Below are 227,758 nucleotides of genomic sequence, written 5' to 3' on the forward strand. Positions count from 1 at the left end.
TCTGATTGACCAGAGCGTAAAAATATTTACAGCTAGAAATAAAGCCTAAATAGTCACAATTAAAATAAAAATACAGTATCGGCCATAAGTTTCTCGACCAAGGTATCTTTGAGAAATAAAGGGGAAAAAATGAAAGCAAAAAATAACTTTTTAAAATTTTTCTTTTTGCAAATGAGTTGCTTTTAATCCATAGATGTTATTTATGTATTTCAAATACATCAATTACTTTTATTTCAAATCAAAAAAAATCTTTTCTAAAATTATTCATCGGTCAAAAGTTTCTTGACAAATTTGAAAAAGTGGTTCAGGATGGTCAAATACGTGAAATTAACATCCTGTTATTAGTTATATTACGGAGTTATGTTATTTGAGAGGCAAATGGTTGGTTTGCACATTTCTAAAGTTTTCAGTGGTCAATATTATGCATATAAAAGTAATGATAAATAATGTATATTTTGTTAATTTATTATTAGGTTAAAATGGCAAGTTAACAAAAAAATGAAAAAGGGAAATCGTCCAGAGATACTACCGATTTCTACTATGAAATTAATGACTCTGTGTCATTAATTTCTAAAATTGATGGAAAATTTCAACAGCATAGGGGAAACTGGGGCATCACCAAACACGGGGTAGCACCAAACACTAATTTTTATTCCTAACTACTTAGACTATCTATACCATTTCTTCAGTGGACAAGCATCCCTATAATGCCTATAAATTTCTATAAGTCTTGTCCTCTGAAGTCAAATATCTGATTAAAAACTCGCAGTGTTTGGTGCTACCCCGTGTTTGGTGGTGCCCCAGTTTCCCCTATACATAAAATCGTCAAAATTTACATGAGTACATCTGTACGTCAATACATGAGTACATCTAAAAAACGCTACTGGTAGACCCAGGGTTTAGACTTAGAGAGTTGGTAACCGCATTGTAAGTCTGATAGTTACCCCAATAATATCTGTTCCAAAATCTCAGAGTTCATTGGTTTCTGAAAGAAAACAGGCCCTAAATATTATAAAAATCAATCACGAATTGTTGTTGATTTCTCGAAGATACCTTTGTCAAGAAACTTTTGACCGATACTGTATCCATCCAGTAGGGGAATTCTGTAACGATATGGCAATGTTATATGAAAAATTTGCGTAGTAAATTCGGGAGCAGGACAACACTGAAGCCGAGTGAGCATCGAATGGTCATTGCAAGGAGCTCTATGAAGCTCATAGTAATTGATATTAGTCTGATATTCAATTAAAAGACATTGTATAAATGAGCAGTAAAAAGTTAAAATTGATCAGTAACAAAAAAAATTAAAACAGTGATATTATCGTATAAATTTTGGCAAAGGGAAAATAAATGGCTTTTCATTCTATCTGCAACAATTTTAAATGTTAAATATATAAATTAAACCCATTTTTGTAAAGATTTAAGTATTTTACTGACCATAATTAGATATTTTACTGCTCATTTTTAATTTTTTACTGCCAATTTTGAATTTATTACTGCTCGTTTGTGTTTTGCATTATTAAAATGAGTTCTAATGAAAGCAATGACAAGATTTTAATTTAATAACACTATAAAATCTCTAAAAAATTAAGTTTAATTAAAAAGTATGAGAACATTGTAAAACACTCCTTACAAATAAGCAGTAAAAAAATAAATTTGATCAGTAAAAGTCAAATTTGAGCAGTAGGTGAGATCGGGGCAGTGTTGGCCAGCAAATAAAATTTACAAGAAATAATTTTGTAAAATTTAATTTCATTTTAGAAAATATTAAAAAGCGTGCTTCTTTAATCTTATGTTCAGCACGGGAGTTATTTCAGTACTATAATTTTTCCCAAATGTGTATTCACTGAGAGAAATCCGAAAAAGTTAAAATAACATTCCGGAAATGTTAATTGTACTCTGCAGTATTGATCCGAAATCGGTGTAAAAATTATGCTTTTTATGTGTATTAGGGATTAAAGGTACCCTTTTTCATGTTAATTTTACCCTTAAAAAGGTGTAAAATTAACATTAAAAAATGTTGATATATTTTTACACCTAAAAAGTGTTAAAGTTATGAGGAAAAAAAGTTAATCGCACTCTCTTTTTTTTCTCAGTGTTACAAATTTCTATCGTAACTTGTGCCTTATCTATGGATTTTTCTTTCAAAAATAGCAAAAACAATTTCAAAGTTTGGTAAATTAATTCAATTGCCAATCTTTTAAAAGAAATGTTTGGAAATATTCCAATTTAGAAAATGATTTCTGCCCGATGGATTTTTTCTAAATCAAAATCGAAATCAGAAAATAAACTTTATGAATGAATTGCAAAAAAAAACTACCTTTGCTACCTTTTATCTCTTTGACAAACAGTTAATGGACTTTATGCGCCTTCGGCACGAAATTGAAAGAGTTCTGCATTTTTTAATTCATTCGCTGAAGAGGAAATCCCACTTTTGGGCATCTTTTTGGGGGTTGTCAGAAGTGATTTGGCTTCAGGCGTTCTTGCATTTTGCACATAGTATTCTCATTCTTCCTATCTGATTCCTACAAATACCTTGGGTTGGATTAATTGCAAGTCGGAAGCTTCTTTCTTTCTTTTTTGCCCATCTTCCTCCGCAGAACCATTGATAAATGTCCGCGGTGGAATCTTCATTCTGCAATCTCCCTTGATTGGATTCGGGAATCATGGGCAGGATGGACCATCCACTGAAATTCATTCATTCGCTGAACGGTTATCTGATTTTTTTTGTTGTTTTTGTTTATTAATACAAAGCAATGTAACTTCAAGATGTTCAGATATGTATATACGTGTAGGAAATAACCCTTCGCAGGGGGTAGTTCATTTCGATATTTCATTGTTAAATTTATACTGCCTGAAAATTGTCTATCTTCTATTTTAATATTAATGTACTCTAGGTTTAATAAGGTTTAATACAGTTTTTTCCTCTAGATTAATTTTACAAATTTTATAAGAACGTTGACTATATTTTGACTTTTCAGAAAAAAAAATCTAAAATTAGAAAATTTCCAAAATAATGTTACAATTGCAGCTGATACAAGGAGGTATCAAGCCTAATAAAAAGTAAAACTAATATATAATATATTGCATATTTTGCCATATTTTGCAGCTTCAACCAAAAAAAAAATATTCTAAAATTATGAATTAAGGGAAACTGGGGCACTACCGCACATGGGGTGGCACCGAACTTTATTTTTTTTTCTAAACTATTTATTTCTAAACTATTTTTTTCTTTATTTCTAATCTAAGGACTATATGGCGAACATGTCTTTAGTGGACATGTACACGGTGGCAGCCAAAATCCCAAAAGCCAAAATCCCGAAAAGGCCAAAATCTTGAAAGCCAAAATCCCGAAAGCCAATATCCCGAATTTTCTAAATCCTGAAAGGAATGAAATTATATGGAGGCAAATGTTTAGAATAATTTCCTAAGACACAGAAGATTTCCATTTGCCTACAGCAAGCGCGGATACAATCGTGGGAGTATCTGTGACACTTTTAAGAATTCGGGATTTTGGCTTTCGGGGATTTTGGCCCATTCGGGATTTTGGCTTTCAAGATTTTGGCGTTCGGGATTTTGGCGTTCGGGACCCACCCCTACATTATTTAAAAATTCATACAGGTCTCGTCCTCTGAATTCTAATATCTAATTAGCAGATCGCTGTGTTCGGTGCTACACCGTGTTCGGGGGTGCCCCAGTTCCCCTTACGCATTTTGAGATAGCTTTAATTAAATACACAATTTTAAATTATATCAGAATAAGTTATTTTTCTTTAGAAAAAGCTTGAAATTGCAGAAATGAATGGAAAAATTAATCTATTGGTTCGATTGTTTCCTTCCGATCCCACGTTTTAGGATAAGCATTTTGAGATATTAAGTTCAGGTCTTAGAGAACCCCATATGAGTCTAACACCTATTAAGAGAGCCGTAAATACTTCTTTACCAGAAATATGTTTCTGGAAAGAACAAAATCACCAAAGCTCCAATATTCAGCGAATTTTCCTAACGTAATATTTCTCGTTTTCTATTTATACTTCTAAGTTCAGGAAAAGTTTAATCGGAAACCCATCTCACAGAGAGATTGAACTTTAGCCCAAGATGTTGGACATCCGATAATTAGTGTCCTACGCCACAGAACATTCTGAGAAATCTATGACAAGGACAAGTACATGTCATTTTATTTGGCCACCCAAACCCAACAACCCCCCAGAGATCCACCCGCCTCGTTGAACACTAGAGAGTTTATGGCACGAAATATTCCCATCGTAGCTTTATATCGCCTCTCAATGGTGATATCAACTTTAACATCTGACCCATTCACAATAGACTTTGGAAGTTTGATAGCATTAAATTTATCCGCAGAAAAAATACATTTTTAACTATTTATGTGATTATCGTATCAGGAATATCGAGAAAAATGTGTTTTTGGAATGTTGAAAAAATTTCAGAAAAAACTGTGAATGGGCCAGAATTTCAGTGATTGCTTAAACCACCGCCAGATGGCCACTGAGATGAAGTTTCATCCATGAAGTATCGAGATTCCCTCGCACAAGGCACCAGTGCTGGCAAATACGGAGCTTTGGTGTTCGGGTGGCAGAAAAATCTATGCATATAGATTGGTTATTACCGTTCTGCCGGGGAATACAATTGTCTCGTTGTGCCAAAAAACGGGTGGTTGGGGGTGGCTGCTGCTTGCTGAGGGATTTGTGGGCAACCCAGTGAGTGTGGGTGGATGCCTCGTATACCCTGTGGTTGGCACACGTTGTCATATTCGACACTGACACATCCCTGGTCATCCCCATCAACCCCCAAAACATCCCAATGCTTCAGGGCATTTTGGCGCCAAAATGAACCAAAAGAAAGGAATTTATCCCTGTAGCCAAATGCTACACGAATTTGTCCAAAGCAGAAATCATTCAAATCATCTACAATTTTTCCGCGGAAATTCTGCAGAGCTCCATGCGGATGTCGGAGCATTTTTCTATTTTCACCAGATCATAAAACATTTTTTTATTACAGATTTTACATCGATCTTTGGAAATTCCAGGGGGATAACTCATTAGGGGAAAGTACTCTCCTTTTGAACGTTCATGCCTTCGCACAATATGAATTTTCTTTAAGTTTTCCTAAGAGTCTTAAAGATTTATATTAAATATTATTTTTTATTTATTTATTTATTTATTTATTTATTTATTTAAGTCATGTCTCTGCACGTAAATAATACATTATGGGGCTGGTATATTAGTTAGCTTATTACCAATTATTGATAATTGTGTGACAATCATGTGGAAATCTGTTAGGAAAAGTATGAGCAAGTATGAGATATTCACATTATTCGAAGGCATTAACGTTCAAAGGGAGAGTACTTTCCCCTATGAGCAATTTTTTAGGACTTGGGGCTTATAAGGGGAATATTATAATGGGAATATTTGTTTTTAATTTTTTGAAAATTATCACCTTAAAGAACACAAGTTATTTATTCTTATTATTTGTTTTAAGAATAATAGTAATATAAAAGCTCTAACTTTTTTAGTTTTCAATAATGTTTTATCCCCAAGAGATATTTTTCTAGGACATTCCAAATAATGGGCAATTTATTCTGGATGTGGCCCTAAAGGCTCTAAACAATTAATCAGTCAAGTAAGAAAACGGAATGGATTTTTTAATAGTTTAGTTTAGTTTAGTAATAGTTTAGTAACAATCTAAAAATTTATTAAATCTTTTTTGAGTGCATCAAAATTTTAAAATTATTTTTCATTCTTTGTAATTTCGAATGAACAACAACAATTAAATAATAAAATAGATTTCCTAAATAAATTAAAATCTTTAAATTTAAAAAAAACCCAATAATTTTAAATGAGCGACTTGAAATTTCAAATTATTTATTGAAAATTCGTAATTAAAAATATATACATATAATTGCCTGAAATTTAAGAAGGTTCTCTATTTTCCAATAAATAAAAATTGATCCCTTATAATTTTAAAAGAACAACATTAAGTTTCAAAATAAAATCTGTTTGAAATCTACGTGAAAATTCTCCATAGAATAATATTCAGAAATTTTGTATACATTTCTCGGAAGCTTGCGTATGTTTTGTAGAAAATATCCTTTGAAATCTTGTGGAATTTCTTTACCATTTGGCTATAGGGTTCATTCACATCCATGCCATTGGAGCAGCATTTCCGCCTCCAATGGAGATTGAATCGTGCACGAAGAAGCCTCCAGAATCTCTGATAGCTATCTTATGGAGGGCGGTTCTGGGGCAGATGAAGAAGCATGGGAAGGTAGAATATCTGAAGAACAGGAGTTGATGCAGCGTTGCACTTTTTCTCACGAGAATCACGAAGCATTCGTTGATGGGTTTAGTGGGCAAGGACAGTTGACATTCAATGGATAAAATCACCCCTTTGTCCACCAACGTGTCAATGTCGAGAATCCTAATCCCAGGACGTTAGCACCTCGCCCATTCCAATGAGGGTGAATTTATGTCTTCCCCTTCTGTGTGGTTTATGCATCAACTTAGGGTATATTTGGTGCTCTTTCAGCCAAGCTCACAACCGGACATACCCCTACAGATTTTAGGGTTTGCAACCCTCAAAATTTCAGGTAATTTTTGAAATGTATGTGAAATTTTAATAAAATTTAATTTGGTATAAAAAAATATATAAATACAATTTTAATGAAAATCTAAAGCTTAGCGAATGGCTTATTATAGAAGATAAGTTAATAAACCATATTAACAACTAATGTGGAATTATTGATTAGCCCAGTGATTTAAAACCAAAACTTATTAGTCTTCAAGATTAATTATTTAAATCATCTTTCACAAATCAAGAAAATAATAATGTAATTGTATTAAAGGAATTGTAGAATTAATCAAAGAGCTTCCTTCATCGCATTCTTCAAATATAAATATTACAATTCGCTGTCAATTTCACGATTTTTAAGCTTGTCCGTATAAAATTTACTATTGCGTTCGGTTTTATAATACAAGCATTTTTAAAAGGATTTAATCTTATCCCTTAGAACAGACTTTTTCCCATATTGCCTGAAGACGTAGCCAAGACATTGCTACTTGGGTATTTTATTGTGGATTTTCCAAAGAAAATTAAAATTGAAAAATATATATTTTGTTTGATTTTTGTGAATAATGTTCAAAGTAATGCGCTGAAAATTTACAAAGAAACTCATACAATTTAGGGGAGGTGCTCAGAATTTGGGCAAAAAAAAATAGTTTACCCCGTCTTTGCTTTTAAGACATGAATTTGACTGCAATTTTGGACACCTTGCTTCTAATTTTGGACAGTTGATCCATCGTGATAGGAAATCCATTCTCGTCCATTTTCAGAGCCCGACTGACTTCCTGTTTATAAGAAGTAACCGCAAAGGATGTCCCAAATAACCCAGAAACCTTATACATAATTTATCAAATAGATGTCTTCAGCAGTCCAAATACGCACAGATTCCCCTATTTCCATACCCTTCCGGCACTTCTACTGCATCTCGTTTATAAGTAATGCTTCTTTGTTTTTTAGGTGTTGTACAACCTAGGCATGAATTCTGAGATGCGTGAGTTTTTCAAGTGAGAAACTTACGACTTTTAAATCGTCTTTTGTAAGAGTTTCGTTAAGTTTTCATAAAAGTGTCATGTAAAACTCTTACAGCACTTAACAAAACACGAAAAGCGACAGTTTTTGCGAAAGCTTTTGCGAAAGTTTCACAAAACGCTCACTAAAGGTTATCTCAGAGCCGTGAATTTCTCATGTGAGTAACTCACGAATCTCAAAATGCATGCCCTAGTCATCACAAAAATTTAAAATTTATAGAGAAACAAAGCAACTGTTCAAAATAAGAGGCCTAACTTTAGTGGAGAATCTCTAAAAAAAAAAAACTGTATATCTTTCACGAAAAACGTGATTTTTACAAGGTAAATTTACACAATATTGAATAATATTGAGTATTGAACGAATTTAGTGTTATTATTTTTAAAAGTTAATAAATATTTAGATAGAATAGGGAAGATCTAGGCAGATTAGATACCCAGCAGAAGAATCAAAATAGTTCCTTGCTCAATATTCTTTCTAAGAAAAACTATAGTGCCATAACTGTCTAATTCTGCCTTGGCCTCCCCTAAACTGTTCATTAAACATTAGATAAAAATTCCTCAATGTTAATCAATTTATTTGTAGTGTAGGGCACTCAATGGGTCAAGTGGTAGACAACTCGCTCCATGATGCAAGTGTCTCGGGATCGAATCCCGTTTAGGTCATCAGGAATTTTTCTGGCGTTAGGGTGTTCGGATTGCATCCAACTTCACTGCATTTGTTTCCACGGGCATGGGACTGACAATCTCATCCCGTACAAGAAAAAATAATAATTCATGTATAGAAATCCCCTTGCGGGAAGGCCTTGTTCCTTCATGGAATGTTGTGCCAGCATTATTATTATTATTATTATTTGTAGTGTTCAACTTTACCCTCAAAGTGTCCAAAATTACAAGCCGTCCCAAATTACGAGCACTTCTCCTCATTAACACACAAAGGTGAATGGCCGGAATCGCCACGAATGAGACCTATGTCATTGGATAGATAGGTACACACGGCTCTCTGTTATCCGGCACTTCGTTATCCGGGTGACAGCTGTCAAACACCGGCGATTGATGTATTCAAAATTATTTTTACTAAACACGAAGTTTCTCCAGTGTGAATTAAAGTATTATTATCTTTATATCAAAGTTTTTAATACATAATTGTGATAAAAAATGAAACATAAGCACACCATGAAGAAAATTTTCTTGTTCTTTGTCAGACAGAAAATAAATTCACACAGCACTAAATATAAAAACCGTTGATCATTCAAAAAGCCTAAATGTCATTTTGTCCCCCAGTCAGCCGGATAATGAAGAGCCGTGTGTAACAACTTTTGTTCTGGGACCAATGTTCTATAAAAACCCATCCAGGAAAAGTTCTATAGCATAAAAACTATCTCATAAAAGGGAGAATGGTCAAAAGTATATCGGAGCAGGATCATCTCTATCCAGAAATGAAAATAGATGCATTTTGTAGGTATTAATACAAGATTAAAAAATTGCAAGGACCCAGGACGATAAACGCTAGGAATTCTTGTAAAAAAGGTTTTATTCTTCCGAAAAATCGCAGTGTTGACAACGAATTACGCAAGAACTGCTAAAGTGATCTTGATGAAATTCGGTATAGAATCTGTGTATGATTTAAACTTTTTATTTATTCATACCGCTCCCTCCCTTCATTCCCCACTCTGGTAGCCCTCATACAAAATAAGGGCACTTTACCTTATAACTCCTTTCAAGAGTAGACAGAAAACTGAAATTCGACAAGGGAACGAAGCTTAAGGAAGACTTTTCAACCACTCATACTAAGCCCCTCTTTCATCACCCCATTTGGTTACCCTTTACAGAATGAGAGCATTTTACCTTATAATTCATTTTTGAGAAGAGATATTGTCAACATTCCTCACGAAGAATTTTTCGATCGGGCTTAACTAAAACAAAACAAATTGAACAACTAATAACGTTAACAATCATTTGCTGGATTTTTAGATGCATTTATAGACAGATTTATTGTATTTCATTTTCCGCCTCGTTAAGATCTGTTGGTACGTAAAAGAAAGAAACATATCCACAATGTCTATTCAGTATAATTTTTGTTTAATGTTCAAACCCAAGAAATATCAGGGTTTAAACATGAAACATTCGAACATTTCTAACCCTTATATAGGTCTTTTTGCTCTTCTGAGCAACCCCTAAGGAATTTCTCAAAAGCTTTGGAGAAAGCTTTCTCTTGTGTGAGTCTCTGCTGAATTCACCATCGTGGTTTATTTTACTGAAAATGCCGAAAAATAAATCTGATTTTTGGGGGAGGAAGTATGAGTTATTTAACATGAGGCAGTGCGCGAGGGATGAAATGTAGAAAATTCTGAATAATTAATTTCATTAGCGTTCCAATAGCAGAAAAATTTGTTGATAAAATTGTATAAATTATTGTACAACAGTAATTGTTTAATGGGCTTCTGATAACAATATTACAATTATTAAATATGGCCTCAAAATGTAATTTAGCGCTTTTCTCTTCCACCTCCAAAGTGCTTTGGAGATCGAGGGTACTTCCCTCAATGGCATAATTACTTTGGCTGTAGTGCATGCTAGAAGTGTGTGCTTAAGGTTGTGCAGACACTCTATGGAGGATGTTGGGTTAGGAATGCGACTCCTGCCGTCTATTTTTTTTTTGGGGGGAAATGGGTGGGAAGTAGATGGAGGCAATGAACATTTGCATTGTGCCAGATGCTCGCATCTTCAGACATCGTTGCTCGTCGTGTTCAACAAATGGAATATGATGTTCACTGTCGTGCTAGTGCACCTTCATCAATCACAAACGTTTTTGGAGCCATTCTCCCTCATCCTCCAGAAGCCATTTGACAATGTACCACGATCTTCACGCCAAAAACGAGGAAGTGGTGTCGCGAAAAAAAACTTCCTTAGTGAATGGACTAAATTGGAATGAATATGAAATCAACTTTCACGTCACCCTCAATAGCAGGATATATATAGCTCTTCCTGGAAGTCCTTTTAGGAGAAGATGGTGAAATAAATGGGGATGAAACGTGAGAATTATAATTGTAATTTCATGTTCAATAAAGGATGAATTATTTGTGTGGCGCATCAATAAATTGCTAATTAAGTGCCTGTGTGACGATGCTAGAAAAGCAAACTTTAATCATAAAGTGAGGGTGATGTAGGAGCTCTTGGGACCACCAGAACGTGGCATCTCTCTCCCAGGTATAATAATATGCAAGAGAAGACTCTATTAAAGACACAACTCAAGTGCATTTCTCCAGGAAACTTTCGTGGAAAAAAAAAACTCTGATTTTTCGCTACATAAATTGCTCCAAAGTCCTCTTTTCCTGTTCTTCTACCAACCATAGTCATTGGTTTAGAGTTGCCAATTTGATTACATTTCCTTTTACTGGATGGAAATGAGGAAATTTATGTACAGATGATCAAATGCAGCATAATACTATACATCCAATAATTTTCTTTTTCCCTTATTGGTTGAAATTGCAGAGTATTCTTTTTTTTTCCTTTCCAAAAGTAAAGCAATCATTTTATGATGCATTCCTGTAAGGTTCTCAAGAAAAGCTTTCAAAGAAAATATGTGATATGAATGTATCTAAACTTGATTTAAGAATTTTCGTAACACAATATTAGTACAATAATCATGTTCTATGACTTCTTTTCAAAGTTTATAAATCAAGACATTGAGTGAATAAGAAAGAAGATTAATAATGCAAGAAAACCTTTTTTTAAATTATTATTCAAGAAGCAAAATATATAGGGGAGACTGGGGCAAAATTAGTCAGAAAATGAAATGTTTCACTACGTATAATTAACAAAAATTGTAGTATCAGGTTTATAAATATTTTAAAGAATAGGAAGGGAGGTGTTTACTTCGATAAAAATATGGTTTCTTCAATATTTCTTGTAAGGTAAACTATACCATCATAATTATTATACCATTATACCAATTATAACAAAAGAATTTTAAATCTTAAATATAGGGGAACGAAGAGCTATGTCAGTCAGCTGAATTAATTGAGGTTATGTGCTCATTACCGATTGAAACCAATGCAGGTGGATTAAAAATTCCAAGACTTCCAAGATCTTACAAAAAAAATCAAAATTTGACAAAATCGGTTTAGAAGCAAAGCCTTCAAAGTGATTTAACTTTGTCGCTGGAAATTTTAAATTTATTATATTCGATCATAGATATTTTTATTGACGAATTGTTTATCTTGACCTTGACTTCTGTAAAACACATCTAAAAATATAAGAATTCTTTGAAGGTGTTTTTGAAATAAAATAAAATTCATGGTTTTGGAGAAAAATGAGGGAGTCGTCGAAAATCAGACGTTAATATCTCTTACTATTTAGTCTGTAGTTAGAATTTTTGGGGCAGAAATAAAATTCTTCTAAAAGTTTCTGCATCTTACACTATGCTAATCCTTTAAACTTAACTAAAACCTAAAACAACGTAACTTGCACAACTATATTCAAAATTTTTACAATTTTAATTGAAAAATTTAATTACAAAACTTTAAATTTCAATAAAAGTCTCGTCGGTTAAAATTTTACAAGAGAAACTTTTTTATTTATTCTATTTTGTTATTTATAAATTATATTTTCTGGATTATTCTGCATTTCTAGGAATCCTCTGTAAGGTTGATGTTACAATATTTACACCAAGAAATTTCCCATAAAAAAGTCTCAGCCAAAATTCTCTTAATAAATCATGCATTAAATTGAATAAATTAAAGTATTTCTCTATATTGGACAGAGTTTGGAATGCTTTGAATAATTTCTAGCTCTGGATACAGAAATTCAGACCCACGAAAAATATTTTATGACAATGAAAAGGAAACATTTAAAATTACACAAATAAGGGGGCAGTCTCAATTAGAAGACCAAAATCTAGCTATTTTTCGCGATTCTTTTGAAGAAGATGGAAATTACTTAGTTTCATGAAAATTTTAGTAAATGTTTATACATATTTAAAGTACTTTAATAATTTTTTTCGATAATGTAAATTTCACAAAAAGGAAGACTAATGAGTTCTTCATGGGGGTGCATCGTCGTAGCCGTCATAGCGGTGCCTAATTAGCGGAAAATATGCAATTCATAATTCTTGTCTGATAAAAAAAATCCAAAAAGAATCATTTTTCATAAGTGTACTGCATAGTTAAACCAATAAAACCACAGAAAATGTGAAAATGAAACTTTTTTTCAAGGGTTTATTAAAATTCATTATTTCAAGATGAAACACAAAAAAAAACAAATTTAATGACCATTCGGGTTCAACTAAGAGAATTAAATTTCGATGTATTATTTGAGCAATAGGGTAAATGTGCCAAATTTCGGCATAGCCGCATGTAAGCGCCAAAGTCGCTATTTTGATATATTATTAACATTTTTAATACAAATTGATTTTTTTGTTAATTCTTTTTAGGGAGTGTTGCTTGGAATCTTGTAGGTAGTTCATTGTCTTTGTTTTCTCTAAAATCATTCTTAATACATTTTAAAGTGAATAAAAATGTAGACACAGCTTTGGTGGCCTATTTCGGCCACCCTCATTCTCATAGTTTCTTGCCTTTCCGGAATTCTTCCAATGTCGTTTCACATCATCGTGTTTGCCGAAGCGACATTTTTTATTAGTTTTTGCATTGTATAGGGTAAGTGTACCAAATTCCGGCCAGCTTGCAATTCCAGCTACAACTTTTGTTCCTCGAAGTTCTATGAATTTTTAGTTTTAGCATACTCTAGAATCTTGCTTTAGAACACCTTGAGATCGAACCCGAAGATCTTCCTGAAGTGGCAGAGGATCGACAAGCGTGACAGCTGCTAAACTGGATGTCATATGCCCCCGAACCCATAATAAGGATAAGCGGTTGAAATGATTAGGAAAATTCATTAAACAAAACAGTACATAGGAAAAGTTCGTGCAAAGAGTTCGCTTATTGCCACAAACTTACTCTATATACTTAAATTTGGAACACTTTCACATAATTTTCCAGAATCACGATTGAAAATTGGAATGAGCGGTGCTAATAACGACGTCAAAATTACGCCATGCTTAAGTAATATATTCAATCACAAAATGGCGTAGGTCATTCATTTACGTATTTATGACCTCTTGATTACCACATGTAATTTGCCTATTTTCATCACGTCGTAATGAAGTAAATTTTAGGTAGTAACAATAAATATTGTGACCTGACGTATTAGTTACTTAAATTCTCCTAGTCAGATTTCAACAGGTCAGTAGATAAGTAGTGACGACGTCCTTATAAGGTTTTCATGTCACTTAGTAAGGCTTGTGTTACATGGGGATGTTGATGATTTATGGTTAAACTAAATTTCCATTAATTTTTCACTAACTAAGCCATTTCTTGGCTAATCCTCATATCTCTCAAAATCTTTAGATAGTTTTTATCTATCGATTTAAGTTTATTAATCAATCGTGTCGGGATATATTTTTTACAATGTAATCATGCTGCAAAGACGTACATCCCGTGTTGAAAGAATGTGCTAAGTCCATTGTGGACCACCCAGGAGCGCCTTCTCCGCGATGTGGATGCTTCTTCCGTGCCCCCGGAGTTTTTAGGCAGAGGCGATGCATTTTAGTACGTTGTATAACAGTGAAAATGTCTTTTTCTAGACATTCAGTTGCTTTCTCCGGGCGGAACTCGAACTCACAATTCAAAAAGGCGAGTCAGAGATCTTATTCGCCCAAGACCGATCTTGTCTATTCACTGAGATCCCCATTGATTTAAGTAGTAATAAAAAAAATATAGTAGATTTTTTGACCTTGTAATTCAGACTACCCCCTTAACTTAGACATAGCACCATCAAAGCTCGTAAGGTGATAAAACATTCTTCATCTTATCTGTAGTCACCATAGTTATAATTCCTACCGTTTCGCAGAAATAATTTTAATGAGTTACATAAATAAATTCCTCTATTTGTCTTCAAGTTTATTTTGCACGTTCACAAGTTGAATGACTTAGAGAGAATGTGGGACAAAATTATTACCAGTAAATGCATATAAAATCCCCTATTCATCCTTTGAATAGTTGTAGAGAAATGGCATCGTAAATTCCATTTGAAATTCAAATAAGTTCCTTATGATGCACATCAAATACTAAAGGAAGGATTTTTCCTTCATCCAGAATGCCAATTAAGGGTGCGTCACTGAGAAGTTTTGGTATGTTATAATTTTGGGTGAAACTTATTGAATTACTTACGCATTTGAAATTAATTAGGGAAGGGATCAACTTTTGCTTCCATGCTTTCCTAATTAGACTTAAACAATTTAGGAAGTCATTCAAAAGTTCCTCTACACTTCATTTTAGGCCAATTATTGAGCAATTAATTTTCTTTGATAGGAAATTACAAATTATTTAATGTGCCAATGAGAAAAATATTGAATAAACTTTTTTTTAGAAACTTTCCAAGTAAATTATCACAAGAATAGCACCACAAGCAATTGAGTAAGAATTATTGCAAGCGAAAATGGAGCGCTTAGTATTTTTTTGCTATTGTGGGAAAAAGTATATTGTGTCGTCTCGAGATACTTCTTTATTCAACTTTTTAATACAAAATAATATCATTTATTTGTGATGTCTCCTTTTTGCTCATCTTCTTTTTTTACGAATAAATAAAAGTATTGATACGACTTTTAACAAACACTGGTGAATAGAAAACTTTTGCTGGGGAGAATTCTTGGTGCGAGAAAACTTTGCTGTTTGAGTAAGTTGGAGTAAAATTTATTTATATTGTTGTTCTCCACCATAAACTATTTACCATCATATTGATTTAACTTTTTCCCCAACAATATTTGCTTCATGTTTAACAGGACACTGCATTATATCTATGCACAAAAATATAAAATTCAACAACATTAATGTCTGCGGAAGACAATAAACCATGAAAGTTGCTTCATTTCTCTAAGACTAATAACTTTGCTTGGGAAGCTTTAGCCCAAAAGACTTCCCATGAAAAATGCATGAAATGGAAAATTTCTGTGGAATTTCTCTGCAAAGTCCAGGTAGATCAGAATAGATAGCTTTGTATGACATGGCAAAATTAATTTAGGGGTTGTTCAATATACCCAAGAAACATTTTCTTACCAAATTACGATACAGTAGACTCTCGCTCAATCGGCTCTTTTTCAATCGGGCGAAAAATTTTATTGCCAATTTTCACATTTAATTATGAAGCTAATTTGCTCAAATTCGCTGTAGTTCTTCCTATTTTATCGTGATTCTTTATAATTGAGCGCTTTTTGTGGAATTTACAAAGGCTTTGATGCCCGAATCTATCGATAAACCGGATGACATTTCGCCCCAAATGCCCATTTGAGAAAGAGTCTACTGTACATGATCGCGACAGGAGTTATAGAGGGAGTGGAAAAGTTTTGGTCATCCTTCTCAGTGATTGTCTTTTCTAGGTGCGACGTTGTGGGTACACAGTACAGTATGATTATCTAACAGTGTCTTGGCTAAAAGGTAAATGGAACTCTATTTGCACAAAAAAAAGTCGTTGAAGTTCATAGGCTTCAAATTCAGTCTCGAATTTTCATACTAAATTTTCGAACAAAGTGGGAAAAATTCATGAAGCATTATGCCGGCTTCAGACTGGGGGTTTAGCCCAGTTCCCAAAGGTCTCAAGAATCTTAATAACAAACAATTTTATTGATTTTTCAAAATCTAATGAATCATTTGCCATCATTAAATCCTAAACAACAATTTCCTAAAATATCATGCCTGATGTAGAATTAGAGGAGTCAAGTCAGATGGCTAAGCCTTGAGTCTCAAGCCCGTATTACACCGAAAAATTCGCAAAGGTGATTATGGAATAATAATAATTAAATTCAGTGATTGGAATGATAACATACTGGGATAGAAGCAGTAAACGTCATTGCTATGTGTTTTTCTTCACAACAAAGTGAAGACCAACACATTTTGACAATTGAGCACTTCGAAATTCGGACAGGATGTCTTTCAGCCACCTTGCGAAATTATCCCCAATCGGCGAAATATTACTCTGACTCAAATTGGTTTTTGGTGTACAAGAAATGACCAAAAAATTACTCCTAATTGGAATCTTAAAAATTAGTCGTATTCGCGTCGAATTTTAGTCGGAGAATTACTCAAAATTAAGTTAGGTTGGTATGCACAGTAACAGCTGATTTATTAAGCTTATTTCTTAATTAATCAGAAGAAAACCTATGCACAAACACAGAAAATGACGTTCGGAAAGTTCTGTTAATAAATCAGTTGGTTTCCCCTATCCACCGCCTGAGGGCAGGACTAACCCTGAGAAAAACTTGAGAGGTTTTAAATTTAAAGAATTTTGTACATTTTGAAGCATCCCATCTGACCAAGTAAGCGTGAATTATAGCCTCAATTAATCCCTATCTTTCATACCTTACTTTTAAGAAGCTCCCATACAAAATACACCTTACTAAATATATGTGAAGGACACTGTTTTGCGTTCATGGTGGTGAGCAGCGGAACTATGAAAATTATGTTGCCGGCCGTGTTGCTCGGCTGTCAGTGACAAGATGGAATATTTTCCAATTATTTTATGTGTTTTTAAAATTCTCGCAAAGATTCTTAGTGATTTTAGTGTTTTTTTTTTAATAATAATAAATCTGCGTGGGTGCGTTTCGTTTAGAGAATAGTGACGTGGTAACTATAAACAAATTTCCAATGTTGAAATACGTGTTTTTATTTCCTTTCGGGGCTTTCGGGGGTATTTTTTAGGAGACAATTTTTTTCAGAATAGTTTTTGCTTTTCTAAAGTGTTAAATCGTTCATCCTGGTTAAATAAAACATATCCATCTTTGTAGCTTCTATCATTTATATAAAATTCGAAGGTGAAATCAGGATGTGAAATTGACAGTTTCATTCCACCGCCATTGATATACGTGGCAAGATTCAGTCCTTAATTTGTTCCTATCACTCGGATCTTGCCTATGAGGACTAAAATAGTGCCTAAAGCTGGGTATTAATTAATGGCTCAAGGCTGGGTCCCCCTTACCCTGTGTCAGACGGGATTCAAGATTTTATTTTTTAGGTTTATTTTAGGTCTTTTCACTATAAGATGTTGGAAATCTTAGTAATGATGTATGAACATTTGTTTTATTTGTGGATTTCGCAAGAAAAGTGTTATTAATCTGTAAAAGAAAATGTATATTCGTTTTTTGTAACACATGATCCCTCTAGAATTTTTTACACTAATATTTGATAAAAAAGAAGTAATGAATAGTCAGAAAATATTATAAAGTAAGATCAGAATAAACGCAGAATTTGAAAATATTGAGAAATTAATTGAAAGAATTGTTAAATCTTTGGGTACATAAAAATCAGTGCTTAATGCTCAAAAGAAAAAACAAAATTGAAAAAATAGGGGCGAAAACAGACGAAAACTTATAAAAATTACAATAAATATAATTTATAAGTAGAAATCTGTCCATTATTTCTCAAATGAAGTCAATATGTTCACTAATTTTTTTAAAAATAAACTGTTAAAATCAAACCCACTTTGGAATATGTAAAATTAATTGACATTGCTTCCTTTTCCTCATAGTCCCAGGTTATTTTCACTTGATTTAAAAAAAAAAAGAAATTTTTAAAGTTTCTCATTAAAAATGTTTTATTTGACTTTAAAGTAATCACCTGTAAAACTATATAAGACCACATAAATCGTAATTTACTTCGTTAAATATATCAATTCCTCTTGTTTTTTCTACTTAATTTGACAATAATAAGTCTAACAAGCTCCTCTCGAGGAGCATGTTTATAAATCAAAAATTTTATTAGTTAATAAAATGTTAAGTACTGTGCATAGGAACACTTATTAATTTGAAATTAAGCTTTCAACGACCATTTTAATAAGTAAAATTTATTTATAAATAAGTAAGCTGGTTACTATGCATAGCTTTTCTTATTTATTAACGAATTAACAAGTCAACTGGTTACTGTGCATACCCCCCTTAGTAATATATTAGTTATTTTAGGGTTTTAAAATTTACTCTATGGAATAATAAAGGTGACTCCAAAGGATTGTCTTTTTCCGTACAAAAAAAGACGCGCTAAAAACAGTGGACTTGCCGTCCTTCGCTACCGAATATGTATGAAATCAACGTACATTCTCTCAATGACGAACCCAAATGCACTTCACCGTGCTGCTACTTGGGTATTTACAGTCTGCATAACATCAAATGTTAAATGGTATAGTTTTGATCAAGTGAAGAATTTAATTTATTCTCCCCTGCTTTAGGTGCTCTCCACAATTTCGATGGACTAACTTGTTGGTTTCTTCGACAGACTATATACCACATCTAATAACAACTTCATTATTTCGTGGCTTAAATTCACAAGTTTCTAAGGAAACCATCCGCAGAATATTTCCACCACCAAACCCTGCTTACCACACTAAAATAAACTCCTGCAGATTATTTTCACTTTGTTGATGTAGTTATTACCATAGTCAAAGAAAATACGCAATTAATGCAGTTTTATAAAATTTAAAACTTTATATATTAAATACTCTATGCATTGATATATTTTTCTATACTCGTCTGTACCTTTGATATACCAACAGGGAACGTTCTTTGTGTGTAAAATGTTGAAATGACATTTTCCAGGGTATTTAAAAGTTTCCCCATGATCTCTTGGTAGTGACGGAAAAAGTGCAACAAGAACAAGTTGAAAGAAAAATCCCACTCAAGTGCTGGACGACATGAAAAGTTTTAATTTCCCACGCGAAATCCATGATTCTTTCCATCATTTCCTTCCAATTAAAATTCTCTGAAGCTTTTCTTGGAGTATTGCATCGGGTGAGATTGATGAGGATGTTCCTGGGATAAAACTCAAGTTGTTTTATTTCCTCTTTTAACTGTGTATCAATTTGTCATTGGGAATCAGGATTCAGTGGCTTGTGACCTCTGTCATATAATTTTGAAATGAAAATCTTTAAGGATATCTTACGATTAAATTTATTGTAAGGGTTGTCGAAATATTTTCCTTAAGATTACTATTTACAAGCTGGACTGTATACCATTCGCACAAAAATAAAACTTGACCGTCTCCAGCCAACTTGAATCTTAAGTAAAAGGTGTACAAAAAAATTTCAATGTAGACACAATTTCACTTTTAATTGACAGAAATTCATAATCGAGTATGCAAATGAAAGGCCTTGTAAAATTCTCCACAATTTCAGAACATCACAAATGTAATAACCGCCACTAAAGGTACTTCAATCGAAAAATCCAATTTCGAAATTTTGATGCTAAATGTCTAGAAATCCCCGATTCCGAAATCGATAAACCCAGCTAAATTTACTCATCCACATGATACTAATACAGTAGAGTCTCGCTATAGTCCATATTTGGTTTCAAATTTGACACTTGGGTCGCACTATAGTCCGTGTAATTTTTTAAAATTATCAACGATTTTTAGTACCCGTCAAATAATATCTGCAGATATCTTTAAGATTTCTGTAGAGAAAATCTACACCTCTACAAATATCTGCAGATAATTCTGTAGATATTCCTACGAATTTTATTTGGGCTTGGGACAAAATTCGTCAGAATATTTCGGCAGATTTTCTGACGAATTTCTGTAGATATTCTGCCGATTTTCTGTAGATTTTTTCTACATTCCAGACTTTCCAGACAAGATGTGTCAGAAGAGATGGAAAAATTTTTCACTGAAGTTTGCAAAATTCAATAGAGTTATTTTTTGTGATATCACGGTGTTTATATAAAATAAAGAATTCTGCGACGCCGTGTTACAAGTAGAGAAAAGTGAAGTGAAAACTTTAAGCAGAGTATCGACCTAAATTTCGTGTTTTTGTATCATTCCATGGGCGATTTTTAAAAAATTAGTATTTTTGCTCGCATCTTTTTACTTATTTAAAATGTTTAATCGGTAATGCTTGTTAAGCAGAGCATACCATTTTCTTTATAACTCCTACAGTTTCTACATAAGTCAACAATATTTTTGTGAAGTAATGGACACTATGCCGATTTTCTCGGCAGAAATTCTACCGAAAATCTGTAGATTTTCTGCAGAAATTCTGCCGAAAATCTACAGATTTTCTAGCAGAAATTCAGCAGAAAATCTACAGATTTTCTCTGAATACACTGGAATATACCGTTAAAATTCAAAAAACCTCAGAGTAAAATTGGCAGGTAGAATAATGATTTGACGGGTATTGAAATTGCTCGACGGCTTCCATTTTCTTTGCGATTGTGGTACTTGTCCTCGCTCTCTTAATTCTGGATCACAATTATCACAACTAATCAATAAAGTTTGCCAAAAATATTAAAATGTTTATGAAAACATTGCACGTCGCGTACTAAAAAGCATAACCTAACTTAAAATCAGTGTTTTGAAATCAACGGTTAATAAATTGTGGACTATAGAGCGATGGCTTATAGCGAGACTCTACTGTAGCTCTAAATTTGAACTTACAATTTGATTTGTATTTTCTGCCCTTAATGACCGATAGAATATCCTATCTGTCAGTTGAGAGAATAACAGGACTAACTCGCAATGTAAGAATTTTAATACCCAGTGTTCAGGTTCATAATGGTTCGGAATTCTAAAACCTTCCAATCGAGTTGATACCTTACCTTCAGAAATTCATATTCTAGAGCTTTTTCAATTTTTGAATTAAAAAAAGTTGAAGGAATATATATAATTTTGCCTTTCCAATGGAAAGTGAACAGTTTCTTTGCACTTTACTGTTCTCAAATGCTTCTACATTATCGACTTTTCTGTGGTTGGTTCCTCTCAAAATTTTTTAATGATTTAGAACATGGCGAGGACTAGGAAAAATAATCGTGACGTCATTACAGGAAACAACACAAAGAAAAGTCGATAATACAGAAGCACCTGAATAGCACCATTGATACAAATTTGATTTAATTTGTATCAATAAACGGTGATTAATTAACCTTCCTGGTTTAATTTATAGAGGATTTTCCTAAAACACCAAGTTACTGTCTCTCACCGTTTGGCCTGTAGCAGCCTTATAACATTTTTCTCGTAAAGCTCTCATGGTAAATTTCAAACATATAAAATGTGTTGAGCAATTCCATCCAATAAATATCACAACTTAATTTTCAACCTTGATAGAATTACGCTAAAAACCAAGTGAGGCCTTTCCCTTTGGAGGGAAAAATGTAGTGGCTCTCATGAATGTATTTCTGGTTGTTTCGGGTAACGACGTGTTGGATCAATAAAATCAAATGAAATCATTTTCTCTCTGGGAAATCTCTTGGTGTCTTTTTTCTCAGCATCAGAAGCGTCAATTGTGTGCGAATTTGGTAGAGGACTTTTTTTTATCCCCCTCGAAGTGCCCACATATCAGCCTTGTTCCATCCCCAGGACACTCTTGGTGTATTTTTGCTGTGTGAATCAAAAATTTAATTCCAACCGAACGATAAAAGTGTGTTTGTGTGCGGATCGTAAAATAGTGATGTTGAGCACAGGGTTTTTGGGGTGGACGAAAAGAGAAGCCAGGACCACAATAAAAAGGACCCTCCTCAATCCACGATTGTGAACGGTGTTTTTTCACCCCTGACTGGACAAGAGGGAACTGGGAAGCAATTCACACGATGAGTATTTCCAGTCACACGGGATTAATTGCCAGTCAACCAAAAGTAGGACACCGGATCATACAAGTGGGTGCAATTTCATTTGCCAGAAGGAGATTTTTCTCCTCTTCTGACCAGAGTCTCTTGAACTTTTTTTACTCTGTACACAGCATCCTTGCAACTTCTTATTCTCATCCACAGCAGCCATCATCGAGAGCAATTACGGATATTTGTGCAGTTACACAGAGAGCTCCTCTCATTCTGCGACCTTTTGCATCAATTTACAATCCTTACTCCAAGAGCTGTTCCGTGCTTTGCAACCATCCGGCCACTCCAGAAGTTAAAAATGTTGTTAAACTCGCGAAACAATCTTGGGTTTGTTTTTCTCATTACCATTTATATATGTTTTCTATCTGTACAACCTTTACTCTCAGGATACCTCAACTTCAATTCCTGAATTCTCTTGAGAATTTCACAAAGTGAAATTGGATGAGAAGGTCAAAGCACAATGTTATATGATATTCTCAGAGCAAAAAGGGTCTATCGTATATACATTTCCTTGTTAAAATAGCCCACTTATGCTATGAGCAGTGACACATAGATAATTCAGTTTGATACATTAGTTTGAATTGAATATTAGGAATAAATCACTCAATTATTAATACCAACATCCCGGCTAATACCCTAGACACATTTAGGACTTAAGCCGAGAGACAGATTAAATTTCCATCAGTTCCTTACTAATCCGTCTCTGGGCTTAAGCTACGAAACGGCTTAGTTAGTAGGAAGCTGATGGAAATTTAGTCAATATTTTGATTAAAATTATGTTAGGAAATTTCTCGGCTTAAGTTCTAAATGTGTCTAGGACATAACACAAGGTAAGCTGTTACTAGTACAATGCCACAATCCTGTATATGCTTTTAAAAACTGTTTTGTCCAAAAGCGCCTTTTTGGTTATTTTTGAGAAATTCAAAAAAAAATTAAGAATGAAAAATATGTTTTAAAGGCATTAGGGTACTACTTAAAAAGTTCTTAGTCGAAAGTCCTTAATTAGATAGATAGATAGATAGGGGGTGGTCTGATACTTCAGCATTGAAACGGGATCCAGAAGGCCCGAAATACTTCTGGTTCATTCCCCATCATTCTCCTAAAAAAAGGTGAAAAATATATACCAAGGGAAAAATTCACGTTCTTCCGATTATGAGAGTTATACTCTCCAGAATACTCTTCAAACCAAAGGACTTGATTTATTTTGTTAGAAGTAGTTGGCATATTTTTTTTCTTCCATTTCCTCCCAACATATTTTTTGTCCCAACTAGGTTGAAGTTCATCCTGAAAAGGAGGATAATTTGATAGTAGCTGACCACGAGCTTCTGAAACATTCTCCGAAGGAGTTTGGTATTCCACCACAGTACTCACTGTGATTTTGTGTAATTTAATTATTAACTCTTAGGGAGTTGCAACCGAAAATAGTTCTGTGGGGAAACGATAGATAATGACCGTTAAAATGAAGCTTAAATAAAGTTTTTGCTAATTGCGGAGGATTCTGTCTCCAATTGTCAGTTTAATTCACCAATTAAGCAGCTTTCAATTATTCAGAAACTGAGCTTTTCTGAATATCAGTTATAGTATTATAACTTTTAAAACTTGCTTAATAATTATTTGATTTAACCCTTTTTCCGTGTAATCAAATATTTAAGACTTAAAATATTTTAGCGCAATTTCTTACTTTAATTGGTTAGAACTGAAAAGCTTTCGGAAGTTTCGAACGTCTTGCCAATAAAAGGTGTATTAATACCATTGATACGATTGATGTATTGACAACAAAAAAAGAATAATAAGATTTTTAAATTCTGATATTACATGAATTGCATTAAAGATAGGCCTCTCTTTGCAGCACCGTAGATGCGGGTGACTTTGCACTCCGGAGGTAACTTTACACCCATGCTTTCCTTAAGCTTTTCTTTAATTTTAGCGCTTAGCGACGACTTTTTTTAGAATGATCTAAAAATCGTCCCTAAGCCCTAGAATTAAAGCAAAGTTTACAATAAGCAGAGGTGAAAAGTTACCCTCGGAGTGCAAAGTTATTCGCATCTACCGGTATAAGGGAAAGTGCCCATGCTTTGCACGGACCCAAGCGTCATAATGACTAAATTTTTTCTAGGGTCGAAGGAACGTCTGTTCGACAGGGAACCCCTATTGACACTTTTGTCAAAATGTTGAAAATTATTTAATGTATCTAGTAAAATATAAGTAATAAAACGTTTTTTCTGTAATATACCTTTTACTATAAACAAAGATGTTCAAATTTCGTATCCCAAATGGTACAGAGTAGGGTGTCAATAGGTGCTGACACGAGTTCTTAAAGTGTCAATAGACGTTCCTTTGACCCTATGTTTTTCAATAAATTTGATTCATCGCCACCCATATTTTAAAAACTAGGGAAAGAGTGTCCAGTTTTTAAAATATATTGCAGAGTTATATTTATTTAGAAACATATGAAAATTTTAGTCATTATGAAGCTTGAGACCGTGCAAAGCATGGTGCACTTTCCCCTAAATGTATAGTACATATTCCATATATTTTACAAAAAGTTATAAAATTTTGACGTGGATCTTGTGAACTTATTTTCCCCTTAAAATTTTCCTTTCTGTCATTTTGCTCTCGTGTACATCCATGGTATTTTTTTCGAAGCTTTTCCCTAGGACAGGACTTCAGAGGACAAAATTGTGTTCACGCTGTTGAAGTATGAATTCAGCAATTATTAATTACTGGTAGAAATAGCAAGAAAGTCATCCAATTGAATAAAACATTTCAAAGCAAAGCACTTGGTGTTTTTAAAATGTCACAAAGTCATTCTTTTTATTTGATAATATGAACATATGAAGGATTTATTAATTACTGGCGATGTTTTTTACAATTTAATTTTTCTCTTCTTTTTTTTCGTTGTCTCTAAACAAGAATATGGCAAGTGTACTTACAGTAGTATAGAAATTAAATTCATTAAGTCGCATAAGGCTCAAATAGTCAAATAATGTATAAAAATTACTTTCCATAAATAAAAAATTTTCTTTTAAATATTCTTCCAAGAGAACGACTTTGCGACATTATAAGTACAGCAACTCAATAATTAATGAGAAATTTTTCACTGACAATTTAATTAGCGAAATGAAGCTCTTGCGACTGGTGGAGCATCAGAGGAGGTCTCTGTGGGATCTGCCGGACGACGGAAGAGTGCTAGTGTTAAAATGTCGGACTATGATTTGCCAGAAAATGTACCAGAGGAATTGTTCAGACGATTCACGGATACAGACTCTCGCCCAATGACTCCCACACCAACGGTCATCAGCACAAAGACTCGGGTCAGTGTGAGCTCCATGAAGAATTCCCGGAGATGTGTGACTCCTGAACCCAAGACCATCTGTTCCAGTGAAAAGAAGCGCCTGATTCTGGATCTCCGGAGAAGTCACAGTCAAGAAACCATCTACTGGAATGCACCTTCGGATTTGTCTCCAGCTCCAGGTGCTTCCACTCTTACAGATTGGACCCCTCAAACGGAAAAAGTTCAGAAGGAAACTACAACAAATAGTGGTGGAAATGTTCAGGTTCCTCCTACGATTGTAACTTCAGGGAGTCCTGAACCCAAGGAATGCCGAGTTGAGAGTCCTCCGCAAAATTGTGCATTTGCCCGAGATGAACTGGAAGATGAACCACGGAGAAGAGGCAAGAGACGCAAGAAGAATAGAAATCAAACGGATACAGCCACCTTTCGTCCAAATCAAGATCCTGTAACTCAGGTACATGATCTACTCTTAATTTGGAAGTTTTATCCATCTAAGAATAATCTTGTAGGGTAAAGTGATATAATTTGGAATTAGTGTTACAAATTGGACAATTCGCCGATACAAGTTGGACATGGCTTTTTTCTTGATAAATACAGTACAAAATTTGTTTTTAAGCACAATGAACCAAATTATAAAACTAAAGCCAGGGGCATGACATTTCCTATGTTTCCCATATGTTTATAGCGTGCCGAAAAAGCTTTTGGGTTTATTAGCTGTTTTCTGTCATTGTAGAATGAATTAACAAAAAATATAAATGCCAAATAAAAGCCAATTTAATAACGAAAAAGCAACCGAAAACCCCAATTTGGCAACCTACGTAGTTTTGGAGATATCTCGTGAAATATGTACGAAAACAGGGAAAAATGTACACTAAAACTGGTCGCATTTTTCAGAGCTAATGTCACTTCCCTGACTAAAGCATTAAAAATATACAAATAAAAATTTATTTTATTTAAATCAATAATTCTTTTGAGCTTGCACTCTTGGAAGTACTAAATTTATCAAGACAAAAAGCCCTGTCCAAATTATACCATTGTCCAACTTGTACCACTTTACCCTATTGGGATAAGTTATAAGAAAAGAACTCTTATGACCCCTTTCAACAAATGTGTTCGAAATATACCGTACAGTGCCATGTATCCTTAAAATAAAAAAAGGTGCATAGTGGCCATCGTAGTCATAATGGTTCTTTGAAGAAGTAAAATCTTCAAACTAATCCCCCAAATAGGGCTTGATAATGTACTTTAGCTCCAAAATTGTTTTGCAAAGCTAAGTTATATCATGGTAAGGTCCAGTTCAATTTAAAAAAAAAGGAGGAAAAAGCCCTATTTTAAAGGTACTCCAATTCAAAGAAGCCCCGATAGGTTAAAACGCAGGTAGAGTTTAATTCTGCAATAGTGTCTCGATTAAAAGGTAAATGGAACTCTATTTGCAAAAAAAGTCAATTTCGAATTTTCATTCGAAATTTTCGCACAAAGTGGGGAAGATTTATGAAATCACAATAAAAAGGTCGCAGAAGAGTTATTCAATGATTATGTAGTGATTAAATAATAGGACAGGAGTAGTAAGCAACGTTGCTTTGTATATTCCTCACAAGAAAGTTAGATTCGATATATATTGAGATTCGAACACTTCGAAATTCGAACACGATGTACCTCAGTTATCTTGCGGAATTATCAAGAAGTAAGAGTGTCTCTTTTTGACTTTTCGGGTTTGTCTAGGTAGCGTGTTTTCCATTTACATAAAATTATCTTTAAACGTTTGTTCGATTTTAAACGGTTCTTGCTCGCTCTGAAATATAGTGCCCGCTTTGTAATCCGGATGATTGGGAGACAATATGACAGCTGTCCGCTTCGTAATCCGGATGGATTTTTTGAATTTGTTCAACGTCTCGCAAATATAATACAAATATTTTTTTGTAGAATTAAAATAAAAGTTTAAAAAAAGATTAAAAAGACATAATTAGATAATTCTATGCTATTATACGTCATTTATAAAACAAATACATCACAGGATAATCCATTTCCATTGCTGAACACACATGCATACATGACCTCAAAATTCTTTTAAATGTAACCGTCGATAACTCGTCCAGATTACAGCGATCCGGATTAGGGAGCGGGCACTGTAGATCTTCGAATTTTTGAAATTTTACTTGTGAATGGTAAAAATCCCCCCTATGTTTAGTTTTAGTTTTTATTCAATTGAAATAAAGAAAAAATATACAATATTAGAAAATTACAAATAATATATCAAAAGTTATTATTTAATAATCTTAGAAAAACACACAAATTCTACCAAAAATACCACAATTTTCCTTAATTGAATCTCTGTATACTTCAAAGCTTTAGTATATTTGCTTTTGAAAGTTTCAAAATTATTTCGTATGAATATATAAGAAAGTTGAGATCTGTACTTACTCAAAGTTTTGAATACTCCAAATCCATGTCACTGTTTCTCGATGACTTTTTGTACATAGCGCTCAGCATTCGCATGAGCTCAAAGGCAAAAACATTGGAGTATTTTCACAAATTCTCCAAGTGTGAAGAAAGTCTTCTAAACTTTGTGAGAGATTAAAGAAGAAATTTCAGTAAAAGCTGCCATCATCGCTGAAAAAAAAATGCACAAAATCCCATGTGATGCTTGCGCTGTGTCAATGAAATCCTATCGTAATGGCAAAAAGAGGCACATTTGATGCTGAAGGAGGGAGTTTCGGGGGATCTCAAAGACGAACTTTTGGTTGCACTTCAACTTGACGCAACTTTTGCCCAAAATCCATTGACAAACACTGAAAGATGCCAGAGGATTTTCCCACAAGCTCAATAAATTCCTCACAAAATTACACACACAGTTCATTGTAAATACTTGGGAATTAGAGATACTCACCCACCAGAGTCAGAGATTAACTGTCTGCTTTCCGAATACCCTTCTTACCGATGATATGAGATATGTTACTATATGTAGCATTTTTTATTCGAACTGAGATAAGGTAAAGGTTGACCCATATTCCCCATCAAAACCTTATCATTATCATGAATAATTTAAAAATTTGCACTTTTTGACATATACTTTCTTTTTAGAAGTTTCTAAAAAGAAATTCTAAAAGTTACTAATTGATCGTTCTTCTTAATTTTGCTAAACCTCTTTTATAAATGAACATTTCCAATTTATTTTGGCGATTGTCTAGTTATAATCACACAATTTAGCCATGGAAAGTACTCCTTGTCTCGTACAATACACCATTTCCCCTCATAATCCAAGACACATTGTATTGCCCATAGTCGAACTTTTGAAAATTCGAATATGAGTATCAAAATCACAAAACATTTTGACTTTTTGATAGTTCCGCAAGATGGCTCATCTAATTTCCTATTCGAATTTCGAAATTGTTTCAATTGTCAACATGTATCAGTATTCATTTTTTTTTGTAAGGAAAATCATTGCAGTGTGGTTAGTAATATTCTTGATATATAATTTTTCCGTACAGAAGTAGATCTTGAAAAATTCGAAAATCTATTTGAAGATCCAAAAAAGAGACTTTCTTACTTCTTGATAATTCCGCAAGGTGGCTGAGGTACATCCTGTTCGAATTTCGAAGTGCTCAAGTGTCAAAATGTGACGGTCTTCACATTGTTGGGAGGAAAAAAACTGAACAACGACGTTTACTGTTCTCGCACCAGTATTTAATCACTCCATAATCACTGAGTAACTCTTTTGCTAGCTTTTTAGTGTGATATTTGATAAATTTTCCCCAACTTGTTCGAAAATTTAGTATGAAATTCGAAATTGAATTTGAATTCTTCGAACTTCAACGACTTTTTGTGCAAATAGAGTTCCATTTACCTTTCACCCAAGACACTATTGGAGAATCAAAATCTACTTGTGATCGGGCTCAATAGGGTATTTCATGAACTTTAGCAACCTCCCAGCAAAACTTCGCTCTGCTATTCTGCAATTTTTCTTCATTTTTTAACGGCCATAAATCACTAACCGCACTAGCGATCGTAACGGCGATTAACCAAAGTTATGAAAATTTGTCTCGAGTAAGCTAAGTTTCACACCCGTTACGTAATGACTGATTCAGAGACGGTTATATCAAATCTCTTCATTTATTGCAAAAATTTAGAAAAATATACTTCTTGAAAAGAAACAAAAAAAGTTCTTCATAAATAATAAATAATTTTATAACTTTTATAATTTTATAATTTTTCCGTGTCTATTTTGACAGAACGACATCTTGAGGAAAATGCCGAAAATATACAAAATTTTCTATAAAAATTCTGCAGAAAATTTAGCAGAATTTTCATACAACGATCGGATCCATCTTAGAGCTAAATTCTGTAGAAAGAATTTCTGTAGAATTTGCCTGGCAGGGCTACCACAGATATTTCATTCGAAAATTCGAAAATAAGATTCAGCTTTTCGGACATCAACTGTACGAAGCAAGTTATTTATTTTTAAACCAAGACACTTTTAAAGAATCTATCCCAAAGACAAGCAAAATTTTCGAAAACGTTTCGTAGGTTTCGTGATAATTAGTCTGTATCAGCCCTAAATGCAGGAGCTTTTGCACAAAATATTTCATTAAACCTTTCAGATTTCTGAGAATTCTTGTGCAATCGTGATGCACTTCCCCACATGACTTTGAGAATTCCTTTAACTTTACGTCATGCATTTAGACATTTTTGACACAAAAGCATCCCCTTAAAATCCAGAAAATGTTATATACACTTCCAGACGCATTCTGCTGCAGTCAGATGGAAAAATCAAAAGCTATGTAATTAAATTAAAATTTTTCTTTGATATTGCCCTAAAGCAAATTCACAAAGTTTTCTCACGGAAAATTTTCCCTCTTCTCCTCGAAGGATTTTCCTAAGGGTAATTTCTGGTTTAATTGACTCCGTTTATACGGTGAATTACTCTCAGCACAAAACTGTTCCTGATTTGGAAGCAAATAAAAGAGGAACTTTGATTTCGAAATAAAATTTCGAAATTTGAGGCATATGATCTCTCATTTCGAAATCCCTTCATTGGCATGTTCAAATATTTCGATATTCGAACTACTCAGTTATTCTTCAAAACAATTCGAAGAAAATACCCAGTGAACATCAAATGCTAACCGATTTTAATTCAGGTGATAAAGCATATGTATTTTCAGCGCAATTCTGCTAACCTTAAAACGATACTCGCGTTGTAGTGCTTTTTCCTTGGTTAAGAGGGGAGTGTCAATTAAGACCAAAACTTAGTGTTTTTCGCGATTTTTTTGGAGGAGAATGAAAAGACCAAGATTATTGAAATTTTATCTTTATACATACTTAGAGTAGGTACTTAAATAAATTTGTTCCAGAAATAATATTATAAAATGACGGACTTATGCGTAGTCCAATGGAGCGCCTCGTCGCAGTACTCCCTTTATTTACGGGAAATCTTCAGTTCATATATTTGTCTGAGAAATAAAATCTAAAAAAATCTTTTTTAATTTAGTGTATTTCATAGATAAAATAAGAAATCGTGCAAACGTTTGCACACTGTTGTCAAGAATATCGAAATTCGAAATGGCAGAACAATTAGCGCTAAAGCGACGAGTACGTGAACTTGCACTTTAGGCTTCCGGTAGATTTTATAATAGGTTTGGCTTGGCTTTGGAGTGGCTTTGTCTCCTCGAAAGGTTATTACTGAACGGAGGTGGTGATTTTTTTAAAATACCCTCATTTTGGAACAAATGAATAGACAAAACGCCTTTTATTTCTATTACATAAAACGTGCTCATTAAGAATTAATTCATCTCTTTGGAGATTGATTCTCATTTAATTAGATGTCTTTTTGGAGTGATTGGGGGTGGTAATTTCCTAAAAATTTTCCAATCGTGCAAAATTGATGGTTTCACCTTAAATTTTCCATTAGTGGCTGTTTAAAGTACAGCGAAAACAATTTAACAGGAAGTATATTGATTTTGTGCAAACATTATGTCTTCTCCATCCTTTTGTCTCCCGGAAGTTGAAGATATTCTCATGTGGAAATAACATACCTCGAGGCTATCATATAAGCTTCCTTATTGACTTTCAGTCTCAGTTTCACACATTCTACTTCTGGGCATCTCCTTTCAGGTAGCCACTCTAGTGCCAGATTCTCCCAGTCAGAGTCAACGTCCCTCACTTGCCACAAATGAGTCAGTTTTGATTCCTACGAAGAAATCTTCTCAGGATACTCCACCACCTGACCGCAGAGAAAGCTTGAGGAATTCCTCTTTCCTGGACGATGATGTCCTCAGTCTTCTGCGTCGTGGAATTTGCGTGGATGTCATTGAGAATAATTTTGGATCATTGGTAAGTCATCCAGTTGTTTTAAAAAACTTAGTAACTAGTGATAGCTACAGTCTCATATTTGGCTAAAAAAGCTCTTTTCCTCTTCTTATTATTGCTAATAGGGGGAGGTGGGGCACTTTTAAATTGGAACTTGGGATCCCTTTGAAATAGGGCTATTTCTCCTATTTTTAAACAAAACCTTATTATGAAGTAATTTATAGTTTGACAATTGCTGTAAGGAGCTAAATTATATTGCAGTATGGCTCAGTTATATTTAAAGAACAATTAGAGGGAAGTGGAGCACCTTTGAATGTGGGGACCTTTGAAATTGTGATTTTTCACCTATTTTTAAAGAAAATTGAGACTTCACTGAGAAAAAAGAGGGTGCGATTAACTTTTTTCCTCATAACTTTAACACTTTTTAGGTGTAAAAATATATCAACATGTTTTAATGTTAATTTTACATCTTTTTAAGGGTAAAATTAACGTGACAAAGGGTAACTTTAAACCCCAATACACCTAAAAAGGGTAATATTTACATCGATTTTGGATCAATAGTGCAGGGTAAAATTAACATTTCTGGAATGTTATTTTAACTTTTTCGGATTTTTCTCAGTGTTGTTATCGTGGCTTTTCAATCTGTTTGTGCAGCTAAATGATCATGATTTATTTATAATTAGGTGAAAAATCCCAATTTCAAAGGTGTCCCAATTAAAAAAGTGCCCTAGTGTCCCCTAGTATACATTTTTTCCTTCAAAAATTCAAGATGATGATTTTTATAGGTCATGTTTTTGGACGCAATTTTCCCCTGAACCACTACTAAAACATATCTAAAAATAAAAGAATTCGTAGAAGCCATTTTCGAAAAAACTAAAAAAAACTTGGTTTGCCGGAGGATGAAAGAGGGTGGGGGGTAAATAAAAATCATAATAATGATCCTTGGGTAGACTTATACGAGCTTCAAACTAGAGACTTATGGCTGAGACTTAGCGCTTAAGTCTTAGTCTGAAAGATAGGGTTGTGGTGAAGCAAAAAATTTGCAGACTTAGCTAAGTTCTCGTTGAAACGAAGGTTTAGTGCTTTGTTAGTGACTTATCGATGATGACGCGCCTTTGCAGTTCCACAGTGAAACATGAAATCATCAGAGATGAAAAAAGAATTTTGGGGTGTTCAGGAAGTGTTTTAAGATGGTTTGAACGAAAAACTTTAATACTGAAAAAGCACAAAACAAAATTTTTTCACCATACACAAGATAGAAATAATTTTGTGCAAAAACGTTTGAAAACGCACTTTGTTTATCTTTTCGGAACATGCCATTTAACAGCCCGCTAGATTCCAATGTTGTCAGAATCTCAACACTAAGTCTCACTTTAGGTCTGAAAAGGTTTCTGATTCACCCTCAATCACCAACAAAAAAGCCATCTTAGCGAGGAACTGGCATTAGTCTCAGGTCTGAAGCCGGCCTTATGAGGCGGTCCTCCAAAGGTCGGAAATTCGTATCTCTCAGCGTTTCGCCTCTATAGATGGGTAAATAAGTTAACGGACAGAAAAAAAGAATGCTTAAAAAATAGTCATTTATATGCGTACTTAACCGATTCATTACCGATTGCGACCGATGCAAATGGGTTGAAAATTTTAAGACCTTTCCAAAAAATCCAAATTTAACCAAATCGCTTGAAAAATAGACCAACTAAAGTAATAAAAACTTTGATCTTCAAAAAATCAAGATGGCGATTTTTAGGTCATAGGTAAGGTAAGGGAAGTATGTATCGGCCAGTTAAGAAAAATACTCCATAATTCGCTTAAAATAAATGATCTAAACCAGTTTCTGACATTCAAAATTATGCCAATTGGAACTCCAGTATTACATTTATCTATATATGTATCAACATTTGATTTCTTACTATTTAGAGAAATTAGTTAAAAAAAATGGTAAAATTGCAATCATGCACTGCGCATATTGCATCGGCCATATAAAAGCAGATGAGGAAGATATCGGCCAGGAGTGTAGCAGGCATCGGCCGGAAAATAAAACCCAAAAAGATATCATAAATTTGAATATTTTTCTAATTGATTACGTTGTAGTCGAAGAAACACTCTCTGACATCCACCCCTTACCAGAACCCAACCATCAGGACCACTTTTTAGCACTTTCCAGGGAGATTTTTGGTGAAGGTTGTCTGCATCTTCTCATTTTCACCATATTTTTGATCCAATCCTGGAGCTCGGACTTAAGGATAAGAAATCCAGTTTCGGTTTGATTCACGATCCTTCGGTTCACAAGCTTACGTAGTACAAGCTTACCAGTGATTTCCCTTTTGAATGCCTTCCGGAAAGTTTATCATTCAGGATCATTCTGGACACTCCATACTTTGCTGTCATTTTCAAGAAGATTCTCGTGCCGTCATGACATCCAGTACATTTTCAATCTTTTCTCTGATATTGCAGTTTCTAAAAGACCTCCTTCAAGATGTTTAACATTGATAAAATGCGAAATTCACACTGAGGAAATCCTTTTTCACAACAAAAACATTACCGACATAACCTCAACTGCTCGCGAAAATGACATCGAAATGCAATGAAAAATGGCCGGTGAGCTCTGTACTTGGAACAAAACATACTTCCTCTCAATTAACAAATTAATTCTAATTATGCGTAGCGAGACAATTAAAAAGTGTTCTGATACTAAAAGTAGAATAATTGGAGTAGTATTTTTTTATTCAGACATTTTCGTAAATAATTTAAATAAGGTATAATTCCTTATTTTGTGTCACTGAAATTCTAGTATAAAATCATAAGAATTTGAGAAATGGCTACTTTTTGATTAAGACTCTGACACAGTGATTCAATTAATTAGATGAATAATTATATTTTGATAAAAAGTCGACGAAAAACTTAATTCAGAAGATCATATATGAACAAACGTAATATATTTTGTATTAGATAATTGGTAAAACGTAGTTAGTAATTTTTAAATATTCATTTTTATGTTGGTGGCCGATATCTTCTGCAAGCTGGCCAATACAAGGTACATGGCCGATATATACTTCTCTTACCTTATGTTTGGACGAAATGTTCGCCTGGACCACCTCGAAAAAATCGTAGAAACCGTTTCCGAAATGGGAGAAAAACGCCCAATTTCAAAGGTGCCCCACTTCCCCCTACTGTATCATTCTAGAAGCTTTCTTTAAATTAATTTAAGCTTTAAAACTTCACAGCGACGCTTAAAAGCTGAACAATGAATATTCTACACATTCTACAATAAAATCACAACAATGCATTTATTGTGTAGAAATAAGCATTTAGAATTTAGAGCTTTCGGAGCTTTCTTTATCTTTAATTTCAAAGCTTATCATGAGAAGCTTTTAAACATTTAAAGCTTCAATTTAAATACAAAGATGATTTTGCAAAATATTATCATAGTGCTTTAATGCATAATTGGAAAACTTTAGTTATGATACGAAATAGTTAAGTTAAAGAACTTAAGAATTGAAAGGTTTAATAAAACTTTTTTAAACCAAAAAGTTCAATAAGAAAAAAAATCCATTGTTTTTTTTCTTTTTGTTTTGCAGATGAATACGGCTCTAAGGGAAGCTATACGGAGTCTTCCGTTCAATGTGGATCCACGTGAACCTGAGGTTGTACGAAATGTTCGAGAAAGCCTAAATCTGCCGAGTGTGAATCACGAAAAGTGGCTCACGTTGCCACGAAAGTACACGCGCCTCGTCTCACGTTTTGAACTGCCAATTGATTCGACAGAACTGAGCTGTAAGTCACCCATTCTCCCAAAGTTAAATTCCGAATCCCTGCATCCCACGCATTCGACACAACTTTGCACCCTGAGGGAAGAGTGAGCAGAGCACACGAACCATGAAATGTGCAAATTTCCATCACCTTCCAAAACTTCCAAAATAAGTTTCTATGTAATTTTGAGGCAAAATTTTCCGTGAGAATTCCAGAATTTACAATTAATTGTTCATCTTCCTGGGAGAGAGTTAAGGCGATAGGAGTTTATCTTCCTAAATTCCATACTTTTCCACCATTAATTAAGCGTGTGAGCTTTTGGTACTACAAATTCACTTCCGCAGGAAGTTTATCCCTTAGAGAGCTTTTAATGCACTCCGAAGGGTTTTTTCTCTCTTCCAAACATTTCATTCGTATGCAAATTTTCCATTCACATTTTGAAGAGTGAATGCAATTTTTTCTGTTTGCAATTTTCGATACAATTGTCCAAACAATATGTTCAGCAGAACAAACTAACTAAAGTATGTGAGGTAAATATGGGACTTTTTTGCCTTGCTTTCGTTCAGGGAGCAGTGGGACAATTCGAGGGGTGAGTCATATTGAGAAATGACTAGAAATGTTTTGCAAAGACGGTTTCGTGAAAAATATAAAAAAAAAACCTGGAAAAGTTTGATGAAAACCCCGGAACTGTGACAATCTGTCGTGATAACTAAAAAAGGATCTACAAGAAACCAAAGATTAGGGGAATGGTGGGAAGCTTTACTTTTCGGTTTTATCCTATTTTAGCAAAGGACAATGACACAGAGTTGGTCTGTGTGGCGTCCACAGATGGGACTAGGTGCATTTTATAAGTATAATAATAAAGGATGACAAACTGTTACTCAAGACGATATTCGCTGGGAGTCCTTGTAAAAACGCCCTTATCCTTAAAAATACTATTTGGACATCGAATTACTCAAGATCGGCTGAACCGATTATGACGAAATTCGGTATGGAGTCAGTGTATTACTTAAGCTATTTATCCATGGGTACTACCCCCTTCCCCCACCCCTCTTTTCAGTAGTCCCAATACAAAATGTGGACTTTTTCCACTATACACTCAGTCCCGGGATTAAGCACATTTTCTGGACCGAAAAAAAAACGCGCGAAATGGCATTGCGTATCGAGAAAAATTGCATACCTGCAGGGGCTTTCTTTTGAATAAAACGGCCGTAGAACGAATTTCGCGCGGAGTAAAAGTAGTTCAAACAAAAAGATTCAACTGTTTAATATAAATGCATTAACAACAAACAGTACTTTTTGGCCAGAGTTCTTCAATAATTGGTTGGAATGTTAAAAAAATTTACCTTAATAAAAGAAATTGAAGTTTTATTCTGAAAAAAAGTTGCAAAATGTTTTCAAATTTCCCGCGTCGCAATATAGTATACATTCAGGCGTATTTCAAAAATGATTTCACAAAATGACTCCCAAGGGTAGGCAAACTTGCATAATTGTGTGTGCATAATTCCGTCAGGTGCATAATCCCGAAGGACTTAATGCCGGGACTGAGTGTAACTCCTCTCTAAAAAATGTGATGTGATGACCTGGAGCGCCCCTTGCGGTCAACTTGTGAACTTGTAGGATTTTCCGAGGCCTTTCATTTGAGTATTTGTTGATTAAATTCAATTGATAAATCTCTGAGATATAAAGTTTAACGTTTTGAACTTTGTTCCCGAACAAAAGTTGTTATCTTTAAAAAATGCCTATGCAATGATAGACAGTGGCGGCCAAAATAATAGAATCACTTTGCAAAGCTTATACTTTTTTAATTTTTGTATTTTTTCCCAATTTGTTGATATAATTCTGAATTAGAAATCTTCAAATTATTAGAAAGAATTGGAAAACAGTCATTTATGGTTTATAAATATGGCTTAATTTAAGCTAATTCGATTTATAAACCACATTTTTTTAATTAAAATGAAAGTGGTCCTATCGTGTTGTTCAAACCAAATTTCACTATTGATGTATTCTGTGAAAAATAGAAATCTATAGCGGCCAAAACAATACCTATTTGACGTAATGAAAATTATTTCAACGAATTGGAATAAGCCAAAATGCTAAAGGTAAAATAGTGGTTTTTGGGAAGCTGATTCTATTGTTTTGGCCGCCACTGTAGGTCTTATTTGTGGACGCACCACGGACCTCTTTTGCCCATTGTCTTTTTTTTTTGGGTAAAAAGTTCAAATTGTTAAGTAAAAAAAAATCCATTTTGAACAAAAAGATATGAAAATGGCTCATGACTTCTCAATTTTTCCTTTGCCAATAATATTTCACTACTTACCAATTTTCATTTTAACTTACCATATTTAGTAAGACAGATAAACAGGGTAGAACCCTCAATAAACCAATACATGAGCCCCATATCCATTAAAATCCCTGATTATGTACCCCTTGTAGCATTAATTCTGCAATTGTTTTATAAAACAACGTAAAACTAATTTTTAGTATAATATTTTCTGAATTATTGCAATCATCTATCAAACATGATTGAAATAGTTTTTCGAGTATCCAATTTTGAAAGCGGTTTAAATCGTTGTGAAAATTCTGGTTTACATTTTAGAAGTAAGACCTATTGAGGGAAAGCTTCAAGCAAGTTTCAGGCAAGCTCATAGAGCAATTTCCTTTCACATTAATTATTCTAATTTTAAATAACTCATAATATTCATTGAGAAAAGTGAGCATTATTTTCCTTTTAAAGATAAAGTTCCTCAAATAATAACATTTATGGGGTATAGATGATATTACTCAATCCTCAAATATGAACAATATTTTTCTTTTAAAAACTTAACGGAATTTATATGAAATACACTTACCCTAATATAAGAAAAAATCATTTAGGGTGAAAAAATTTACTTCGGGCCATGCAGTCCTGTATTAGTTACCTAAAAAAAAACTGATATACTTGAAAATTCTTTATACTTTTAGCAATCTGAATCCATTCAAATTTTCTGTTCATACTGAAAAAGAAACTTCCCCATTTTTGCTTTAAACCTCTCCATATTGAACGACCTTCTACTAATCATTCAGATGAAATTGTTTTTCTCATCATGGGCGAATATCACGAATTCAAAAATTATAATTAGTTCTAAAAAAAATAACCTAAAATTGAAAAATGATTCAAAGGATAATTTAAATTTTACAACTATTTGTCGTCTATTTGTGAAATAAATACATTGCATTGTCAAATTCGAAATTCATAACTGAAATTCCCCACTGTACCCTACTAAAAAAACTTTAGATTTTGCGAAAGCCAAAAAAAGGAAACCTTGTTAATAAGGTTTGAAAATGAATCTCTAATTACGACAGTCCCTGTTTAAATTTAATGCAAAATTGCAAAAATATGTGTCCAAATTTATAATTTGTGCTTAATTAAATTGATTAATTTGAGGGTTTTCTGAATTATAAAATTGCATTTTATTGGAATATAATTGAATCAGTTGTAATTAATTTCCATAGGGTAAATGTCCTAATTCAAAACCATTTCCAGAAGCTTTAACTTTGACAGAAGATTCAACACTTTAAGTTCAATTTTTTTTTTTGAAAAGAATTACATAAATTTGCTCCTTGACTCTTCTAGAATGTTACTGTTTAGTGAAAATTCTTTAAATATAACTTGAAAACTTCTTAAATAAAAGATAAACACACATGTGCAAAATGTTTCTATTGGAAACAAATTAATCCAAATGGAGACAAGGGAAATTTTCTAATTGGAGACAAACAGTATAAGTGAAACCGCGACGAAAGGCTTCCAAAACTTTGTTGAGTTGCTCTTGAGTGCAGGATTTGTACTTATTCCTGGTCTTTTCTCCTTTCCCAACTAAAACAAAAAGAAAATCTCTCCAAAAAAAACATATTTCCAGGGTTTCGTATTGAAGCATTTGCAGACACTTCAGGAAAACCCTTTTTGTTCACGAAATAGGTAATTATTTCATTTGAAATCTTCACGTACTGTTAACAATAAAGATTAGCATTTAATTTAACTAAAATTAGCCAGAAATATGACATAAATGTTAAACAAAACGAGTAAACAACAGTCAATTTATTGTGTTTTTCATTGGAAAACATGGTCGATCGATGAAAAATTCGATGGTGAAAAGGTATACTTTTAACTTTACTGAGAAATTAACAAATTAAAATTTGCGAATATGAATGGATTTTCGCTTTAATTGGAGCAAAATTAACTAAATAATGAAACTGTGGTAAGGGAAGAGCACCAGCGATCGGTAGTGTTCCTCGGATCGTCAGGTTACTATCAGATTCTCGCACCAATTCAAATGAATTTTTAAAAATTATTAGCCACTTTTTACCATTTAACTCTCATAACAATGCAATGCATTAGTTTAGATTTAATTTTTAAAACCAATTTTCCGTAATACACCTGATTAAATTTGTGACGATCCGACGTACAGAGTACATCGTTGCAATTACATCTGTTTTTTTATTAATTTATTCTTAAAATTTAAAATTCAAATGCGCAGATATAGTTAAATGAATCACTAGTATATCGATTAGCAGACACAAAAATACCAAATAGTATTTTGAGGCTTATATTTTCAACTAAAGATCGAGCATGTCTCTTAGGGGAGACCGGGGTAGAATTAGCCACCAAATGAAATTTTTCATCACGTTAAACTTGTACAAAAAATGTTTATATGAGGCTGAAAAATATTTCAATGAAAAGGTAGGAAAGTATATATTTAGTATAAAGAGTGATTTTCTCAATATTCCTTCGCGGGCAATCTATAAGATACCACTATCTTATACGTGGCTAATTCTGCCCCGGTCTCCCCTAACATTCCGATCCGGGGTACTCTTCCCTTATAGAAAATATAAATATAATAATTTAGTACTGTATTTGTCATGAAAACAATGACGTTTCCATTTGTAGTAGCAAAAAATTTCCATTTAGAGCAAGTTTTGAGTTAACTTAAGTTACCCTATATTCATTCCATTAATTTTTATACAATAATTATATTGTATTATTCCGTGTAGATATTTCTCTTTTAATATAGCTGGTTTTTGCTCTGAGCGTCTCATTGATAAAACTTTGTTGCAATAATTAGTTGCGGGATAGTTGTTCTGTCACTTATTTTTTTAAAGTTGGCTAAAACGATGATTTCCAAGTTCCTGCTATTCTTTGAAAGTCGTTTTCTTCATAACATCAAATATGAAAAAAAGTTTTGCCTAATCGAGAAGAGATATCTTTTTAAGCAACTTTTAAACATCAATGCACTCTACTTTAGAAATCTTTTCTTTCATAGAATTATCCAATTCCAAAACTAATATCTAGCATTCTGTATTAATTTTAGTTTTATTTAAAATTGTAACTTAAAAAAAAATGGTATTGAATTTAACTTAACTCATTTGAATTGTTCCTGAGCCAATTTCTATTGAATAGTTTTTTTTAATTGTCATTTCAATTTTAACATCTCTCTCTTCTTGGCAAAAATCTTGCCAGGAATGCTATTGCAATGTTTCCCTTTCAATGGGATATCCTCTCGGGTATGTCGTTATTCAATTCCCAAGAAATTCAATGGGAAATTTCTGTAGTGCTGCAAGGTCTCGAATGTCTGACAACTTCTTTTTTCTTCCAACTCAATATTGCACAGATCTCACTCCATTGGAGTACTTGAGCAAATACGTCCACGTGTCCAATTATCGGAAGCAGCTCTACCATCGAATCTTCATCAAGTACATCCCAGAGATAAAAATTGACGAACTGGGCGAGCGGGATGTGGATTTTGTGCCCAGGGACCATCAGGAGGTGGATGATTGGACGGTGGGTGAGGATGTGGCAGGTGAATATCTCAGTCAGCGCCTCATACCACTGTGCAGTATTGAGGATGCCCTGAAAACCGCGCTGCATCCCAATGCCAATCCCACCATTCTCACTGCCATCGCCGACAAACTAGCTCTAAACACTTTTGGTGGAATCAATTTTCGCGCATGGTGCGGAATTGTGGCTTTTGCTGAACGATTCATCACCACAATTCACCGTGAGACGGATACACGGCACGAGGTGTTCAATCTCTTTCAACTGATATAAAGCTGGGATACCCCACACTAAAATACTTTAACGACTTTTTGTCAATTTGTAGATTGAAGTGACGGATTTTGAGTCACTGGATCGCAGACTCAACGCTATCGACGTTCATCCGCAACTCAAGGAAATTCTCTACATCATCAGGAGCTGAAGATGCTGCGCGAAATAGCTGGGGTCATTTGCATAAGAAAGCAATGTAGTGAAACTCGATGCTACGAGAGCCAAAAGCTGATTCTACTACAGAAAATCACACTGCTGTTTACAGGAATCTTGGCATAAATGAAAGGATGATGGAATGGGAAGAGCAAGTCAGCAAAAGAGTCAGGTTCTCACGAGGAGAAATACTTCAACATTTTCATTACTAAAAACATGCTTTTAAATTTAAAAAAAATTAAAATGTATGAAAGTATAAAAAGTATCATGTGAAATATTACTAATAGTGCTATTCCGATGAAAAATGAACACTTACCTGTTCCCAAGTGCTTCTGCATTATCGACTTTTCTCTGTGTTAGTTTATGCCTCAGATATTTTTCCAATCCTCGTGATGTTCTAAAACCCATCAAACAGTCTTGACAAGAACCAATGCAGAGAAAAGTCGATAATACAGAAGCACTGGAGTACAGCAAACTGCTGAAAAGCATGTTTATATTTCATTGGAATACCCAATAAGGGCATTCTGGTCAAAAACTAGGCAAAATATCGAAAAATGAAGTCTAGAAATGAACGAAAAGTGGACACACACAGGGCAGATTATCGAAAATGAGGAATAATCTGTCGACATCACTGTCGATAATATTTCGAATTTTTTTTCCCAAATATTTTTCAATATTTCGTCAGTTAAATTAGCATTTGTCGTAACTTCATTTTTGCGATTTTGGGATATATACATATTTAGAATCGGCGTAATTTTGTTTGTTAAACGCACTCGAGAAAAAGAAACTTCTATAAGCCCAATAAAAATTATTTTAAACAAAAATTATCGTAAGTGCCCTTAATTAAGAAAAATTTATCAGAATTTGTCGCAACTTCCAATATTGTATTGTATTGTATTGTATTTATTTTTCCATTACCATTGACAATATTGGCCTTGTTCAACCTTTCATACCTTGCGGCCATCGCCGTCTTAGTGTTGGTTACCAACCTCCAGGGTGAAAACGATGGAAAACCCCTTCACAGGTTGTATATTGTCAGGTTTACACTTTTACATTTTTGTATTGAATCCTGAGTTTGTCCATGAGTGCCTAAGTCAATGATAAGAATAGAGGCCTAGCTATACTAGCTGTTGGCCATAAGAATACAGCAAGATATCACAACATACATAGAAACCAAGACTGTGAATGAGTTACTTACTGAGTTAATATTGGGGAAGTTACGAGAAATTTTCATACAAAATTTTCTCTAATCAGCATTATTTGTCGTAACTTTCTTTTCTTTTTTTTGCGTGGCTTGTAATTTTCAGCAAAAATGTATAATATTTTTCATTAAAACGTTCACAAACTCTTCCAAATATCCAAAGACAGTGCTAATAATGCAACATTAAATCATTTTAAATTAAGAATTCGGTCACTACTGGATTATGGATTATGAATTAAATCATTTTAATTCAATATTTGTGAGAAAAAAGTGAGAAAAATCCCTGCCCATCTGTCATTAATTCAAAACAAAACAGGTGACACGGCGCACAAAATTTATTCAATAAAAATTATAAAATAAAAGCTTTTAGCGACAGGGATAACAGTTTAGTTGACTGATTTAGTCAAATAAAGGCGCTTATTATCACTAGAGTCATTGAAATTGATAGAATACATTTTAGAAATTTGTCGTAACTTCCAAGATATTTCCATACATTGGAAGTTACAGCTTTATAAACGATGGAAGTTACGATAAAATCTTATTGTGTTTCATCGAATATATATCTCTATATCTCAGCTTTTAAATCATTTTATAAAGATTTTCACGAGTTTATTAGTTTATTAGTGCTACTTTTATTATTTTGACTCAAAAGTATCGCATTCGGGGCTTATTTTTAAGAAAAATAAAGCTGAACTGAAAATTTCGTCTTCTGAAAAGTTGTCAAAAGGAAGTTACGACATATGCTGATTTTACTGACGATTTGTCCAGTCCACAAAAGTCAAAATAAATTCCACAGAGAGTTTCCAGTTGTGAAAAATATATTCCACATACAAAATAGTTAGATATTCACTCTGGCAACCACGTCAAGTGATAAATTGACTTTTCTCTGTTGTGGTTCCGGTCTCAGGTGTTTTCCCGATCCTCGTGGTGTTCTAAAACCAATCAAACAGTCTTGACAGGAACCAACGCAGAGAAAAGTTAATAAAGCAGAAGCACTAGAATACAAAAAACTGCTGAAAAAAGTACATTCATTGTTCATTAGCACAATAAAGCTGCACCGAAAATCATTAAACACGTAAAACCTCTCGTTTGAGTTCTACAGCATCATTAAACTGCATCAAAATAAATAATTCCCTTTCAAACGAGGATATTTTCATTCTAAATCTTCCAATAAACATCATAATTAAATATTGCTCTGTATTAATGTTCAAATTTTTGGAATTTTAAAGCTCTAAAAAATCCTGTTGCATTGTGTTATTTATTCAATCATGTAAAATGCACTTCTCTTGAAAAAATAAACTTGGAAAATCCTCAGTGGCTCCAGGGAACCGTTGTTCAGTGATTTAATTAATTGTTTTATTGCAAACTCTTATGTCTGTTTATTTCTGAATTTCCCAGAATTAGAGAAGCTTTTTACGAACATGGACCTGGTGCAAACATATTCTCTCATCAGGTTTTTCGAAAACTGAAACCATGGACAAATATCGCAATGTAATCAGGGGATAACAAACATGTGTAAAGGATGTGAATATGAATTTTTTTATTTGAAAATTTTGTGATCTATGATATATAAAAAAAATACCTACAATGTTTTATTTGCGGCAATATTGTCATGAAATCCTATGATGGGGCAAGTTTGTGCAAAGAATAAAAAATCGTAGTGATAAGCCTAGATCAGCTTATTGTAGGTGAGATTTTTAACATAAATACCTCGGATTGCGTGCAAATTCGATTTAGAGCTGAAGTTGGGAGATGATATTAACTAGTTCTAAATAAATTTTCTGAGACAAATACAAATTTTGTGTTTAAACTAAAATATCTAGGATTTAGATAAAGTGACAGAAAGATGACATAGAGGGGAAACTGCGGCACCACCAAACACGGGGTAGCACCAAACACTGCAAGTTTTTAATAGAATATTCGACTTCAGAGGACAAGACTTATAGAAATTTTTAGGCATCATAGGGATGCTTGTCCACTCACTGAGAAAAGAAAGAAGGTGCGATTAACTTTTTTTCCTCACAAATTTAACACTTTTTAGGTGTAAAAGTATATCAACATTTTTTAATGTTAATTTTACACCTTTTTAAGGGTAAAATTAACATTAAAGAGGTTAACTTTAACCCCCAATACACCTAAAAAGGGTAATATTTACACCGATTTCGGATCAATACTGCAGGGTAAAATCACATTTCCGGAATGCTGTTTTGACTTTTTCAGATTTTTCTCAGTGCTGAAGAAAATGGTCAAGATAGTCCAAATAGTTTAGAAATAAAAATTAGTGTTTGGTGCTACCCCGTGTTTGGTGGTGCCCCAGTTTCCCCTACGTGAAATGTAAACCATTTTTCCAAAGCGCCCTTTTGTGTCCTTGTGACAAATTTAAACTTTTACAGAGAGTCATTGAATTTTATGACTCCTGTATCTTAAACCTAATTTCAGCTTGAAACGTAATTTTATAAGAATCGGTTCGATAAGATAATCAGGGCAAAAGTATGTATGCACAAAATAGATATAAATAGACCACTCAGAATATAAGTCGAACAACTCGATTTTTTACAAAAATAATTTTATTCGCTTTTTGGATACTTATTTATACCCCTACCTTCTCTGTGAATATTATACTTGAAAGGTAATTATTTTCAAAGTTATAGAGATTTTAAATCTAAAAAATCTTATACTCTGCATGTAAAATCTCAGCTTCAAACGGCTTTCCTGTAAAATTTGCCTACTTCGAGTCGTTCGTTTCTTATTCTGAGCGGTCAAAATATCCTCTACAATCAATGTCGAAAAATCATCAAAATCGGTTAAGCAGGAGTCGAGATGACTGCGGTTTGTGTGTTATGCAAATTGTTTTTTCGACTGTGGGGCTCCTAGTATTGGTTCTAAGGAATTCAAAAGTCGTAAAAAGTTGTAGGGGAAAGCGCTCTACCTTCGGATGACTCAGGCTTCGGACAACTTATTTTTTTATATTTCTAATAGATTTGACCAAGCAAGTGGCAAGTTAATTTTTTTAAATGGAGCTATTTGAAGCCAATTCCTAAATTGATCTCGGACTCAGCTCACAGTGCTCCGAGGCAAACATTTATTTAAACAAAAATTTAGTATACTTATCCCTCCATACGGAAAGGTATCTTATAATACGGAAAAACTTCTCACTTTTTTGTTATTTAGTATAACTGTCGCGAGTGCAAAAAAATTCCCATATAAATTTAAATCGAAGTATGAGAAAGTGGCTTCAAATTTTAAACAACTTTCCAGGGGCGTGGATTTGACCCATGAACAAATTTGAGGCATTAGACTAGCTAATAAAATACGATATTATAATGGATAAAAGTTATTAAAAATATATTGAAAAAGATAGTTGTTTGAGGTCTTCCGAAAGTAGCGTGCTTTTTATGAAAGCTTTCATTTACTTATTTATTTTAATATAATTATTTACTTATTTATTTTAAATTTAAAAGCTAAATTTTGATAGATAGGTGATCAAGAAATTCAATATTTGTGCGATAGTGGCCACCGCCGTCTTAGCTCCATTACGCGCAAAAGCTAAATTCTGCTAAATTCATAAAATTTAGTAGAAAAGAACCGGAGATATGACTTTTTGAATTTTATGAACTGTAACCCCTCATATCTCCAGTTCTATTGTAATGGTGGAGTTAATTTACTTAGAATTTTTATAATAATAGCACCCCATCAATGACGTTCTCTCGAGATTTAGTAAATGAGTTTATTGCAAACATTTCTAGCTTGGGTCAGGGAGTTGTGGAACCTTAAAATTCCTAAATGTGATTCCTTCATAATACCACCTATTTTTAATCGGAAGCTATAAGGCCCAGCTATTACATACTAAAATGCGAGGACTATCTATGCTAAAGAGGCAGAACTATTGAGAAAATATAGAACGGAGGGTCTTCAAAGTGGTGGAAAAAGGCTTGGGAGTAGGGGGTCTATGTACAATGTTGCAATTTTCAATTCCGAATATCTTAAGTCGTTATCTTTGTTAGTTTGGGAGTTATTAAGCTTCAAAGAGGAGCCTAATTGACAGACGGTGGGGAAAATCTTTTAGCCTTCCATTATATTCCTAATCAGGAAGTGGTCAAACATATTTTGGCAAAATTTGAGCACGATCGGAGGACATGAGATTTTATGATAATTTTTCTAGGCGAGATTGTTCTTGTTCAATGAACTTCTCAGAATAATTCAGTTGTACCAATTGAACTTCTGTACTATTTTAGTTTTATTTCTAAAAGAGATGTAGGGTCGAAGGAATACCTATTGGAACTTTAAGAAATCGTATCATAACCTATTGGCACTCTATTTTGTACACTGAGAGAAATCCGAAAAAGTTAAAATAACATTTCTGAAATGTTAATTTTACCCTGCAGTTTTGTACCGAAATCGGTGTAAATATTACCCTTTTTAGGTGTATTGGGGGTTAAAGTTAACCTCTTTAATGTTAATTTTACCCTTAAAAAGGTGTAAAATTAACATTAGAAAATGTTGATATATTTTTACACCTAAAATGTGTTAAATTTGTGAGGAAAAAAAGTTACTCGCACCCCCGTTTTTTTCTCAGTGTACCATTTGAGATATGAAATTTGAACGTCTATATCCTGATAGGAAAAGGGATATAAATTAAAAAATGTCATATCCTTGCATTTTATGGGATGCATTAAATGGCTCAATTAATAATAAAAAAAAAAGTTCTTCGTATAACAAGATTTTCAATATTCAATCACAATTGAACAACGCTACAAGATATTTTTAAAGAAAAATTACATATTTATGTATTTTCTATTTTATTTTATCAAATTCTCTAAATAAAATATTAATATACAAAGAAGAAGAATTTAAGGGAACTAATCATTCTTGTCTCTGATCCTGAAGCAGAATTTTAATAAATTACCCACAAGAAGAATTAAGCCGAGGAACTTTCTATGTAAAATCCAGTGTAATTTAATTTCAAAAGCATTAATCAAATATTTATTCATGAATTTACTCAAACCATCCCCTAAAACTGCTGTAAGCCCTGTCCGGCGCCTCTTGTGTCTGAAGAATTTAATATGCCTCAGTTTTTTTTTGGGGTAAAGTCAGAAGAGAGTATCTCCATCACTTTTTGTCCTAAGCTTTGGGTAGGATTTTCTCGAGTTATGTCGTGGTTTCGTCCTAAATCTGCGGTAAGGCCACAATTCAACCCATCTATTAAAATTCAATTTGCCTATTTTTTTTCAATCCCAATTACCCAGGAACTCTCTCAATGATGTGCAAATAAAAATCAAACAGAAATATTGGGTGGTAATTGACAAAGGGTATGGGAAGCTTTTTAATTAATTGACATAATTTTCCGGTCCATGTGCTGGGCATTTTTAATTGCTCCTCTTTTGATGATAAATGGGACTATATTGTTAATTTTTAGTGCTATATTTTTCTACCAACTTTGGCTTAGGGGAATACATTATAAATTTAATGTGATATAGTTCGAGCTTTAATAGTTCCAAGTCTTTAAAAAATTAAGTAGATTCTTCCAGATTAAATTCTACGTAGCGTGGGCGTTCTACTCATGAATTTTGTTTTTGATATACAGTTGTACAAAATAATGATGAATTCTAATACATTCTACATGATAGTAAAGTTTAGATTTGCTAAAAATAGTAACAATATTACTTGCTTAAATTGTATTAGAAAGACTTTTGTAATTAACAATGATTTCGACGTGAAAATAGTTATTTCTGAAAACTAAGAATACCAGAATTCAACCCTTAAAGGACGAATCAATAATGATAATGAAACCGGGAAACAAGATCAATTAAATATATAATCTTAAACTTTGAAAACACCAAGAAAGGCAGTCCTTGATTATTACTGCTCGAACTCCACAGAGAGAGAGAGAGAGAGCAGTGTATAATATATCGCTCCTTGAAAATCATTAAGGACTAACTCATTTTTTCGATTTTAAGATTTTAATACATTCAGAAAGAGAATGTCATAAATTTTCAGACGATATAAGTCAATAAATTTCGTTATTAGAAAAGCTTTTCTGAGTTCTCTGTGTGCTCGATTTTCGTTTGGACCTCAATTTTGAGATCAAAAAACAATCTGAGAGAAAAGTTGTACATGGATGAAAGTGTGGGTAATAAAATTCTCTATCAAACCCATTAAACAGATTTTTGGGGACAGTCCTAGTTTTCGACATATTTTTTATGTATATTTTTTATACTTTATACGATATATTTTTATATTTTTCCATGTTTTCTGACATATATGAGACTACAGCGCCCCTGGTGTCAGTTGTACGAACTCCATCTGTCTAAAGGATTATCGGGCATGTAAAGAAGAACAAATGTTCCCATATTAAGAAATAAATCGGTTCAGCAGAATCGGAGATATAGGTACGTAAGTATCAAAAAACGAAAAAAAAACAGTTTTGACTAGATTCCAGGCGCAAAAACCAAATGAAATCAAAATGATAAGTATTTTCGTAAATCATTTGACCCTAGCAATAGAAAAAATAGCATGAGAACCCAGGGACAAAATCATCGTTGCACAGTGTCTAGAAAAATATGTATAGAAATCCCCTTAAGGGAAGGCCTAGTTCCTTCATGGAATGTTGTGCCAGCATTATTATTATTATTATTATTATTATTATTATTATTATTATTATTAATGAACCGATTGTAAATCGTTAACTATGTTTTTAGAAACTTAATTTTTATTAATTTTAAGCTAATTTGGAAGATCTTTGAAGTGATTTAAATAATAGGTTCAAATAGGTTGTGACCGACTAAAGGTAGGGGAAAGTGCTCTCCCTTAGAACGTTCATGCCTTCGAATAATGTGAATATCTTTTGTTTTTCATAAGAGATTTTCATTAAATTATCATGGAATTATCAACAATTGATGATAAGCCAACTAAAATTTAATAGAAATGTGTAAGTCTCATAGGAAAACTAAAAGAAAATTCACATTATTCAAAGGCATGAACGTTCGAAGGGAGAGCATTTTCCCCTATACAATGCGAAAATACGGAAAATACTTGAAAATTTAGGAGAAGGCTTTCAGGCTTCGCATATACTCTGCCTTCAAACATCTTATATTTTTCTCATATTCCTTTAATGAATCTGACTTATTTTTCTTTTCAAGAAATGTGAGCCAGAGTGTATGCGTGCGAAGCTTGAAAGCCTTCCCCTACTAGAGAAATGTGCTAGAAAATGAGCTCGGAAAACCGTTCCTGCAAGCATTTTGGTTTGTTTTGAATTAAAATATAGAATATCTGGACACAAGCATGTTACATGCAGTAACGTATGCCATAATTTAATCCCAATTTAGCCTCTTGAGTGTGCATCTCAGTGTCATAGTGATCGAGTTAGGTAGGATAGTTAAAGCATTCTCCTTGGGAATCACAATGATGCAATTCATAATATGATGTGAAACAATGACCTATAACCACGTGAAAAGCTCTACAGGGACCTTCCCATTATAGTGGTTCGATGGTTATTTAATTTTAATGAGACCAGTCACCTGGAAAGTCTATCCTATCCACATGACATGCCATAAATTATTTATAATTCACATTTAATTTGTCATCGTTGGTGTTTCCGCTTTCGCTTGGCTTAAGGTTGGAGAACTTATAGCCTCTCATTCCACTTCCAGCTTAATTCTCCACGCTAAACTCGTTATAGCTATCCAACACCCCCAATTCCACTATTTCTTGCCCCCAGGAGAAAGGGCTAAATTACTCTCCCACGTAATTGATAATAGTTTTCATATGTATATCGTCGTTTTTTTTTCACAATACAAAACCCACACTCTTTTTCGCTATTTCTTTTCACCTCGCCCGCATTCCCATTCCCTAATATCACTATCAAACTGGGAAAAATTATTTGAGAGCTTTTTGTCGTGCTTTACCCTTTGAATTAAATCCCACAGAGAGACCTATTTCAGGTGGTAATACGTAGGAAATCAATTTATGTGGTCGCCTTTACTGGACTGACATGGAGGACAAGAGGGGAAAAATATGAATGGAATTTTACAGAGATATTTCCCAATTTGTGATACTTCTATTTATAATTCTGAGGGGATTACCATTAGCAAACTATTAATACTTCTAATTGAAAGCTCTCTAAACAGAAAAAGTTTGTGGTAAAATAATAAAGTGTGCAAAAAGTTTGAACGAAGGTAGATTAAAAAGAACCTCCAGGGAATGGAAAATAAATCTGCAAAATCAATAAAACATTAATTAAGCAGCAAGAGAAATACTAGAGAAAGCAGTCAGCTAAAACTAAAGCTCTTCCACCTACAGCAAACTTCTAGCTAAAGTTATGACCCTGTTAGTTCAAATGAGCGATTCAATTAGAAAAGTCTAAGCGATGTATTCAGATTTTTGTATGATAAGTTATCCAGGGAGATAATACTGAACTTTTTGGATGCGGTTTTTAAATTTCACATCTTCAAAATGGTACTAAAAGTTTCAATAGGTTCTTGAAATGCCAGTAGGTGTTCCTTACCGGTGGCAGCTAAAATCCCGAAAGCCAAAATCCCGAACGCCAAAATCCCGAAAAATCCAAGATCCCGAAAGCCAAAATCCCGAATGTTCAAAATCCTGATAGGAATGAAATTATATGGAGGAAAATGTTTAGAATAATTTCCCAAGACACAGAAGATTTCCCTTTGCCTCCAGCAAGCGCCGGTACAATCGTGGGAGTAGCTATAACACTTTTAAGAATTCGGGATTTTGGCGTTCGGGATTTTGGCTTTCGGGATTTTGACCGGGATCCGTTCCTTACACCCTAAGTTCTTTCTCTTCAAAGTACAACATAAATCGTTAGATAATTTTATTTTATTATCGAATTAATAAAAAAAAAAACAAAATTTTTATTGTTCGGCAAAAATTTGCGAACAAATAACAAAATATTACGAACATTTTTTGTGTGTTTACGAACATTTACGAACAAATGTTTGTAAAAGAACAAAAAAAGCTCGTCAAGTGAGCATTTTACGAACAATGCTTATTGAAAAAGTACAAATTTTTACGATTTTTTTTAGTGGGTTAGGGTAACTGTGCCAAATTTCGGCATAGTTGTGTGCAAGCGCCAAAGTCTAAAGTTTGAAATGTAATATTTTTAATACAAATTGATTTTTTTATTCCCTCTTTTTAAGGATGGTTGCATGGGAATTTATACGCAGTTTATCATCTTCATTTTCACTCAAATCATTCTTATTCCATTTTAAAGTAAATAAAAATGTAGACACTGCTTTGGTGCTCTATTTCGGCCACCATCATTCTTAAAATTCCCTGCCTTCCCAGAATTTTTCCAGTGTCTTTTTCACATTATCTCGTGTGTCGAAACGACATTTTTGTTATGTTTTTGAATTGTATGATCTCTTGAGTACGCAAAAACTAAAATTCATCGAAATTAGAAGAACAAAAAAAAAGTGGCCGGAATTACAAGCCGGTCGGAATTTGGCACACCGACCCTATATAATTTATGAGCATTTTGTAAGTCCCTAGTAGTAATTCACAAACATTTACTGAATACTTTTTCTGTAAGGAAAAGTGCCCATGCTTGATACCATTGGAAGCTTCGTAATGACTAAATTTTCTATGTTTCACAATATATATGTGTGACTCATCGCAACCATATTTTAAAAACTATGGGAAAGTGGCCAGTTTTTAAAATATATTGCGGAGTCTCGTTTATTGAGAAACATATGAAAAATTTAGTCATTACGAAGCTTCCAATGGGCACGTATGGGCACTTTCCCCTATATACCAACATAGAATACACAACCTTTTCTTAGTAATAATAATCGAAGTTTGAGTATTTTAAACTGCCTCCTAGGGGGAAGTGGGGCACCTTTGTATTCTGGATCTGTTTTTGCACCTAAATTATATCACGATAATTTATTTTTATTTATTTATTTATATAATGCAATTGACTTTTGAGACACAAATCTCTTGAAAGCATAGTGTGGTACCAAAGGAAACAGAAGAGCTGTAACAAACGTCCACCGCCGTCTTAGCGTTGGTGACCAATCTCCAGAGCAAAACTTTAGACTCGACTTTATTTAATATTAAAATAAGACTCGACTTTTATTAAAAAATAGGTGAAAATTCCCAATTTCAAAGGTGTCCCACTTTCAAAGGTACCTCACTTCCCCCTAAACATTTATCTTTAAAAATTCGAAAGTTTTGAGAAGTAACTTACCTTTTAGGAGATTAAAACTGATTTATGAAATGGCAACTCCAGTTGTCGGTTGTATTCACTCATAAACAACTGTGAGGGGGATTTTGCTGTAAAATGACCCTTAAATTAATGTAAGAACTTGATAGCCCTTCTGTTTCCACCTGAAGGCCATACAGTATCTTTAAGTATGAAAAACATAAATGCCTGTGACCAGTTCAGCTCGTACAGTGAAATAATACATTCTTGAGGTTCTTGAGGGTGGTTTCTTGGCACCCATAGTCTTCTTCCTCAAGACCTACCAAGCCAGAGAGGCTAGAAAGAGAAAATGAGGATGAAATCGCGTGTGAGGTTGATTTTCCCAAGAATTTATGTGGTTGGGCGTATGGAGGTGAGTTAATGTGTTAAATTAGCTTAGTTAATGTTAAAAACCAGTGTTTATTGTAAAGCAACAACGGACTCAACAGCCCTTAATAATCAATTTTCAACAAAATTGTTTGCACGAACGTATCGCCAACCTCACGCGAGCCCCCATTGAATTTTCCACCCATAACACCAGCGTCCATTTGTGGTGGAACAACCCCTTCTGGAGACCCGTGTGTCAAAGCTCGTGACAGTCGCTATTTATTTGTGCACAGGAGTCCCCACCGTATTTTCTGCGTTACACCACCACACTTCCGGAATGGGGGGTTTTCAATTTTCCACCCTCTCGCCATTTGGGGGATTCTTTTCTACAGCTTAACACCGCCTATGTGCTGTTTAATTATGCAAAGATAAGATTTGTTTGCGGTTTTGTTGATGGCGTGGCTCAACTATGAAAAAGCCGTTAAGTATAAATTCAAACTAGAACTTTAGCTATGAAATTTAACCTTCAATCATTCGAGTTTGGGCAAGTGTACCTAATTTCGGCATAGTTACAAATAAGCACCAAAGTTCTATGTACATATTGAAATTTTTTGTATACCTCTTGTTTAGGAGGGTTGATTGGAACCTTGAAAAGTAGTTTATTGTCTTACTTTTCTTTAAATTAGTTCCTAAAATATTGAAAAACGAATAATAAAAATAGACATTGCTTTGTGTGCTATTTCGGCCACTTTGAGTGGAATTTCGACCACCGTAAACGTCATACGGAACAAGTTAAATATTTTGTTTACTACATTTACTCGATCTACAATCTGAGATCTTACCTGAGATCTTCCGTGTAATATTTCTTGAAGACCTAAAGAGTTGACCTAGTTACCCCAAATTTACGCTCAGATTTCCGTGGCTGTGTGTTCCTTCTGAACTTTGCCAAACCCTTTTCCACATAATCTTTTTAATAGAGAATGTTTTTGTTTGTTTCTATGGGCATTTTACAACCCAAAAAATGAAGAAAAAAAACTAAAATAAATAAGTAATTTGGGGAAGCAATAGATGTGGCCGAAATAGTATACATTATTACCCTGGAGAGACGCTCACAAAATGTCTATTTTTTACACGAAATACGTGAAACACTAATCAATTGTAATGAAAAACTTCAACGGAAAATTATTTGCCCTTTACCACAAACTATTAGACTGCTAGCATCGCAAGCAATCTATTACATCTTTTGTAAGACTTCCTTTACACCGAAGTGTCTATAACAAAATATCAATTTAAATTATACCGAAAATTTGACGATTTTTACTTAATTTACATTCTGAATAGAACAAAACGTTTAAAAGAAAAAAAGCTATTGACTATTCGAAGATTAAATCCATAATTTTAATTAATTTAGTTACTTCGCCGCAATTAGACTCAAAGTGGTCAAAATTACAAGCTGGCCGAAATTTGGCACACTCACCCTTTGAGTTTTTCAAAGTTTTTTTTTAGTAGGGGAAGTCTTTCATTACCATGTCACATGTAAGATTATTATTTTCTGAACTGCGAGAATAACAAAAAAAGATAGCAAGTGTTTTGTTGTGTCTTTCTTTTAAATTTCGCTCGAAAACTGACCGAATCACAGTTGGCACCCATGAAAAGTTGCTCGAATTGCCTGTAGATCGATTCAGAAAGCAATTAATACGTTTGAGATGACAATTAATACGAAAAGTAATATCTTACTTATCGTATTACTCCTTTAGAGTGCACTCTTTCTGACACACGTACTTTTCTATTTGAAATTTTGCATACTATACACCTCCCTGTCTCGTTTTCTTCTAACGGCGTTATCACACTTGCACATTAAAATTTTAATCTAAATGGGAACTGTCGCGATTTTCTTAATAGGGAGTGTATCCGGTGTTCGCCAGTGGGAAAAGTGGTCACCCTAAGAAGAAAACACTTTTTTGGTTTTGCCCAGAGCTTTCGGTCCCAAAATGTACCTTTTTTGTCCTTATATTCTTATATGCCCTTTCAGCCACTGAAGAAGGTCCATATTGGGACCGAAAGCTCTGGGCAAGACCAAAAAAGTGTTTTCCTCTTAGGGTGACCACTTTTCCCACTGGCGAACACCGGACATACTCCCTATCATTAAAATTTTAATGTGATTCACATTAATTGTCACTTGTGAGCGTCCAAATATGTTATTTATGTCTTTGAGTCACTTAATATTTGGGGTTTTTCTATTCATTGATGAAGAAGTGGACTTGGTCTGCAAAAATAAGTTTAAATTTACCTAAAGCATAAATATTTTTCACATTAAAAAATTAAAGAGAAAATCGCATTAATTTTTCGCATTAATGCTATAAATCAATTTATATCAAATTTTGCGGGCCAAGTCTACCTTTTTATCAACAAATAGATCAAATTTTGAATATAAAATGATTCAAACATACAAATTACACATTTGGACTCACACCAGCGACAATTAATGTGAATTATATTAAAATTTTAATGTGCAAGTGCGATAACACAGTAAGTCGACTTAGCATAGTATGGAATGGAGCCCCCGATATACTCTTGCTTTTGTCAAAGAACATTTTATTTTATAGCGGCTCTCGGTAATTGAACATCTGAAAACAAATTTCAAGATGTACTCACTAAATAAAACCCTCAGATTAGAGCTTTTCACTGATCATGGAAATTTATTTTTTTCACTCCCTAGCACTGTTTCATCACTAAACACTATTCACTCCAGTTCTAAGACAAAAAGGTCATCCTGGCTTGAAACCAAAACACGTGCATTGAGGAAATTCGATTACATTTCAACTTTTGAATTCGTTTCACTTTCTCCTTAAAAGTGTTCTAGAACGTCCTCTCCGTAATATTACTTTGAGCGTTAATCCATACTCACTGGGCTTTAGTACCTATTATTCTGCTTCTGAATTTACCGCGAGAATTTGTTATATGACATTGTCATATTGTTACAGAATTCCCCTACTGGGTGGAATGATAACTTATCGATACTATCGGATCGACAGTATCGATAAATCTATACCTGTTAGATTAAGTGAATATCGACTTTTTACGCATTGTTTGACCATTCAATGTGACATTCCTAAAAGAATGTGACTGTTGATAAATAGGGTAAGTGTGCCAAATTTCGGCATAGTTACATGTAAGCACCGAAGTCCTAAGTTTGAAATGCAATATTTTTAATTCATATTGATATTTTTTGTTACTTCCTTTTCGGGAGGGTTGTGCGGAACCTTCAAGACTAGTTTATCATTTTTGTTTTCTTTAAATCACTTCCTAAAATATTGAAGAATTAATAAAAATATGGACATTGCTTTGGGTAGTATTTCGGCCACTTTGTGTGAAATTTCGGCCACCTTTTTTCTGACCGCATTTTGTGACGCAACGGATAGAAAATTTCACAATGTCAAACGGAACGAGTTTAATATTTAATTTAATACGTTTATATGACTCACAAGCCCTGAGATCTTCCGTGTAATTTGTCCTGAAGACCTGAAGAGTAGCATCTCAAATTTACGCGCAGATTCCCGTAGCAATTTGCACTTCCTGAACTGTTCCAATGACTTTTTCACATCATCTTTTTCATAGAAGCGATGGTTTTTTTCTCTGGACATTGTAGAATTCAGAAATTGAAAAAGAAAACATAAAATGAATAAGAAATTTAGGAAAGCAAAAGATGTGGCCGAAATAGGCAACACAACCTCACTGTAGAGACGCTCACAAAGTATATACTTTTTTACGCGAAATACAGGATCCAGCTGGGAAATTTTACCCGAAATTTAAAGATTGATTCACTATTAACATAAACAGAAACAATCTTTAATGAAAACTAATCAATTTTCATGAAAAAAACCGAAGGAAAACCTTCTGCACTTCACCACAAATCACAACACTGCTAGAGACACAATCGATCTGTCACATTTTTTGTAAGACTCTTTCCACACTGAGTTTTTACAACACAATTTAAATTCAAATTATACCTATAATTTAACTGTCTTTGTGTTAATACATCCTAAAATGAATAAATATTTGAAAGCAAAATGAATTAATTGACTATTCGAAGATTACATACATAATTTTAATTAATTTATTTGCATGGCCGAAATTACACTCAAAGTGGCCGAAATTAGAAGCTGGCCGAAATTTGGCAAACTTACCCTATCTATTTTTGCTACAAAAAATTCATGTATCTTTTAAATATTTCAGAATCGACAGTCGATAGAATCGAAAAGAGGTTATCATATCAACTCTGTGTATATTTTCGAATTCGAACGAGAATTAATGAACTGATCCAAATTTAAAGCTGCCCCATTCGAAAGTGCCCCACAAGAATTCTTACCAATGCAGGCAATTTTTTTCAAGAATACTTTTTGAAGATATTTTCCGACGAAATTTTCTCATAAAGTGTTGACAAAGAGAAAGAAAGTGATGCATTCTAAAGCTATACCACCAAGAATGAATTTATGGAAATATTTATACATTTTAGCAATGAATTCTACAGGTAATAAATTTTAATTGACTATTTTTCACGCCATATCCTGTTCTAGGTTATGCATAAAATGAATAATGAGAGAGAAATAGATGAAAAACACCTTCCAGGAAATTCTTCTAGCACCAAATAAACGGGTGAGAAAATGAGTCATTATCGATACAACAACGAAGAATTATTTACTCTATCGAGACTATTTATCGCACAATATTATTTAAGTATTCTCATTAATATATACCTCTTGGAAGGGGGGTCAATTTTTCATAGAGTCCCAAACACAAGAATGAAAATCCGAAAATATTTTTTCTAACACTTTTACACGATTTTATTATGAGACATGCATTACATTTTTTTTCTTTCATCTTCTCTATAGAGTTAAATTTATTCTTATACATATATGTTATTATTAAGTATTTTAATGGTAAGTTGTGATATCGTAAGTCACTCCTAAAGAATTTAATTTCAGTTCTTCACTCGATAGTTTATCACACACTCCTCCCATTTTTGGAAAAACTTTCCCAGGGCGGAGGTGACATACCACCCTTTTCTGCCCTTCCGAGAGAGTGTCACAAAAGAGCTTTTCAAACATTATACCCCTACCATCCCTTTAGTTCACATTAGACAATAAGGGATGGGAATTACTTGATTCCTTCGCTATTAAACCATCGCGTAACGACAAATTTATTGGAAATTCCTCAGCTAGATGTTAGTTGGAACAAATTACGTGGATGGTTTGGTGAACGTAAATTATTTTAGATAGACTAAAAAAAATATCTTAGTGATTCTATTTAGCTATTTCATAATTAAATATCATCCATTCTCTCGTATCTAAATTTTGCATAAAATGAAATTCATTTTGCGAATTACGTATTTACCAGAGTTAACCGCATAGCGGAAAGGTAGAAAAAGGGGAAAATTCGAGAGAGATAAGCATAAAACAAAATAAAATATAATACCTCTGGCATACCTTTTAGATCAGAAAGTTTCATGAAACCAAAATTAACATCCCTTTCTTCTCACACGTTTTGCATATGTCTATCTCATTCTTCTGCGCTCAAAATTAGATTGAACTAAATTTAATTTGGTCTGATGTTTAAAAGAAGAAGAAGAGTCCGAAAGAGTAGGATAGACATATGCAAAACGTTTAAGAAAGAGGTGTGAATTTCAATTAACTGAAATTTTCCTGATCTAAAACGTGTGCCGGAGCCATAATAAAAAAGTTTTGCGAAAATAAAAAATTCTCGTATGCAAAAACTTTAACACTTACAGTCCTTGCGAATATTTGAATTTTTTGGAAATATTTTCTAAGTATTTTCAGAAGTTTTTTATAATTTAATTTTATGTCTTGTTTTATAAAAAGGCTTTAAAATGTTATTAAGACACCCAGCACGCTTTTTAGACCGGGAAAATTTCTTAAAATCAATAATCACAGTACTTTTCTACACAAAATTTAATTACCCCAAACTTAGTTTGTAGTGACGTTTAAAGGAAGAAAAAGAGGGCGAAAGAATGGGATAGACATATGCAAAACGTTTGAGATAAGAAAGGAATGTGAATTTTGATTTAATGAAATTTTCCTGACCTAAAAGGTGTGCCGAAGCCACAAATTTTTTCATTTTCAAGGATTCAAAAGTGTTTTTTTTACATTTGGCACTTATGTCTCAAAACTTGATATTTTTCTAGACTAAATTTATCTTTTGCATTATTCGTCTCAAATAAAATCCATACGTGCATTCATATGGTAATAAATATAAATAAGGGACAACGTCAAAATAAAAGTACCGATTTTGACATGCAAGTTAATTCGAAATTCGAACAAATAATAACATGAATCTCCTTGTGGATTAAACAAGAAATGTAAATATTTACCCCTAGAGTTAGGAACAAATTTCTGAACGATTTTCCTCATTGAGTCATGGCATCTTTGAATAATTAATAAAAACAAAAATCCAAAGTGCAATATTACGATATTTATGGTTCGAACACATCATTTAGATCAGAAAAAAATTATGAAATCAAAATTTACATCCCTGTCTTTCTCGAATGTTTTGCATAAGTCTATCTCATTCTTTCGTATTCCACATTCGATTGAGCTAAATTTAAATTGTTATGATTTTTAAAAGAAGAAGAAGAGTCCAAAGGAGTGCGGTAGACATATGCAAAAGATTTGAGAAGAGGGATGCGAATTTAGAGTTCATCAACTTATACTGAGCTAAAAGGTTTTCGAAGGCATTATTAATTAACATTATTTTGCTTATGCCTCTGGCATATCTTTTAGCTTACACAGAAAAAAATATTTCGTAAAAATGTTCGTAAATGTTTGTGAATTCCTATGGGGGAGTTACGAAATGCTCGTGAATCGTATAACCCACAAACAAGTTCGTAAAAGTTTGTACTTTTTTCACAAACATTGTTCGCAACATGATCATTTGACGAACATTTTTTGTACTTTTACAAACATTTGCTCGTAAATGATCGAAAACACACAAAAAACGTTCGTAAAATTTTGTAATTTGTTCGTAAATGTTCGTAAAATGTTCGACAGGAAAACAAACATTTACGAACAAATGACAAAATTTTACGAACATTTTTTTGTGTGTTTACATTTACGAACAAATGTTTGTAAAAGTACAAAAAAATGCTCGTCAAGTGATCATGTTACGAACTATGTTTGTGAAAAAGTACAAACTTTTACGAACATGTTCGTGGGTTATACAATTCATGAGCATTTTGTAACTCCCCCATAGGAATTCACAAACATTTACGAATATTTTTACAAAATATTTTTTCTGTGTAGTATAATTTCATGAAATCAAAATTCGCGTCCTTTTCTTTCTCAAAAGATTTTTATAAGTCTATCCCACTCTTTCGGTCTCAAAATTAGATTGAACTAAATTGAATAGTGCACAGGCTTTTGCTTATTTTTTCAACGAGTATTGTTAATTCTACCATAGGGGAAGATGGGGCTACTTTGAACGATTTTTTCGCCTATTTCTAAATAAAACTGGACTTCACAAATATTTTATTTAGCTCCACAATTGTTTTGTCTATTCAAATTACATCTAGTTAAAACAGAGTTTTTTTTCAGAAATTTGCGAAAAAATCGTATACACTGACAAGGGAAGTACCCCAACCGCACTTATTTCGATTTTATTAAAACTTTGCATCTTGCCTAATTTTGACATGACAAATCGATTGGTGATAGTCACTAATCTCGCAAAAATTACCTTACGCCCCTACAGAGGATGGGGTTGGGGTTCAAAATTCATAATTTTTTCTTTACCAGCCAGAGGGTTGCCAATAACGACTTGGAGTATGTTTTAGGAGTTGTCCAGACGGATATTTCGTTCAAATATACCAATGATCTTGAGACATTCCTTCATTATCTAAAAATGAAAAGTATCGTAGGAGTAGTTTTCGAAATATTCCAAAAAACATACTTTTCAGCGGAAGGGGAGGGGTGGGGGGAAATGAAGATCATACTTAGATTCCCAATGTCAACTTATGGGGGGGTCCCCTGAATACTCCAAGTCGTTATTGGCAACCCTCTGGCTGGTAAAGAAAAAATTATGAATTTTGAACCCCAACCCCATCCTCTGTAGGGGCGTAAGATAATTTTTGCGAGATTAGTGACTATCACCAATCGATTTGTCATGTCAAAATTAGGCAAGATGCAAAGATTCAATAAAATCGAAATAAGTGCGGTTGGGGTACTTCCCTTGTAAGAGAAATACGAAAAACTTAAAATAACATTCCGGAAATGTTTATTTTACCCTGCAGTATTGATCTGAAATCGGTGTAAATATTATGCTTTATAGGTGTATTAGGGGTTAAAGTTACCCATTTTCATGTTAATTTTACCTTTAAAAAGGTGTAAAATTAACATTAAAAAATGTTGATATATTTTTACACAAAAAGTGTTAAAGTTATGAGGAAAAAAAGTTAATCGCACCCCCGTTTTTTTTCTCAGTGTAGCCCCACAGCTCCAATTAGGCCCACCTCCCAGTAGAGACTTTTACAATGAACCGCAGCCATTCCATCTATGATCTATCAATTAGTTATAGATAACTCTGCTTAATGTTTTTATTGCAAAATTACCGCTTCTGGGCTACTTTAAAATTGTACATTGGAAATCCATTTGAAATGCCATCAATTTGTGAAAACTAACGAAAGCTGTGAATAATTAATTTTTTTATTATCATATAATTCTAATTTTAATGACAATTTTGATAGAATATTGCAATTTTATCATTATTATTACTCTATTGCTGATATTTTTATTAGTGCGGAAATTTTAGCGAAATCCTTTAATTAATTTGCCCGGGTTTCAAGGCTTCTCCGTGGGTCATTAAAAGCCAGAAACATGAAGTAGTTGGGGGTTAATTTGCATGACATAAATGTATGTCCAAAAGAAAGTTTTATATTTAGGGAGAACAAGTTCTTTTTCTTCGTTAAAATTTTCATCCCCCTGCTTTTCACTTTGAGTGGGAAAGTTTGTATTCATTGAAGAAGAAAATTAAGAGAAAAGCTGTGATATTTTAAAATTGCGACAAGAAAAAGAAGTCATCTAGACTGAACTAAAAAAAAAAGTAGTATACAATGGGGAAGAGAATGTAATTAAATCACATGTCCTCATCAGGATATAGTTAGAGGGCATGGGTGTTGGAGGAAAATTAAAATTCCATTGAAACTGAAATAGCAGTATGGAATGGGCATTATACTCTTCTAAATTTACCATGGGGTTATGCAGCAAGTGCATAGACTATTGCAGTGTTAATCCATTAAATTATAATAAATATTAAATAACACTGAGGAAAATTAGTTACAATGGGGCGAAATTTCATGCAATAATTCTCATTTTTCAGCCCTACCCCCACGGCCCTTGGAGCTTTGGTGAAAAGGAGGAAAAGCATGAGCATTCTCTTATGCACAACCCCATGACTTTTCCCATCCACATTTAGCCAAGGGGAAGGAGTAGAGAAGAGAACTGGAGAACGATGAGAGTTTCCCAATCCAAAATTCTACCTTCCACCCACTTGTATCCTCGTTATTTTCTTGTTGAATATTCTTCTCCACTTTTCACTCAATTACATTCTCAAATAGATGCTTTTCTCTTGCTTCAAAATTGAAAATAAAGCTCATCATTTTCCCCTTGACACACAATCACATCTTGCAAAAATGTTTATTCAGAGCTTTTGACTTTGCCTTCTCTCTCTCTCTCTATCTGCAAAGCTCCTTTTTCCAGTGGTATGCATATTTTTCCATTGGAAAAAATTAAAAATGATAAAAAGGAAAAAAAAACAAAATCCTCAAGACTGAGATTAGAAAAACAATAAAGAATGAAATTCCTGAAGGGTATATTTCACTTCTATATAACTCCAAAAATAGTATAAGTGCACTTCAATGATCATAAGTAGGGTAGTGACACCGCCTTATTACCCCGTATTCCATTTAATAAATTGGTCGGATTTTTTTTAATAATATTGAAGTATTAATTACAGAATCAAAATACTATGTATTGAAATTCACAAAATTATTTATGATGACATTTATTAGGGTGTTTAAAAATTAAAATAGTGCACACTGAAACTCTTAAAAATTGTTTGTTTGTCATTCGGAGACAGATATATGCTTTTTATGTCATTTTCAGGGCTTTGTGATGCAGAAAGCATGAGTAAGATATGCATATCGATTCCGTTTCTATACGCAATCGGGAAGATATTCGACAAAATATCTCTGGAGCAGGAGTGTGCACGAACCGCTGAAACCGAAAAACGTCAAAATTAGTTTCTCGTCAAATCATTGCTCTACCTGCCGATCTTACTTGGTGGTTTTTCGAATTGTAACGGTATATTCTAGTACATTTAGAGAAATTCTGTAGATTTTCTGCGGAATTTTCTTCCGAAAATCTGCAGATTCTCGGCAGAATTTCTCCATAAGAAATCTGCATAGTCTCCATTGTCTCAACAAAAATATTGTTGATTTATCAAGAAACTGTAGAAGTTACAAAGAAAATGGTATGCTCTGCTTAACAAGCATTACCGATTAAACATTTTAGATGAGTAAAAAGATTGAAGACAAAAATACTAATTTCTTAAAAATCACCCATGAAATGATACAAAAACACGAAATTTAGGTCGACACTCTGTTTAAAGTTTTCACTTCACTATTCTCTACTTATAACACGGCGTTTCAGAATTCTTCATTTTGTATAAACACTGTGATATCACTAAGAATCACTCTATTGAATTTTCCAAACTTCAGTGAAAAATATTCCATCTTTTCAGACACAGCTGTCTGGAAAGTCTGGAATGTAGAAAAAAATCTACAGAAAATCGGCAAAATATCTACAGAAATTCGTCAGAGTATGCACCAGGATTCGTCAGAAAATCTGCAAAAATTTCTGACGAATTTTGTCCCAAGCCCAAATAAAATTCGTAGGAATATCTACAGATTTCTCGGCAGATTTTCGGCACAGGTGTAGATATTTTCTGCAGAAATCTTAAAGATATCTGACGAAATTATTTGACGGGTTGTTCAGGTAGCGTTTTGACAATTGACGTACAAGTTTCATTTGACGTTTGCTGCGTTTCAAACAGTTCTTGTACACCTTTGCTCTGTAAGATTCGCAGCTGATATTATACTGGTGAGTGGGAATAATTTGTCGTTTTCTGAACGATTAATGGTAATCAAATGGCGTTCACTTTAACCATATAATTCGGGTGAGGATACACAAAACTTTGGGCATACCTGGATAGTCTTTATAAATGTAATTCGAACATGGTCAGACGTCTAGAAAGCTTCAGAGATGCGAAAGCAGGTATTAAGGACCAGCCTCAGAAGTGGTTTGTGAAGTCCAGTAGAACTCCTGGGAATCGTCAACGTGCTCGTAAAAGTCGTAAAAGTGCCCAAGAAGCAAAACAGTTACCTTATAGAAACAAATATTAGACAAGTCTTCTAGCGCACTTTTAAAACACTTAAAGCGAGAATTTTCTATAAAATTCTTATAAAAGCTCTTAATATCCTTAGGAGGGCGCCACTTATTTTAAATTTAATGATCTTAAATTTAAAGGTCACCGGACCAAAAGTAACCGGGAAGCCCAGCCATCATGATCGTGGCTGCAGAATATAATCTCAGACAATTTTTTTGAATGGCACCTTGTTAAGAAGCAAAAACATAATTCTTTCCCGATGTTGATCACTTAAGCCCTTCATATTTACTATAACCTTCAAAATTACTTCCGGAATAGTTATTGAGTTGTCATAACACGTGTTTCACATTTGTTAGTGTTTTCTCGTAGCTAACTTCATGTTGTTTATTCTTTTTATTATTTTTTTCTATTATATTGACCTCGCGCCAAAACGGTTCCAAAGCTCTAATTTTGAATTTTTGTTGAAATGAACTATTAAATTTCCCAGGAAAAATCTGAAAATATGTTTTTCTAAAAGCTTATTAGTTGGGCTGTTTAATGTAAAAAAAAAAACTAGAATTTAATTTAAAGTCCTTAACCGGAAAAACATCATCTCTTTTGAAAAGTCTAAAATATAGGAACCGTTTCGGAGGACACTGTACCTCTCAACATTTTTATCCGTGGTGTTTTTCCCTTACATGTGCAGCATCACGCTTGCATTTACTTATAGTCCTGCAAAGTGGCCTAATTTCCATACTTAATTATTCAAATATTTACAAGGACCAGGTTGCACTATTCCAAGATGATTTTTTTTTAAACTTAGATTCATAAAGTTTCCAAACTAAAAGTGGAGAGAATTTTGCAAGTGGAAACATAAAGATTAATTTAATTATACTATGCGCAAATTAATTGACAAAATATTGCAAAGGAAGGAAAATAATTGAGAATAACCACCCCAAAAAGTAATGCTGAAGACAAGAAAATTTGTCCAATTTCTGATGAATTATTTGTGAGAATTTGTGATGAAACTAACTTCAAAAAGTTTGTAACACGAAATTTCCGAGAGAAGTATCAAAATACAAAAAAAAGTTTGCCTTATCAGGAAATTGTACTTTATATACTTTTTAGTAAAATGTCGTATGACAAGCAAGATAGGTGAGAAATTTTCAAACCTTTCCACTTGAAATGCTTTATTGAAGCATCTTTTGTGACACATTCTCGAATTCTCGGCATTTTCTATCTTTTATAATACTTCATTTTTTTCGATTTAAACATCCTCTTTAACACTAAAGACACTAATATTAATTTCTTATTACTTAACCTAAAATCCCATTCGCATGGAGCAAAAGGAAACTTTTGCATCGTAGAAAATACATCAACCAATAGAAAACGATTAGTTTCAATATGGCGGAAGAATTTTTTAGTCTACTGAAAACTTTCATAGAAATCCTATTGAAATTTGTCGAAAAAGAAATAGATGATTATATATTTTGACTGTTTGACTATTTTCAAGAATTGTTGTTGTCCCTCACAATATGAGTCTGAAAGGGAAAGCTTAACTGCTCGAAGGATGTGGTTTATTCACAAATTTTTAACAATTTTCCATGAAACTTGAATTGAACTAGCTGTATTTTGGTTAAAACTAAAGCACAAAACATATACGCACTTTGTGACTTATTGAATTGTCAAAACTAAAAGTTGACCATCATGAAGTTGTACACAATTCTTGTACAAGTTGCACCAAGCTGTCAATTTGAATGTCGAAAAATTTAATGGAGGACATATTCATTGCTTTCTTATGGGTCTTATTGATTGACCCAGATCAAAGTCAGCCATATTGAAAATAAAGGTTTCCTATTTGCTGAATTCGTTTGCAATTTGCATTTTTGCTACATACGACCTGAGTTTCATTCAAAATGGGACTTTGGATAATCAATTCGTTATTTTTTACTTACCTAGATTTTTATTCGCCAAATTTTGGAGTCTTAGGTTATTCATTTTTTTTTAATTTCTATAATGTCCGAATTCTTTCTTCTTTATGTATTTAAGGCACTTGCATTGTCTTTCTTTTTGGGGGCTTAGTAACAAGAGGGAGCACATTGACACATCACGATGAGATGCTTTTGAGATCATCAGAGCCCATAAACTTGGGAGATGTCTTCCGATGTTGGGCTAAGTTTGAGACCATCAAAGATAGTTTACACTGATATTACTGTCTCAGGGGGTATGTTGAGGATTTTAACAGCAATTGTTAGATGATGTTGGCATTAGACGCACCATTTAATGTGAGATAACCTCACGATATCGTATTTTAGACACTACACCGCAGGAGTTTTCCTTTAAAACTTATGACGCAATTATCCAACGATGGAACGACAGCAGCGGGAGACAGTGGGTCAGGATACCTCCCCAATCGATATCCACTGCGGCCGACATGGAGCTCATTGTGAAGTCCATGTCTTCTATTGGTGTTTCCGAACTCCGTGTGTAAAACTGATGGATATCACTTATCTAGCAAATATTTGGGCGCAGTCATTACCGGGGTGGTAGTTGGTTTTGGAGGGTGATTGTGCCCATTAAGACAGCCAAAGGAGAGAAAGACGGTTTCTCGTTAAACCTTAGAGCTAATGGTATAGTACATTGGACAGGGTTAAGTGTGATTAATCAATACATCGGTGGATTGCTGTCAAAACCTATTTTTTTTCTGAACTCTCCCAAATAGACACATTTAACGTTTTCTTTTCCAAACAGTGTCATTTTAATTTTCATATATATTTACATGAGAAATAATAAGCAAAAAGATTGACAAACAAAAAAACCGCCCCAAATATTTACGCTCACCATACTTTCCTCAGTCAGTTCCATTACATTTATTAACATAATCAGAAATTAGAGATTTCGGATAAAATGTAGGGAAAGGCTTTCAGGCTTCGCACATACTGTGTCTCAAACATTTCATACATATTTCTTCCATATTCTTACGGCGTTATCACATTTGCACATTAAAATTTTAATGTGATTCACATTAATTGTCGCTTGTAAGCATCCAAATATGTTATTTGTGTCTTTGAGTCACTTAATATTTGGGGTTTTTCTATTTATTGATAAAGAACTGGACTTGGCCTGCAAAAATAAGTTTAAATTTACCTTGAAATTTACCTAAAGCATAAATATTTTTCACATTAAAAAATTAAAGAGAAAATCGCATTAATTTTTCGCATTAATGCTATAAATCAATTTATATCAAATTTTGCGGGCCAAGTCTACCTTTTTATCAACAAATAGATCAAATTTTGAATATAAAAAGATTCAAACACACAAATTACACATTTGGACTCTCACCAGCGACAATTAATGTGAATCATATTAAAATTTTAATGTGCACGTGTGATAACACAGTTATAATGAATTTGATCTTAAACCACACATTTCTTGAAAAAAATCAGGGGAAAGCGCCCATGCTTCGTACTTTCCCAAGCCTCGTTATGACTAAATTTTAAAAATTAAAAGTGAACAATTAGCGTAGCTTGAGCTACTGTCTTTCTTCAATATAATATAACGTCATTTTTATCTAAAATAATTACGCAAGAACTAACCGAAAAAAATTTTGGCACAAAGGCCTTACGTCATTTTCTCAAAGTAACATTTACGTAAGTTAAACGTGAGTTTTGCAATTGCAACTACCGCTCAATTTTTTTCACGGTGATAAGACGTTGTCAGTATATTTTTCTACGTACGAATACAATGCTGAATTGAAATAAATATTCTTCATTATCTGCATCATATTTTGTGATAACATGAATATAATCATAAGAAACGGACGAAAATTGGTATTGATTTTGTAAACATTTGAGTGGATTTTAATTAGTTCACCCTTGAAAAATTACTAAAAATATATTGTAAAGAAGCTCTGAAATAAGTATCAATAGGAATTATTTCTAGACTCTAGACTATTTATGGTTGATATTGACAAAAAACGGACGGATTATGTTGTAGGTGGTAGCCGCTAGAGAGTCCGGTGAGGGATTGGTATTCAATGCGATACAATATGCAGAGGATGTAATGACATGAGATATACTGCCTCAAAGTGAATTCTCAAGGATACAGTCGGCCTGTTTGATGGAGGTTATCTGGGAACGGGCAGTTTTGACGTAGGGGAGACCGGGGAGGTTTGGGACAGTTTTTCATGTTTTGACTTTGAAACACTATTCCAAAAACTCACGATAGTGTATTACAATTTTATGCGGTCTATAGGATACTTATGGGTATTGACTTTATACAAAGTATTCGATAGAACTTGGAAAACAACTGAGTTTTCTTGGAGAAGATAAAACATTTTACTTGACGCTTTGTCCCAAACCTCCCCGATGTGGGGCAGTATGGGACGCAAAAGGGGATGTTTGGGACGCGTTTTTTCTCGCATAATTTGTATTACTGGAACACGTTAATTAATTTTAAATACCAGATTAAAAATATTTCTGATAGAAATAATAATGTTTCATCTTTTATTTACACTTAGAAATTAATATCAATTTTATTTGTACAGTAGAGTCATTTATTGTCAATTAATTATTTAAAGTATTTTCTTCTTATTTTCCATCTACCTTTCTTTTCTTTTTTTATTCTAAATATTGCAATCATGATTATTAAATTCCTCAGGCGAGCAGATTTTCTTGCAACTTTTAGTTAGTTTTGAACTCATTGATGGATTTCTGTTTGATTTTACGACAACTGCATTGTACCTGTTTTCTCATTATTTCTCTGAATTAGCTCTCGCCTTGTCTTTTCTGGAGAACTTGTTCGAGAAATTTTCGAAAAAAATAGTTTTTAACTAGATTGGGCAAAGATCGAATATCCTCTGAATTATGGATTCAATTAGAATTATTAATTCCCAAGACAATGATGGTTTAATTGTCCCTGTAGTTAGAGAAATCTGCTGCACTGATAAACTTTGCACAAGAGGGAGATTTCCAGTAGAAACTGGGCATTACTCTTCATTTTGACAATAAACAATTGCATACCACCTACAATCTTGTCGAAAATCAACGTCCCATTCATCCCCTTTCAGGTGTCCCAAACATCCCCACGTGTAGTTTGGGTATTTAAAACCTTTATGTATTAAACAAGAGCGTATAATCTCTGAAACTTTTATAAAAATATGTTCCCAGATTATACTGCTACCTAATAAGATAAAAAAGTTTTGATTATATATCGCTGATATAAAATACAAAGAGGAAAACTGAGACGTCAAAATATACGATTTTTATCAATTTTTAAAAAAATGTTCATAGAATTAAAACAATAAAACTGAGGATATCCATTCTTTTAGTCAAGATACATCTTAATATTGCCTACGATACAATAATGGTTAAATCCCATTTATTTCAAAAATTAATTGAAAAAATCGCCTTGTCCCACACTGCCCCTGTCCCAAACCTCCCCGGTCTCCCCTATCCTACCCGTGATAGAGTATTTCTTAGGTGATACATAATACAGTAGAGCCCCGCTATAAACCATCGCTCTATAGTCAACAATTTATCGACCTTTGATTTCAAAACACTGATTTTAAGTTAGGTTATGTTTTTTAGTACGCGACATGCAATGTTGTGATAATTATTTTAATATTTTTGGCAAACTTTATGGAGTAGTTGTGATAATTGTGATCCATAATAAAAAAAGCGAGGACAAGTACCACAATCGCAAAGAAAGTGGAAGCCGTCGAGCAATTTCAATACTAAAAGTTGTTGATAGTTTTAAAAAATGACATGGACTATAGTGCGACCCAGGTGTCAAATCTGGAACCAAATATGGCCTATAGCGAGGCTCTACTGTAGACCCAATAGAGATGCCTGGGTTCAGCGGTTCCAGCGATTTAGGTACTGTCCTCTCTTTATATTTAAATCTACTTATGATCCCTTTTGTCATAAATTTTAAGGTTATTTGAGTAGTAATAATAATAAACTAAATTCCGAAAGTAATAAACATATGGGTGCCTAAATAATTACAATGACCATATGATAAAAATATCTTACTTATGACTCAATTTTGTTACTTGGAAAGGGATTCTTGGATCCTCGAATTTCGCAAACATATACTTGGGTCTATCAGGTATCGTAAAAATCTTTTGAAGTATTCTCAGGATACGTGGGACGCGAATATCTCTTTTAATGATTTTTGGATTCGTGAATAACTTCTCAAGTATTTTTTGAGGAATCTTTTATGTATTTTCCGAATAATTCTGTGAAATACAACCTTTTGATAAAAATTTCTCCTTAAAGATCACTTCAAAATTTTTGCGGTGATAGGCGGAATCCCTACATCTCATCGTACATTTCATACGTCTTCCTTAACCCGGTCAAGATTTTTTTTATGTAGCCCCTTAGTAAAAATAAATATAAAAAATTATTGCAATTGATTTATTTGTACTGAGTTTGACTTCAATTTCCGATATGTTTTTTTTTATTTGATACTGTTTCCTTCTGAAATTTAAACAAAACAATTCCCAAGAAATTTACATGACAGTAAGCAATATATTTTAATTAAATTCAAGGGAAAACATATGAAGAACTCATCATCGGTTTATTTGGAAAAATGCGAAACAAGAATTTAAAAAAAAATATCGATAAGAAAATTCTAAGATTTAAAAAAAAAGTATTCGTGTTGTTCTTTTAGGAGTATACTTGAACTTTTATTGAATATCAAATATTCTTTTCAAGTTAGAAATAAAAGAAGATACAGGAGAAATGTAGGAGGAATATTTATCAGAGAGACGATTCTCATGGTATGTATTTCACAAATGTTTATGGAATAGTAAAGAATGAAAAACTGATAAAATATATATAATGTCAGGAAAAAAAAACGGAGAAAAACGTTCTTCGTTAACATATCTCCTTACGGCTTTAAAGCAAATAATTTTAATATTGTTTCAATAAATCACATTTTGCCGGATGTTTGGAATTCAGTTTCACCCTTTTAATGCAACGTTTTCAGCTGAATGTTTATCTTGTCATTTCGAAGGAAAAATCAAGAGCTTCAGGTCACAGGTGCAGGAAATGTTCTAGAATCAATTTGAAAATTGATAGCAATTGACAACAAAACAATTTTCTGCTGAGAAGAAAATTTTTCTGTTGGCGTAGGGACTTTGCTAAGATTATTTTCTTGTTATTTTCTTATTATTTCCCCCGAAATCAGTTTCTCTAGCAGAAGCTAGTAGTTTCTCCAGAGGATAGATGTATGAGCTTTTACTTGAAATGCTAAATAATGTTTTTCACCGATTTATCATTTCTCGTATTTTAGAGTCAATATATCGTAAGAAATTTACGTCAAATTGGAGCTTTTTGAAGCTATTTAAGCGATTTCTTTCAAAATCCTCCAATTTGATGAAAATTTCTCAGAATATTTTACTTTAAAATATCTTCCTCTTGTCAAATTATCAAGAAATAAAACCACTACAAACCTTTCATAAAACAATCAATCTAGACACTTTAACGTTCTTTGAATCTTTAGCAAGTCAGCTTTTTCAATTTGCTAGATGAGGATGAAACATTGGAGGAAAAAAAAATATTGAAAAATAACTTTCCATTTTGTTTAAATAAAGTTGAAATATCTGAAAGTGGCAGACAATTGAGTTCCAATAAGCTTCAAAGAGAAAATATTTCTGAAATGTACTTTTGAGAGTCATAAATGTTCGATATACAAAATGATTGGCATATCGCACGAGTTCGAAGTCAGCTTATTGGAAAAACTTCATCAATCGAGCATGATTTTTTTTTGTCAAAATAATTTGCAAGATTCTTCAGCATTTTCCTTTTATAATTCATCTGTTTTTTTTGGTAATAATTCCTTTTCTCAAATCCTGAGAAAATAAATGAGAAAATGTTCTCGAGAAAATCACCTGAAAACCATGAAAGTGTCCAGAAAATGCCTAAGGGTGAAAAGTGAGACAACCCCTTGAGGACAAACATAAAGATTTATGTCTGCCTCCTCGTCTCATCAACATTTTCCCACCGTCGTCAATTTGACAGCAATCCATCGAATTATTTATGGGGATCGGTGTAGAAATTGGGGGAGGAACCCCGTGTCAATTACCTCATTCCATCCGTATCGGTTCTTGGCCTGGATAATCGCCTCGTAGACGGAATTTCGCTCCAGGTTCTTGATGGTATGCGACATGACAAAGTGGTTAGGCTCTGAACGTGCCATAGTGGGCACCAGTACTACATCATTCCACTTTCCTGGGTGCTGGTATGTCTCGTTCATCTGCAAAAGATACCCCAGATATTGGGGATGGTTATGCGTGAGAAGTTGCCAGAATTATAGCTGACACCTGGCCAATGAACGTACTATCCTGGGGCTTGCATACACCCAGAAAACAAGAATGGTAAGCATCTGTACTGACACTTCGACGACTCCCAAGCATTGTCCATGCTCTTAAATAATAATTTGATCCAAGTGCATAAAATAAGTCCTTAATAAGTACTTATTAAGTTCTTAATTAAGGATTTTTTTAGGCGACACTACTGACATGGTGGTAAAAGTTGAAACAGGAATAGAGAATGTGATGGACACGAACCGGCTAACACAATGTTAGGAGTCTTTAATAAATCCTTAATAAGTACTTATTGAGCACTTAATTAAGGAATCTTTTAGGCAAGTGTAGGAGATCTAGTGCGAAAAAAAAACAGAAAGAAATGGAGCAATTTGACTTACTAGAGAAACATAAACACAAAATGTTATTAAATGTGTGAAATGCTTCAAAGTTTTTATGGTTTTAGTAATTAGATCCAGAACAGCGGTTGGCGCTGTCTTTATGGCCCCTGTTATCGCAAGACAGGTCATTCTTTGGAACCGTTCTAGTGCACACGCCGAATTTTTAAATTCGACTGTCGGCCACCATATCCATCTACATAAGAAATTATTGGCCTAACGATGGTAGTTTTAGTAATAAATCTATAAAAAGTAAACTAGGTTTTTTTAGTACAATCTGTCCTTCCTGTGAGTGTCTAAATCTGTTGATGAAATCCTATGAATCAAAGACACAATTTTACCAGAGCTTTCGACACTTATCGTGTCTTCCTCAGTGGTTCTTGGTTGGTCTTTTCTTTAGTATTTTTCTCACTAATTCCTATAGTTTGTTATACATCAGTTTTTTGAATTTGATTAAGAACTGGAAAAACTTATGTATAACAAACTAGAGGAATTAGATACAAAAATACTAAAGAAAAGACCAACCAAGAACCACTGAGAAAGACACGATATGTGTCGAAAGCTCTGGTGAAATTGTGTGTTTGATCCATAGGATTTAATCAAGAGATTCCGACGCTCACCGGAAGGACAGATTGTCCTAAAAACCTAGCTCAGTTCGACTACTGTCGGCTATCTCGTTACATAAAAAGTAAAGTTGTAGTAGAACTGTTGAGCCTAGAGGAGTCGGAGGAAGAAAGCCTGTCCTTACGAAGACTCTTTTAAGTCAACGGTACCAATCACTGTTCAGTTGGGGTGGTGACTCTGAGGGGTGCTATAACGGCTAACTTCAGAGGAACTATATTGCTAGTCTCCGCGGATAAATGGAGTAAAAGCAGCCGACGGATATATCCCGAATGTGTATACGAATCTATTTCCTCAGTCGGCCTTCAGCAATGAAGCTCAGAGGTAGCCAGACTCGTGAGCTCTCGAGGAAGAGCAATGGAGTCTTTATTATTGTTGCAAAGTTCACTGATTTGCATTTTGATTTCCTAAGTATAACTCAAGGCCCTTATTTTAGTCACAACAACTTGCAATCTGAGAACGTAATTTTGCTGAGAATGCGCATAAATTGTATCGCGTACGTTGTATTCTTAATGTGTTGCTCCCGGAATATACCACCTGCGAAAGAACTTTTCACCGTTTTTCTCTTTAGGTTGGTCACCGATGCTAAGACAGCGGTGGACGATTGTTACCTGTACACAATTGTACACAATTCCTCCATATTCTATTAATTCTTCACTTTAGCGGGTGATTCTAGAGTTTAAGTTACCCACAGGATTCCCAAATTTCGATGAATCCTCTCTCTAATCCGAGATAATCCGTATAATCCGAGAATGTATACATTCCCTTGAGTCACATAAACTCTTGTTTGAGGAGTTAACATTTTACAAAATTTGCGACATTATATTCTTAACCCTTTAAGGACGATTGGGTCACCGGTGATCCAAAAATGAAATTTTTCCTACGGCATTTTAAAGCTATGTTTTGCTCTAAAAAGTCAGAAAAAGTGATTTTTTCTGACCCCGATTTTAAACCTTCTCGTCCTTAAAGGATTAACCGACTGTCCGGTTTCTTTTTGTGCCAGACACATCAGAAATACTTCTTCTGAGGTATCAGGGCTACAAGCGACGTGTTCAACTTGCCAATTAAACAAAAGTGTTAGATTTTTAGTTTTCCTTTGACAAATATAAAAAATAACATGAGAAATTAAAATTAACTAGTAACTATGTACACACAGCTCTTCGTTATCCGGGTGACAGCTGTCAAACACTGGCGGTTGATGCATTCAAAATTATTTTTACTAAACATGAAGTTTCTCCAGTGTGAATTAAAGTATTATTATCATTGTATCGAAGTTTTTAATACATAAATTGTGATAAAAAAAAAATGAAATGTAAGCATACCATGAAGAAAATTCTCTTGTTCTTTGTCAGACAGAAAATAAATTTACACAGCATAAAATATAAAAACCGTTGATCATTCAGAAAACCTAAATGTCATTTTGTCCCCCAGTCAGCCGGATAATGAAGAGCTGTGTGTAAAAAGTACTTAGTCGAAAGCCCTTAATTAAGTACTTAGTGTTAAGGCTGAGTCATGCCATATAAGTTTTCCTACTTGCCACAAAGCGCAAACGTTTCTCACATATTTTTAAGTAATTGGATGTTCTACAACTCTTATTAAGAAGAACTCATTGAGAACTTATTAAGTACATAATAAATACTTAATGTGTTAGCCGGACAATGTCATTTGAAACCAGGGGGTGACATTAGCACTGAAGAAAGATATATCCATTTCACAAGATATCTCCAAAACTACGTAGGTTGCCAATTTGGGGTTTTTGGTTGCCTATTCAATATTAAGTTGGCTTTTATTTTGTATTTGTATGTTTTCCTAATTCATTCTACAATGACAGAAAACAGCTAAACTCAAAACTCTTTCGGCACGCTAAAACATAGGAAACGTCATGTCCCCTGTTTGAAACTGTCAAATTCAAAAATTCAAAATAAACTCACCAGTAATTTTCTGTATAGCAGCCTTATTTCCTCAAGTGGTGGAATGGACTCAACATTCCAAGTGAGATTGTAATTGTCCAAATAGCCACTGTAGACAGGTGATAGGAAGGTAGCCGGACCCGGTCTTCCAGACACCTCAATGTACTTCTTCGTACGCCCTAACGCATTATCTGCTACGCAACTGTAGTTGCCAAAATCCGATGTCTGGAAGTTTCTAATGGTCAGCAGATACTGCTCACCAACTGAATGCATAGTTCGACGTTCTGTGGGATCCAGAAGGAAGGAATTCTGAAACCACTGCATCTCTGAACTTGTATCTCCGTGCACTGTACAGCAAAGTTCTACATCGTGTCCTTCACTAGCATGCACCCAGCTCTTCTCTACGGTGATTTCGGGAGGAGCTGTGGAGAAGACACATCCAACAATCATAAATTGCAGTCAGAGACATTCCTCATCCTCCACTTTTGCCACATCGAAGGAATTGTGGCAATATTAACTACACAACTTATAAGCATGATTCACTCTCAAACTCCCATCTCTTGTGGGCGAAGTTGCAGCAGCGGATGCATCCGCTGGCAGGAAATTTTGCTTGAGAAATTCCCAGTTGTAGGGAGAAATCCCTCGAGTACGATATGAGCATTTCGCTTTATTCGACAATAACTAATTCATAATTAATTTATCATAAATTAAATACGAAAATAGTCTTAGAAATGAAGGTGGTCCTTTTAGCAAAATGCTGCAATTTCCTCAAATGATTGAAAACAAATTGACGGAAAATTTATCATAATATCCTAAAGCATTTATTTTTTCATAAAGGGAAATGAAGAAACTTTTCTTAAGGGTAAAGAGGTTTAGTAAAAGTTACATTATTTCAATTGTTTGTATAGTTCAACAAAATCTTCGAATTAATAATTTGGTTCTCAATCCCTTCACCAATTGACTAAAAATTCCAAACGCCAAAATAGCCCTATCCACTCCTAATTCCAAAAATTAAATTGTGCATTAGCGAATGCTAAAGAAGGATTCAAATCATTCCTCATAAAGATCACCTGAAAATCTAAAACGTCCCCTTGCTCTCTTCTAATATTCTTACAAATTTTCATAATTTAATTGAGGTTCATCCTCTTGAAAATTTAATAGTAAGTTGTAGTATGTTCACACAAAAAAATTCTTTCAATTCTGTGGTAAAACCACACATTGCGGAGAGAGAACATTTCTCAAAAATATTTTCGCAGAAGACAAATGCTTGCAGAGGAAAATCCTCGAGAGAACCTCTTTGGTCAGACATTCCACATAAAAAATGCCCTGAAATGGACGGAAACACTTGTGTCATTTTTTATTTCTTGTCACATTTTAATAACAGTTAGTTGGTATACGTATTTTTTACAATCGCAGCTTCTGTAATCCGGTATGACCCTTGATCTATGCTGAAATACTTTATATTTGGCAGGAAAATGTCTCAACTTGCGGCATAAGCATATTTATTTAGGGCAGACTAACTGTGTTATCACACTTGCATATTAAAATTTTAATATGATTCACATTAATTGTCGCTGGTGAGAGTCCAAATGTGTAATTTGTGTGTTTGAATCATTTTATATTCAAAATTTGATCTATTTGTTGATAAAAAGGTAGACTTGGCCCGCAAAATTTGATATAAATTGATTTATAGCATTAATGCGAAAAATTAATGCGATTTTCTCTTTAATTTTTTAATGTGAAAAATATTTATGCTTTAGGTAAATTTCAAGGTAAATTTAAACTTATTTTTGCAAGCCAGGTCAACTTCTTTATCAATAAATAGAAAAACTCCAAATATTGAGTGACTCAAAGACACAAATAACATATTTGGACGTTCACAAGCGACAATTAATGTGAATCACATTAAAATTTTAATGTGCAAGTGTGATAACGCCGTTTAGTTTAAAATATGACATTTTTTATGGTGCAATTCAATGAAAAATAAAAGAAATGCTTCTCCTGAACATTTTTAGTCCCTACTTGACTGTTCTCAATTGCTTCTGCATTATCGACTTTTCTTTGTGTTGATTGCTGTCGCGACTGTTTCCGTCAGCACTCGTCGTGTTCCAAAACTGACAGGAACCAACAGGAAATCGATTAGGTAGAGGCTCATGGGAATGACCATGTAAATACTAAAAAGTTTTCATGAGAGAGATTATTCCCCTTTTTCATTTTTCATTGGAATAGCATCATCATTCCTTTATTAAATACAGTACCGTATCTGCGAGTGATTGTATACTCCGCGGATGACTTAGCCTCCCAACTGTTCTTAAACTTTTTTTTAATTCTAATGTTTAAGAACGGTCCTCGTCGATCAGACATGGTAGATCTGATCGATAAAGACCGTCCTTAAGTGCTACAATTAAAGAAAAGCTTACGAACAGCGTGGAGGCAAAGTCATCCACGAAGAACAAAGTCACTCGCATCTACGGTACTAAAATTAAGGTCAAAGGAAAACCTCTTCGACAGGGAACTCCTATTAGAACTTTTGTCAAAATGTAGAAATTTACTTAATATATCTAATATAATGTAAATAATATGACATTTTCTCATTAATCTGCATTTTCCGATAAAAATAAATGTTCAAACATCTTCTTGAAGTGACGGAAGATCGACCAGCGTGGGCTGCTAAATTGCATATCATGAACCCGCGAACTCAATAAAGATAAGCGGTTGAAAATGATGATGATGATCATGATAAATGTTCAAATTGTGTATACCAAATGGTACAGAGTAAGGTGTCAGTAGGTCCTGGCACCAGTTCCTAAAGTGTCAATAGATGTTCCTTTCACCCTACTCCAAATAAAGCGAAAATCTATTCATATTGATAAGTTTTGAGTTTTATTACCTAAGTTTAAGCAAAAAACACGAAATGTTTATTCCTTTTTATTCAACTTTGATAACTTTTCTTCGATTCTTAATGCACATTTTCAGTAATCCGAATTTTAGACGCGGTTTTTAACCGGTTAACCGTTTTCGCAGTCTTCGAAAACCGATTAACTATCTATCCGGATCACTATTGGTTATTTTGAAATACCACAGCCCAACTTGTCAAGGCCTTCCTCAGCAGAATTGTAGGCTAATGCCTTAAATTGACGAGAGTTTCAAAACTTTGGAGATGATAAAATAATGATCAAGCCATCTTCACAGATTCATGATTTTATTAGACATCTGGCAAGTTAAAAAGGCACATGAAGGCTTTCCCCACAGAAAATTAATAGGCGTGCGATACGTTTTGTTCTAAATTGCTAAATTCCTTTTAATTCGATTAATACCAATTCATTCTAAAAGGTGCGTTCTTTACTCACTTCAACTTAAGGGTCTTGACAGACTTGAGGATTAGCCGAGAGGCGACTTAGCGTAATTGTATTCAAAATAATGGTAAAACCGCATTTCTATCATTTTCCACTAAGCCGTCTCTCGGCTTAAGTTGTAAGTGTGTCTAAGGCATAAGAACTTTCCAAACCAGGATAAGTGTGCCAAATTTTAGCATTGGAAAGTCCCAAGTTTGAAATGCAATATTTTTAATTACATATTTAAATTTCTTGTTCTCTTTTTTCTTGAGGGTTGTTTGGAAGCTTGAAAAGTAGATTATCATCTTTTTTTCTTTAAATAAGTTTTTAAAATATTGAAGAATAAATAATAAATATACACATTGGTTTGTGTGCTATTCCGACCAGTTTGAGTGGAATTTCGGCCGCCTTGTTTGTAACCACCTTGTGTGAAACAAGGCATAGAAAATTGCAAAGCTGCATGCCGAACGAGTTTGATGTTTAATTTAATACATTTATTTAAATCACAAGCCCTGAGATCTTCGGTGTAATTTACGTTGAAGATCTGAAGAATTGACCTTGATTAGATTCCCATAGCTATTTGCCTATCCTGAACTTTTGCAAGGCCTTTTCCACATAATCTTTTTTACAGAAGTGATGTTTTTTCTTACCTTGGGCCTTTGAAAAACCAAAACTAAAAAAAAAAAGAATTAAAAAATTAAGAATTTTGGGAGAGCAAAAGATGTGGGCAAAATAGTAAACACCATCCTACTGGAGAGGCACTCAGAAAATGTCTCTTTTTTGACACTAAATACATGATCCAGCTGGAATATTTTACTCGAAATCTGAAGCACTATTAACATGAACTAATATATACTTTAATCAAGACTAATCAATTTTCATGAAAAACATCAAAGATTATTCACACTTCACCGTAAACTACTAGATTTCCAACACTAGCGATATGTCAAATTTTTGTAAGACTTTCTCCACACCGAATTTTCTATAACACAATTTTAATTAAAATTATCACCAAAATTTAACGATTTTAGTATTGTTTCATTCTAAAAAGAATAAATATTTAAAAGAGAAAAAAATCATTGACTATTCGAAGATTAAATACATAATTTTAATTAATTTAGTTGCTTGGCCGAAGTTACACTCAAAGTGGCCGAAATTGAAAGCTGGCTGAAATTTAGCACAGTTATGCCGAAAATAGACACAGGCTGATCCTAGAGAATACTCAGCTCGTAAATTTTGGCGGTAAAGGATCAGCACAAACCATCATACACTGAGGATTTAGGATCAAGGATTAGCGTTTTCAGCGTAAATTTCTATTAAATCTCCACACTTTGATTGCTGAAAGACTTCTTAAGTGCAACATCCATGGGTTTTTTCGTACAGTAAGGAGCACTATGACCTTCTCCTTACTCCAATCTTAATGCATTTTACGACTTTGCGATATTGCGTACCATTACTCTCCATGTTTTTTCACCCAATTGACATTTCGAAAAGCACCCAAAAACCCCCAAAGTTAAGCTTTTTATTTTCAGCACTGGCGCTGATGTCGCCTAATCCTCGTAATTTCACTAGACCTCACGAATTTAGAAGATCAGCCTGATCCTCCAAATTATGGACTGATCCGTGAGTGTATCGACACCAATCGTCATTTTTCGGGCTGATCCCTAAGCCGATCCCTGTGTCTATTTTGGGCTTTACCCTATATAAGGTAAAGTACCCTCTAGTCGGCCGGTTCCTCAACTCGGCCAGTTGAATTATTTAACCAATTTTTTAACGTATTATAGTCAATTTCTATGAAATTTTCACTTATTTATGTTATATATAATATAATATACCTTATAATGTTAAATCGGTAAGACCATATTATAACAAATCTAAGTAAATTGAATAAATAGTCGCACTGGCCGAGTTGAGAAACCGGCCGACTAGAGGGTACTTTACCTTATAAGAATTCACAATAGACAATAAAATTACATTTATAACAGCCAAGGAGGAAATTTATGTGTCATAAATTTTAAATTTCTGTTAAAATTAAAGCCTCTTGATTTTTTTTAAATTATCTTAACCCTACGTCCCCCAACAACTTTTGAGGGATCTCGTGGAGTAGTTGATAAGAATGCCAATAGGCTTCGTGTCGATTCGACCACTACCTGAACTCTCGCAGTCTTAGTTCTGTCCGGTACACGACTTAATTTAACTGAGTTTCAATGTAGCTGTTTCCATTAAAAGTTTGAGAACTAAGAATTGAGAACAGTTGGTAGAGTTCTCTATTTAATCGATAAAAAATGGTATTTGTTAATCCGAAATTCGATATAAAAATTCCGAAAACACTCATGCAATCCATGCAACGGTCGTGAAGAGTGTATAATCCCATATTTTAAGGAAACGCAATCGAAGTCACTCACGAGGTCGAGCATTCCGCGAAGCTGATACCCAAATATTTTATTGGTAACCATAAAAAAAATCACAGTTAGCAAAAGTTAATCAGACCTTGTCACTGCCTTTGATATAAAATGATTTCACCATTAAAAAAAAAGCGTTTCAGTGTTGGAAAAAGAATCCAGTGAAAATTTTCCATAGCGATTCATTGAGTATTAGTAATAAATCATATCCAGTCGAAAGCTCCATTCGATTTTCATTCATTATGCGAGCTTTTTTCCCATTCTCAGCCTTTCCTCTGGGCTCCGTTGGAAAATAATTCACAATCACACGTAATGAATTGTTAATTTACAACGAAATTACACATGAGCGAATAAAGTGGATTATGTAAAATTTCAGGACAATGTTATTAATTATTTCGGAACAAAAATACTTTTATGAGAATATTTTCCACTGAGTGCATTAATTGATTTTTGATTAAAACCAGTGTAAAATTCATGTTGCTATACTCTTTAATTCTTTGATATGCTAAAGAAAAGACTCAAAGATTTTTTTGTTTTTTTTTTTTTTTGTCATTCCCTATATTTCTCTTGGGAATCTTCTACGCCCTGGGTGAAATGTTATGAATTCGAGTGTGAAAATCAATAGAATTCGACATTGAATCCAATTTTATCCCAGAAATCAAAGGAAAGGTGGTTGGGAAAAGAGGTAGCAGAGAAGCTCCTAAATTTTCCCACTGAATTGCAAAATGGTAAAATTTTAGAATAATTCGTACAGGGTATCACACAATCAGGATGAAGATTATGGTGAAATCATCAATGGGAAATTATGCAGGAAATTGCTAGTCTAGTCTATCCGCACATACCCTTCCTTTATTGTTGAATTTAATACCCCCCGACCATGGAAATTAATTTTTTATTGAGCACAATTTCCTTGGTAAACACCCTTTGTCGATTGAAAACACTAACTTGGGGTTGCTTTTTTTTCTTCACTTTAATTTCTAGCGAAAAAAAATTACATTAAATATGATGTCTTTGGGGTAAGGTAAGTAAAACAGCAAGGTGCAATAATTATGCAAACAAGTTGAATGACTATTGACACGAGAATCCAATTAACATGCAATTTCTAAAACCATTTCTTATCGAAGTTCATTTTCACCATGGAACACCTTCTCAGTTCTCTGGATTTATAAGCTCTCAACCCCCCCCCTCCCCCCAAAGGAATTTGAGCAGCAATGTTAAATTTTATTGAGTTTCAAAATTATTACTTCAGACCAAAAATGTAATGCACAATTTTATGATTTGCGTAAAAATTTTTAATGGAAATTCTTTTCAAATGAACTTTAGTGCTTTGAAATGAAAGATTTGTGTGAACCCAAATAGACTTAAGCTAATCCTCGAGAATATTTAGCCTCTAAAATTTGACAGTAAAGATTTATTCGAAATTGTCATACACTGAAGGATTAAGATCTTCGCGATTATAGGTCCTTTGAATAAATCTCCTTTACTTAAGCCTTTCCTTTCAAATTTTACAGACTAATAAACATTCTCAAGGATCAGCCTGCGTCAATTTGAGCCCTTAAGACCTATACACATTGGGAACAATTTTTGTCAAAAATTGTATTTTTTACAGAATTTTGACATTTCCACCTACAGCAATGCAGAGAATTTCTTTCAAAAAAGCAATTTTTGACGAAAATTGCTCTCAATGTAGAGACTATTAGGCTGTACCCAGAAAGTTTGCCTTGTTAGTATTCTTCAATTGCGAGTGTTTGAGCACTTACGTTTAATTTGTTTAATTTTGAATACAAACAAATATCAATCAGAGTATAATGCCCAACGCACAATAACTTTTGTTTTGTAAACATTTTTTTGACATTTCTGTGAGAGTGAATGAGATCTAGATATAGTCATCTCGCTTACTCTCAGAGAAAAGTTTGAAAACATGTTTAGAAATAAAAGTTATTGTGCGCTGGTCATAATGACTAGCGCACAATGACTTTTGTTTGTAAACATGTTTTCAAAATTTCCCATGAGAATGAGCGAGATGACTAGATCTAGATCTCATTCACTCTCATTGAAATGTTAAAAACATGTTTACTAAACAAAAGTTATTGTGCGTTAGGCATAATGCCCAACACACAATAACTTTTGTTTGTAAACATGTTTTCAAAATTTTCTATGAGAATGAGCGAGATAACTAGATCGAGATCTCATTCACTCTCATTGAAAAGTCAAAAACATGTTTACTAAACAAAAGTTATTGTGTGTTGGGCATTATGACCAGCGCACAATAACTTATGTTTAGTAAACATTTTTTTGACATTTTAATAAGAGATAATGAGCTCTAGATCCAGTCATCTCGCTCTGTCTTATTTTAAATGTTGAAAACATTTTTACAAACAAATCATAACTCTCAATCTATAATCCTTTCCAAAATAGAGACCGAAAAAAATGTCCGCCTTCACCTGGAATTGAACACGAGATTCTTCGATATCTACAAGAATTCCAGCTCGGAAATAATCAAATCATCAAATTATTAAAAATCTGTTAGTAAAACAATTAAAAGAAACATCAAAGTTTAATATGATACTTTATGCAACATATAATATAGAAAACCCGTATACCAGTGCAAGCGGTGGAGCAGTGTCTAACGCATGATATTTTACTGAAAGGCCTGGGTTCAAGTCTGTTTCGTTCAGTGTTTTTCTTTTTTATTGTGTTTTTTTTTTATTGTTTTCGCTTGTGCATTTTATTCTTTATTCGAAAAACTGGACAAACATTGCTACACAGTAAAAAATTGTGTGAGAAAAAAGATGTGTATGGAAAAAGTTGTGTAATATTACAAGCATTTTGGTTGGAAATTGTAGAATTACTATCATATTTGTAGTATGATACTAGCATAATGTTAATAAAATTATGTTTGTGTAATAAAATTTGTGTATGGGAAAATTTGTGTGAGAACTGTCAAAATTTCATTGTTCACTATTGCAATTTTTCTAAGATTTCAGTTTTTTTTCGCATTTCTAAGCATCTAATTGTCTTCTAGAATCATTCATTGAATTCTTAAAATGTGCTTCAGTCATGAAAAATGAAAAATAATTATGTAATAACAGAAAACAAAGAAAACATTACATAAATTTGAAAAATTGACAATGCAACTCTTGGTCATTTGCTTAACAAAAGTAAGTGAGTTCGTGGCGCAACCGGAAAATATGCGACCATCAACGCAAAGATTCTAAGATCAAGTCTTAGACCTGCTCTTCATATTTTTTTCTTTTTTTTCTGTTTAATAGATAGACTTTTAACAGATGACAAACATAAACCTAACAAAAATTCTGTACAGTCAAAATTATAGAAAATAAAACCGTTTTATAAAATACACAACAATACAACACACAAAAATCAACACACAAAAATGACAATATACAAATCTCACAACCATAATGCTCGTGCAAAAATTACCAACCATAACTAATGGTTGTAAATTTTTTTACTGTGTATATAATATAAGTGACAGTTCTATTACAGATCGTGATAATACTCAACCATAAATTTGATAAATTATTTTCTGCTTTCTTATTGATTCATTTTCAACTGAGAGATGTTACTAATTGACTTATTTCATTGATACATTTTCAATCAGTTTACAATGATCGTGGTTTGAAATTTTAAGTAAAAAGGTACAAAACTTATTCATGATAAAATGTACATGTTTAAAGCAAAAAAAATAAAATAAAATAAAAACCTGGAAGAGAACCAGACTTGAACCCGGGGCACTTCCGTAAAATGTCCTGCGTGAAACCACTGCACCACCGCTTCTTTCACTGGCTTACAGATTTTCTTTATAGTATGTTGCATAAAGTATTATTTTAAATGTCGATGGATTTTTTTAAATAATTAACCAAATATCGTACGTTTTGAGAATAGCACGTTTGATTTAACGACCTTCTGCGTTATTGGGCAAAGTGGGAAAAATCATAGATTAAAAAAATATATGATCCTTGTTGGTGGAACATTCGCTTGGATAGAGCGTAATCCTCAGATCAATCCTGGGTAAATACAAGATTTTTTTCCTGTTTCTACCTTGGTGAGGATTGCATACATAAGTGACTCAGTAGACGGCCGTATCCTGATTCTTTATTCCTTTTACACTTCCATAATTTTATTATGACCAAGAAAGGCATTATATTAAAAACTTCGTCATCCGCTAAGAGATGAGGGTCCTAAGCATGTTATAGGAATGACGGATTAGGATTGGTGAGTTGCCATCGACTGGGTTAAGAATAGTTGAATGGACAGTACGCTCTACAAACATAATAGTCTTTTGACAAACTTTTAACAAATATCATCACGAACTGCTTCTGTCAGGGCATAGTCAATGAGTTTATTTGGAAGAATGAGCATTGATACACCTCAAATTTAAATTATAAAGGCTTCAAATATTGAAATTGTACTGACTTTGTGATATGATGGAGGTAGATTTGCATTCGATCCTCATTATGAATTTCCGTTTAGTGAAAAAAAAAATCTGGTGACATACTTAACGTTTTAATCCAATTCTGAAACTCTTAAAAGCTAAATATTTCAAGATATCGATCTGTGATTTTCTACAACCCCACACGAAAACCATATCAAATATATTGCATATCATTGATGAATTAAAAATGTGTTTTTCACAAAAATTAAAATAGACGTTTGACATGAGAAAGCCGCTAATTAATTCTCATTTAAATGTGAATAAATGCAGCTTTATGCCATATGCTTCCATTTTCCAGCTTTCACACATCAGGAAATTCCAATTATTTGATAATATAGTTGTGAGAGCGGAAAATAGCTTCAGTACAACTTCTCTAATATTTCCTGGGAACAACGACTGATCCCAAAAATTATCCTCTTCGCCACACAATGTTGCATGAAATAATCAAAATGTGAATCAGATGCAGGGAAATGAATTAATTTGCATTGTGTTATATGGAAAAGTAGAATCAGTGAATGAACCTTGTAGCTAGAATTTCATTAAAAGTTGCTTTTCCACCCCTCTACATCCCCCTTTGAAGGTGGACTGGGGATATTTTCAAATTACAATTAAATTCATAAAATCCACCCATTTCTACACCCCTCGGGTCGTCTCGTGCCATCTGGCCCACGCTCCATGTCCCAGCCAGCACAATTTTGCGTCCATCTTGGAGATTAAGTATGCTTTAAAAGGAACTTGGTACGCTTCGCTTTTGGACGTAGATGGAGGATTTATTGATGCAATTGATGGAAGAATTTATTGCTGTTGTGATTTTTTTGCAAAGACTCGGAAAGGGAAACAAGTTCCCAAGGGAGAACTTTCGAGGAAAAGATGTGGAGAAAAAAAGTGACTCGCGAGATATTTATGAGGAAAACTATTAGATTTTTTTCTCCTGTAACGAAGACTCGTTTTTATATTATAGTTCTTGTACAATCAAAATGGAGAAAAATCCCGCACCATCACCTATCTTCAACAATTAAAACTATTCCATTTTCTCAGCTATTGCACAGGAAAACGTTTAACGATTTATAATATAAGCATCAGTCAGTTTATTTTCTTTCTTTTACATTCATTTGCATACCTATCATCTCATTGGTCTTCTACTAAAACAAGACGGGTGTGAATTTTATCCAATGTCGGTTAAGGGGTTACGTTCTTCAAAAAGACTAAAAAAAAAAACAACATATTTTCTATAAGTTTTTTCAATATTGTAAATAAAATAACTTAACTTTATTAATCTTATGGCGTTATCACACTTGCACATTAAAATTTTAATGTGATTCACATTAATTGTCGCTTGTGAGCGTCCAAATATGTTATTTGTGTCTTTGAGTCACTTAATATTTGGGGTTTTTCTATTTAATGATAAAGAAGTTGACCTGGCTTGCAAAAATAAGTTTAAATTTATCTAAAGCATAAATATTTTTCACATTAAAAAATTAAAGAGAAAATCGCATTAATTTTTCGCATTAATGCTATAAATCAATTTATATCAAATTTTTCGGGCCAAGTCTACCTTTTCATCAACAAATAGATCAAATTTTGAATATAAAATGATTCAAACACACAAATTACACATTTGGACTCTCACCGGCGACAATTAATGTGAATCATATCAAAATTTTAATGTGCAAATGTGATAACACAGTTAGGCATATAAAAGTGCAAGAAATTTTCAAGTGCAAATTTTCATTTAAAAATTTTAAAAATTCAATCGCTGGGACCTGATTTTCGAAAACGTTTTTGAAACAATAAAATTAGGGGAAGGCTTTCAGACTTCGCATACATTCTGGTTTCAAATAGATGGATAGATAGATACATAGATATTTATTTATCATATAGGAAAAATACTTTGTATTTTTCTCATATTCCTTTATAGACTTATGACCCTTTGACCTATTTATTACGCTAAATTACCTACCGAATTACGCCAGAATGTGTACGTAGCCTTAAAGCCTTCCCTTACTTTTCGGTAGAAAATTACTCAAAGTAGATTCATCAAAAAGCAAAGAAAAACCAAATAATATCCTTTTAACAAATAAGCCAAATTAGTCCTTGAACGAAGCATTTATGAAAGAAAATTAAAATTAGACTTTTGCGAGCATTTTATGCAAAATATTATCATTTTCGACGTTTTTTATACTACGTTTTATCTTGTAAAGTAAGTTGTGATCAAGGAATCATAGAATCCTTAGTTTGGACTAGATTCCCATCTGCTAACAGGAATTATCTGGGAAATAGCAATCTGTTTTTCGAGTTTAGATAAATCTATTTACCCTGAGCAATCGTGCCTACCGAAAAGTAATTTTAAAAAAATATCTCTGAAAATCAGGTAATCACAACGGCAGAAGTTTAAAATTTTTTAAACGAAGTTTAACTCATCAGCTAACAGGAAATATTTAGTTTTTTGACGTCAGATGAATATAGTGGAGACTGGGGCAAAAACTCACAAAAAGGATATATTATTTTTTTTATAAGCTACCACCCGGAAATTTCTAATTAGTCCAACTTTATAAGAAATTTATTCCTCTACACTTTTGTTAGAATAACGTTTTCTCTATCTGAATATAAAAAAAAACGCTTTTCAAGCTATTTTTGAAGAAGTCACACAAGAGACTGCTAATCGTTTGACCAATGCAAGCAACAAGCGGAGACACCTGGCAATGACGTTTCTTTTAGCTGTGAAACATCAGAAAGTGCTTCGGTTTTTGTTACTTTTTGCCCCTTACCTTTTGTCACTTTTTACCCCGAGTGGTCATTTTTAATAAAAGGATTACTGGAGAAAAGAATCTTTAGAAAATGTTAAAACGGATAGCAGCTTCGTATTCGAAGAATCCATAAATCATTTCAGCATGCATCAATTTTTGGAAAATAAATAGGCAAAAATTGATATCTTCTGCAAGGAAAATATTTCAAAAATAGGGCTAAAAATGTTGATATTTTTTATTTTCTAAATTTCTTGTTTAAATTCTAAGAAACCCACGGCATTGAAGAAGGTCTATGGAGGCTAGGGGAGACCGGGACAGAATTAGCCACGCATGGTATTAGACAGTGCGATGTTATAGCTTCTCTTAGTTAGAAGGAATATTAAAGTAACCACTATTTATTCCAAATAAACACTTGTCTTCCTATTCATTGAAGTATTTGCAAGCACTATACAAACATTTTATTGTAAATAATACGCAATGATAAATTTCATTTGGCTAATCTGTCCCGGTCTCCCTATCTATGGAAGAAATTCTAAGTTGCTTTTCTTTCATATTGGAAGATACTGAATTTTGAAATTAGGCAACATTACTAATTATTTAGACCCTATATTCTGAGAAATTTTGTCTACCAAAAAGTAAGTTTTTTTTTTTTCAAAAACCGTTTCGAAAAAAAACATATCTCAACTACTGGATTTTTAAAATTTTCAAATTAAATAGTAAAAATGTTGTACATTTATATTTTTAAGAGCTCGAATTAAATATTTAGTTTTATTATGTTAAAAAAAAAGTTGTCAAGGAAATATACGTTTTTTAGCTTCTTGACCCACGTAACCCCTTAAAAGACTGTTCATTCACTATTAATTTTTGTTTTCAGGTTTTTTAGAACATAATATGACAAAGTAGCGCTATTTAGTAGTTTTCAGTTCACAATATTAAAATAGTAAAATATAAGAAGTATTTCGACTCAAGTTTCGGACAATTCAATATTCTACTACGTTCTCAAGGTTCTTAATGGATTTGATCCATTGTTTTTTTCTGAAAATTTGAGGCGTTGGAATAGCTATTAAAATATTGTATTATGTATGAAAAGTTTTAAAAACATAATGAAAAATTGAGTTGTTCGAAGCTTGAGTCGTCCGAAGGTAGCGCGCTTTCTCCGATTTCACGTAGAGGAAAGCGCGCTACCTTCGGACGACTCAAGGTTCGAACAATTCAATTTTTTTCTCTATGTTCCTTATGGATTTTGCCCATAGCTCTTTTCTGAAAATTTGAGGAATTGAACTAGCTAATAAAATATGATATTATAATGAGTTTAATTCATTTATAAGGCATTGAAAAAAAATATTTATGCGAAGTATAAATCGTCCAAAGGTAGCGCCTTTTTCCCTAGTGAGAAAAATGTTAATATTATCAATTTCTTTTAAAATAGGTAAATAGGTAAGCATTTTACTTTTATATATATATATATACATTAACTTTATTAATAGTTGTCACGCGAAAACTTAAAATTCTTCGCCGAATGTCATTCAAGTTGTAAAACTATTTACGGTGGAACTTTTGCATTATTTGTTTATGTTCTTTTTTTTTAATGTACCTCCAAAGAAAAGTATTTTTCTCTGCACTTAATATTCCCTTCAGATTTCCCGGTTGTTTCCCAGTTTCAACAGCAACACATGCAAAATTATTATCATTTGGGCTGATTTTTGAGCATGGAAATAAAAATTCAAATAGGCTCTCAATCGTCCCTTACAAATAAAATCGAAATAAAATTTAAAGCAATAATTCCCTTGAAATAAAATAAGAAGAAAAAAAAGCTCCCTGGAGAGAAATCGATACAGGATGCGTGGTATACCCTCTCAATCACAAATTCTTGGATTAGCATGAGAAATCGCTAAATTTATTTACCTATTGAAATTCCTTCCGGGAAAATATTCACGAATAAAATTCACCCAATTCTCTCTTCGTGGATATTTTAAACACCTCGAAGGTGATTTTGTCTGTTTTTTTTTATTGTATATTTTCTCTCCACGTCGACCTGGAGGGAAAATTATGCTATATAACAAGCAAATTCTACCACCGAAAGAGCAGCGATAAGATGGTTAGAGACTTTTCCTTTTGGCAATATTTCAGTATAGGTAAATAAATGCATTTTAAATTTATGGGAAACATGTTTGAAAATCAATCCAATTGAGATGTTCAATTTGGAAATATTCCTACATATAAGTTGTAGGGGATCTTTTTTCTATATATATCGCAAGGGAATTTCGCATAATGCTGAAATTTGCCAGAATCTACGAGTTTACCTTCATAATTGTCAGGATATTATTGTTATCAGTGACTATAAGTGATTATTCGGTCTACTGTTGATCATCAATTTGATGTCAAAAAAGGCAAAATAGATGCAATTTCCCATAGATCAAAATCTAGGGATTTAAACTTCATTTTAGAGTTCTCATTTATACCAAACTCTAGCATAATCGACTAATTTTCACACTGATATTTCACACTAATCCAATAAAATATGCATTCCAGAAATGGTACGTTATATATGTGGCCTTAAATTACAAATAAACCAACTTTCACCTAGAATTTTACCCCCTATCACACGCTAACCAATTCTCTCATTAATTCTGCAATTCCATCTGCAAAATTCAATTTTCCAGCTCGAAACATCATGACACGCCAAAATACCAAAGTTTTGGAAGCAATTGAGCCACGAGCGCCGAATTGTGGCCAGAGAAGAGAACGCTAAAAAAGAAGTACCCACAACCCGCCACCCTTCCAAAAGGCGAGAAATAGCGGATGATTTGTACATGTGGCTGCCAAGGGGATGGTGGTATGTTATATGTCATGCAAGGCGGTGGATGTTTAACGAAACTGTCGGGTAATTGATACAGATGAGCTTCTCCCACGTGAAATACATACTAATAATGGGTGCAAATGTTCGCGAAACGGGAGTGATTTGTGTTTGTGATGGAGCTGCTAATGTTACAAGGTGACTGTAAAATATTTCTTCACTAATATGGTGGTCTTGGGGTGAGCTTTTAGGGATGAATATGAGAAGAAAATTAAATGGCATTTTCACACGTTCCACCGACTGGACATGAATTATTCAGTGGAGTTTTGCTGGGAACTTGATTGAAATAGTGCCCTGAAGCAGAAGAGAAAAAAAAATATCCCAAACGTAGGCGGAAATTTTTGGTTGACTCACGAGGTTTCCAAAAGATGATACTTGCTGGAAAATTTTGCAACCCCTTTTTTCCCGACTGCACAACTTTTGCCCAGAATCACTAGAGCATAACTTTAATTTTCCACTATGTGGCGAACTTGAGTAGGGGGAACCTGTATATTTTGTCTAAGATTCCTATACGGTTTTCATAGGGCTATTACATTGGAAAATATTAATGGTGTTAGAAAATTTATGTTAGGCACTTCTCTTTTGTTCCCTTAAAGTTAGCATGACCACAGTAATACAAAACATTTTGTAATTTCGTTTCTGCAGGAAGAGAATTATAAGAATTAGATAAAAATTAGACCACGCCCCCAATAAGTCTTGCACAGAGAACGAAAATAATGAAAATTTACAAAATTAATGAGCTTTTTTTTCAATTTAGGTTTACTCGATTTAGTTTTAGAATTAATCCACGCCTGTATAGCTTGATTCTTAGTTAAAGGAAACTTCTAGCCCCACCCACAGCTAAATTTGTGGGCGTGACTTGTTAATGTGTGTCATATTACTATCTCATTTTTTCAGCTTCAATTATAGCTCAACCCTAATACGGGTCCCGGTCAAAATCCTGAATGGGCCAAAATCCCGGAAGGAAAAATCCCGAATTCTTAAAAGTGTTACAGCTACTCCCACGATTGTGCCCGCGCTTGCTGGAGGCAAAGGGAAATCTTCTGTGTCTTAGGAAATTATTCTAAACATTTTCCTCCATATAATTTCATCCCTTTCAGAATTTTGAATATTCAGGATTTTGGCTTTCGGGATTTTGGCCTTTTCGGGATTTTGGCGTTCGGGATTTTGGCTTTCGGGATTTTGGCTGCCACCGCCCTAATACAGAAAAGGATTAGCAAGGGCACTTTTCTTGCCATAAACAGCTTTTAGAAATGACATGTAAACATTAAGAAAGAAAAAAAAACCACTTAAGACAAAAGTGTAAAGAATTAAATTTCTTATCAAAATATAATTGAATGTTTACGTTCAGTAATACCCGTACTACCCCTTTCGCTTTGAGATCCCTCTTCGGTTGGGGTTTACACTGTACCGATTCGAAGATATGTCAGAGAAACTTATCTAAAAACCCGTTCAAAGTTTGAAAATTTAAATCGACGACTTGAACAAAGATGAATAACTTCGTGAAAAGGACATTTATTTGAATACAATTTAAATTCCGTACTTCTATCAATCTGAAATTAAACAAAAATACACAGTAATGCACTTCCAGTGGAGAATGGGGCAAAAAGTCACACATCGAAAATTTCAAAATTCAATATCTTCCAAGATTAAAAAAAAGATAGTGGCTTAAATTTTTTTCCATAGGCAGCCTCCATAGACCTTCTTCAATATCGTAAGTGTCTTAGAATTCGAACAAGGAATTTAAAAAATTAAAAAATATATATATTGAAATTTTTAGTCCTGTTTTTAAAATATTTTCCTTGCAGCAGACATCAATTTTTACCTTTATTTTACAAAATCGATGTAATGCTGAATATTTCCTAAATGATTTGGATTCTTTGAATACGAAGCCGATATCTATTTTAGCATTCCCAAAGGATTCTTTTCTCCAGAAATCCTTATATTAAAAATGACCACTTGGGGTAAAAAGTAACAAAAGGTAAGGGGCAAAAAGTAACAAAAACCGAAGCAATTTCTGATGTCTCACGGCGAAAAGAAACGTCATTGCCATGTATTATCGTTTGTTGCTGTACACAGTAATGCCCAACGCACAATAACTTTTGTTTTTAAACAGGTTTTCAAAATTTCTTATGAGAGTGAGCGAGATGACTAGATTCAGATCTCACTCACTCTAACTGAAATATCAAAAACACGTTTACAAAACAAAAGTTATTGTGCGATGGGCGTAATGGTGATGAAGATCCCAAAAAATTAAGTAATACGCATAGCCTAATGTACAATATCGAATAAAAATTCTAAAAGATATTAAGAATCTAAGATATTTAATTTAAAAAGAACACAAAACACTTCTTTCCATTATTTTTTTGTTTTGTGTTTATTCTGCACTTAAACTTAAATTACATTTACTCGGCAACTCTTCGGCACATTTTGTCAAATTCACCTCGCTCAATTCGGCATTTTCACCTTTTATGAATGGTTAATAGAATTTTCTTGTCAAAAATAGACTTTGGAAAATAACTTGAAAAGCGTTTTCCTCATTCAGATAGAGAAGAGGGATAAATTCTCTATAAAAATAAATTTACAGGAGCCCGTAATAAAGCAAATCCAAATATGATAAATTTACCCCATGCCTGTTACTATTTGCCCCAGCATTTTTTAGAAATGCTTACAAAATTATCTTTTAGAAAACGGCTCGATAAATGTATTTCCTTACAAAATAGAGGAAAATGACTTTCAAAAAGTTGTAGAGCGGAACATTTCCTATATAAAACTGGATTAATAGAAATTTATGGGTTGTTCAGGTAGCTTGCGAAAAAAATAAAATATCCATTTTGTGACTTTTTGCCCCAGTCTCCCCTACTGTTGTTGGTGATTGAAGTATCAAGAATATGTGATGTGAACTTGCACTTTAATTTCCGGTTAATTTATTAATAGTTTAGTTCTTTCTAGATATTTCACTCAGAGTGGTTATTTTTGATAAAAAAAAAACTAAAAGAAAAATACATCTTCGCAAAATCCTCAGACGGACAATATGTATAGTAAGGCCATGTAACTCCGACGATTGCAAAACTCGGATGCCGCGACCGATTTAACTCCGATACATCCACTTAAAATATAATTTATATTTTTATTTCTGTAATTAATTACTGAAGTATCATATTATAACTATTCTACTTTAAGAAAAACCAAAAATTATATTTTTATCGGTTTAATAAGTGGGTAAAAGAAATATTTTTTAAGCTCGGGTCAGCTGGGTTGTGTACTAAAAATTTAATTTCTGAGAAAATTTTGCTGTTGACAGCTCGGCGCTGGAAAAAGTTTAGTGTTTTTTCTATATAATAAAACATTATTTGCAATCAAAATTATTAATAAAAGTTAGTGTAGTTATTGATCTACAAGGTGAGTAAGAGTTTATTGATAATATATTAATAATTCATACAGAAATAAGTGATTTTTGTGAATGTTTACATTTCGATGCATGTCGGATGCGGTGAAAGTCAATGTTTTGGTTCAGAATTTGCATTGTTCAGGACTCTTTTTCTGTTTCAGATGCCAAAGGGAACAAAAGAAAAGACCTATAAGGACAAGCCCTACTCTAAGGAAGGTCTTAGGAATGCCTTGCAGTGTGTACGAGATGGTTCTACCATAGCATATGCATCCAAAACATTTAATGTCCCAAGAACAACACTGCACAACAAATTGACCGGCAAATACCCAGAGGAGTGCCCCAATGGCAGGCCAACAATTCTTTCAAAAGAACAGGAAAAAGAACTTGTCAAATGGATCCTGGGATGTGCGGATGGCTGGCATCCCATCGGGAAGGAACAAGTTCTGGACAGCGTTAAACTCATCTGTGAGGTCTACAAAATTCCAAACCATTTTACAGCTGGAAGACCCGGAGACGTTTAGTTCAGGAATTTTCTTAAGCGTCATCCAGAGCTCAGCATGCGCAAGCCAAAATCCTTCTCATTGGAAAGAGCTACTGTTACTGCTGAAGACCTCACGGAATGGTTTCAGAATTGTCTTAAATATTTCACAGAACACAACCTTCTGAGCATTTCACCAGACCGTGTTTTTAATTGCGACGAAAGTGCCTTCTTTTTGACACCGGAAGATGGAAGTGTCCTGTCCAGGAGAGGTTCACGTGTAGTTCCATCTCTTAAAAATTCAGGACCGAAGCAATGTATCACAGTACTCCTCAGGGTGTCAGCTACTGGCGAACTTGCTCCTCCAATGGCTGTTCATAAAACTGACATTACTCCAAAAATTGCTATTCACAACGCAGAAGGATGGAAAATGGGAACGTCACCACAGAGTGGCTGGATGGATGGGCCACTTTTCTATGCTGGTCTTTATTTCCCGAAAATTGTTTTCCAACATTCAGAGGAGTCCATTATCAATAACCAATACAATTATCAATAACCAGCACGATCAGGCCACCGACAATAATCCTTCAAATGATCCAGTCATCCCTGGAAACCAACTCTCTGCAACTTCTGAGACTCAACCGATCTTCGACACACTAAAACAATGCTATTTCTGGCCAGGAGAAATTCCAAAACGTCGTCAGAAGAAGAGGGTCAAAGCCAGCAATGTCAAACACCAGTATATTGTATCTTCCGAGGAAATTATCGCGGAACAGGAGGAAAAATTGAGGCAGGATTTACAAAAAAAGAAAGAAATTGCTGAACGGAAGTTGACCAGAGAGAGGAACAAAAAATAAGGGCAGAAGAAAAGGAGATAAAACTAAAGGAGAAACACATGGTAAAGAAAAGGCTCAAATGCCAATTGAAGCTGAAAAGAAAAAACGTGGAAGGAAGTCAGCCAAGAAAACCGAGGAAAAATCAAAGAATTGAGTGCAATCTTAAAATAAATAAAAATATATATAATTAAATAATAAATTAATGAAATAAATTGATGGAATAAAACTCTAAAAAATGTTTTTGAAATAATATTTTCTCATTTTTATGCATTAAACTTTTCCTTAAAATGAGCATCCGAGTTTCATCGAATTCAACGGAGTTACAAAAAAGCATCGCAGTAACATTCTTGCGCATATATTAATATTATCGTAATTTTATTAATTTTCATCAATATTATTGCTAAAATTCTATTTCTATTATGATTCTAAATTAAACAAAGAATAATTCTATTGATTTGGAATGGCGAAAAAAATATTTCATCAGTCCAAAAACAAGCATTAAAGTCGCACTCAATGAAAAGTATCCGGATTACCTCTCTTTACTATATATCGCTTTCCATACAAAATTTTCCATTTCTTCTTCAGAACAGAAAAATTCTAATGAAATCAAAATTCACATTCCTTTCTTTTTCAAGCATTTTGCATATGACTATCTCACTCTTTCTCACTCTTCTTCTTTTTTAAAACGTCACAATAAGTTTCATTTAGATTATGTGTAATACGTTTCAGAGAGAAAAGCATTTGAATTTTGATTTCATGTAGTTTTCTTGATTTAAATGTAGTTGTGCAATAAATCATAAGAAAAATCACAGTAAAAAAATGTAATTTTTACGGCGTTATCACACTTGCACATTGAAATTTTAATGTGATTCACATTAATTGTCGCTTGTGAGCGTCCAAATATGTTATTTGTGTCTTTGAGTCACTTAATATTTGGGTTTTCTTTTTAATTTATTGATAAAGAAGTGGACTTGGCTTGCAAAAATAAATTTAAATTTACCTAAAGCATAAATATTTCTCACATTAAAAAATTAAAGAGAAAATCACATTAATTTTTCGCATTAATGCTATAAATCGATTTATATCAAATTTTTCGGGCCAAGTCTACCTTTTTATCAACAAATAGATCAAATTTTGAATATAAAATGATTCAAACACACAAATTACACAATTGGACTCTCACCAGCGACAATTAATGTGAATCATATTAAAATTTTAATGTGCAAGTGTGATAACACAGTTATTTTGCGTATTTCTAGCATAAATCTTTTTAAACTTGGAATTCTTGATATGTAAGAGGTTCCATCTATGGCAATAATTTGTAACGTATCGATCTCTTTTATCTTGGAAAATTTCGAAATTTTTCAACTTAACATGTTTTGCGCCATGTTCCCTTACCACACATACAGATTCCAATGAATTGGAAAAATGTGCTGTATATAAAAATTATGTTTTGCAGCTTCCCTGCTTTTACTGACTCTTTTCATGTCAAATGTTGCACGAGAAATTCTGCACTGTAGGAGTGCTTTTCCTAAAGAAATGTCTTTAGCATCTTTTTTCTCACAGAGAAAGAAATTGTATTGAAGAAGGCAAAAGACGTTCGGTATAGTACGTTTTTGAGCATTGAGTACAATCAATGTAAGAAATCATTTGTATATACGCAAAAGTTTGTAATGGAGTTTGTTAAGTGAAACTTTCTTGTGAACTTGCTTTACTATTGTTACTCATGTTGCCCTTGTGGGCATTGAATGAACTGGAGAAGAAGTCACAAAATAGCTTAAATACGTTGCATGGTACTTACATAGTACTGTGAGTTGAACATCTGCTGAGACAGGTTCCCTCACCCCATTGTCAGCAGCACATTGATAAACTCCAGCATGCTGTCGCTCAACCCGGTCGAGAACTAGAGTAGAACTATCTGACAGATGAGTAGAACCCGCCAGGGGATCCCTCTTGTACCAGTAGATCGATGGTACAGGATTTCCTGATGCTTTGCACTCAAGTGTCACGGTACTGCCCTTACGAGCTGTCACCAGACCATTTTGAGGCACAGCACGTACTGTAGGTGGCACTAAAAATCAAAATGCAAAGAGGTTATGTCGAAAAGATAACCTTACTTTTTTAGGTTAATTCCTACATAACCTCACTATAACCAATATAAACAATCATCATTTTTTTAAAAAGCGCCTTTTTCGCCAAGACAGAAAAATGTTCTAATTATCTCCCCAATTATTTGCATGAAAGATTTTGCACTGCACTATTATATTTTTTGCTTTAAGCTCAGAATATCATGAAAATAGGGAATGAAGGAAAGAAGCTTTTGTCACCACAAAGGACGATATAAAAAAAAGTCGAAAATGTATTTTTAACTTGTTTTACAGTCTGCCATTCTCATCCCAGTAAAATGTATAAGTATTGAATGAAAAGAGCTCTTACTAGAGGTTTTCTATGACTAATTGGTGCAAATGGATTTTCCAGTTACGATCCAAAGAATCCGTAAACTGTGTTTCAGAATTAATTTAAAGGATGGGTAGTCCTCTCTGTTCCAGGGTGCATTATCAAGAGACGATGGAAAATTGTAGCAATTTCAGTGATTGACATAATTGGTCTATTAGAATATTATTTACTTCTAAAATTGAGCATTTTCATGCTTATTTAGTGATTTAGTACAGAACTTGATATTGAAATAAATAGTTAAATGGTAAAATAAATTTCTGCCTGAGGAAGTTAAATATTTAATGAGATGCTGAGAGCAAAAGGGGCCTATCGTATATACATCTCTTGATTTTAAATAGCCCAAAATTTGCTCTAAAAGTGTCACTCTACTTTGTACAACAAATAAAACTTACCTAAAATTTCAAGAGTGTGAACTTGATCCCTGGTCTCTTGGTCACCAATCTGGCAGATGTAGTCTCCGGCATCTTGAGTCCGAACACCGGTTATCTGCAAATCGTACGTGTCAACAAGCTTGAAACGATTGTCGCGTGTAATCATGAGGGGACCAGCAGTTAGAACTGAACTTCCGCGTCGCCAGAGCAACACAAAGGTACCGAGGTTCTGCACGCGACACGGAAGGGTGACGGTATCCCCCGTGGTGACTTTGTAGAGATTTCCGCGTGAAATGAACTTTGGCAAAACTGTAGGCATTCCATCGCCATTCAAGTGTGACATGTCCAACGACTGGCAGACACCTAAGGTGGCAAAGAGATAACAAAAGCTTTCACAGTAACTCACCATAGAAATTCAATCAACCCGACACCGAAACTTTCACATGTGACTGCCAGGGGAATGCCACATGGCAGTCAAAGCACCCTCACCCATTCCCAAGGGATGAGATCATGTCAATGAGCATTTCAAATACAAGTGCCAACATGTGTCCAGAAAGTCAACCTCATACTATTTTTATTAACTTCCCAACGAACCTATGATGAATGAGAAGGATGAGAAGGACAAAAAGGGCTGGAAAAGCATTCTACTTCTGCGGAATGCTCGAATTTTTGACCCTGAATAATCAAGTTACTCATCACAAAGTCTAGCATTTCACATAGATTTATAAAAGATTTAAAATTCACCCTGAATCACGAAATTGAGAAATTATTGGCTCATGATAGTGTTGGAACTAGTTCAAATGGTTTTTCACATGGAAAAATAGTCTTTTCACTTTTTTTTTTAGTAAGATCTACTTCATCGATTTGGCAAAACTTTTATTATACTCTACATAGGGTAAAATGAGGTAATTTGGAACCATTTTTTTTTACAATTTGGGACAGGGGCATGACGTTTCCTATGTTTCCCATGTGTTTCTAGTGTGCCGAAAAAACTTTGGAGTTCATTCGGTGTTTTCTGTCATTGTGGAATGAATTAGCAAAAAATACAAATACAAAATAAAAGCCAATTTAATATGGAATGGGCAACCGAAAATCCCAAATTGGTAACCTACGTAGTTTCGGAGATATCTCGTGAAATGTGTAAGGAAACCGTAAAAAATTTACACTAAAACTGGTTGCATTTTTCAGAGCTAATGTCACCCCCCTGATTTGGGACATTTGAGATTTTCTCACTGTTGAGATTCAAAGGGAAGAAAAGCTGTTTCTTCTATTTCGCGGTCTTTGTTTTCTCTTCGCTCATCTGAAACAGTGCGAAAGTCTCAAATGTCCCGAATTATAAATGGTTCCAAATTACCTCATTTTACCCTACATCAGAAAAACATTCTTTTGACAAAATTTAATCAAAAAAAGTAACAAATATTTCTTCACAGAAACTAACATTACTCTCTCTCTCTGTAGAGTCTGCACAATAAATGATTTCAGCACTAGACATTTGAATTGGGATTTAATTCTCCACTGAGATTCTGAGTGTATGAGTACAAGAAAAGTCCTCGGAGAAGTGGCTTGTATATAGTTGATAAACTAGAGAAACTTTCATCCTCCGGCTTAAGAAGTTGTATCTTTTTTTCTGCTTCTGCACCTTCGTCCAAATCTAAGTGGATTTATTGGATTGTTCTTGCAAAAGATTGATCCAGGAAATGAAATAATTTGAGCAAAGCTCTATAATTAATAAGATATTGAATGGAAGTCATTAAAAGTAAAGATTATTATTTAAAGTAAGTTGGGAAGTTTGGTATAGCAGCTAAAATTTTCCAACTCACATTAACTATACAGTCGTTATTCCTCAGTTACATTATCATAAATTATTTAAACTCTTCTTTAATATAAATTTTAATTAGAAATTCCGTACGGGGAAGTGGGCACCTTTGAATCAGTACATCTTTAAAATCAGGCAAATTTCTCCTGTTTTACTGCTGGAATTCAAAGAAAAAGCAGTTATATAATCGACTTTTTTTTTATCCAACTATCGCTTTGGAGTTTAAACGGTAAAAGATATCAACTGCCGGTTTTCGAAGACCCCCAAAAAAAACAATACCTCCGGACTTTTCCCTAACCTCACTCCAACTCCTACAAAACCATGTTTTTCAGTTTTTCTTAAAATTTAGATCGCTCAGAATAAGAAACGAATAACTCGCAGTAGGCAAATTTAACAGAACAGCGATTTGAAGCTGAGATTTTACATGCAGAGTATAGGACTTTTGAAATTTTTGACTTTGAAAATATTTACCTTTCAAATATTCACAGGGAAGGTAGAGGGTATAAAGAAGTATCCAAAAAACGAATAAAACGATTTTTATAAAAAAAAAAAAATTCGAGTTGTTCGACTTATATTCTGGGTCGTCGATTTGCCCAAGCTTTTTTTAAATGATTTTCGGATATGTTTTAGATGTAGTCCAGATGTACGTTTTGTCCAAATATATCTATGATCAGAAAACTCGCCATTTTGAAATATTGAAGATCAAAGGTCAATCACTTTGGAAAACTCATTTTTTAACCGATTCGGTTAAATTTGGATTTTTTGGAAATGCATTAAAATTTTTAACCCGACTGTATCGTTTCTCATCGATGTACCGAAAATTAATTAGTTTTTTGTGGGAAATTATTTTTTTATTTGACCTTAAGTTTGTTTTATAGCCAATAGGGTAAGGGCTCATAATTTTGGACAGTCTGCTTATAAGCATCGAAGTTCCAAGTTTGAAGTGCGATATTTTCAATACTAATTGACATTTCTTGTTACTCTCTTTCCAGAAGGGTTGTTTAGAAACTTAGCAAGCTATTTATCGTCTTATTTTTAATAAAATTAATTTAATACGTTTAAAAATGAATTGATATGTAGAGGTGACTTTGGCTCTTATTTTGGACAACTTGTTTATTAATTTGGCCAACTTGGCTGTAAATTTGGACAGCTAGTCCGCCTCAATAGGATGCCCATTGTTCTTCATTTGATGAACCAATCTTACCAAGTCCTCTTCCTGTTCATGTAAGGGAAACCTAGAATGTCACAGAAGCCCGGAAACTTTCCATATCATTCATTAAAGTGAGTTGACTTCGATACTCCAAGTACGTGCGGATTCGCTCATTCCCTGACCTTTCCGGGAGCCTTTCAAGGCATTTCTCGCTACATCTCTTTCGTAGAGATGATGCTTCTTTGTTTCTCCAGGCATTTGTCCAACCTAGACATCACAAAAGCTAAAACTTCACGAAATTTCGTGAGAAAAACACCTGTCCAAAATAAGAGCTATCACCTCACTGGTGAATGTCTTAAAAAATTTTCCATTTTTCACACGAAAAATCTAATTCATAAGGCAAATCTCACTTCAGATCAAATGTACAAATCACCACTAACGTGAATCAACACAATATTCAATGAATATTCAATAATATCACTCAAAAAAAGCGAAGAAACTTTGTTAGTACTTCACCACGGCTAAATAAGAACTGAAGTAAACACGAAGTTCTGTCATATTTCTCGTAAGCAATTGCTCACACTGAATTTTCAACAAAGCAATTTCAACTCAAATCATATTCAAAATTTAACGTATTTAGTGTCAAAATCTTCCAAAAAGAACAAATATTTAGATAGAATTCATTATTCATCAAATATTGAAATAAAAATCCATCATTTTAATCAATTTATTTTTAGTGTTCAATGTTATCCTCAAAGTGTCCAAAATAAGAAACTGGACAAAATTATGAGCCTTTCCCTATTCTAGTTAAAAATTATTTTTCGATTTTCGAGTGAATTTAATCGTTAATAAACCGGTACACACCCGAAAAACATGCAAAAAATAATTCACGGATAGCTCTATCTCGTGAGTTCGAGCATTCTGCAAAGCTTGAACGCTTTGGCATCTCTTTTATTTGTAACTCAACCATATCATAACGTAATTTAGCTACACAATATTCACATTTATTATGTGAAACTAAATTATTTATATCCTTATAAGGTCCAGTTCCATTTAAAAGTAAGAGAAAAGCCCTATTTAAAGGTGTTCCAATTCAAAGGTGTATTAATTTGAAAATGAAATCATATGAGAAATATATAAAACATAGACAATCAAATTAAACGGAAGTGTTTGAATTTAAAACTTGCTTTGTCAAATGTACAACTGTAACCATTTCCTGTTACGCAAAGACCAGGGGAAATTGGGGCACTACCGCATACTTTTGAACTGGATTTCCCAAGAAAATCGTAAAATCATATTGCTTTCCTAAATACATTACAAGTGTTTTGTATTAACATGTCTAGAAAATTTGGAAAGCTTGGACCTCTACGAAGAAACATAATTTTGTTTTTTTTTCTTATCTCTAAATTTCCGGTATCTGACATTTTTGTTTAACTGCAAACTTTGTACACAAAATCCCTGAAAATTTTATAAATTTCTCTTTGAAAAATAAATAAATTACGGAATATTTTAGGAAATCAAATTTCCATGTGATAAATCCTCATGCACGAATTTGTTTAAGCAAAATAACGAGTTCAAGCAATTAAGAAAGTCTAGTCAACCATTTTTTTCTATGTTAAGGGTCAATTCGTCGTGCAATTAAAATGTCAAATCCAATAAGTAAATACATGGTTGTTTGAATATGCTGGAGTGCTCTTCGTTTCACTCCAAATATTTATGCTGTGTAAAAACACCAGTGAATTCATTACATTGATGTCGATATGAAAATTCTCCGGGAAACTTAATTAAATAAATAATTTTAGAGAGACCAAAAAAATGTGAGTGAATTTAATAATACAACTGCATACCCTAAAAGGTTGAAATATTTTCATAACTTTCATCAAAGGAAGGCTTATAGTATGAACATTCTATCTCGAAAGTATCATAATAATATAAATGTCAATTAATTTTTCTGGTATTCAGTCAGAAGAATAGAATGCTGACTAATATACTAATTCTATGTTCAGAAATAATACGCATTTATAGTACTATTCCAATGAAAAATGATAATATTTTTAGCACTTCATTGTTCTAAACTCAAGTGCTTCTGCATTATCGACATTTCTTTGTATTGGTTTCTGTCTCGACTGTTCAGAGTTCTTTAAGATTTTTGAGTCTCTCACAGGAAATTAAGTCTATTATAGGTAATACAATTAGCATTAACTGTAGACTTTCTGTTCTGTGCTGGATCGATACAATTAACCTTATCAGTTTAATACAACTAAACCAAGGAGTACTGAAATACTTATAGAAACTTATAGAAACTGAAGTTCTGAATAAAATAGTTGATGTGCAAGTTTTAAATGGAACTTCAATGATGCTATTTCAATAAAAAATGAACATGATTTTTTAGCACTCAACTGTTCTCAAGTGCTTCTGCATTATCGACATTTCTTTGTATTGTTTTGTGTTACAACTATTTTGTGAGACAGGAACCAGCACAAAGAAAAGTCGATAATGAAGAAGCACTTGAGAATAATAAAGTTCAAAACATACATGTTAATTTTCGGTAGATTACTGACGGCAATTCATATACGAAGGTCAAGGAGATGAACTCCCTCCGGATGCGTCAGAGGGTGCAATCCTTTCAGGACAGGAAAACACAAAATTCTTTGCCAAAGCTTTCGACGCTTCAACGCGTCTTCCTCAGTGGTCAAATCTGTGATTTGTCTCTGAAATTTTGTCCGCACTGTCTGTCTACTACTCCAAATGAGGATTTACAGGGAAAATTGGGAATTCGTCGCGGGTACTCCTTATTGGACATTGATATGAGGCCAACTCATATCATAGTTGGCCTCATATCAATGTCCAATAAGGAGTACCCGCGACGAATTCCCAATTTTTCCTGTAAATCCTCATTTGGAGTAGTAGACAGACAGTGCGGACAAAATTTCAGAGACAAATCACAGATTTGACCACTGAGGAAGACGCGTTGAAGCGTCGAAAGCTTTGGCAAAGAATTTTGTGTTTTCCTGTCCTGAAAGGATTGCACCCTCTGACGCATCCGGAGGGAGTTCATCTCCTTGACCTTCGTATACATGTTAATTTTTCATTGGAATAGCACCATGTCACAATTTTGACGTTTATTTTTAACCTCGTGATCAATTTTCGTACATGTACTAATTTTTGTTGATTGTGGCGTAGTCCACAGTTAAAATATTTAATTCTTCTAAACAATTTACAATTGCGGATTTTATTGCTAAACAGATATTCAGGTAAACTTTTTCAAACTTTATATCAGACATCTGACATACAGTAGAGTCTCGTTATAGTCCATATTTGGTTTCAGATTTGACACTTGGGTCGCATTATAGTCCATGTAATTTTTCAAAATTATCAACGACTTTTAGTATTGAAATTGCTCGATGGCTTCCACTTTCTTTGCGATTGTGGTACTTGTCCTTGCTCTCTTCATTGTGGATCACAATTATCACAACTACTTAATAAAGTTTGCCAAAAATATTAAAATAATTACAGTAGACTCTCTCAAATTCGGGCATATGGGACCTAAATGTCAGCCGAATTAGACAGAAATTCGGGCGACAAAGTTTTTGAAATGCAACGAATTTTTATTCATGTGCATATAGATATTGAGTTTACACACTCATATATAACGTAAATTGCATGAAAATCCCTCAATAATGCAAAATAACATCAAAACTAAGACAAGCCATGCCAAATTTGAGCATATTTGATTCATTTGATAATCATAATCAAACTTGAAAAATGACAACAAACTTTTTTCAAATGTAACCGCTGCCCGAATGAAAAAGTAGCCCGATCTTAAAAGAGCCGAATTTGCGAGAGTCTACTGTATGCTTGTTGCGTACAAAAAACATAACCTAACTTAAAATCAGTGTTTTGAAATCAACGGTCGATAAATTGTGGACTATAGAGCGATGGCCTATAGCGAGACTCTACTGTAGTTCTAAGCCACAATTTGTATATCTTTTGGTATAATTGACCAGGCTATGGGAACTTTATATAGTTGAAAAATCGTATGAAGGGAGTAATGGTTCAATGTGACGAGTGTGAATTTTTCAACAGACCAGAATCAGGATTCATGCCACAAAACACTTGATGTGACATGGCTGAGAGTAAATTTTCCGGGAATTCACCGGAAATTGTGGGTGAGTGCTTATGAAGAGGGATGAGGGGGAATATTCATTGCTGGAGTGTCGACTTCTGGATCTAATTTATTATTCAAACTCACCTGGCTGATGCTGACCAACGAGAACATTCAGTAGTGCCAATATCAACTTGGCAAACAATTTTCTACGTTCCATCCCTCTCATTTGCTCCACCACCCCCAACACACAGGGAGAATTTGTTTGAGGGGCTGCTCAGGTGATTTCACCACAAAACTGAATGCTCCTCCACAGCCACGGATTTTTCACTCTGAAAAGAAAAATAGAGATGGTGAAAAAATAAAATTCAACCATGAGATTGAGTTGCTTTTCGCTGTGATTCTTTCATAATCACAGCTATTGTAAAACTACGTTTCGGTCATATGGAGCTCCAATCGACTCCATATGCGAAAGATGTTATGTATGTTCCGGATTTAAACCGATCTTTTTCACGCTTTCTTAGTTATTTTGACACAATGTATCAATTTTATTTAGTTTCGCACATACTATAGGCCTTATAAGCCTTATAATTATTCACCCTTAGCCCTCAACACCAGTGAATTATTAGAAAAATAAAGTTTTACAGCCGTTTTTCTCTCATTTCCCATGTAATACTTTTATTAGGAAAAACATTTGCACACCTTAAAGTAATTAAATCATATACCATAAAAATAAAATATATAATGAAAGAATCACAGCTCTCCAGGAGCACATACAACCTTAGCAGTGGTTTTCCATTCATCTACTTGCACAAGCATTTAGTGAAAGATGCCTAACAAGAGAGTAGCTCTCCCCCAAAAACGAAACACCAACCCATAAAAGTCAGGCTGCGGGGATGAAATTGAGGATAGAATGAGTGGAAAAATCCAATTACCAGCATTGCTTCGTGTTTATTTTTATTGACGGAGGACGAAGTGGTTTTCTCTCTTTATTTCACCAAATTAACTGATAAAATCGTGGGATAGGGTTTCAAATGAAGTGCTTAAAATAAAACTGATTTAGTACTTGAGAGCACGACACTTAGACATCACTAGCTCTTTCGCACTTTCCTCGTTTTCTATCTATTTTCTCAGAGACAGAGTAAGGAAGTATGGGGCAGTTTCACGCATGTATAATGCTGCTATTCCCAAAAAAAAATGAAAAGGAGAAACACATTGTTTTTAGTACATAACTGTTCTCATGTGTTTCTACATAATCAACTGTTCCTTGTATTGGTTTCTGTCACTGATAAAAAAAAACAGTCGTGACAGGAATCATCACAAAGAAAAGTCAATAATGCAGAAGCACGTAAGAGCAGTCATGTACAAAAAACTGTTCTTCCCCTTTTCACTTTTCATTGGAGTAGCATCATAACTTTTGGAAATGTAGCATATTTGGATTAAAAAAAAACCTAATTTATAGAAAATGTTCTGTACATTTTCAAAAAGCCAAAAGCAGAGAAAAACTATTTAGACTTGGTTATCTTGAATAAATGTAAAAAAAAACATTTGGCAAACGTTTGAAAAACAAACATCAGGCATGTGAAACTGCTCCACAGTTTTTTTTTAATCAAAAGTAATAGGGTGGTGTCACCACTTCTCGCCAGTGACCCACCTCTCGCCACCTATAGTTAAATCGAAGAAAAATCAAATAATACGAGTAATAAAAAGGATATCAGGAAGAAAAACCAACGCTGAATATATTTTTTAATAATATTGTCCAAAAGAATTGAGTTTGGGCTTTTTCAAGTAGGTGGCGAGAAGTGGTTATTTTTGAATTTTTAGTACAAAAATATTTTTTTAAGTAATCCACCGTTAAATTGAGGGACTATTAGTCTGACATATCTATAGACAACATATCTAAGTAACTTTGTGTCAAATTTAAGTTACTTTATATTAAGGGTTTAAAAATTATAATCAAATTAATTTCAGTTTTTTCTAAAAGTGGCGATAAGTGGTTACTCCACCCTAGAGACGTTAGGTTAATCTCAGGGAAAAGTGGCGTAGTTTAACGCAAGGGTATTTGAAATTCTTGAATACTTTTCTGATTCCATTGAAAAGAATGGGCTAAGATATTTATATTACTAAAGAAGTACCTAAAGGCTACTTGTTTAGCTTAGGCTTTAGGTTCTGGAAGTACCTGAATGGGGAGGAGGGGAGTTCATGCAAGTTCATTTAGAATTTTCCTGGTAAATACAAAATTATTTTAAATAAAAACCACTTTGAATGTTCATTGAAAAAATTTTAGTAGCTGTTCCAATCAATTAAGCTAAAAATTTTTAAATTATACTTCCTAATGGCATATTCAAAACAAAATTAAAAGAAGAAAAATTTATAATTTTTTGAGTGCTTTCAAATTGAAAATTTAATTATAATACTAATCTATGAGTACATGTTCGTCCAATATTCAGAAGTAGTTTATCACTACATAAAACTAAGCATTTACAGAAAAAATTATCGAAATTAAGCAATCAATAAGGAGTTATTATAATATCTCAAGTTTTCGTTCACATAAAAAAGAGGTGGCAAAGCAGGCTTTGCGAAGTGCTCGAACTCGTGGCTCAGATGTTATACCTCAAAAGTACTTTTGATTCCCCAAAACAGGTTTGAGAGTAATAGATTTTATTTTCGGACAAAAATCCTTTCTCGATTCATAACCGGTTCATTATCGGTTCACAGCCGATTTGAACCGTTTTAAAAATCACTCGAAACATTTCCCAAAATACACCTCAGGAGGAATATAATTGAATTTCGAATAAAAATTAGTTATCGAGTATGAACCAGTTCATTACCGGTTCAGAACCGATTGGAACCGGTTCAGAACCGATTGGAACCGGTTTAGTTTTATCAGAAATTTCAAAATCTTTCCAAATAGCCCAAAAATGGCATAATGACATCATTCGGTTGGGAAACACGCTCTTTAGAGCCTTCTTGAGGTTAGACCTTGAAAAACCGATATTAGGAATGACTCAACGAGATTTTCGTATAAGGACGAAATGTCCGCCTGGATTATCTCTAAAACATATCCAAATTGAGGGGAGGGATTGGGAGAAAATGAGGGACATGTTAATGATTCCTGGGTCGATTTATGGGGGTTTCTGCTTTGACAATAGACATGATGACAGTCGGACGGACAGCCGGACAAACAGCGTGATGCCACAAACTCGAAACTTCAAATTTTCAAAATTGTACCAAATATACGAAGTTTTATTTATGTACATCATGTTACCATAAATCGATCTCAAAATCCAATTTGCAATTCAGTCAGGGGTAAAACTGCCCCATCATCCCCTATTGAGTGTTTTCTCTACACATTTCTCTGGAAATTGCGAATTTTCTTCAAATTGAACAATAATTTAAATTAAACTTATTCTTCTTTAATCTTGACCTACTTCTTCTTCAACAGTGGTATCCTCAATGATATTTGACATGTGATAGTCAATTTTTAGTATATTAAAAGTAGATGAGACTTTACTCCGATCAATCCTTCTGCTTGTATAGGACAAGTAGACAGAGATTACGGTTTTAGCCGATGGTATTATTTACAATATCTTGTACAAAGAAGATTATATAAATGTTTTCGATAATAAAACGTCAGTAATTTCAATCATATTTAAAATATGATTAAATAATATTTTTATTAAGAAATATTTTTTATTTGTGATTGGCTAAAAATATTGGTTTTCAATTTAGGAAAATATTGAGTCAAAAATTGTGCCATAATTGATAGCTTTTACATATAAATTCATATCTGAACGTATGAAGCTTTCCATTCCTTGCAAAGTACTAGCTCATTTTTCACATTTCCTCAGCCATATAACCGACTCAGAATTCATAGTGTGCATTACGAAAAGTGACTCAGTGCTGCAAATTTGCTGCAATTCCATCGAATTTATGTTCTTTGAGCGGAAAATGTACAAAAGGATGAGACAACTAGAACAAATTATTGCTATTTGATTTCACCACATTGGAAAAATCTTTTCTTTCACGCGCGATTTTCCTCTGTACTTTGGGGGGGATGAAGTGAAAAAATATAGGATGGAAAAGAAGTATATACGAAATATTGTAAGGGACTATAGTGCTGACAAAGGGGTGAGAAGAGGAAATGGAAGAGTCTTAAAGTACACTCCTTCATGATCATATGTATTGATTCTCCTTTAAAGACATCTTTTCTGCTGGGGGTGAAAAATCTTTTTGGGGAAGGGGTGGGACTATACTGGGAAAAATGAGGTAAACAGCCGGAAGTGAATCTTATCGAGGCGAAAATTTATTTTGTGGAACAAAAAGCCACCCACAGTGTCGCCGCCGAAAGGGAAATTGTCTACCACATTGAATGGTACATAAAATCACTCACACCTTACCCCATATCCTTATACACTTTCTTCACTCACTTGAGCGCCCATAGTCCTCAAAGCCACCCCTAAGCACAGACTGTTTGAATAAATTCAGTGGGAAATGTAACTTTTACCATCCCATTCCCCCCTTTGGCGAATACTTTCTGTTGGGGGACAAACAAACTTCCATACTCAATGAGGATGATTCAAGTTATAACACACTGCGGAGAGTGATAAGAAATCGTCTGAGTGTTCTCGTCCTTGTGTTTCACCCCAAAAGGAAGTAGCTATATAGATATCTACCCTCTGAGGAATGGTGCCCCAAGTCGTGTCATGATTTCCCAATCAAATTTGTGGTGAGAAAAAGTTTCCATCGAGGGGATTCTTTTAATGCTTGTCCCTAAAATGCTTCAACCTTTCCCAAAAGAAAAAAAAACAATGGTTAAGGAAAATTCGCGGAGTGCTCGAATTCTCGAGTTCAACAACGATTATTTTTAAATGTAAGTTGGTTTAACATCGATTTTTAAAATTGTTTATAGATGATCTGAAAATCTTCCCAAGTGAATGGTTCACTTTTTTATAAACAAAGGGTCCGACTTGTCCAGAAACTATTTCTTGCTAAGGAATGTTAATTTTTGTGGGTTTACTAAGGATTGAAAATCAATATTTCTTACCGGCGAAGACCAAAATGCCGAAGACATAAAACCTCAAATGAATCCAAATGTCGAAAGCCAAAATCCCGAAAGTCAAATCCCGAAAGCCAGAATCCTGAAAAACCAAAAAATATCGAATACCGAAATCCCGAAAAGCCAAATCCTGAATTCCAAATCCCAAAAACCATATCCTGAATGAATCAATATCCCGAAAGCCAAATCCCGAATGGGTCAACATCCCGAAAGCCAAAGTCCCAAAAGCCCAAATCTCGAAAGCCAAATCCCAAAAGCCATATCCCGAATGAATCAAAATCCCGAAAGCCAAATCCCGAAAACCAAATCCCAAATGGATCGAAATCCCGAAAGCCAAATCACAAAAGCCATATCCCGAATGGATCAAAATCCTGAAAACCAAATCCCGAAAGCCAAAGTCCCAAAAGCCCAAATCCCGAAAGCCAAAACCCGAATAATCAAAATCTTAAAAAGGACAAAATTGTCCGTAGGATATAATATATTACACATATTATGTATAATAATTGCCCAAAACACTGGAAATTTCATTTTGCCTCCAAAACGTGATGGTGCAATCGTGAGTGGGAGTAGCTATGCCACTTTCCAGAATTCGGGATTTTGGCTATCAGGATTTTAGAGTTCGAGACATTGGCTTTCGGGAATTTGATCGGGTCCCATGTCTTACAGGTTTCACCTAGAGGCCAGTAATACAAATACGGACGGAATAACGAACAATCGGCATATTTCACAAAAATTCAGTATACCAAAAATCCACCAAACATTGTCCCTTGAAATGTGAAGAGTCAAAATAATATCTCAAAGTCGATTGGTTATAGACACTGCTCTCTCTTTGAGTTCGAGCAATAAAAAAAACCAAGAAAAAAGTACCAGGAACTTCCACTCGTGAAGAACTTTCACGCAATGATACACTCTCTTTATTTTTCTACATTCGACCATCTGGACTGAAGTTCATAAGGGAGGGTAAAATTCTCTCTAAAAGCTCCATTCTTCGGCCACTTAATTGCTACTGAAGTGGGAAGCCAAAAGGCAACAAAGTCAAATGGAAATTTATGTAGATTTATTCAATTGATTGCCCCCTCATCGAAAATTACCACTTTGATGGCATTCTCATCAACTGTTTCTATTTATTATTTCCTCAATTAACCCCTGACTTTGCAGTAATGCCATTTAATTCAATTTGTGCAAGACAGCAAAATCTGACAAGACAGTCAGATCTTATGGGAGAAGCTCTGTTCTGTTCAAGCTAAATTTAACCCACTTTAACTCTTTGAAGACGACAGAAATCTGGCGGTCCAATTAATGCAAAATTTAAAAAAAACGATAGGGTAAGTGTGCCAAATTTCGGCATAGTTGCATGCAAGCGTCAAAATCTCAAGTTTGAAATGTAATATTTTAAATTCAAATTAATTTTTTTTATTCTTTCTTTTGTAAGAGTGTTGCTTGGAACCTTGTAAAGAGTTTACCGTCTTTATTTAGTCTTAAATCATTCTTAATACATTTTAAAATGAATAAAAATATAGACATAGCTTTGGTGCCCTATTTCGGCCACCTTCATTCTCATAGTACATTGCCCTTCGGGAATTCTTCCAATATCTTTTTCACGTCATCTCGTTTGTCAAAGCTACATATTTTGTTATTCTTTTGCATTGTATAATCTCTAGAGTACGTAAAATCTTAAAAGTTCATGGAAATTTGAGGAACAAAAAAGGTGGCCGAAATTGCAAACTGGCCAGAATTTGGCACACTTACCCTATCTATCTGTTATTTAACATCTTTAATACAGAGAACATAGATTTACATTTTTTTGAATTAAGAACTGTAAAAAAACTGTTTGAAGGTTGGTAGGCGGAAGTGTATCACCGGGGTCACCTTTCAATTAGGCCAACTTAATAGGACTCTTTCCCCTTTTTTGATACTAAATTGTATTATGATAAGGCTCAGTTTCAATTCAAAATAAAAGAACAATACTTATTTGAAAGGTACCCCGATTCAAAAGTGCCGCACTTACCCCTACTGTAAGCGCATTATAAGCCCGTTTTTCTAGTTTTTACTGCTTATGAATTAATTACTAATTGCATCAGAGCTATTTTTCTGAAGCGCTTTAGACAATTTTCAGTAAGCTACATATTGCTTATTCGACAATCATAAAAAATTCCAGTCATTCTCTTTTGTTACCTACGTTACAAATCTACTTTTGATCAATCCTATTAAACCTACTTCACACATTTATCCGAGAGATGTTTTTCACCGAAATATAGGTTAAGGAGATTACGATAGCGAATTAACACATTTTTCTTCCATTCACATCTTCAATTGATGATGCATTTTGAGTCATGGTTGAGCATTACTCTCCCTTACTGTGCCATTGGAGACAAAGAGTCTACCCTCCATTTGTCTCAACCCCCAGTCCCCCCTATCCCGAGCACGTGATCCAGTAAATTCAACTTGGGAGATAAATCTAACATGTTCGGTAGAGTGTGAAGATGCTCATTCATTGAGTGGTAAGATGTTTCTCCTCACATTCGCCTAACTCTAAGTTTAGTGGATTATTTTCTATGTCACGACATCTTTCCCAGTATCACTTCGTCCAAAGTATGTGATAAAAACTTGAGCAATCTCCTTACCCGCACATCATAGACATGATGCTTCTCCCTTCAAAGTATATTTGCATCATGAAGTTTAAATATTTTGTAAACTTTACCGCAAGCACCTAATTCGGCCATTTACAACACTGAGACACTCATATTATGATTATGGTGCCGTCATTTTCCCCCTTCTTACCACCCAAAATGCCCACAATCGCGGACGAACACCATGCACCCAGGAATAATTGAGAAAAGTCCTTCTCACTCTAGCATACCCTCAATCGTTTTAAAATTACTAATCTTGCTGAAAAGTTTGTTAAACACGTAACGAAGTATATACTGCTCATGAAAGTGAACTAGGCCGGGAAAATTTACACCAGCATCTTTTAGTAAAACCTGCCATATACTTATATTATTTTGGAAAAGTAACTTATAGAGAATTTAGGCGATTTGCTATTTAACTTGGTTATCAAATTGAATATAAAAACTTACAGAACTATATTAGGTATTACAAATTAGACAGTATTAATTATTAATATTAATATAATCTAGATAATATTAATGATTAATATTATCTAGACTTAACTAAAATCTGCAAAATACGGCTAATTAACTGAAAACGTAAATGCTACTCGAAAAGTTCGAGGCACTTCAATATATTGCTGATCAGGCAAGCGTAATAAGTTTATTGAAACTTACTGTAAAAGCTCCTCCAATAAATCTTTAATGGTCGCTCTGTCTTCATTAAAATATCCTTAACTAAAATATAGTGCTATTATTGATGTAATATCCTCAAGTAAACCACCTCTTGAATTGGGATTCTACGGATTTAATCGAAAGGTCAGGATTGGAAAAATAGAACACACCTACTACAAACTATTCACAGATGTTTTTCTCCAAGATAAAGTACATGCGAAAACTTATTTTAATATTTAAAGAAAAAAAAACTTTTTTTTTACTAATTGTTTAGTCCACAAAGATTCCCCAGAAAACCGATGCAAGCCATTGTGAAGATGTGTCGGCCTCGAGACAGACCTATGACAAGGTGGCTGAATCAAGTTCAGGATCTTGCCTTGAAGCGGCTTGAGATCGAATCCGAATATTTTCCTGAAGTAGCGGAGGTTCGACAGGCATGGGCTGCTAAACTGGACGTCATAGGCCCGTGATCCCAATAAGGATAAGCGGTTGAAAATGATGACGTTGATTGTTTAGTCTACAAGAAAACTCATTAGTTTTCCTGATCGAATTTCGAAGATCAAAAATTTGTAAAGAGGAAAATTAATTTAGGAGACGTACAAAGAGTACCTGACCCTTTGGAGAATTTTTAGCGTGATACAGTAGCGCAGCTCCCTTAGATCCATTGTACGGAACTACAGTCTGAATTTTCGAACATAAATTACATTTTTTCCAAGGAGCGCTATTTTCGAATATGAGCCTGTCTCCATAACTTAATTTATTCCATTAATAGTAGTAGAAAGTACTCTCCCTTCGAACGTTTTCATGCCTTCGAATAATGTGAATTTTCTTTTGTTTTTCCTAAGAGACTTACGCATAATTATTTTGCAATTTTAAATAATTGATGATAATCTAACTAATATTTAATAGAAATGTGTAAGTCTATTTCTAAGTTATTTTAGGCAATATTTTGAGTGATTTATAAATTCGTTCAAATCAGCTATGAACCGGTTATGAACCGATAAGTATTTTTTTTAAATCAATTTTACTCAAATTAATTTTAATTAGGGGAAAGTGCCCATGCTTGATACCATTGGAAGCTTCGTAATGAATAAATTTTTCCTATGTTTCTCAATTAACGTGACTCCGCTATATATTTTAAAAACTGGCCACTTTCCCATAGTTTTTAAAATGTGGTTGCGATGAGTCACATATATATTGTGAAACATAGAAAATTTAGTCATTACGAAGCTTCCAATGATATCAAGCATGGGCACTTTCCCCTACTCTTATAATTAATTTGTTTTTCATTCTTTCGAGTGATTTACGAATCGCTTTCAATTGATTGAGAACCAGCCCAAAAAACAATTTTTTCTTAATATAGTCTTGTAGAATTCCTTAAGTAAGGCACTATAGAACCAAAAATCTTTTTATTTGCTTATAACGCTCTTGGTTCCATAGCTGAGATAACTATAAGTGAAGTGCCGCACTCTTAAGTATCTTAAGAGATTCTATAAGAATTTCAACCGAAAATTCTCACTTTAAGTCTTTTAAAAGTGTACTGAAAGACTTGTCTAACGGCGTTATCACACTTGCACATTTAAATTTTAATGTGATTCACATTAATTGTCGCTTGTGAGCGTCCAAATATGTTATTTGTGTCTTTGAGTCACTTAATATTTGGGGTTTTTCTATTTATTGATAAAGAAGTGGACTTGGCCTGCAAAAATAAGTTTAAATTTACCTAAAGCAGAAATATTTTTCACATTAAAAAATTAAAGTGAAAATCGCATTAATTTTTCGAATTAATGCTATAAATCAATTTATATCAAATTTTGCGGGTCAAGTCTACCTTTTTATCAACAAATAGATCAAATTTTGAATATAAAATGATTCAAACACACAAATTACGCATTTGGACGCCCACCAGCGACAATTAATGTAAATCACATTAAAATTTTAATGTGCAAGTGTGATAACGCCGTAATACTTCGTTCTATAAGGCAGCTGTTTTGCTTCTTGGGAATAAATGATAAATGAGTGAAAGTACTTTTGAGGGATAGCCTCTAAGTCACGGGTTCTCGCACATCGCAAAGCCTGGGATGCTTAACACTATTTCTACTTTTCGTAGTTTCGTAGAATCGTAAGATGGCAGTAGGGGAAAGTGCCCAGGCTTTGAACGGTCCCAAGCTTTGTAATGACAAATTTTTCCTATTTTTCTGAATAAATGCGACTCTGCAATATATTTTAAAAACAAGACACTTTCCTCTAATTTTTTAAAATATGGATGACATTAATAAATAAATGTCCTTTTCGAAATTATTCACTTGTGTGCAAATATTCGGTTTAAATTTTCGAACTTGCAATGAGTTTTTAGATAATTTCTCTCTGATATACCTTCGAATACGATATACTTTTGTACAGTATGAACCTCAACCGGAAAGGGCTTTCAGATCGGGAAGGTTATCAATGAACATAAGAATTCATGTTCGAAAATTTACGAACTAAGACGATCTTGATTGTCGTTTGATTCTGACAACAAAAGATGACTGTTAATTTTAAATAAACCATTGTAGAATATGTTTCATATCAAAATCTCCAATTTAACTCCCCTTAATCAATTTCATTGAAATCTGTACGCATTTATTTTATTATACATATGCAATCATATATATGTAATTTGAACCTTTTGATATAAAATGGAGAGAGAAATCGATCGTCGTCAATTTACTACGAAATTGTACAGATATAAGAGACATCAATTAAATGAAACTCTGCGCCCAAAAGCTTAGCAGTGAGTGGCAATTTGTGAATGTGACCATGGGTTAAATATATATAATACCAGAGTGTGCTTTATAAAAGCTCTATCATATTGCCTGACCACCTATCAAGCTCTATGGACGAAACTTGAAATTATTTGAATATTTAGGATAACATCGGCTAAAATGAGAAACGGAATTATATCTCGTTGTTAGCTGTAGAGATATTTTTGGCTAAATGGAAATTTTAATCTTCCTTGGGTGGATGCTTTTCGTGTGATATTAAATCATGTCTTCCACCCACAATTTACCATCCTTCCGAGAGAGAAAGAAGTTCTCACTGTCTCTCTCCTTCTTTTTGGTAATGTGGGTGGGACACTGAGGCGATTTTAATTAGTTATGATACTACTGAGAGTCAGTGAGGGAAATGAATTTCCCGCATCGCGAATGCTGTGGTGCAGAAGAAAATTGCACGCGAAACGCGATTATAGACGACATTAAAATTCTTTTGTGTCAAAAGCACACAGTGATGAAAGTTTTTGAAGGAGGAATTTCATTTGATTTAACTTCATATTGTTTTCCTTCAGTGCCGTGGGCTAAAAAAAAGGACCATTTTCCTTTCTCTGTCTCTCCCTTGCAGACATCATAAGGAAAATTTATATAGTGAAGTTTCTTGGCTCCATTGGCGGCCAAAAAGTATGAGTGTCAGACCCGGAAGTTGCATTGGATTTCAACTTCTCCAATTCATACACTCCAAGGAAAGGTGAATAGTTTCCGTCTTATGCTCGAATTCATAATCAAAAGTCTCAGAGACAATCTAACATGATTTTCATTCATGATAAGATTATTTTGAAAAAATAACTTCAATTGCTTCATTTCAAGGAGCTTTAATTTATTTAATACTTTAATTTGGTAACAGATCAATATTTTGAAGAGCTTACAATATCGTCCACATTGACTGAAACATCGGACACTGCAATTATAAGTTTTCAAAATTTTGGAATGACCTACGATACTAAATGATTCCACGTCCATTGAAAAAGTTCAAAGAGATAGAATAGTTCTGACAAAAAAAAAACAATTTTCATTAAAAATATTATATTATACTTCAAAGGACATCAGTGACTAATGGCATCTACACACTAGATAAATTTATGTCCATATTGAAGAGTTTTTCCTATACAGTAGGGAATTTGCTTCAATATGGACATAAATTTCTCTAGTGTATAGAGGCCATAAATACAAATTGTCCGAAATTCTATCGTGTTCCCCAATTATTGAAGTAAGCAAATCAAAATAAACTACCTTAAGAGGGATTTCGAAGAGACAAATCCGAATTTACTCAAAAAATCAAGGCAAATCCAAAGTGGTACTTCACGTATTCGACGTTTGGCGCTGATAGTACTTTCTTTTCGAAATTTATATAATTTTGACAAGCTATTCAAGTTATACATTTTCCTATAATACGTTATTTTATTAGTTTCTTTCAACAGGTTTTGTAATTTTGCATGAAAAAAAATGAAACATAACTAGGGGAGACTGGGGCAAAATTTGTCAAAATGAAAATTTCAATATTCACTATTTTCTAAAATAAAATAGACTGAGGCTTGGAATTTTTATTATAGATAGCCTTCATGAACCTTCTTAAACTTACAAAGTTTCAAGGGATTCGAGGAAGGATTATGTAAAATAAAAAATAATTAAGTTTTGAGCGCTATTTTTGGAATATTTGGCTTACAGAAAATATCAATACTGATTAGCTCAATTTAAGCACATTTCTCATTAAGATAGAAAAAATTATCTTTGACAAAGTTGTAGAGAAATAAATTTCCTATAAAAATATGTGTATTTGATATTTTTATCGTGTGAGAGAGTAAAACGTCACAAATTATCCAAATACTGACAAAATTTGCCCTAGAAATTTTGAGAATCTCCACAAAATCGACTTTTAGAAAATGATTCAAAAATCACATTTCTTTCGAGATAGAGGAAAATAGTCTTCTGCAGTGTTGTAGAGCAGTAGGGGAAAGTGACCATGCTTGATACGATCCAAGCTTGATAATAACTATTTTTTTCCTATGTTAATCAAGAGTTATGACTCATCGCAATATATTTCAATAGCTGGTGCTAAGCCTCACATTTCCTAAAAAAATAGGATCCTAGCTCTTTTTTCCTAGTTTCAGGAAGCAAAAATCAAAAATAGGCCCAAAACTGTAATTTCGATACATGATATTTCATAAGTGTTTCTTAATTAATGTCGCTGTTCACGAAAACTACTATCATAGGCACATAGAGGGGTCATCAGTACTAATATTTATGTAAAAATATTTTTACTTGGTGGACACTGTTTTTGTAGGTGGTAACAAATTCATAAATTCTACTTGTGTCCATCCTATATTTTAAGAAGGGTCCATGAATGATAATTTTAATGTGGCAACTATATCATTAGATGTGATTATTTCATAATTACACATATTGCAATCCGCCAATTTTATCGACAATTGACATAATCTTCAACCCTGTTGCCTGAATTTTAAGGTTGCAGAGTGACATATTCATGGACTCAAAGTGAAAAAAATGATTTTCACTAGCACCCTAATGTCATATAACATGGCTTAGAAAAATTACATAAAAGTGATTTTAAAACTAATAACCAGTCATATAAACGATTTAAGCAGATAGATTAGAGTTCCGTCTAAATATTGATGTGCAATTTTTTGTATCCGGTGAATTTTTTGCAGTGAAAATGGGCTTCCGAATTGTCGAATCAATTATTATACAGGAAGGCCCCGGACCCAACTTGTATAAAAATCGCTACTGAATTTCCATTTTTTTCTTGAGGAAAATCTAAGGATTTCCAGGAACTATTTGAGGTTGGATTATGAACCTAATAAGTGAGACATTTTTTTGTCATAGTGCAAGAATCGCTTCGGTTTGTGTGTTAATCAGAAAATAATCACAAACCTTGGACATCATTTTACAGTATCAAGCATGGTCACTTTCCCCTAAATTTCAAATAAGAATATGCTCATTACAAAACGTTTAAGTTTTTTCAGAGCTCGTGAAAGAATTAAATATGCGTTTTGACAAGTCTTGCCCCAATCTCACCTACATTGTAAATTTAATTGATATTTTTATGTACAATTGGTTTAAAAAATTCTAACAACTAACTGTCTATATTTAAGGAAGCGGTCTCAGGTCTATATATGGAGTAAAATGGGGTAGTTTTAATACAATTTCAAATTGAAACATTTCAGATTACCTTACCATTTCAAATGAGCAAAGTAAAAAAAAAGACCACGAAATTGTAGAAAAGGACGAATAATAAGAAAAGAAATACTTTTTCTTGGTTTTTTTGCAATCCAAAATAGCAAAAAAATATAATAACTCTAAATTGGAAATCGTTCCAAATTACTCAATTTTACCCTGCATATTATTATACTTACTGAATAAATTGATTAAAATCTTAAGATTATTAAAAAAAGCTTAACTTATAAATACAATAATTCAAGATACAAACCGCAAAATATTTTTAAATTTTCTATTTTTCCATTCATAAAATTGCAAGTACATTTATCTATATCATTGACCTATCAACAACAATTACAATAGCCGTGACATAAAAATTTGCACTTAATATTGCTCGATCAAAGGCAATATTGCATCCCTTGCGATATTTTCAAGTCCCTTCCACAAGCAATAGAGGAGAATATTTCGAGGTGTAAAAAAATTGACTGAGAACTATAAAGAATAGAGGGAAGTTTGGAAAAAGTTTTCCGACTTCAAGAAAACTATCCCCTAAGTGTACTCAATGGTCTTTCTTCTATTGAGCCATATTACATTTAAAAAAAAAAGCCACACAAATTCACTCGCACTCCCGCGAGACAGCTTTTCTTGCAGAGACTTTTCTATATACGGAAAAAGTTCGTCATAATCTTTTTCAAGTGAAAAATTTTTGCCTCTATGGCTCTTTTTTTTTCTTCTTCAAATCCTCCTTTCATAAGCACACCCAATTTTTTTTTTCTAGCAAGGCCTCAAATTCAAGAAAGCCTGTAACATATAAATCCCCGCTTAAGATGCCAAGTTCCGGAATTGAAGGTTTTGAAGAGATGAAAGAGATTGGCGGGATAAAATATAAAAGATATTACCAAAATATTTTCATTCAACAACAAAAAAAAAACTTTTCAGACGAGATTGTAAAAGTCCAGTATATAGAGAGCAATTTGTATTATTTCATTTTCAACGAAATAAAGTTCCAAACCTCATCTTTTTGATGCACAAAATCTCTACCATTTTATTTCAAGGTTTAATTCAAAATCCCATACCACAATTTTCTTGCTTAATGGTTTTCTATAGTCTGTGTTTACTTCCCTTAAACACACTCTATTAATCTCAAATCCTTGTAGAAACTACACACAGAAGATTTTCATGAACCGTGAAAATTTGATAATAAACAAAATTATGGCTTGTTTGTATACATTTGTTGTAGAGATGGGTTAATTCATTACACATATTTTTGACGTGATTGAGAAGTTTCAAGTCAAATGAACTGATAGTTATTGAAATTGATCCTATCCTTTTAAGAAAAAGACTACCGCTGGATGTAAGTAGTCTAGATTCCAGATGGGAGATATTAGCTTGGAAGTGGTGTACACGGAAATGGAAGTATTATGGAAGTGGAAGTCTCAAAAATGAAATAATTTTTGCGTTTTTCATTTAGGGTAAGTGTGCCAAATTCCGGCCAGCTTGCAATTTCGGCCATCTTTCTTAATCCTCGAATTTCCATGAAGTTTTAGTTTTTATATACTCTAGAGATTATACAATGCAAAAGAAAAACAGAAAATGTAATTTCGACAAATGAGATGACGTGAAACAGACATTGGAAGAAATCCTGAAGAGCAAGGAACTATGAGAATAAAGGTGGCCGAAATAGGGGACCAAAGCCATGTTTACATTTTTATTAATTTTAAAATCTACTAAGAATTATTTTAGAGAAAATAGAGACGATAAATTGTTAACAAGTTTCCAAGCAACACTCCGTAAGAAAAAGGAGTAAAAAAATCAATTTTTATTAAAAATATTGCATTTCAAATTTGAGACTTTGTCGCTTGCATGCAACTATGCCGAAATTTGGCACACTTACCCTAATTACAGTAGAAAAAGTGCTCGTGAACATATAACGCAATTACTTGTCCTTCGGGCTAAATTTATTGTAGTTCTACGTCGCAATTTTCTCCAACTCCTCACCAAAATTCTCGTTGAATAAAAATGCAATTACGATATCCAAAAAAGCAGAAAATAATAATCCAGTTGTTGAAGAAAATTCACGTTAGATTTTAGTCGTTTCTTTTAAATTCAAATACCGAAAGTGCAGAAAGTTCTGGAAATCACATAAGGCACTTCCGAAAGTGTGAAAGGCTTTGACGTTTTGCATACAAACATAGGAAGTGCTGGAAGTGGTGTACACAATTTTTCAACTATTATCTGCTAGAATCTACTAGATTCACAAAAAAATAAGAAAAATTGAGAATAATATATTCAGATTTATCCGAGAGTATAAAATAAGTGCTTAATAAGTACTTAATAAGTACTTATTAAGTCTTTAACTAGGTTATTTTTTTTTGACGATAGTAATATCCGATGGCTAAAAGTGCAAACAATTGGATAGAAAGAGATGCAATAATAAATGCAACAGAAAAATTCTTAATGATTCAGTGATATATTTAATTAAAGTTAAAATTAGTTAAATTTATGGAGCGTAGTTTGATTTGGTAGGTTTAATAATGAGCTATCCAGTTGCGCAACTTAAAGGCCGTGAGTATAATTTCACCCCGAAATATCCGAAAATCTGTTTAATACGGAACCGTGACCTTACCTAAGTGATTTCTACATTCTGATAAATTCTCATTCTAATGTCACTACAGCATAATCCTAGAGTGTAAGGTGCCCCAAAAAATTGAAGAATTGAATTAAGAATATGAAACTCTGATTTCTTTTCCCTTTAGGTCCTACAAAAGGTGTCCCAGAAGTCCAACTTAACCAAATTTTCTATTTTTTTTAACGCTAATTCTAATGACTCCCGGAACAAAGACGTCCGGAATTTCTGAAGAAAGATTTACCCAATAAACAAAACAGCTGCCTTATAGAATCAAGTATTAGACAAGTCTTTTTGTGCACTTTTAAAGGACTTAAAGTGAGATTTTTCTGTTGAAATTCCTATAGAAACTCTTAAAATCCTTAAGAGTGCGTCACTTTACTTATAGTAAACTCAGTGATGGAACCAAGAGCATTATAAGCAAATAAAAAGAATTTTTGGTTTTATAATGCCTTATTTAGGAAATTCTACAAGAATATATTAAGAAAATAATGCTTCTTGTGTAGTAGCTCAACCGGCACCAGTTGAAGTTAACTCACACTGCGCATCCCTTTCAACCCTTTCAACGGAATTAGGAGCACATATAAAACAAACATGATGAATTAAAAAACGTCTTATAATCATTAGAATAACCCCTTAAAAAGTAATTAGCTGAAAGTCCTTAATTAAGTAGTTAAAAAATTGCTTTTTATTTCCTTAATAACTACTTAGTTAAGAACTCTTACAAAGGCCTTAATTAAGTACTTAGTGTTGATGATGAGTTATACCATATTATTTTCACTATTCGCCATAAAGTGCTGACGTTTTGGATGCCCTACAACATCTTAAAATTAAGTCATTACGTTAAAAGCTTATTAAGTTCTTTATTAATAATTAATGTATTAACCGGGGTATTTCAAAAAACGTCAATACTAACTGAAATTACATCCTAACTAAATTACAACTCGATCAAATCTCTGAAGTGTTGAGTGAGTAAAGCTATCTATATATCGTCGATTGGATCAGCAACTGTGCTAACTGCATTTTCTTTGTATCAGCATTCAATGTAAGCGACAGTGCAGTTAGCACAGTTGCTGATCCAACCGACGATATTGTGAAACCGGTGAAACCATTTAAAAATTTTTGTGCAAGGTTGCCTTCCTATCTTATCGAAAAAATATCGAGTAAAAGTTGTATTATGGTAGTTCATTACAAATTGTGAAATTCAGCTGACTTCGATATTTAAATGACGTACGCTGATTTCATGTTAATACGGCAGAGAAGCATGTCAAATGCATTGTAATGTGTTTCATTTTTGGCGCGTCTCTTTTAAGTATGTTTTACTGGTTTTACTAATCAATATCAGAGAAAGTTTTTAAATGATATTGTAACTATTTAAATTTTGACATTTTAGGCCATTCATTCGACTAAAAAAAATACCAAAAGACCAATCACTATTGATTCGAAATAATTATTTGCCTATTAGAAAGAAGTTATTACAGTCAAGTATTGAAATCCCACTCAAAGACGTATAATAAGTACAAAAAGAACTACAGTGCCTGGCAAAAGTGACCCAATCTTTAGCAATTCTGTATAAAAAAAATTAATATTTCTTGATCTAATTCCTATATCACCTTCAACTTTTTTTCCTTGAAAGCTCTATTCCTAAGTGAGCCTTACAAGGATTTTTTGAGAAAAGTACAAGTTTTTTTTTTGGTAATTTGCAAAGAAAATGCATTAGGTCGCTTTTGCCGATAGTGTCGAAATGCCACTTTTCGATCTTAAATTTTACTTTACGCACAATTAACGTAAATTAGAATAAAGGATAATGGCTTAGGGGGTTAAGTCCTATTTGCATGATCACTTTTTGTGTTTTATCACTTTTAACCCCAATAAAGACAATTTTGAACCAAACAGCTGCATATATAGAGAAAATTAATAAAAAAAAATATTTATACTACAGCTATTTTGCTTTACAAAATGGCTACTAAACATGGCGTGGACTATATAGGGGAAACTGGGGCACCACCAAACACGGGGTACCACCAAACACTGCGATTTTTTAATCGGATATTCGACTTCTAAGGACAAAACCTATAGGAATTTATAGACACTATAGGGATGCTTGTCTACTGAAGAAATTGTTGAGATAGTCCAAGTAGTTAAGAAATAAAAATTTGTGTTTGGTGCTACCCCGTGTTTGGTGGTGCCCCAGTTTCCCCTAAGCAGTAATGTGACCACACATCCTTGCTCTATCCTGCTTTGAAATTAACAAATTGGGAAGCAATCCCAAATCAAATTTCTTTAACTTCAAAATAAATGTTATTTAAAAAAAATAATAAATAAAAAAATCTATCATTCTCTGGAACAACTTCTTTGGGATTCAGCGGAACGAGAAAAATGTTTCAGAGGCATTTCCTTCGCTTTTTTTGACCATAAGCATAGTGAGGAAAATTTTTATCTGTCCATTCCTACTTTTTGACAGTTTAAGTATGTTAAACGCTTTAAATCTGACCATAATTTACCATTTAAATGGTGATATAAATCATCAAAATTATTCCATTTTTTCTCATACTTGATAATATCTTAACGGAATATTCATCTCTTTATCATATTATTTACACGTAGGTATTTAAACCAAGCCTAAGCTGCAAAAAGGAGGAGTAAAATTGGCTGTAATGCCCATCCCTTGGATGAAGGATACCGTGGAGGCATTGAGGAGAGAAAAGTGGGTGAAATAATGAAATTTGTATTCATACGCTTTTCATCGGTATGATCCAATCAAAGTGGCGAATCTCGATTTTCCTGGATTTTTCCCTGGTGCCTTCCCCTAATCCTTTTGGGTGTTGAAGTGCTGGTGAGTGTCTTATCTGATTGTGAGATTGCTTTTCATATTCACATTTCCGATGGAGTTTATTTTGAGGCAGAACAGAAAACCCCTAATTTGATTTTGAACTTTCCACTTGGATTTTTTGGTGGTGTGAAAGGATTTTCCAAGTTTTCAAACTTCCCCTCTAAAATTCTACACCATAATTCAGGAAGGAAGAAACTTTGTGAACTTTTCGCCACTTTGACTGATCTTTTGAAGAAAAGGAGGTGGTTTGGTATTTTTTTTTCCATAACCATTCTTGAAGAGGAGACAGCAACACTAATAAATCCGAGATGAATACTTTGCTAGTAAGCTGAGTATATATACAAGAGATTTATTCGGTATGAAAAACCCTCCTAATATTGGGTGCGTGTCTCTTGTTGAAAGTAAATGCTGGGCGCGGGTTGAAGAATGTAGATGACACAAGAAATGATGATCAATTTATATTCACTTATTACATGGTAACAAGATACATCCGAGGCTTTTTGCTTGTGCGCCCCACGATTTTTTTGGGAAGGAGGATTCTTTTCTCGGGATCGTTGTAGCTAAATCTTTTGGAGTTTATATAAAATCAAATTTTTCTTTTTGACTCGGTTCACGTTACTAGGAAGAATATTAAGTAGTTAAGGTTGGTATGCTTAGGTAAAAATATACTTAAGGAGTTGTTATTTTCCAAGGGATCTCATCTTTACAGCGTTAAGAAGCAAGGGTGTTCCTGAGCAATACACGCGCATCATTAGGGAAATGTACGAGGGAGCAATAACTCGTGTCCGTACACCTTGTGGCGACACTGGTGCCTTCCCAGTTGATGTGGGAGTTCATCAGGGTTCAGCTTTGAGTCCAATACTTTTTAACAATGTGATGGACTACTTAACTTCCCACATACAAGAACCTGCGCCGTGGTGCCTCTTGTATGCTGATGATGTAGTATTGGTCGGAGAGGATAGGATCACCTTGGAGCGAAAACTCGAGCGTTGGAGGGATGCTTTGGAGAGCAGTGGTTTCCGAATCAGCAGGACAAAAACGGAATACATGGTACTACCATTCGCGGAAAACCACCAGACATATGGGCCCCGCCAAACGATACGATTGGGTAATGAGGACCTCCCTTTGGTCTCTCAATTTAAATATTTGGGATCTCAAATCACCGCAAATGGAACCGTGGATGCTGATGTTCAACACAGAATAAATGTCGGTTGGATGAAATGGCGGTCAGCCAGTGGAGTCCTGTGTGATAGAAAGGTGCCACAGTCTCTCAAAGGCCTTGTCTATAAAACTGTGGTGCGCCCGGCTTTACTCTATGGTGCTGAATGTCGGGGATCCCAAAAGATTCACGACAACCGCCTACATGTAGCAGAAATGCGTATGTTAAGGCGGTCCCTGGGACTGACTCTGAAGGATAAGGTCAAGAATGACCGCATCAGGGAAAATCTTGGGGTTCAGCACATTACGGAAAAATCAAGAGAAAGGCGGCTGAGGTGGTATGGCCACATCATGCGTCGGGATGAGGATCACATTGTCCGGCGCACCATGGAAATTGAGGAGATGAAGAGGGGTCCGGGAAGACCACCAACATCGTGGAAATCCACGATCAACACAGACATGAGGCGAAGTCACCTCGTGAATGCTGAGACGCAGGAGCGCGCCACTTGGCGCCTTCGAAGTAGGAGGGCCGACCCCCGATAAGGGGACATAACGGCGGATAAGTAAGTAAGTAAGTAAGGAGTTGTTATTTTAAAGACGGCATTACTTGTGGCTTGTCTTTACTTATCGCTTCGTCGCAATTTTTGTCAGAAAATGGTTCCAAAAACCAAAAAAAAAAAAAATGATCTGTTATCATAATAAAATATAAAATATTTTTAATTTTAAGATTTTTCGAAATCATTTTGTGACAAAAAGTGGAGTTTTTTTCCCAGGATTATTTATATTAAAAATATTCTGCAAACATTGAAAATATTCAAAATATATCATAAATATTTAAAATATTCACAAATTATCTGGAATATTTAAAAAAAAAATTATGTGAATTCCATGAATAGGGTAGAGTCAGTACTTTTCGCCACCATTAAGCTTTAGGGGCCTCGTAAGGTGTGATATTTTTGTCAGACTAAAATGAATTTTTGTATAAAGATACTTTGAAGCAATATCTATCTATATATCTAGGATACGTCTCGAGAATTTTAGAGAATCTCATTGAAAAATATGTATTTTTCCCAAATATGTTTGTTTCAGTACTTTTCGCCACCTGTTTTAAAACGAATTTCAATTAATTAAGAGACGTATTAACGTATTGGGATATTAGAACAGAACATATTATGAGTGTTGAAATGCTACTTATTCTTAAATGCCTTAAATTAGTTGTTTTATATTAGGTGGCGAAAAAGTGCTTACATGGCGAAAAGGGCTGACTCTACCCTATTTAACGACTGTTAAAATATTTTGTAAATATTATTTACAAATATTACGAAACTTTGGCAACAAGGGCAATTCAAATACTATATTTTTGCCTCAGCAAAACACCCCTTACTTGGAATTGAATTCAAAAAGCATTTAAGGTCGCAAACACTTAAGAATTATAATTGTTTTTGGTTTATAGCACACATCCCTTTCCAAGGAATTTAATTTCGTCCCTTTAAATCCATCTTGTCGTTTCTATGGTATTTTTCCTCCTCATCTCTGATTTGAAACCATTATTTAGGAGGACACTATTTTGTATACCCATTCTCATCGGATGACTATACTAGCACAAGACAACAGAGTTCCATCATCCTTTGGTGTCCTATTGTCCTATAATAGTTCATCTCCAAAATATATCTTCTCCGAATGCAGTTAACCCTTTAGGGCCTTTAGGACTAATTCAAAGATGTGTCAATTAGTTTTTTTTGTGTTAAATAGTAGATAAAACTATCCAAAGTTATTTAGAGGCCTAGCATAGTGGGACCGTTTATGGCGCAGGGGTGAGCAAGAATCGTTTGAAACCGAATAAACGTCAAAATACGTTTGCGCAAGTAGACGTTTGTTCGGTTTCCGGACGACATCTACATCATGGGTCGCTCCACACTCGCGGCGAAGGAGCCATTCGTCGAAGTAACCGCAACAGCTGAGAGGATGAGACTCATGACCATGCTACATAAGATTAATATTAAGAATAATACTTTCTGAACTGCGAGAATACCAACAAAGGATAGCAAGTGTTTTATCTTGCCTCTCTCATGTGTTTCCGATTCACTAAGAATACGATTCAGAAAGCTATTATTACGAAGAGTAATATCTTACTTATCGGATTACTCCACTAGAGTGTACTCTTTCTAACACACGTGATATTCCATTTGAAATTTTGAATACTATATACCTCTCTCTCCGGCTTTTCTTAATATTAATTTTAATCTTATATGTGACACTACGGTCAAGGTTAACGAAAGTAAAACGAAGTACATGGTTACTGGCGACACTGCAACCCGCGATTCCGTCAGAATGTTATAACGAATGGAATTTTGATGTTGTTAATGACTTCAAATACCTCGGATCGGTACTGACGATGGCTAATGAAGTCGCAATACAGAAAATTGAAATTAACGTAAAACTCGTATCGCTGCACTCTCGTCGATATTTTGATCAATGAACGTCTCGTGGTCAACAAAGATCAAAATATACAGAACTATAGCTGCTGATCTTTGAAAGACGTGTCCTACGACAAATCTACGGCCTTTCTATGAGAAAACTGCAGGACAATTCCGAACAAGGTTGAACCACGAACTAGAGGAGCTTTATGGAGAGGCTGACATTGTGAACTCTATTCAGACGAAAAGATTGATAGGGGTCGGTCACATTTGCCGTATGCCAGAGTAGAGAATGCCCAGGAAACTGTATGAGCGAAATCCAGAAGGGACGAGGAGGGGGCGTTCCCGGACAAGATGAAAAAACATAGATGGCGAGGTGTTATACAGGTGGCCTTGTCTCTTGAAGAGACGTAAGTGGCCACTTAAGTAAGTTTGTTCGGTTTCAAACAATTCTTGCTCACTTCAGATTTAGGGTACCATCGTAGTCGCGAGTTAGCGAGTTTTTCTAAATCTTTAATTATAGCTTTTAATAAGGCATAGTACCCTAGACACACCTACAACTTAAGCAGAGAGTCGGCTTAATATAATTAAGATCAAAATAATGATCAGATTACATTTCCATCAGGTGAGTTAGTGGGAAACTATTGGGAATTTAATCAAATCAATATTTTGGTAATAATTACGTTAAACCGTTTCTCAGCTTAAGTTGTAAGTGTGTCTAGAGCATAATGGTACGTTTACTGGGCTTCTGATTCAATTGTACGCACGATACCGTTCCAAGTCTCACAACTCCGTGAGTGTTCGATTGAAGTGCAAAGTGCAATTGGTGAAGGTCGTGTAGCAAGTCAAACAGAGCTTATGGCCTTTAATAGATCAATTGGAAGAACACTCTCCCAGTTAACGAGAGGGAGAGGTGTCACTTGTACTGATTGACGATTATGTGTACAAAAAAGTAATTGATATTTGTAAACTATCGATCAGATTCTTAGGTTGGAAAGATTGATAGGGAATGGGCTCTCTTAAGCAACTAGCCGCCACACCTTCTAGCACCCAGCCAAATTCCTGCGAGAGACCCAAATCCACACGTCCTCCTTCTCCGACATTCTAGACCGGACTGGCTCTCGACTGTTCAACTTATAAGTACAGTGACAAAGACCCAGAAGACATTGACACCGCAACGCCTTAGAAGCGGCCCAGGAATAGATCTGAATCTAGCCCCCGGCGAAGTGTTTTTTTTTTATATGGAGCTGTTTGAAGCCAACTCACAAATTGATCAGAAACTTAGCTTACACTTCTCAGTACAAAACCGCATTTAGACAGAAATATAGTATATTTATCCCTCTTTACAAGGCTTAGAGTCTTGTACACAAGGCTCACCTCAATTTTGACATATATCGTGTAACGGTCATGAGTTCAGAAAAATTCCCATACGCATTTGTATGTGAAAGTAAGAAATTGGCTTCAACTTTGAAGGCCACTCGCCGGGGACTAGATCTGAATAGTAACGTTTATAACAGAAAGGATTTTTGCAATCGTATACAATTCATTCGAAATAGGTTTACATATTGAGCAAAAGTTCCCAAATTCTCACAGTTATGTTTACCATTTTAAACTCATTTATAAATCACTTTAAATCCTAATCAAGATCTAGTTTCAAAAACTTTTCGCTATGCCCTCGGCACATCTTTTAGCTCGATATAATTTCATGAAATCAAAATTCGCTTTCTTCTCTCTCTTAAAAGATACACATATGTCTATTCTACTCTTTCGGTCTTAACATTAGACTTACACTCGACTCTTCGTTATCCGGCTGACGTGGGCACAAAATGACAATTTGATTTTTTGAATCTAGTCAACGTTTTTTTATATTTTCTGCTGTGGGAATTTGTTTTCTGTCGAAAAACAACAGAATTTTCTTTGCTATGCGCTTTTGTTTCATTTTGCAGCACGATTGTGTGTCCAGAACTTTGATAAAATGAAAATAACGCATTAATTTACTCTGGACAAACTGCATGTTTCGTTTAAAAAAAATCGTTTTGAATACATCAACCGCCAGCGTTTGGCAGCTGTCACCCGGATAACGAAGAGCCGTGTGTAACTAAATTTGACTTAATGTGATGTACAAAAGAAGAAGAAGAGTGCAAAAGAGCAGGATACACATATGGAATGCTTTTAAGAAAGAAAGAAAGAGGTGTGAATTTTGACTTCATGAAATTTTCCTGATTTAAAAGGTCTGGTGGAGCCATTAGTTCACGAAATTGTCTCAATTGGCTAATAAATTGACCTTCAACAGTATTTTTGAACTATGACCTAGAATACCCAATTAAAGAGAACTGACCTATTTTAAATTTAGACAAAGGTGTATAAAGGGTTAAGATACTGCAAATTAAACATTACTACCCAACAGTACTCGCATTCTTCACCCATTTAATTCCTGGGGCTCTCTCTCTCTGCAATCTTCATCGTTTGAATTAATATTGCCTTTGTGAATTCTCGGGATGATTTTGATGAGAATAGCGAAAATTGCTGCCGGAATGTGCATATGATGGAACTTTATCCTGTGCCCCCGACCAACTCTTTGGCATTTAGTATCTCATACCAGTCATCCCTAACTCTTTTGCATAGCGATACAAAAGATGTAAATGGTGCAATTTTCAATACGACCGTATAGGTTAATTAAACACCAAAATGATGCAATCAAATTCCTTCATAATTAACCTTTACCGTAACATAATGATTTAAATTTGTAATTGCATTGTTAAACAATGAGCATTTTTTGTCAAAATATCCTCTGTTACTGGACAGAGCTTTGAAAGCTTCTTATGCTTTCTAGCTTTAGTCAATTATAAAAAGGAACTGGGCTAGGCTATTACTCCAAAGAAAGGACTAAGATAAGTGAATTATGTAATGGCCATGTTTTTAATTATTATAAGAGGATTTTTTTTTGATAATTAATCTTTGATTGTAATGAATTATCTTTTGACGATCCAACCATTTATGGTTGATGCTTCACTTGCAGTGGCTACTTTTTCAAAAATAGCGAAACAACAAGAATGAAATCAATGTTTCACAGAGAATGATAGTTTTTTAGTCAAATAGTCAAAGTTCGGGCGCATTAGATTACCTTTAGATTCGAGAAATTTAAAACTCTCTTAAAATTCAATTGAAAAATTCAAAACCTTCTTATCCGAGTAGCACATCAACATACTGAAATGATAATGTAAGGATAGAGTTAATGTTTACCAAGATTAATTACTTGGATAGTACAAATAATATTTAGTAGCCTTTGTGTCCTGTGCTTCACCTCCCATTTCTTGCCTCATACATTGGATTTGAATTGTTATTGTTCCTGGCGTGCTCATCTCCTATCCGGCGGATGGTTCGGAGTGCGTTAAGAACCCAGCAATATAGTGCCTTTGAAAAGCAACCTCGTGGAACGAATAAATTCTTCCTTTATTCACCCTCTCGAGTATGATTGTCTGACTGCTCGTTTTTGCTGTTGAACTTCATCCCTGGAACGCAGAGTGACTTTGATGTTTATTCCGAGTTGTATTTGTTTTTTTTTTTTGTGAGGCAGAAGCTTCCCCTGTGAGCTTGCCAGAATAACTGAAGAGTGCCTGTATGGACATTTTGAACTTCAAGTTGCATTAAGCCATCTTCTGAGGACAAAGGAAAGAGACATGCATGTCCTCCTAACTTTTTATTGCTCAAACACGAATGAGATTGCAATAAAATCCATAAATTTCACTATAGGGGTAACCTAATGCAAAATCTGGCTTCAAACGGAAATATGGAATTTTGATTTAAAAATACGGTACTGAATTTTCATTTTTATGTTATCTATGCCATAATTTTATTACTACGCTCCAGTCAAATCGTAAATCCAATCAAATTGATAATTTTATTTAGAGAAATCATTTGGAGCAGGTTCGGAACTAGGTTATTTTACCCTAGCCTACGACGTGACATTACGTCCCTTTTCCTTTGGCATATGTCTGTAAATTAGGCAATATACTGAAAATGACGTCATGATGATTTCTGTAAATCCCACTCCAGTTACCAAGCATGGAAGCCAAACGATAATAGACAGCTACTTCGGGTTTTCGAGAATCAGACACCTACCGTACATACAGGTGACTTTGCACCCCTACTTTTCGCAAGCTTATCTTTAATTCTAGGACTTAAGAACGGTGTTCATCAATCTGATCTATTATGTCTAATCAGTAAACAATATCCTTAGGCGTTAGAACTATAACGAAAAACTTACGAAAAGCAAGGGTGCAAAGTCACCCACATCTAAAGTACCTCTACCCCGCATTATTAATGTAACTTCCTATTGGCCCCAGTTCCCTTTTTCAAAATGGATTCATTTGTGAATATTTAGAAGACTTTACGAATCTGGATCGGTTTTAGCTATCTAGCAGTTTCTAACCGATGTTAATCAAGGAGTAACTAATTTCGGAGAACTCGGGCCAATCTGGCCAGAGAACCCATGGGAAAATCAGGGAATCCACGGGTTACCAGAGGAACTCGTACATTTCTTAGGGAACCCGAGGTACCCACTCATTTTTTCAGGAAACTTATGGAGAACTCACTTGGAACCCGTTCATTTTTAGGGAACCGAGGAACCCATAGAGTAAGTGTGCCAAATTCCGGCCAGCTTGCAATTTCGGCCACCTTTTTTTATTCCTCGAATTTCCATGAACTTTTAGATTTTACGTACTCTAGAGATTATACAATGCAAAAGAATAACAAAAAATGTAGCTTCGACAAACGAGATGACGTGAAAAAGGCATTGGAAGAATTCCTGAAGGGCAAGGAACTATGAGAATGAAGGTGGCCGAAATAGGGTACCAAAGCTATGTCTATATTTTTATTCATTTTAAAATGTATTAAAAATTATTTTAGAGTAAATAAAGACGGTAAACTCTTTACAAGGTTCCAAGCAACACTCTTTCAGAAGAAAGAATAAAAAATCAATTTGTATTTAAAATATTACATTTCAAACTTGAGACTTTGACGCTTGCATGCAACTATGCCGAAATTTGGCACACTTACCCTATAGAAATATCTTTCGGGGAACCCGGAAAACTTAGGGAATTCAGGAAATCCATACATCATTTACTCTATAAAGGGATAGCCGACGGTAGTTGAACTGAGCTAGATTTTTCAGGACAACCTGTAATTCCGGTGAGCGTCGGAATCTGTTGATCAAATCCTATGAATTAAACACACAATTTCACCAGAGCTTTCGACCCTCATCATGTCTTCCTCAGTGGTTCTTAGTTGGAAAGGAAAGACCAACCTAGGACCACTGAGGAAAATACGATAACTATCGAAAGCTCTGGTGAAATTGTGTGTTTGATTCATAGGATTTGATCAACAGATTCCGACGCTTACCGGAAGGACAGGTTGTCCTGAAAAACCTATAGTTCATACATCGTTTAGGTAACTCACGGAGAGCTCACGAGAAACTCGTTAAACTCATAGGAAACTTAGGGAACCTATACACGTTTTTAGGGGACTCACAGGGAACCCATACATTTTTCAGGAAATCTAGAGAATCCAAATTGCTTTTTTTCATATATTATTCGGGAATCCGGTAACTCAAGCAACTTTGTTTGCTTATAAGCCTCCCCTTAATTTAATATTTATCTTTAAATTAAAGTGCATTGTTTCTCAGGTTTTTACAGTAAAACTTTTAGTTAGGTGATCTATCACCCAATTTAAATCGGCTGTCAACCAGTAAAAAAAAAATATGATAAAATAATCCACTAAACAACCCTCTGCATTCAAACATTCAATGTGCAATCAATATTTAGGGCACATTGCATCACAGTCATAAGTGCAAGCATTCCGCAAAGCTGGAATGCTTTGCCATTCTTTTTTTTCTAGCATTATATTTTATTTTCATATGTCGCCCAATGGGGATGGACTTATAACCCTCTTCATGCAATGGAATAAAAATGCATCAACATTGCCATCTGGGAGAGTGAGAATTCAGCATAAAAGTTATGATGACTTTTTGCTCAATGCTTGACATAGACAAAAGATAAATATTGAAAAATCACTGCTCACATTGTTCCTATTCAGCACATCCACTCGATTCGATAGCCTTTCAATGCACACACTCCCGTTTTCCCTACAATTTCCTCGCACTTCAACCCACACTCCCTATCTTTCACGTTTCTATTCACAATTTGTCGAGCTTTTTTTTGTGCGCCAAACTTAATTATACGAATTTATAGGGTTTGCTCATTGTCTCTGAAAAGAGCTTTTCACCCTGATGACTCAGAAAGTTGGTCACAAGTGGTTCTTTTGAAATGTTAACAGGGAAAGCACATTTTCCAACTGAAAGAATCTCAAGATGTGTTATCGCTTTGCTTATTTATTCAACATACATCCCAATTTAATTGCATTTTCAATGTTGATGTTTTGTCATTCATTTTAAAGACTTATCACGATACTTTTTATCGAGAAAGAATACAATATATTATTAATGTCGAGCAATACAAAGTTAACTGGGGTACATTCGATTGTAAATGCAATAGATTTCTTCTTATTATTTATTGGATTTAATGTTCATTTCCAGTTCTTGCGTTATCAAATATTACTAGTAAGAACGTTTTTAATATTTCTTACTGAAATTATAAAGCAACCCAATAAAGAGCTTTTCAACCGTTTTGCTCTGGAGGTTTGACACCAACCCTAAGACGGCGGTGGACTCTGAAAACTACACGGGATCTCATTAAAACGAAACTGTAGGGGGAGGTGGGGCTACTTTGAGCTGTGGGGCTACATTGTTATACGACTTTTTCGTATATTTTTATAATGGAAACTGGGTTTTAACATGATGTAATTTGGATAGACAAAATAATTGTGGATTTAAATAAAATTATTACAAGGATCAGCTTCATCTAGAAATAGGCGAAAAAGTCGTATAACAATGTAGCCCCACATCTCAAAATAGCCCCACCTCCCCTTACTTCGAAAGCATTGTTGGATGGATGAATCATTTTGAATTCAATATAAATCCTGATAGTAGCTTTTTGAGGGGTGATTTATTTTTAATGAATAATACGCGTAAGACTACTCCCAAAATTAAATTAGTTGTTTGGGTTTCCTTGCTCAATCTGGATGAATAACTCTTGTACAGTTCTAGGATTGCGTCCCACGATGTGTATATCGTTAGCACAAGCTAGAAGCTGTGTGGACTTAGTGAGAATAACCCCCTTCATGCTTATGTCTACGGACACACGGATGGATAGGTCATCCCCCTGTCTGATCCCGTTGTTCACATGGAACACTTGTCAACACGGAACAATGTCTCGGTTTAGAACCTCAAGCATAAAATGATGGTAGGACACGAGTGCCCCTTCCGGAACCGTCAGTAGTGTCCTCCACTGACGCTTCCGGAAGGGACACTCATATCCTGCCTTTATATTATCTTCACGTCCGTTAAATTACATCCTAAAACTACTACTGCATAGTATGCATCTGAATTATAGGTCCGCAACAAACAAAATTGCGAACTCTAGGTCGCGTTGGCCGCGTTTAAGTGGTAACGGTTGTCAAGCAAATACGCCTCAGTGGGCTTGTCATCTAATTTGCAAGGATGAGGACAACTTAACCTAGAAAGTCTTTATAGAACCGGGTTCAAAGGTTCAATGAATCAAGGCAAATAGGTCGACCCTGCCTCCGATGAACCAACAACGTGGACAAGAACGTGTACTCATTACGGGTGCGGAACTAGAAAACGGTAACGCGCAACAGGCTTGAGTAGCGACGGATTCTAAGTCAGGCTAAAACCAGAAATTGGTTGTAGCACCGGTCAAGTAAAAGTTAGGATTTTCTAAAGTAAACCGTTAGTGGAAGACCAGGTAACAACCAACTACAATAAATTAATTTAAAACACTCTTCATCAATCCGACTCTTGCCATAATCTTGTATTTAAAGGTTTAAAATGATTTTCCGACCAGCTTTACAATTAAAGAAATTTCATGCTAAAATTAAAAAATCTTCACAAAAATAGGAAACTATCTTTAAATGTCATTTTAAAAATTTAATGTTTAAAATTTTATTTCAGAACTCAGGAGTTTTAGTTATATTTCCTTAATTATTTCTTTTGGCAATAAAAACGGTCAAAACATCAATTTCCAAAATTCTCTTAAATATTTTCAAAACACATCTGTTCTTGACGTACAATTTTTCGCTACAATGTATACACATTAAGCTTTATGAAATTATAGAACTAATTAAATTTCAAAAGCTAACTTTTGTGACAGTTAATATGCAACAGCCATAAATATATGGAGGAATGACCAGCGTTCTGTTTCGCGTGAAATGTTCTGAAAATCACACCATTCCACTCCACAAAACAGCAAATGAATGTCACTTTCTGCATTCCGGGAGACAACGAAAAGACTCACCCTGGTTGTGACATAATGCAGAATTTTGAGGATTTGCAGTGGAAATATTGTACCAAGTGAAAGGACACTCCATGAGGAATGAGAACTTTATACTGAAGTTTTGTTGGAACTATAAAGTAAAATGAAATTGAGTCAGACATGAGGGAAATTTGATCTTTCTGCCGTGTCTTATATCTTTAGTACATATTCTTTCACATATCAATAAAATAGCTTTCAGCCACTTTGAATGGGATTTGCCTAATGGTTTCTCAGGCATTCTACTCCATACTCACGACTCTCAATGGAGCGTTTGAAAATTGTTTCAACCCCTTCGAGTTATTTTAACTAAACCCACCCACACTCTTAACAATTTTTTTCCACTCTTTCCCTGCTTTCTCTTTTATTGCATAAAATGATAGAGAGAGAGATAGAGAAAAATCAATAAGCCCCGATCAGCTTGTTGTGAATGAGATTCTCAATGTAGATCTTCCACTAAATAAGTTCTAAGGTTTGAGGATGTCATTAAAAGTGTCTTCGATTAAAAGAAAATGCTTAAAATTGCAGGCAATAACTGGTAAAGGGGGTGGGGCAGTTCATGCAAAATAAAAATGTTCAGTAAGAAATAATTACGAAAATAGAGAACAAAATGGAAAAAACAACAAAATATAAAATAATAGATAATAAAATGAAAGTACTTAATAAGTACTTATTAAGTACTTAATTAAGGATTTTTTTGGGCGATAGTAGTAACATCTGGTGGCGATAAGTGGAAATTGTCATATTTTTTAGATTGCAATGGAATGTTATACCAACCATTAAAATTGTTCTACTAATAAATACAAGTTTTCTGACCAAAATACGATTTTACTGATTTTTTTTATTTATTGATGGATTTTATAAAAAAAAAACTATTCTTGTTACATTTAAAAAATAAATAAATTAAAAGAAATTTATATTTTTTAGCATTTAAATTCCTAGATGTGATTATAAAAAATTTAACTTACACTTGAGAGAAGGTCTTTAAATAAATGAGTGTGGAAATGAATGTTAAAACAACTCCGCCCCGAATGAGACTTGATAATACACTCAATCACTACATTGAATGTTGAGTCAAAGTTCATTCTTATAACTGAGTGTTGTGACAAGTCACACTAAGCCTTTCATCATGCTTGATGCATACACTGAGAAATAAAGGATCTCAGCTAAAAAACAGGGGTGCGATTAACTTTTTTTCCTCATAACTTTAACACTTTTTAGGTGTAAAAATATATCAACATTTTGTAATGTTAATTTTACACCTTTTCAAGTGTAAAATGAACATGAAAAAGGGTAACTTTAAGCCCTAATACAACTAAAATGCATAATATTTACACCGTTTTCGGATCAATACTGCAGGGTAAAATAAACATTTCCGGAATGTTATTTTAACCTTTTCGGATTTCTCTCAAGTTTATGAGACTATCGCCAACGCTCAAATAAGTGTTTATCGAGTGTTACATGAACACTCGGGAGTATCTCTTGAACACTCGCTAGTGTTCCATGAACACTTCACTGAAGCAAGTTAATCAATATCATTGTAAAATTTCATCTCGGTTGAAGAATAGACTTAAAAGTTTTCAATTTAAGGATATACTTCAGTCGAGATGATTTTCGTTTTAAAAATTCGTATAGAAAACGAATTCAATTGCCCAGAAGTACAGCCACGTTTCCACGTTGAAGTATCAGAACCTCTAATTAAATAAAAACGTGCTTATGCTTCATGAAAACGCATGCACAATATGTCAGTATCTCTCAATTAAAGTCCTCTAGTTTAGAAAATAAGAATTAAAAAGTAAATTAAATTAAATAAGCTAATAAAAAAGTAAAGGAATCATAAAGAAAATTTGGAAAAAATAAAAAATAAACAAAATAGTAAATAGATATTTATTTTTCAATTTGTTATTGTAAAAAAAGAGAATTTTAAACTCTCCTCTTCATGAAATTCACATAAATCACGTATATAAAAAATAAGAATAATAAAGAATATGGCACGAAAACACAATTTCCACGACAAGGGTTTTTATGCACTCAATAAGAGTTGAACTAAGCCTCAGTCATCACAATCGATGAGGCTTGAATTCAGCCTTACGAGTGTATCAACAAGCCTCGAGCGTAATACCAAGCCTCACCTGAGGATTTATTGATTCGGATGTTGGATTTTAGTTGTGACAACACTCATTTCGTGTCCTGGTAACACTCAACCTTCTCTCAGTATACACTTCATCTTCCATCCAGTTCAAAAAAAAAAATTAATTGTACAAGGTCCTCAACTAAGTCCTTAGCCCTCGGAAATATTATCTACTTCACTACTTTACCTTAAGAAAAAAATCTAAAGCACATCATTTGCATTGGTTTATTTAAACCTATAACAAACATAAACCATCAGGAACCACCTCTGGAAATTAGTTTAAAGGCTTCAGAAGTGGCGATCTCGACGCAAAGGACAAAAAGACCAAAAACAATTGATGGCGCCGATCTGACACAGTTACTGGATGAAGATGATAAGATTTATCATTCGAAGGAAATTAATGTGATCCAAAAAGGTATTTCCAAGCCTTTATGTGTATTAGAAAAAAATAAAGGAAAGGAAAATGGGTGCCGCATGAGTTGTCTGAAACATATACACAATTTTCAAAAATACACTTCTGAAATTTTGCTTTTGGGGTATGAAAGCAAGGGTTTCTAGCATCGAATTGGCGCAGATGATGAAAAATGTATATGGTTCGAGTGTCCTAAATACAAAACGTTGCAAAGTTTACCCGACGAAATATAAAATTGACAGAATGGCTAAATCACTTAAGGGAAGAGACTATGTTCAGCGTTTGGTGGGACCAACGGCGAATCATGCATAATGAGCTGCTGAAATCAAGCGGAACTGTCAATGTTAGCTGACAATGAAAAATAAATCAGTGCTCCTGGCCCCTTCCGAATATCTCTTGTTTCGATCGATGATGAATGGCATACTTGAGATGCACTTATCTAAATTCAAAGAAGTGAAAAATTGGGTAAATTTAAATAGTTTTAGGTTAAAAAAGGACTCCTGTTATTATCGCGATATTTATGTAATACTATAAATATAGTAAAAATGTGTATAGTTTTAGGTGTAAAAATATATCAACATTTTTTAATGTTAATTTTACACCTTTTTAAGGGTAAAATTAACATGAAAAAAGGTTAATTTAACCCCTAATACACCTAAAGAAGGTATTATTTACACCAATTTCGGATCAGTAAGGCAGGGTAAAATTAACATTTCCGGAATGTTATTTTAACTTTTTCGGATTTCTCTCAACAATACTTATAAAACTCACAGGTTAACCTGCACAAATCTTAACGGAAAATGATACAGATTTATTTCAATACAAAATGTAAAGTATTGATCGAAAATTCTTTAGTTTGCCAAAAAATCGTTTTATAAAAAAAAGTCTGAAATAGACGTAAGCCTCTATAATACTCAATGAGCGGTATGATTATGATTCGAACAAAAAAGTTTATAAAAAAAACTTGGGCAAAGTTTAAGCTCTACCAGACGATATGAAATATCGTGACACCTACAATAGCTGAGAATATTGAGAATTTCACCTAAAATACCTGAGATGGTTACAACTCTTCTCACTAACTTTTTTTTTCTTCAATTCTGTATAAGATATCTCTTGTGCTTGAGAAAGCCCCCGAAGGGGAGTTGTTTCCAAAGAATAAATTGCGCACATTAAGTGAAAGACCATTTCCGACTCAATATATATACCCTTCACAGAAATAAGAGTGAGCACCATACCCCTTCGGAAAGACAGAAGCAAGAACAGAGAGGAAAATTGAGGGTGTCAGTTACCCCAAGAAGTGACTTAAGAATGGGGAGAACTTTAGGTGATTTCGAGGGACGCCCTTTTCACATTCTAAATGGGCATCAATGCCATCAGGAAAAAGAGTCAGGAAGGGAAATGAAGACACCCCAAAGACGAAAAAAAAACATAAAGCTCTCATGAACTTTTATTGCTTCGACTCATCCTGCATTCACAATTCAAATTTTGTCCCATTCCTGCCATGGAAAACTTTTCGACCAAAACTCAGAAAAAAAAACAATTAAACCACGAATGATGGAATTATTTTGAAATATGAACTCATCCGAATTGCCCACACAGTCCAGCAATTTCTTTTCCAATTTACAGAACAGACCAGAATTTTCATTCAATAATACTTTAGCTTGTTCCTCGGTTATAATAGAACAGTATGTTTTTGCATGGTCACAGAGAATTTTACGTGCGGATAAAAGGTTGAGAGTCAAATGAACAAATAGACTTTTTTGTATAATCTAAAAGATTCTTCAGGCCTTTCCTCTCCAAACCCCCAAGCTCCATGACAATGTTACAAAGAAATTGTTAAACAATGAAAATGTTTTGTAACAAAAGAAACCCTCTCAAAATCCACCCTCACCCTCAATGTTGGCTTTTTTTCCTATGAAATTCAGTTCCTTGTTTTAGGGATATAACTCAACAAAACGACGATGGAGAATATCACAAAAAAGATGAAAAGCTTACAAGTAAAAGAGGAAAACTCCCTCAGAATTATGAAATTTACAAATATATTGAAAAATTGTTCTTCCAAGCCAAAGAGAATAAATACAACAATATCAATATAAACTGATATTGACTCAGAAAAAAATAAAACATAATTGGTATAAAAGATCAATTTACAATACACTCTCATAATGTCAAAAGTTTATTTAAAAAAAAATTTTTAAAATATAAACTGATTTTTTTTCGACGAGAAATAAGGCAAAAAAGAGATGAGAAAGCGTCCCCGACATACCGCTTTACTATTGATTAAATTGATGGATAAATTCAAAAAATCATTCCGAAATTAGAAATTGCTTAAGACAAGTAGGGTTTAGAATATTTTTACATGAATAACAAGCATACGAACAAATAAAAAGTAAATCCGAGATAGGTAAATCATTTACGGGTATTATACCAAGTCATAACCGATTAAGTCCGATGCAGTTGAGTCGAAAATTTAAAATCTTTCAAAAAAAAAATCCAAATTTAAGCAAATCGGTTGCAAAATAGGCCATTCAAAGTGGTTAAACTTTGATCTTCGAAAATTTGATATCGAAATGGTTTTCGAACATAGGTGTCTAAGAGTCAAGTACATTTAAGAATATTTTAGCATAAGTAACAAGCTTTCGAACAAATAAAAAGTAAATCCGAGATAGATAAATCATTTACGGGTATTATACCAACTCATGATCGATTAGTGGTTAAACTTTGACCTTATAAAATTCGATATAAAAATTGTTTTCGAACATACGCATCCAAGGACGAAATATTCGCCTTGACTACCTCTGAAACATATTCGAAAATGAAATAATTCGTACTATCCGTAAAGAAAATTCACTTTGCAGCTCAGGAAAATTGAATTTTGCAGCTTCGTAAAAACATCTGTCAAAATTATTGACCACCGACTTTGAGAATTTCTCACTGCTTCACAAGAAAATTGGGATATTAAGCAATTTTCACGAAAATCCCGAAGGAAAATAAGCACTTCTCCATCAAAATGAGACTCCATGACATTTTTTTATTTTACTTCTGCCAAATCAAACATTAAGTCTAATCTTGCTTATGGTAGATGTGATTCTTTCATTGCCCATGCGGTGACTTTTAAGCATTTTTCATCCAATTTGCTTTGTTTTCAAAAAGAATTTTCAAAATATGTTTAAAAGATTATCTGTAAGACAGTTTGGAGGTGTTATGGAAAATCCTAGGATTACAAAAGGTGTGATTAGTGCTTTCTGACTTGTTCAGTGATGAAACCAGACTGCTTATGGTAGATGTGATTTTTTAATAGCCACTTCGCTGTATTTTGAGTATTTCTCATTCAATTTTTCTTGTTTTACAGTGGAACTTCCCACATTCCACTTTAAATTGGTGGCTGATCATTTTCAAAATCAGTTATGTCCGAAATATGTTCTGTAAGACCGATTGGAGGTGTCAGAGAAAATCTCAAGATTACAATAGGTGTGATTATGAGTGAATCACACCTAACCAAGCACTAAACTGGCTGTCAGAATACAGTGCAAAATGATTTTCCAAGTGCAAAAAAGACATGTGTTAGAAAAATAGCATAAAATTGATATTTTGTTAAAACAAGTAGATGAAAATTCCATCTAAGCTGTCATGCACAAATTTTTCTGTCCGGTGTAATGTTTCCGGAGAAAATGAGGTCTACATAGGTGGGCAAAATGTTGTACTCGCCACAAAATTTTCATTTTCCTGAAGAGAAAAATCCAAGGATTTCCAGGAATTTTGTGAGGCAGAATTATGAACCTAATAAGTCAGAGATTTTTCGACATAGTGATATAATAGATTTGAGTTGTGTGGGACTTAGTAAAAAATCTTAAATCTTGGGCATCATTTTCCGTACGAAGCTACACAACCTTCCCCTACATGACTGTCCTCTTGTGCACATTAACAACTTTTCATTGTGTTTGTTCTTGTCACGACTGTTTGGTGATTTTAGAACACGATGAAGTCTGGGAAAAATAGTCGAGACAGGAACCAACACAAGGAAAAGTCGACAATGCAGATCAAGGCAATCAATAAAGTTTTCAAATACGCTTTATTAGTAATTTGCATAGCCAAAATCAGCAACATTGAAAAATTTGTAATTTTGATGAATAATTTCTACCAGCATAATATATTACCCATAGGGCACGTATAGTAGTTAAATTACGTTAAAGATAAATGCACTATTAATAATGAGTAAATTATTTTCCAGATCCTATTTAACACTACAAATTAATTGTAAATTAACACAAGAAATTTCCATAAATTAAAGCTTCCACTGCTGCTTTACAGGTGAATATTGCACTGTTAATAAATTATTCATTCGTCGTAATTCAGCAATAAATAATCATGAGAATCATTATAGTGAAGCATGTCTCGTGAAATTTGCTGCAATCCTTAGAAAGCCAATTTTCAATTAAAATAATCCAGTGAGCTCTAGAAAAGCTAAAGACGGTTCATTAAAATTTTACTATCTTTTTTTCTCTTATTTTATGTCAAATTCAAAAGTATCGTATAGCATTTTGAAAATGTATGAATGATTCCAAAAATTTTACATTTATTTAAGTATAACATATAAAGTTTGAAACAAAAGCAGAGGTAATTGAAGTTATATTAAATTTACACAGAAGTCTGTCGAATTAATTTCATTAAAATAGTATATGAAAGCTTCAAAAAAGTTAAGTATAATGCTCTTCCCCAATGTACTGATAATTTTTGCCTAGATATAATATATTGGATTAAAATTTTATAAACAATGGTCCATTCACAATTGTATATTTCCTCCAAAATCACAGTATAGTATGAAACTTTGAAAATGTATGGTATACACGAAAGTCCAACAATGAGCTTTGTGTTAAAATTCTGGATGTGCGAACAGCTGAAGTGAATAAATTTCCATCGAAATTTAGAAAAAAAAATCCAAGCCCGTGAGGGTATAATAGTATAATTTTAGCGAAATTTTTCAAATTTAGTTAAATTATTTCCATTCATCATTCACTTGAAAGAATATTAACAAAATTTGTGCATTTTCTATTTGGATTTGAATACAATATCCATCAAATGCTATTCCATTGTTTTTAATGCAATTTTGAAGCAGTTTTGCGAAGCCCATTGAATTATTGTAAAGCACTAAATGAGAATCTAATCCAAAAAACATAATAAACTGAGAAAAAAGTAAAACCAATAAGTTGAGACAAATTAACATGAACGGGATCTACTAATATTTTTACAAATATTTGTAGATTTGCAAAAATATCCCAGATTCCTACACTGAGGAAAAAAGAGGCTGCGATTAACTTTTCTTCGTCATTACTTTAACACTTTTTGGGTGTAAAAATATACCAACATATTTTAATGTCAATTTTTCACCTTTTAAGGGTAAAATCGACATGAAAGATGGGTAAATTTAACCCATAATAAACCTAAAAAGGGTAATATTTACACCGTTTTCGGATCCATACTGCAGGGTAAAATTAACATTTCCGGAATGTTATTTTAACTTTTTCGGATTTCCTCAGTGTACAACCTTCTACTTTACGATTACGTACAAACATTAGAAAGAAATTACTTTAAATAGTTAGGAACAATTATTTTCTCTATGGGTCACGGGTAATCCAATCGTCCTTAAAGGGTTAAAGTTTTAGGAAAAGGATGTTGCTTGTTAATTTGATAAAACTTCACAAATTTGAATGGATACGTTTTTGTGGCACTTTACTGTTCTAAAAGTGCTTCTGCATTATCGACTTTTATTTACGTTGGTTTCTATCCGAGTTCTAAAACCGTCAATCAGTCGTGACAGGAACCAGCACAAAGAAAACTCGATTATATAGAAGCATACACAGTAAAAAAAAATGTGTAAAATTTTACTACTTTAATAGTGCAAAATCGAGCATTTTTGTTGTTTAATTTAAAAATGTTTAAAAATACACAACATTTTGGTAATTTATTGTCACGTGATTGAAAATTACCACTATTTAGTTGAAAAATTTTCAACAACGTTATTTAATTTGAAAATGTGTAAAATTTCAACACTATTATAGTGTGAAATCGGATAAATTAATTATTTATTTGCGATCTGTGTAAAATTTCTCAATATTGTAGTCATATAAAATTTTCAACAATGTTTTGTAATTATTATTACAGTGTAAAAAAATACACAATTTTATTGTATTTTTTGTAACATGATCAAAAATTAACACTATTACAGTTTGATCATAATTTTTCACATAGTATGAAGCCTCGTTTATCTCAACTAAAGTTATTGAATTTTTAAACAAAAGTTGTTGAATTTTCAGACAAAAATTGTTGAATTTTAAAAAAAAAAAAAGTTGTGTAAAATTTGTTGAATTTCCATTTAAGACATATACTTCAGTCGAGATGCTTTTCAATGGGTAAAAATCATATAGAATCAAATATTTATATGCATAATAAGTATATCGTGAAGATCCGAGCATCAGATGTAATTATCTCGCATTAGGGAGGATCCCGAGTACAGGAAAACACATTACAAATGTCTAAAAAGTTTTTTTTTAAAAAAAACTAAAATAAACGAAATGAAATGAAAATTCACCAATTTTTTTCGAGTTTACACTGAAAAATTCAACAAACAACTCCAAATTTAACAAATTGAAATTCAACAACTTTAAATTAAACAATTTTAAATTAAACATTTTTTCCAAATTTAACACTATAATAGTGGTGTGAAAGATTACACACTATAACAGTGTTAATTTTTTTTACTGTGTAGAAGAACTTGTGAATAGTAAAGTGCTAAACACATGTATATTTTTGATTGTAATAACACCATAAACTTCCATAGAGAAGCCGTTGTAAAGCTTTAACAACGACTGCAAGGATTCGACGATTGAAGTGATTCTATCTCAATTCTTATGATTTTAAGGGTGAATGAATATGTTTCTTCTGTTCTACTTGAAATCCCTAAATACCTTCCTAAATAGATTTCATAAACTGGGCCATGTAAATTCGTGTAAACGAATTTACATGGCCTGAAAATTATACAGTAAATTGCCTCAAAGTCAGTAACATTTGAGCAGCTTAAGGTGATTTTGTATTGAATGAAATGATAATTTGTGTTCGATTATCAAATTTACGGGAGAATTTTTCCTATAGAGTTTTCTGCAGAAAAAAAATGTGGGAAAGCGCACATAATTATGGGGGAAAATTAACAAGAGCACCTGAGAAATCCTCAACCACATTTCCTTCTCCACATTTTTTTTTTTTGGATTATTTTTACCACGCGGAATATCACCCCATCTCTCCCAAAGTCCGGACGAAGGTGGATGGGAAATTATTATGGGTATGGATAAAAGCTGAAGCAATAATTGAAGCAAAAAAAAATAATCCCTGAGATTTTCATTCAGCGTCAGGATTTTTCTCTTTGGGAATTGCTATAGAGCAAAGAAATGCAGAATGGAGGGAAATTCTGCGGTTCTGGAAAATCCCATCTACCTCAAATGGTCAATTGGTACTGAGTACAAATGGGAGAGTTCATCGTGTTTTATTTTCCTATTATACCCAAACAACAGTCTTACTAAAATAGAAAATTTCAATTAGAAAAAAACGTAAGTATTCCGATATAACTAAACTTTATTTTAACCGGAATTGTTTAAATTTGGATCTTTTATTGAAAAGGTCTATAAATTCTCAATCCGATTGTATGATCTCAATCGGTAAGGAATTGATAAAGCATTGGTAGGAAGAGGTGCGCCTAATTGAAGTAATTTTAATTTTATTTTAATCTAGAATCCAAACGGTGATAGATATCGACTTCCGGTCTTTGATGGCCATCCTTTAACTGACACCAAAATCCAGGGAAGGAAAGATAACTTTTCGATTCCATCGATTCTATAGTATCGATAAATCTGTACACTCTTAGAAAAGTTTAGACGTGATTACTAATGAAAATTAGTTGTTCGGGCGATTATTATCAAATCTATTTAAAATAGTTCTTATATTCTTAAAACATTATACTCATAATAAATTTATTAGTAATGAGAATATAAGACAATATTTACGTGGATAAGTTGCGGCAATTATTTCATAATGCTTTCATACAATTATATTTGCTTGTGTTAATTAAATGAAATCATTATCCCAACTAATATTGGTCACTAATTCCTTTTAGTTCTCACAACCAATGTAAATAGATGGGCCTATATTTTCATAAAGTTATGACTACTTTTCCAATAGTAAAGAGTGGTTTTTATTTTAGTAATGCGTTGAAGCTCTTTCGAATTTTAAGCAACTAATAAGAAATATGCATCACAATGAATGCTATATAGTAACCACAAATAATATGATATAGTTATTACGGCCAATAAGATGGATATCAACCCCATTTATTTAGTAATTGGAACTAATATGTTATAGTACCCATTACTATTTTGATTTAGTTGTGATAACTAAATGAAAAGGATACTTTAACTAACTGTGGTCAACTATTTCATTTAGTTACCCAAACTAAATATATAGTTGGGTCTATATTTACTATATTTTATAGTTCTAATAACTGCATATGAGCTTGTACGAACTAATTTTTTCTAAGAGTGTACCTGTTAGATTAAGTGAATGATGATGACTTTTTACGCATTATTAAGCCATTTATTATGAGATTTTTAATGGAATGTGAATGTTGATAAATATTTGTAATGCCCAGCGCACAATACCTTTTGTTTTGTAAACATGTTTTTGACGTATTAGAGTAAGTGAGATCTCAATCTAGTCATCTCGCTCACTCTCATATGCATTTTGAAAACATGTTTACAAACAAAAATTAATGTGCGCTGGGAATAATAGTTACAAAAAGTACACTTATCCTTTAAATTTTTCAGAATCGACAGTTGATACTATCAAAAACAAGTTGTCATAGTACCCCTGGTTTTTAATTTGGCCCTAGCCATTTCATTCGTTTTCGGACATGTTATACAACTACTCCGGATAAACATTTCGTTTATAGACGCCTATAACCGAAAAAATCGCCATTTTGAATTTTTGAAACTCAAAGTTTAAACAATCAAAGAGTGTTCATGTTCAATTTTCCAACAGATTTGGGCATTTTCGATTTTTTCCAAAGGTCTTTAAATTTCCAACCCGGAAAATCGGTTTCAAGAATCGGTAAAACACCCATTCACATTAATATTGCAAAGGTGTCTACACATCGTCAGTTAAATCAGCATTTGTCGTAACTTCATTTTTGCGATTTTGAGATATATACATATATAGAATCGGCGTAATTTTGTTTATTAAACTCACTTGAGAAAAAGAAACATTTATAAGCCCATTAAAAATTATTTTAAACAAAAATTATCGTAAGTGCCCTTAATTAATAAAATTTTTTCAGAATTTGTCGTAACTTACATTTTTGGGGAAGTTACGACAAATTTCCATACAAAATTTTCAGTAATCAGCATTTGCCGTAACTTTTTTAGCTCGTTTGCGTGGCTTGTAATTTGCAGCAAAAATGTAATATTTCTCAATAAAACGTTCACAAACAATTCCAAATATCCAAAGAAAGTGCGAATAATGCAACATTAAATCATTTTAATTCGATATTTGTGAGAAAAAAGTGAGGAAAAATCCCTGCCCATCTGTCATTAATTAAAAACAAAACAAGCGAGGTGGCGCACAAAATTTATTAAATAAAATTTATGAAATAAAAGCTTTTAGGGTCAGGGACCACAGTTTAATTGAAAAATTTAGTGAAATAAAGGCACTCATTATCCCTAGAGTAATTAAAATTGATATAATGTGTTTTTGAAAATTGTCGTAACTTCCAAGATCTCCATACATTGGAAGTTACGGTTTTATAAACGAAGCAAGTTACGATAAAATATTATTGTGTTTCTCCTAACATAAATCTCAATATCTCAGCTTTTAAATCCTTTTATAAAGATTTTCTCAAGTTAACTTACAGTTTATTAGTGCCACTTTTATTATTTTGACTCAAAAGTGTCGCATTCGAGGCTCATTTTTAAGAAAAATAATGCTGAACTGAAAATTTCGTCTCCTGAAAAGTTGTCAAAAGGAAGTTACGAAAAATGCTGATTTAACTGACGACATTGAGAGCAATTTTCCTCAAGAATTGCATTTTTGACAGAATTTTGACGTTTTCACGTACAGCAGTGCAAACAATTTCCTCCAAAAAAGCAATTTTTACAAAAATATCGTTAATATATAACCTCACGAAAATATAACGTAGAAATTACGCTCTGATGGAATATAGGAGATATCTGGTAAAAATTACTTTATTTCGCTACTTGGGTATTTGGTCATACAAAAAGTTACTGAGGCTTGAAATGGTGCGTTAAAATCCTGGAGAGCAGGATAAATTAATTGGGAGTAATCCCCCAAACTTTTCGGACGACTGCCGATGCCTCCATTCTCATCATGTAGAAGAGTAAAAGCACCCCAGGGGTGATGGAAAATGCTACTAAGAATGCAGAGAGTTAGAAAGAAAAATGAATGGGACAGAAAAGAGAAAATGTATGTGGAGTCACCAGAAAGTAAAGCAATATGAATGCTATGGTATAGAAGGAAAAGTGAAAAAAAAATCTGGGTACAAAATAATGCAGAGTGGGTGGTTTTGGGTGGAAAAGTACCCATAAAAGTTTCCCGAGGAAATTAAGTGCTTCTCCTACCACCCCCCCAAATGGTGCTTTTCTTATTTTATTTATCATTTTTCCTGGTAATTTTGTTATGATACCATTTTCCGCATGGAAATGGCTTCAAAGTTGCACACCATAAAGAAGAGCGACAAGAGGAAAAGAAGGCACACACACTCTCCATCAACCCACCAAGTACCCTCTAAGTCAAGGTGAAGGAGTGTAGGTCCCAGAGTGTGACTCACCAGGATGATGAAAGGGTGACTTTTTCCACAAGCAATTTTCCATCCCCCACACCCTAAATCTTTCCCACTGTTGTTCTTTTTTCTTCATTTACCGCCTTAGGGAGCATCTTGGCGAATGGGGAGAGTTTCTCTCACAATAATTTCAAAATTAATCTGCTTGGTTTAATTTTCAACCCTTGACATACTTTCTGGCGGATGAGCTTTTAATTTTTCCCATACCCCCCTCCACCCCTATCCAAAACCCTAAAGTGAAAATCTTCAGCAATTGGGATTAAAGTGCAGTGAAAGTTTGTTGCATTAGTGTCTTTGCTTGCAGAAGCTTTTAAATCAGCTTTCTTGCAACAAATTTGGGATCAAGAGTTCATGGGGTACTTTTAGACAGTGCCATACGTCGCATCTCATTTCATAACCTTTTGAATTATTCACGCTTTGTTTGAATTAATTTTAAAGATGTAACTAAAATACAATAATTCATTTTTAATTACTCCATTACATTGGGATACAGCAACATCACAACCCAAACCATTGCAATTTCTAAAGCATTTCTATACATATATGTAGTTTACTCAAGAATAAAAAAAGCCACATCTCGGTAAAAACTTTAAGACATATAATTATAATTAAATAAACTTTGCTGAATAGATTGTTTTAAGAAACATTCCCACCCTCAATTCACTTAACGTGAAAGCACTAAACCAACCATGTTAATTATATATATAATTAAACAATTAACCAGTCTTCTTCTAATTATATGCTCCATACAATCATTCAATTATCAATCAAAATTCAACTTTCGCTTTCTCGGCACTAAGCTTCACTTTAAATTGTTTTAAGAAGAATTCCAAAGACTATATCCTTGTTTGCACACAGTACTATATTTTTAAAGAAAAATAGAAAGATGAAAAAAAAATTCAAATGAGGACAAAAACATCTAAATATGTTTCTCAGTAAGACTTTCCTATCCACTTGTATCATCTCTAGAAATTCAGAACATTCCCGGAAACATCTTGTGCAATTTTTCTCTTCATTTTTAATGGATTTCCCACATTTCTTCCCATTCTCTGCCACAAAATTTCATGTTTTACCATGAAGAGCACAACACTAGCTGTAAAATGACGCGAATGTGAAAAATATCACAAGTGACAGAAAATCATTCTGGAAGGTGAGCTTTAATCTCGCGAAAAGATCGCCTCTTTTTATCGTCAAACTTCCCTAGGGGATTGATAATAAATTACAGTGTAATTTTACACCTAGAGAAACAAGCAAGAAATAAATAAATAACAAATTATCTTTTAATTCCCTCCTAAACGGTGTGTTTTACAACGTTCGTGAGTGCAATGGTGCACAAACCCTTGATAAACCTTCACAAACGTATTTGTCAGAGGTCTGTAGAAAATGACAAACTTGTAACAAGCTACTTGTTAACATTGGTAGGGGAGACCGGGGTACCTATAGCCAGGGGTAGAATTAGTCAGTGGATTTTTCTCATATCCCTTAAAATGTACATTGATCAAAGTATTTTTTAATGAATATTTATAACTCTGATCCTGTTATCCTACAATTTAGAAGCATTTTTATAAAATGGGTATAAAATTGTAATTTTGATGGTACAGTTTTTGGAACAGCATTTGGTTTTCTGAGTTTCTAGTCAAGATTTCATAGTTTTACCTCGTTTCTGGTTTAATAAACCTAATTAAAAAATATTTTTCACTTGGATAATAATTATCTACTTTTTTATATAAGATGATAAACACTGAAACAGCCATCGGGGCAGTTGTAGCCACTCTTCCGTGGTGGGATAAAACTATCAATGATTTTTCACTAATACATGGATAATTGTTAAACGAAAAAGTACTATTGATATTCCAAGCAGTATTGCCATTTGGATGAACAACTTGAGACATAGATTTTTTCAGGATGTTTGCATCAATTTTGCCGCAATTACAAAAATATCATAAAAAAGTCGGATAAAGCCTTTTTTATTGAAATTAAGTGACATATTTAGCATCAGTGGGCTTCAGTGTATCAAGTAAAACAATATTTGGTATCTCCAGTTTGAAATTTCGTCCGGAAAACTGGTGGCAATTAGCACCCCAAAAGTGGCTATATCTACCCAGGCCGGGGCAAGTGTAACCAATGTGTCATACTTTTTTCATTATCCTCTCTAGAAAAACACAAGGATTTTAGAGCTTTGGACTACACTGTTTCATACAACCAATATCCTAATGCTACTTATGAAACATAAAAACATTAGACACACCTTATTATTTTTTCACAAATCACGCGCGAAAAAAAGCTTCATTTGCTGGTTAATTCTACCCCGGTCTCCCCTATCCTTTTAGCAAAACATCGAGTTGACGCACCGATTTAATAATCCTTTGTTATTTTTCATAGAAAGTGACCTCCTTTTTACAAACTTTTAACAAGATATTTTATTTCGCGTGGATGAGCACCTTGTCCGCCAGAGGTTTCTCCAGAACCCTCAGCGTTCCTCCAATCAATCTGTTCCCTCTGACAACCCAAAATGAACTAGGCCCGAAGGAAAACCTCCTGGACAGAGAATTCCTATTGTCACCTTTGTCAAAATGTTGAAATTTAGTTAAAGCACCCAATAAAATCTAATAAGTAATATAACGTTTTTTAATAGCTTCGTTGAATTAGTTTCGTAACTAAATTTAATTTTCCAAATGGTACAGAATAGGGTCTCAATAAGTCCTGACACGAGTTCTTAAAGTGTCAATATGAGTTCCTTTTAGGGCAGAATCACATTGATAGTAGAATGCTCACCGTATTTCGTTAATTTACGCATTTTCAATACAATTCTTACGCAAGTTTTCCATTACCGTATTACCTTATCTCATACTCGGTGGCACTAGGTGAAAATAATTTAAGAAAATTGAAGAAATAAAACGAAAATGCGATAAACGGTGAGCAAAAAAAATGTTCGAGAAATTTGTCTTACAGTTTTTTTTGCTCACCGTTTATCGCATTTTCGTTTTATTTCTTTGGTTTTCTTAAATTATTTTCACCTAGTGCCACCGAGTATGAGATAAGGTAATACGGTAATTGAGAATTTGCGTAAGAATTCCAAGGAAAATGCGTAAATTAACGAAATACGGTGAGGCTACGGCGAGCATTTTACTGTCAATGTGATTCTGCCCTTACCCTAACTCTTATTACTAAACCTCGCTACGAAACCCCTCTCGAAGGCGTAACTCACAAGCTAACACTACACTGGTAAAAATAAAAGGGTCAAATTGACCCTTTTCCAAAGGATGGATCATATTTGACTCTTTGAAAGGGTCACCAGGTACCTTTCGAAAGGGTCACGGTTTTGACATCTATTTAATTCCGGAATAAAGGAATAAAAAAACAATGAAAAAGTGATCTTTGGTGTTCGCTCAGATGAGAGAAATATGATATCAGTAATAAGTTTACAATAAAACATGATTATTCGTGATAAATGTGCATACTAAATTTCAAGTGATACAAAAGTGAACCTTTCAAAGGGTCAAATACGATCCATCCTTTTGAAAAGGGTCAATTTGACCCTTTTATTTTTACCAGTGTAGGAATGCTTTTAGGAGAAATCGGCGGCGCTCCGAGAGACATTTCCCGTTTGACACAAAGTACGGGGGGATCACCGTCAAGCCACTAATTTAACACCCAGTTTTAGGTACTTTTTTAGCCGTCATCGGTAAGATCTGAGAGCTAAAAGACAATTTGAATTCCATAAATACTTCACGTCAGAATATGAAATCTTGATTTTGGAAATATTTGACAGCTTGAAAATTTGCTTTTGATCTTGGTCACAGAATTGAAGCCAATATTTACTTTTTGATTTTCCGAATGTGACCTTAATAAGCTGAGATCCTCACCAGAAGAGTAAACATGCAATTATTGGCTTATGTAATAGTGCTGTCACAACTTTTCTGTTGGAGTTTTATCCGAGTATTTATAAATGTCAAAAAGATGATTCATTAAGAAAAAATCATTTCTATGTATTTATATGAACACTTTAGAATTGGTTTGTGTCTCCGCTAAAATTTTTAAGGCGAATAATTTGTATGACATATTGCAAACTTACCTTTAGAAAGCTGTAATCTGACTCAGGTGCTCAGAAGTTCTACTCGATTTTGAGCAGTTCAAGTAGGGAAATTTATGTAAATCACTCATGAATGCTTTGTTCTAATAAACTAATCTGCAATTATAGGGCGGCCCACGATTAGCTATACGTAGTATCCTAGAAAGAAATAAAAAATCATTGAATAGTTACGTGTTTACATACACCCTCTATCGTCAAAGAGGCCATGCATAAAATTACATGACACTTGCGTAAAAAAAATCATACTCAATTTGTTTAGGTGGAGCAAATGGTTAGAGTAAGAGTTCCACCTGAGGTGAAATCGATGTGTAAAGATTGCAAGAGCTGGTACTTTTTCAAACTTCCCACACCGATTTTTTTGTCATTGGGATTGATAGGGTGAGTGAAAAATTGGCAGGAGGTGAGGCAATTTCCGTTCAGAAATTCGCAATGTGCTGAATAATTTGTCGATCCGCCTTGATAAATTGATACACACTGAATTGACAATCTATCATTTTCGCTTTTGGCACTCATACCGCCAACAATTTTTCAACCCCTTTTTTTCTACCGGTGCCAGATGGATGTAAATCGGCACCGGCAGAGGGTCACATTCTGAACATCCCAGAAGTATTCTGGCTATGAATTCCCGAGGTGAGCTTCTGGAATGGGTGAAGTAGCAAACAAAAAAAATAGTCCGGGGGTGGTTATAAAAGTCCCCCGTTGAGTGAACAAAATACGAATAATAGGGAATATTTTATAGAGTTGTGAATTGAGTTTCAACTCCTTCATGCATATTTGCTTCGAGGATGTGAATTGTAGAAAAGAACTGGAAAAAAAAATTTTGGGTTTGGAGTTTCACATTGACCATCCCTTTTCCACCTAAATTGTGAATTAATGCTATTCGTGAAATAAATTAAAAATTCCCCAAAGTCCAATCGTAACTGGGCGGAAATTTGCTCAGAGCTTTGGGGTGAGAAGTTCAACAAAAAAAAAAGTAATACAGAAAAATTTGATGGGAATTTTAGAAAAAGAGCATTTTCTCCTTATCGAAACATCTAATTGGATTTCCGGGTGGATTAGTAATTTTCTCGTTTTTTTACTCCATCTCCACCCTCTTTCAATAATTTTCTTGGCATTTTCCTCGAGGGACTTCCCCTGCCCCAGTATACCGCAAAGCTCCCTAATGGGCTGAAATTAGGCTGTTAGCTTTTTTTCTTACTTCCCCTGCCTGGAACCCATCCAAAACCCATTGCACTTGAGATTCTTGAGTCGTCAACCCCGATGAGTTGTTGAATTACTCAATCGACAAAGGTCGTAAAAAAATTATCTATTAATCTATTAAGAATACTAACATTTTATTAATTCGTTTGTTTGTTTACTTATAAAATACTAATCCAATGAAAAATGTACATGTTTTTTAGCACTTTACTATTTTAAAGTGCTTCTACATTATCGACTTTTCTTTGTTTTGATTCCTGTCACCACTGTTTGGTGGTATTGGAATACGACGAGAACTGGGGAAAACAGTCGAGACAGGAACCAACACAAAAAAAGTAGATAATGCAGAAGCACTTGAGAACAGTAACGTCCTAAAAAATATATTCACTTTTCATTAGCAAAGCGAGCATAGCAATCACATTAAGAAATAACTTTATGTTTTATACTGAGATTTATAACGTCTTATACTTGAAAAAGTGCTATATTTTATTCACTACCCAAGCAACAAAAATCAGTTCACAAGACCTAAATTTTAGTAAGTCTAACATATTGACTAAATCATATTTTTAGGGTCCTAATAGTCATAAGTGCTTTATTTTCGTTTGAACCTCAATATCGAAGTTAAAAAACAAACTGAAAGAAAAGTTATACATGGACGAAACTGTAGCTGATTAAATTCTCTATCAAACCCACAAAACAGATTGTTAGGGACAGTCTTAGTTTTCGAGATATTTTTGATTAAAGTTGCTAAAAACTTCGATTTTTCCATGTTTTCTGACATATATGACACTACAGCGCCCCTGGTGTCAATTGTACGAACTCCATCTGCCCAAAGGATTATTGGGTATGTAAAGGAGAACAAATGTTCCCATATTAAGAAATAAATCGGTTCAGCAGAATCGGAGATATAGGCACCCAAGTATCAAAAAACGGCAAAAACGGCGATAGAAAACGGAGAGCCTGGTTTTCTATCAATCTTTCCAACCTAAGATTCGACCGGTAGTTTACAAGTAATATATTTTAATATCAACTTAGTCAAGGTGGAAATATTTATCAGTATCACTTACTATACCATATTCAATGGACACATCTTCGTTCTTTAATTTTATAGGTCGTAGAGCACATTATGAATATGTGTTATTGTAACGTCGGCAATTCGACACTAAACTTATTTAGAAAACCCTCTTTAGATTGCTGTCAAACTATATTAAATTTTATTCATACTGCTGACGTTACACGAAAATAGGTCATAAAAACGTTCCTTTAAAGTCTTTTTAAGCGACGTCTTCATGATATATTGGCTTGGCGTATCGCATCTTTAGTCAGTCATGCAATGTCACTTGGGTACAACTGTGATAAACTTAGGCTTCAATAAAGAATGTCTCTTCTTTATAGTCCCAAAATTCTAGGACATGAAGAACAGGGTACACTGGGGCAATTCTGAGAAGAATCTAATTCTGAATTTCAGGATTTCCTCAACGCTTTTTAAGTGGACAAAAGTAAAAGAAAACACAAAGAAGTACTTTAGAGTGTAAAGCATAAACTTCTTCATGATCTTTTACCTATCTGCAACAGTGAGGAAATTTCAAAGTTCACAATAATGTGTTCAGAATTACCTTGTTGTAGGGGAAAGTGGTCTGCCTTTGAATGCGGCAGCCTTTCAATGTTTCAAATTTCCTCTTATTTCTCAAAGCAAAACCTCCATTCTGTGAACTATAGTTAATACTATTAACTATTTTCTATTAACTTCGATTAACAAAATGAAATTTTAGCTTTGGGAAATAGAAGAAAAATTGAAGAATTCAAAGGCTGCAGCATTCAAAGGTAGGCCACCTTCCCCTATCCTTATTCTCCAATGAGAAAATCATTAAATAAATACAGAAGTATTCTACAAATGTTAAAAGGTTTTCTCCCAATAGACAAGTTTTTGAATGAAAACTTAACTTATCAAGAATTTTCATTTCTAAATTTTGCAATGTTTCTCACTTTATTTTTATTTGATTGAAATTTGAAATAGATGGAAAATTTATTTCCCTAAATAAATTCTAAATGAAATGCGTTTTTCACTTGACCCCTTCTATTCAGTAAGCATCAATAAATATCTGATATGTTCGTCCAGGAAGTTGATCAAATTGACCACTCTAGAGATGTTCATTGAACTCAAAGGGATGAAATTGAAGGAGATATTGAGCTCAAAATTCAAGTAGGATAGGATTTTCAGTGAAGCAATTTGGCTTTTCCAGTTTTATTTTATTGCTCCAAATGTGTAGTAAATCTCTACTTAATGTTATTACGTTTGAGTGCATGATAAAATCCACTGACAACCCCATCTTCTTCAAGCGAGATTTAAAAAGAGATTCAACGGAAAAAAAATGTCAGGAAAAATCATCACGTACGTTGGAGAAATTGGGGTAAATCGATGGATTCACCTTCTTGGTCCGAGAAAAAAGAAATTGTTGTGTGAAATTTGTGTCTTGCTTCCTCATGATGACGTGGCGGGAAAAATGGGTGGTTTTCACGGAAAATTGTGCACGCCACTGAAACGCACCACCAACAAGGAAAAAAAAAGAACCCTTGACTTTTGCCATCAAGTGAATTGGCAAACACCATCGTGAAGTTTTCCTCTCTTACATAAGAACTTCCCTCCCGCGGGGCTTGAGCTTTTCTCTCAAAAGCTGACGGGGGAGCTTTTTTTAGCGCCTCACAGGGATATCCTGAATGGGGGAATGGAGGAAAAATTAGAGGACTCCAAGTGAGAAATCCACACGTTACCATCCAATTCTTCGCTAGGAGCTTCTCACACCCTACAACCCCAAACCCCAAGAGTGTGCCACTTTGATCCACTTTATGTGAGCTTCTTGTTACCCAGTTTCTGTTTTTAGCAGTGATTCCTTCACAATCGCAGCTATTGTAATGTTGCATTTGGCTAAACCAGGATTGATCGACCACACGTTCACATGATACAGCCCATTTTTCACAATTTTACACTTAAATGGACTAAAAAACTTAAATAATTTAAAAATTATAATGGAAGTAGTCGATAAGGGAGCAAAAGAAAACATTTCTACTTATAGAAAGGGTTACCAAAGAACGGAAGTAAATATCTCGTAGCGGTTGTCTTCTAGGCTAAAAAATATATAAGAACAACTTTTAAATGTGCAACCCTTCCTTTCTTATTATCTTACAAATTCATATAGTAATTTTGTTCTGTTGTAGTCTTGATGTGGCCCGGTCAAAATTCCAAAATCCAAAATTTCGGAAACCAAAATTCCGAATGGTTCGAAATCCTAAATAGCCAAAATCCCGAATGAGTCAAATTCCTGAAAGCCAAAATTCCGAACGGCAAAATTCCGAAAAAGGCAAAATCCTGAAAGAGTCAAAATCCCAAAAGCCAAATTCCCGAAGCCTTAAAGTTGTCGTCTGCATCCGCAATTACACCCTCGTTTGTTAGACGCAAAAAGGAATTTTCAGGGTTTTGGGAAATTATTCTACAAATTATCCTTCATAATTTCGTTCCTTTTAAAATTTCAACCATTCGGGATTTTGGCTCTTTGAGATGGTTTTGGGATTTTTGGCTTTTTGGATTTTCGTATTTTGGGATTTTGACTTTAAGGATTTTAGCTTTTAGGGATTCTTGCTTTCCGGATTTTAATTTTCGAGAATTTGGCTTTTGGTATTTTGGCTTCTCGAGTTTCTAACTTTCAGGATTTTCGAATTTTGTGATTTTGAAATTCATGAATTTAGCTTTCGAGAATTTCGACTTTCGGAATTTCGACTTTTGAGATATGAGCTTTCGAGTATTTGACTTTTGGGATTTCGGCTTCTAAAAATTTGGCTTTTAGGATTTTGGTTTTTAGAGTTTCTGGCTTTCGGGAATTCGAATTTTGTGATTTTAAAATACAGGAATTTAGCTTTTGAGAATTTTGACTTTCGGAATTTTAGCTTTTGAGAATTTTATTTTAGGGATTTTGGACGAGACCGGTTTTCCAACCTAGCCGCACCCCTATGCAACATTCTGTACAACGTAAATAACAATTAAACTGTTTTTTTTATTCTTTTCCAGTAAATTTTTCAATACTAAAAAGATTCGCATAAAACACTAAACATAGGCCCATAGGCGTAACACTATGATACGTAAAATATGGTTCTTCGAAGACCCTAAGTCATTGTATCACTGTATGACCCTATGTGACATTTTACTTCAATAGAAAACCAAAATTCCAATGAAGGAATCTCAGCTCTCATAAGCTCATACAAGTTTATCACTAGCTTTCCCCTTGCCAAAACCACGTTCTTCGTGCAGAATGGAAAATCCACATGGTGTCGTGCGGCAAATTTACCACCCCATTCCTTGTCTGCTCTCACGAAGATCTCTTTTTCTTCACGCTCTATCCCCTAATATATAAATATACCTTATTCCCCCAAACGAGAAATCTTGAAGAGAGAGCCTGGAGCTCAACGCACAATTCATTTAAATCAATGTAAGGCATCTCACACTTATAAGTACCCTAAAACGAGTATTTTACGCCAATAGAATTTCAGAGAAAATTTTGTGCAAGCGGTTGAGAAAGCAATTTCAGTCACGATTTGTATTTCATTTAATTTTAGTCCTGTGCTAAAAATACGTTTAGCATATTTCAGCATGAAAAACTCAAAAATATTTAAAATAGAAATTTCTAAGAAGCTTGATAACTCAACAACTGAATGATAAAATTGGACATATATTTGTTGATAGCAACATTGATGTTTATTTACGGAATCTTAATAGATATTAAGCAGATTGTTCATGAAAACCCAGAAAATCCCAGGAAATCTTCTGGAGGCATTACTAAAACGTATTTCTAAAAAAAGTATAATTTAATTCTTACAAAAATTTCAAATTGAATTTTTTCACATCACCTATTTTCGTTTACAGAAAATTTATTATATTAAGTTCAATAAATTAAGGAAGATTTTAAAATGGGATTGACGTGTGACCTTATTACTCATGCTTGAATTCAATAAATACGAATTTAGCTACTTCTATAGGGGAAAGTGGTCTGCCTTTGAATGCGGCAGCCTTTGAATATTGTAATTTTTTCATTTTTCTTTAAAGCATAATTTTTTTTCTATTAACTATTAGATAGCTATTCATAATCCTCACAAGTCATAAAAAAATGCAGACCCTAGCTCTTATTTTCTAGGTGCTGGGGCAAAAAAAAACGAAACTGAGCTCTAAACTGTAATTTTGATGTTCCACAATTCATGTGTTTTTTCATAATTAAAATAATTTTTCAAACAAATCTTCTATTGTTAGTCATAGAAGGTTATTCTTGGATGGTATTTCTCCAAATACATTTTGATTCAGATGACACAAATTTTGTGAGTGATAAAAGTTTGTAAATATTGCTCTGCGGCAGCCTTTGAATCTTAATGTTGTGTGCCTTTGAATCCTCTCTTTCCATGTATTGAAACATCTGACAGCTTTCTGTCCGGGAGCAGAATAGAACTCCTACTTTGGTCCGACGAATGTCATACAAATACTTATAACATGCTATCTTGCTCCGGCCGGGATGTTTCAAACTGACAATTGTCAACTTCAATTGCGTTTTATTACAAATTTTCAAGTGAAAAACAGTGCTTCAGAAAAATGTAAAAAATGTTGTTGTATAATGACTTTTGACTACAGTAGTGGTTTTATTGAGTGCATTAGGGTTCAATCTAATCAATGATGGGCCGTTTAATGTTACAGCCCTAATATTCTCAGTGAAAAATTAAGATTCAAAGGCTGCCCAACCACATTCAAAGGCAGACCATGCAGGCTGCCTTTGAATATATCGACATCACATTTTCAAGTTCCTCACCAGGAAAAACTGAGGACTTGCGAGTCCTAAATGGGGTAAGCATAGAAGCTTAATGAACAAGAGAATTTTTTGGTGTAGTGCAAAGTAACACTCATGTTGTAGTTTTCTCTAAAAAAAATCTCAAATTTTGAACATCATTTTTCGTTCAAAGGCAGACCACTTTCCCCTATATAGATTTATTTTATATTTTATCATTCCCTTGTTTTCAATACAATATACAGTTTAATTGAAACAAATTCCAAAATGTTGTTATATACAGTTTTCAATTATTACAAAAATCTTATTAATAAATTCTATGTATAGTGAAAATTTGATGAATGTGCAATAGTCACTGTTGGGAAAATCCCTATCAACATGCATTAAAGCTCTAGGATATTGAATTTTAATTGAATTCCAGAAAATGTAGAAATGGAAGCATAAAGATCTTCCTCTTGTCGCAAGACTCAATCAATTTACAAAGAAAATATAATCAGGAGCTAACATGAAATTTATGTGAATGTGAGAGCTTTCATCAAGAAAAATCCTATATATTTGGAGGAATAGAGAAGAATTTCTGTTACATTCTTCCTCCTGCAATTGCCATAGACATTCATCTTGGGAACAAACATTGAAAAAAAGCTCCCACAGAGCCATTCACTGAGCTTTTGTTACACATGTTCCTGTTGGATGTTATTGTTCAATTCCCAAAACAAATACCAATTCACATAGTGACACAGGAGTATACGTAGGTTTCTTTTGCAATAGCACTTGTGATCCTCCATCGTGTGACTCCTGCAGACATTTGGCAGAAAGCACCCATCTCGCCTCAAATTCAATGGAAAAAGCCCCTTCAAATGTGAGAAGGAATGTCGTCAATTGTGTGCCAAGATGTGTAAGAGATGGGAAAAGAATAACCCAAGAACGAATGTGTTAGGAAAAGCGACAGGCAGGCAATGCTTGAATGTCGTGATTCTTACCAAAAGCTTTTCGCTTGGCACGTTCTATTGCTCGAACTCTACGGAGACAGTGGTATATATCATTGACTGCATTCTTAATTATTCCAAGTTAATATTTTAAGAATCATTTTAGTGCAAGATACAGGTTACCTATTCCTAATATTCAAAATATTAGGAAAGAGGATGAAGAAAAATTTTAAAAAATTTTGACGGGATGTCGAATTTTCCATCCGCCATTTTGAGCAAAAATTTTGCATGACTTTCCGCGAAGCGAGAATATAACAACAAAACGTATTCCCATCTCTGTCGGGATATTTTTTCCAAGTTATTGAACAACTAAAGTTACTAAAAATCCATTCCCGACAGCAATTTGGATAAAAATTGTCCAAAATAAATTATCTAAAATCACTCAATTTGTGTATGATGTATAATACCATGGTAAGGAATGGGTTAATGAAGAAAGATTCCCAAAAAAAGCTATGCAAGCCATTGTGAGGAGACCTCGAACTCGGGGCAGACCTAGGACAAGGTGGCTGAATCACATTCAGGATCTTGCTTTGGGCTGTTAACCTTGATGTCATGGTCCCGCGACCCAAATAAGGATAAGCGATTAAAAATGATGATGATGATGAATAATGCGAAAAAAAATTTCAGGACACAATGCTAAAGCTGAGAGTTTAAGCATTCTGCAAAGGTTAGACGCACTGACACTCCCTTTTCCTTTAACTCTCCAGCTTTAGTCTTGTGCGATCAACAAGAATCTTCTACATCCCCTATAGACACAAATTCTATTTACGTGGGAAATTTATGAGAATGTATTTCGATTGTGGAGAAAAAAAATAATAGCATATGTTGCCCGTAGAATCATGTGTGATTCCCATACTGATTTTTATTAGGACACCCAATCACTTGACCATTCACCACATTTGTCCACTGATTGGATGGATACATTCCCGATTAAAAGCTCAATAGCTTTGCTTTCATCCTCTCAATTTTCTCTGCGTGACAATATCCCCCTCGAGAGCCACATCAATTGGAGCTTTGACCATGAGAAAAGCTGCCCAACTTATCCTATACTCCACAAACCAGAAATGAGACAGAACACAGAAGTAAATACTGTATCATATAGATATTAAACATACATGTTTCAGTGTTTCTGTTAATCAATGTTGCTTTCATTCTCAATTTTCATTAATCTCTTACTGCCTTATATGAGAAAACCCTCTGAAGATGCTCTTTTCCCCCAAGAAGTATTAAATTCCACATATTTGATGAATTCATCACGACTGAGGAATTATTTTCTTGTGGGATTTAAGATAAAAGTCACAATATTCACATTTGGCCTTATCTCTCTTTGTACTTGGGAAATTTAACTCCACAGAGCTTTTTCCGGAGATGGGAATTTTGATTGCTTACAGTATTGTGTAGCATCGCAAGGGAATCTACACTGAGATGAATTAGCAAGAGAAACGGAAAAGCTTTCAGAGTTTATGTTTTTAACCCTTCCACGGTATTTGTTGCATAATATGCTGAAAGTATAACAGAACTACTTCTAAACAATTTATCAATATACATCCCACTGTTATATGCTGCAGTGAGTCTCAGGAAATCCCCCATTGTGGTGTGTTTCATAGATAAAATATCTTCATCGGATGTTATCATACTCCCAAGTGAGTCTCGGCTAAAATAGAAAATCTGGCCGATTATCTACTTAATTTGGAAGATTTGCTTTAAAGGATTGTTACAAACATTATCGGCAATCGTTGTTCATGTTTTCAATGGGCAAATTTTGAGATAAAATCTCTTCATCGTCTATTATAACACTCTCAAGTGTGTCTCGGCTAATATAGAAAATCTGATTGACTTTCTATTTACTTTGGAAGATTTACTTTGACAGTTGTCACAAATATTATAGACAATCGTTCGCGTTTTTAATGGGAAAACTTCTACAAATTTTCATTTCAGAGATAAAATCTCCTCGTCGTCTATTAAAAAGCTCACAAGTGTGTCCCGGCTAAAATAAAAATCTGGCCTACTCTCTATTTAACTTGAAAGACTTGCTTTGACGGATTGTCAGAAACATCGACGATCGTTGTGCGTGTTCTCAATGGGCAAACCTCTATACATTTTCATTTCAGAGTTAAAATCAACGTCTGTTATAATACTCCCGAGCGTGTCTCGGCTTAAATAGAAAAACTGGTCGACCTTCTCTTAATTTGGTAGATTTACTTTGAAAGATTTTTACAGACATTATAGACAATCGTTGTTCGTGTTTTCACTGGGCAAACCTCTATACATTTTCATTTCGGAGTTAAAATCTCTTCATCGTCTGTTATAATACTCCCAAGTGTGTCTCGGCTAACATAGAAAATCTGGATGACTCTCTATTTAATTACGAAGATTTATTTCGATAGATTCCCACATAAGGCAGACCTCTATGCATTTTCAGACATGTATAAATTTCTATGAAAATATTCTATGAAAAGGTCTCGTGACTGAAACGCTTGACATCCTTAATATAAAATCACACATAGTGCCATCGTCAACAATAAAAAAAATCTTTTATAGTAATTCCTAAAAAAAAAATCCTCATTTTAAGTGCATTGCCTTTCAGAGGAATTTTGTACCCTTCATATTAGAATAAATTTTCTCTGAGTGTACTATCCTTACGTGCCTAAATCACCACTGACTCCCCACAAGTCAAACAATTTCCAAGCCTCTTTCTTCCCATTTACATCCAAATGAACAAATTAAACCCATTTAATTAAAAGTAAATGACATTTTCCGAAGGAATTATTTCATAAGAAAATTCACCTTAAGTTTCCATCAACCTTTTCCGTTATATGTGTTTGAGAATGTATTGTGCACTTTATTTTTCAAAGCCTTCGGACTATAAATTTAAAGTATCATGCAAAATTGGTATTATAACTTTTGGAAAAGTTTCCGTCTCATCGAAAGCTAAACTTCAAAGGAGCTTTAAACTTTAAAGAATTCATATTTCAGTGAATTTTACAAGAAGGATTAAAAATTGATATTGGGTATTTAGGAACAGAGTGATTTATGCAAGTTTTGGGCTTTTCCTCCGTCATAGGAAGAAAACTATGTCAGAGGAAATTTTCATGGGAATACCTTGAAAGAATTCACTGTGACGTGTACAGAGTGACATTATACATGTTCAAGGAGAAAGAGCTTTTCTTTTGTGCTTGTCTGTTGCAAGAACAGAATCTAGTGAAAAATTTATTCAAGCTTGAGAATAAATTTACACAATAAGAAATAATATCCTAAGATATATCTCAGTTTGTAGTACACAACACTGGAGTCTTTTCCCTCTTGAATAGTGACAAAATGTTGTTAAAAAAATGATGATAATTTCAAATAACTTTAACTAAAAAACGGATTCTTCTGTTATTTAGTGCTAGAAGTTTCTATTTTAAAAAGCTCTCTAAATATTTCACCTCGAACCACTAAAAATATTCTGGTGTGCGTCTTGGCTTAATATATTCTACGTTTTTCAATTATTATATCTTTAAGATCTCTCAGCAAATTTCATAATCAAACTTTTCAATTTCCAAGAAACTCAAATTTGATAAGAAATTGTAAATAATGGATAATGTAACAATATAAACAACTAAAATAAATCATTGGGATAACTGACATATTTCCTGACATTAATATTACTTAGGTTTCAATATGTGTGGATATTTCACATAAAGCTCCATTAGTCTCCAACAAAGAATATGTAAGAAAATTTTAATAAAAAAAAAACTGTAGATACTCCTATATGAATTTTTATCTTCTTGCTGAATAAATTCAGTTGAGAACAATTGTTGATTTAGTCTGTGAAGAATTTTCTGAGTTTTCCGAGAGCTTTTCCCATCCTCCTCAGTTAGTCCTTCACGTTTCGGTTTCAGGGATTACTCTGGGATTTCCCCAAAAGCTCTCTGACTGAGAAACTCAAATGACTTTCACATTGTTGGTGAAATGGAGGAGGATTTAGGGGCCAGCTGGCGAAGGCTGTTCAATGGTGAATTGTCTTTCATTTCCTCCTCACGCACAAAATCAACATATGCCCCCAGATTTTTTTTTTGCCAAGCCCCATATAGGAATATACATATATAGGACAGAAGCTGTGGAAAGAAAGCAGATTGAGATGATCATCTTGGCAGTTTTTTTTTCTCTTGCCTCGAACACGCAGAAAGGGATTGGGGTTATGGGGGGTAAATCTTCATGTTGAAGAAAGCCACGAGATAGAACCCTATCACTCGTTCCCTTAATCTCCACCTCAGAAAAGAGCAAGGAGTAAGGGCATCAGCATCCCGAAAGGATAACAAGGAGACAGCGCAATTGTAGCGAGACGGAAGTGAATCTCAAGCTAAAGTATCCCTTCATTTGGGATGAGACAGAAGAAAGGAGACCCTATCATAAGGCTACCAACACAATTCGCTCAAGAGGAAGCCCATACCCATTCCAGGCCATCAAGTAAATTGACACAATTGGACTAGGATCTTGATGTGAGATATATACATTGCTAAACTCACCAGACCTGAAATCTAAACCGCAATCCTTGCAAATTCAAAACTTTGTTGCTCACCCCAACCCCTATTCATTCACTTGCTAAATTTTCTGACAGGGTGATTCTCAAGTTGATTCATTGTCGACATTCTCCATTTACACACAATTTTGGAATTTTCCCGCAATTACTGGGCAAGGATGGATTCCTCACTATAACTGTCTATTTTATGTATTACAAGTTATTCATGTGTATCACTACAAGCTTTTCTCATAGATCCACACGTCAATTTACAGTTCTATATCTTTGAAAATCTTCCTGGCGTTCCTGGTATTGACTATGCCTGAGAGAAATGAAAGAGAAAACCTGCAAATCGAATATTCAGGAAATTTACACAGAGAAAAGTAAAAGATAGAAACGAAGCTGAGCTCAATCAAGCTAGGATGAAACAGAATGGAAGGTATTGAAATATGATAACAGAGGCGACATAGAAAATATTCAGGGGTTAACTACGAATCAAAATTTAACCCTTGACTGCACAGAAAAAATACTTCGTAAAATTCTTTGTAAATGTTTGTAAATTCCTATTAGAAACTTACGAAATGATCGTAAAGCGTATAATACACAGAAAAGTTCGTAAAAGTTTCACAAAAACTGTTCTTGAAAAAGTACTTTTTCACAAAAATTGTAACAATTTTGTTCTATTACATAGGGTGGAATAACCACTTATCGCCATGTTTAGGAAAAAATTAAATTCATTTTATCATAACTTTTGAACCCTTGTTACAAGATAAGTCAAATTTGACACAAAGTTACTTAGATGTATTGGCTCTAGGTACGTGAAAACAATAATCCTACAATATAACGCTGTACTACTTAAAAAACTGATTTTTATTAATAATGCAAAAATAACCACTTCGTCGCCATCTTTTACCACTTTTCGCCAGTTTAGCAACCACTTCTCGCCACCCACTTGAAAAGAACCAAACTCGATTATTTTAGGCAATGTTATGAAAAGAATACATTCACAATTTCTCTTTTCTTGTGATCACTTTATTATTACTCACTTTAAATGATTTTTCTTCACTTTTATTTGAGAAATCAAATTATAGGTCTATTGCAGAAAGTAAACAATGCAGATTTGATAACTGAGAATGTACGAAGTGAAGTTAGCGTCGCCTATTGAAAAGACATGGCGACAGGTGGTAAAATCAATTCCAGAATATTACCACTTTTCGCCATGCCTCATTTTTATATAAAAATAATATAAAATGCAACATAGAAATATAGAAAATAGAAATAGAAAATTAAGCTGAGCGGTTTCCTACGCGGGGCAATGGTGGAAATGCTGGGACACATTCTTGGAATGTGCAATGTGCGTGCACCCTTTAAAAAACGAAAGCATATGCTATGACAGAATCCGAGATTTTGTCATTTCAGAAATCTCCTGCACAAATTCAGAAGCAGCAATAATGAAGGAAACTCCATTTTTCGGTGGTAGCCTCCAAAAAGGTACTCCCTATTGTTATGGGTGCGCGAGGAGCCATCCCGTCAGAAACTATGAAGTCACTCCAGGAACTCGGAATTGCATCCAAACGAGTGGCACATGCCCTCTCACTGATCGCCCTTCGTAACTCCATCGTTATTTATTATGCATTCATGGACAACGATGGGCGATAGAGAACTCACGAATTCAGGCGATCGGGTCACAGGTAACCGGAAAGTCCGGTCACATTCATTGTAGCCGCAGAATATATTAGGACCGTTTCCTTAGCGTTGCTACAACTTCTACAGGTTGTACTACACTTAACACCCAGTCTGTTGAGGTGTTTATTAAGACAGTGTCCGATGAAAAGATCAGGAAACAGCCGCGCTTTGGAGCGGTTACTGCTCTCCAAGTACTCTATCATTTTCCTTTCCACAAGTGTGGAATGAACAGTCTGGACACGCGACAGTTGCCTGTAGCCGCCCAGACCGCTTGGGACACTCCCCGAAGAGCAGGCTCGAGACCGATGAATTCGGTCTTCGCTCCTACCACCGCGAGGCGATCGGCCTCTTCATTACCCGCAATGCCACAGTATCCAAACACCCAACCTAGACCGATTTCACAGGTGTGTGAGACCGTTTCTAATATTTTGCACCATTAAAGCTCTAGCGAAAAGTGAGAGTTGTTTCCTGTTATGGAAATTAAAGCAGTTCCTCTGTCAGAGAATATGTTTATTTTCCTGCCGGAAATGTCAGACTAAGAGCCAATCTTCTCTGTATCGTTCCAAATTTAGTACATGCGTTCTGCCGAAAAAAGACCAGCAAAAGAATAACTTATAGTGAGAAATTTGTGGCAATTGTCCAAGATATGCTCCTCGAACCCCAGATACCTTGAAAAAGTTTCGTAAATACCTCAAATTGTTGAGGGTTATGGTATAAGCTGAAGTAAAATCCACTTAACCACAAAATTTACGAGGCCCTATCAACAATGCATTCCGTTCCACAAGTTCTGGAAAAACGTCTAAATCCTCGTGCAATTATCAGTCTCTTCAATCTATAGCTATCCCGCTGAAATATCTCTCATATTCATTTGCAATTTTCCACTTGGTGTGCAAGATTTTCTTGTAAGCGATGAAATTGCTATAAGGGGTCGAAAAATCTCGATGGGGTTGGGAGAAAATGCATGAATAGACAGAAAAACGACGTCGGAAATAACAAGGTAATAAAGGCAATCGCACTTGAAACACCTTTTGTATATCATTGCCTCGTTAGAGACGTCCATTTTCCCATTTTCCACCACAAACTGGTCGTCTTTTTCCACAAACACACCCCATCATACCCAACCTCTTAGGCTTATCGCCTTGGGACTTTTAAAGTGAAAAGATATGGAAACACGTAGATCTATCCATGTTGTAGCGTCAGCAGAGCATTTTCTGTGATTCGCGCCAGAGATATAAAGCATAACACCTTAAAATGCAATCTAATAAGGCAACCGTCGATGCCACTAAAAAGCACTCTTACCCAAGAAATATGTATTACATCTCCCACTTTACAGGCCACCCAGTCAATGACATTTGCCCTATACCAAGGAAATCTCCAAGAAAGTTAGTTGGGAAGTAAGAAAAATTTTCACAAAACAGGCACTTTCCTACCTCTACGTGAAGCTCATAGGAAAGAGAGCAACACAAGACAAACCTACATATAGCAAATTTTCCGCAGACAACACAACCCACAAGGAAAATTTCATTTATTTCTATTCTGTGAAATATTTTATTGAGCAATTTAGCAAAACTCCCCTCGGGAAATAATTTTAAATTCACAGAGTGAATAATCCGATTATTTGCACAAGGGAGAGAGTGAGAGCTTTTACTAAATTACGTGAAAAGCTCTCTGCCCTCCATATCGTACTTTTTTTCTTCTTTTTTTTTGCTATACCCATTCCGTTTTATTTCAATTTGGCACACTCCGAAGGACAACCCAAAATTTCTGCACCCTTTTTTTTCCTATTTAGACTGTGAATACCTTATACTCCCAAAATACTGAGAAAATTGTAACTTTCCGGGTTGAAAAGGATTGGTAGGAAAAACAGGAGATTTCTGATTGGATTTGCTGAAGAAGTTTTTAGAGAACTTTTTCGGTGGATTAATTGGCAAATGCTTCCGTATTATAATTGACGATAATTGATTTATTTGAATATTATATTTAGCAAATTTATGGATTTTGCCGAGAGTTCCCATTTTCATTGCTCGCTTTCTAAAGAAAGGGAAAATGTGCATATGATTACTTAAATATTTTAATAAAAATTATGTCTCATTATATCTTGGTTCAAAACCGTTCATCTGTTTCAAGTTCATAAGCCAAACGAACTGAGATATCGAACTTACGGCTTTTGTAACCCACCCCCTTTCCGTTGGAAAATAATGATCAAAACTTTAAACTTTTAGTTATACCTAGCTGATCCATGCAAAAAGAATTTAAAGTGACAAAATATACAAAATTTTAATAATACTAATTACTAATATTATTAATAAATTTGTTTCCTTTCGCATCTGCGGCTGCCGCCGACTTCACAAACGACCTCATCGAGAAAGATGACAGAAAATCCTGAATCATTGGTCGTATAAGCCTTAAACTTAATAATAATAACTTAAACAAAAATTATTCTTACAATTTAAATATTAAAAAAAAATATAAAAAAATAATAAAAAAAATCAATGTTAAAACTACAACAAGCCCAATCTCAAAGTTCTAAATTGTGGACGTGGCCTATAGAGCTCAGGCCCTTGAAAAAAAAAGCTATGCATTTTATAAAAAAAATGGTAAAGCATCCCAGCATAGCTGGATGCAGGATCTCACGAACTAAAGCTCTTCGTGTTTATAAATTCGACTAAAAATGCAAATTTTTAAGAATTTCAATTTAAATAAGTAACTATTATATAATCTTAATAAGTTCTGAAATAATTTTGGAGTACTTAAACATTTAAACTTCGAAAATTCAATTCAAAATTGTTTTCGGCCATATAATATAAACGAAATATTCGCCGGGGCTATCTCTAAAACATGTCAGAAAATAAATGAAATCGCTGGGACCAAGGGGTGAATAAGTGGCTTTCAGAGTGACCCGTGAGCGGCGTTCGACAAAATTGGACAATCTTGAACTAAAAATTAACAGATCGGCATAATTTGGCAAGAAGTCGACAGATCGGCATATTACTTAGCAAAAATCGGCAGATCGTCACGATTTTATCGAAAATTCTGTAAATTTAAATGTCAGTTCGCTCCTATGAAATATAGCGTTCGTTTAAATTCGTGTCGTGGAATTTCTACGAAAATTCTACGCAATTTCCGCGGAAATTCTTCCGAATCTGCATACCGGCACGAGATCGACAAATCCGTACGAAATCAGCAAATCGGCATAACTTTTCCAAATCCCAAAAACGTGGTTTTTGGAGGGAAAGGAGGTGCTGTATGGAAAAGAAAAACGTCTCCAGACATTAATGCATATAATAATAATAATAATAATAATAGTAATAATAATATATTTATTTCCTTCATCAATCTCAAAAATGCGGCTGCCAACCGACTTCAAAACCGGTTTCCCCAAGTAAACGGCAGAAACCTTGGTTTTCAGACCGTATAAGCCAAAAATGCATTATATATACACTCGACTCTTCGTTATCCGGCTGACGTGGGGACAAAATGACATTTTGGTTTTTTGAATCTGGTCAACGGTTTTTCTCTTTTGCGTTGTGTGAATTTATTTCCTGGCGAAAAAGAACAGAATTTTCTTCGTGGTGTGTTTATGTTTCATTTTGTAGCACGATTATATATCAAAAACTTTGATAAAATGAAAATAACACATTAATTCACTCTGAACAAACTGCATGTTTCGTAAAAAATCGTTTTGAATATATCAACCGCCAGCGTTTGGCAGCTGTCACCCGGATAACGAAGAGCCGGATAACGAAGAGCCATGTGTAGATATAATAATATTAAAAAATAATTCATATAACAATGCGTTCAAAATCTCACTTATAAGGAGGGAAGGAAGAGGAAGTGGCAGGGCAAACCGAGATCGATGGGCTAAGCAACAACAGGCTCACATAAGTGGTTCGTGTTGTCGTTGCTGAGTTCGGTACAAAAATATTATGTTAACTGCTTAATTTTAGATTTTTATTTTTATATTGTAATTTTATTTATTATTAGAAAAGAAAAAATGACTTAAAGAAAAAGGACTTGAACTGCGCGAAGAAATGAGAAGAAAAAGGGAAGTAAAAGAAAAGAGGGTGAGGATCAACGAAGACCAGAAATCGACATCTCTTACTGTTTGACCTTTTACCTGGTAACAAACTTTCGGACTTATAAAAATAAAATATTAATGAAACCTAAGTCAATTACGAGTATTTTAACGATTCATTACCGAATAAGACCGGAGCAGCCGGATTGAAAATTTCAAGACCTTTCCAAAAAAAATCCCAATTTAAGCAAATCAGTTGAAAAATGGGTCATCCGAGAACTTTGGCCTTCGAAAATTATATCCGAAACATATCCGATCATATGAGCTGTTTTCAAAATAATCCATAAAGCATGGTTTTTACTGGGCAGAAAGAAGTGGGGCGAAGAAAGGGAGAAATTTATAAAGATAATAGGGGTCGCCAAAGACCGAATGTTGATATATCTTGGCGTGTAAGTTCTAGAAAGGTGTCAATTTCGAAAAGAATGGAATGTCTCTTATTGAGTTGATTATGGAGAAGTAGATTAGATTAGATTGTATAGACCGCATGGTACGATCTGTGGACTGCAGAGTGCAGACACCCAGGCTCTACTTAAGCCCCTTATGTCTACCCAACAAACCTTACTCCGATTCTTTTAAAAACCGACTGAACTGCAGAATAGCCTGAACTGTCGCTCTTTCGTCATCCTCCGGTGTCAGCACTTCTTTTTTAAATATTTTAATTCTCTGGCTTTAAAATTTGGAACAATAAAATAAAATGATGATTATAAAAATTCCTGTGATCACTAGTGAGAATTTCTTCACCTCAAGACTAAAAACACCTTTTCAATCTTGCCCAGAGCTTTCGGTCCGGATATGGACCTTCTTCAGTGGTCGACTATGTTTTTGTCAACCACTGAAGAAGGTCCATATCCGGACCGAAAGCTCTGGGCAAGATTGAAAAGGTGTTTTTAGTCTTGAGGTGAAGAAATTCTCACTAGTGATCACAGGAATTTTTATAATCAACTCATCACACCAGTTCCATTATATATTAAAATAAAATGTGTTCTACTGTTTCCAGACTCTCAATTTGAGTATTCTGCAAAGTATATCAACATTCAGCAGAGCCACCCTCTTTAGTTTGAATGCAAACTTAATAAAGCACTCGAATTAATTAATCATATGCGATTTAAAATGATTTGGGGTAAATTAAATACTGAAAATTTTACCATAACCCAAGAATTTGCAAAGCATTTTTGACCTCACACCTTTTTTCCTGTACAAATATTTCCACAAACGGGTCATTTAAAATTCCACATCGAAAAAAAAATGTATATGAACATGGAGAATTGATTGAAAAATCAATAGAATATATATGAATTGAGTAAAATAGCCAAATAGTGGCATTCAATCCACTTGCAAAATCTCCCACGTACTACACTCATTTCATCCACAATAGATTTAGACCCAATTTTATTTGTAAATTAACGCGTAAAATATTGCTGGTTGTAATTTATATTTCATATGTTAATCCATACGTGATTCTGTTCGATGGAACTTTTGAATTATAGATCGATTCAGGTGGAAGAGGTTAAGGATGTTCGCCATAGTAATAGAACATCTAACTTTTGACAAACTTTTCCTTCCGTATCGATATTCAGTGAATTTTATTGAACTTTTTCAACAAGTCAAAAAGCTGCAATCACCTAGCAATTTTCCACTTATTCAACAGTTTTTTTTTCACCTTCTTCTTTTAATCTTTTTGATAAGTAATACCTAGTGGTAAAATTTATTTCTCATAGAAAAATTTTCATAGAGAAAGTTTTCCATCTGATGGAAATGTCTTTTAACTGTTTAATGTTGAGATGCTATTGGACGTTTCACCACAAAAATTTATGCATCTTCATTGATAAAACATATCCAACTGGGAAGAATGGTGAAAGAATGCAAAATCAGACATAGTGTGAGCTTTTTACATGGGAGCAGGATAGCCTGTTTTGTGGTAAATTCGTGATGGAATTTTCGTCTGGAAATCCACAATATTCACACCAAAGGTATGCTATCTCCTATGGAAAACGATATTATCATGTATAAATTTTACCTCGTGCTGAAGACAACAACTCTTCGGGGAAACTCGTGAAAAGAATGAAAATCCCAACCCAACATTTTCAACCCCAAAAACACCCTTCACACCCGCCACTTTGCACCTATCTTTTACACATGGCTCATCTTGTATCATAGTGCTGTATGTCGATTTTCAGAACATGATGATTTTCGATAGAAAATTTTTTATTTGGTTTTTACTTCTCGAACTCAACGATTGAGCAGTAATATAATCCAGTGGAATATTTCATTTCATTTAGGGTAAATGTCCTAATTCAAAACCATTTCCAGATGCTTTAACTTTGACAGAAGATTCAACACATTAAGTTCATATTTTTTCTGAAGAGAATTACATAAATTTGCTCCTTGACTCTTCTAGAATGTTACTGTTTAGTGAAAATTTTTTATATATAATTTGAAAACTTCTTAAATACAAGAAAAACACACAAGTGCAAAATGCTTCAATTGGAAACAAATAAATCCAAATGGAGACAAGGGAAATTTTCTAATTGGAGACAAACAGTGTAAGTGAAACCGCGACGAAAGGCTTCCAAAAGTTTATTGAGTTGCTCTTGAGTGCAGGATTTGTTCTTATTCTTGGTCTTTTCTCCTTTCCCATCTAAAACAATAAGAAAATCTCTCCAAAAAAATCATATTTCCGGGGTTTCCTATTGAAGCATTTGCAGACACTTCAGAAAAACACTTTTTGTCCACGAAATAGGTAATTATTTCATTTGAAAATTTCACGTACCGTTAACAATCAAGATTAGCACCTAATTTAACCAAAATTAGCCACAAATGAGACATAAATCTTAAAAAAAAAACGAATAAACAACAGTCACCACTTTGTGTTTTTCATTGGAAAACATGGTCGATTGATGAAAAATTCAATGGTGAAAGGATACACTTTTAATTTTTATGAGAAATTAACAAATTCAATTTTGTGAATATGAATGGATTTTCGCTTTATTTAAAGCAAAATTAACTAAATAATGAAACTGAGGTATAGAAAATATATAAATATAATAAGTTAGTACTGTATTTATCATGAAAACAATGACGTTTCCATTTGGAGTAGCAAAAAATTTCCATTTGGAGCAGGTTTTGAATTAGCTTAATTTACCCTAATTTAAATAAAAATCTTACTAAATTGCATTTCATATCACCATGAAAGATATCTAATGCGAGCTTATGCCTCTGTTGTACTAGATGAGCGATATGTAAGAGAATGCCGCAAGGGGATGAGTTTATACAAACTAAGAACCAAATTGCCGGTGTTCCTATCCCCTGGAGGGGTTTCAGTCGATTAGAGGGAAAATTTTCGGTTTTACTACCCTTAATGGAGATGTTTCACCTCTCTATACCAAAATATTCACCACTCTCTGGCCTCCGTGCAAAACAATATAATCCCCTCGAGGGAATTTTCATTAATACATTGCCTAGCGCGAAAATTGCAGCACAAAGATCGTAAATAAATCAGTGACAAGGCAGGTGAGATTTCCACCCATTTGCAATGGTTATTTAACTTTCATAAATATCCTTGGACAAGACATTATTCTGCAGACATTCATCCTCCTCTAGCTGAAGTGATATACAACTTAAGTGAACAAACGCATTAAAGATAGCATTTTGCAAATATAAACAAATTTGTAGATAAAAATTTTACTGTGAGACTGAAATAATATATCAAAAATTAATATATCCTTCACTTGGCTCAAGATAAAAATAATTTAAATAAATACTTTTTTGTTAAACTAGGTTAGAAACTTTATAAAAAATTAAATAAGTATGAAGAATTTCATCACAAGTATAATTACGTTCATCCATTTAAAAATTCTTTTGTGTAAAAACCAGATAAGTACACAAAGTGTCACTCCACCCTGCTGATGTTACATTTATAAATTATTAATTCGCATGAATTATTAAAAGCTGGAGGTGGTAAACTTGAGACAGTAGTATATAAAGCCTTCACTCAGCAATGCAGGACAATAATTTAGAAAGCTTTACAGCAAATTAGAGCTGCTGATGTATCTAAACAAAATTTTATTAGATTACCAAGAATCTAAATTCAATAAGAAAACCAATGTTGATCTTATAAATAATTTAATGCAATTTTATATGTTCAGCAATTGTGACTTGTTCAGAGTAGGTTCCCGTATTAGTATGATTGCCAAGAAATTTACTAAATAATTCTAGGATAGCTTGAAGATAAGTCGTCATAAAACTGTACTGAAACTCTAAACTGAAACTGTTCTAAGTACATTTGCTTTGTATCAGTATTTATTGCTAATGATGCATCACCTTTAAAATACCTTAAATTTAAAGAAGCCCGTTTTACTAGGTCCTCGAGTGGAAATCATGTAGCTCACCCTCATGTGTAAAGCTGTGCTTATTTACAAGGTAAATCATCTACCAACAGCCAGTTAGAATGCCGGCAGATATCACAACCCAAAAATAAATATTTTTCTAACTAAAAAATGTCGAGTTTTCTACTTAAAAAGCAGTAGGGGGAGGTGGGGCTACTTTGAGCCGTGGGGCTAGATTGTTATACGACTTTTCCGCCTATTTCTAAGTGAAACTGGTCCTTACAATTATTTTATTTATATCCACAATTATTTTCTCTATTCGAATTTCATCATATTGAAACCCAATTTCCATTAAAAATATGCGGCAAAATCGTATAACACTGTAGCCCCACAGTTCAAAGTAGCCCCACCTCCCCCTATCTGCAGGAACTCTTAATTTACCATTTTAACTTAAGACACAGATTAAGTAAAGTACGTTTTTTGATTAAAGGTATTACATAGACAACGTATACCATCGAGAATGACCCGATAAAATTGGCTAAATGCTTTGGAAATGGTGAGTTCGACGTAAAGAACCAAAAGGCCAAAAACAATTAAAGTCGCCGATCTGCAAGTTCTTTTGGATGAAGATTGTAACATTAGCTTTCGGTGGCATTAAACTGGCATCGATAAAATATTTCTAAACGTTTGCATTTCATGGAAAAAAGTTAAAATGTGAAAATGGGTGTCGCATGAGTTGACTTAAAGATAGGCGAAAATTCAAAAATCCACTTCTGAGATTTTGTCTTTGCGGTATGAAAGAAGGATTTTGTTATTATCAAAGTGGTACACGTGATAAGAAAAGGCTATTGTTCAAGTATCCTAAACCCTAAACGTTGTTGCTTTCACCTAGTGAAGGATCATAATCTGCAAAACGGCCAAATATCTCCAGAAAGGACTTGACTGATTGATTTTGTATCATTACTGCTCGAAAAACGTCCATAATAAGTCAAGCAACACGAGAGAATGATATCGTAACGGGTCCCGATTATAATCCAGAGCGTCAAAATAATGAAAGCCAAAATCCTGAATTCTTAAGTGTCCTAGCTAGTCCTACGATTGCACCTGCGCTTGCTGGCGGTGGAGGCAAAGGGAAATTTTCTGTGTCTTGGGAAATTATTCTAAAGTCGAAAATTGGGTATATGAATGGTTTTGCATATATGGGAACCAGAGTTTGTCGCGTAGTTTGGAGTTATTCTAGAAAAACATCAACTCTCTCCAGAGCTTTCGGCTCGGTATCCAAGCCTTTATCAGTAGCTGGAGCAATGGTGAAATGGTTTTGACTCAGAGTAGTACTACGGAGGGGCCGTTTGAATAAAAAATCTGCGCCAGTTATCCATGTAAAACAATTTTCCTCAAATTGAATAAAATGAGTGTAACCGATGTTGGTTAAGCCTTTTAAAATTGACAGCTCGTTATCAAATTGATGTCCAATGTGTCCAATTGCGTGGGGTCCACTACAAAATCGGAAAAGATGTTCTCTTTTTTTGTGGAAGAACATTTTTTATAGCGGCCCTCGGCGGTTGAACATCTAAAAAGAAAGTTCAAGATGTACTCACTAAATGAAACCCTCAGAATCGAGCTTCTTACTTATCATGGAAATTTATTTTTGCACTCCCTAGCACTGTACTTCATCACTAAACACTATTCACTCCAACTCTTGGCCAAAAAGGTCATCCTGGCGTTAAGAACTGTTCACCAAATTTTATTTACACTCTGAAGAACAATTGCAAAACACATGCATTGACAAAACTCGATTATATTTCAATTTTTGAGGTTGTTTCACTTTTTCCTTTAAAAATGTCCTAGCACGTCCTCCCATAGTATTACTCTGAGGGTTTTGATTAAAGAATGTCCCATGATATCTTCGAGGTATCGATTAATTGCCAAAGAGATGGCAATAAAGTATAGCTACTTAGAATAGTTATTTTGAATAAATTATTTTTGGATTTTTTTCTGATATTTGTCATGTTTTTTTTTTTAATAAAAAAGCCAGTGATAAGCCTAGGTCAGCTTATAGCGGTGCGATTCCTTCATTGCAAATTTGGATTGTGGCAAACTCGAACGCTATTTATACATAAATAATGCAAATTTCGTTTAATAATTCTTAAACTGTACGTAACATATTATCGTTATTAATAAGGAAAATTGGATGAGAAACGCATAAAAGTATCTGAAAAACTTTAAAGTTGATTTTCTTGGAAACTATGAGGAATAGAGGACTCAAACTTTAAATCCATTTAGAGCCGTTTTTAGGCTTGATTCACAGAAATAAAAGTTTAAGATTGGTCGATTACGGTCGCCGACTGGGTTGACATGTCTCTAATAGGCCGTACGCTATACACTTTGAATATTGTATCGGAAAGTTAATTATTCCCAAAGTGATAGAGGTTTTAAATCTTAAAAATCTTATAGTCAGCATGTAAAATCTCAGCTTGAAATCGCTTTCCTGTAAAGTTGGTCATTTGCGACTTATTCGTTTTGTATTCCTAGCCGTCGACATGAGAATGCCATACGGTTACAGAAGTCCTCTGATCTAAAAAATGAACTGTAGCCTAGGGTTTTCCTATCTCTAAATTGGGAGGGTTTTTCTTAAATTATGTAAAGTTACAGAACTGGAAAGCTAAGCATGTATTTAGAACAGTTTTCTTTGAACAATTTTACTTTAAATGCGTTTGTTCTTCTTAGAAGCACACCTGTTAGTTTTGCTGAAAAAATATGTTTTATCCTTAATATTCCTCAAGAGATTTCCACTTTAAGTGAAAAAGAAACCATAAAAGAATTTTATCTATTATAAAGCGTAACTATTTATCTTATAATTAAAAGTACAGTAGAGTCTCCTAAATTCGAACGCTCGGGGGGTATTTTTGACATTTCTCACCTCCCAAATTCGAACGATTTTTTCAAAACTAACGAAATTCGTGTGAGATTAAATTGTACTTTTGAATCAAATTCCCGTACTTTCTCGCAAGTCTTAGTGGTAACATATTTCCTTTTAATTTTACACGACCATAATGTATGTAAACATTCAGGAAGAAGCACATAAATACGATTTTCATTCACCAAGAAATACGAACTTTCTAACATAACCTCACAATTGACTTTTTGAATCCAAACGGCGTTCGAATTTGAGAGATTCAGATTTGAGAGACTCTACTGTATAGATACATCAACTGAAAAATAGTCCGTGTTGTTATAATGGCGTTGTAACAAAAGAAATGTATCAATGATACCGCATTATACCTATTTTGTAGTTAAATCCCTGAATATTTATATAGTTTGAGGAGAATAATTGCCCAAAATGTATACGGAACGGTTTTGCTGTCCCCTACAACTTTTGGCTAATCTCGATAAATGGAATAAGGTGAAAGACCTAAAATGTCCGAGACAAAAAAAAATGAAACAGGAAGTGACTTGATAATTGTATTTCAGTCCCAAGTTCCTGCTTGTATTGTGATTCTCAGCCTACTGTCGAGATTGGGTGTTTCCATCAACCTAAAAGACTGACATTGTGGCATAATGTTTAGGAGCTGACCAACACCTGAGAGTGCAAAACCACCCCATTCGGAAATCCTCACCCAACCCCTCAATTCAGGCTCCGTAATAGACGATGGCGTCATGGCGGCCTCCATTAAGAATTCTTATCACTGGAAGAATCATACATTTCCACAAGGCGCAATTGAGGTGTGTAAAAGGGGTGGTGAAAATTGTGATGGAAAACTATGTTATGCCACAAGGAGTCAATAATGTTCGCACCACACGCTGCAAATGACAAAGAATATTTGGAAAAATGTCAATTTGATACACCCTAACCTTTCCCTGCACATCTACCACGTAATATTTCGTCTCATGAAACTCACTCGACATCCTGCTCGAAATAAATAATTCTCCAACTTACGAGGTGAAAACAAAATGTTCCCAAAAGGGTTTATCAATCCGAACAATTAAAATAAAACTTCCTGTCAATTTTTTATCAAATAAAAACTGACAAAGCATAAACCTATCAACAATAATTCTGTATTATACAACATTTACACTTGGCAATTATTAATATCTTTGTCAAAAAAAAAGAAATAAAAAAAAAACAAATAAAAATACCCCTGATTGGTAGACAATTTCCCTTCGGCACCACTCAAATAAATTCAGAGTGCATTTGTAATTAAATCATCAGGGAATTTGCATAAAATATTCAACCAATTTAATTGAATTGCGCAATAAATAAATTAATCAGGTACCAATTTAATTTCAATGGGACACTTATTCGCGGAATAATGGAAAAAACTGCAACCATATCAATTTTTCTGTACTATACAAGTTTTTTATGATAAATATATATATCAGAATGGTTGCGTTAAGTCAGGAGCAATTAAAAACTTTTTCCACTTCAACTTAAAGTTGTTTTTAATACCTTTCATAAATATTTTATTTACTGTAATATATTCTTATATAATTTATCTATCGATTTATACAATAAAAAATATAGAGTAACTGTACGAAATTTCGGACAGCTTGCAATTACGGCCACTTTTTTTTGTTCTCCAAATTTCCATGAATTTATAGTTTTTTTCATACTCTAGAGATTATACAATGCAAAAAATAACAAAAACTGTCACTTCGACAAACGAGATAATGTGAAAAAGACATTGAAAGAATTCCGGAAGGGCAAGGAACTCTGAGAATGAAAGTGGTCGAAATAGGACACCAAAGCAATGTCAACAATTTTATTCATTTTAAAATGTTTTAAGATTGATTTTATAGAAAATAAAGACGATAAACTATCTACAAGGTTCCAAGCAACACCTCTTAAGAAGTAATTTAAAAAAATCAATTTGTATTAAAAATATTACTTTCCAAACTTGAGAATTTGGCGCTTGCATGTAACTATGCCGAAATTTGGCACACTTTCCCTAAACCACTTTTAACCGTCTAATTCAGGCTCACCCCTTAAAGAAATATTGGAAAAATATTATGTAGAGTAGAGTCAGTAATTTTGGCCACCCTTAGGCTTTAATGACCACGTAAGGTATGAAATTTTTGTCAGATTAAAAAGAATTTTTGTACAAAGGTACTTTGAAGCAATATCTATCGATATATCTAGGATTTGTCTCGAGAATTTTAATTAATCTCATTGAAACTTAAGCATTTTCCTCACTTATTCTTATTTCAGTACTTGTCACCACTTGTGTTAAAATGAGTTTTAAATAATTAAGAGATATAATAACCCATTAGAATAGTAGAATAGAACATATTGTGAGTGTTAAAGCACAACTTATTCTTAAATTCCTTAAATTTTTTTCTTTTATCTTAGGTGGCCAAAAAGTGCTTACATGGCGAAAAGGGCTGACTCTACCCTACTCGAAACCAGAGTGTGTGCGAAGTGCAAAGCCTGAATGCCTGCCTACCCTTATTAATTCATTTTAATAAATATAATAACCGAAATAGAATAATAATTATTACACCAAAAATTATGAATATTCTAATATTATTTTATTGTTTATATTGATGAAATTATTAGGAATCTCTAGTAATTTATTGGGCTATAACAAAATAACACAACTCATTAGTGTAGAATCATATTAATTGTCTAAAGTATTCCAGTGGAACACTAGCGTTCAAATTGCAATAATCCACGGAATTTGACGATAAAATTCCAGCAAATTTTCGATGGAATTTGGAGTCGGAAATTCCATTTCAGATACGATCCATTGGAATTCCGTGGAACTCCACGGAACATTTATATGGAAAATCAAAAGTGAATCGTCCGCGGGACAAGCTGGAGAAATCCTGTGGAAAATTCCACTATCTTTCCACAGGGTTTTCCATGGTTTTTAAGAGAAAAGAGTGAAGTGATTACATTAAATAGGTTGCCAAACTAAAATAAGACTGTTTTTAAGACATTTAATATGTATTTTAGTAAAAATTTTTCTTTTTATAAAATAATTTTTTATTATCTAAAGTTATCGCTGGTTTAGGAAATCATATTAAAATTCCCGTGATCTTTGCTAATTTTTTAATATTCGAAAATAAAAGCATGAGATGCATGTGAGAACTTCGTTTTTCTCCATTTTATTGAGATGGAAAAATCCAGATCAAATCCACAAACATTTCCATGGAAGTATTCTACAGAAAAAATCCTCTATAAATCCATGGGAATTTCATTGGAATATATTATGGAAAATTCCGAGGAAGTTTTCGCTTGTTATTTCTATTCAACTTTTTTTTTGCTGTGGGGTACTAAGAAAAAAGAAATAGGTCGAAAAGTTTGGGAAACTCTTGGCGTAGGGGAAGGTGGGGCTACGTTGAGCTGATTGATAAACGATTTTTCGCATATTTCCAAAGTAAGCTAGGCCTTATCATAACTTAATTTAGATCTGATTCGACTATCTAAATTACATTTCTGTTGAGTCCGGTTTCCTTTAGAAATGTGCGAAAAAAACGTATATAGATGTAGCCCCACCTCGCCTTAATTACTCTACGCATAAAGAACGTACAGTTTAGCCAAGATATAACTTTGCTTACTTACACTGTTTTGACTGTCATTCTTGTATTTGAAACACATCAACTTTCGGATATTAAATTTTCAATAATACTTTGTGAATCTAAAAAAAACTTTTAAATTTTCTCTAAAACTGAGGATTCTCGGTCATAGTGTTTCAACCCTTATATGTTGGCCATGTTCATGGTCATTTGAAATTGGTCCTATATTTTCTGCTACCGCTGTAATTCATTTTAAAAGAGAAGATAGAATATGTGAAAATATGGCGAGATAGAGAATATTTGTGGTTATTTATGTGACATCAATGAAATGGAAATTTCAAGAGGCAAATCCACCAAAAAGTGCTCCATGGGGGAAACTTTTCATTCACATATTTTCCTTTTTTGCATCATGAGCTCCCCAATAAATCTCAATTGAATGAGAGGATGAGAAAGTCATTGTGATATGCTTTATAAAAAGCAATTCTTATTCATTGTGAAGAGGAAAAAGATGACAGTTTTGTTGAAAACGAGATATTTGCACACAATATCTAATGATAAACCCCTTTCATTTCGTCAGGGATATTTTTCCAGCAAACTTTAGGGGTGTTCCAACTCCTTTTTTTTCCCAAAAACATCTCCCTTGGAATCATATCACTTTATTGCTCGAACTCTTCTAAAAACAAGAATATATATAAAAAGATGTAACGGTAAGATCTAGAAGCCAAACGGTTAGCGATGGCTCTTTAGGATTTCTTGGGAACCCTTGAATTATTCATATGTAAATCTAACAAGGTTATGAGTGGTTTACGTCTCTGCCCAGAAGAAAGAAGAATGTTTTGGATATAATTCTTTAAAGTCAAGTGGGACACCGGTGTCCCAAAAACAAAAACAATTTTTTTGACTATAGAAAATTATTTTGTCTTTTAAATAGTCAGAAAAAAAATTATTTTCGTTTTTGGGACACCGGTGTGCCACTCGTCCTTAAAGAGTTAAGGGAAATGATATGTCATATGAGATAATTGGTATTATGCCAAACACACAATAACTTTTGTTTAGTAAAGTAAACATGTTTTTGATATTTCAATGAGAGTGAGTGAGATCTATATCTAGTCATCTCGCTCATTCTCATGGCAAATTTTGAAAACATGTTTACAAACAAAAGTTATTGTACTCTAGTCATTACGCCAAACACACAATAACTTTTGTTTAGTAAAGTAAACATGTTTTTGATATTTCAATAAGAGTGAGTGAGATCTAGATCTAGTCATCTCGCTCATTCTCATGGTAAATTTTGAAAACATGTCTACAAACAAACGTTATTGTGCGCTGGGCATTATCCATAGATAATTTGTAATTTCTGGAAATTACTAATTACTAATTTACACAAACTTTTATCTATGAAATTTTTAGAGTATTAAATTAGAGTTACAAGTTCGAGCATTCCGCAAAGTTAAGATGCTTTGTCAGCCCTTTCTGGGAAATAATCAATAGATTCTTTGGTGAGAAAATCATATTTTCCATGATGTTGGAACAACTATTGGGAAAATGAAGATGGGTAGCCTTGACAAACCCGAAATCGAACCCACATTGAAAAGGTGGGAAAATTTATATACAATTGCAAGAAAATTTATATGACACAATCGATGGAGTTCGATGGTCGTTTTTCAGCATCATGCTTTCGCGTGTGGTAAGGGGCGGTTTTTTTTTTTATTTCGTTTAAATGTTTTCCTCCTTTTGCCCGCCAATTCATGAAAAATTCACAACAGGACGAGAAATGCCAGGATAGGTTGTAAATTTGATGAAAAATCGCAACACACCCTTTTCCTCACCTCTGGAGCGCCAAGAGCATTTGGATTGTATGGATTTTTGGACACAGAAAATGTACCACATATAAATCTTGCTGGTTGTATTTCAATGAGAAGACTAACAATCCCAGTTTGAAAAGGGTGGCGTTTACCACTGAGGAGACGTTTTCAATTGAATAATATCCATCAACCCAGTCCATCCCTTGGCCCCTTTTGTCAAGCCAATCGACATGGTTGGGAATTTTCGTTATTCTCCCTTGGTCTCAAAGACGCCCGTCGTTCATGGTGTTTTGTGGGAAAATGACGTCCTCTGAGAGTAGCTGAGGTCACACTGGCTTACACAGAGATATTTCCGCATTGAAAGACCTAGACAGCTATCTAACATTGCCCACAAAAAAAAAAAACCGTGATTTACAGGAAGAAAAATCGGAAAATTAAAAATGAATGTGCTTGTTTATCAAGAATGTGTTCCGGAAGGAGCTACGATGACGCGTAAGCATTTTCGCTAGAGAGAGTGGATGTTCCATCAAGTCTCGGCATAGTCATAAAAATCACAGAAGTAACAACGTTTAGTTATTCATTTTGACGGCACAATGGCCTCCAGGATCAACGGATAAAAATCTTTTCGACTTTTCTAATACGGGGAATAGACATCCTCTCCTTGTGAGTACGTTTGCATTCCGGAAACTCATGTTCATGCATCGTGTGATGCGTCCATTGGTTGACTCAGGGCTAATGTAAGTGCCAAAGGTGATTAAAACAAAGAGGGTAAGTGTGCCAAATTCCGGCCAGCTTGCAATTTCGGCCACCTTTTTTGTTCCTCGAATTTCCATGAACTTTTAAGATTTTACGTACTCTAGAGATTATACAATGCAAAAGAATAACAAAAAATGTAGCTTCGACAAACGATATGACGTGAAAAAGATATTGGAAGAATTCCCAAAGGGCAAGGAACTATGAGAATGAAGGTGGCCGAAATAGGGCACCAAAGCTATGTCTATATTTTTATTCATTTTAAAATGTATTAAGAATGATTTTAGAGTGAATCAAGACGGTAAACTCTTTACAAGGTTCCAAGCAACACTCTTTCAGAAGAAAGAATAAAAACAAATCAATTTGTATTTAAAATATTACATTTCAAACTTGAGACTTCGACGCTTGCATGTAACTATACCGAAATTTGGTACACTTACCCTACTTAAACTTGTTCTGACATTTTTAGTAATTTCCTAACTTCGTTGCAGTTTTAATTACCTCACTCAATATAAAAAACATTTGGCAAGTGTCTCGGCTAGAAATTTTCTAGTTTCGACCGGTAATGTATTACAGAGCTATCACACTGTGGTATATTATTATTTAATTTGAGTACAATCCTATTAACTGAAAGCGAAATTAGTGAATTAGTGAAAAAATAAATTTTCACTAAAGTTCAGTTGGAAATTTCAAGGCCTGTCCATAATATCCGTATTCAAGGAAGTTGGTTGAAAACTAGGCCTTCCAGTCTGATTGAAATTTGACCTACAAAAATTCAAAATGGCGAATTTTCCAGTCTGAAGTAGGAATTTACGAAAGGGTTACCTTGGCTACCTTCAAAATCAAATAGATCATTGGAGCCGTTTCCGAGAAAATAAAAAAAAGGGTTTGGAGGGACAGCAGAGGATATAAGAGAAAAAGGGGAAAAACGCCTCTATTTAATGTTTTTTTTAGAGGCGGTCACGGAAAACTAGGGGATCTCAGTGGTGCAATACGCAAGACAGCTGGTCTTGGGCGAACGAGATCTCTGACTCGACTCTCAAAGTTGTGAGTTCGAGTCCCGTCCGGTGCAATCAACTGAATGTCGAGAAAAAAAAACATTTTTTACTGTGATAAAACGTAATAAAATACACCGCTTCAGCCCACAAACCTTCAGGAGCACGGAAGAAGCATTCACTACGGGGAAAGGCGTTCCTGGGCGATATACGATCAACAGATTCTTCCAACACGAGGCACCTTGTAATGATTACATTGTAATACCAAATAAAGTGTCTCGATACGATTAATAATACGAAAAACTATAAGTCGATATCTCTTGCCGGTTTACCCTTTGATTGTATATAGAGTACGTGTACCAAATTTCGACCAGCTTGCAATTCCGGCCACTTTTTTTTGTTCCTCGAATTTCATATATATATATGCAATGCAAAAAAATAACAAAAGATGTCGCTTCGGCAAACGCGATGATGAGAAAAATCCATTGGAAGAATTCTGGAAGGGCAAGGAACTCTGAGAATGAAAGTGGCCGAAAAAGACCACCAAAAACGTACCTATGACTGGAAATTTGCCATTTTGAAATATTGAAGATCAAAGGTCAATCACTTTGGAGAGCTCATTTTTTTAACGATTTTGTTAAATTTGGACTTTTTGGAAAAGTATTGAAATTTTTGCCCTGGCTGTATTGGTAATAAATCGGTCAAGTACCAGATAATTGAATTTTTTTTGTAAACTATTTTTTTTATTTGACCTTAGGCTTATTCCCGAGCTAGAGGCCAAACGGTTAGAGATATAGACTTCCGATCTTCGATAACCCCCCCCCCCCCCCCGCCCCATAAGTGGACATTATTTCGGACGGTCTCTTTTTTTTAGAATTGTAATGTACAATTTCACAGTGTTATATCACGTCTTCTATAAATTTATAGAAGAAATTCATGAGACGAGAAAGAATATCCTTCAGTGTGATTCATTTGGAAAAGAATGAAGAACACATATCTATAATTTTCCTTATCCAACTAAGCAATAAATGGGGTGTACCAAAATTTGCTGAAGCATGTGTAATTGTGGCTAAACACTGACGCCACTTTCTATCACCATTCTTTGGCAGAGAAAGGAAAAAATTCTTTTCTGTCTTGTGCAATGAATAAAACACGCACACGACATCATTTCTCTCCCAAATATAAACGGACAATAAATTCTTAGCGTACACACCCCTTAATGTGAGGGTGGATGAAAGTGGTGGAGGCCGAGGTGAAGAGATAACAAGCCGTTTTCCGGCTCAAAATGGATGGTGCGTTGAGGATTTCCTGCCATCCTTCCCTCATTCATCCAATTTTCCACCTCTACCCCATAAGAATCCTCTCCAAGTCCCATCACCCTCGGGGAAAAATATTTGATAAAGCAAGAAAAAATAAAACGATCCCACCCTGAGACTCATCCTTTCTTGTATTTTATGACGAATAAATTAAAAGTCTAAGTGTGGCAAAATTGTTTCTTTTTTTTCCCCCTTTTCCTTGCACCCACCCACCTCATTTAGCAATTCTTTTTCTCTCAAGACTTCTGCACCAGACCATGTTTTACTCCCTCAGCTATATGTCTTAGCCTTAATATTTTTTTTACGAGGTGATAATAAACATCTCACACAAGCCATGGCAGCAAAAGAGGAGCAAATGTGAGCTGGAGGATGATACTGTGAGAGATCTCGGTGTAATTTCTCTTGTTTTTCCCACTACTACTTCTCTACAAACCTATCCCCACACTCAAAGAAACAGATTAGGGGGGCAGGGTTTAAAATAAGTGTAAAAATTGATTTATGCATTTGAGATTTCGATTTATCTGTCTTTTAATCCTAAAAAAAAGAATGGGGGATGAAGGATATTTATTTAATTTCAATGTTCAGGTTCCGAGTGCTCAAAACCGGAGCTTTCCCAAAAGAAAAGCCATTAACCCATTCAGTCAATGTACCTAAAATACTTGAGATAGAATATTCATACTTTGGGATTAGTTTCCTACAGATTAATAGATGAATTTTTTGAAAAGAAAAATTTTTTATCTATTATGGGGGCGCGGGGATTCACCCTCAAACACACGTCTTAACGGTCACTGAATTTAAATTCTGTGCATTAATTCATTACAAACTCTATTGCTTTAGATAGAGCAACTATCCAAGAAAACAAATTGGCAACCAGAATTCAAATCAAGAAAGAGGAAAGAGGCCAGTTTTAACAAATTCGACGGGATGTCGAATAAGAACAACAAAATGTATTTCCATCTCTGTCGGACTATTTTCCCAAGTAATTGAAGAACTAAAGTTACTAAAAATCCATTCCTGACAGCAATTCGGATAAAAATTTCCCAGGAATAAATCATCTAAAATCACTCAATTTGCGTATGATGTATAATATCATGGTAAGGAATGGGTTAAAGGATCGATTTCCGAAGCCAAATGAAAGGATTGTTACTTCTTGTTTCGTCCACCAGGTGGCCGAAGTGTTTTCATTTCGAATTTCGAAATATTTTGAGTGTTGTGTCAGCCCACGCACTTTGTCATGGGGATATTTGAAGAAATGTGGCCCATAATATTCCTGTTCTCTTGCAAAATCTTTGTAGGGGAATGTTGGCATGGTTCGCACAGAGTGAACCTTCAAACGATGCGAATTTTCTCTTTGTTTGGAAAAAGCTGACTTACCACTTCTCATCTCGTTTCATGAGCTTAATAATTCTCTATCTTATGGCTAAGAAATGACGAACTAGCTCTTTGCAAACAAAGAGAAAATTTGCGTTGTTTGAAGGTTGACTCTGTGCGAACTATGCCAACATTCCCCTATAGGAGAAAGTACTCTCCCTTCGAACGTTCATACCTTCGAATAATGTGAATTTTCTTTTATTTTCAAAAGACTTACATATTTCTATTAAATATTAATCAGCTTATTATCAATTGATAATTATGGGATAATCATGTGTAAGTCTCTTAGGGAAAGTAAAGGAAATTCACATTATTCTAAGGCATGAACGTTCGAATGGAGAGTACTTTCCCCTAATCACTCTTACTATTCACAAGTAGAGTTTAAAAAATTCGAAGATCTATTTGGAAAGCCAAAAAGAGACATTCTTACTTCTTGATAATTACGCAAGGTGGCTGAGATCCATCCTGTTCGAATTTCAAACTCCATAAATACTGTGTATCTGTTTTATGAGCTTTTTAGAGTGATTCTGCTTAAATTTTTCCCATCTTGTGCGAAAATTTGGCATGAAAATTCCAAAATGAATTTGAATCTTTGGACCATCAACGACTTTTTGTGTAAATTGAGTTCCATTTACCTTTTAGCCAAGACACTATTGGAGAATCAAACTCTACTTGAGTTTGCATCCCCTGAGTAACTCCTATGACTACTTCTTTCTTCTTTTCTTTTAGTATAATAATTCGAAATTTAGTTTGAATTTTTTGAACATAAACGACATTTTGAATAAATAAAAAGCTAATTAGCTTTTAGTCGAGCCACTTTGGGTGTGAGCAGACTAAAATGTTCAAACTTTTGACATATACGTCACCTACGTGACTGACAGATAATTAAATTTATATTCAACAGTGTTTTGTTTGCCTCGAACCTTTATTTGCTTTGAACCCGACTTTTTCTCAGTGTAGTTGCACAAGAACTTGTGCTAAATGCCGTGAGCTTTTTTCTGCCATTCTCGCCAAATCCTTCCCTGGTTTTTCCACTTGAGTCATCCCACCCAAAGCCCAACCCGGTGCAACGTGCGAAATATTTCACAGTAAGAGCAGAAAGTGGAGGGCTTGCCTGAATCCTAGGGGATCACTTTGTGTCCCGATTGTGAGGGTGGATTTCTACCCGATTCACTCCCCAACTCTACGTGCTAGTGTAAACCCCACTGAGAAATAGCATTCTCGCCTCTAACGTCAAAATACAGGAGGTTGAAGGGAAAAGTAACCACCCCATTTTAGTATATAGTTTACCTTCCTCGCGAGCTTCTGTTTTTAATCACATCCTGGCAAAAGTTTACTCAGGACGATGGAAAAAAAACGGTAAAATATGCTTCCATGTTGTGTAATATACTTCACAGTTTTTTTTTTTACAATACATAAATATTGTTAGCAAAAAGGACGAGTTGATAAAATCTCTTGAAATTTTCAGGAAAACATCCTCATATTGGAATAGGCTTCAGCGCAATATCCGTTACCAGAAGAATGATAAATAAATGCTTCTGTGCAGCATTATTATACTATATCTAGCTTGCAATGCACTATAAAAAAAAACAGTAGACAAAAGTTTACTAAAAAATTTTCAAAAAATTCAAACGAGCTTATTCATTGAACGATCTAATTGCTTTATGGAGAAATCTAGTTCCTTTATGAAAAGGCATAGTTCTTTGATGAAATACTGTGCTAGCAATACTTTTTATTGAAAGGAGACTTCCCGGCTAATACATTAAGTACTTATTAATTAATAATAATTTCTTAACTCAATGACTTAATTTTAAGGGACTCTAAAACATCCAACTACTTAAAAACTGTGTGGAAATGAGACAAAGGTCAGCGCCTTGTGGTGAATAGCGAAAGTAACAGTAAGTACTTATTTAAGGACTTTCGACTGAGCACTTTTTAAGTGGTTAGTGATTAAGATGTATCCATCGTATTCCCTATTCTAGATACTTGATGAATCTAATGAAAAAAATCCTTAATGAAGAAGTTAATCCTCTCGATCAGTAATAACCTCCTCGATTTGAGAGCTCTCTCCGGTTAAGGTTTTTTTCTGTACTGATTCAAAGGTATATCAGAGAGAACTTACTTAAAAACCCGTTGGAAGTTCGAACATTTAAATCAACGAATTACACAATTTGAGTAAGTTCATTAAGATGACTTTTATTTTAATGAAATTGCAATTCAAACGTCCTGCCATCCTGAAATTCCACAAAAATACTAAAATTTCACTTCTTGCAGCAAACGTTTACATTTTGTTGTTGACGTTGACTATTAAAGTGTCAAGAATACCGAAATTCGAAATAGCAGAACAATCAGCGCGAAAACGGCGAGTACGTGAACTCGCCAAGTGGTTTTGTTTCATCGAATGGTTACTTTATTACTGAACGAAGCCAATAAATTCTTATTAAGCCAATAAATTCTTATTATTATTCAATTGGATAAAATTGTTAGAGTATGAACAGCTTAGCCGGATCATGATTATCAATAGAATTATGTTTACAGTTTAGGTTTTTTCCCATGAGATTTACAACCGAATCTTTCATCATAACTTAGTAAAAATACCGGAAAGATCTTTGGAAAATCCCATGGAATCACCGTGGAATTTTCAGCCATGTAACAAAAATGGTTGAAATTCTCCCCAGGATCGACCGTTACACTGTTATAGAACTTTCTAATTTAGCGTTATTTTTAAATAAAGAAAACAACTCATATTAAAATAAGAAACTCTTATTGTCAGGAAGATTTTCTTAACCTTGAAAACTTGCCAGATTATTTCACTTCACAAGGTTCAATAATCTTACAGAAGAAAACAATTTCCAGATCAGTTTTGGCAATAGACGCCAAAACGCAGGGGCTTTTCAATTGAAAAGATTTTCTATAGTCCCATTTCATTGTTAAAAGTTGTCAAGTGGTTCAACTTTGCCAATAAAGTGCTTTGTGACATAAATCAAAAGAAAATCTCTGACCCCGAAAGGAAAGTAGAATATTCGGTCATCCTGTGACCATTGTTAATGTATGTCTCAGACACTATCTTGAGAATTTTTTTTCTTCACCGCATATTTCCCGTCCAATAACTCAAAAGAGCCGCATTTCCAGACACTTCCCGCAAAACATTTCGAAAAACTGGAAAAGTCTGGGTGTTTTTCACCAACATTCTTTTTTTTCTTTCTCCTCTTTCCTTCTGTTGGGCCAATGAGGAGAAAAAGAGGCCATAAATAATCCTTAAACATTTTCTTCATATTCAGTATCACGAGGTGTGGGCATATTTTTCTGTTGGTGAATTCTTTACGATAATACCATGAAAATGGGAGAGATGGGTGCATTAGCGAAAGTGTATTTCAGCATAAAATAAATTCAACTGATGAAGAATTGATATCATTTCTTCATATACCGCCTTTCCTTTCTGTAACAAAACTCACGGGGTAAATTAATTGTACTCATACTGATTAAAATAATAATTTTGTTAAGTGCACCAAGAAAAGGTTGGAGATGGAATATTCATTTCAATTTTGTGTTGACTAGTCTCTGCTTTTTCATCCAAAATGGAAATGGGAAAGGGCGTGGGAAGCTTCAAAGTGGGAAATTTCCGAAAGGACCTCTTGTGCTGGGAAGCTTTTCACAAGAATGTTCCCATTTGGTTGCTCGAACACCACAAAGAAAGTTACGTGATCATTCTATTTTTTTAATATGTGTAAACTCCCCATTACCAACCTCTTATCGCACCAAGGGTAGTTCATTTTAATATCATTATCACTTTAGGAAAAAATAACGTACCGTAGATGCGGGTGACTTTGGCCCCTACTGTTTGTAAGTTTTTCCTTAATTCTAATATTTAAGAACGGTCCTCACCAATCAGACATGGAAGATTGTATCGGTAGAGATCCTCCTTAAGCGCTAGAATTAAAGAAAAGCCTACGAACAGGAGGGGGACAAAGTCACCCACGAAGCCATTACTAAGTGATCTCAATATTAATGGGATCACTTGCCTCCTTTCCATTACACTATGCAACAAATTCACAACTTTTTTTTGCTAACGGAGATCTCACATGGTACGTTTGATAGAGTCAAGTCCCCTGATTAAGAATCTGTAGCCGAATTTGACAATATCAAATATGAGAATGAGATTTTCAAATGTGAGAATCCTATTCTCAAACTTACACTACTCACGTTGATTTAAGAACGTTTTGTTCGAAAAATCGCATGCAACTTGCACAATAAGATGCTCAATTATATTGCAAATAAAAAAGTATCATTTTAGATGTTTTTCAACATATTTGTTTTTAGTAAATGAAAATTTTGAGTTTACTCAATTACACTATGCAACAAATTCACAACTTTTTTTGCTAACGGAGATCTCACATGGTACATTTGATAGAGTTGAGTCCCCTGATTAAGAATCTGGTCTTAGTTTTGATCTAACACGTAACATTTTTTTTTTATTAATACTTTTATATTTTTTCTGCTTTGCCTTACATTATCCATTACATCTCAGGTTCTAGTGAACGGAACTTGAAAAGTGTGGGTGCGTTGGAAAGCTCATTAGTCGAGCTTCAATTTTGATAATTACAAAAAACTTTGTAAAACCACTCCTTCAGGGTGTAAAATTGGAGTTTCTCTAAGAATTACCAAAAAAATGGTCTTAAAGTGAGGTTTTAAAAATTTGTATAAAATAAACTAAACAAAATATTAAAAATTCATTGACACCAGACGATAGGCACCACTTAGGACTACAATTTTGCTCATCTAAGACATCCCGCTCCGATTACTCTAAATGCCTCATTTGTTGGTTTTTGTCATTTTCCAAAAATATGAAGTACCTATTTTAGAGCAAATTCCCTAAACATTTCTGAGAAAATATCTTTTAAAACTTATGTGAAACATACATAAATGTGGAGATTCTTCTTTGAATCGATCGGGAGACCATCAACATGATTTTCATTTTTTTGATTTTCATCAAAATTGAAGCACAGCTAATGAGCTTTCTAACGGACCCACACTTTTTAAGTTCTGTTCACTAGAACCTGAGATATAACGGATAATGTAAGGCAAAGCAGAAAAAATATAAAAGTATTAATAAAAAAAAATGTTACGTGTTAGATCAAAACTAAGACCAGATTCTTAATCAGGGGACTTGACTCTATCAAACGTACCATGTGAGATCTCCGTTAGCAAAACCGTGTTGCATAGTGTTGTATTCCTTGCAGGAACCGCTGCACCCAGGCCACCTTTTGGGCCCATTATGCATCCCCAAGTAAATTAATCCCTGTTAAGGGCAAGATGGTTAAAGGTAGCCCGGATAAACGCCATTAAACAGAGCAGCTTTAATCTTGATATATCTTCATCGCCTCCTTCCCATACAACATTTACGATAATTGTATCATTTTTTACATTTACAGAGGAGTCCGCGTTGAGTGACATTTTCGGAAACGAAAAAATATCGCGAATTCACAACTAGTGACAAAGATAATACGCATACGCGCAGAATATCTCTTTGCAATAAGTCCCAAAAATTTACAAACATTTTTCTGTGTGTTCACGAACATCTACGAACAAATGTTTGTAAAAGAACAAAAAACGTTTGTAAAGAAATTATGTTACGAACAATCTTTGTGACGAACATACAAACTTTTTCGAATTTTTTAGTGCGTTATACGCTTTACGGGCATTCCGTAAGTCACCGCAGTAAAAATTCACAAACTTTTAAAAACAATTTCAGGAAATATTTTTTTCTGTGTAGTAAAACCGCCTTCGATGAAAGATTAACATTTTCCAAGGAACACTATTTTACAATGAAAACTTTAAAAAAAATTAAATATTATTTTTATCTAAAACTGAGTACCTTTTCTTCTAAATTAATAAAATAAAATTAAAATATTTGACCAAAATTGGGCTAGGGGAAAGTGACCATACTTTGCACGGTCCCAAGCTTCATAATGACCAAATTTTTTCTATGTTTTTCAATAAATTTGACTCATCGCCACCGATATTTTAAAAACTAGGACAGTGTGTTCTGTTTTTAAAATATATTGCGGAGTCATATTTATTCAGAAATATAGTAAAAATTTAGTCATTATAAAACTTCTTACCGTGCAAAGCATAGGCACTTTCCCCTAGTCCGTCTCATCCTCATTATTTTGAATATGTACCCCAAAATGAAACTTTTTTTTAACTAATTTTTTAATGATCCTGTTTTCATCTACGTTTTAGTAATGTTGATATCTTGAATCCCGAATTTTTAAACAGCACACCATTGAGGTTCGTTTTCATTTAGAGTTAAAAACGTGTCCGTAATTTTAGTTTTTTAAAAAAAGATGGTGAATCTCTTATGTAATATAGGGGAAAGCCTGCATATTTGAGACGCCTTGGATTATGCTTTGATTATTTAAATAAATGTGACAACAACATTAATAGAGTTATTTTAATAAAGTCTGTACTAGTGAGTATAATAAGTTCCGTACAAAATTTCAAGACAATTTACTGAGTTTTGGAAATAATGCTTGAAGTCAAAACATAAAAAAGTGTCTAAAACATACCGGCCCTCCCCTAACTAAAATTTGAAATTTCGTGAAATTCTTGAAATAAAAAATCTGGAAATCTATACTGCATTAATGTTGAATAGCTACGCGTAGTAAAGTACAAAATCCAAGGACGCAAGTTCGAGTATTCCGCGAAGTTGGGTCATTTTGTTACTGCTTTCAACTATCTCGAACCATTACGTCAAGTATGTATACCTTACCGCTCATTTTCACCCAAGATAAACCATGTAAACCAGAATTCTAGAAAAAAGCAGCCTGAAGCTTTTATATACTAAAGATCTCGTCTGAATACTCACGTGTATGATGCTAACTTTGTGAGAAATTACCATACAGAAAATTACATTGATGCAAAATTACACGCCATCATGCCCTTTGCAATTGAATTGCAGGAAATGAAAGAGAACTTCAACATATCGTATATAATTTCTTAGAAATTCAAAGAATTTTTTATAAGCTTTTGTGCTTCACTATTCACATGTGATAAATGTATGCAAAAGAAATAAATAAATCCTATGCAACGAGTACCTTTCTATATTCATGAATATTCTAATGATTTATGAAAAAGTGGGATAGGTGAAAAAAGACATAGTACAATACTTGAACACCTAAATAATTTTCAGGCTGGGGCAATAAGGCAGACTGGAGCAAAAGTCCACTAATCGGAAATATCATAATTCGATATCAAATTTTCACTTTTGAGAGAGCCTACATCAAACTCTTTAAAGGTGTCTACACATTATAAGAAATTTCTATCAAAAATGAGCTTCAAGAAGTGTTCTTCAAGAAAATTGCCTACACATTGGTGAGAATTTTTGACAAAAAGATGGATTCTTGAAGAAAATTTGTCTAATGTGTAGACAAATTTCTTCAAAAATCATATCCAATTGAAGGAAATTTCCATCAAGAATTTTTGAAAGAAATTACACGCTACACATTGGAATAAAATTCATCAAAGTCATTCTTGACAGAATTCTTGAAGGAAACCATCACGATTCAAGATTGTTTTTCACGAAAATTTGTTATTTTCTGCTGGAAAAAGTGAGAAAAGCGTTTGGTGAAGTTCCTTGGGATAGTATTTAGTGAATTTGTGAAGAAAATCTTCTAAATATGCAAGGGAATAGTGTTTTTCTGGAGATGTCGTTCCTGGTGGAATCCAACCCAGCCTTTGAAGGAACATTTCCTGTGATTTTCCTCCAGAAATTGCCGGAAGTTAATCCATCTGTGTATTCTTGAGGTGTTCCACAGTACAGTGGCCTCGTACTCCATGGATTGCAAGATGGATGGAAAGGAGAAAATGTACGGGCACTTTGGAATCTCTGCCTTGGTTACCAATCAAAACAAGAGCTAACCAGAGCCACCGAGGAGATCTCAATGCAAACGAGAGCTGTCCGGAGCTACCAGAAGCCATCACTTGAACCCCCAGAAGAACATCAGAATGATCTTTTATATCATTCACTTTCTCAACCACTAGGAACTCTGTGGGATTGCTTCCTTTCGAGAACATCAGAACTGGATAGCCACATGCCTTCAATTCCTCATGTCAATGGAACATGGAACCCAGTAAATAAATCAGTAGTGGAATTATTTTGGAACATCCATGGAATTTTCACAGGAATATTCTTCTATTATATTAATTTAAAAAAAAAACTACATTTTTTACATAATAGAGATCCTTTATGTAATTTTTTTTTTATTTATTAAGGGGTCCATCTGGAAGATGATTGCCCCGCCTTTATGTAATTTCTAATGATTATTTATTAAAAATTCCTACTTTTAATAACATAATGCAGTAAAGGACTAGATTCAAAACTAGATTTTTTGGGAGTCTTAAAGTGTAATTTTTGGAAAATACTCTTAAGATCTCATAAAAAAATCCTCCTGATATTGATAAAATCCTTTCCACAAGCGTTAAAAACCTGAATGAAACTTTTTACTGATCAAAAAAGACAATAAATTTCAAAGGCTGTCTCTTATTTGAATTTTAATGCGAAATTAAAATTGAAATAAATTTTATTTAATTTTTGGGAAACTGCTCTTAACATTATTATACTAGATTTTTTTTTAGTTCATTTATTTTAAACCGCTTGTATTATATTATAACATCCCCACATCAGATATATTTTCTACTACTAAAAATAAGCAAACCTAAATATTTAAAAATCCACGTAATCTTCTAAATTAAAAGTCCTTTACATTGCATTATGTTATTAAAAGTAGGAATTTTTAATAAATAATCATTAGAAATTACATAAAGGCGGGGCAATCATCTTCCAGATGGACCCCTTAATAAATAAAAAAAAATACATAAAGGATCTCTATTATGTAAAAAATGTAGTTTTTTTTTTTAAATTAATATAATAGAAGAATATTCCTGTGAAAATTCCATGGATGTTCCAAAATAATTCCACTACTGATTTATTTACTGGGTTCCATGTTCCATTGACATGAGGAATTGAAGGCATGTGGCTATCCAGTTCTGGTGTTCTCGAAAGGAAGCAATCCCACAGAGTTCCTAGTGGTTGAGAAAGTGAATGATATAAAAGATCATTCTGATGTTCTTCTGGGGGTTCAAGTGATGGCTCCTGGTAGCTCCGGACAGCTCTCGTTTGCATTGAGATCTCCTCGGTGGCTCTGGTTAGCTCTTGTTTTGATTGGTAACCAAGGCAGAGATTCCAAAGTGCCCGTACATTTTCTCCTTTCCATCCATCTTGCAATCCATGGAGTACGAGGCCACTGTACTGTGGAACACCTCAAGAATACACAGATGGATTAACTTCCGGCAATTTCTGGAGGAAAATCACAGGAAATGTTCCTTCAAAGGCTGGGTTGGATTCCACCAGGAACGACATCTCCAGAAAAACACTATTCCCTTGCATATTTAGAAGATTTTCTTCACAAATTCACTAAATACTATCCCAAGGAACTTCACCAAACGCTTTTCTCACTTTTTCCAGTAGTGAAACAACAAATTTTTGTGAAAAACAGTCAGAAGAGGTAGAGACTTGGAAATGATGGCAATCTGTCAAAAAAATTTTTGATGGAAAATAAAAAACCCAATGTGGAGGCATTTTTCTTCAAAAATTCCTTCAAAAATATGAATTTTTCTTTAAAAAATTCTTGAAATAATTCTTGATGAAATCAGCTCCAATGTGTAGACACCTTAATTGTGGAAAGTCTTATGGGACTTGAGCAAAAAATTAGGATATTAAAAAAATATAATATTGAAATTTTGAGCCCTGTTTATAGAATGCTTTTCATACTGGAAATTTAATTCAATTGACTTTAAGTAACAAACATTAAATTACTCAGAAGTTGAATTACGTTTGTATTTCAGAAAGCAAAACACCTTGTCTAATTTTCCGATTAAGACGATCTCAAATGAAGAAGTATCAGTTCAGAAATTATTCGCCAATTAATTCCTCATTAACCAAATTGATGCACATTTAGGAAGTAATATCACTTAATTGAGTTTATTTGAGCATAGGATAATGTTTGAAGTCATATAGATAATTATTTTGGCAAAATTGGCATAAACAAGTGAAATCCAAAATGCAATATCTTTTCCATTTAGGTATCAATTGGAAAATATTGAGACGTAACTCGATGAAATTTAATCACTCGTTCAACCCGAAAATGAAAATAAATGTGACATTTGTGTCATTACATTAAAGTTATACGTACATCTTTACAATTTAAACCATTAAAACATTCGCCTTTAACACTTTCAGCGTGATTATAATTGGAAAGAACAACACTCAAGACAATTCATTCAGAAATTACCATTTCACTTAATTAATTAAAACAGCATCCTTTCTTCCAAAAGGGAAGCTTGAGAGCACTTTGTCATGAGGAAATCCAACAGAAATAATAGGTAGAAAGGCAAATTCATGTAACTTGTACATCCCCGTGCTAAAAAATTCATATATTTTTCAAAGGAAAATTTCTCAGAATCTTGTTGATGTACCTAACAAATATCCACTTCCCTATTATGCCCAAAGAAGTTTTCTCAGGGTTAAGGAAAAAGATGCATTTGATGAGAACTCTTAGTAAGTTCCTTTTAAATTTGTTCCTGAGTAAACTTTCAGATTTCAATTAAGATGTTACTACTATCCTTACTCTATGCAATATTTCTGATGCAATCATTTTTCCAGACATAAATAGGAATTAATTGTTTTGAAACGTTTGTCAGAGCACCAAATATTACCAATTCAAACGCAATGCAAATAAATTGGCAACATGTAGATAAATAAAAAATGAAATTAAAACAAATTGATCAACCTTGCAACCGTAATTAAAGAAATAAAAAAAGTAATAAAGTGATATTTGATGCAGAATCTCACAAATAAAAAAGAGAAGTTAGCGATAAGCCTAGATCAGTTTATTGTAGGTGAGATTCTTATAACGTGGGCAAACTCGGATTGCATGCAAATTCGATTTGGAACAAGATGAGAGATAAGCAATTTGGAATCAAATTTCTGAATAATTGTAAACTTTTTATTTAAATCAAAATACCTAGGATGTAAATGAATTATGTAAAGTTACAGAACTGGAAAGCTAAGCATGTATTTAGAACAGTTTTCTTTGAACAATTTTACTTTAAATGCGTTTGTTCTTCTTAGAAGCACACCTGTTAGTTTTGCTGAAAAAATATGTTTTATCCTTAACATTCTTCAAGAGATTTCCACTTTAAGTGAAAAAGAAACCATAAAAGAATTTTATCTATTATAAAGCGTAACTATTTATCTTATAATTAAAAGTACAGTAGAGTCTCCTAAATTCGAACGCTCGGGGGGTATTTTTGACATTTCTCACCTCCCAAATTCGAACGATTTTTTCAAAACCAACGAAATTTATGTGAGATTAAATTGTACTTTCTCACAAGTCTTAGTGGTAACATACTTCCTTTTCATTTTATACGATCATAATGTATGTAAACATTCAGGAAGAAGCACATAAACATGATTTGAACTCATCCAGAATACGAATTTTTTAAAATAGCCCCACAATTGACATTTTGAATCCAAACGTCGTTCGAATTTGAGAGATTCAGATTTGAGAGACTCTACTGTAGATGATTCTGGAATATAGACCAGAAGCTCCTCTTCTAGAGGAGATTCCTTTTTTGCTCCAAAACTTGATCTTATCGGTCGCTCGGTAGCCGAGATAATTCATATTTTGCTTTGGAACACGTTTTTTGACCTCAGCTGGCATATTGCCCATGTAAGGTCTTTTAAACCTTTAATTTAAATAACGTAGTCGAGTAAAAGCAGCAACCTGAGCAAAAAATAATGTTTGGACGAAATATATATACAAATGTCCTCTACAATTATGTCGAAGTAATCATCAAGATCGGTTAAGCACGTGTCGAGATAATTGAGGTTATGTGTTATGAAAATTGTTTTTTCGACTGTGGCGTTCCTAGCGTTAGTTCTACGAAGTTCAAATGTTATAGAAAGTTGTAGCGCTTTGCGAATCCTTTAATTTCGCCCTCACACATCAAAATCGGTTAAATCGAACCGAAAATATAGCATTTTGAATTTCGTGAAATTTGACTCCTCATATCTCCGGTTCTATTGTAACCACAGCGAACCCACGCCACTTTTTGTGAAATTCATAGCCTAAACTATAACACTCTAAAATTTGATTAACTTGCACAATGACGTTTTTGAGAAAATGAGTTTGAATTTTGACGCTATCGCAGCGCCACCTGTGGTGACTTTTTGAACTTTCATCTGAAAGTGCTCATCGAGACGAAACCAAAAACCTAAAATTTAGCTCAAAATGTTAATTATAACCGGAGATAGAGGCCCGTCAATTCACGAAATTTGACGCCTTACAGCTCGGGTCAGGGGTTATCGATCGACTTTAGTAGTTTTTGTTTGATAAGTATAATCTGCGGCTACAACATACTAAAATTTCAGCCCGATGCACAAGAGAATTTTTGAGTTACTTAACTTAGAAAATTGAAAATTTTTCTTTTCAATAATAGCGCCCCCAGTGGTAGTTTTATGAACTTGCGATGTTAGAAGGGGAAATGGCATTTCACGAGAGCTTTCAAAAGTCCTCACTTTTTAAATTCTGACAATTAGTACCGGAGTTATGGCCATTTAAGGAAATTCTTTTGGATCCTTATAGCTCGGGTCAGGGGGGTTCAGCTCTAAGGCCTAGCTATAACATATGAAAATTTGAGCTTGATCGATGCCATAGGGCCGATGCTATTGAGAAAACAAAAAGGGGGGTATTCAAAATGACGGAAGGAGGGGTGTGCGGTGGGGGGTCAATGCACAAAATTGCAATTTTCACCCGATATATAACCATTGCCGGAAACCGTAAGTCGATATCTTTCTTAGTTCGGGAGCTATTAAGCTCCAAAGAGCGGCCGGTCAACGCCAACGTAACTGGTGATCAGGATGTGGCGAAACACATTTTGGCAAAGTTTGTGCCCAATCGGTGGACATAAAATTTTGGTAGGATTATAGTAGGTGAAATTGTTAAGAATAATCTAATAAGCTCATCAAATTCAAATTAAAAATACTATTGATATTGCTTTTCACAATGCTTCATTTATACATTCATTTCATACTGCATTTTTTATTTATGATGAAATTTAATAGAGAACATTTTTCGTATGTTAAACTTTACCTACATCTTATTAAATTTTTAATCTCATAAAATATTTTAATTTTATTGCATTCTCTGACTCGCTAAAACTTCGAATGCTTTATCTTTCATCTTTTCATCAAAGAAAATTAAGGAACTAAAATAATTTATGAGTTTCAATATTTAATTTCATGATGTCATGACTTATTTCATGACTTAATGTAAATCAAATGAGTTGTTTTTATTTTAAATCGTGACTTTTTATTGCAATACAATTTCAAAATTATTCTTCACGCAAAAAACTAAACATTTGTTGTTGTAGTACACGAAAAGAACACAAAAATTCTAAATTTATGAAATATAAGGATAATTATTGTTAAAATATCAAAATTTTTTTACGATAAAAAAAAATATATAAAAAGTAAATAGTACCCATCACCACTGCTATTTTACAATAATATTTCATTTGAATCCGCCAATTGAAAATCGGCCAACTGTCGTTTTTATCAACGATTGCTTTAGCGACTTTATGAACACACAGCAGATAGAATAAATGTTGATACAGAGATTGTAATATTAAAAGCTCAATTCTCTGGGATGTTCATCTCCCATCGTATTGGATAAACCCGAGAGTTCAAATTGAATTTCAGGTTGAATGAACTGATTAAAATTGTCACTATCAGTGAGTCTTTTCGATATCAAACAGGATTAAATTGTGTAATCTGACGAAGGGAAAATGTTGCAAGAGACACAAAACTTCTCCAACTCTGATTTAATTGCAAGTGACTTTATGGCGGTACCATGGTACAGGGAAAGTATAGAAGATGAGCAGCAGATACTTTCTCCAGAAACTAAAGTAAATTCTTCACTTGAATTTCTCAAAAGCTAGACCCAGGAAAAAGCTCACCAATTGAGCAAACACGCGAATGCTCTGTTCTGTTGAACGCTTAGTTAGAACACCTTTTTGCTCTGGCAGCAAGTGAAAGAGATTAATACTGCGAGTCACAGGACGGGAACTTATGAAAATTGCTCAGGAAAATGGTGGGGCTGGTGGTAAAATGTCAGATGAGGAACGTGTATGTGTGTGAATTGGGACGTGGATGGAAAATCCACGAGGTTGCGAAAAGCTCCTTTTTCCACCAACTCCCCCGGCACAATCATCATCGTCATTTTCCCAGAGCCCTTTCTACCACCCACCACCCGAAAGTTCACCGAGAATTATCACATCTTCCCGACGCCTCTTTTGCACCAAACATCCACCGAGGGGTAATGAACTCATCCAAAACGGAATATTGGAAATAGCGCTTTAAAAATATGAGAACATTTAACATAGAACTTTTCTATGTTCATTACCGTTTTACAACGATACGACGAAATATGAATATAAATTGGAATGGTACGGTCAGTTAGTTATACTCGATGATGATTTAAAACACGGATTATGACCTATGAATATAAAAGTGACATTTTCCAAAGACAAATGACATTAGAAATATGACGCATTAGTAGGGGGAAGTGTGGCAATTTTGAATTGGGGAAGCTTTAAAATTTGACTTTTTCTCCTGTTTTTAATTGAAATTGGAAGCAAATAAGGAACCTCCACGAATATTTAAGACTTGTTTCTGAACTAAATCGATGCTAGTTTTCGTGCCTAGTTTTTGCACGCAAAACCTCTCAAGCACAAAACAAGTGAAACTCAGCAATTCTTAGCAATTATGACGACACTCAGCACAAAAAAAAATTCAGGACCACTCATCAACATTATTTCAATCAATGTTGAGGGTTTATTCAATTCAATTGAATTTATTAATAATTCATAGGAAATCTGTCCTCTGTTCAAAATAAATACAAAAAATGTAACTTCAAGAACATCTCATGTGGAACACTAGGAATGCGTGGCAGCCACAAATCTAACTGTGTTATCACACTTGCACATTAAACTTTTAATATGATTCACATTAATTGTCGCTGGTGAGAGTCCTAATGTGTAATTTGTGTGTTTGAATCATTTTATATTCAAAATTTGATCTATTTGTTGATAAAAAGGTAGACTTAGCCCGCAAAACTTGATATAAATTGATTTATAGCATTAATGCGAAAAATTAATGCGATTTTCTCTTTAATTTTTTAATGTGAAAAATATTTATGCTTTAGGTAAATTTACACTTATTTTTGCAGGCCAAGTCCACTTCTTCATCAATAAATAGAAAAACCCCAAATATTAAGTGCCTCAAAAGCACAAATAACATATTTGGACGCTCACAAGCGACAATTAATGTGAATCACATTAAAATTTTAATGTGCAAGTGTGATAACGCCGTAAGGATAAGCTCCCTCTTCCGTTCGCAAGGCAAACCATTCTAGAGAACGATCCCTTCAACAAAGAGGGAATCGCGGAGAATGCGACTACCCGAACTAGGCACACAGAGACACGAAGCCCTAGTGGATGATCCAACCAGCACAAGCTCCGCGAGATACCGTGGCAGTCCAACACTCAGTAGTCGTGAGACAAAGTCAACAGCACGAGTCTCCAGGTAAGGAAAAAGTGCAAGACCAAGGATTGGATCCACCCAAGGAGATGTGTGATCAAACTTACGAATATCTTAGACGTACTGTACACAGGAATTGAAAGCTATGTTCAGCCGATTTTGCGTCTCAGTGTTAGCATTAAAAAATACTTCAGCCCCATACGTAAAAAATGGGACAATCAAAACTCTAATTTAGAGAAGGCTTGTGCCCTGGGGTGTAACAAGGACTGATAACGTCGCAAAGTGCGCAATATCTTCTTTTATAGAAGATAAACGAAAATATTCTTTACTAGATAGACTAGCACTACTTATACACGATGCTAAATCACCAGCATCGTTCATCAGTGCAAGATGACAATGGGGTTACAACCCTGACCTTATCTTTGTTGACGAAAATTTGCTTCCTCTTGCTGCAAAATCGTTTTGTCACCCATTCCCCATTCGCAACACCTACCCATCATATGCCAATTGTTAGGCCTAATTGTTAAGTGCCATCAAGCCAATTGGTTCCTTTTCGCACCAGTTGGCCAATTGGAACAGGTTCGCATCGGACGTGCATCGCATCTTAGGGGACATCGAATTAACATCTGAGCACTACAATTGGTTTGTGGAAGCAGTCAAGAAGGTGTCACGGAGGACATTCCAAGATGATGTCGTACTTAGTACATCCTAGGATTGTCCTCCGAGATATCCAACATTATGTCGGAATACAGCAAATTTTTTGAGGTTGATACTTTCAGTGACGCCACATTAGAACTGCTAATGTCTTGGCCGATGCTGTCGGTCGACGAGAACGGGTGACGGGAACGGGTGAAGGGAACGGTGGGTATCAACTGTTTAGAGTCTCGTTCTATCGAAAAACAGCCACCGAGCTTGGAGATTGATTTGACACCTCAACTACGACCCCACTTCCGACAAAACTCTCCCTCAACTGACTGATAACTAGATCACTCATACGTTGCTTATGAATGATAAAATAAGCTTCCGTTCTGTGAAGCCGAAACTGAATAGGTATCCTACAATAGAGGTTTAATACTTTTCTGCACCCTTCCGTGTAGATGAGCTTGCTTCGGCTATCAGATCCGGATTTTATCGAGCCCAAGGAAAGTCTTCCTCCTGGTAGCGACTAAATTTAATCCAATCTTAATAAATTTGAGGTCGTTGAAATATCAATTAAATCCTTTACTAGGATCTAAAATCTTTAAATCTTGTTAATATCTCTCTTTGGAAAGAAATGCATTTTTAGTTTGAGAATAATATCCCAAAAGAAATGTTCTTAAACGAAAAAGACTTTAAAGTTAACTTGAATAATCGGCATAAATTAAATTTTAATCCAATTTCTAATTTCAAATAGCTGTTAAACTTATTCAAAAGTTCTTCAGAGAGTAAAGGGACAGATAATCCTAACCGGCTTATGTAGGTGAGATTCTTAACGTGAGCTAACTCGGAGTGCATGCAAATTCGATTTAGAGCTGAAATTGTGAGTCGCCATTCAGTTATCTTGAATCAAATTCGTGAAATTATACAAATTTTGTATTTAAACCAAAATATCAAGGATTGGGATGAACTGGCACAAAAGTCATATATGGGTGAAATGTAGACCAGAATGTTCTCTATAATTTTCCCATAGAACATGATCTCATCGATTACTCAGAAAGCAAGATAATCGAGGTTTTTTGTTTCTTAACTCGTTTTTTCATCCAGAGTTCCCCAAGTAGTCATTTGTTGAACTTCAACTATATCAAAGAATTGTTGTCTTTTGTGGGAATTTCCATTTAAAACCCTATTTTAAGTGTCTTGGTGGAGTAGAGGCAGTCAAATTGGCATCTGAGTGATTTCAAAGCGTTATTATGGGAAAAATCAATTTTTTCACACTTAAACGGCAAAATCTGAGTGATAGCTTAGTCTGAGTGGAAAATGATGTATGGACGAAATGTAGAGACAAATGTGCTCTACAATTATGTCGAAGTAATCATCAAAATCGGTTTAGCGACAGTCGAGATAATTGAGGTTATGTGATATTGAAATTGGTTTTTCGACTGTGGCGCCCCTGGTGTTGGTCCCACGAAGTTCAAATGTTCTAGAAAGTTGTAGTATTTGGTGAGATCTTTCGTTTAAGCCCTCATTCATCAAAATCGGTCACATAGAACCGGAGATATGATTTTTTAAATTTTGTGAACTTTGACCCCTCATATCTCCGGTTCTATTGAAACCACAGCGCACATACGCACCATTTTGGAAACGTCCTAGACTGGACTACAACATACTAAAATTTCATTAACTTGCACAATGCCGTTTTTGAGAAAAGTGACTTTGAATTTCGATGAATTTTGACGCTATCACAGCGCCACCTGTAGTGACTTTTTGAACTTCCATCTGAAAGTGCTCATCGAGACGAAACCAAAAAGGTAAAATTTAGGTCGATATGTTAATTAGAACCGGAGATAGAGGCCGGTCAATGTTCGAACTTTGACCCCTTATAGCTCGGGTCAGGGGTTATGGATCGACTTAAGGTTTTTTTTGTTTGATAGGTATAATCAACGGCTACAACATACTAAAATTTCAGCCCGATTGCATAAGGAATTTTTGAGTTATTTAACTTTTAAGATTTAAAAATTTTCTTTTCAATAATAGCGCCCCTAGCGGTGGTTTTATGAACTTGCGATGTTAGAAGAGGAAGTGGCATTTCACGAGAGCTTTCCAAAAAGCCCTCATTTTTTAAATTCTGACAATTAGAACCGGAGTTATGGCCATTTTAAGAAAATTTTTTGGACCCTTATAGCTCGGGTCAGGGGGGTCGGGGGACCTTAAGTTTGGTATTGATGGAAAGCTCTTAGGCCCAGCTATAACATACTAAAATTTGAGCCCGCTCGATGCCATAGGGCCGGAGCTATTGAGAAAACGAAAACAGGGGGGTCTTCAAAATGTCGGAAGGAGGGGTGGGGGGTGGGGGGTCAATGCACCATGTTGCAATTTTCATACGATATTTAACCTTTGCCGAAAACCGCAAGTCAATATCTTTTTTAGTTTAGGAGCTATTAAGCTCCAAAGAGCGGCCGGACGGCCGGCCGGCCGGACGGCCGGCCGGCCGGCCGGGAACGTAACTTAGCCCCCCATATATTCGTGATCAGGAAGTGGCGAAACACATTTTGGCCAAGTTTGAGCGCGATCGGAGGACATGAAATTTTGTTAGGATTATAGTAGGTGAGATTGTTAAGAATCTCACCTAATATTAGCTTTTTTGGTTGAATTATAAATTTAAATAAGTTGCAAAAACGGGAATATTGCCAGCTAAAATTCTCTAAAACATCTCTAATTGATGAGCTTTTCTTGGTGGAAATTCCAATAAATAAAAATGTTCTTTTACATATTTTAAAACCTATATAAACCTAATCTTAAGGAACCATGCGGATTTCGTAACCTGAAAGCTTGTTAAAGACAACACAAGAAAACTTTCCTTGAAGACAATGCCGGAAATTCATTAAAAAAAAAATAGAATGGAAAATGCTCTCTTAGCGTCTCAGATGAGGTTTTCAAAAACTCACCAAAAACACGATTCTAAATCGATTTTGATTATTTTGGACAAACAAAGAACACTTGAAAAAATCCATTAAAGTTCTTCCAGTTAATCAAAAGTTTCCCGAAAGTTGTCCTAAAAATCCACTTTTAAAGTTTGTAACGTTAGATTTTGTGTAGTATTTTTAATCCAAAGAAAAAAGAATATAAAATAAATCACAGAATTTACTAAAATTATGAAGAAAATCGTTGTTTAAGGCGTCTACACACTAGCTGCAATTTTCGTAAAAAATGCTTTAATTAATTTAACGTTTCTGCTTACAATAGGGTAAGTGTGCCAAATTTCGGCATAGTTGCATGCAAGCGTCAAAGTCTCAAGTTTGAAATGTAATATCTTTAATAGAAATTGAATTGATTGATAATACATTTTAAAATGAATAAAAATGTAGACATTGCTTTGGTGCCCTATGTCGGCCACCTCCATTCTCATAGTTCCTTGCCCTTCGGGAATTCTTCCAATTTCTTTTTCATCTCGTTTGTCGAAGCTACATATCTTGTTTTTCTTTTACATTTTATATTCTCTAGAGTATGTAAAAACTAAAAATTCATGAAAATTCGAGGAACAAAAAAGGTGGCCGGAATTGCAAGCTGGCCGGAATTGCAAGCTGGCCGGAATTTGGCACACTTACCCTAATAGAGGAAATTTTCTCTAAAAAAAAGAATTTTTTGAAAAAAAAATCCTGCTAGTGTGTAGAGGCATTTAGAGAGGAAATAAGAAAAACCCAGTGATAAGCCTAAATGGGCTTATGGTAGGTGTGATTCTTTCCTTGCAAATTTGGATTGGGGGAAAATTTGAAGTCCAGATAAGCTTCTGGTAGCTGAGATTTTTTACAGGCAACCTCGAAATGCGTGCATCTCGAGATAGATAGATAGAGACTTCAAACTTGACATACATCGTCGGTTGCGTCTACCTCTGTCGTATTTGCATTTGTTTTGTATCTGCATTTAGTGCAAGCTACAATACAGACGTCCCCTCTTGCGTGAAATGCTGACACAAAAGAAATGCAGATACGACAGAGGTAGACGCAACCGACGACATTTAGAACCTTCTTTATGGCCTTTACATACTAGAGAAATTTATGTCCATATTGAAGAGTTTTTCCTACACAAGCGTACTGATCGGATATTCGGATGATTGGGGTTGAAAACGACAAATGAAAACCCATACTCGTATGAAAAACGGATTCTTTGAACTTTGCAGTGACAGCTGTCATCCGGATATCGGAGAACTAAGTCTCACTTCATATTCCGCTGTCAAAATTTGACAAGAAAATTTAACAGTGTCAAATTCAAATTTGAGCACTAAAACGATAATTACAAAGATAACTTTCCCAATTCATATACCCCTCAACTTTGCCACATTCATTTCTTCAGTTAAATTTACAGCAGAATGAGACAAATTCATCGTCCCAAATGGAGCCATGCCCCCCTGCCTTAGCACCCCTAAACATTTTAAGTGAGTCTTCACGGGCTGTGGGGTTGGTGAAACCTTGAGGGTGTGATTTTATATTTTTAAAATTCATTTGCGATTGTATCTCATTCGTGTGGCACTGTCACGTCTTTCTGTTGTTCATAAATCTATGTCCCCATTAAGGGAAACAAGAGGGTGAAATAGAGTATGCCTCCCAGAGAATGGTGGGCTCTTTTTTCCCACTTGCTCTCCATCCTCCGGAAGACGAAGGCACAGGAGCACCCTAGTGCGGAGGGAGTTGTGAAGGAAAAAACACGTCCACAGTGACTATGAGTGGAAAATGGGACTTTTTTGCTCTTGGAAACTTCTAACAGGAGGTGGCTGGGGGTACTTCTCACCCCCACATGTATTTGTCGTATATCACTGCTCGTGCTGTTTATTCCCTTTTTCCCATTGCAAGATTGGGGCTCGAAGAGCTTTCAGTTGGGGGGAGCTTTTTTTTTCTACTTCTTTCTTGGCTCTTCTTCTCATTCACACTGACTGATGCGAAGGGATTATGTAGAGCATTTTATTCACCTCAATCCCAGCATTGAATGGTGTGCAAAAGAGGCAAGAATACCACCCCCGCCCATTTTGGCGCGCAGTGTGCGAAAAGTACTTTCCACAATTTAGCATTAATACCGAGTGGCTCAATGGGGGAATGAGGGAATTGCTGATGGCAAGAAGAAAACAAACTCAAATCCCATCCTTTCGACTACATTTGCCACGCAAGTTTCTTTTGCTCAAACTCAAGAAGAGAGCAATATTGAACATAATCCACTCTCTCAAGGATAAGAAGTCTTGTCATCCAAATTTAGAAGGATACAACCTAAAGATTATTTTTAGAAAAATAAAAATTTATGTTTTGAATTAATTTTCTATTTCTCAGACTGACCACTCCTTTGAAATATATAGTTCTTCTGAAGTAAAATTACTGCGCAAGTATGCGATAGTAAACTAAAATTTTGCTTTTTCTTTTGTAAACTCCTTTTCGGTAATGCAGATGGCTCATACAACCCGAGAAAGAGTTTTCCACCGTTTTCACTCTGGAGGTTGGTCACCAACGCTAAGACGGCGGTGGCCGCTATTACTCTGTAAACTCTGTATTTCTGAAATATGCCTTCAAGAGCACTAGCTAAAAAGCAGTTATATAATAATACTAATAATAATAATATTAATAATAATAATAAAATAATAAGAAAAATTACTTCACAGTCATTTAGTTTACTTCACTTGAAAATTGAATCGTAATGGCTCCGGCACACCTTTTCGATCAGGAAAATTTCATGAAGTCGAAATTCGCATTCCTTTCTTTCTCACATGTTTTGCACATGACTATCTCATTCTTTCGCATACCAAATTCGATTGAGCTAAATTAAATTTGGTGTGATGTTTAAAAGAAGAAGAAGAGTACGAGATAATGAGATAGACATATGCAAAGCATGTGAGAAAGAAAGGGATTTGAATTTCGACTTCATGAAATTTTCCTGATCTAAAAGGTGTGCCAGAGCCATAAATGTCATTTTCTGAACATAATTTTTGACTTTCTCCACATTGTTTTCGGACAAAGAAAAAAATATTTATGAATTCCCACTAGGGGCTTGCAAAATGATCGTAAATCGTACAACCCACTAAAAGGTTCGTAAAACTTTGTACTATTTTTCTCTCAAACATTGTTCGCAACAATTTTGTCCTTTCACAAACATTTGTTCGTACATTTTGTTTGCCTGGCAAAACTTTTCAAACACATGACAAAATTTTGCAAACGATTTTTGCAAACGACAAAAATTGCTCATTAAGTGAACTGAACATGTTACGAACAATGTTTGTGAAGGGATTTTCCATAGTTTTAACCCTGGAGGTTCTTCACTAACGCTAAGACGATGGTGGCCGCCAAATGTAAATTTGGTAATGAAATAATAATAACAAACTTCTACGAATTTTTAAATTGGTCATACAATTTACGAACATCTTCTAAGCCCGTAGTGGGAATTTACAAACATTTACAAACAATTTTATGAAATACTTTTTCTTTCTATGCAGTTAATACTATGGAAAAATGCCACTCTTTTTTTTTAAGAAAACCTTAAAAACGTCACCTAATACAGCAAGCAATCGTTTGAAAAATCTAAAATTGTGTGAAATCATCAGTAGGGTAACTGTGTCAAATTTCGGCATAGTTGCGTACAAGCGCCAAAGTCTAAAGTTTGAAATGTAATATTTTTAATACAAATAGATTTTTTTATTCCCTTTTCTTAAGGAGTGTTTCCTGGAACCTTATAGGCAGTTTATCGTCTTCATTTTCACTCAAATAATTCTTATTCCATTTTAAAATGAATAAAAATGTAGACACAGTTTTGGTGGCCTGTTTCGGCCACCTTCATTCTTATAGTTCCTTGCCTTCCCAGAATTTTTCCACTGTCTTTTTCACATTACCTCGTTTGTCGAAGCAACATTTTTGTTATTTTTTTGCATTGTATGATCTCTAGAGTATGCAAAAACTAAAAATTCATCGAAATTCGAGGAACAAAAAAGTGTCCGGAATTGCAAGCCGGCCGAAATTTGGCACACTTACCCTAATTCTGTTATAATCGAAAAATCTTCAATATGTCACTCAAATCGCGGAAGTACGAAATGTAGGGGAAAGTAGGAATAGTTTGCACATATTGAACTCTCAAACGATACGATTTTCTTTTTCTTTGGAAAGAGCTGATGATTCGTCATTTCTTAAGGCCTCTACACATTGGGAGCAATTTTTGTCAAAAATTGCATTTTTGACAAAATTTTGACGTTTCTTCCTATATCACTGCAGCCAATTTCCTTCAAAAAAGCAATTTTTGACGAAAATTGTGCTCAATGTGTAAGGTAAGGTACTCTCTAGTCGGCCGTTTAACAAGTCGGCCACTATGTGTTCCTCAAGTCGGCCGGTGGAATTATTTATTCATATTATATAATTTTGCAATAATAGTCCAGAAGTTTTATAACATCATAAGGTCAATAATTGTATAAATAACACAAATGACCGAGAATACAAATGAAATTAAACACAAAACATTTAAAAAAAATATTAAAAGTCGGAGGATTCAAATTTACCTTAAGCAATATTGGCCATTTTTCAGTATATTTTGATGTTCTTTATAATATTCACGACATTTTTCCACAAAGAGTTATTCGATTTTTTACCTGTTCAGATTACTCTAGCAGTCAAATTTTGAGTCAAACCGAAAATTGAGAACTTTAACTAACTCACTGTGCAATAAATTTATATTCATTATTGATTAAAATATTAATTTTATGGCTTAAATGTGAAGGTGTGAAATTTTAAAGCCATGTTCCTCAATTCGGCCGGCTAATACTATTAGTTCATCTATTCTCTGCCAGACGGCAATTTAAACATTTATATTTGCCGTTGAGTGTTTTGCGCACACGGAATCTCCAAGTGAGTATATTTTTCGTTATTTCTATCATTAAAGTACTTGATGTGCACAATAAAAAGGGAGTATACTTGCAGAATTGCCTACTACTCTTAAATATTCTGCAGAATTTCAAACATCTGTGTGCTTTTCTGAAGAAAATAGGTGAATTTATAGTACATAACCTCAATTTTTTTCTATTGTAGGATGTCCGGAAAACGAAAAATAATGAACTATGACCAGGCCAGTCTAAAAAATGCTTTGGAAGCAATCCGAAATGGTACTCAGTCTATTAGAAGTGCGTCTAAAGCATTCAAAGTTCCTAGAGCAACATTGCAAGATAAGCTTTCCTCCAAATCTCCAGAGGAAAGATGGGCTGGAGGGAAATCTTATTTTACGAGAGAAGAGGAAGATGATATTGTGAAGTGGGTTTTGAACTGTGCTGATGCAGGGCAACCAGTTACCAAAGACCATCTACTTGAGACCGCAGAAATGCTTTGCAACGCAGCAAAAAAAGAAACACCATTCAAAAATAACAGACCTGGGAGAACATGGTACAGGTCCTTCATGCGAAGGCACCCTATTCTGTCTGAGAGGATTTCCCAAAATCTATCTACTGCGAGAGCAGAAATCACGAAGGAAGATCTCAGAATGTGGTTTTCGAAGGTAAGTGATTTTGTTAATTGAATTTAATATCGGTAGTGAAATGCTCATGTTTTATTTCAGGTGGAAGATTTTCTCATTAAAAAGGATTTAATGAATATAGACCCATCGAGGATTTTCAACTGTGATGAAACTGCAATGTCCCTATGCCCTAAAGGAGGAAAGGTATTGGCAGCAAAAGGGGCAAAAGCAGTTCATTCAGTAGTAAATGCAGGTGAAAAGGAAAACATGACTTTCCTGTATATGGCATCAGCAGATGGTGACCTATATCCCCCTCTTATTGTTCACAAATACGTTCGGGTACCAGCTTCCGTGAGGAACACTACGCCGCATGAATGGGGGATTGGCCTCTCTCAATCAGGGTGGATGACAGCTCAGGTGTTTTTCGATTATTTTAAAAATGTTTTTTATCCGGAACTGCTTCGAAGGCAGATTGAAATGCCTATTGTTGTCTTCTTAGATGGCCACAAGTCACATATGTCAATGGCCCTCGCAGAATTTTGTCGAGAAGTGAAAATAGAGATAATCTTCCTTTTCCCAAACTCGACGCATTTGTTGCAACCTTTGGATCTTGCTTTCTTTAAGCCGTTGAAAGATTCACACAAAAAAGCCATTTTAGAATGGCGAAGAAAGAATCACAATGCCACACTAAGAAAAGACAATATTGCTCCTGTGGTCAAATCATCTCTTGAGTCAATGCATAATATTAAAGATATTATCAAAAGTGGATTTAAGGAAGCCGGACTTTATCCCTGGGATCCTAATGCGATTAACACTTTTAAAATTTTTGCAGAAGCTTCCACAAATGATGCCATGACTGAAGAGAATGTACAGGAAATTATCACGAGTGATATTGAAAATGATTTTCTTCAAAATGAGAGCCTTGAGCTTGCAACATCAACGAATGATTCCGATGCTTCTGGTATGTTCTCGGTACGTTCCATTGAAGAGGATTTGCCACCAAAAATATTGGAGCAGTTCCTGTCAGACGAAAACTATGGTGTTTTCAGAGGGCCAATCGAATATCAGGAACTATTCCGTTTGTGGAAAAAAATTAAAAAACCTGAACCTTCACAGAATACTGCAATCTTATCTCCTTCACCAACTTCGTGCAATTCCGTGGATTTTCCAATTTTCTCGCATTCACCAGCACAGGGAGCTCAGTCCACACCTTCCACTCCATTAACCGAATTTCTTGAATGGCCGAGAAAAAAAATTGTTGACAGGAAAAAATCTAAGAGGGCTGAAGGACCACTATCCCTAACAAACGGAGAGTGGATTGAGAAAGAAAAGCGAAAAATAAGAGAAAGGGAGGAAAAAGAGAGAGAAAAAGAGGCGAAGAAAATGGAGCGGCTTCGTAAAAGAGCTATAAAAGAAGAAGAAAAACAAAAATCCTCAAAACGACTGAAAAAATTAAAAGGTGCTAAATAAAAGAATAAAAAGAATTTTTTCCTTACAATTTTTTGTTTTCTTAAAATTACTGTTCTTTAAAAGTTTTCTTTCTTTCTTTCTCAATATCCTTTTCTAGTCCGTAAAAACGTTACGGGCTTTTAAAATTTGAAAAATGGGTGGCCGACTAGAGGAACCCCAGGTGGCCGAGTAGAGAAACGCTTATATTGAAGTGGCCGAATTGAGGAACACTCTACATTTTTAAAACAATTTAACTTTTTAGTAATCTAAAATTATTTTATCTCCAAATGAAGTGTACAATCAGATGAACAAAGATCTATACTACAACTTAGGGTGAAAATTTGATTAAAAAAGTAAAATTAAATGTCCTTTTACATAAGTTATTCATAAAACCCGTCCTTAAGTGGCCGACATACAGCCCCTTACCTTACACACCTTTAGCCAAAAGACAGGTAATCATGAACCTCATGCCTACATTCCCTTATATAAATCGAAACCTAAAAACGTAAAGCCAGTAAAATCTTTGTAACTAAAAATCTTGTAAATTTATTGATACGAAAAATAATACTTGTTATTCGTTTTAAAGTTAGTTTATGTAATAACAGATATTCCAGCAATCTGCGAAGTACTTTCCATTTTTCTGCATTTTTTGTTACATTTTTTCTTAACCATTCAACCCCTCTAAACTGCTATAATTTTTTTCTGACTGCGCATTATAGTTAAAAGGACAAATGAGAATTATAATTAAAACGATAATGATTCCAGTTCTTTTTTTTTACTTTCCCTATTCTTGGTACCTTGTCGTTGATTTTAAACAATTATATTCTCTTTTCTGACAGACATACCATGTCATTTTTCCTACGATGCATTTATTTAGCCGATTCTGTGCTTTCATTATACAATAGATGATTGAATTAAACAATAATTCAATTTCAGAGGCCATTTGAGATATTATAGATAAATCACGGGGGCAAAATTTTAATTAAAACCTGTCAATTAATTAAATATACTCAAACTTTAATTAATAAATGAATCAATGACTCTACGCTGCATGTGCAATTGTCATGAATTGGCAGCTTCCTGCCCAAACCTCCAATATGTCTGTACTCATCCGGACAAAACGTAAAAATAGGTATCTGTCCACAGCATCCGCATAACTACCCAGAGGCTGGATACTGATCAATAATTTTGTTATTCGAATGTCATACTCTAACAATTCTGAAATATAATTTCACGACATTTGAGAAGATTTATTATACGAATACTAAACTAATGTAATGTCCAACTAAACAGTCTGTAATGATGAATAATCGAGTATTATAATATCGAAATACATTTGAGAATATTAAATGAAAGAGTAAGGGAAAATAATAGTAATAATATAGAAGCTTTATACATCTTTACTCTGATCCTAAAAAGATCTATCAATTAACAAAAACGTTAGGATCAAAATGCCTAAATGAAATTACAAGCATAATCAAAAAAAGATTCTTCTATAGGTATCATTTTCAACCAAGAAAATTAAAAAAAAAATAAGAAGTCTGTCTGAAAATTACTAAAATAATTTGCATATTCAAGATAGAACATTCTAAGGAATTGCCAAAAGTTGTATTTAATAAAATTATTTGCATTTTATATTACACTTTGAATAAGAAATTATACTAAAGTCCCGAAGTTTTGCAAATTTCTAATGAAGATATGTACTAAAGATCATCACAAATAATGTACATAGAATTAAGCTTCACTAATGTGAATTTAATGCTTTAATGTTGCTGCAATTGCAATTTCCGATGTTTCTTAGATCAAATAGGGGAAGGTTTTCAGGCTTCGGACACACTCTGACCTCGAACACTTCTAGTCGTTGAATTTTATTTTATTTTTTATTATTTTAATTTTATCATATCCACAATTACCCACATTCCAAACAGCCTTAGGCTCGGAAGTGGTTCTTCCCTCTCTCAAATTCAGTCTGGTCTGCCTACTTTCCTATGAAATCATGAAATGATGAAATTGTAACAACTGATATTGTAACATAAAACATACAACCAGTGAAAGGTTTTTCCATCGTTTTATCCCAGAGGTTGGGATCAACGCTAAGACGGCGATGGCCGCATGGGAAGGGGGCAAAAAGATGAAAATGAGATGAATAAATTGAATTGAAAAATTTAATTGAATACTTCATATTTTTGCCATATTCCTTTAATAAATCTCACCTATTTTTTCAAGATAAGTGTGTCTTAAGACTTGCTAGGTAATAAAATATAAGTATTTATTACCATAGATAGGTCAGATTTATTAAAGGAATATGAGAAAAATATGCAGTGTTCGAAGCCTGAAAGCCTTCTTCTACACTTGTTAAAAATCCAAGGTTCATACTTTAAAATAATAAAAGTTCCTTAAAAATATGATGTTTTGTGCCTATTTTCCAATTATATAAAATATTTATTTTAGTTATTAAGCGTTTTATGTGAATTTCCTTTGAAATAATCCTTAACATCAATTTTGCAACTATACTTAGCGATTGTAAAATCCAACAGATACCTAATGTTCTAAGTTTATTTATTTATTTATTTATTTATAATATTTTTATTTCATTTTTTGTTGCAACAGATACCAAACACGATAAATTTTATTGTATTATGATTTTTTTTTTATTTATTTTTTTATTAATAATCCAATTTTATTGGAATATGATTTAAAACATTTTTTCAAAATATTTTAAATTGATGTCTTTGCAACGTCTGGTCTAGATCTCAAGACTTAAAACCTTGGTAATTTAGGTAAATAGGCTTATGTAAAAAACAAAAATAGGGAACAGTTTTATTTTTTCTCGGTGCCGACCAACATCGCGAAAAACAACATCCCGAATTCCAAAGTTCCGAAAATCCAAAATCCCGAGAAGACACAATTCCGGTAGCCAAAATTCCGAAAGCCAATATTTCGAAAGCTAAAATCCCGAATGCTTAAAATCCTGAAATGGATAAAATTACACGAAGGATAATAGAATAAGTTCAAGGCAAGTCAAGAAGGGATTTCTGTCTATTTTTCTGTTCTTCAATTTATTTTTATTAGCCAACATTTCGATCATATATGGGATCTTCTTCAGGGCATCAAAAATCTGGGAGAAGAATTATCAGGCAATTCTTGCCAAAATTCAGAAAGCGAAAATCAAGAAAGTCAAAATCCCGAATGGTTATAATCCTGAAAGGGATGAAATTATACGAAGCATAATATGTAGAATAAGTTCAAGGCAAGTCAACGTAGGAATTCGGTCTATTTTTTTGTTCTTCGATTTATTTTTGTTAGCTTACGTTTTGACCGCACTCCCACCTTGACTTGCCTTAAATATCCATACGGTCGACAACCAGAAATGAATTGAATAAGTTCAGAAAACACAGAAAATTTCCCTATACCCCCAACAAGCGCGGTACAACCGTGGGATTAGATATGACACTTTTAATAATAACAAGGCCTTTACGGGAGTTCGGCGTTCAGAATTTTAGCTTTTCGGGATTTCGACCCGGCTTCGTTCAGTAATAACCTTTCGAAGAGACAAAGCCACTCCAAAGACTCCAAAGCCAAGCCAAACCTAATCGAAAATCTACCGGAAGCCTAAACTGCAAGTTCACATACTCGCCGCTTTAGCGCTGATTGTTCTGCCATGTCGAATTTCGATATTCTTGACACTTCAATCGTCAACAATGTCAACAAGAGTGTGCAAACTTTTGCTGCAAAAAGTGAATTTTTGTGTAGTTTTGTGGAATTTCAGGATGGCAGTACGTTTGAATTGCAATTTTATTAAGATAAATGTTCTTTTCATAAACTTTCTCAGTTTTGTGTAACTCGTCGTTTTAAACGTTCGAAATTCCAACGGATTTTTAGGTAACTTCTCTCTGATTTACCTTCGAATCGGTAAAGGAAAAACCTCAACCGGAGAGAGCTCTCAAATCGGGAAGGTTATTACTGAACGAGAGGATTCGGGATTTTGGCTTTCAGAATTTTGGCGTTCGGGATTTTGGCCGAGACCCATTTTTTATGTTTTTTTTGAAAATATATCACATTAAATATATTAAAGAAATCAAAGTTTATAAAAAAGTTTTGCCGAAAGTATGAATTACGACTTATTCAAAGACAAATGAATGAATTCTATAAATCCGGAAAGATAAGTCCGATATTATAAATTTTATCCTATATATTAAAGAAAACGCATTTTCAAGAGAATATACCGCAATTCTAAACTGGCCCCATGTAGGGTACATAGAAAGCAAATTTTTAAAGTAAATGGGATAATTTCAATTTAAAATTAAACAAAGAAAACTCTCATGGTTTTGTCACATCCTTATCAAATTATATAATTTTCTAGACCGCAAGCACTAACAAGTCTAAGTAAATTTCCCAATTTACTACTTCTCTTTAGGAACAATTGAGCATGTTCAACATACATTAAATTTAAGAACACTTTTCAGACAGGTGCATATAAACTTTTAATGCAACTATCGCAATTACCAAGTGGTATTGATTTCTCGAATTTACTTTAACCTTTTTAGCTCTTGGAACTTAATTAACAAGACGCTCAAATAGTAATGGTAAGAATTTTCACACATTTCCCAAATTATTGTAATTGCTTTTATAAAGAGAAAGCTTATTTGATTATCTTAATTAGTAAAATCTTTGGTATTTCCGTTAAAATCAAAGACCGAGAGAAAAGCGAGATAGGAAGAGCAAAAAAATGCATTTTCTCTTGTATGAAACATGAGAACTCAATTTCATTTATTTCTAATGTTATATGTTTAATTAATCCTAAAATCAAATCTGAATATGAATGTTCGTGCTATCTGGCTCACTAATACGGGTAGAAAATTGAACTGAAACTTGGTGAAAAACCACATATGAGAGGGGTGTTAAACAATTTCAAATTTTATATAACAACATTCCCAATAGCCATTACCATTTTTAATCCATTTTGAATTTAACATGGAATGGAATGATTTCTCTTTACTCACCGAGATATTTCCAGAGATACCAATCACAATATTGCAATGCAGCGAATAATTTGCACAATATTTCCGCAGAGGATGAGAGTTTGTTAGTTTGCCGGTTTTGTAATTCGAATTCTCACTCAATGTCCAATCCAAATGGGATTTTCAATTGATGCTCAATTGTTGGAAACATGGAAAATCGACACCCGTGCAAATTGCCCTTGGGTGATGAATCATAAAATTTCCTCCACAAATTTTCAAATATAGTCCCATAGGATCTTTTTGATTGAAACAATCACTTACATCAGTTTACGGCTGTGACACACTTTCTCCAAGTCAAATAAAAGCGTTTCACTTATGCTGACTTCTTACAAAAGTTCTAAGTACAATTTTCAATTATTCCACGCTAATTAGACGTATTATGTAAATTTCACAATTATGACACTGAGCGAAATCTTATGATATCAATTGAACTTCCATGAGAAATTTTCAAATGTATACGACATGAGCCTTTTCCACACTTTTGACAAAATACATCTGACACGGCAAGAAGTGAGACTGTGACTGGTAGCAGTTGGATATCTGGTTGATTTTCATCCCCGAGGGAAAAGCATATATCATGAGGAAGTGGTACAATTCTGCGCAACTCAGGTTGTACATTTTACCCCACCACCGATGCTTACACTCAGAACAAATATGCTGATACTCTGTGGTTTGCTTTGTGTATTGATACAGAAATATGAAACCAAACTTGTAAAACTAGTGATATGAGTAACGAGATTGATTACAACAAAAATTCCGCAAACCATTTAAAAACCTCAATCAGGAATGTATTCTATTCAGTACATAAGGTAAAGGCCCTGTAGGGTTATTTATTCAATTTAGTTAGATTTGTTATAGGGGAAACTGGGGCACCACCAAACACGGGGTACCACCAAACACTGCGATTTTTTAATCGGATATTCGACTTCAGAGGATAAGACCTATAGGAATTTATAGGCACTATAGGGATGCTTGTCCACTGAAGGAATGGTCAAGATAGTCCAAGTAGTTTAAAAATAAAAATTAGTGTTTGGTAGTACCCCGTGTTTGGTGGCGCCCCAGTTTCCCCTAAGGTATATTACATAGAAAAAAAATATTCGTAAAATTGTTTGTAAATGTTTGTGAATTTCTGTTGGGGACTTACAAAATGCTCGTAAATCGTATAATCCACAAACAAGTTCGTAAAAGTTTGTACTTTCTTCACAAACATTGTTCGTAAGATGAAGATTTGATGAGCATTTTTGTGCTTTTACAAACATTTCTACGAATATTTTTGTTTGTCTGGCAAAACTTTACGAAATGACAAAATTTTACGAACATTTTTTGTCTGTTTGCAAACATTTAGGAACAAATGTTTGTAAAAGTACAAAAATGCCCGTCAAATGATCATCTTATGAACAATGTTTCTGAAAAACAGTACAAGCTTTTACGAACTTGTTTGTGGGTTATAATAATAAGAATAATAATATTTATTAATCACAAAAATAGGGTCATCTCTCTTACAATTGTGACAAGATAAATAAAAAGAAAAAAATCAAATGAAGAAAAACAAAGTAACAATAGTTAAGAAAATAAAAAAAGCAAATGAAGGAAAAAATAAAGAGTAGGGTAAATGTCCTAATTCAAAACCATTTCCAGAAACTTTAACTTTGACAGAAGATTCAACACATTAAATTCATATTTTTTTCTGAAGACAATTACATAAATTTGCTTCTTGACTCTTCTAGAATGTTACTGTTTAGTGAAAATTCCTTAGATATAATTTGAAAACTTCTTAAATACAAGAAAAATACGCGAGCGTAAAATGCTTCTATTGGAAACAAATTAATCCAAATGGAGACAAGGGAAAGTTTCTAATTGGAGACAATCAGTGTAACTGAAACCGCGATGAAAGGCTTCCAAAACCTTGTTGACTTTCTCCTGAGTGCAGGACTTGTTCTTATTCCTAGTTTTTTCTCCTTTTCCATCTAAAACAATAAGAAAATCTCTCCAAAAAATCATATTTCCGAGCTTTCCTATTGAAGCATTTGCAGACACTTTAGAAAAACCCTTTTTGTTCACGAAATAGGTAATTATTTAATTTGAAAACTTCACGTACCGTTAACAATAAAGATTAGCACTTAATTTAACTAAAATTGTCCTGAAATATAGCATAAATGTTAAATAAAACGAAGAAACAACGGTTACCTTATTGTGTTTTCATTGGAAAACATGGTCGATCGATGAAAAAATCGATGGTGAAAAGGTACACTTTTAATTTTTCTGAAAAATTAATAAATTAGAATTTGTGAATATGAATGGATTTTCGCTTTATTTGGAGCAAAATTAACTAAATAATGAAACTGTGGTATAGAAAATATATAGATATAGTAATTTAGCATTGTATTTATCATGAAAACAGTGATGTTTCCATTTGGAGTAGCGAAAAATTTCCAATTGGAGCAGGTTTTGAATTAGCTTAATTTACCCTATCTAGGACTCAGCCTGAAAATAACCACGAATGGTAGCCGCAGAAGTACGGCTGTCACACGGAACTGAGTTAAATAAAATAACACCCATCACAAAAAGAGACCGATAAAGGCAGGAAGACAGAGGCAACAGACTTTTGGCGCATGAAAAATTATCAACTTTCCGCAAACAATTATTTTTTATATAAAATAAAATGAATTATTTTTTAAATACATACATAAAATCTAGGGATTACAGACAAACAATTTGTAAAAAGAAAAATTTTAAAAAGTAATCTTAATTACTTTTTAAAACTAAAACTAAACCTTGTCTTTCTTAATCGTCTCGTCTCGACTGGAACTCCAGAATACTTGGCCTCTCTCTTGACGAGGGGGGGTTCGGCCAGGGTTCAGGGATTCATTGTGCCTAAAGCAGAGCGGGAAACCTTTTACCGCACTCTTTTTGTTAAAGGAGTAGCTTTGTACAACGCACTTCCCCGTGAGGCTCGTGACTCTCGCTTGGGAATTCAAAGACATTTCCAGGCTGGGTTTCTCTAATATTTTCGCAAATATTTAGTATTGACACTTTTTTCCTCACATTCTTTTTTCTTTCTTTTTTTTCTTTTATTTTTTCCTGCCGCGCAATTGTAAGACGATTGTAGCCTATTTCGTGGTTTTTCAATAAACTTAAACTTAAACCTAATTTTTTCTATCTTTTTTCCACCTGTTTTTCCGAACATACATGAGGTAACAAACTTTTGACATCTACTGTATAAGCGTGAATTTGTATTTTCACGATTAGAGAAAATTATTTTAAAAAAAAAGTGTAGAGGGAAGTGAGTCATCTTTGAATGTGGGGCAGCTTTGAAATTAAGATTTTTCTGCCATGTTTAAATTGATCTGAGTCATATCATAATTTAATTTAACTTCTCCATCTGTTTGTGTAACTTAATTATTTCATAATAAGGCTCAATTTTATTTAAAAATAGGTGGAAAATCCCTATTTCAAAGCTGCCCCACTTCCCTCTAATTGTAAGAATGCACTGTGTTCCATGAATCGGAAGGGAATTAATAAGGTGTTCCATAAATAATCTGTTCTATAGATTAAGCATGAACTAACGCAATGTATCCTTTCAATAGGATTATTGGTAAGAAGTAGCAAATAATTTTTAAAAATTTAATTTTAGGAAAATAATACAGTGGAGAATCAACTGGTCCGGCGTTATCACACTTGCACATTAAAATTTTAATGTGATTCACATTAATTGTCGTTTGTGAGCGTCCAAATATGTTATTTGTGTCTTTGAGTCACTTAATATTTGGGGTTTTTCTATTTATTGATAAAGAAGTGGACTTGGCCTGCAAAAATAAATTTAAATTTACCTAAAGCATAAATATTTTACACATTAAAAAATTAAAGAGAAAATCGCATTAATTTTTCGCATTAATGCAATAAATCAATTTATATCAAATTTTGAGGGCCAAATCTACCTTTTTATTAACAAATAGATCAAATTTTGAAAATAAAATGATTGAAACACACAAATTACACATTTGGACTCTCACCAACAACAATTAATGTGAATCATATTAAAATTTTAATGTGCAAGTGTGATAACGCAGTAAAGAACAGTGATTTTGGCTTTCGGGATCTTGTCTTTTCGGGATTTTAACTTTCAAGATTTTGGCTTTCGGGGTTTTTTACTTTCGGGATTTCGTCTTTTCGAGATTGTGATGATACATTCGAGATTATGGCTTTCGGAATTTTAACCAGAACCCGATCGAAATAGGGGGAAATGGGGCACCTTTGAAGGTGGGGTACCTTTGAAATTGTGATTTTTCACTTATTTTTTAATAAAATTGAGCCTTATCGTCATATACTTTAGCTTCTCAAACTGTTTGTGCAGCTAAATTATATAACGATAAGGCTCAATTTTATTTAAAAAATAGGTGAAAATCCCAATTTTAAAGGTGCCCCACTTCCCCCTGAATTTCTACCAAATTTTCAGTATTTTCTTTTCCAGATAAATTTCAATACTTATCACTAAAAATTTAAATCTAAAATGTGACCAATTAGATTTTTTGTTTATTGAAAGCAATAATTTTATGTGAAATATCATATCAGAATATCTATAAAGATTTTTATATAATTGATTATAGCAATTATTTGATTATTATTATTATTATTACTAAAGTATAACAGCAAGTAAAGAAGTGAGAAAACGAGCCTTCACAGTTTATTTAGACGTTCAAACAATTTTATTAAGTTTCCCGACGATTCTCATACCGACATAAAAAGACCCAAATTGAACTTTTACGACAGCATAAACATTTTTTTCTCAGTGTACGCTTTCCCCTCACATTCTTGCGTGAATGACAAAGGATCGTATTTTCATCCTTGGCATTGTCGGCTAAAAATTTTAGAGGATTTCATCCTGAATTTTACTGATAATTTTTCATTCCATAGAAATGATTTGATGCATTAAATCCAAGTAAAAAAGACTCCTCCAGCTCCACCAAAAAAAAAAAAAGATTCAGTATTACCATGGGAGGAAACGTGCGTACCATTTCAATGGTACTTTGAAGTTAAAGCTCAAGTGGTAGAGCTTTCGCGCGCACAGAGAGTTTTTCATGCACTCTCTACTCTTTGGGGGGTGCTGTAGTCCCTTAGTCCTCTGCAAATTTATTGAAAACACATGAATTCAATCGGAAGGAGAAGTCATAATTTTAATTGTTTTTTGCAGTGCAACTGTGAGACACTTTGCCATTTC

The 227,758-nt window shown here is 34.0% G+C and overlaps 2 protein-coding genes across 3 annotated transcripts; one reads left to right on the forward strand and one right to left on the reverse strand.

Moving 5' to 3' along the window:
* The first annotated feature begins 22,022 nt into the window (after positions 1-22,022).
* LOC129803740 (uncharacterized) lies at positions 22,023-42,142 on the forward strand. The gene is made up of 7 exons (XM_055850509.1): positions 22,023-22,286; positions 22,401-22,574; positions 25,364-25,996; positions 31,651-31,869; positions 35,421-35,616; positions 41,241-41,650; positions 41,730-42,142. Exons 1-7 carry the CDS (start codon positions 22,221-22,223, stop codon positions 41,823-41,825), a joined length of 1,794 nt encoding a protein of 597 aa, XP_055706484.1. The 5' UTR covers positions 22,023-22,220; the 3' UTR covers positions 41,826-42,142.
* A 24,869-nt stretch (positions 42,143-67,011) lies between these two features.
* Positions 67,012-223,078, reverse strand: LOC129803741 (limbic system-associated membrane protein-like). 2 transcript variants are annotated; one of them, XM_055850511.1, is made up of 8 exons: positions 222,802-223,078; positions 155,942-156,097; positions 106,769-106,953; positions 99,572-99,913; positions 98,524-98,793; positions 76,242-76,642; positions 73,072-73,242; positions 67,012-67,494 (listed from the first exon to the last, which is right to left on the reverse strand). In XM_055850511.1, exons 3-8 carry the CDS (start codon positions 106,848-106,850, stop codon positions 67,330-67,332), a joined length of 1,431 nt encoding a protein of 476 aa, XP_055706486.1. In that variant the 5' UTR covers positions 106,851-106,953; positions 155,942-156,097; positions 222,802-223,078; the 3' UTR covers positions 67,012-67,329. The 2 variants fall into 2 exon arrangements, with proteins under 2 accessions (XP_055706486.1, XP_055706485.1); XM_055850510.1 differs by having other exon boundaries at positions 222,523-223,078.
* Positions 223,079-227,758: the final 4,680 nt, after the last annotated feature.

This window comes from Phlebotomus papatasi, chromosome 2, assembly GCF_024763615.1.
Source record: "Phlebotomus papatasi isolate M1 chromosome 2, Ppap_2.1, whole genome shotgun sequence".
Taxonomy (NCBI): domain Eukaryota; kingdom Metazoa; phylum Arthropoda; class Insecta; order Diptera; family Psychodidae; genus Phlebotomus; species Phlebotomus papatasi.

Bases quoted from the DNA above. Each gene is read 5' to 3' on its own strand.
- LOC129803740 (XM_055850509.1), top strand. From the start codon at position 22,221: ATGAGTATTTCCAGTCACACGGGATTAATTGCCAGTCAACCAAAAGTA. The intron at 22,575-25,363 runs GTTTGTTTTTCT...CAATTTAATTAG, and splicing joins AACTCGCGAAACAATCTTGG to CGAAATGAAGCTCTTGCGAC. The intron at 41,651-41,729 runs GTGTTCAATCTC...GTCAATTTGTAG, and splicing joins AGACGGATACACGGCACGAG to ATTGAAGTGACGGATTTTGA.
- LOC129803741 (XM_055850511.1), bottom strand. From the start codon at position 106,850: ATGAGAGGGATGGAACGTAGAAAATTGTTTGCCAAGTTGATATTGGCA. The intron at 98,794-99,571 runs GTAAGTTTTATT...TTTGATTTTTAG, and splicing joins TCACACTCTTGAAATTTTAG to TGCCACCTACAGTACGTGCT. The intron at 73,243-76,241 runs GTGAGTTTATTT...TATCTTTTGCAG, and splicing joins TGCTATACAGAAAATTACTG to ATGAACGAGACATACCAGCA.